At 41.7% G+C, this 212,231-nt stretch overlaps 3 protein-coding genes across 6 annotated transcripts; 2 read left to right on the top strand and 1 right to left on the bottom strand.

Moving 5' to 3' along the window:
- Positions 1 to 20,869: 20,869 nt before the first annotated feature.
- LOC140477183 (collagen triple helix repeat-containing protein 1-like) lies at positions 20,870 to 56,905 on the top strand. 4 transcript variants are annotated; one of them, XM_072570622.1, is made up of 4 exons: positions 20,870 to 21,018; positions 32,097 to 32,321; positions 51,997 to 52,213; positions 56,674 to 56,905. In XM_072570622.1, the coding sequence occupies exons 1-4, from the start codon at positions 20,878 to 20,880 to the stop codon at positions 56,817 to 56,819; spliced, it is 729 nt and encodes a 242-aa protein (XP_072426723.1). In that variant the 5' UTR covers positions 20,870 to 20,877; the 3' UTR covers positions 56,820 to 56,905. The 4 variants fall into 4 exon arrangements, with proteins under 4 accessions (XP_072426723.1, XP_072426724.1, XP_072426726.1 ...); XM_072570623.1 differs by lacking the exon at positions 20,870 to 21,018 and adding an exon at positions 21,433 to 21,743; XM_072570625.1 differs by lacking the exon at positions 20,870 to 21,018 and adding an exon at positions 21,434 to 21,743 and having other exon boundaries at positions 32,100 to 32,321.
- A 5,766-nt stretch (positions 56,906 to 62,671) lies between these two features.
- Positions 62,672 to 114,838, bottom strand: slc25a32b (solute carrier family 25 member 32b). Its single transcript, XM_072570621.1, has 7 exons — positions 114,576 to 114,838; positions 106,157 to 106,307; positions 104,137 to 104,222; positions 95,460 to 95,620; positions 72,883 to 72,996; positions 66,427 to 66,572; positions 62,672 to 63,488 (listed from the first exon to the last, which is right to left on the bottom strand). Exons 1-7 carry the CDS (start codon positions 114,742 to 114,744, stop codon positions 63,359 to 63,361), a joined length of 957 nt encoding a protein of 318 aa, XP_072426722.1. The 5' UTR covers positions 114,745 to 114,838; the 3' UTR covers positions 62,672 to 63,358.
- Positions 114,839 to 114,856: 18 nt separating this feature from the next.
- Positions 114,857 to 197,197, top strand: dcaf13 (ddb1 and cul4 associated factor 13). The gene is made up of 11 exons (XM_072570620.1): positions 114,857 to 115,054; positions 118,047 to 118,246; positions 127,291 to 127,398; positions 127,986 to 128,075; positions 133,544 to 133,699; positions 137,985 to 138,062; positions 138,158 to 138,240; positions 143,077 to 143,241; positions 165,447 to 165,582; positions 188,164 to 188,327; positions 196,643 to 197,197. Exons 1-11 carry the CDS (start codon positions 114,985 to 114,987, stop codon positions 196,728 to 196,730), a joined length of 1,338 nt encoding a protein of 445 aa, XP_072426721.1. The 5' UTR covers positions 114,857 to 114,984; the 3' UTR covers positions 196,731 to 197,197.
- The last annotated feature ends 15,034 nt before the right edge of the window (positions 197,198 to 212,231 follow it).

The raw sequence follows: 212,231 nt of genomic DNA, 5'->3' as shown, positions 1-212,231 counted from the left end.
ATTTAAAAGTAGAATAAATATTAGAAGTGAAAGATTATTTTGGATCATCTGTGAAACAAAAGAAGGAAATGATTGGAAAGATGAAATGACTTATGCATCTGTTCATTGAAAGAGCCTAAAATGAATGTTACTGTGAAGTCTGTCCAAGGATGCCTACCTTGAAGAAGTTCTCCTACTCTTTCTCAAGGATGTCAGTGAGTCACTCTCTCACTGCACCCCCCAGATTGGCTGAAGAGTTTCAAGGAAGAGGAGACAAATAAACGGCATCAATGCGGATCTTGCCAGTTTGCTCATTTCCCCTCCCCCACCTTATCCTAGATCCAACCTTCCAACCCGGCAACACCCTCATGTCCTGTCCTACCTGTCCATCTTCCTTCCCACCTATCCACTCCATGTTCTTCTCTGACCTAGGATAAATAGACAAGGTCTTTTCCCTGGGGTGGGGGAGTCCAGAACTAGAGGGCATAGCTTTATGGTGAGAGGGGAAAGATATAAAAGAGACCTATGGGGCAACTTTTTCATGCAGAGGGTGATGTGTGTATGGAATGAGCTGCCACAGGAAGTGGTGGAGGCTGGTACAATTGCAACATTTAAAAGGCATCTGAATGGGTATATGAATAGGAAGGATTTGGAGTGATATGGGCCAGGTGCTGGTAGTTAAACGAGATTGGGATGGGATATCTGGTCAGCATAGATGAGTTGGACCGAAGGGTCTGGTTCCGTGCTGTACATCCTTATGACTCTATCACCATTACCCCACCTTCATCTACCTATCACACTCTCAGCTACCTTCCCTCTCAGCCGCAGACCCCTCTCATTTATCTCTCCACCCCCTTGTCTCACAAGCCTCATTCCTGATGAAGGGCTTTTGCCTGAAACGCTGACTCTCCTGCTCCTTGATGCCACCTGCTCGGCTGTGTTTTTCCAGCACCACACTTTTAAACCCTAAAATGAATGAGCAAAACAGAATATGTGACTGGAGATTGTGCCTCAGTCTAGAAATGTGGAAGAAAAGAAGCGGGCAAAACAAGATTAAACAGAAAGCCTCGGTGATGGAAAAATCAGCTTCACCCTGAGAAGCTGACTCTTCTGGCAGCACAGTGGTTTCACAAAAATGTTCACCACCTAAGTACCACTTTTGCTGTCTCATCCCCACACCACATTAACTGTGCTTACAATGGATCAGACTTTAAAGGGTTGGAGTGCTGAACATAAATGCTCAGTTTAAATGAGATTATATTGTCTGTATTTTTGGATGTAAGATACCTCCATCAAACAAAGGCCTTAGCTATGCATTAACGTAAAAGATCCAGTGATCAGGTGTCCTGATGTTCAGGTCAATATTTATATGTAACCAAAATCACCATTACCTGCTGAATTGGTGAGTTGTTTTTTGTGAACTGTCCATAAAACAGTACCAATGGTCTAGAGTATGTTACAGGTTAATGATGGTGCCATAAACAATTAAGTCATTTCAGCCTTGAGTGATATTACTGCATAAAACTATCATGGGTTTGTCATGTTGCCTCAACTTCTTGAGTAAGCCTTTCCAAACTCCAAACGGCCCATCCAAAATGCCGCTGCTGCACTTGGAATCCCCAGCACGCCATCCTACACACTTATAAAACTCTTGTTTTCAACTCAACCTTCAACCCTTTGAGTCATTCTATTCTCAATCACTTTCCCTTTTCTCAACAGCATTAATGGAGTAATGTCAGCTGTTTGTACACTGAAAAACACTTTAAAATTATGATTTAAATGTTCCTGGGAGGAATCTGACCTCAAGCTCTCAAAAGGTTCTGTAAACTTCATTCAGAGGCATGATGTTAATGATGTCATTGTCCATTTAAGGATCTGTTTCTGCATCTGGCAATAATACATTCAAATACATAAAGCAGAATGAAGGGGCATTCATTCTTTCACACCAATGGTTAAGGCAGGAGTGAGGGATTATCTCCTTTGGGCTATCATTTGTGTCTACGATGCTAAACACCCACCCACGCCCCCACACCCCGCCTTGTCTGACAAAAGCCCTGACCTACTTATCAATCCAGCATCCATAAATCTCACCCCCAGACAGCATATGGTTCTCACTGTGGCTACACAGTTCTGGTACTCCAGAGACCACTCAGCTGCTAGCTGATCAGAAGCCCTAGTGTCAGCTGCTAAAACTGTTCCCAGCACATTATTGCTGGGCATCTTTTTTATAAGTCAGTCAACTCAATATTGGAGGGATGAATGAACAATGTTCTCCTCATCACACCTTCCCTCATAAATTTCAGCCCACAAACAAAAAGAGGTGCAGAGAAAGAATTTGCAAACATTGGGAAATAGTGACAGAGAAAAAAGGATTGAAAAGTGGGGTAGCTTGTGTCTTCAAAAGAAAACATTACCTTTGCTTCTTCTGCCAAGTTATGCACTACCCTAGTTTGGAAATATATCACTTCCTACACTGTTGTTCAGTGCTTATAGGTACACCAGACAAACTGCAGTGGTTTAGAAAAGCAGTTCAGCATTATCTTGGACATTAGGGATGTGTAACAAATGTTTGTCTTACAGGCAATGTTCATATTTGATTCATTGATTAAAAAAACATTGCTTTGAACATACAAAACTTCAGTGCATATACAGTTGTAATTTTGAGTCTAAATTGCCACAGGAAGAATAAGAATCTGAAATTTTAGTGAAATTGCAGAGATGATTTAGAGAATCGGGCATATAGGTTTAATGGTCTTTATGATGAGGATAGTTTCCACAAGCTTACTATTTGACAGAAATGCAAGCTTGGAGGGTACAAGATTAAATTATTATTCATGGATTCAGTAGACTACTTGAGGAAGGTAGGGATGGTAGGAGTAGGTACCATAAAACCTTTAATGAGTGTTGCAGGAAAGTGATTGACTAACTAGTAGAAGACAATGAGTTGGGATAAGAGGATATCTTCAGGATGGCATCCTGTGTGCCACAGGAACCAGTGGTGGAGCCATAATTATTTACAAGAGATATAAATTACTTGGATAAGGAGACTGAATGTGTTATAAACTAGTTTGTAGATGACACAAAAATATGTGGGAAGGCAATGGTGAGAAAGATACAGAGTGATACAGATACAGTGGACAAAACAACTTGACAGATGGAATATAATGGAGGAAAATGTGAAGTTATACAATATGACAGGAAGAACTGAGGAACAATTATTAAGTGGAGAATAGTTGCTGAAAGGTATAGAACAAAAAAAAACTAGCACACAGGTTCAGCAGGTTATAGGGAAGTCAAATAAGTTACCCTTATTTCAAAGGGAACGGAAGAATAAAAATAAGGAAGATTTGCTAAAGCTGAAGAGCCAGAAGTGTGGCACTGAAGAGGGAGGAGGCTGAGAGAGAAATAGGCAGGTGGGGATGGTAGCTGGGAGGTGATAGGAAGGTGCAGGTGGGGGATAATTGTATAGGTCATTGGGGAGGTTGGATCTGAGATGAGGTGGGGGAGGGGAGATTTGGAAACTAGTGAAGTCACTGTTGATGCTGTGTGGTTAAAGAGTCCCAAGGCGGAAGATGAAGCATTTTTCCTCCAGTTGGCAGGTGGCTTTGGATTGGTGGTGGAGGAGGCCCAGGACTTGCGTTTCCTTGGGGGAGTGGGAGGGGGAGCTGAAGTGGTCGGCCACAAGACAGTGGGGTTATTTGGTGCCTATGTCCCAGAGATGTTCCTTGAAATGCTTCCTGAGTTGGCATCCTGTCTCGCCAATGTAGAGGAGACCACATCAAGAGCAATGGACATAGTAGATGAGATGGGTGAATGTGCAGGAAGATCTCTGCTGGATGTGAAAAGATCCTTTGGGAGCTTGGACAGAGGTGAGGGGGAAGATGTGGGTGCAGGCTTTATACCTCGTGTGGCAGCAAGGGAAGGTGCCAGGAGTGGAAGCTGGGTGGGTGGCGCAGACCTAACGAGGGAGTTGCAGAGGGAATGGTCTCTGCAGACTGCTAAAAGGGGTCGGGAGGGAAATATATCTCTAATGATGGGGTCTGACTATAGATAGCAGAAATGGCAGAGTATAATGCTCTGTATCTGGAGATTAGAGAAGTGGAAGGTGAGGACCAGTGGGGTTCTATCCTTGTTGAGGTTGGAGGGGTGGGGTTCAAATGCGGGGAGTGGATGAGATGCTCTGGAGGGCAATGTTGATCACATGGGAGGCGAAATTGCAATTCTTGAAATAGGAGGCCATCAGGGATGCACTGGAGTGGAATTGCTCCTCCTGGGAGCAGAAGCAGCTGAGGCAGAGGAATTAAGAGTAAGGGATCACATTTGTACAGGAGGGGTCTGGGAGGATGTGTAGTTAAGGTAGCTATGGGAGTTGGTGGGTTTGAAATAGATGTCCGTGTTGAGTCAGTTGCCAGATATGAGCAATAGTCATATCTTGAATACTGTGAACAGTTTTAGACCCACTATCTAATGGAAAATATACAAGCATTGGAGAAAGTCCAGAGGAAATTTAATAGTTTGATCCTTGGTATGGATCCTGGCTTACAAGGAGAGGTTGAGGAGGTTTGGGCCTGTACTCATGGATATTTTGAAGAATGAAAGATGAATTTCTTAAAACATATAAGCTTCTTGGGGGCCTTGGTAGGGAAGAGGCAGGAAGGTTGTTTACCTTTGTAGGAAAGTATAGGACCAGAGGACATAATCTCAGATGAAGGAGTTGCCCATTTAAAACAGAGATGAGGAGGATTTATTTATGTCAGAGAGTGATAAGGAATCACCCATATAAAGGCAGATGAGGAGGAGTCCTCTCTCAGAGGGTAGTGAATTTGAAGAATTATTTTTTGTAAAGACTGGGTGATTTAGTATATACAAGGCTGAGATAGACAGATTTTTAAACATTAAAGGCATCAAGAATTATGGGGAAAAGGTAGGAAAATGGCATTCAGGATTATCAGATCAGCCATGATCTCACCGAGTGGCACAGTAGATTTAATGGGCTCAAAGGCCTATGTCATGCTGTCTACTTTTTATTCATTCATAAATGTGAGCACTGTTGGCTGGGCCAGCATTTATTGCTCGTCTCCAATTGCCCAGTAGACAGTTAAGAGTCAGCCACATTGCTGTGGGCTTGGAGTTACATGTTTCTTTCCCTAATGTTTTGCAACGCTGCTCCTTTAACAAGATTTTTCTGTCCTTGGTTTTCTTTTGAGAGGAGTCATAAAAGTAGAGATGCCGAAATGTCTGAACCAGCTACTTTATAATGGCTAACAGATGCTGCCTAAGAAATCAGAAAAGGCCTTCTGGTTTTTTATAAAAAAAACACTTGTACAATGAAAGGGGAGTGGCCAGTTCTCCCAGTTGAGATTTTTTTTCTAGTTTTGGCTAGTTTAGCTGGGGACCCAAAGAAACAGCCCCATGCTGATCCTCTCTCGCTCTCTGACATCTATCTGCTGTAAGAACCTGTCTTTGTATTTGACTTTTTAACCAAGGAGTGCCTTTATGGGATGTTGTAGGAAATTGGAACAGCTCCTTTGTTAAGTTGCAATTTCATGTCAGTTGGGTTTTAAAACAGTTAAGTTATTATAAATTCAATTTTGTTTTGTTTGTGTGTAAATAAATACTGTTGTTTAAAACCAAGTGGTTTGACCGGTTGTGTCTCTCCTGGAATATTCACCTTACTTCTGTTTAAACAACTAGAAAAGTTAGGTTCTGGGCTACCTTAGAGTCAGAGAGTCATAGAGACGTACAACATGGAAACAGACCCTTCTGTCCAACTCATCCATGCTGACTAAATATCCTAATCTAGTCCATTTGCCAGCATTTAGCCTATATCCCTCTAAACCCTTCATATTCATGTTCCCATCCAGATGCCTTTTAAATGTTGTAATGGTACCGGCCTCCATCGTTTCCTCTGGCAGCTCATTCCACCATCCTTTGCGTGAAAAAGTTGGCAATTAGATCCCTTTTTAAATCTTACCCTTCTCACCCCAAACCTATGCCCTCTGGTTCTGTACTCCCCCCAACCCAGGGAAAAGACCATGTCAATTTACCCTGTCTATGCCCCGCATGATTTTATAAACCTCTATAAGGTCACCCCTCAGCCTCCAATGCTCCAGGAAAACAGCCCCAGCCTATTCAGCCTCTCCCTATAGCTCAAACCTTCCAACCCTAGCAAAATCCTTGTAAATCTTTCTGAACCCTTTCAAGTTTAACAACATCCTTCCTACAGGAGGGAGACCAGAATTGGACACATTATTCCAAATGTGGATTAGTGGTGCTGGAAGAGCACAGCAGTTCAGGCAGCATCCAAGGAGCTTTCCTGTACAGCCGCAACTCCTATATTCAATGCTCAGACCAATAAAGGAAAGCCAACTAAACGCCTGCTTCACTATCCTATCTACCTGAGACACCACTTTCAAGGAACTATGAACCTGCACTTCAAGGTCTCTTTGTTCAGCAACACTCCCCAGGATCTTACCATTAAGTGTATAGGTCCTGCCCTGATTTGCCTTTCCAAAATGCGGCTCCTCATATTTAACAAATTAAACTCCATCTGCCACTCCTCAGCCCATTGATCAATCTGATCAAGATCCAATTACACTCAGAGGTAACATTCTTATCTTCTTAAAATGTTTTGAGGGAGTCTGGCCTGGTCCATAACATTAGTAAATTAGTGAATCAAATGGATTTTTCTGACAACATGGTCAAAAATAGAGTCCTAAATCCAGATTTATTTTGTCAATTATTTGTCAGTGAGTCATGACTTTGAAAAAAAGGCTAATTTTTCCCATTTTCCAGCTAGGTATCATTTTCAGGGAATTTCATGAAGAATTTCCTTGGCAACTTACACAATCTTCTATTGCTCACCTCATTAATTATGTACAGTGGCTCCATAGCACCCTCCTCAATCAATCGTGCTGGTGCCATAGTTCAGTACTGCTACTACTAAGATCATGGCTGAGAAAGGAAAACTAGCACCATAATTTGGACAGAGGGACATGAAGGTCCTGGTGAATGGGGCGATGGACAGAAGGGCTGTCCTTTTTCCTGTGCACGAGCAAAGGAGGCTATGCCATCAGACATAGCCAGCCCACCAACAGATCGTGCTTCCGCTCTTTTGAGATTCAATTTGGATGAACTTAAGGTTGAGGAGGCAAGGATCAGACAAGGCTCTAAAGAGTTACAAGGGAGCCAGGAAGGAACCGAAGAATCAACTTGGAAGAGCTGGAAGGGGGCATGAAAAAGCTTTAGCAGGTGGGATTAAGGAAAACCCTAAGGCATTCCACACTTATGTGAGGAGCAAGAGGATGGCCAGAGTGAGGGTAAGGCCAATCAGGGAAAGTGAAGGGAACTTGTGCCTGGAGTTGAAGGAGGTAGGTGAGTCCTTAATGAATACTTCGCTTCAGTAGTCACTTCTGAGAGGAGATCAGAGCTGAAAAATGTGTTGCTGGAAAAGTGCAGCAGGTCAGGCAGCATCCCAGGAACAGGAGAATCGACGTTTCGGACATAAGTCCGAAATGTCAATTCTCCTGCTCCTGGGATGCTGCCTGACCTGCTGGGCTTTTCCAGCAACACATTTTTCACTTCTGAGAGGGACCATGATGTTTGTGAGGACAGCATGAAACAGACTGATATGTTAAGAAGGAGGATGTGCTGAAAACTTTGAAAAACATAAGGGTAGATAAGTCCCCTGGGCCAGATGGGATATACCCTACATTGCTACAGGAAGCGAGGGAAGAGATTGCTGCATCTTGGTGATGATCTTTGTATCCTCACTGTCCACTGGAGTAGTGCCCGATGATTATTCCCATGTTCAAGAAAGGGAATAGCGATAATCTTGGGAACTACAGACCAGTCAGTCTTACATCTGTGGTGAGCAAACTATTTGAGAGGATTCTGCGAGACAGAAATTATGATTAAGCCATAGCTTAATTAGAGATAGTCTGCATGGCTTTATGAGGAGCAGGTCATGTCTCACAAACCTTATTAAGTTATTTGAGGATGTGACAAAACACATTGATGAAGACTAGGCAATGGAAGTGGTATACATGGATTTCAACATGGCATTTGATAAAGTTCCTCATGGTAAGCTCATTCAGAAAGTAATGAGGCATGACAAGCAGGGAAATCTGGCTGTCTGAATATAGAATTGACTGGCCCATAGAAGACAGAAGGTGGTGGTTGATGGAAAATATTCAGCCTGGAGCTCGGTGACTAGTGGTATTCTGCAGGGATCATTCTGGGACCTCTGCTCTTTGTGATATTTATAAATGACTTGGATAAGGAAGTGGAAGGGTGGGTTAATCAGTTAGCCAAATACACGAAGGTTGGTAGAGTGGTGAATAGTATGGGGGGGGGGGGGGGGGGGGGGGTGGCGTTGTTGTAGGTTGCAATGGACATTGACAGGATGCAGAACTGGGCTGATCAGTGGCAGATGAAGTACAACCTGGAAAAGTGTGAAGTGGTTCATTTTGGAAAGTCGCATTTGAAGGCAAAATACAGGGTTAAAGGCAGGATTCTTGACAGTGTGGAGGAACAGAGGGATCTTGAGGTCCATGTCCTCAAAAGTTGCCACCCAAGTTGATAGAGTTGTTAAGGAGGCATATAGTGTGTTGGCTTTCATTAGCAGGGGATTGAGTTTAAGAGCCGCAAGGTTATGCTGCAGCTCTATAGAGCCCTGGTTAGACCATACTTGGAATATCGTGTTTGGTTCTGGTCGCCTCATTATAGGAAGAATGTAGAAGCTTGAGAGAGGTTGCAGAGGAGATTTACCAGGCTGCTGCCTGGACTGGAGGGCATGTCTTATGAAGAAAGGTTGGGGTAGCTGGGGCTTTTTCTCATTGGAGCGAAGAAGGATGAGAGGTGACTTGATAGAGGTATACAAGATGATGAGAGGCATAGGTCGAGTGAATAGTCAGAGACTTTTTCCCAGGGTGGAAATGGCTATCATGAGGGGGCATAATTTTAAGGTGATTGGAGGAAGGTTTACAGGAGATGTCAGAGGCAGGTTCACAGAGAGTGGTGGGTGTATGAAATGCATTGCCAGCAGTGGTAGTAAAGTCAGATACATTAGGAACATTTAAGCAACTCTGGGATAGGCACATGGAAGTTAGTAAAATGAAGGATACGTAGGTTAGTTTGATCTTAGAGCAGGATAAAAGGTTGGTACAACATTGAGGACCGAAGGGCCTATATTGTGCTGGACTGTTCTATGTTCTAACAATTTGGTGACAACATCATTGCCATGTGTCCACAGTTGACAGAGGAAGGAACACCCCAGGTCACTGGCACTTGGAGGATTGCCATATATCAGGCTCCTGATCAGGTCAAGGCAGAGAATGGCCCATGCTCTCAGCCACTATTATCATTGTGCAAATGCACGTACAGACACAGGTGCAGCTGGCACAGCTGTCAGATACACTTGGTAAATGTTACTCATACTGTACAGCATCTGACATTCATATGCCTTAACACCTCCATGGACAGATTGGCAACTTGCAAGGAAAACCAGATCCAACAGAATAATCAGTGTCTACCAGAGATCCCACAGACCTGCACTCCATCACGTTAGCCATTAATGCTCAGTATCAGTGACAAAGCAAATGAGTGATGAGGGACCCTAGGAGTCCCTTCTTTTAAGGTAATGAAAGGGAGAAATCAAAGGGAGTAGGAACCACACACAGACCCAAACAAATTTTCTGTCAGGAACTCCAAAGATGCCTGCCCCCTTCATCTTCACTCCGCCGGCACTCCCAACACCACAGAAATCGCAGCCATGGAGGGTAAGCCTTTCTATTGGCAGGACACTCTCAGCAGATGTGGGTTATCTGGCCACAAACACCCCAGAGCTTTCAGCCTAAACCTGCCAGGCCAACCCAGTCCACTGCTGGAAATGTGTTGCTGGAAAAGCGCAGCAGGTCAGGCAGCATCCAAGGAGCAGGAGAATCGACGTTTCAGGCATGAGCCCTTCTTCAGGAATGAGGAAAGTGTGTCCAGCAGGCTAAGATAAAAGGTAGGGAGAAGGGACTTGGGGGAGGGGCGTTGGGAATGCGATAGGTGGAAGGAGGTTAAGGTGAGGGTGATAGGCCGGAGTGGGGTGGGGCGGAGAGGTCAGGAAGAAGATAGCAGGTTAGGAAGGCGGTGCAAATACACATCATTGCAAATACACTTTCACATCTGTAAAAATGCATGAACCTTCAATCATCATACATCTGATCGACTGTGATTTTAGCTGTAGGACCAGGTTATGTGACAACTGTGTCAGAGTTAAGCAGCCTCTTCATTCATCCCATTGAGTATAGAAGTTAAATAAAAAGTAAAGAACTACGAATTTAGGAGATCTGAAACAGAAATTACTGGTGAAACTCACCAGGTCTGGCAGCCACTCCCACAACCACTTCCACCCCTCACAATTCCTCATGCATCACACCTGACATCACTTCTGCCCTTCACATCATCGCTGATGCCACATGCTCAGTGACTTCCGCCACCCCTACTGCCGTGGTCACCACCACTTCCACCCCCACCAGCGCCACTCACCTGCATTCTGCTAGCATGCCCCCCACAGACCCCACTGTCACTATCCCCACCCCCCAGAACCCCAAGGGGAACACTACCCCTGCTCATGACTCCACCCCCATTCCCCCCACCATCACACCCACTCCAGTGACAGGTTCCGCCCCCACTCCCAGCTCTACACCCACACCAGATCCCAGCTCCCAGCCCTGCCGAGTTTTCACCATCCCCCCAGACCTCCCCCTCACTGAGGATGAACGATCAGTCCTCAGCAAAGGACTCACCTTCATCCCCCTCCGTCCATGCATCAATGAATTTAATACACGCCATGACGTCGAACAATTCTTCCGTTGCCTCCGCCTCCGAGCTTACTTTCACAATCAGGACTCCTGCCCACCTTCCGAGGACCCCTTTGCCCACCTCCAACACACTGCATCCACCTGGACACCCCGCGCTGGCCTATTACCTGCCCTTGACCTCTTCATTTCCAACTGCCGCCGAGACATTAACCGCCTCAACCTGTCTACCTCCCTCCTCTACTCCAACCTCTCACCCTCATAACGCGCAGCCCTCCAATCCCTCTGCTCCAATCCCAACCTCACCATCAAGCCAGCAGATAAAGGGGGCACAGTGGTAGTCTGTCGCACTGACCTCTACACCACTGAAGCCAAACATCAACTCGAGGACACCTCTTCCTACTTCCCCCTCGACCATGACCCCACCCCCCATCACCAAACCATCATCTCCCAGACCATACAGAACCTCATCACCTCAGGAGATCTCCCATCCACAGCTTCCAACCTCATAGTCCGGGAACCCCGCACTGCCCGGTTCTACCTCCTTCCCAAGATCCACAAGCCTGACCACCCTGGCCGACCCATTGTCTCAGCATGCTCCTGCCTCACTGAACTCATCTCTACCTACCTCGACACTGTCCTATCCCCCTAGTCCAGGAACTCCCCACATACATTCAAGACACCACCCACGCCCCCCACCTCCTCCAAGACTTCCATTTCCCTGGCCCCCAACACCTCATCTTCACCATGGATATCCAATCCCTCTACACCTCCATCCGCCATGACCTGGGCACCAAGCCCTCCGTTTTTTCCTCTCCAGACGTCCCCAACAGTACCCTTCCACCGACACTCTCATTCGTTTGGCCGAACTGGTCCTCACCCTTAACAATTTCTCCTTTGAATCCTCCCACTTCCTCCAGACCAAAGGGGTAGCCATGGGCACACGTATGCCTGTTTCTTTGTTGGCTACATAGAGCAGTTGATCTTCCGTAATTACACCGGCACCACTCCCACCTCTTCCTCCGCTACATTGATGACTGCATTGGCGCTACCTCGTGTTCCTGCGAGGAGGTTGAGCAATTCATCAACTTCACCAACACATTCCACCCTGACCTTAAATTTACCTGGACCATCCCTGACACCTCCCTCCCCTTCCTGGACCTCTCCATCTCCATTAATGATGACCGACTTGACACTGACATTTTTACAAACCCACCAACTCTCACAGCTACCTGGATTACACCTCTTCCCACCCTACCTCCTGCAAAAATGCCATCCTGTATTCTCAATTCCTCCGCCTCCGCCGGATCTGCTCCCAGGAGGACCAGTTCCACCACAGAACACACCAGATGGCCTCCTTCTTTACAGACGGCAATTTCCCTTCCCACGTGGTTAAAGATGCCCTCCAACGCATCTCGTCTACATCCTGCACCTCCGCCCTCAGACCCCATCCCTCCAACCGTAACAAGGACAGAACGCCCCAGGTGCTCACCTTCCAATCTACCAACCTTCGCATAAACCAAATCATCCACCGACATTTCCGCCACCTCCAAACAGACCCCACCACCAGGGATATATTTCCCTCCCCACCCCTTTCCGCCTTCCGCAAAGACCGTTCCCTCCGCAACTACCTGGTCAGGTCCACGCCCCCAAACAACCCACCCTCCAATCCTGGCACTTTCCCCTGCCACTGCAGGAACTGTAAAACCTGCGCCCACACCTCCTCCCTCGCCTCTATCCAAGGCCCTAAAGGAGCCTTCCACATCCATCAAAGTTTTACTTGCACATACACTAATATCATTTATTGTATCCGTTACTCCCGATGCAGTCTCCTCTACATGGGGGAGACTGGGCGCCTTCTAGCAGAGTGCTTTAGGGAACATCTCCGGGACACCCGCACCAATCAACCACACCGCCCCATGGCCCAACATTTCAACTCCCCCTCCCACTCTGCCGAGGACATGGAGGTCCTGGGCCGCCTTCACCACCACTCCCTCACCACCAGACGCCTGGAGGAAGAATGCCTCATCTTCCGCCTCGGAACACTTCAACCCCAGGGCATCAATGTGGACTTCAACAGTTTCCTCATTTCCCCTTCCTCCACCTCACCCTAGTTCTAAACTTCCAGCTCAGTAACTGTCCCCATGACTTGTCCTACCTGCCTCTCCACCCTCTCCTCCCTGACCTATCACCTTCATCTCCTCCCCCACTCACCTATTGTACTCTATGCTACTCTCTCCCCACCCCTACCCTCCTCTAGCTTATCTCTCCATGCTTCAGGCTCACTGCCTTTATTCCTGATGAAGGGCTTTTGCCCGAAACGTCAATTTCGAAGCTACTTGGATGCTACCTGAACTGCTGTGCTCTTCCAGCACCACTAATCCAGAAACCAGTTAACATTTAGAGTTTGGTGACTCTTCATCAGAAGCTAGCAGGTAGGAAAAAGTGGTACTTATGTTGAAGGTGAGATTGGAGATGGGGGGTGGGGGGCTGGGTGGGGGAATGATGAGTGGATGGCTACAGTTGGAGCCCAGAAAGAGAGAGAGAGAGAGAAGGCAATAGGCAAACAAGGGGTTATCGCTAGTAGGCAGGACTGAAGGGAAGCTGAATAAGTGGTATTGAGAGCTGAGAATAGGAGAAAATGGGAAGGCTGTGCTAAAAGCAACCCTTGCAACCTGGTAATAAGCCTGAGAGTGGATGAGAATAGGTTGGCTGATTCAAAAACAGCCATGTGTGGGGGTCGGTAAAAACATGCAAGGACAGAATCAGACTTTAAAGTTATTGAACTCAATGGAATTTTTAATTTGGTGAGGCATTGTTCATCTCTGAGAAGCATTCTGGAAAGTAGTAAATATTAGTCATCCGTTAACCTTCATGATTGCAGCCAAAATGTAACCTTTTGATGAGGAAATCAAACATAATGAGAGAGCCTTGTAATAGAACTTTGTCTCTACTCATTCCTCTCTTCTGTCCACCATAAGATATAGGAGCACAATTAGGCTATTCAGCCCGTCGAGTCTGCTCCACCATTTGATCCATGGCTGATATGTTTTTCGAACCCATTCTCCTGCCTTCTCCATGTAACCCTTGATCTCCTTATTAATCAAGAACCTATCTATCCCTGTCTTGAACACACTCAATGACTTGGCCTCCACAGCCTTTTGCAGCAATGAGTTCCATAGATTCAATGCTCTTTGTCTGAAGAATTCCTCCTTATCTCTGTTCTACAGAGCCGTCCCTTCACTCTGAAACTTTGCCCTCAAGTTGCAGTCTCTGCTACTCATGGCAATATCTTATCAATATCCTCTCAGCCTTATGCAGTCTCAGTGAGATCCCCCGAACTCTTCTAACTTCCATCAAGTACAGACCCAGAGCCCTCAACAGCTCATCATATGACAAGCTCTTTATCTTGGAGGTAAAGCTTGTAAATCTCCTCTGGACCTCATCCTTCCTTAAGGGGCTCAAAATTGCTCACAATATATTTGTGTGACTACTTGATCATTCATGAATGCACTCTTCTCTGGACAAAAGGTTCATGCAACCTAGTGTCTTCCAAGGGATTGCACATTTATTCAGGGATGGATTATGTCCATAATATTTGATCCTTGGAATTACATCGAGACTTGTGAGTAATCAACAATATCGACATCATGGCAGCTCCCAGGATATTTGGCACAGATCTCCAAAATGTGGAAATGGTGATCACAGATAATCACAGCACATTGAAGTGCCTTCCTGTAAATAAATTCAGCATTGTTAAAATATGGTTTTCTCAAAAAAATGTATTTACAGTCTGCACCTTGAGGAAGCTACTGATGTTGCAAAATCTCACTGTCCAGATTGTAGCACCAACCTGGTCATGAGAGAAAGAGGTGAAGAGGTATGATCCGGCACAAATTACATATGTAGCATCCTTGATACATTTGTGAATTAAGGATTAGTGATTCCACACATGTCCCGAAGGGATTTTTGGAATGATATAGTCTCATAATAATCAAACACTGCTGTTTCCTTTACAGCCACCAGGATGGGATGACTACCTATTCCTTCAGAGTTCAACAGAGGAAACAATTCCATTATAGTGTCCCAGGACTTCCACAATCTATGTCATCCCTGTGCTTCAGTCATCTAGAAGAAATTACAGCAAGATTGGCAAATTCTGGCACTCTTCATCCTCTTTTCTGGGCACCTCAGGAGTGCAATTAAGTAGAAGTGGAGATGATCCTACTGAAATCAGTCATTTCTTGGAGTTTATGTATCGCTACTTACCATTTGTCATACTCCTGGATGTTACCTGCATTCCACTGTATTAGTGCAAGTGCTGTGAGTAGAACTGCTCATTTGAATCATTACCAATTGACTTCAGTTTTCCTGGAGCTCCTTTGTGACATTGTTTTGGAGGGCAGTGTAGACATTGATGGTGGTTACTTTATCTTCTCTCTCCCAGGAGACCATATGGTTACTATGATGGGAAACAATATATGTAATTTTGGGGTGACCATATCTGGTTGCAGGAAATTTATCGGTCTCATCGTCCATGCAGTTATTTTCATCTCTGCATAATGTCACTCAGGTGCTGAGCTGTTAAGTTTAGCCAGTCACATGAACAAGTAATTTCAGTGTGCTTTTAACTAACATCTTGTAATACATGACCCAACTAAACCTAATTATAACTAAAATACTTCGATGAGGTAGGAATGTTTATGGCCAATAAATATAGATTTTGATGATACAAAATGTTAATCGCCACTGAAAGGAGTACAGTGTTTCATTTTAAAATACAAATACTTCATTTCAGAAATGTGTGTAATGTAAGATGCAATGCATTGTCTACTTGCAATAGGTGAACTTGTGATGCAGTGGGTAATCTCCCTGTCTCTGAACCCGATGCTCCAGGTTTGCATCTCAATTCAGGACCTAATGGCCATGGAAGATGTGTTGATAATACAAGCAACACATTGATTATCAGTCTGTAAGTTCTTCCAACACACACTGAATGGCAGGCAGTAAGAGGGTCAGCAGTGTGATAATAAGAAATTGGAGCCACTACCATCATTCTCCTTAACTCCATGCCACAAACACGCATGCAAAGCTATATATTACTTTATTCAGTTGTCGGAGCTGGGTGTTGCTGGCTGAACACCATTTATTGCCTATCCTAGTTGCCCTTGAGAAGGTGGTGGTGAGTTGCCTATTTGGAACTGCTGCAGTCCATGTGCTGTAGGGAGGGAATTCCTGGATTTTGCCTCTGTGACACTGAAGAAATGGTATTATATATACAGCTCAAGATAGTGAGTGCCTTGTAGGGGAAATTGAAGGTGGTGGTGCTCCCATATATCTACTGCCCTTGTCCTTCTGAATGGTTGAAGTCAATTGCTGGTTTAAAATTTGCTATTGACGGAGGTTTGCTGTGTTACTGCAGTGGATCTTTAGATGATTTTGCTTCCACTGTATATCAGTGGATGAAGGAGTGAATGGTGAAAATGGTGGATGATGTATCAGTTAAGAGGGCTGTTTTGTCTTGGATGGTGTCAAACTCTTGAGTTACTTGAAGCTGCACTCATCTAGTCAAGTGGAGAGCATTCCATTGTACTTCTGACTTGCGCCTTGCAGTTGACTAGAAGGCTTTGGGCAACCAGTGTAGAGATGAAGAGACATTTTATATGCAACATGTTACTATCATCTGAATGTATCAGTTGAAAGGATGATGAACACAGTAGTAAATTTCAAAAAGCCATTGGAGACACAGTTAAAAAGGCAAGTGTAATCATCTTTGCAAAAAAAAGGGAAATAGGATTGATTGGCTCTGTTCTGTAAGATTCTATGATTCAATTAAATAGGGGCTTTGAGTGTTCAAATAAAATTTGAAAAGATTGTGAATTCCCACCTAGTAAAATATGGGTTTATAAAAGAAAGACAGCACAAATTTGTTAAAATTAAATCATGTTTGACTAATTTGAGTAAGTTTTTCTTTAAGTAATGCAGATAGTATGATTGATGTTGCAAAAGGGTTTTGAATGAAGTACCGAGATAATATTAAAACTAAAGTCAATGATATCACAGAAGCATAGGCAGTCTAGATGTGAAACTAGCTGTAGGCCATAAAGTGATAAACAGCATTATTTCTAATGGGAGTGAGGTGACCGCCATAAAGACTTGAGTTTATAAAATACAATTTCAACCTTTCTAAATAACACTAAACTCAAACATAGTAAACAGGGAAGAGGACATGGATAGACTAAAAACAAAGGTTCATCTTGATAGGAAGAATAAGGAGGGTCAACATTAACTTAATGGCACAATATAAAAGGAATGCAGGAGTAGAACACTCTGTGGGGGTTAGCTGCATGCAACAACCAAAATGTGACAATCCAAGTTGACAAATGTCATTATGAAAAGAGGGATATAGTTCATAATCAAGGGAATTGTGTTAAACTGTTATGATCAGTAGTTAAGCCTCAGCTGAAGGATTGTCATGATGGACCTTTCAGAAACTAAAACTTAAGAAAAATGTCAAGGCTTTAGAGAAGATGCAAGAGAATTTAGCACGCTGACACAGTGGTTAGCACTGCTGCCTCACAGCACCACAGACCTGGGTTCAATTCCCACCTCAGGCAACTGTCTGTGTGGAGTTTGTACACTCTTGTCTGAGTGGGTTTCCTCTGGGTGCTCCGGTTTCCTCCCACAGTCCAAAAATGTGCAGGTTAGGTGAATTGGCTATGCTAAAATTGCCCATAATGTTAGGTGTAGGGGAATGGGTCTGGGTGGGTTGCTCTCTGGAGGGACAGTGTGGATTTGTTTGGCCAAAGGGCCTGTTTCCACACTGTAAGTAATCTAATTTAATCTTTATTGGGGTTTTTCAAGGAAGTCTCAACCAGAGTGGGTAGAGGGAAATGAGTAGATATGTTGCATTTGAATTTCCAGAAGGCATTTGACAAGGTACTTCACAGCAGATAAAATCATAAAATAGAAGACTATGGTTTTGGAATTAGTATACTAGCTGGACAGAGAATTGGCTAATGAACAGGAAACAGAAAGTGGTCATCATGGATTCTTTTACAGGTTGGAAACTAGTAACCAGTGGGATTTCACAGGGATCAGTGCTGCGAGTGCAAATGTTTACAATATATATTAAAGACATGGAGGATGGAATCAGATGTACTTTAGCCAAAATTGCAGATGATTCAAAAATAGGAGGAAAGACAAGTTGCAAGAGGGATACAAACAGTATACAGAGATATATTGATAGGTTATATAAATGGACAAAAAGATGGCAAATGGATTGTAATGTGGGAAAATGTGAAATTGTTCATTTTGAAAGGGAGAACAAAAGAACAGATTATTATTTAAATAGACAAAAACTGCAGAAAGCTGTAACACGAAGGAACTTGGGGGTACTTGTGCATGAAACAGAAAACCAGCACACATTACAGCAGGTAATGAGGAAGGCTAATAGAATATTGGCCCTTATTTCAAGGGGGTTGAAGAATAAGAGCAGGGAACTCTTACTGCAACTGTACAAGGTGTTGGTAGACCACATCTGGTGAGCAGTTTTGGTCCCCTTATTTAACGAAATGTATTATTTTAATGGAGGTAGTTCAGAGAAGATACACTAGGCTGATCTCTGGTATGGAGGGATTGTCTTATGAGCAAAGGTTAAACAGGTTGGGATTCTACTCACTAGAGTACAGAAGAATCATTGAAACGTATAAGATTCTTCAAGGGTTGACAGACTAAATGCTGAGAGGATGCTTCCCCTCATGGGAAAGTCTAGGATCAGAGTGCAATGACTCAGAGTGACCTCAAGTTCACCTGGACCTCTCCATCTCCATTTCCGGTGACCAACTCAACACGGACATCTATTTCAAACCCACTGACTCCCACAGCTACCTGGACTACACCTCCTCCCATTCTGCCTCCTGTAAAAATGCTATCGCTTATTCCCAGTTCCTCCTCCTCTGCCACCTCAGCTCCCAGGAGGACTAATTCCACCATAGAACACCCAGATGTCCTCCTTCTTCAAAGATCATAATATCCGCCCCTCCCCCCCACCCCCCCACACACACACACACACAATGCGGTCGACGATGCCCTCAGTGCATCTCCTCCACTTTCTGCACCTTCGCACTTGAACCCCATTCCTCCAATTGCAACAAGGACAGAACTCCCCTAGTCCTCACCTTCCACCCGACCAATCACTGGATATTTGGCATCATCCTTCGCCATTTCCGCCACCCAAAAACAGACTGCACCACTAGGAATATATTTCCCTTCCCACCCATGGGTTCCAGAGAGACCATTCCTTCCGCGACTCCCTTATTAGGTCTTCCATCCCCACCAACCCACATCCTCCACTCAAGGCACCTTCTCTGCCACCACAAGAAGTGCAAAACCTGCATCCCCACCTCCCCTACTCACCTCCCTCCAGTGCCGCAAAGGGTCCTTCCAAAACCGACAAAGATTTACCTGTACTAACACACAGACCATCTACTGTGTCCATTGCTCTTGATATGGTCTCCTCTACATTGGGGAGACAGGATGCCAACTTGCAGAACATCTCAGAGACCATCTTTGGGACACACGCATTAAACAACCCTACCACCCTGTGGCTGAACATTTTAACTCCCCTCCCACTCCGCCAAGGATGTGCAAGTCCTGGGCTCCTCCACCGTCAAATGCTCAGCACCCAACACCTGGAGGAAGAATGCCTCATCTTCCACCTTGGGACCCTCCAACACATGGGTTCAAAGTGGATTTCACAAGTTTCCTCATTTCCCCTCCCATCACCTTATTGCAGATCCAACCTTCCAACTCAGCACCACCCTCTTGAACTATCCTACCTGTCCGTCTTCCTTCCCACCTATCCACTCAACCCTCCTCTCTGATGTATCACCTTCTCCCCCACCTTCATCTATCACCTTCCTAGCTAACTTCCCCTCAGCCCCACACCCTCCTATTTATCTCTCAGCCCCCTTAGGCCACCCCCTCATTCCTGGTGAAGAGCTTATGCTGGAAAAGTTGACTCTCTTGCTCCTCGGATGCTGCCTGACCGGCTGTGATTTTCCAGCACCACACTGTTTGACTCAGAGTGAGGGGCGCCAATTTAAGATTGAGCAAATGATTTTTTTTCTGTCAGAGGGTTGTGAGTCTTTTCAACTCCATCAATAATCTATGATCCTATGAGCTGTGCTGGCAAAGTCTTTGTGAATATTTCCGACTGAGACAGATGGATTCTTGATCAGTGGGAAGTCTAAGGTTATGGGGAAAATGCAGAGAAGTAGATATGAGGAATGTTGGATCAGCCATAATCCCATTGAATAGCTGGACATGCTCAAGGAACTGAATAGCCTATTCCAGTTCCTATTTCTTATAGTTTTATGGTCTAGCAGAGTGAATGTACTTCAGTTATGTGGACAGATTTGGTGTTGTTTTCTTGAGAATAGCAAAGGCTAGAGGGCGACATAATCAGGGTGCTTATAAAGTAACGAAGGACAAACAGTTTCCAGTGGGAGAGAGCCAGTGACCACAGTTTGAAAGTACTTGGCAAACCAATAATGGCAAAATGATGAGATTATGTTTTTAAGAAGAACATTCGTGGCGTTTAAAAAGGATATTAAGAAACTCAAGTGGTGTGGAAGGTAATGGGAGGTGATTTGCAAAGACAGAGCAGTCAGAGTGACTTTTTACAGATGTATTTGCTTATAATGTGGCTGGCCGAGCGAGCATGTATTGTCCATCCCTAGTTGCCCTGAAGATGGTATTGAATTGCTACAAACATGTGGAGAGGAGGTCAGCGTGTACACTCTCGGTGCTGTTGGGAAGGGAATTCTAGGATTTTAACTGAGCAACACTGAATAATCCCATTGTTTTATATACTGTTTTCATTTTAGATTCAAAAATTCTGTCTGGCTGATACATCTTCCTTGTGAGCCACTGCATCTAAATTGCATTTACTCCACAATCCATTGTTTGATTTGCTTGGAGCAATTTTGGTGTAGTGTCCCTATTTCTGAAGTTCACGTCCCACCTGCTCAAGAAGCGTGTAACACTGTCTGCACAAGCTGATTAGGAAATATCATGAGGACGTGTAATGGTTCTGTGGCCAAACCTTAGTTCCGCCTCAGGAAATGGGGAAGAGAGGACTGGGGCTCGCTGCGCTTCAAGCCAGATTGAGCGGATATTCAGCGCCCACTGTAGACTCAAATTCAGGGCAGCCGCCGCCAAGGGTCGGGTAAAGAGCCACACTTGTGCAAAGCAACTACAGTCTTTGTATAATAAAGCATGTTTTGTAATGGTGGCTGGAGAGGAATTGGGGGGCGTAGTTTGTGGTTAAAATGCTATTTAGCACAAGTGGAAACTGCACTAAGATGCATTGAAATTCGAAGAGCAGCTTTGGGTAACAATATTTTTTAACTTTTTTAATGCTTGTCCCTATCATTCACGCGTTGCAATCTGTTTAAAACCGCCACGTTTCAGACTGCTGCTTTTGAAACCTGCGCTCTGTAACTGTAACGGAATAAGGCACAGATCCCTCTTTGTCCCGGAACGAGTTTTTAACGTGCCTGCCAACCACAAACTTGTTTTTCCAGCTACGTCTTTATTTTCATTTCGTCAACTAAATGTTTCAGACAAAGATTGAATTTGTAGTTTGGAGCATTCCGAAGTCCCCTAATTGAAGTGGGGCTGGGCGCGCACACACACAAACACAGGGCAAGCGAGTCAGTGTTTAGTCTGGGGCATTCCTGAAATCCCTGCAGATTGTTGATGATTCCTGGTTTGGAGCAGACGGGTGGTGAGAGGCTGTGAGTTCTGGGCTCGGTTTTCAAGTTCCCACTGTCAGATATGGGCTCGCTATTTCGGCTGCTGTTCCTCGCCTGGCTCATCCTGCCTTTACTGGGCGCAGAATCAGGCAGGAAACGCGGTGCTCGTCAACGCGAAGAGGAGTTCGTGGACCGGGTAACAGTCATCTTTAAGTCCATTTTCTTCTTCTTCGAAAACAAAAGACCTGTACTTTTAGGGAACTGGGAAGGCTAAGTCTGGAGAGGGGAAAATAGCCACTTGTTGCGATAAGGCTGCGTGCATAACTCCTACGCCCCTGTCGAACACTGTAAGTGCGCAAAACACATCTAAATGTGTGCCATCCCATTGCCTGGAAAGAGAAGGGAATGAACGGTAAAGGAGAATGCAACTTTGGCAATCAGTGGGATGTTTTGTAAAATATAGGGGACTTTATTTCGCTTGGAGCTGGCACTAAAGATTATGAAACAAGTAGGCGAAGCTACATTATATTTAATTTAGACTGTTATTTTTGCAAATATATTTTCTTCTTCGAATCTTATTAAATATGAAACTGCCCGTTAATTTTACATGGTGGAATGTAATGTTTTACTATTATTATTCGGTCCTGTGGTGTGGCCAGCTGAGCCAGCATTTTTGCCCATCCCTGGATGGTTTGAGAAAGTGGCGGTGAGCTGTTTTCTTGAGCCGTTGCAATGCAAGTGCTGTAGGTAGATCGATGATGCCCTTAGGAAAGGAGAACCATGATTTTGAGCAGGGACACGAAAGGAATGGTAATATATTTCCAAGTCAGGATAGTGAGCAGCTAGGAGGGGAACTTGGTGGAACTCCCATATATCTGCTGCCTTTATCATTCTAAATAGTAGTAGAAATTGGTTTCCAATTTAGGAACCTTTTATGAATTTTTGCAGTGCACCTCGTAGATACTAACTGTAGCTACTGAACATTGGTGATGAATGATTGTTATGCCAATCAGATGGGTTGCTTTGCCCTGATGGTTCAACTTCATGAGTGTAATTGGAGGAAGTATTGCATCACATTCCAGTCTTGTGCCAGGGAAATGTGGACAGGTTTTGGGGGTCAGGAGGTGAGCTATTCAGATTTCTGAGCCTTTGACCTGCTCTTCTAGCTATAGTATGGCTAGTCTAGTTCAGTTTCTAGTCAATGGTAACCCACAAGATGTTAATATTGGGAAATCCAGCAATGGTAATGCCATTAAATGTCAAAGTGTGATGATTAGATTCTGTTTTAGTGGAAATGGTCATTGTCTTGCATTTGTATGGTGTGAATATTACTTGTTATTTGTCAAACCAAGTCTGGGTGTTGTCCAGATCTTGCTGAATTTGGGCATGGCCTGCTTCAGTAACTGAAGTCACTAATAGTGATGAATATTCAGTTAATGTGTTGTCAACTTTCCAAGATTGGCCTGAGTCATGAGGAATTGAAGATCCCAGAGACAAAACACAGACACATTGAAACAGATTGTGGTTTTTTTTTGTTTTTGTAATTTTCTTTGAACATTTCTTTGTCAGTGAGACATTGTAAAGTTAAGAATTTTGAAAATGGGAGAGGTCTTGTTATTTTTGCTTTCCAATTGAGAAGCCATTGCTTCACCAAGATTATGAGGATGGGAGTGGGTAAAAGGCATTATTGAAGTGTGTGATCAGCCATGATCATGCTGAATGTCAGGGCAGGCCTATTGGGCTGAATGGTCTGCTTCTTTTCTAAACTGCAAAGATGGGTGTGTTGGCTGACCAATTACTGGAGGAGTAAGGGGTGCATGTCATGTGATGATGCCTCCAGGCATACGTCTTATAAGAGTTGGCAACCCTAGTTATATTAGAAGTACTCCTTTGGAATGACTAGGAGATTATCACTAACATTGGGAAATATATTTAATTTGTATTCAAAAACAGAAGTTGCTGGAAAAGCTCACCAGGTCTGGCAGCATCTATGAAAAGAAATCAGAGTTAACGTTTTGGGTCCGGTGACCCTTCCTCAGAACTGATGGTAACTAGCTCAAAAGGGTCACCTTTAATCAAAATGTTAACTTTGATTTCTCTGCACAGATGCTGACAGGTCTGCTGAGTTTTTCCAGCAACTTCCATTTTTCTTTCTGATTTACAGCATCCACACGGTTCTTTCGGTTTTTAATTTGGATTGTTTATATAGAGTTAGAATTAGTGCTGTGGTAATAAAATGTAATAATCTATATGCTTCTCTATGAAAGCATTTTGTTTCTGGCTTGAATGTTGTAGGAGCAGAAAACAGCATTAACCTAACTTCAGCATTACATAAGCTGTAACAAAATATTTGTATATCTTGGCAAAGTTATAAACTTAAATTTCTGATGAGCCTTTACATTTTTGCGATACTATATTAGATTGGAATCAACTGATCAAAACTGTGCCATTGAAAATTCAAGGAAATAGTCCCAAATGGTTTCCTTTGAAGCATGGGGAAATTATTTCTCAGTTATTGCTCGAGCAGATAGAGCTTAATCATTTCTATCAGACATAATTGAGTTTAAGAGTCATGAGATCTTGTTGCAGCTCTATAAAACTTTGATTAGACCACACTTGGAATACTGCGTCCAGTTCTGGTTGCCCTGTTATAGGAAAGATGTGGATGCTTTGGAGAGGGTTCAGAGGAGGTTTACCAGGATGCTGCCTGGACTGGAGGGCTTATCATATGAAGAGAGGTTGACCGAGCTCGTACTTTTTCATTGGAGAAAAGGAGGAGGAGAGGGGACCAAATTGAGGTATACAAGATAATGAGAGGTATAGATAGAGTCGATAGCCAGAGACTATTTCCCAGGGCAGAAATGGCTAACACGAGGGGTCATTGTTTTAAGCTGGTTGGAGGAAAGTATAGAGGGGATGTCAGAGGCGGGTTCTTTACACAGAGAGTTGTGAGAGCATGGAATGCATTGCCAGCAGCAGTTGTGGAAGCAAGGTCATTGGGGACATTTAAGAGTCTGCTGGACATACATGTGGTCACAGAAATTTGAGGGTGCATACATGAGGATCAATGGTCGGCACAACATCATGGGCTGAAGGCCCTGGTCTGCGCTGTACTGTTCAATGTTCTGTGTATAAAGTGCAAAGTACTGGGGGAGGAGTCGACTGTGTTTCAAAGTAAGGGCAGTGAGACACAGTCAACAGACATTGCAAAGCCCTGAGGTATGTACAAGTAGTGGAGGATTCTCAGAATTTCTGATATAATGATGTCAACAGCAAGTGCAGATGACCATCTCTGAGGATCAGATGAGTGAATAGGAAATAATTTCTTTACTTAACGAAAGTGGTTTTCAGTGGAAGAACCTAGAGATAAAGGAGTATGAGATGTATAGTCAGTAGCTGGTGAAATGTTTTTGTTCATATTAGGAACATGTCTTACATTTATTTCAGATAAGTTAATTTAATTATGTTATGTTCACCTCTATCGACAAAACCCTAGCCAGAGAAACAATAGCCAACCTGCTGGACATACAGAACAGACAACAAGACGGGGAACCTATTAACAAAGACGGCATACTCAAACTACTGGACCTGTGCTTCACAACACATTTCACATTCAACAACCAAATATATGAACAAATCAAGGCACACCCATGGGCTCACCCATCTCTGGACTCATAGCAGAAGCGGTAATGCAAAGATTAGAACAAACAGTCTTACCGCAAATTCAACCCAAACTCTGGGTCAGATATGTGGATGACACCTTTGTAATCATTAAAAACACAGAAATAGAGAACACACACCGGGTCATCAACACCACGCTCACAGGAATCCGATTCATTAGAGAGGAAGAAAAGGACAACCAACTCCCATTCCTAGATGTGATGGTACAGAGAACAGACTGTTCCAAAGGGCCACAACACACTGCAGTACACCAGAACTGCAAAAAAGTGGAAGAAGAACACCTATACAATATATTCGCCAAAAAGGGATACCCCTGTAATTTCATCAACAGATGCCTAAGGGAAAGACAACAGAATGAGGACATGCCACAACCCAAAGGACTAGCCACACTACCATACATCACGAGCATTTCTGAACTGACAGCCAGACTACTGCGACCACTAGGACTCATAACAGCACACAAACCAACAGCCACTCTCAGACAACAACTCACCAGGATGAAGGACCCGATACCCAGCATTGGTTTTGCTAATGTAGTGTACAAAATCCCATGCAAGGACTGCACAAAACACTATATAGGACAAACAGGAAGACAGCTAACGATCCGCATCCATGAACACCAACTAGCCACATAACGACATGACCAGCTATCCTTAGTAGTCACACACTCAGATGACAAGCAACATGAGTTCGACTGGGACAACACTACTATTATAGGACAAGCCAAACAGAGAACAGCCAGGGAATTCTTAGAGGCATGGCACTTATCCACAGATTCAATCAATAAGCACATTGACCTGGATCCAATATACCGACCACTGCAACAGACAGCTGGAACTGGCAACCGGAAGTGGCAGATTCAAATTACTATAAATGTCGGAGGAAAGATCACAGAAGCGCTTCACAGGAGGCTCCCAAGCACTGAGGATGTCACCTAGACAGGGGACGAAACGTCTGCAACACAAATTCCCAGCTCGGCTAACAGAACCACAACATCAACAAGCATTTAATCACTCAGGTTTACCAGGATGCTGCCTGGAATAGAGGGCTTATCTTATGAAGAGAGGTTGACTGATCTCGGACGTTTTTCATTTGAGAAAAGGAGGACGACTGAGGACCTAATTGAGGTATACAAGCTAATGAGAGGCATAAATGGAGTCGATAGCCAGAGACTATTTCCAGGGCAGAAATGGCTAACACGAGGGGTCATAGTTTTAAGCTGGTTGGAGGAAAGTATAGAAGGGATATCAGAGGCGGGTTCTTTACACAGAGAATTGTGAGAGCATGGAGTGCGTTGCCAGCAGCAGTTGTGGAAGCAGGGTCATTGGGGACATTTAAGAGACTGCTGGACATGCATATGGTCACAGAAATTCCATTTGCATTCTCATTGTGCTCAAGGGTTTACTGAACAAATACGAAAAAAAATCACATCTCTACTCAGCTGCTGCTCGCCACAGACAGATATAGAATGTAGAACATAGAACAGTACAGCACAGAACAGGCCCTTCAGCCCACGATATTGTGCCGACCATTGATCCTCATGTATGCACCCTCAAATTTCTGTGACCATATGCATGTCCAGCAGTTTCTTAAATGTCCCCAATGATCTTGCTTCCACAACTGCTGCTGGCAACGCATTCCATGCTCTCACAATTCTCTGTGTAAAGAACCGCCTCTGATATCGCTTCTATACTTTCCTCCAACCAGCTTAAAACTATGACCCCTCATGTTAGCCATTTCTGCCCTGGGAAATAGTCTCTGGCTATCGACTCTATTTATGCCTCTCATTAGCTTGTATACCTCAAATAGGTGCCCAGTCCTCCTCCTTTTCTCAAATGAAAAAAGTCCTAGATCAGTCAACCTCTCTTCATAAGATAAGCCCTCCATTCCAGACAGCATCCTGGTAAACCTCCTCTGAACCCTCTCCAAAGCATCCACATCTTTCCTATAATAGGGCAACCAGAACTGGATGCAGTATTCCAAGTGTGGTCTAACCAAAGTTTTATAGAGCTGCAACAAGATCTCATGACTCTTAAACTCAATCCCCCTGTCAATGAAAGCCAAAGCACCATATGCTTTCTTAACAACCCTGTCCTGGCAATTTTAAGGGATCTATGTACCTGCACACCAAGATCCCTCAGTTCCTCCACACAGTTCCTATCCTTAATCCTGTACTCAGCTTTCAAATTCGATCTTCCAAAATGCATCACCTCACATTTATCCAGGTTGAACTCCATCTGCCATCTCTCAGCCCATCTCTGCATCCTGTCAATGTCCCGCTGCGGCCTACAACAGCCCTCTATACTGTCAACGACACCTCCAACCTTTGTGTCGTCTGCAAACTTGCTGACCCATCCTTCAATCCCCTCATCCAAGTCATTAATAAAAATTACAAACAGGAGAGGCCCAAGGACAGAGCCCTGAGTAGAGGCCTAAGAACATATACTCCAAGATAAATTACTGTTGATTCTTGGTAGACACACGTCCCTCCTCCTTGACTCTCTTTGAATCCTTCATGCCTTCTCATCTCTGTCCTGTGGTTAATACTCGAAGATTTCTTCTCTAATCTTTGCCTTAACTTGTATATTTAACTTGAATACCTCTGTGGGCATTCAAATACTCATTTTAGACTAGAGTCCATTCCTAACTACGTCTCTAGGTCACTCAGTCACTCTTTCTCTCCCTATCTGTCATTCAGTTAAGTTGCATTCTGCAAAACCCCGTCAAACCTTTCACTAGCTCCCTATAGGCCACCACCAGTTCCCCATCTTCTCTCTCTCAAACCTTCCCTTCCTGAAGTCCATATGGAAGTTTTCTTCTTATTAATTTGTGGGATGTGAGCATCACAGGCTGGGCCAGTATCTATTGGCCCATTCCTAGTTATCCTTCAGAAAGTGGTGGTGAGCTGCCTTCTTGAATCAGTGCAGTCCACATGTTGTAGATTGCCCCCATAATGCCAGTAGGGAGGGAATTCCAGGATTTTGATCCAATGGTGGTACAAAGAAAATATGTTGAAGTTATATTGGCATGGGTTTGGAGGGGAACTTGCGGGTGGTGGTGTTTCCATGTATCTGCAGTGCATCTTCTCGATAGAAGTGATTGTGAATCCAGAATGTGCTGTATAAGGATCTTTAGTGAATTTCTGCAGTACATCTTGTAGATATTGCCATTGCTGCAACAGAACATCAGTGGTGGAGGGAGTGGTTGCTTGTTGATGCGGTGCGAATTTAGCAACTGCTTTGTCCTGGATAGTGTGAAGAGTCTTTATTCCTTTGGAACTGCACTAATCCAGGCAAGTGTAAAGTATTCCATCACAATCCTGACTTTTGCCTTGTAGATGGTGGATTACATGCCACTGTATTTCTAATTCTGAGCTGCTCTTGTAGCCACTGTGTTTATGTGGCAAGTCTGGTTGAGTTTCTGGTCAGTGGTAACTCCAAGGATATTGATAGCAGGGGATTCAGTGATAGCAACTCCATGGAATGTCCAGAGACAGTGATTAGGTTGTCTCTTATCGGAGATGGTCATTGTCCGGCATTTGTGTGAAGCGAACGTTACTTGCCACTTGTCAGTCCAAGCCTGTATAATGTCCAGATCTTGTTGCATTTGAACATCGACTGCTTCAGTATCTGAGGTGTTGCCTTGGTGCTGAACATTGTGCAATCATCAGCGAACATCCCTTTCAACTGACCTTGTGGTGGAGGCAAAGCCATTGATGAAGCAGCTGAAGATGGGCCTAGGACACTACCCTGAGGAATGCCTGCAGATATGTCCTGAAGCTGAGATGACTGACCTCCAATAACCACAACCATCTTCCAATGTGCCAGGAATGACTCCAATCAGCACAGAGTTTACCACTCATACCCATTGATTGCAGATTTGGTAGGGCTCCTTGTTGCCACACTCAGTCAAATGCAACCTTGTCATGGGCTGTCACTTTCACCTCATCTCTGGAATCCAGCTGTTTTATCCATGTTTGAGCAAAGGCTGTAATGATGTCAAGAGCTGAGTTCTGGTGGAACCCAAACTGGGCATCACTGAGCAGGTGCTGCTTGATAGCCGTATTGACATCTTCTGTCACTTTACTGATGAGCAAAAATAGAGTGACAGGGTAGTAATTGGTTGTGTTGGATTTGTCCTGCCTTATGTGTACAGGACACGTCTGGGCAATATTTTACATTGTTGGGTAAATGCCAGTGTTGTATCTGTAATGGAACAGTTTGTGTAAGGAAGCAACAAGTTCTAGAACACAAATCTTCAGTACTCTTACTGGAATGTTGTCAGAGCCAATAGCCTTTGGAGTATCCCGCACCTCCAATCTTTTCTTGCTAACATGGAGTGAATTGAATTGACTGAATGGGTAGGTCATGGTGGCTCACTGGTTAGCACTACTGCCTCTCAACACCAGGTACCTGGGTTTAATTCCAGCCTCAGGTTACTGTCTGTGTGGTGTTTGCACATTTTCCCTGTGTCTGCGTAGTTTTCCTCTGGATGCACTGGTTTCGTCCCACAGTCCAAAGATGTACAGATTAGGTAGATTAGCCACGATAAATTGCCCATAATGTCTAGCAATGTGTAGGTTAGGTGAGTAGGGGGGGTGAGTCTGCGTTGGATGCTCTTTGGAAGTTGGTGTGGACTTGTTGGGTCAAATGGCCTGTTTTCACATTGGAGGGATTCTATGAAAAGACCATTTCTTCAGATCTTCAGAAGCCTCACTGGACTCAAAACATTAACTATGTTTTCTCTCCACAGATGCTGCCAGACCTTCTGAGTTTTTCCAGCAATTTCTGTCTTTGCTTGTGGCTGAAGACAGGTATCTGCTAGCTTCAGCCTTATATTTTGCACTTGTGTGGTGGACATTTTTATCATTAAGGATGCAGATATAAGGAGGCTCCACAATGAGTTGTTTAATTGTCCATTACCATTTAAGACTGAATGTAGCAGGACTGCGGAGCTTAGATCTGATCCATTGGATGTAGGATCAATTGCTGTTTATGTTGTTTAGCAAGCAAGTAGTCTTGTATGATATCTTTACCAGGTTGATAGTGCTACTCCTGACATGCCCTCCTGCACTCTCCATTGAATTAGGGTTGATCCCCTGTTAATAGTTGAGTTGGGGATATGCTAGTTCATGAGGCTGCAGAATGTGTTAGAGTACAATTCTGCTGCTGTTGACAGCCCACAATTCATCATGGGTGCCCAGTTTTGAGTTGCTAGATCTGCTCAAAGCCTGTCCCATTTAGCACGGTGTTAGTACCACAAAACACGATGGAGGGTACTCTCAATGAGTCGCCACAAGGACTATTCACTTGTCACTCTTATCAATATAGTCATGGATAAGTGAACCTGCAGTTGGCAGATTGGCAAGAATGAAATCAGATATGCTTTTCCCTCTTTTTTTTGTTCCCTCACCACTTGCACATGGTAAGCTAACCTCACCAATCCTTCTTGTCTCATGGCTGTACCCACCATTGCCAGTTTGAGCCCTGGCACTATGTCCTTCATCACCCAGTATCACCCACACCCCTTCCCACCTTCAACAGGTCCATTGACTATCAAACAAAACCTTCATCTTACCCAACTTTAATGTAGACAATTGCATTGATGTCATTGTTCTGGTTAAAACTTGGCTCACAGGATTTGTTGCCTAACCACCTCCCCCTCTCAAATCATTGAGGTCACCTGGCCATAACTGCAAATCTCTCTTTTGTTTCCCTATCTGCTTCTATGACAACTTTTGCTCTCAGCACTTCACCTTGTTTCATTTTCCTTACCTCTCCTTTACAAATCTTATAATCCATTGCTCCCATGAAGTTCCTCATTGAATTTTCTCAATTCTTCTTCCTTACAACTCAGGGGAGACAATAGTATAATCATAACTGGACTGTGAATTTAGAGATACAGATAACATTCGAGGACCTGAGTCCAAATCCTGCCATGAAAGATGGTGAAATTTGAATTCAATAAAAATATCTGGAATTAAGAATCTAATGATGACCACGGGCGGCACAGTGGCTCAGTGGTTAGAACTGCTACCTCACAGCACCAGGGTCCCAGGTTTGATTCCAGCCTCAGGCCACTGTCTGTGTGGAGTTTGCACATTCTCCCCATGTCTGCGTGGGCTTTCTTCGGGTGCTCCAGTTTCCTCCCACAATCCAAAGATGTGCAGGGTAGGTGAATTGGCCATGCTAAATTGCCCATAGTGCTAGGTGCATTAGCCAGAGGAAATGGGTTGGGGTGGGTTACTCTTCGAAGGGTCAGTGTGGACTGGTTGGGCCGAATAGCTTGTTTCTGCACTGTAGGGAATCTAATCTAACCTAATGAATCGATTGTCAGAAAATCCCATCTGATTCACTAATGTTCCTTAAAGAATGAAACTGCCATCCTTATTTGGTCTGGCTTATGTGTGACTCCAGACCCACAGCAACGTGGTTGATTCTTAACTGCCTTCTGGGCAATTAGGAATGGGCAATAAATGCTGCCTAGCCAGTGATGCCCTCACCCCATGAATGAATAAAAAAACTCTCGGATTAAAAATCACTGTGTTGTGTAGTCATTATGTTTATCACCTGCAAGCTTTCCCTTCAGCCTCTTGTCACATGACCACCCCGTCAAGTTGCCATCTTGTGAATTTTCCACTGCAAATCTCAAGCATAGACAAAATTATCTCCATCCACTTTCTTGCATTTCCCACTGCCCACATCTCACTTGTTTGTGTCTCTGTCCCTCTTTTAAACCAACTCTGTTACTTGTGATGAATCCCAATAGGAGTAATATGATTTTTTTTGCTGCACTTATTGTAATAGGTTTTCCATGTGGCCAGAGAAGCCTGACTAAAACTGATTATTTTTGTTCTCTCTCCTCAAAGCAGCACAATGATGTATGTGTGCGGGGTTCACCAGGTATTCCTGGCCGGGAAGGTAATCCTGGAACAAATGGGATACCAGGAACCCCAGGGATCCCAGGTCGAGATGGAGCTAAGGGAGAGAAAGGCGAGTGTATGCAAGAACGCCTCGAGGAGCCCTGGAGAATCAACTACAAGCAATGTGCCTGGAAAGCACTCAACTATGGCATAGATCTCGGCAAAATCGCAGTAAGTGTGGTTATACAGACTAGATGAAACGCTGAGTCACTAGCTCACAATATTCCACATTAATTTGTTAGTCTAGCAATTTGTGGCAAAGAAGAGACAAACCATAAATCTTGAGTCTTCACAAGTTCCCAAACCCAAAAAGAATCACGTTCTACATCCCCAGAAGGGAAATAATATGTCTCATTCCAGCAGTTCCTCATGTTTTTCTTGTTATCTGTCTGGCAAGATAGGCTGCATTGTCAGGCAGCATGCTGCTACAGACACAGCAACATCCAGCAATTTACAGTTCACTGTTATATTTAGAAGGTTACTGTGGCTCTGCGTGCAAACAAAGGCAACTTCACCTTATTCTCTCCTCACGGAAACAAGTCAGCAGAGTGAGCCTGAAGGTTTAGAATAGATTGTGGGCTTCTCCAATTCTGCATACTATCAGGGACTGTACTTAGGCTTGTACTGCACCTCATTCCAACTCTGCTATTTTCTTGATCTGAAGAGAGTTTAGTGTGTCTTATTGTGAGCACAGGAAAATGCATCCTGCAGGCCAATGCATGGTAGTCTGACAGTATTAACAAACAAACAAGGCACAAGAGTAGGCCACTGGACCCTTGAGCCTCCTTCCCCACTAAATGAAATCATGCAATGTGTAATGTGATTGCAACCTCCAATCTGTAGTCCACCTTACTACGACTAACCTTTTAACCTTTTGCTTGCCAAAAATCTAACCACTTCTGCCTTTAAAAAATGTTCAAAGTCTGTGTCTCCATAACTTTTCCAGGAAGTAAATTCCAAAGAATTGGGGACTTGAGAGAAAGCAGTTTTAATTACTTTTACAGATTGATCCTTAGTTCTACATTCTCAATTAAGTATACACGCGCACATTCTGATATACAGTGTCTCTCTCTCCTTCACACACATTTACTCTGATGTACACTGTTGTTCTCATGCACGCTGATGTACATTGTCTCTCTCACACACAGACACGCAACCTGATGTACACTGTCCTACATACATTCTGATGTACACTTTTTTCTCTCTCTCTCACACACACACTCTGATGTACACTGTGGCTCTTACACACTCACTCTGATGTAAACTGTCTCTCTCTCTCTCTCAAACACTCTATCTGATGTATACTGTGTCTCTCATAGACACACATACACTCTGTATCTCTCACACATATACTCTGATGTACACTGTCACCCAGACACACTGATGTACACTGTCTCTCTCTCTCTCTCTCTCGCTCGCTCACACACTCTGATACACAATGTCTCTCTCTGTTACACACACACAGATGTACACTGTGGCTTTCACACACTCACTCTGATGTAAACTCTCTCTCTCTCTCTCATACACTCTTATGTACACTGTTTCTGAGACACTAACACACACTTTGATGTACACTCCCTCTCATAGACACGCACTCTCTGTACACTTCCTCACACACACACAGACTCTGATGTACATGGTCACAGACAGACACACGCTTATGTAAACTGTCTCACACACACTCTGATATGTTCTCCCACTCTTTTTCACTTTTTCACACACACTGTGGGATCATGTTCAAATAACAACTGGAATCAGTGAGTGGTAAAAGTAGGCTCTTCTACTCAGCAATCACAGCACAAGTTTGAGGTGGCAGTAGAATCCAGAAATACAGTTCTTACAAGAACACCTTTATACACACTTCGTGCATATATTAAAATTCCATTACTATGGTGTTACATTGTTCTGTCTATAGTACACAAAGGTTTGAAGGGCTTTTGTCATGGGAGACAGGAGAAGTTGTTCGAAGGTATCCTGAGGGACAGGATGTACATGTATTGGAAAGGCAAGGACTGATTAGGGATAGTCACCATGAATTTGTGTATGGGAAATCATGTCTCACAAACTTGATTGAGTTTTTTGAAGAAGTAACAAAGAGGATTGATGAGGGCAGAGCGGTAGACATAATCTAAATGGCCTTCAGTAGGGCGTTCAACAAGGTTCCCCATAGAAGACTGGTTAGCATGGTTAGATCTCATGGAATACAGGGAAAACTAGCCATTTGGATACAAAACCAGCTTGAAGGTAGAAGACAGAGGGTGGTGGTGGAAGGTTGCTTTTCAGACTGGAGGCCTGTGAACAGTGGAGTGCCTCAAGGATCGATGCTGGGTCCCCTACTTTTCATCATTCATATAAATCACTTGGATGTGAACATTGGAGGTACAGTGAGTAAGTTTGCAGGTGACACCAAAATTGGTGGTATGCTGGACAATGAAGAAGGTTACCTCAAAGTACAACAGGATCATGATCAGATGGGCCAATGGGCTGAGGAGTGGCATATGGAGGTTAATTTAGATAAATGGGCGGTGCTGCATTTTGGGAAAGCAAATCTTAGCAGGACTTCTACACTTAATGGTAAGGTCCTAGGGAGTGTTGCTGAACAAAGAGACCTTGGAGTGCAGGTGCATAGCTCCTTGAAAGTGGAATCGTAGATAGATAGGATAGTGAAGAAGGCATTTAGTATGCTTTCCTTTATTGATCAGAGTGATGAGTACAGGAGTTGGGAGGTCATGTTGTGGCTGAACAGGACATTGGTTAGGCCACTTTTGGAATATTGTGTACAGTTTTAGTCTCCTTTCTATCGGAAAGAGGTCGTGAAACTTGTAAACGTTCAGAAAAGATTTACAAGGACTGTTGCCAGGGTTGGAGTATTTGAGCTCTAGGGAGAGGTAGAATAGGCTGGGTCTGTTTTCCCTGGAGTGCCAGAGGCTGAGGGCTGACTTATTGAGATTTGTAAAATCATGAGGGGCATGGATAGGATAAATAGACCAAGTATTTTCCCTGGAGTGGGGGAATCCAGAGCTAGAGTGCATAGGTTTAAGGGGAGAGGGGAAAGATATAAAAGGGACCTAAGGGACAACCTTTTCACACAGAGAGTGGTGCATGTATGGAATGAGCTGCCAGAGCAAGTTGTGGAGGCTGGTACAATTGCAGCATTTAAAAGGCATCTGAATGGGTGTATGAATAGGAAGGGTTTAGAGGGATATGGGCCAATTGCTGGAAAATTCAACTCGATTAGGTTAGGATATCTAGTCGACATGGACAAGTTGGACTGAACGGTCTGTTTCCATGCTGTACATCTCTGACTCTATGACTGTATGTGCTAAATGCTGGCTGCTACTTCTGATGGGTTTAAGAGTGTCTGTCCCATGTGCTGGTGTAATTAGGAGTTGTTAGCCCTTTAGTCTTTTAATTTAGTAAATGTTAGTAAAAATACTAAGCCTCAGTGATCTAAATGTGTTATCTAAAGAATAAAGGATATTAAACTGATCACCACAGCTGGGTTGTGAGAATTGTTTACTATTTGCCGGTGAAAGTTTAATTCTTTCCTGCAATTTCATGGGAGCACTGTTTTGTCAGTTTCTGAAAGGGATAATATGCCAGTTACTAATTGGGGAAACTTTTGATGTTCTGTAATTTATTCAGGTCCACACGATGGTTGGTAAGGGCTGATTAATATGAGAAGGTTTCATGGAGACTTAATGGGGATGGTGTTGTTTACGGTCTTAACACCTATTCAGAGGTAGCTCAGCCTAAACACTGCTTGTAGCAAAGGGTGATAAAGCAGTAAAGGTGGAAGGGGTTGTTTTAATTTACTCTATCCTATGATAGTAAAATATGCTGCAAAACTGCAGTTTTGAGTGAATGAATGAAACTATGTTATCATAAATAACAGGTTAGTAAAGGGTTATGAATGTGTGAACCTGGTATTAATGAATATAGTGAGCTGGTGAGTGAATTAATAAAGATAATACAATATCTCTCACTCAATCACACACACACACACACACACACACACACACACACACACACACACACACACACACACACACACAAGATGTACACTGTCCCTCACACTGATGTACACTGCATCTCTCACAAACACTCTAATGTACATTATCTCTCACACACGCACTCTGATGTGTACTGTCTCTCTCACATGCACCCTGCTGTATGCTGTCTTTCTCTCGCACACTTTGCACCCTGTCTCTCTCTCATGCTAATGTACAGTGTCTCTCACACAGTCTTTCTCAGACACAAACACTCTTTGATGTGCATTATCTTTCACACACACGCGCGCGTACACTGTGTCTCACACATGCAAACACACCCTGATGTACAGTGTCTCACACATGCAGTGCACCTAATAATGTAAATTCACACACATGCACAAAGTAAAACACAAATGTACAGTATCACTCACAGTGTCTCAAACAAAGACATGAAGGAACACATGTCCCTCACACATAGACACATGGATGAAAACAGGTCACTCTGCAATGTACAGTGTTGTATCCATACACTGATCCATGTGGGCAAGTAGATTTTACTCCATGACGTGACCCCCCCCACCCCCAACACACAGTCTCTCTCGCTCTTTTCTCTTTCTCACTCTTTCTCACGCACATACACACACACACACACACACACATCACCTACATGTAATAAATACAGACAAACCCTCAGAGAGAGACGCATACACATACATACACACTCTGACACACTCAAATTTCTCAATCACTTGGCAGCCTGTAACTCACTCTCTGGCATCTGTCATCTCAAACTCAAATACAAATACAAACATCACAGCTACTTATTGGATACCAGTCCTGAGAATCGGTTAATCAATTTATAAACCCCCTGAACCCCTTGGTTCGATTCCAGTCTTCAAGGTATACAGGATAGTGAAAAAGGCATTTGGTACGCTTGCCTTTATGGGAGTTGGGACATTATGTTACGGCTGTACAAAACATTGGTTAGGACACATTTAGAGTACGCCATTTATTTTTGGTCTCCTGGCATAGGAAAGATGTTGTTAAACTTGAAATGACTCAGAAAAGATGTACAAGGATATTGCCAGGATTGGAGGGTTTGAGCTATAGGAAGAGGCTGAATAATCTGGGACTATTTTCCCTGGAGCAACAGAGGTTTCTAAAATCTTGCGGATAGGGTGAAAATTAAGGTATTTTCCCCAGAATAGGGGCATTTAAAACTAGAGGGCATAGGTTTAAGGTGACAGGGGAAAGACTTAAAAGGGACCTAAAGGGCAACGTTTTCACGCAGAGGCTGTACGGAATGAACTGGCAGAGGAAGTGATGGAGTCAGATACAATGACAATATTGAAAAGGCATTTGAATCAGTATATGAGTGGGAAGGTTTTAGGGATGGGCCAAATTCTGACAAATGGGACTAGATTAATTTAGGATATCTGGATGGCATAGACAAGTTGGAGTGAAGGGTCTATTTCCATGCTGTACATCTTTGTAACCCTTAGTAACATCCCCTCCATGTTTACCCTTTTGAGACCCCTCAGGATCTTAAATGTTTTGAAAGTCGTAATTCATTCATTTTATGGCATTCCTCTCTGATACTTCAAATGATCCACTGCTGTCCTTTAGGGAAGGAAGCTATTGGCTTTACCTGGTCTGGCTTGCATGTGACTCCCGACCTACAGCAATGTGGTTGATTCTGACCCTTACCTGTCCTTCAGGCAATTAGGGATGGGCAATTAATAATGCAGGCCTAGCTAGTGACACGCACAACCTGTGAATGAATTAAAAATAAAATTGTTTAGAGATTACTAGGCAACAAGACCTGTTCCCACACGGTACCTGACTGTAATCCAGAAACCCAACTAACTTGTATAGCGGACATTCATTGAGAGCCATGTTGCCACAGGTAATACACCACCCATGTCTACAGACAGTGTTTTAGCTGCTTGCATTGGCCTGGAGGAGACCTGTAATATGTGGCCAAGCAAATAAATGGGAACAATCTTTGTATGTAGTGAACCTGAGGAGTAGCAACACGAAGACAGTGTAAAGAAACAAGTGACCAATTTTCTCTCTTTGGTTTTACCTTTGTTCAGTTTTTTTTCATTTCATTTCAATATATTATCTATTCCAATTTCACTCTGAATTTATTTAACTTCAGTATTCTTTATTTCATGCTTCTACATCTTCGGTTGTAGGTTGTAGGTTATTATTCTTAACACAAAATTTGTTTTTTATTCTTATTTGCCTTTTTCATAATTTCACCTTTTATTTCTGTTTAATTCACTTTTCTGTGACTAGTGTTTGAATATTGCTTAAAGAAGACAAATGTCATTTGGAGATTCACAATAATACCAATGAACAATGTCTTATTACTGTATGGGGGAAGAGTGCTGATTGGAAGAAGGGTTGCCATGGAGAATGCACCAGTTAATTAATGCCACGCATTGTTGAAATTTAAAACAGAAAATTAAACCAAATGTTAACTGCCAATCATCAACTAACTGGCGAATTCTCTACGGTTACAGCTCGACCAATCATACTCTACATGTCAATTGAACAGCATTCTCTGCTCATGCAGTACAAACACATTGCTCCCCTTAAAGTTCTGCATCAATTAGCTTCTCCTTCCCTTCCTTTTAAATTTTAAAAGGCTGCACTTGAGATATTTCTGATTTTTGTAACTTACTAATTATGCTGTACTTCTTCCTATCATTAATTTTTAAACAAACACCAGCACCAAGCTTTGAAACTGGAAGGATGTTGAGAAAGCACATCAGACTATGTACTTCATAAACAGAGGCACTGCATAAGAATGTAATAAATGTGCTATCACACTTTTATAGTCCACTGGTTCAGCCGAGTCCATTTCCACACTCCACATTTAAAGAATAGTGCTATCTTAAGGCCTTGCAGGAGATGCAAAGAGACTTAGTAGAATTATGCTAGCAACAAAGGGCTTCTGTCATATGGTCAGAAAAGTTTAAGGGGAGATTTAATAGAAGTGTTCAAAATTATGATGGGCTTTGGTGAAGTAGATATGAATGAACTGTTTTCACAAGTGCAAAAGTCACTAATGAGGACACAGATGAAAAATAATTGACAGAAGAGCCAGACAGGAGATGATAGGAATTTTCTTCATTCAGTGAGATGTTATAATCTGGAATGCAATGCCACATTCCAAATTCTTGCAAATTCCAAAGCAACTATCAACAAGGAAGATATATACTTGAAAAGGATATTTTAGCAGAGTTATGAGAAGAAAACCAGGAAATAGACAAACAGGAAACAAGCTGTGCTGGACCATGCTATGAATCTAAGAAGAAGGCTGTTAAATTTACAGCTATTTTGACAGCCTTCAATAAAGTGTTTAGACTTATCAAAGTGAGATCGAAGAATATTGTGCCATTTTACGCCTTTGGGCTGTGAAAATTAGCTTAGTTATATGAATGAGGGGAAGGATTTCCTTCAAGTTTTATTCCTCAATTCCTTTGATGTGTCAAGAAGAATATTGTTTAATATACATCTGGTCAAAACTGTAGCTATGCTTTCACAGAAACTTGGTCAAAATAATACTGGTGAGTACTTATCCTGTTACAAATTGGTGGAGAGATGCTTTTTGTTGCTAACATTATGCCACCTTAAAAAACTAAATGTAGCATAGGTTGAATGAAAAAAACATCTGACAGAATGGTAACTGCTGAGGTGCAGTAGATTCAATGCTCTCTGATCCTCAAACCAAAGATATGGCACAGATTTGCAACCTGACACAATCCTGTCCACTTCTGGGTTTAATCAGGAATTTTGTAAGTGAGTGAGAAATCCTTGTGAAGCTTGGCAAGTAAGTCTAGTATTTGAAATTGGTACCTAATTGTGAGTTCAACCCAAGATTCTGGCTTTGACAGCCATTTCATGTTTCCCAACCTGTGTAACTCACTCGAGGCAAGAGCACAGTGGAGAAACAGTGTTCAATGAGTGTGGCAAGTGGGGAAACCTTTAAGCAGTGAAATGCTTTTACTGCTTCCTTGCCAATATGAAAAGCTGTGCTCACAGCACTTGTGCTGCAGCCCTGATTTCAATCATTCAAGATGATTTCCAATTTCTTGAAAACACCTCATGAGGCACAGTAGGAGTATCTAGAGGCCTGGGTTCAAGACTGGCCTGCTCGAGAGGTATTTAATTACATCACTGAACAAGCTGATTGGAAAAATAGTTTCACGAACTGTGGATTTGGATCTTGACTGCTGTCAGCATTCACTGAAACACGAGAGTAGCTCATGAAGCTGTAACCTGGATCTCTGAAGAAGAGCAAGAGGAGCAGCTACACAGACAGAACAAGCACCAGGGTCAACAGTAGGAAGCTCTGCTGCAATGCCAGTTGCCAAATCCTCAGTTACTGACGCTGTGCAGGACAAGAAGACCCAGGTCAAAGGGTTCAATAGCCCTCACACAGTCAATAGCCCAGAAACTTCTCTTTCTCAACTTGTGTGAATACCAGTGCCTCATGAGGTTCAATTTCTAACAGCAGGTTATTGTTGGCATCTGTAGCCTGAAGAAAATGGGCCGTTTGGACATGCGTTGTCAGTGGGTACTAAAAATGCTGTCACTGGAGGGTTATCTTACCTTCTTTTCCCACCCCAACAACCCTCAACCAACAAATCTCTGTCTCTTTCTGCAGTTCTGTATTCTCTTCACCCACGCAGAGAGAAAGCAGGGACTAATGAGCATTAGAAATGACTTGTAGGGAGAAGATGGAGTATGTTGAGTAATGGTTGTGAGCTATCAATAAGAGTGAGGACACTGTTCAGATGGGAACAGTGAATGCCTGGAGAGAGAGAGAGGAATGAGTGCAGCTGCAAGGTGTGTTTTTCTGGGAAGTCAGTGAGGTTTGGCACCTGCCAATCGTATTTCCTACCTCATTGGTCATTGAACCTCCTGTGGTGCCCCTGTCTCTGGGTTTGAGGGACGATATTCCTGCTGCTGACTTCCTTGTCCGCCTCCATCCACGTCTGCTTGATTTTAAGAGGGCAACTGTTTCCACCTATTTGCGAGAAACAGCACTTCACTAAATTTCCTAGAACTTTAGGGAAGAATGAGAGAGCCAATGACAGTGTTCCCAAAAGTCCCTTCTCTCTCTTGTTGCCAATGTCTCAGGAAGCAAAGTAGAATTCACCCACTTAGGGACTGCCAGGGTTCCTTTAACTGAAGAAACGCCCTTTGACAAATTTACTCTAGGGTTGGCTCTGGAAACCTGAAAGAGTGATGCTAATACTGTAGCTAGTTAAAGAGCCCGGGCAAAACCTACTTTCCTAAGAACAACCTTTCTAATTTGCTTTCCATCCCTCTGTCCCCAACTAACTAACCAATTACAATAAGATCTGTTTTTTTTAAATTACTTACAGTGTGGAAACAGGCCCTTCACCCCAACAAGTCCACACCGACCCGCCAAAGCGCAACCCACCCAGACACATTTACTCCTGCCCCTAACACTATGGGCAATTTAGCATGGCCAATTCACCTAACCTGCACATTTTTGGATTGTGGGAGGAAACCAGAGCACCCGGAGGAAACCCATGGGGAGAATGTGCAACCTCCACACAGTCAGTCGCCTGAGGTGGGAATTGAACCCGGGTGTCTGGAGCTGTGAGGCAGTAGTGCTAACCACTGTGCCGCCCACAAATGCACTCAAGCTCATCATTAGACTCTTAATTCCAGGTTTTTTTATTATTGAATTCAAGTTCCACCATCTGCCATGGTGGGATTTGAACCCAGGTTTCTTGGTCATTATCTGGGTTAACAGTCCAGTGATAATACCATTAGGCTATCACCTCCCTATGTTAAAATTTAGTCCATATATTACATAGTAATGAATGGTGGTAAGAAATTTGTTGGCCATAATTTTTGAATTTGGAATTTGTTATGTACAATCGCCTATGTCTGCTCAGATTGAGTGGCTAATACAGAATTCATAAACCCACCTCTCCTGAATGATTATTATGTTAACTGGTGTGCTCCCCAGCTCTCTCTCCTTCACAGTGCTGACATGTTCTGCACACAGTAGGTGGCCTCAGCAGCATTGTTTGATCATCACACAGTATTGACAGTCCGTTCTTTCTTAAGGGCATACTGTCTCTTAAAGGGAAGCTGAATTTTAAAAAAAAGTACTGACAGATATTTTTAGGAACTGTATACCAGTACAGTCTGAGGCTTCTGTAGTGATGGATGCAACACTGAAGGTATTAGTAGTATAGGTGGACATGAAGAGACACGCCCTGGTTCTGAGGGAGTCAGGATACTCTCAGGAACCACCTTCAGAAGTTAATAGGATCACATGACGAAGAATGTCAATTCCTAAGTCGGGTAGCATTTTCACAAGAGCCAATGATGCAAAAGATACATTTTGTTGAAGCTTTTCATCTTGCAAGAAATATCAAAGTAAACTGAAAAATAGTACAGTATGAATGTTGTCATGATCACTGAGACTAAAAGCTTTGAAAAATAATTTTTTTCAGCAGTATTCACTACCAAACAAATATTTCACTAAGGATCTAAAAATCTCATACTTATGGTCAACTCCTGTGAATTTATCTTTGTGTGATATTTTTCTGCTCACCACAACAGCATCTGTCACCCATCCCTCAATTCAACTGGCACTCAGGACTCTCCTCTAATGTAGCTAGAGGAGTAGCTAGCCACTAAACACCATGACCAGCTGTCCTAGTAGCTATACACACAGAGAACAAATTTGACTGGGACAACACAACGATCATTGGACAAGCTAAACATAAGACAGCCGAAGAATTTCTAAAGGCATGGCACTCAGCCACGGACTCCACCAACAAGTACATTGACCTAAAGCCAACATACCGACCACTACAAAGAACAACTGGAACCAGCAACCGGAAGCAGCAGAAACCAGAAGACACACTACAGCAGCGCTTTGCAGGAGGCTCCAAAGCACTGAAGATGTCACCTAGACTGGTGAGGAAATGTCTGCAAATCAACTTCCCAGCTCGGCAAACATACCCCCAACCATGATATCTTTACTACATCTAAACCCCCACGCGCGCACGCCAAACACACATGCAAACATGCACACACAAGCAGCCAGAGACATACATACACACTTAGTCATGCACATGCCTGCACACAGACTCATACAAATGCAAATACACACTGACAAACACATAGTCATATACATACACACACATGCAGTGATATATATATAGTCAAACACATGCACACATACATAATTGTTGATCATGTCAGCTGTGCACACTACTCTCCAAGCTTCCAAAAGCTACAGCTATAGAAGGCATACACTCCAGCCAAGTGCAGTGCTACACAACCATTAACATCTGTCTTCCCTCTTGCAAGAGAAGTCAAGGCTAACTGCAGCAAGAGACCAGGATGTTTGCATTTCCTAAGCTGTTGGTTCTGCACGTCATGGGACTTGCTGCACATAGGACCAGCATCGAGGAGTACGTTAAAGATTGGGGCATTGCCTTATGGCCCTCCTCAATTCCCAGAGTACCCTCAACTTGGGCATGAAGAGCAAGCCACACTGTCAAGACAAAGAAGTATGGAATGATCTGCTCCAACTTGGCAGAAGTAATTGCTGTCTTGGCAATGTCTGCCCTGCTATCATGCTGCAGAGTCACCATACTTGTTACAGCGATTGCTTGACCACATCACTTAATCTGCTGACTTCTTTGTGAGTATGGAGCAGTGTTCTCAGCCTAACGCAAAGCTCAGCGAACACGTCCACAGACACTCCAGAGTATTTTCAGACATGTTCTAACAGAAATTCCAAACCTTTAATTGAACAGTCATCAAAGTACACAGCCCTTTAGCTAATGCTGTTGTGCGGTCACTTCTTTTTAACTGGAATGGACTGCTTCGACATTGCAAGGACTTTATTGCTCAAATTTAGGATCCTGACATTACCTTTGCCGTTTGTCTTTTTGATGTCAGGGTAGCGTCTTTTTGACGTCTGGGTAGCATCAATTTGATGTGCTGAGATATATACAGGGGATGTATGTGCCCTTTTTCATGGAGAATGTTGGACAGTCTGAGTTAGACAATACAAGCAGCAAATCAGATAGTGTTTCACATCCAGAATTTACAGAACAGAAATAGGAAAGCAAGTGCACATAAGAACATAAGGAATATGAATAGAAGTAAGTTGGCATCCCTTTGAGTCTTGTCATAGTCTTCTACCGGACACCAATTTTCTGATCCATATCTATACATCCCTGTATTCCCGCCTTGTGAATTTGATGCCTCAAAGATAAAATAAGAGGGAATGTTCTACATTGAGGGAATAGACAATTTTATTAGCCTGAGGAAGGGTTAGCAAAAGTGGAGTAGAAACAGCTACCGGAAGGTACATGGGTGTCAGAGCAATGAGACATGTTCAGCAAAGAAACTTGAAAGGTGGATTTTTTTGTCATCTTTTCTTTAAGTAATACAGATAGCTTGAATATATTGTGACACCTGTGACATTTTCCAGTGGAAAGTCTGTAAACTCTGGCTAAAAGTAATGCATTTTGTCTTTAATGAAAATTATAGCATAAACAATGCTCCGCTTTTCTCTACATGTTAGGAACTCTTTAAAATTTCTTCTTTTTTTAAATCATCTACATGAGGATAAAAGGAAACACTACAAGAATACCCCAAAGGTTTCATTTAGAAGTTTTGATATTGACCTTGAGTCCTAAGAAAAATGCAACCAGAATCCCTACACTTAGTGCAACCAAAAATGCTCTAGCTTCCTTCAAAAGGTTGGCAGCGAGAAAATACAAGGTGAGGGAATCCAGAACCAGCAACTCACCTGAAACAATCTTTTATAGTATCCTACCTAATTTACTGCAGAAACAACCACTTGTAGATTATATTTAACAGTCACTTACAAATCCAATAGAGCCTCATCAAAACCCTCAAATGATGAAAATGATCGTCTTAATTCAAAGACAGGACGACTTGGGACAAGAGGAGGTTTGATTGAGGCTTTCAAAGTCCTGAGTGAGCTTGATAGAGTAGATAAGGGGAACGCTATTCCAGTTGAAGTGATGTGCAAGCAAAGCAAGGATAATGTGAGAAAAACCTTTTACGCTCAGTAAGTAGTTAGGGTATAGAATGCCCTACCTAGAAACGTAGTGGAGGTTGGTTCAGTCGAGGCATTCAAAAGGGCATTAGATGATTACTTGGATAGAAGTAGTATGTGGAAAAATCAGTAAAAGACATGAGATTGACACTAGAGAATAGAACTGGTGCAGGCACAATAATCTGAGTGGCAATCTTCTACACTGCAACAATTCTATGATTTGGGGATAAAGATTATGATATTTTCAGATGATACAAGTTTAACCATGTGTTTGATTTTGAGAAAGAACATCTGAAGACATCAGCAGACTGGTCAGAGATAGAAAAGTGCCAATGCAATTCACTCATTAGAAACTCTGAGGAAATAGATTTGAGGAGGACAAACAAGACAAGGGAATAGTACAATACTGAGAAGTGCAGAAGAACAGCAGGGCTTTTTGAGTATATGTCCCTGATGGAAGCACGATAGATAGACAATGTAGTTAAAAAGGTATAAGACATATTTTTCTTTACTAACCAACGCAAGAATCTAAGAGAGCTTATTAAGAGCCATCGTTACAGAGTGGATCATGCACAAGTTGTAGAAACTGTCTATTGTTGTCAATGGGAGGAAATTGGCAAGATTCTACAGTAGTCCAGCAATCCATAGTTTTTTCAATTTATTTGTTTGTGGGATATAGGTGTCGCTGGCCATAATCGTTTCATGGTCACCATTTGTCTTTTAGATTCAGATTTGTTTTTGACTTAAAATTGTAGCATCTACCTGACAGAATTTGAACCCGTGTCCTCAGAACATTACCTAAGTCTTATGGGCCGACAGGCAAAGGATAAAACCACTCTACCATCACTTCCCCAGCTCAGATTATTGCAAAGGCAACAAAGGTGAAAATTAATCAATGATCCACTAATCAGCTCTTAGTGCAGAAATTGCATTCAAAAAATGGCCTGGATTCAAGTTAATAACATAAAGCCAAAGACACTCAGGGGAATGTAGCACTGACAGCCCAGTTTCTGAGACTGGCTGTACTTTAACAAAGGGTACGCAGGGTTGTAAGAGCTCAATTGTGACAGGGGATTCTTTAGTTAGAGGCACAGAGAGATGTTTCTTGGCCAGCAATGAGATATCAGAATATTGTGCCTACCATGTGCCAGGGCCAAAGATGTCTCAGAAATGGTGCTGAATATTCTCAAAAGGAGGGAAGGACCAGCAGGAGATACTAAATGAATATTTTACATCAATGTTTATGTGGAGAAGGTCATGGAAACTAGAGAACTTGGGGAAATAAATAGCGCCATCTGGAAAAGTGTCCATATTACACAGAAGGAGGTAATGGACATCTTAAAATGCATAAAAGTGGATAAATTCCTGCGACTGGATGAAATATACAGCTGAACTTTGTGGAAAGCTAGGAAAGTTATTGCTGGGCTGCTTGCTGAGATATTTGTGTCATTGATAGTCATAGGTGAGGTGCTAGAAGACTGGAATGTAGTGTCATTATTTAAGAATGGTGGTAAGGAAAGGCCTTACATCAGTGGTGGGCAAGTTGTTGGAGAGGATCCTGAGGGACAGGCTTTACATGTATTTGGAAAGGCAAGGGCTGATTAGGGATAGTCAACATGGCTTTGTGTGTGGGAAATCGTGTTTCACTAAGTTAATTGAATTTTTTGAACAAGTGACGAGAATTAATGAAAGTAGAGCAATGGATGTTATTGAGACGGACTTCAGTAAGGCGTTTGACAAGGTTCTGCATGGTAGACAGATTGATTAACAAGGTTAGATCACATGAAATACAGGGAGAACTAGCCAACTGGATACAAAATTGATTCGAAGGTAAGCGATAGAAGGTGTAGCAGAGGGTTGCTTTTCGGACTGGAGGCCTGTGACCAGCAGTGTTGCAAAAGGATCGGTGCTGGGTTCTCTGACTTTTGTCATTTATTACAAATGATTTAGATGTGAATATAGGAGGTATGGTTATAAATTTGCAGATAACGCCAAAATTAGTGGCTCAGTAGTTAGCACTGCTGCCTCACAGTGTCAGGGACCTGGTTCGATTTCAGCTTTGAGTGACTGTGTGGAGTTTGCACATTCTCCCCACGTCAGTGTGGGTTCCTCTGCGTGCTCCAGTTTCCTCCCACAGTCCAAAGATGTGCAGGTTAGGTGAGTTGGCTGTGCTAAATTCCCATTGTGTTCAGTGAAGTATAGATTAGGTGCATTAATCAGGGGGTAAATGTACAGTAATGGGGCATGGGTTTGAGTGGGATGCTCTTCAGAGGGTCAGTGTGGACTTGTTGGGCTGAAGGGCCTGTTTCCACACTGTAGAGATTCTAATGGTGTAGTGGACAATGAAGAAGGTTACCTCAAGAGCACAAAGGGACATTGATCAGATGGGCCGAGGAGTGGCACATGGAGCTTAGTTTAGATAAATGTGAGGGGCTACATTTTGGAAAGGCAAATCAAGGCAGGATTTATATGCTTAGTGGTAAGGTAGGGGAGTGTTGCCGAACAAAGAGACCTTGAAGTGCAGGTTCATAATCCCTTGAAAGTGGAGTCGTAAGTAGACAGGGTAGTGAATAAAGCGTATGGTATGCTTGCCTTTATTGGTCAAAATGTTAAGTACAGGAATTGAGAGGTCATGTTGCGGCTATAGAGGACATTTGTTTGGCCACTTTTGGAATACTGCGTTCAATTCTGGTCATCTTGCTATAGGAAAGATGTTGTTAAACCTGGAAGAATTTAGAAAAGACTTACAATGATTTTGCTAGGGTTGGAGGGTTTGAGTTATAGGGAGAAGCTGAATAGGCTAGGGCTATTTCCTCTGAAGCATTACAGACGGTTGGGTGACCTTATAGAGGTTTATAAAATCATGAGGGGCATAGCTAAGGTAAATAGACAAGTTCTTTTCCCTGGGGTGGGGGAGTCCAGAACTAGATGGCACAGGTTTAAGGTGAGAGGGGAAAGATTTAAAATCGACATAAGGGTCAACTTTTTCACACAGAGGGTGATAAATGTATGGAATGAGCTGCTAGAGAGAGTGGTGGAGGCTGGTACTATCACTACATTTAAAAGGCATCTGGATGGTTAAATGAATACCAAAGGTTTAGAGGGATATGTGCCAAGTGCTGGCAAATCGGACTAGATTAATTTAGGATATCTGACCAGCGTGTATGAGTTAGACAGAAGGGGCTGTTTCCTTGCTGTACATCTCTATGGCTATGACTCCAACAGTGAATACTGAAAATCTGAAACCAGAACAGAAATTGCGAGAGGAAACTCAACAATTCAGGCAGCATCTGAAGAGAGGAAGGAGAGACAACATTTCAGGTCCAGTGAATCTCAGAATCAAACAATGATAAGGCCCTTTTGCCCATCAAGCCTGCACCAACACAGGAGAAACACCTGATTTTCAACAATACAATTTACCAGCACTTGGCCCCAGCCTTGAATGTTATGATATACCAAGTGCTCATCTAGGCGGTTTTTAATGGCTGAGAGGCAATTTGCCTTTACCAACCTCCCAGGCTGCCCTCTGAGTAAAAAGGCAGCCCTCCTAAACCTCCTGCCCTTCACCTTAAACCTGTGATCTCTTGTGACTGACCTTTCAACTAAGCAGAGCAACTGTTCCTTATCCACTCTGTCCATGCCCATCAATCTTGTACATCTCAATCCAATCACTCCTCAGTCTTCTACGCTCCAACAAAAATACCCCAAGCCTACCCAACCTTTTCTTATAACTTAAATGTTCCATCACATGCAGCATCCTGGCAAATCTCTGAACCCCCTCTAATGCAATCACATCCTTCCAGTATTGTGGCGACTAGAACTGCACACAGTATTCTAGCTGTAGTCTCACCAAGATTCTATTCAACTCCAACATGATTTCCCTGCGTTTTTAATCTATGTCTCAATTAATAAAGGCAAGTGATCCATTTGCCTTTTTCACCACCCTACTAACATGTCCTTCCGCCTTCAGCAACCTACGGACAAACACTCCAAGGCTCTTTTGTTCCACAGAACTTCTTAGTGTCATGCCTTTTATTGAATATTTCCTTGTCAAATTACTCCTTCCAATGTGTATCACCTTACACTTCTCAGGATTAAATTCCTTCTGCCACGTATCTGCCCATTTATATCTTCTTGTAGCCCAAGCACTCAAACTCTTTGTTAACCACCCTACCAATATTTGTGTTGTCTGCTAATTTACTAATCCAATCCCTTACACAGTCATCTATGTAATTTATATAATTATGACTAATTGTGACTCAGCATTGATCCCTGTGGTACCGCTGGACCTTGGTTTCCAGTCACTATAGAAGCCTTCTGTCATCCCCTTTGTCTCCTACATCTGAGTCAATCTTGAACCCACTTCATCAAATTAGCCTGTATCCTACATGCATCTGACTTTTTGATAAGCTCATGGGACCTTGTCAAAGGCTTTGCAGAAATCCATGTAAAATATATCAACTCCACTACCCTCATCTACGCACCTGGTCACTTCTCAAAAACTTCCGTCAAATTTGTTGGGCATGACTTCCCTCTGATGAAGCCATGTTGACTATCCCTGATCAAGTCTTGCTTCCTCAAGTGGAGATAAATGCTCTACTTCTGAATTTTCTCCAGTAGTTTCCCAACTGCTGATGTGAGTCTCACTGGTCTGTAGCTCCCTGGCTTCTTTCTGTAAATCTTCTTAAATACGAAACAACCTCGGTTACCTGAACATCAATTATCCAAATTTCGGATTATCCAAACAAGATCTCAAGGTCCTGTAAAAAGGTTATCCATTATCTGAACAAGCAGTTATCCAAACAAAATACTCCCTGCCCGTCTTGTTTGGATAATCGATGTTCCGTATTGGAACCATATTAGATATTTTCCAGTCCTCTGGCACCTCCCATATGGCCAGAGAGGATTTAAAAATGACATGAACCTTCTTCAGAACTGGAAGTAGCTAGGAAAAGGTGTAACATAAGCTGAAAGGAGTTGGAGGAGGAGGGTGGGGTTAAAGAAGTACAGATAAGGTGGAGATAGAGCCCAGAGAGAGAGAACAGCACTTAGCCAAATAAAGGGATGAATAATGGTACACTCAGGAAGGAGAAAAGGTGATAATGGGAACTACAAGTGGATGAGAGTGATATGGCTGTGCCAAAAGCAGTCCATCTGATGATGAAATCTGATACCTGGGGGAGAGTAAAGATATGGAAGAAGTGTGAAGGCCCTAAAAATACTGAACTCAGTATTGCAGGGTCCCCAAGCAGAAAATGAGATCCTGATCTTCCAGTTTTCACAGAGCCTTGCTGGAGCACTGCAACAGGCCTGAGAGAAATGTTGGCCAAGGAGCACGGTGGTGTGTTGAAGTGGCAGGCAACTTCAGAAGCAATGCCATGTCACTCTCTTGCTCGTGCTGCAAAGATGTTCTCTGGAATGTATATTTTCTTTTCATACACACAACCAAAGACAAAATATACTTCTTATATACATGTCTTCACGAAATGTAACATCTGAACTGATTTGATGTGAATTGTTCAGTTGGAACAATCTTCCAGATGTCTATTGCCTAAAAATGGTTCCCAAGATATATTGGGGGAAAAAAAACAGTTCTTTCTTTAAATTGAACATTTTGTGAGTTGATCTAATCCACTGAAAAGGGAATACATTGGATTGGGTGAAATGCCAGAATCCCAACCATCCCAATGCAAGTTTCAACTGACTACAGTAAGATTAGCTATATTGTAAAACCTCCATTACACTCAATCTTGTCATTTTTACAACAGCTGTATCAAATTAAATTGACCTCAAATTTATGTCTTCAACTCCTAAGAGATTTTAGACCTAAAATACAACATATCAAATCAACATATAACTTATAACCAAACATACATTTTGTAACTGTGCAATCTGAATCTGGAACAGTTTTGAAATCTGTAGTCAACAGATGAAGTACATTAACTTCATTTCTTGCTCTTAAATTAATCTTGTAGCAAAACAAATTACAGTAATTAATGTTTGGATGGTAAGTACTAAATAAGAGTTCGTAATAGTGAAATGCAGAATATCCAATGCATTTTATACCCTTTGGATAATGAATGTTTTCTTTGATTTTTGGACTCTCTGCTCCAAAGAACGTTGGAAGTTGGGCCATTGAATATTTCTTGTACTGATATGGATATATTTTGGACTAGCAAGGGAGTTTATGGCCATCAAGGATAGATGGGAATGTGGAGTTGAGGTCATGTCAGATCAACAATGATCGTATTGAATAATAGAGCAGACTATGAGGCCCAAATCTCAGATTCCTCTTCGTAATTCTACATTCATAATCCCTTTTTTGTGAACATTTTATTCTCTTTAACTTTTGTCAGACATTAACATATTGTTGGACACATTTCCAGAACTACTGCTTTACCTGATTAACTATTTTGTTTTCATTTTTATATCTGATTTCCAGTATCTGTCGTACTTTGCTTTTACTTTGGTTTCTTTGCATTCATTTTAGTGATACAGCTCCTTTCTGTATTAATATATGGAAAACCGTGTGTCTTTTTCAGCTTTTATTGATGGTTAAACTTCACATATGAGTAGGTAAACTTCTAATAGAAAGGAATGTGATTTACAAAATCATATGACAAGAGAGCGGCAGTAAACAAAATGCTCATTTTGAAAGGTGGTGCAATGGCCTCCTACTGTGCTTTAACATTCAGTGATATAGGATGTTTTGAGTGTTGACTTTATGCCTGTTTGTGTTTTATCTCAGGAATGTACATTCACCAAGCTGCGCACAGACAGTGCCCTCAGAGTATTATTCACTGGTTCCTTGCGTCTGAAATGCAAAAGTGCCTGCTGTCAGCGCTGGTACTTTACATTTAATGGGGCTGAGTGCAATGGTCCATTGCCGATTGAAGCCATTGTCTATCTAGATCAAGGAAGCCCAGAATTTAACTCAACCATAAATATACATCGCACATCTTCAGGTTTGTTTTGAAACCAACAGTACTTATGATTTCCTTGTTGCTAATTATTTTCTCTGTAAAGTTATACTGTGTAAAAAGTTATGATGGGTTGGGTTATGATCCTAGCTGATGTTACTACTGGACAAGTCAGATAACAGATTGAAGACTGAAACTTGGCTTGACAAGAAGTTTTGTTCTTTAACAAGATATTCTTTCAAAGAAACATGAGTAAACAATGCTGCATATTTGGTTTTAGCAAAAGAAATTATCACATATAAGAAATGAAGATAAAACAGAACAAATCAAGCTATTTACACATAACAATTTGAAATACAGTCTGTTCTGCTATAACACATGCTTTTTCAAAGCAAATTGACTTTAACGTGATTGAAGAATTTAGGTGGTTATTGGTAGAATACAAACTTTCCTAATTTGTATTGGCTATAATGTGATTCTGGCCCAATTAGTGTAAATAGCTCATCTATTGCATGATTTTCTTATAGTGCAAGATCAAATGAGAACAGAACAGTCGCATTATATCAGCACTGACAGCATTTTGGCACACATGGCAGGACAAAACTTGTCTATCCCAACGCCATCACTTTACCAGACAGTTCCCTTCTCTACCACATCTGTAGGCGTGACAAAACTGTTCTTTCAATTATTTATCTTGAGAACTTGGCCTTTCCCTTGACTATTTACACACTAAGCATTTCAAATAAGTTCTTCAGGTTCGAACCAAACAGTTCTGGTCTAGAAGTTTAAAATGAAAACCTATTGCCTAATTGTTATAAACCAACTCCCTTCTCCAGGAGAAATTGTTCTTACATCTAGCCCCAACCAAAGTCCTTTCCAAACTAAAACCAAAATCTTTGCAATTTATGGGTTTCTCCTAAGGTAAAAGAATCAATTTTTAAACAACAGCAAGCTAATCTCTTTCACTATTTGTTCTCTCCAATTGTGAGGCTCTCTCAATGTAAACACACTATCATTATCTCTCCAGAGTAACTCTAGCCACCTGCTCTCTGATGTGCTGGGTTAAAGTAATAGCTCCAGAAAAATTGAAAAGTTAATTATCAAACTCTTCATTCACAGATTGTATAAATCAAGCACCTTATATCATACATTTACCAACATTTCAAATTAAAGGTCTAATTTTTTCAGCAGGGTCATAAGCAATACTTGTACAGATAGTTGTACAGAGTTGTCCAGATAGTGAGGAAACAAAAATTATAAGCCTAGAATTGAATCTTTGAGTACCATTCAGCAACAAACAAGCATTAGAGGGTTTATGATGGTACATGCAACCACATTTACACAAGGTGTATCATTCACTCCTTGTTGACTTGGACCCCCTCTGAAATAATTCCTGCCAATGATAATTGAGGCCTAAAAGTGGGAGAATCTAAAGGGATTCTACAAATACCTTAAGGACAAAAGAGTATCTAGACAGAGAATAGAGCCCCTTAAAGATCAGGATGTCCACCTATGTGTGGAACAAGAGGATGTGGGGAGATACTAGATGAGTATTTTGCATCAATGTTTATGTGGAGAAGGACAAGGAAGCTGGAGAACTTGGGGAGATAAATAGCACCATCTTGAAAAATGTTAATGTTACAGAGGAGGAGATGTTAGATGTCTTAAAATGCGTAAGGGTATATAAAGCACTGGGACCTAATCAGGTGTACCCTAGAACTCTGTAGGAAGCAAGACAAGTGATTGCTCGGCCCCTTGCTGAGATATTTTTGTCAACGATAGCCACAGGTAAAGTGCTGGAAGGCTGGAGATTGGCTAATGTGGTACCACTATTTAAGAAAGGGAGTAAGGAAAAGCCAGAAAACTACAGACTGGTGAGCCTGATGTCAGTGATGGGCATGTTGTTGGAGGGAATCCTGAGCGACGGGATTTACATGTATTTGGAAAGGCAAGGTCTTGATTTGGGATAGTCAACATGGCTTTGTGCGTGTGATATCATGTCTCATGAACTTGATTGTTTTGAAGAAGTAACAAAGAGGATTGATGAAGTCAGAGTGGTGGACATGATCTAAATGGATTTCAGTAAGGCTTTCGACATGTTCCTCATGGTAGACTGGTTAGCAAGGTTAGGTCACACAGAATACAGCAAAAACTAGCCATTTGGAGACAGAACTGGCTCAGAGGTGGGAGACAGAGGGTGATGGTGGAAGGTTGCTTTTCGGACTGGAGGCCTGTGATCAGCAGTGTGCCGCAAGGATCGGTGCTAGGTTCACTGCTTTTTGTCATTTATATAAATGATTTGGATATGAATATAGGATATATGGTTAGTAAATTTGCTGATGACACCACAGTTGGTGGTGTGGTGCTTAGTGAAGAAGGTTACCTCAGAGTACAATGACTTTGATCAGATGGAACAGTGGGACGAGGAGTGGCAGATGGAGTTTAATTTAGATAACTGTGAGGTGCAGAATTTTGGAAAAACAAATCAGGGCAGGACTCATATACTTAATGGTAAGGTCCTGGAGAGTGTTGCTGAACAAGGAGACTTTGGAGTGCAGGTTCATTGTTCCTTGAAAGTGGAGTCACAGGTAGACAAGACATTGAAGAAGGTGTTTGGTATGCTTTCCTTTGTTGATCAGCGCACTGAGTATAGGAGTTGAGAGATCATGTAGTGGCTGTATAGGACATTGGTAGGCCACTTTGGAACACTGCATTCAATTATGGTCTTCCTGCTATAGGAAGGATGTTGTGAAACTTGAAAGGGTTCAGAAAAGATTTACAAGGATGTTGCCAGGGTTGGAGGATTTGAGCTATAGGGAGAGGCTGAACAGGCTGGGGCTGTTTTCCCTGGAGCGTCGGAGGCTGAGGGTTGACCTTATAGAGGTTTACAAAATTATGACGGGCATGGATAAATAGACAAAGTCTTTTCCCTGGGGTCGGGGAGTCCAGAACTAGAGGGCATAGGTTTAGGATGAGAGGGGAAAGATATAAAAGAGACCTAAGGGGCAACTTTTTCATGCAGAAGGTGGTACGTGTCTGGAATGAGCTGCCAGAGGATGTGGTCGAGGCTGGTACAACTGCAGCATTTAAGAGGCATTTGGATGGGTATATGAATAGGAAGGGTTTGGAGGGATATGGGCCGGGTGCTGACAGGTGGGACTAGATAGGGTTGGGATATCTGGTCAGCGTGGACGGGTTGGACTGAAGTGTCTGTTTCCATGCTGTACATTTCTATGACTCTATGACTACAGTCCTTTATTACAAGGGGTTTTGAACATAATGATAAGGATGTAATGCTTCAGTTATGCAGGGCATTGGTGAGATTGTGTTGGAGGTGGTTTATAAGGGTCTTACTAGATTAATAATTGGAGTGAATGTGCTGTCTTTCAAAGACAGTATGGACTGCTTTTCATGAGTTTAAATTTGATTCAAGTTTGTAAGATCCTGAATGGTCTTGACAAAGTGAATGCAGAAAAGATTGGATGTTGTCACTGAATCAAGAACTTTTGAGCACTATTTTAAAATTAGGGATCATCCTTTTAGGGCAGAGAGAGGAATATTGTTATCTGTCAGAGAACTGCACAACTTTGGAACAGTCTGCCTCAGAGCCAACTGTGCTCCTAAGTAATATGTTTGTAGGCCCATCCTTTAAACTAGTTGACACTAGAGAAGTGCCTGATGCAATCAGTTCACTCAGGCATTGAACAGCTAAACCCAGATCTCCCATTAAAATCCTAAAGCCATTTTAAATTCATCCAAATGTGCAGTCAAAGCTCTTCCAGTTTCCACATTAAAAGTGCAGGTTTTGGCAGACGCCCGCAATCTCATTCCTCCATCTCTCAACCTCATGGTTGTTCCCATGTTTGCATCTTGCCTAATTAGTTTTTTTTCCACAATCATCAGCGCATGTGCAGTACAAGAGGGTCAATTTTGCATGGTTCTCTAGCTCATGAATTTCTAGGTTTTCCCAATGCCTTGTCCCTTCAATTCCAAAGCAACAACATATTCAATTCAAAACATTAACTCTTTTTCTCTTCACAGATGCTGCCAGACCTGCTGAGTGTTTCCATCATTTTTTTTGTTTTTACCCTAATTTGTAAGTCCAGGTTTCTCACAACCCACTCTCCAAACTCCATTTTCTCACAGTCAACTGTCCAGGCCCAGCTTTCTCACTGCTGAATTTCTAAGCCTGGGTTTCCAGCTCCTGGTCAATCTTCAGTGATAGAAAAAGTTCAAGAATGTGGAAGTCAGAATTAGGATTTGCAAAAAGATACATTTTTCCTGCCAATAAATTTCATATGAACAATTGCGTTCTTACTGCCAGATGAAAAATAGCAACTTGGATGAGGCTTCAGTGGTCTTCACATAATTTTGGAGCTAATGGAAAATCTTAATGTGCTTTATTATGTAAAGTATTGCTTCAAAAGAAAATATTTATACTGCAGCTTTGCTTAAAATGGTCTATCCTTTGCAATGTTCTAACAGATTTCTATTCCTTTTTTCAGTGGAAGGGCTGTGTGAAGGAATCAGTGCTGGACTGGTGGATGTTTCAGTCTGGGTTGGGTTGTGCTCCGATGGCTATCCACAAGGTGATGCTTCTACTGGTTGGAACTCAGTATCACGGTTGATAATCGAGGAGTTGCCAAAATAGTTTTGTCTCTACAAAATGAAAACAAACAAGAGCCATTCTTGTTCTATCAGTACAATTTGAATAAAATCTGTTAACTTTCATCAAAATCTGTGAAATTTAAGTAATTTTTTTGGAAATCTTAAAACACCCAATAAAATTAAAAATAAATAGGAAATTCCTTTCACCAAATGGTAAAGACATGTAACAGTTGTACCTTGTGCCTGAACTTTCAGTGTGGAAATACAAGTAATATTTAGACTACACAGGATAATTTTCATGTGAGATGACTATTGTCCATTATACATCCAATTTTTATTAACATATATAGTAAATGACTTAATGGATATCATCCAAAGTCATTTTATTAATCTTCCAGTTTAATTTGAACAAAATATACCTTCTGAACTAATTTTAAGTATTGTATTGCTTAATATTATATAATTGTAAAGACTTGTTATAGCATAAATGCTGACCCCTCCACACTTCACTTCAGGTCTGATGAAGAGTCATTTAGACTCAAATAGTTAGTTTGCTCTCTCTCCATGGATGCTGCCTGACCCGCTGTGATCTCTAGTATTTGTTGTTTTCATTGTTGAACTGTTTTTCCGCTGCCTTCAATTCCATGTTCACTTCTTCGGGCAGGAATACCCCCTCATTCCTCTGATCCCAATACCTGTCTCCAGTATTCACCCCCCACTTGTACCTCTTCCACAGCCCTTTTACCTGCCTTTGATCTCTTCATTGAAAACTGCCAATGTGACAGCGGCTGTCTCAGTTTCTCTGCTCTGCTAACCCACTCTAAACCGTCCCCTTCCACATTTTGCTCTCGTAAGTCCAACCTTAACTTTGTCATCAAAACAGCTGACAAAGGTGGTGCTGTTGTAGTCTGGCACACTGATCTTTACTTTGCGGAGGCTCAATACCAGCTCTTGGACCATGATCCCACATCCGAACATCAAGCCAGTGATGCCAGGACTGTCACCGACCTCATTACCTCTGGAGATCTTACCCCCACTGCCTCCAACCTAATAGTCTTCCAACTCTGAACAGCTCACTTCTACCTCCTTCCCAAAATCCACAAACCAGACTGCCCCTGTAGGCCCACTCCTGCCCTACTGAACTCATTTCCTCCGACCTTGACTGCATCCTCTCTCCACTTGTCCAGACTCTGCCCACCTATACCTGCAATTCCTCTGATGCCCTCCATAGTGATAATTTCCAGTTCCCTGGCCCTAACTGCCTCTGTTCACCATGCATGTCCAATTCTTCTGTACCAGGATGTGAAGGTGCCATGTGGGGTGGACAAAGTTAAAAATCATACAACACCAGAGTATAGTCTAACAGGTTTATTTGGAAGTACAAGCTTTTGGAATACTGCTTCTTCGTCAGGTAGCTTGTTGGACTATAACCTCGTGTTGTGTGATTTTTAACATCGTCCACCAGCTCTCGGCTTCTTCCTCGACCAGAGACCTGAACATTCCCCATTGACCTCCATTCTCCTCCGCCTGGCTGAACTTGTTCTCTCACTGAACAATTTCTCCTCTAATTCTTCTCACTTCTGCCTAATCAAAGGAGTGGCTATGGTTACCTGCATGGGTCCCAGTTGTGCCTGTCTCTTTATGGGGGACATGGAACAATCCTGGCCCCCTCCCACAACTATTTGTTCAGTATATTAAATGACTGCTTTGGTGCTGCTTCATGTTCCTGCCAGGATCTTAAACTTCATTTGTGGGCAGCACGGTGGCACAGTGGTTAGCACTGCTGCCTCACAGCGCCAGAGACCCGGGTTCAATTCCCGCCTCAGGCGACTGACTGTGTGGAGTTTGCACATTCTCCCTGTGTCTGCGTGGGTTTCCTCCGGCTGTTCCGGTTTCCTCCCACAGTCCAAAGATGTGCAGGTCAGGTGAATTGGCCATGCTAAATTGCCTGTAGTGTTAGGGAAGGGGTATGTGTGGGTTGCGCTTCGGCGGGGCGGTGTGGACTTGTTGGGCCGAAGGGCCTGTTTCCACACTGTAAGTAATCTAATCTAATCATTCATTTTGCCTCCAGTTTCCACCCCTCTATAACTTTGACATTATCCATTTCTGACATTTCCCTTCCTTCTCCTCTCTGTCTCCATTTCAGGGAATAAACTGTCCATGCCATCCACGATAAAGCCACTGATTCCCATAGCAACCTTCACTACAGTTCACCACATCCCATATCCGGCAGAGACTCCAACTCATTTTCCCAGTTCCTTCGCCTAATCGCATCTGTTTGGATGATGCCATTTTCCAAAACAATGCTGCTGCTTCTACATGTTACTTCTTCCATGACCATGGTTTCCCACTCACTGTGGTTGACAGGGCCCTAAACTACATCTGGCTTATCACCTGTGCTTCTACCCTGCCCCTTCCCATCATTTAGGAGAAAGTGAGGACTGCAGATGCTGGAGATCAGAGCTGAAAATGTGTTGCTGGAAAAGCGCAGCAGGTCAGCCAGCATCCAAGGAACAGGAGAATCAATGTTTCAGGCATGAAGAAGGGCTCATGCCCAAAAGGTCGATTCTCCTGCTCCTTGGATGCTGCCTGACCTGCTGAGCTTTTCCAGCAACACATTTTCAGCCCTTCCCATCATTCGCAACAATGTGATTGGGTTCTCCTTGTCCTCACTTTTCATCCCATCAGCCTCCACATTCATAGAACATAGAACAATACAGCTCAGAACAGGCCCATCAGCCCACGATATTGTGCCGACCATTGATCCTCATGTAAGGTAAACCTAATATATGAACCCTCAAATTTCTGTGACCAAATGCATGTCCAGCAGTCTCTTAAATATCCCCAATGACCTCGCTTCCACAGCTGCTGCTGGCAACGTATTCCATGCTCCCACAACTCTCTGCGTAAAGAATCCGCCTCTGACATCCCCTCTATACTTTCCACCAAACAGCATAAAACTATGACCCCTTGTGTTAACAGTTTCTGCCCTGGGAAAAAGTCTCTGGCTATCAACTCTATCTATACCTCTCATTATCTTGTACACCTCAATTAGGTCCCCTCTCTTCCTTCCTTTTTCCAATGGAAAAAAGTCCGAGCTCAGTCAATCTCTCTTCGTAAGATAAGCCCTCGATTCCAGGCAGCATCGTGGTAAACCTCCTCTGAACCCTCTCCAAAGCATCCACATCTTTCCTATAATAGGGCGACCAGAACTGCTCACAGTATTCCAAGTGCAGTCTAACCAAAGTTTTATAGAGCTGCAACAAGACCTCACGGCTCTTAAACTCAATCCCCCAGTTAATGAAAGCCAAAACACCATATGCTTTCTTAACAACCCTGTCCACCTGGGTGGCAATTTTAAGGGATCTATGTACCTGCACACCAAGACCCCTCTGTTCCTCCACACTGCCAAGAATCCTGTCTTTAATCCTGTACTCAACTTTCAAGTTCGACCTTCCAAAATGCATCACCTCGCATTTATCCAGGTTGAACTCCATCTGCCACTTCTCAGTGCATCCCTGCAGCCTGTCAATGTCACGCTGCAGCCTACAACAGCCCTCTATACTGTCAACAACACCTCCAACCTTTGTGTCGTCTGCAAACTTGCTAACCCATCCTTCAATCTCCTCATCCAAGTCATTAATAAAAATTACAAAGGGTAGAGGCCCAAGAACAGAGCCCTGTGGAACACCACTCACCACTGACTTCCAGGCAGAATACTTTCCTTCCACTACCACTCACTGTCTTCTGTCGACCAGCCAATTCTGTATCCAGACAGCTAAATTTCCCTGTATCCCATTCCTCTTGACCTTCTGAACAAGCCTACCATGGGGAACCTTATCAAATGCCTTGCTGAAGTCCATATACACCACATCCACCACTCGACCCTCATCAACTTGTCTAGTAACATCCTCAAAGAACTCAATAAGATTTGTGAGGCATGACCTGCCCCTCACAAAGCCGTGCTGACTGCATTTAATCAAGCCATGTCCTTCCAGATGGTCATAAATCCTATCCCTCAGAATCCTTTCTAACATCTTGTAGAGGACAGACGTGAGACTGACTGGTGTGTAATTGCCGGGGATTTCCCTATTTCCTTTCTTGAAGAGAGGAATTACATTTGCCTCCCTCCAGTCCTCAGGTGCGACTCTGGTGGAGAGTGAGGATGCAAAGATCTTCGCAAGCGGCGAAGCAATCACATTTCTCGCTTCCCAAAGCAGCCGAGGTCAAATCTGGTCTGGCCCTGGCGACTTGTCAATCTTAATGTTTGTCAAAATTTTCAGCACATCAGCTTCCTTAATCTCTATCCGTTCCAGCATGCTTACCTACTCCTTAATGGTTTCATTCACTACAAGGTCCTTTAGTAAACACAGAAGCAAAAAACTCATTTAAGGCTTCCCCTACCTCCTCAGACTCTATATTCCAAGGCTCATTCTCTGCCATTTCAGACAACTCCAGCAGAATATGACCACCAAACACATCTTCATTTTGCAGGGATTGTTCCCTCTGGGACACCATCGTCCATTCCACAACTACCAATACCATCCTTCTCCACAGTACCTTCCCATGTAGTGGCAGAAGATGCCACATCTGCCTCTTTACCTCCCTACTGCTCACATCTCATGTAAGTAGGGCCTAAAAACAGTCTTTGCAGGCGAATCAGCATTTCACCTGTACCTCCTCCAATCTTGTATATTGTGTTTGCTGCATCCAATGTGGCCTACTTTACATTGGAGAAACCAAACACAGACTAGGTGACCTCTGGTCTGTGCGCAAGCAGGAACCAACCTTTCCGTAGCTGGTTATTTTAACACAGTGTCCTGCTCACATGCCCATGTCTGTCATCAGCATGCTGCGGTGTTCCAGTGAATCACAGCACAAACTGGAGGATCAACATCTCATCTTCAGACTAAGCACTTTACAGCCTTCTGGACTTAATTTAAAGGTGTTAAACTCAACATTATGAACTATTTCTTCCCTTTCTTTTAGCTTATCATGTTATCCCCTCCCATCGCAGTTACTGTCCTTCCAAATCTGGCAGGAGACACACCATTGATCTGCCATTCTTACATGCCGATCACTCAATCTGAACTATCATCTTTTCACGAACAGCTCCCTACACCCGCTACTCCCCTCCTTCCACCCCCACCCCCACCAAATTATAGCATAAGTGCTGTCCTCTCCAGACTTCAACTCAGCTCTGAAGAAGGGTCATCTTGACTCGAAATGTTAGCTTGCCCTCTCTCTATGGATGCTGTCTGACCTGTTGTGATCTCCAGCATTTGTTATTTTCAGTCCAAAGACAGGCCAGTTAGATGAATTGGCAATAGCAATTGCAGGGTTACAGTGTAGCAGGGTGGGTTTTGGTAGGATGCTCTTTGGAAAGTTGTTATGGACTTGATGGGCCAAATGGCCTGCTTCCACAGTGTAGGGATTCTACGATACTATGGCATAGTTTGCATATTATGGGAATATTTGTAGATGACTCATTAAAATACTGAATTTTCATTGTATTAAAAAAATCTTGGAAAATTTGAATAACATGAGTTTACTGTAAAATGAGAAAGACTTATCAAATTCAGGCTAGATACACAAGCCTTGGTGAACTAACTAGAGATCAGATGACAATACAAGTAGCGGTTTAAATGTTAAGATTTATTCTACATGAACCTGTTCATACATCTTAAACATTTGTATTTGATTCAAAAGGATTATCCATTAGTACATTTAACTGTTACTCATTTCAGACCAGGAATTAAACAAGTATTTTAGGCAGGAATAAGCTTCAATGTATGAATTCTTAAAATTATAATTTGGGAGCTGAAAACCACCAACACCAGATACTCAGACTCTAAGCTTCATTCCTTTGTAATGTAGATGTAATTACACAGGCCCAAAAATTAACTTCTTTATTTAGCTCTGCCACTTGGTGGAAAGTTCACCACATTATACAGATTTAGCAGGATTACATTACATTCATATATAGACTTGTAAATTTTCCAGAATACAGTACATAAACTTTCCCCATTTAATCATAATTAACTTCTAATAATTTATTAAGCAAACATACAAATCTCCATTAAAAGTGCATTATTATAACAAATGTACTTTATTACAAAAGACCATTGCAAGAACACAAAACAACTATCAATTCAACTTGACATCAATTGCTCTGTAATTTGCTGATTTTAGTTTCTAGAAATTGAATTCTTTATAAAAAGCAAAATGTCAAGTATTAAGCATTTTACAGAGGTAACATTTGACACTCAGAAGTTTACCTTTGAATTTGAGGATGGACAATAAATGCCAATGATATCTACTCATGTCATAAATTAAAGAGATTGAATTTTTAAAAATATCTGCTGGCTATACAAACTTATACAATATGAAATGAAATAAATAATATTTTTAAGACCAGTATTTAGAAATACTACTACAGCTAGGGGGAGGGGGTGGGAAAGACAGTTTAAAGACAGCTGAAAGTGTTAACTAGATAGTATTTGATCATCTTCTCATGCCTGCAGTTTTGGTTGGTAAAATGATAAGTCTCGGTGATTCAAATGCTGAGAAACAGTCCAAAGTTCAGCACTGACGGAAACTAAGTAAAAATTGAGATACATTCTCATATACCAGAAATGTGATGCAACATGCAGGTGTCACTTTAAGCACATTTGGAATAACTCCTTTATAAAATCCATGAACTCCTTCATTCCTGAAAAAGAAAGTGGCAATTTTCAATTTCATAATTACACATTGAAGTGTAACCTTCCATTTTCTTCTCAGAAATTATTTTAGTCACAACACAAAAAAAACTTAATTTTCCATCCATAGTGTTCTATATATTACATTTTTAATGTTGGAGGCTAACATCAGGTACTCTAAATTTCCTGCCCTTACTGATCATTGAGTCAAGATGGCTTGTAGTTCTTCACAACTAATTAGAATCTGTTCTACTTTTTACTGTTATGGAGGCAAAAACAGTTCTGAATTTTATCAGCATATCACACAGACAGCAAATAATATCAACGATTAATCTGATATTAAGTGAAGGAAAAATATTAGGATATCAGGATTATGTCTGTAACACCCAATTCAGTGACTGAAGTGGCCGAACATCCCATCTGAAAGATGGCAACTCTGATGACAGCATTAAAAACCAAAAGAACTGCAGATACTATAAGATGTCAGTTCTTAGGAAGGGTGACTCAACCGGAAATATTAAGGTTTGTGTAAAGATTTGTAGCTCAGGTGCCGGTTGTCGTGGTTGTGAGGATATTCGTCGAGCTGGTATTTTGATTTACAGATTTTCGTCCCTTGTCTAGGTGACAACTTCAGTGTTTTACAGCCTTTTGTGAAGTGCTGCTGTACTGTCTCTTCTGGCATTTATTGGGTTCCATTCTTGCCGTTTCAGGTTTGTTGTAGTGGCCAGTATATTGGGTCTAGGTCAATCTGCTTGTTGATGGAGCCAGTGGCTGAATGCCATGCTTCTAGAAATTCTCTGGCTATCCAATGTTTAACTTGTATCATTGTGTTGTCCCAGTCACATTTGTGAAACATTAACACTGATTATTCTCCACAGATGCTGCTAAGACCTGCTGTGATTTTCCAGCAATTTCTGTTTTTATTTGGTTATGGCATTCCCTTGGAGGACTTAAAATTTAACACTGGAATTACTGCCAGGTTCTTTTGCCATAATTTTGGAAGATTGGCTGAAGCAGCTTTTCCTGGTGTATTTTGTCACTTTTAGGCAAAGAGATTGAGAAACCCTTGCAGACATTGTACTTGCATATATACTCAAGTCTTGGAATAGTGCTTGCACCTGCAAACCTTTACGCAGTTGACCCATGCCAAGTTGAAGAATGGAAGTAAGGAAGCCATATGCTCAGTGAAAAATGTTAATCCAGGTCAATATGCTTGCTATATGTCCAGCAGTTATACGAGCTGCAAAAGATCCTTTTAATTGGACGAACATATACATTAAAAGTGTGCACTGGCCATATTAAATTGCCCATAGCGTTAGGTGCATTAGTCAGAGGGAAATGGCTTTGGGTGGGTTACTCTTTGGAGGGTCGGTGTGGAGTTGTTGGGCCAAAGGGCCTGATTCCACACTGTAGGGAATCTAATCTAATTTGTATATAGCAACATTAATATAAATGAAAATTTAAAGGCACTCTTTTCCCCCAGCAATCCAATCTATTAAACAATTGCTATCTCAATCCCACACTCACCATAACTTACCCCTTCACTGGAGCAGTCAAAGTGGCTGGCTGTGCTGCTGGAGTTTAACTACTACCTTGAAAAAAAGGGCTTGGTTTCGTTTCTCCCAATTATCCTGCACTATGAAGGAACAGTTGAATTTCAGGTAGTTCTGCATTTTAAAAGGAACTGGGATAAGAATTACAAGTCAGAAATATGGAGCTCAGTCCTAACAGAAAATCAGGCAATCTATGATTGCCACTCCTCAGAATATTTGGACTACTATCTTTGGCATCCAGTGCAAAATATTCATCAAATCCAGAGTTTCTTTCGCTCAGGAATTCTGATCTCTGGATAGCTGGAAACCGGATGTACCCTGAAAGCAGGATATCAGGATACTTTGGCAGTTCAGGTGCAATTACTGTGCAGTAGTTGGCCAGCAAATTTAAACTGGGGGGTGATGATACATCTGCCAACTCTACCCTCCCTCATCCACCCATCTGCCAGCATACCCCCTTATCCACCAGCCCACTACCTTCTGTTTCTACTCACTTTCAGCAGCAGTCAACATAGTTTTAAGATCATTAAAAAATGGGACATGGTTTGTGTCACTCCATTTTAGTGCTGCCTGGGTAGTTTGCTGGACTTCATCTATTGTGATGCATCCTGCATCTGAAGTCCAACTAAAAAAAAGTCTGGGAAGGCAAGTAGGTGACATTTTAATCTGACGTAGTCAGAAACTGGGATTCTGACTCAGATCAGACCAATTCATTTCAGGAGCTTATTGATTTGTTAGCTTTATCTGCCAACATTCAATTCCAATTTATTTGGGACAGATCCAATCTCACCCCACTGAAATCATCTCATCTCCAATTAATATCTTTAAGCTAGATTGTCTGTCATTCTTCTTTGTCACTAACTTAAATCTTTGATACTATGATCACTGCTCCCGAAATACTTCTCTTGACTCTCCTAATCCCTGCCTCAATCCCCAGAACAGGTACAAGAACATCTCTTTTCTCATTGGACTGTAAAAATACTGATCAAACAAATTATTCTGTCACACTGTGGAATCTCTTCCTCTCTCTGCCCTTTACTGTATTATCTTTTATATCTACGTTAGCATAACTGAATTATTGGATAATTTTTGCACCTCTCAATTTCTTTGCAGATTCACTTCTTTATATTGTTCCCATCAATTGGAATGCTGAGGGAGGGGATTGTAAGCCCCAAACAATTATAAAAGATGGGTAAAGGAAAAGAAAATTTGGATGATCAATTTGTTTAGCATTATTCCAATAAATTAATTTTCCAGTGATAATGCTGCATATCTTTGGCTTAACAATTTTATCTTCCAGACAATGTATTTCTCATTGGCAAAACAAACAGTATAGCACAATCTTGAGTACAACGTAATATATAAATGCAGTTTTATTCAATCTTTATGACTTTACCTCCATGTTCTTCCTATAGCATTCATTACTCCAGAATACTGGGTATGCTGATCCTGTAGCCTAGCACGCACTACTTGGTATGGATATGTTGCTGTTACAGCAAAAACTTTGGATAATGCTGCCATTGTTACATATTCTAAGGGATTCTAGGAAGACATAGCAGAAAAAAGATAGAAGTTTTACAATTACAATAAAACTGACACAGGTCTACTGATTAAACTATATTACATTATATCATTTCAATTAATTGAATGCTTTAGAATACTCAGATGATTTAACTAGAGTTCGAGGTAGTTCAGATTTTTATGTTCTTCTTTTAATTTATTGCATATTAAGAATGGACATTGGCAATTCCGGTGTAGATGAAGGAAGTCTGATGGATCTTGATCACTACAATTGAATTGCTATTCAAATTCTAATTAGACAAAGCTTATTTACAATGCAAGAATATCACAAAGTCTGTTGGCAGCCAGTTAACTCTATAGTTATCTGTTTTTAACTAAAATCCAACTATCAAATGAAAGAATAAAACAAAGAATGAGGTTGTTGGCAATCACAAACAAATACAGAAATTGCTAGCAAAACTCAGCAGCTTGACAGCATCAGTGGGGGAAAGCAGAGTTAATGTTTCAAGTCAAGTGACTCTTCTTTAGACTGGATTCTAAAGAACGGTCAGTGCACTTGTTTTTAAAACTCTGTCTTCTCGCCAAAAGGGACAAAAATGCTGAAAACTCTATTATAGACATCTTGTGTTAATAAATCCCATCGTTCATAATAGCAGAAAGTGAGGACTGCAGATGCTGGAGAGTTGGAATCAAAAAGTATGGTGCTGGAAATGCACAGCAGGTCAGCAGCATCTGAGGAGTAGGAAAGGTGAAATTTCAGGCATAAGTCCTTCATCAGGAATGTGGGGGGGGGGTGTGGCAGGGAGAAGGTAGGTGGGAGGGATGGAGGGATTATGGTGGATGGATGTAGGTAGGAGGTAATTATGTTAGGTCAGTGGGGAGGGTGGAGTGGATAGGTGAGAAGATGGACAGGTAGAATGGGTCAAGAGGGCAGTGCCGGTTGGAGGGTAGATCTAGGATGAGGTAGGGTGAGAGAAACTGGTGAAGTCACACACTGTCAATGCGGTGTGGTTGTAGGATCCCAAGGCAGAAGATGAGGTATTCTTTCTCCAGTTGGCAGGTGGCTTTGACTTGGCGGTGGAGGTGGCCCAGGATTTGCATGTACTTGGGGAAGTGGGAGGGGGAGTGGAAGTGGTTGGTCACAGGTTGGTGAGGTTATTTGGTGTGTGAGGACCGGAGATGTTGCCTGAACACTGCGCAAGTTGGTGTTCTGTCACCCCGAAGTAGAGAAGACCACATCAAGAGCAACAAATGATGAGGTGGGTCGATGTGCAGGAAAATCTCATCAGATTTGAAATTATCCATTACAGCCTTGGATGAAGGTTGAAAGGGAGGTGTGGGGCGCAGGTTTTGTCACGTGTGGTGGCAGCGGAAGATGGTGGTTGTAGAGGGTGGGTGGTCAGGTGCATGGACTTATTGAAGGAGTCGTGGAGGAAATGGTCTCTGTGGAACACAGGTAGATGTGAGAAGGAAAATATATTTTTGGTGGTGGGGTATGACTATAGGTGACAAAAATGGTGGAGGATAAGGATAATGCTCTGTATCCGAAGATTCAAGGGGTGGAAGGTGAGGGGCGGTGGGGTATCCTTGTTGCGGTTGGAGGGGTGGGGTTCGAGGGCAGAGGTGTGAGAAGTGGAGATGCGATGCAGGGCATTGTTGATTATGTGGAAGGGAATATTGCTGTCATTGAAATAGGAGGACATCTGGGATGCCCTGGAATGGAATTACTCCTCCTGGGTAGAGAGAAAGCAGAGAGGGGAGAAATTGGGAGTGGCGGATTGCGGTTTTAGAGGATGTGGGGGTGGGAAGAGATGGCTTTAAAATATGTGGCTGGAGACAGATGGAGAGGTCCAGGAAGGGGAGGGAGGTTTTGGAGATAGTTAATGTGAACTTGAAGTCAGGTTGGAAGGTGCTGGTGAAGTTGATGAACTGCTCAACCTCCTTGTGGGAATGTGAGGTGGCGCCAGGACAGTTATCAATGTAGTGGAGGAAAAGGTGAGGTATGGTGCCAGTGTAACTCTGGAAGAGGAACTCTTCCATGTATCCTACAAAGAGGCAAGCATAGCTGGGGCCCATGTGGCTACCCATGGTTACCCCTTTGGTAAGAAGAAAGTGGGAGGATTCAAAGGAGAAGTTGTTGAGGGTGAGGAACAGTTTTGCCAATCGAATGAGAGTGTTGGTGGAGGGGGATTTGTTAGGTCAGTTGGAGAGGAAGAAACAGAGGGCTACATCATGAAAAATGGAGGTGTCTAGGGACTGAATATCCATGGTGAAGATGAGGTGTTGGGGGCCAGGAAATCAAAAGTCATGGAGGTGGTGGAGACTGGGCAGCGTCTCGGATGTATGTGGGAAGTTCATGGTCCAAGGGGGACAGGAAGGAGTTGAACTATGAGGAGGTGAATTCGGTAGGGCAGGAGTAGGAGGAGTCAATTGGTGAAGTGGGACAGTCAGGTCTGTGGATTTTGGATAAGAGGTAGAACTGGGTGGTGCGGGGTTGGGGAATGGTGAGGTTGGAGACTGTGGATGGGAGATCCACTGAGGTGATGAGGTTGTGGATGGTTTGGGAGAGGATGGTTTGGTGATATGGGGAGGGGAAAGTAGGCGGTGTCGTCAGCGAGTTGGTGTCTGGCTTCAGTGAGGTAGAAGTCGGTGCATGTTACTATTGCACCCCTTGTCAGTTGGTTTAAAATAGTATCAAGACATTAACATAAGAATCAATTTCTCAACAGTGCATTAAAATGAAATATATTTACCTTACCTGTATCAATTTAAAAGGCTAATTACAGTACCTTAGATACAGGATTCTGGACGCAAATACTAGCAAATAGATGAGATTGTTGCAGACATGCCAATTTTCACAAATTTTCTGAATGTGATGCAATTTCTAACTTTACTTAATATTGTAAGTGAACTCAAAGTTTTCCCAGGTATTTCTTATATCAATGCTCCTGTGCATTGACTTTTAAAGAAGCACCGTTACAATAGAAAAGTCAGTGGTAGATTTCATTATGAGAATGAATAGGTGTAATGTCAATAATATTGCACATGATGCTGAAAACACCAATATCATGCAAGAAAACTATTTTGCAAAAAGGATAACCGGATATAGAGGCCCAAATTTGAAAGTTGCTGACAACTGACCTCAAACTCAGAAAACCTTGGATTTTGGTTAACTGAGATCAGGAGAATAAAAAATAACAGAAAAGGTAAATCTAATGTGTTTTAAAGGAAATCAAGGCTTATGTAATTTAATGAATAAACCAGCTGAAAAATGCAATAATAACACAACACATTACAAAAATAATCTAAATGAGATTGGTGACAGAGCAGAAACCATTAGTTCTGGAACAGAGCCCAAAGTTTTTCGATGCCCCCTTCCTTACAGGCGTAACTTGACAATTTGTTTGGGCCACGTCTGATATTCAGGGATGTTTTTTCATTCTCACCAACCCATTTATTATTATATGATGCAGCCATGGGGAGTAATATTACTGTCTACATTTATATTGACATGTGGGTTAACTGGACTCGTAAAGAAGAAGAAGAATTCATAAACATCCTGAACTGCCCATCAAATTTAAATCCACAACACTCCAGGTAAGCATTAAAATTCCTAGAAGCCACAGTATTTAAACTGACACAACAGGCATAAAACAGAGACAGGGATCACACCATATGAAAAAAAGCCCTTCTGCTCATCATATCCGCACAAAACCAACACCTAACTATTCTAATCCATATTTCCAACACTTACCCTCAGTCTCATATATCTTGGCATCACAGGTGCACGTTATATATTTCTTCAATGTTACGAGGGTTCCTGCCTCTACTACCCTTACAGGCAGTGAGTTCCATATTCCGACGACACAGTCAACTGTCACCTTCCGCTTCCTGCCCACAACTAATTGTGGATCTAACTTACCAAAGTTCTTTGGATCGCATGGGGTCTGACCTTGCTATTAGTCTACCATGCTCGGCCTTGATGACGTCTAAGTAAATTTCATCATACATTTCACGTCTTCAAAACACTAAAATTGGTCAGATATGAACTCCCTGAACAAAACCATGCTGACCATTCTTGAGATTGATCCTTCCCTCCTCATATACAGATTAATTCTGCTCTCCTTTTGTAATGCCTCGACTGACTCCCCCATCCACACACCTTACTTTCTCTCTCTCCCATCCCCTTTTGGAGCCTCCCTCTCTTTCCTCCTATGCAGCCTTTTACTTTTTCCACCTCTCAAATAAATGCAATCACCCTCCCTTGCCACCTCTGCATGGAGCCACCCTCCACAATTCCCACTGCTGCAACCCTCCCTCTTCCCTACCATGCAACCGTGTTCTATCTTGCAGAGAAAAGTAACTGCACTAGCTAAGGCTGTTGAAATGATTGTTGACCAGGCAACAGCAAAGGCTTTGGCCGAGTGTCAGGGCTTGGATCTCTCCCCTAAGAGGAGAGGAAATTTATGTTCCACAGAGCCATTGTTACTCTCCCAAGATAGCACTGCAGCAATTTAATGGATTTATTGGAGAACAGGTTGGTGACTCATGTGCGGTGTGGGAAGGTTCATGGAACAATGTTATCCATTCCCCGGCACCTATTGCGGTGACAGCAGCAGTCTAAGCTTCCAACAGAATATTCATAGTTTTGATACAAGTTGCTTTTTTTTCTAGATTTGGAGATGCCGGTGTTGGACTGGGGTGTACAAAGTTAAAAATCACACAACACCAGGTTATAGTCCAACAGGTTTAATTGGAAGCATTCGCTTTTGGAGCGCCGCTCTTTCATCGGGTCGTTGTGAAGCACCACCTGATGAAGGAGCGGCACTCCGAATGCTAGTGCTTCCAATTAAACCTGTTGGACTATAACATGGTGTTGTGTGATTTTTAACTTTTTTTTCATGAAGCTGAGATTTTGGCAATCAGCTGTCACATTGTGGGTGTTCCAGGGTATTCTGATAAAGGTGATCATCTGTTCCGTATTAGAAAGGACAAGTTTGAAGCTTATCCAAAGTTGAAGCTGGACTCATCTTTGGACTATGAACTGGACATTTCCTGTCCTCGTGTGTAAAAGAGGTACAATGATTATTTGAGAAGGATTGGTCCAATTTCCCTCCCATAAAATAAAACAAATTAATCAGGTAATGGAAAGAGAAGATAGAAGAGAGAAGTAAAAGAAAACTCAAGTCAATGAACAGGTGGATTTTCCTGACGTACTCCAAGGAATTTTTAGTTCCTCTATGGTGCAATAACTATTAAAATAAAAAAGAATTTGAAATTTCCCAAGCAGGCCTGCATTTGTGCTTCATTTTTGTTCCTTCAGTTGACATAGGGCCTTTCTAGACAGTGCCACTTGACCATGATAAGAAACAGGAAATTCAAAACTTGTGGGACTGTATTGAGCATTACTCACCTTTATGAGCAATCACTGCAAAATTGCTGGAATTATTAACTCATCATAGGATCATACAGATGTACAACATGAAAACAGACCCTTTGGTCCAACTCATCCATGTCAATCAGATATCCGAACCTAAGCTAGGTCCCATTTGCCAGGACTTAGCCCATATCCCTCTGAACTCTTTCTATTCATATACCCATCCAGATGCCTTTTAAATGCTGTAATTTAAAAGCCTCCACCATTTCCTCTGGCAGCTCATCCCATATACTCAAAAAAATTGGCCCTTGGGTCTCTTAAAGTTTTCCCCTCTCACCCTAAACATATGCCTTCTAGTTCCCCCTCACCCACCCCAGGGAAAACACCTTATCTATTTACCCTATCCATGCCACTCATGGTTTTATAAACCTCTAACGTCATGCCTCTGACGCTTCAGGGAAAACAGTCCCAGCCTATTCAGCCTCTCTTTATAGCTCAAACCCTCCAATCTTGACAACATCCTTGTAAATCTTTTCTGAATCCTTTCAGGTTTCATAACATCCTTCCAATAGCAGGGGGCGGGGGGGGGGAAAAGAGACCAGACATGCACACAATATTCCAAAAGTGGCCTAACCAATGCCCTGTGCAGCCACAGCTTGACCTCCCAGAAAGAGGATGAAAAATAAAGACTATATTATTTTGTGAAAGCATTGTACTGAAATCAGAGGGAATATTATGCTATATCTTGATAAGAACCGTGCACAAAGATTAGAAGAAATCAGCATCAATGCATACTAATGCTTTAAAGAAATTACTAAATCTACATAAATTAAGCCTTAATTAAGCATTCTCAGATCTGAAGAGAGATTTCTGGTTGCAACAAAACAGACCAGAATGTTTTAATAATGTAGTTTACTATACAATTACAAATTAAACTTACACTTAACAACTCACCAATTTTGCATCTACTGCCACATTTTTATGAAAGCTGTATTCTTTCTTTAGTTCTTCATAAGCCATAAACTGAAGAGCACCATGTGATGTACCAAAAAGGCCAGGCACAAATCCCTGAAAAAGAAAGAGACACACAATTCAATCACAGTATCTCCGTTTATGTATAATTAGCTTCAAATAACCAAGACTTGATAAACAGCTAAAAACATTTAAATAAAAACCAGGACTCCCATATGTGGCCCACACAGACGTGGACAAATATGGCGGCACAGCAGCAGAGATGAACCCAGGGCTCAGTTGCTACTGCCTGCTTTGTTTTTCGTCTTTTTACTTTTTTTTAATCTTTTCTCTTCATTTTCATTTTTTTAAAAGCTTGGAAAGTGGCAGGTGAAGGTAGTCTCCGGCAGTACAGCAACAAGGCCATGACAAGCCCAACACAGCTCCACCTCAGCCCAGGATCTCCCGATGAGCAAGTGCAGGTTGTCTTCCTGCTGAGCCCTTGTGCTCCAGGCCAGTCAATATTCTTTTGCTCTCTGTCCTTTTCGTCTTTTTCTCCTTTTCTTCATCTTCCCATTGTTGCAGGGAAGTTGGAGTGGTGATGGCACAGCTTCCTGGATTCACATGCTGATGCGTGGACTCCTGGAATGGTGGTGAGACGTCAGATGCAGTAATGGCAGAGCAGGGATTTCTTGCTGCAATAGGCCTGGAGAATAGCAGCATGACAGGTTGTTGACTATAGTGGTGTCAGTGGCTCAAGTGTGGTCTCCTGGATGCAGTACACCCAGAGTAGGGACCTTGCCAAAGTCCTGGAGCCTTGTTTTAGGACCCTGGCCAATGAAGATGAAGTCTGTTTAAGTATTTTCTTTTATTCTTCCTGTACCTCAAAATAGTGCTGGATTGTGGCGAAAGAACACTTTTCGCTGTATCTCCCTACATGGGAGACAACAAATAAATCATTGAATTGTTCATTTGTTCAAAAGTGCTGATACTGGAAAACTGAAAGAATATACCAAGTGTTAAAGAAACTCAGCAGATCTGGCACTGTCGGTAGAGTGAAAAGCAGAGTATCTCTACAGATGCTACTACACCTGCTAAATTTTTCCAGCACTTTGTTTTAAGAACATTTAGCAAATTAACCACAGACAACAAACCTTCACCAATGTATCCTGTTATGCTTCTAAATAAAAGAAATTGGGTTGAGTTGTATACAAACAAAATACAATATCAGACTTACATTAGGCAAACATTACCAATAATGAGGTCTGAAAGAAAACAGTTTATATGTTGTAGGATTGTACTTCATTCTCTTAAGAGGCTTTGATAGTGAACAATAAAAATAGGTCGATCGGTGATGCTATTAGGCATTTAAAAACAACTTGAGACTTATTACCAGCACTACAACCCCCTTCCAAGCACTTAACAAAGGTCTCAAGATGCTTCACAAGAATGCAATCAAACCAAAACTCTCATTCAGCCAAAGAAAGAGACACTTGCCCAGCTGATAGGACGGTCTTAAGGATCAATGAGAGATGCAAGTGTTTGCGGAGGAATTTCATAACTTTGAGCCAGGCAGTAGAAGGCACGACCATCAATTTAGAGACAGAAGATGTAAGGAACACACAAGAGATTTGAATTAGAGAAATGCAGACTCCTTAGAAGGTTGCGGGGCTACAGGAAGTTAATGATAGTGAAGGATCGGCCATGGAAGGACCTGAACATAACAATCTGAATTTTAAAAACTAAGTTACTATTGGACTGGAAGCTCATCTTGGCCAGTGAATATAGGGATGATGAGTGAATGGGCTTTTGTAAGAGCTGAATACTGGCAGAGTGATTCAGCAGAGTTTAAATTAATGTCAATAGGGAGTCAGTCATGAAAACACTAATAACGGGAGACTCTAGATGTAATAAAAGCATGTTTGAGAGTTTCTGCTGATGAATTGAGATAGATCAGGTATGGGTAACATCAGGGTGAAAGTAGATAATCTTTTTTACTTGTGAGAGGATATGTATAGAGTTTGAAGTTAAGCTTTGCATCAAAGAGAACACAGAACTGTAAGCACTAATCTAAAGCAGTGGACAGATAATGTTTGTAATCAGTAGCTAGGGGATATTTACAATGATGACCAAAGACAATGGCTTCCCAATGTTTAAAAGGAGGAAATTCCAGTTCATCCAAGCTGGATGTTGGACAAGCAGTCTGAGATAGTAGAGGGGTCTTGGGTGGAAGTGGTGAGATGAAAATTGTGTATCACCAGCATACATTATATAAGAGACAAAATATTTTTTCCATTTTTGACTATAAACTAAAGTGGTAGTAGGATTGCTATTTAGATGAAATACAAGTAAAGTTTTGCAAATTGGAAAAATCAGGTAGTGCACATTTTTAGCTGTAGAAGACGTTACTTTCTGAAGCAGTGAGTACACCACCTTTAAGACCAAGTAGCATCTGGACTCTGAGTTAAAGAAAGGCTGCCTCAGAACTGCCCTTGGATTGATTGAGCTGCATTTTGTTCATATCTCTACGTAAAGAGTAGTCAAAGCACTCCAGAGCTCGCAAACAGAAACATGATTCACTTTTCTCAGTATCAGTAAAAAGGGACAAAAACCAAGAAATTTTAAAAGATGGACTGCTAATATAAAGAAGGATATAGTTACAATTGTAGCAGCCTGCGACTGCTCAAGGGAAATAAAAATTATTAATAAATGGAGGCCAGAAATACAGGCGCAGCAACTGAAAGAAACAGGGCATCAAAATTGGCCAAAAAGAGACGTATGCTGGGAACACCTGAGCTAAGACAAACACAAGAGACAATTCTGCCAGGGGCAACTCCTTGCAAGATCCAAGCCAAGAAAATTGAAACCAGGAAGGCACATATACACATCAAGAAGTGTGAAAGGGCAATTCAACCCTTCCTGACACACAAACACCACTAGATGTATGGAGCAGATATTGCCTTAGTAAAGCAAAAGACTGGGATTATATTCTGGGATAAAACCAGACTTCCAGGCCCCAAGAGCAGACACATCAAAGATTAAGCAAACCATTGAAAGCCATTAGTAGCATTTCAAGGTGATAAATCCATTTAATGCAATATGTATAACACCATAAGACATAAGTCATAGGAGCAGAAATTATGCCATTCAGCCCGTTGAATCTGCTCTGCCATTCAATCATGGCTGAAATGTTTTTCAACCCCATTCTCCTGTTTTCTCACCATAACCCTTGATCCCCTTGACAATCGAGAATCTATCTTCATCTTAAATATACTCAATGTCCTGGTCTCCACAGCCTTCTGTGGCAGTGAATTCCATAGATTCACCACTCTCTAGCTGAATAAGTTTCTCCTTATCTTCTTTCGAAAAGGTCTTCCCTTTACTCTAAGGTTGTGCCCTGGAGTCCTAGTCTCTCTTACCAATGGAAACATCTTCCCAACATCCACTCTGTCCAGGCCATTCAGTGTTCTGTATGTCTCAATTAGCTCCCCCTCATCCTAAACTCCATTGAGTATACTCCCAGAGTTCTCAAATGTTCCTCTTATATTAAGCTTTTCATTCCTGGGTCCATTCTCATGAACCTCTTCTGAACATGCTCCTAGGCCACTACATCCTTCCTGAGATACAGGGCCCAAAACTGTGTTCAATACTCCAAATGTGCTCTGACCAGAGCCTCAGAAGTACATCCCTGCTTTTATATTCAATCTTCGCAAAATAAATGCCATCATTGCATTTGCCTTCCTAACTACCGACTCAATCAGCAAATTTACCTTGAGAGAATCCTGGACTAGAATTTCCAAGTCTCTTTGCACTTCAGACTTCTGAACTTTCTCCCCATTTAGAAAATAGCCCATGCTTCTGTACCTGCCTAAATCCCTCTGCAGCCTCCCCGCCTCCTCAATACTATCTGCCCCTCCACCTACCTTTGTATCATCTGCAAACTTAGCCAGAATGCCCTTAGCCAGTTTAATGTACAAAGTAAAAAGTTGTGGTCCCAACACGAGCCTTGTGGAACACCATTTGTCATTGGTTGCCACCCTGAGAAAGCCCCACTCTCTGCTTTCTGCTAGGCAGCCAATCTTCTATGCATGCTAGCACTTTGCATGGAACACCATGAGTCCTTATCTTATTCAGCAGCTTCCTGTGCGGCACCTTGTCAAAGGCCTTCTTGAAGTCCAGGTCGATAACATCCATTGGTTCTCCTTAATCTAACCTGCTTGTTAATTCCTCAAAAGAATTCTAGTAGATTTGTCAGACATGAACTCCCCTTGATGAAGCCATGCTCAATTTGCCCTATTTTACCAAGTATTCAGAAAACTTATCCTTCAAAATGGATTCCAAAATCTTACCCACAACTGAGGTTAGGCTAATCACTCAATAATTTTATATCTTTTGCCTTCTCCCTTTTTAAATAGGGGTGTCACATTAGCAATTTTCTAATCCTCCAGGATCCTCCCTGACTAGTGATTCCTGAGAGATCACTACTAACGCCTCAGTTATCTCTTCAGCTATCTCGTTTAGAACTCTGGTCCAGGCAGTTTATCCACTTTCAGGCCATTCAGTTCTTCTAGCAACTTTTCCTTGGTGATGGCCACCATACTCAGCTCTAATTCTCTTAAATTTTTGGCATATTACTCATGTTTTCCACTGTGAAGACTGATGCAAAGTAATTCTTCAGTTCTGCTGCCATTTCCTTGTTCCCTACTACTATCTCTCCAGTATCATTTTCCAGGGGTCCAATGTCCACTCTTGCCCATTATAAATCTAAAGAAACTCTCACAGTCTTCCTTTGTGTTACTGGCAAGCTTCCCCTCATATTTAATCTTCTCCTTCCTTTTTTTTGTTGCCTTGTGTTGGTATGAGAACCCAGCCTGGCAGCATTCAGAGTACCCCCACTCTCCAGGCTTAGCTCAAGGGAAGATGGGATACAGCTGTGGGAGGGAGGGAGCAGCTCGCCCTCCGACCATAGAGAGTGAGAGAAAGTCCTCTGTGAAGAGAGGAACAGACTGAACCATTTATCAGACCAGGAAAGTTATGAGCATCTGGGTAGTATTTCAAGTTTCTAGAAATACCGGATAGTTAGCAACAGAGCTGTTAAAAGTGTAAAATTTAACTCTTAACCTTTGTTGTCTTCAAATGAAGTTGCAACCTGGTTCACTGACTGTAGACTTGTACTGTGTAGTCCTTTCTTGATACATGCTAAGGTACTTGGGTAAATTAATATTATGTGCACTGGCTGAGGAATCTGCAGGGTCTTAGAGACTCACTGTTCCAGACAACACAGTGCACCAACTATCAAAAAGAACAACCACACTGGCATACAATCAACAGCACATCATTGTTAGAAAGAAGCTGAGAGACAACTTAACACACTCTTGGGACTTTTGATCTTCAAAAATTTCCCTTTCCCCATCTAAACTTTTCCACCATAATATTTACATCAAACTGCCTGCCTTTTGTCTATTGTATTCATAAATGAAGGTAGGCGTACTTGAAGTTTTAAATGAATATGGTTTAAGACACTTGATAGATCAGTTTCCTTTTTATGTCATTTGTTAAGGTTAAATATGTTAACATCAAATAGAATTCTTTAGTCAATGACAAAACCTGGCATGAATTGTTTTTGCCATAACGTCAATTATCTTGGTGGCTTAACTGAAATTTTCCTCAAGCCATCAAATGATGTGTAATGTGGTGCTTAATTATTCACTTATTCCTATTGGTTCAGTTGTGACAACGTACAGAATATGACTGTACTCATCCCCTAGGTACAGCATTTAGAGAAGAAACAGAAGGGAGATCCTTAGGGAAAGCTGCATGTAGCTGTGAAGAAATGAGAAGAGAAGCTATGCAGCAGGATCTCTGACTATTACTAGACAAATCTAAGTGGAAGCTGGCACAGCTAGACCCACACAATTAGAGAACAAATGAGATATTGAAAAGGTTGATGATGTCAACCACATCAAGAGCTTTGAGCATATTGAGAGGATGAGAAAGATGAACCAGGTGAGTTGCGAAGGGCTACTGCACTTGAAATATTAACTCTTTTCTCACCACAGAAGCTGCCAGACTAGCTTAGTTTCTCCAACAATTCCTGTTTCTGTTTGTTTCAGATCTCCAGCTTTCACAGTTCTGTTTTGTTAATCTGAGGAAAAAAGGATGAGGAAGCTGTTTCTAACTTTGAAAAGAGTTACTTTGGTACTGATATATGGGGTTCAAATATAAAGTTGCAGAAAAGTTGCACGTTCAAGGACTTTGAAAAAGTAAAGAAGATTTCTGCCACCTACAGAGTTGCTAAGAGTCTGTTTTTGAGAAAGGCAATGACAACATCTGAAAAGTAACAGGCTAGTACTTAAGGATATGGAACTATTAAAAATATCAACTACCAAGATGGCCAGAAAGAGATGCTCAGTAATTCATTGCAAAATAAAGGTCAAGAGCAGTAGAAGATTTCATGGATTAGATGACCTTGGAAAGGACATGATTAGATTAGATTCCCTACAGTATGGAAACAGGCCCTTTGGGTCCAACCAGTCCACATCGACTCTCCAAAGAGTAACCCACTCTGACCCATTTCCCTCTGACGAATGCACCTAACAATATGGGCAATTTAGCATGGCCAATTCACCTGACCTGCACATCTTTGGACTGTGGGAGGAAACTGGAGCACCCAGAGGAAACCCACGCAGACACTGGGAGAATGTGCAAACTCTACACAGACAGTCGCCCGAGGCTGGAATTGAACCTGGGACCCTGGTGCTGTGAGGCACCAGTGCTAACCACTAAACCACCGTGTCGCCATGAAAAGAGAATCTAGATAAAAACGCGGAGTTTGGGTTAGGGAAGAGGGGAGATTTGGGAAAGTTTGGATCAGTGATTAAACAGAGGTATATATTAGAGGGAACCGAAAAGCCATTCTCAACTTCCGTGACAAAGAACATTGAACTTTGATCGTTGAGTTGGAGCCCAAAATGATAGTACAGAAAAAATTACCAGTTAGGGGAAAGACAGGTAAGGTTACATTTAAGTTCCAAGATGACCAGTTTTGGCAAATGAAAACATAGCCCTTGATATGATTAATCGCTAAACTAGTTGTGCACTATAAATGTATTTGGCTTGAGGAAATGTAGTTAAGACCATAAGACATAGGAGTGGAAGTAAGACCATTCGGCCCATCGAGTCCACTCTGCTATTCAATTATGGCTGATGGGCATTTCAACTCCACTTACCCGCATTCTCCCCGTAGCCCTTAATTCCTCGAGACAACAAGAATCTATCAATCTCTGCCTTGAAGACATTTAGCGTCCCGGCCTCCACTGCACTCTGCGGCAATGAATTCCACAGGCCCACCACTCTCTGGCTGAAGAAATGTCTCGGCATTTCTCTTCTGAATTGACCCCCTCTAATTTTAAGGCTGTGTCCCCGGGTCCTAGTCTCCTCACCTAACGGAAACAATTTCCTAGCGTCCATCCTTTCCAAGCCATGTATTATCTTGTACGTCTCTATTAAGTCTCCCCTTAATCTTCTAAACTCCAATGAATACAATCCCAGGATCCTCAGCCGTTCCTCATATGTTAAGAGTCATATCAAGGGAAAGAATAGAGTAAAAGGTTTTTAAAGAAGTAAACTAAAGGTTAAAGGTTTGGGACAAAGCAAAGATGGAGGGAAGCATCTGTTTGAAAGGAATCACACTGCAGTTGAAGCACTGTATGAATGACATTTTGGATTCTGAAAATGTTGCTGAAAGTGACTTGGAGGAAATAATCTGAATTGCCCTTATTTATATACCACTGAACATAAACAGTGCCTTAAGCAAATTAAATAGGCATCTAATGATGGGTGCTCACGATTACTCTGTTACAAGCTGTCCAAGAAATCTCTTCTGGGTGCTGGTAAATATTCTTGTGTAATAGAACATTATTCCTGAAAATGAGATTTGCATTTGGCATGCACTAAATTTATGACATGTTGAATTCAATCTAAATCCTGACCGGTTAGTGAAAACATACACAAATCAATTAGTTTACTTCCAAAATGGATAGAACAGCACAGAAGGAACAAGTAAATTAAAACAAAGAACTGCAGATGCTGAAGATCTGAAACGAAAACCAGAAATTGCTGTAGAAACTCAGCAGGTCCAACAGCAGTTGTGGAGAGAAAACAGAGATAACATTTTAGTCTTGCAACTTTCTTCAGAATTTACAGTAGCTAGTAAAAGGTGTTATTTAAGGTGAATGGGGGGGGGGGCAGGTAATGACAGCCCATGTAATAACAGGGGCCAGTATGTAGGTCGTGGGTAAAGAACATGAAAAGTGGCATCCAGTCCTTAAAAATTATTGAAGTCAATACAGACTCCTGATGGTTGCCAGGTTCCCAAGCAGATGACCAACTGTTTTGCTGTTTTTCAGATGCTTTACCTCAGTTTCAAAATGTCCCGTTTGGAGGCACCAGTCACTTCCTTTTCGCCAATGACATGCAGTCCTTCTACATAGCCATACCCTTCAGGATGGTCTCAGGGCTCTCCTCTTCTGCCTGGAAAGAAGCCACCCTCCTCAGCTTGGTCGAGTTCATTCTCACTTTGAGCAACTTCTGCTTTAACTCCTCTCACTTTCTTCAGATCAAAGGTATCATAGGCCCCAGTCATGCCACCATTAACCCTTTGTGGGGGTTATGGAACATTGTTTGTTCTAATGCATTCGCCGCTCACAATGTGATCTCCTTTTTAATGGGGAGACGAAACACAAACTGCATGACTACTTTGCTGAACATCTATGTCCTTTCCATAAAAACAGCCCCAAACTTCCACTTCAACCATGCTCCCTGGCCAACATTTCTACCTCAGACGGCTGCAGTACTCCAGAGAGGCTTAACACAAGCTAGAAGAACAGCACCTCATCATCCACTTTGGAACCCTGCAGCCATCAGGACTCAATAAAGAGCTCAATAATTTTAGGGCCTGCACACCTCCTTTCATGTCCTTTTGCCCTGTCAAGAACATGGGCTGCTTTCAGGATAGCTGAATCGTTTTCATAACTCATAGTGGCTACAATCAGTTTTCTCCTTTCCTGGCCTAATATCAACCATCCATCAGTCTAACAGTCTATCTTTCACTCTGGGATCAATCTCCACCTATTCACTCACTCTTGTGAGCTTAAATACCACCCTTTTGGAGTTATCATCAGTTCTGAAGAGACATCACTGCATTTGAAATGTTAACTTTGCTTTCTCTTCACAGATGCTGCCAGCCCTGCTCAGAAATAAGTAATTTTGTTAAATCTTTTAAAACGTGTGTTTTAAGTGTTTGATTTCACAGAACGGAATACAACCTGTCCTCTCTCTACGTTTGATTGTGTCTAAACTAAACTATCAGAAAAACTAAGAATATCAGTGATAATTCTTTGATGCTTTTTTTTCCAAACTATTGGTTGCTCAGTGGTAGAATGCAATAGCTACAATGAGACTTTGGAAAGTTAGTTGGCCTTAGCTCAGAAGGCAGTGATGTGTTAAAATTGACTACTGTCACAGTACATGAGGAGTCCTCTGGTAGCACTGACAGACATCTTTGTATCCTCTCTGGCCACAGGTGAGGTCCCACAGAACTGGAGAATAGCCAATAATTTTGAATTGTTTAAGAAGGGAAGCAGGGATAGTCCTGGAAATTACAAGCCTGAATCTCACGTCAGTGGTAGGGAAATTTGAGGAAGTGACAAGGTTGATTGTTGGCGCAAGGGCCATAGATGTCATATACATGGACTTACGTGAGACATTTGATAAGGTTCCCCATGATAGGCTGATGGAGAAAGTGAAGGTTGCAGGGTGTACTAGCTAGATGGATAGAGAAATGGCTGGGCAGCAGGACACAGTAGTAGTGGAAGTGAGATTCTCAAAATGGAGCACTGTGACCAGTGGTATTCTATAGGGATCCATGTTAGGACCATTGTTGTTTGTGATATACAATACAAAGGGAGGAAGGTACAGGTTGTCTGATTAGCAAGTTTGCAGATGGCACGAAGATTGGTGGAGTAGCAGATAGTGAAGGGGACTGTCATAGAATACAGCAGAACATTGATAGATTGGAGAGTTGGGCAAAGAAATGGCAGATGGCGTTCAATCCGGGCAAATGCAAGGTGATGCATTTTGGAAGATCCAATTCAAGCTCGAACTATATGGTAAATGGAAAAGTTCTGAGGAAACTTGATGTACAAAGATATCTGGGTGTTCAGGTCCATTGTTCCCTGAAGATGGCAACACAGGTTGATAAAGTAGTCAAGGTGGCACGTGGCATGCTTTCCTTCATTGGATGGTGTATTGAGCACAAGAGTTGGCAGGTCATGTTACAGTTGTACAGACTTTGGTTCAACCACATATGGAATATCGTGCACAGTCCTGGTCACTTTGCCAAAAGGATGTGGATGCTTTGGAGAGGGTGCAGAGGAGGTTCACCAGAATGCTTCCTAATATAGAGGATGCTAGCTATGAAGAGAGGTTGAGTAGATTAGGATTATGCAGAGAATCTACATGTTCAGATCCACAGATCACTGAAGGTGGCAGCATGGACAGATAAGCTATGCTGTAGCTGTAGCTTTACGGAACTTTAACTAGGCCACATTTGTAATTTTGTGTACAGTTCTGGTCACCTCACTACCAAAAGGATGTGGATGCTTTGAAGAGCGTATAGAAAAGGTTTACTAGGATGTTGCCTGCTGTGGGGGATTTTAGCAATGAAGAAAGGTTGGATAGACTGGGTTTGTCTTCACTGGAACGCAGGATGGTTGAAGGGCAACCTAATTAAAGTTTATAAGATTGTGAATGGCATGGATCATGTGAAAAGTGTGAAGTTTTTTCCCCATGGTGGAAGGATCAATTACTAGGGGACGTAGTTTCAAGGTGCAGGGTGTGTTTAAAAGAGATGTACGAGGCAAGTTTTTAAACACAAAGAGTGCAGAGTGCCTGGAACGTGTTGCCAGAGGTGGTGGAAGCAGACACATTAGCAGCATCCCCACCTGCTCAAATGCATGAATAGGAAGGGAATAGAGGGATATAGATACTGTAAGTGAAAATGGTATTAGCATGGAAGGACAAAATGTGGCTGCGCTGCCTTGAAGGACCAAAGGGCCTGTACCTGTGCTGCATTGTTCTTTGTTCTACTTCACTTTGAGTATGTGGGATATCAGTAGGATTAGTGTTACTTCTGCAATTCCATTTTACAAAGGAGGTGAACTCACACCAGTGGGTAATTGTTTTAGTCAAGAGCTGAGTCAACAAGAATGGAAACGATGTAGAGGAAATGTAGAATTGTTTTTGTATTAGCTAAAATTGTATGTCAGAATGAAATGTGCCAATGAACAGTAGTAGGTACGGTGGGCAAATAGATAAGATGTTGTGAGAGGATGAAGTTAAGCTAGATACGCCTGTACAAACAGTAGGTATAAACATCTGCTTCCCACTTTTATGAAAACACAGGAACAAACCCCAATTAAAAGGGTCATAGGGATCAGAACGGCCTCGGGAAAGGCACAGATGAAGGGGGTAGATAATGATGAAGAAGGGATATGCCTAACAATGACCTATAACAGGGTAAGGTCAAACAGCCTTGTGAGACCAGAAATAAGCATTTTATCACAGACAAGGCCGGATAAGGCAAGAGGCAAACAGGGGTAGTGGAGGCCGGTCTTAGGGAAGTGGATGATGTAAGTAGGGGAGGGAGCAATGTAAAACAATGGACATTAAATCATATAAATATTATGTATGAATTGAACCTAGTGTGTGTATGTCTTTTGCCTCTTAGACACGGGACAGCACACCCACTTGCAAGTGTAAAATAAATGACACTATTGATTCAGATCTTGTCTCGGACTGAAATTATTGAAGTGTGTGAGCTTTGTTTCTCACAATTGGGGGCTGTCCGGGATTTTCTTCCATCACCGGGGGGAGTGGCTGGCCTTGGACACTGGGAAGACGCGTCCCGTTCCCCATTGAGGAGCGGTCTCGTGTCCTGGTTTGGTCTGCTCCCTTGGGTGACTGGTACGAATCCCACAAGAGAGACATCTGAATCAGACAGGGATAGGAGGTCGATAGAAACTACGGCGATAAGGGGCCAGGCAACTCTGTGCACAGACCAAGGTAAGAAACCTGACTTTTAAGTATTGCCTTGGTGGCCGGGACAAGGGGTATTTACTCGCTGAGGGACTAGCGAAGGCCCCGGGAAATGGGGGGTAGGCAGAGTAGCTGTCACGAAGTACAGGAAGAAGAAAAAGTCCCTGGTAACATTCCTCCTGAAAGTCCGTTGGGGAGGATGTTGCGGGAATGGACAAGCAATACTTGTACAAGGGAAAAGGATAAAAAGAAAATGATTAAATATTGTTGTTTAGTATGGACGAAAGAACCAATCCTTCGTCCGGCTGTCTTCTGGCCAAAGTATGGTTCGGACGAGGATTGGGTCTGTCAGTATTTAGGTTTGTATGTGAATAAGAAACAACCTTTTAGTCAAGAGGAGGCGCACTATGCAACCTGTTGGAAGGGCAGTTTGGGAATGATGGTAGTAAAGACAAAGGATTCCCCCTCTGCCCCACCTAGTCCCTGGGATCCTCTTGGCTGTTTGCCTCCCCCATACCATAAAATCAGGTTAGGTGAAAATGGGGGAGGAGGAGAGACAGACAGACAGGGACAGGAAACAGATGATTCACGAGAGGAGGATGAAGGGGCAGTGGACGTGGATGTTGTTGTTCCTGACCCTCAATCCTCAGTAAAAGAAAGCACAGCTGCAGTAGATGTAGAGGAGGGCTCCGGAGGATCTAAATCAAAGCCAAAGGGGGGGAAAACAAAAAAAAAAGGGAAGAACGTAACGACTTATCCCCTTCGGGAGGTACCAATAGGGGATAAAGAGATTGGGTTTGTAAGTGCCCCCCTCAGCAGTGGGGAGGTCAGAACATTTAAAAAAGAAATGAAGGTCCTGGTTGAGGATCTGGTGGGGCTGTCTGAACAAATTGATCAATTTTTGGGGCCCAGTCTGTATACCTGGGCTGAGTTAATGTCTATTTTGAATATATTATTTACTGGGGAAGAAAGGGGACTTATACGGGGAGCAGCCATTAAAATATGGGACAGGGAACATCCGATTGGAGATGGGGATGCTGGACAGGGAGAGGTGAAGTTTCCCCTCAGAGACCCCCAGTGGGAAAATCAAAATCCGGAGCATAGAGAAGAAATGAGGGAATTGAAAGACCTGATTCTAAAAGGAATAAAAGAGGCAGTTCCGAAGTCACAGAATTTGACTAAAGCCTTTGAAGTTAGACAGGAGAAAGATGAGACTCCCTCAGCTTTCTTGCAAAGATTAAGAGACTCAATGCGGAAATATTCTGGAATGAACCCTGAGGACCCAGTGGCACAGGGTCTTTTGAAAGTACATTTTGTGACAAAAGCATGGCCAGATATACAGAGAAAGATACAGAAGATAGAAGGGTGGAGTGAAAAGCCATTAGATGAATTGTTAAGAGAGGCACAGAAAGTGTTTGTAAAGAGAGAGGATGAGAGACAGAAACAGAAGGTGAAAATGATGGTAGCTACGGTTGATGAGGTAGTTAAGAAAAGAATGGAACCAATATTGAGCAACCGGAGCGGTGGGTGGCAGCATGTAGGACAGAGAGGGAGAGAGAAAGGGAGAGAGAGAGGGAGAGGACAAGGGGGAGTATTTGATAGAGGGTTCGAGCGACAGGGGCAGAGCTGGAAGACTCCACAGGCGGGATGTTATTATTGCGGAAAGATAGGGCATTTTAAGCGGGAATGTCCGGCTCTGAAAAGGGAAGAGAGGGCAATTCCGCTTATGAATTTTGATGAAGAATAGGGGTGTCAGGGGTTCCTGCCCTCGGGGGCCCACCAGGAACCCTTGATAAACCTGAAGGTGGGACCCTATAAGGAAGAGGTAGTCTTCCTAGTAGATACGGGGGCAGCACGGTCATCACTGAATTTTAAACCAAAGAAAGTAGAAATGTCGACACGGTCAATTACTGTTTCAGGGGTTAAAGGGGAGGGATTTACTGTTCCAGTATTTGAACCTATGATGATAGAAGGTCCTAAGGATAGGGTCAAAGGGGAATTGTTGTATATCCCTGATATAGGAAGTAACTTACTAGGGAGAGATTTAATTATCCTCTTAGGACTGGAGATTGGAATTCAGGAAAAAGAATTAGTTGTCCAAATGGCAATGTTGACAGAGGATCTGGAGAGAGAGATAGACCCTATTGTATGGGCTAGAGAAGGGAATCGTGGAAAATTACAGATCCCCCCCCTTGAAATAAATTTAAAAAGGAAAGGGGACGTTGTCTGTGAGCGACAATATCCCATTTCCATAGAAGGTAAACGAGGACTGCAGCCAGTAATTGAAGGATTGATTAGAGATGGATTGTTGGAGCCATGTATGTCTCCTTATAATACCTCAATACTACCAGTGCGGAAATCCGATGGAACTTACCGATTGGTGCAGGATTTGAGAACATTAAATCAAATAGTCCTGATCAGGCACCCAGTGGTGCCAAACCCCTATACCTTATTAAGTAAGATCCCTCATGACCACAAATGGTTTAGTGTGATAGATTTAAAGGATGCCTTTTGGGCCTGTCCCTTGGCAGAGGAAAGTAGGAATTTGTTTGCCTTTGAGTGGGAAGACCCTAAGACAGGACGAAAACAGCAATACCGATGGACTGTGCTTCCCCAGGGGTTTACGGAATCCCCGAATTTATTTGGACAGATGTTAGAACAAGTATTGGAGAAATTTAGCAGCCCCAAGGGGACTACCCTGTTGCAGTATGTAGACGACCTCTTAGTAACAGGAAAAAGAAGAGAAAGAGTAGTAGAAGCCACTAACAAATTATTGAATTTCCTGGGTCAGCAGGGACTGCGGGTATCTAAAAACAAACTACAATATGTGGAGCAAGAAGTGAAATACTTGGGACATTTAGTTAGTGAGGGAAAGCGAAAGATAAGCCCGGAACGGATAGAGGGAATAGTGGGAATGCCACTGCCCAGCACTAAAAGGGAGTTACGCAAATTTTTAGGTCTAACGGGTTATTGCAGATTGTGGATTGATTCCTATGCACTGAAGACTAAGAAATTATATCTCAAACTATTAGAGGGGGAACCCAAATGTCTAAGTTGGGATGATGAGGAAAAAGAACTAGTTGAGAAACTCAAAAGAGATTTGATCCATGCCCCCGTGTTAGCCTTACCTTCTCTAGATAAACCTTTCCACCTCTTTGTTACCGTGGATAAGGGAGCGGCTTTGGGAGTATTGACCCAGAGGTGGGGAGGAATGAGACAACCAGTAGCATATCTTTCGAAGCTACTGGATCCAGTATCCCGGGGGTGGCCTGAGTGTGTGCAGGCTGTGGCTGCCACTGCACTGTTGGTGGAGGAAAGCAGAAAGCTTACATTTGGGAGAGCCCTAATAGTAAGCACTCCACACCAAGTGAGAAAAATCCTAAACCAAAAAGCTGGGCGATGGTTGACAGACTCGCGGATTCTGAAATATGAGGCAATATTAATAGAAAAGGATGATCTAGTGTTGGTCACTGACAATTGTTTAAATCCAGCTGCCTTTCTTTGGAAAGGGGAAGGAGACTCTCCTCAGAATCCAGGGCACGATTGCCTTGACATTATAGAATACCAAACTAAGGTCCGCATGGACCTCAGAGATGTTCCATTTCATGCAGGGGTTAGACTTTTTATAGACGGATCATCCCGGGTGATTGAAGGGAAAAGATATAATGGGTATGCAGTCGTAGACGGGACAAACAGTAGTGTGGTGGAGGCAGGACGGTTGCCAAATGGGTGGTCAGCTCAGACTTGTGAACTCTATGCATTGGAAAGAGCCCTTAGAGCATTAGAGAATAAAGAGGGAACAGTATACACTGACTCTAAATATGCATTTGGTGTTGTGCACACTTTCGGCAAGATATGGCAGGAACGAGGGCTGATCAACAGCCGAGGGAAAGAATTAGTACATGAAGAATTGATTAAACGGGTCTTGGAGTCCCTATTACTTCCCCGAGAAATAGCAGTAGTGCATGTAAATGGTCATCAGAAAGGAAATGAACTAGAAGTTAGGGGGAATAGATTAGCCGATGAGGTGGCTAAGGAAGCAGTCCTGAACCCACAAGAAGTGGTGATTCATTCCCTAATACCTACTGTTCCAGGTCCTCGGGAAGCTCCTATATTTACTGAAAGCGAAGAAAATGATTTGAGAGATTTAGGAGCTGTAAAAACAGCAGACGGGCATTGGAGGTTACCTGATGGAAGGGAAATGTTAAACAAAATGATGATGCGAGAGATTATGGCCGTCCTACACCAAGGCAGCCATTGGGGAGTACAAGCAATGTGTGATTTAGTTCTTAGGGAATATGGATGTAAAGGAATATATACAATTGCTAAACAAATATGTGAGGGATGTATCATATGCAAAAAGGTAAATAAGAAAGTCTTGAGAAAACAGACCCCGGGAGGAAGAGACCCAGGACTGAGACCTTTCCAGAGTATACAAGTAGATTATACTGAACTCCCCAGGGTAGGCAGACTAAAATATATGTTGTTTATAGTAGATCATTTATCTGGTTGGGTTGAGGCATACCCCCTAGCTACCGCCACTGCAAGTGGAGTGTCTAAAACAATATTGGAGCACATAATTCCCCGATATGGGCTCGTGAACCATATTGATTCCGATCAAGGAACACAGTTTACTTCTAAAGTGTTACAGGGGGTAATGAAAGGGTTGGGAATTTCCTGGGAGTTCCATACTCCGTGGCACCCGCCATCATCGGGAAGGGTTGAGAGAATGAACCAAACACTCAAACGACAGCTCTCTAAATTGATAATAGAAACCAGACTCCCTTGGACCAAATGTTTACCTATAGCTCTCTTGCGAGTACGAACAGCCCCAAGGAAAGACTTGGGACTATCCCCCTATGAAATCTTATTTGGATTACCTTACTTGGGAACGAATGGAGAATTGCCAATTCCCGAAACTAAAGATTTGTTTTTAAAGAAGTACATACTGGGTTTGTCCTCCTCTTTGTCTTTCCTAAGGAAACAGGGTTTATTGGCACAGACTCCACCCCTTGAATTCACTGTTCATCCCATCCAGCCGGGCGATTGGATCTTAGTAAAATCATGGACAGAGACTAAATTACAGCCGGACTGGGAAGGGCCGTACCAGGCTCTTTTGACTACCGAAACGGCAATAAGGACAGCGGAGAAAGGCTGGACTCACTACACTCGGATCAAAGGGCCAGTGGACCCTCCCGTGGAGAAAGAAGTCTGGACAGCCGAATCAACGCAAGATCCGCTGAAACTCAGACTAAAGAGACTTTGAGTAACTAATTATACAGTGGCGACGCGAGCGCGGGATTATTTCTGTAAGATTGTATATTAAGTCTTTTTGTGCTTCAGCATGATGTTTAGAATACTGGGAATGCTTAGAGTTATGATGCTAGCTCTCTTAGTATTGGCATTTCATCAAATATCATTTTCATATGTATTATTAACGGTTCCTGAATCTGATAACCCACAAGTAATAGACGCTGATGTATGTAGCTTAGTAAATTGTGGGGACGTAGATAATCAGAGACAGTATCGCAGCTCTGAGATACATCTTAAGTCCTATGGGGATGGCCTTGGGGACGGTACTTGGTATAACAGTCTTGTCACAGTACACCGGGCCCCCTTCCGACCAGCTCGCGATTGCCCTGATAAAAAGTGTAACCCAATATACCTAACAATAAGGAAAACCACATGGCACGAAACAATCCTGGGTGGGGTCACCTATGAGATACAATTAAATGAAACATTTGGGATAGAAATGAAAGCAAATGGGAAGGATTTCTTGGGCTGTTGTTTCCGAATTAGTGTAGGACAGGGAAAACGGGTAGAACTACTGGGTAATAAGATACAATCTTTCACCCCTCCCGATGATCCTAAAGTAGTAAAATTTATAGAGGTAAAGGACTTGAAACAGACCATTGAAATAGAAACTGGGTACGGGGATGCAAATGCCTGGGTTGAATGGGTAAAGTATACTGTAAAAAGTCTGAACAAAAGCAATTGCTATGCATGTGCCTCCGGTCGACCAGTGGCCCAGGTGGTTCCCTTTCCGCTCGGGTGGAAGCGAGACAGGAAGGGCATGAAATGTATGACAGCCCTGTATCAGGATGAGACTGCATGGAATGATAGGAATTGTACCTCCCTATCTCTGATGTTCCCTCCCTTGGAGAAGAAAGATGTAAAAGTTCCCCCCCTGTTTTCTGCCGCAGTTGGAAATCACACCTCGTGTGTGCGTAGACGAGGTACAAGTCGGTCGAAAGATTTGGGGGAGCTGAAACTATGTACAGAGATTAAGAATGTCACCGAAACGGAGAAGGGAGGGAACTACTCAGCATTAAAGGTTCCCCGAGCGGATCTGTGGTGGTACTGTGGAGGCAAAATATTGAGACCCACCCTACCTCCGGATTGGAGAGGGATATGTGCAATTGTACAATTGGCAATTCCATTTACCCTGGCATTTGAGAAGGAAAACAAAGGAGGGAAAAAGGGAAGGGGTAAGAGATTACTGTTAGACACTTCTTTCGATGACAGGATTTATCTTGATTCGGTAGGAGTCCCTAGGGGAGTACCGGATGAATTTAAGGCTCGTAACCAGATTGCAGCAGGCTTTGAGTCAGCTCTCTTTTGGTGGGTAACAATTAATAAAAATGTAGATTGGATAAATTACATTTTCTATAATCAACAGCGATTTATAAATTATACAAGAGATGCGATTAAAGGAATATCAGAACAGCTTGATGCGACAAGTAGGATGGCATGGGAAAATAGAATAGCCCTTGATATGATTTTAGCAGAAAAAGGGGGTGTGTGTGTGATGTTAGGAGGAAGCTGTTGTACCTTTATTCCTAATAACACTGCACCTGATGGTTCAATTACTCGGGCCTTAAGGGGATTGACTACCTTAGCAGAGGAACTGGCTGAGAATTCAGGAGTAGATACATCTCTCACAGGATGGCTGGAATCATGGTTTGGGAAATGGAAGGGGGTGGTGGTTTCTATCCTTACTTCCCTGATAGTAGTAGTCGGGGTATTAGTAGCCATTGGCTGCTGTATCATACCCTGTATACGAGGACTCACCCAAAGGTTGATTGAAACAGCCTTAATGAAACAGATGCCCCTAAAAGGGAATCAGGTTGAAGGACTTTATCGACTAAATAATGAGCAGATGAGTGAGACCAAGATGGATGAAATCTCCGGGATGATGCTTGCAAATTTCGGGAGCGATGCTTAAAAATAAAATATTTGCAGAAGATAACAAATGGTAATTAAAAGAAAGAGGGGGAATTGTGGGATATCAGTAGGATTAGTGTTACTTCTGCAATTCCATTTTACAAAGGAGGTGAACTCACACCAGTGGGTAATTGTTTTAGTCAAGAGCTGAGTCAACAAGAATGGAAACGATGTAGAGGAAATGTAGAATTGTTTTTGTATTAGCTAAAATTGTATGTCAGAATGAAATGTGCCAATGAACAATAGTAGGTACGGTGGGCAAATAGATAAGATGTTGTGAGAGGATGAAGTTAAGCTAGATACGCCTGTACAAACAGTAGGTATAAACATCTGCTTCCCACTTTTATGAAAACACAGGAACAAACCCCAATTAAAAGAGTCATAGGGATCAGAACGGCCTCGGGAAAGGCACAGATGAAGGGGGTAGATAATGATGAAGAAGGGATATGCCTAACAATGACCTATAACAGGGTAAGGTCAAACAGCCTTGTGAGACCAGAAATAAGCATTTTATCACAGACAAGGCCGGATAAGGCAAGAGGCAAACAGGGGTAGTGGAGGCCGGTCTTAGGGAAGTGGATGATGTAAGTAGGGGAGGGAGCAATGTAAAACAATGGACATTAAATCATATAAATATTATGTATGAATTGAACCTAGTGTGTGTATGTCTTTTGCCTCTTAGACACGGGACAGCACACCCACTTGCAAGTGTAAAATAAATGACACTATTGATTCAGATCTTGTCTCGGACTGAAATTATTGAAGTGTGTGAGCTTTGTTTCTCACAAGTATTATTTATGAAATAATTTCTATAGGCATTACAATAATTTAACCGAAGTCTTATGTTCAGTTTATTATTGTGAAAGCAAGTTAACATTACCAAAAATACACACCTTGTTAATCTTGATTTGCCACCTAGGAACTCCAGCTGTGAGCAAACAGCTGTGAACATTAAGCCAGGATAAGGTCCCCAAGTTAATTGACTTCAGACACTACCTTGTTCATTTTTACATAATCATGGCTGATGGGTGAGATACAGCAATGCAACTAGCATCCTCATGGAGAAATACAAGGTAAAGTATTATAAGAGTTCAAAAAGCACTACATTAGTAAATTTGTTGTGTTAGAATCCTCACTAATTTTGCATTATTGTTTTATTTTGTTTTATCAATTTCAATAATGCCTATGGAACTGTGAACTGATAAATGAGAGCTGAAAATGACCTTTAGATTGTGGGCAGCTGCTTGCATTAAAAATAAATACAGGCCAGTAACGAGGTCAGTAATTAGGAATTAGTTACAGCAAGTCAAGGAGAAACTTTATGCTCAAACAGATGGCAGAAGTTAAATGAAAACTGGAACTTTGTGGGGAGATGATCAGTTTGATGGGAAGATACTAGAGTTTTGAACTGGATATTGGACTTTTTTTTAAAAAGTGGTGTTGATGTGACAGCATGAAGATTAAAAAAACTCCCTGCCTAACATCCTATTAACAGTTAATTTCAGAGAACAGATTCCAAGTTGCAAGTAGTATTGACTTCATCTAAGTGAGATGAAAAGGTGTCCCTGATCGGCATCTTCAGAAAATCAATTAAAAACCAATCTTTGCTGTGGAACAATGCATCATGAAAACCACTTATGTAACCTGACTAGTTTTACTATTATCTTTCATTTATCCTTTAACTATGTTTGTCTGTCTTTTGTGTGAATGGGGATGAAGACAAACTGGCTTTAAACACAGACTTCAGTTAGATTACTTTGTTGTTTAATTTTGCTCTGTAAAAGTTACTGGTTGTTGTTCGGTTCTGTTCGCCGAGCTAGGAATTTGTGTTGCAGACGTTCCGTCCTCTGTCTAGGTGACATCCTCAGTGCTTGGGAGCCTCCTGTGATCTTTCCTCTGTCTCTGCCGCTTCCGGTTGTCAGTTCCAGCTGTCCGCTGCAGTGGCCGGTATATTGGGTCCAGGTCGATGTGTTTGTTGATTGAATCTGTAGATGAGTGCCATGCCTCTAGGAATTCCCTGGCTGTTTTGTGTTTGGCTTGTCCGAGAATAGTAGTGTTGTCCCAGTCGAACTCATGTTACTTGTCATCTACATGTGTGGCTACTAAGGATAGCTGGTCATGTTGTTTCGTGGCTATCAGTTATGCCGGAGGAAAGATCACAGAAGCGTTTCACAGGAGGTTCCCAAGCACTGAGCATGTCACCTAGACAGGGGACGAAACGTCTGCAACAAATTCCTAGCTCGGTGAACAGAACCACAACAACGAGCACCCGAGCTACAAATCTTCTCACAAACTTACTGTATTGTTTAATAAACTGCTAAGTCTTTTGTTTAAACAACAAGCTGGCATTCGGAACTGATTATTTACAGAATTTGGGATTGGTTGTTCAAAGTAAGTCTGGTTTAGAACTATTTGGGTCAATTCTGAGGGTTTTTTAAGATTTAAATTTTATAGCATTGCAAATACAGAGGGAGATAGGCTGATTTGGTTTAACTGTCTGTCTTTGTGTCATACAACTCAAACTTATGCTTATAGCTATTAAAAAGAAAAAGGCCAAGTTTTTGTGATCAGCAGTAATAGAACATGCTGGCCGTTCTTAACACTTACACGTCTTTACAGACTTTAAAGGGATTTTGCAATCAAAATTGCAGTTATTACACAACAAAAATTGCAGTGCCCTAACAGTGGAACTGGGATCTCAATGTAAAATGTTAGGATTCCTTAACTAGCCAAATTCAAGAATTCTTGTGGAGATTCTAGGTGTCAAGCGAGGAAATTAAGATTCAAATTCTTTACAGAAAGTGAAATAAAGAAAAGGAAAATGAAATAAGGTTAAAGAGCCAGAAAAAAAAACTTAGAGCTCTAAAATGTCCCAACAATAATTGAAATCTGAAGGAATGAGAATCAACATTTTATACAAGTTAATTTTCCATGTCAGAGAAGGTGTTTGGTAACTATAAAGACTTATGCAGGCTTCAAATATTTATAAACACTTGAAGAGGTAAGCTCTTACTTTTATTGTGTTTCATATGTAAAGTTTCCATGTTTTGACTGCTGAGTCTCTCGACAAGACATAAGCATAGCACAACTTGAGGATCAGGGAAACTTATACACCAACTTCCTTTTTTCTGGTTTTACTGTGCACGTACTTACTTCTTGATAACCATGAGTACTAATCACGTCATCATTACTTTCACTGCAAAATCCTGGCTGGTCAACTTTACAATTTCGGGATCCAATTATTAGTTCTATTACCTCACCTTGTAGAGTCCACGAACACCTTCATTCTGATATATTTTCAAAAGGGCATGCAACATGCCTCTGTACTGTTTCTTTGATGGATCAATCCCTGCATCATACTGCAGGACTAACCGAGTCTTCGTTACCCAAATTGGATTTGTAATACACAGCGTCACTGCACCTGAAAAATACATGTACCTGGGCTGAAGGAGACAAATAAGTACTAATCTAAAAGAATTCCTTAAGGAGATTAAAACTTTAGAAGGTGACTTCCTCAACATTTGCACTTTAAATAACCTGAATAGAATTCTATACTTTCCGAAAACGTTTCACGTCTAGCACAATGAACTCACATAAAGCGTTGCAGTTGTCTACCAGAAATACTTTGAACCAGCAAAACACTTAAAAGGTCTTTCCACTTTTGTGGTCATTTTTGCAGTTTTCAAATCTCTTTTCACGAAAACATATGAGATGCATTCCGTGAAGTGTACGACAATAGGATTGGAAGCACCATTGATAAACAAATCAAACATCTCTAATACTGGACCAATTTCCTCCTTGCTCCAATAATTAGATTAGATTAGATTACTTACAATGTAGAAACAGGCCCTTCGGCCCAACAAGTCCACACTGACCCACCAAAGCGCAACCCACCCAAACATATTCCCCTACATTTACCCCTTCACCTAACACGACGGGCAATTTAGCATGGCCAATTCACCTAACCTGCACATCTTTGGACTGTGGGAGGAAACCAGAGAACCCAGAGGAAACCCACAGACACAGGGAGAATGTGCAAACTCCACACAGACAGTTGCCCAAGGCTGGAATTGAACCTGGGACCCTGGTGCTGTGAGGCAGCAGTGCTAACCACTGAGCCACCATGCCACCCCAATAATAATGGAACAATTTCCTCCTTGCTCTAATTAGAGGCTCTATATTTTCCTCTATGTAAAATATTGTTAAGATTGCAAAGCTTATCAATATTTCTCTTAGCGATAGTTATTTGACACATAACCGCTGGTACTGTAACAAATTCCTACAATGATCGCTCATTTCGTAGAAAACCTCAAGCTGTGTTAGAATGATATTAAGCATGTTTGAATCAGAAAAATTAATTTTTCACTCAATTAATTCTAAACTGTGTTTTTGTGAGGGTGAGACAGGTGAAGTAAAAAGAGAACTAAACTGAAAGGGTATTTCACCAATGAAAATACAACTAATTGCCATATATAGGGAAGTGCTTCCAACAGGGCACTTTTTAATATACAGCATATCAAAGTAGTGTCCATTTACAAAACAGAGATAGTGACAGAACAATTTAATGCAAGAGTTTACATCTCGCAGTCAAATCAAACATGAATGTAAAAATATTGATTGAGCACAATATGTTTCAATATTACATTATTCTATGAATATCATTACTTTTTCTTCGTAGCATTATCATTTTAATCAGAATAGAATAAGCTACTTTCTGACAGATCAATTTCAAATTATTTATCAATCACAAAGAACACGACAGAATCGTCAACTCAAATGTTGCACTTGCAGTGATGGCAAATCTGACTGCATTTCCACCATTACCCTGTAGAACTGACAACAACTTTTGGCATCCATATAAGCTATGAAGTGCAGATATCACCTACAAGGTGCACAGTTGCAGTGCATGGAAAAGGCAAACTTGAACTAATGAGACCTTTATAAAATTTACTTGCTAAAAGGAAATTTATAAGTTCCATTAACTAATGAAGACACAGAAATATCAGCTTTTGTAACATCAGATAGGCTTTATTAATGAAAAGTGATACTATTTGGAATGAGAAATGCACCAGCAACATTCCATAATTAACGAACAATTTAATTAAGAGACTGTGTAACTGCACAGTTTAACTACATAGAGTAGTACAGCACAGTACAGACCCTTTGGCCCTCGACATTGTGCCAACCTTTTATCCTATCTAAATTCAAACTAACCTACATACCCTTCATTTTACTATTATCCATGTGCCTATCACTTGAGTCACTTAAATGTCCCTAATGTGTCTGACTCTACTACCACTGCTGACAGTGCATTCCACGCACACACCACTGACTGTGTAAAGAACCTACCTCTGACATCGCCCCTAAATCCAATCACCTTAAAATTATTTCCCCCTCATGATAGTCATTTCTACGATGGGAAAAAGTCTCTGGCTATCAACTTGATCTATTCCTCTCATCATGTTGCACACTTCTCTCAAGAGGCCTCTCATCCTTCTTCATTCCAAAAAGAAAAGCCCTAGCTTCCTCAACCTTACTTCATAATACAAGCCCTCCAGTCCAGGCAGCATCCTGGTAAATCTCCTCTGCACCCTTTCTAAAGCTTCCACATCCTTCCTATAATGCAGTGACCAGAACTGAACACAATATTCCAAATGTGGTCTAACCATGGCTTTATAACCTCGTGACTCTTAGACTCAATCCCCCTGCTAATGAAAGCCAACACACCATAAGCCTTCTTAACAATTCTATCAACTTGAGTAGCAACTTTGAGGGATCTATGGTCAAGGATCCCAAGATCCTCTTGTTCCTCCAAATTGCCAAGAATCCTTCCTTTAACCCTGTAATCTACATTCAAATTTGACCTTTTAAAATAAATCACTTCACATTTTTCCAGGTTGAACTCCATCTACTTCTCAGCCCAGCTCTGTATCCTGTCAATGTCCCATTGCAATCCACAACAGCTTTCCATACGATCCACAACTCCACCAACCTTTGTGTCATCAGCAAACTTACTAACCTAATTGAAGGGAAGTCTACATTTGATATATGGGAGGATTACAAAGATAGGTTAAAGATAGTGCAGGATAGGGACGTCCCGTTGAAAGCAAAGGATAGGGAAGGCAAGACTTGTGAACCGGAGAAATCATGACTAGCCAAAGGAAAAGGGAAGCGTACATAAGGTCCAGGCAGCTAAGAACAGAACGGACCCCGGGGGAATATCAGGAGAGTAGGACCAGTCTTAAACAAGGAATCAAGTGGGCTAAATAGTTTTATTTCAAATAGAATTAAGGAGAATCCCAAAGTCTTTTATTCTTATATAAGAAGCAAACGGGTAACTAGAGAAAGTATTGGTCCACTAAAGGATAAGGATGGAAGGCTGTGTGTCGAACCTGAGAAAATGGGTGAGATTCTGAATGATTACTTTGCATCAGTTCACTGAGGAGAGAGACATGATGAATGTTGAGATTAGAAATAGAAGTTTGATTACTCTGGATCACGTTGACATAAGTAGGGAAGATGTGTTGCGTAGGCTAGAGGTTATTAAGGTGGACAATTCCTCAGGATCGGATAGGATCTATCTCAGGTTGCTGAGGGAGATGAAAGGGGAAATAGCTGGGGCCCTGACACATATCTTTGTAGCATCCTTAAACACAGGTGAGGTGCTAATGTTGTCCCCCTGTATAAGAAGAGTAGTATGGATATTCCAAGTATCTACAGACCAGTGAGCCTGATGTCAGTGGCGGGAAAGTTGCTGGAGAAGGTACCGAGGGATTAAAATCTATTTATATTTGGAAAAGAATGGGATTATCAGTGATAGGCAACATTGTTTTGTGCGGGGGAAATCATGCCTTACCAACTTAATACAGTTCTTTGAGTAAGTGACCAAGTAAATAGATGAATGAAGGGCTGTAGATGTCATATACATGGAGTTTAGTAAGGCATTTGATAAGGTTCCCAATGGTAAACTAATGGAGAAAGTGAAGTCACATGGTGTGCAGGGTGTTCTAGCTAGGTGGATAAAGGTCGCAGTTGGAGTTCAATCCAGGCAAATGTGAGGAGATGCATTTTGGGAAGTCTAATTCTAGAGCGAATTATACAATAAACAGAAGAGCCTGGGAAAAAGTTGATGAGCAGAGAGATCTGGGAGTTCAGGTACATTGTACCCTGAAGGTTGCCGCACAGGTGGATAGAGTGGTCAAGAAGGCATATGGGATGCTTGCCTTCATCGGACGGGGTACTGAGTATAAGAGTTAGCAGGTCATGTTAAAATTGTGCAAAACATTGGCTCGGCTGCATTTAGAATACTGTGTGCAGTTCTGGTCGCCACATTACCAAAAGGATGTGGATGCTTTGGAGAGGGTGCAGAGAAAGTTTATGAGGATATCGCTTGGTATGGAAGGTGTTAGCTATGAATAGAAGTTGAGTAGGTTCTGTTTCATTAACGAGAGGTCATGCTTTCAAGGTGGGAGATTAGATTACATTAGTGTGGAAACAGGCCCTTCGGCCCAAAAAGTCCACACCAACCCGCCGAAGCGCAACCCACCCATACCCCTACATTCACCCCTTACCTAACACTACGGGCAATTTAGCATAGCCAATTCACCTGACCTGCACATCTTTGGACTGTGGGAGGAAACCGGAACACCCGGAGGAGACCCACGCAGACACAGGGAGAACGTGCAAACTCCACACAGTCAGTCGCCTGGGGCGGGAATTGAACCCAGGTCTCCGGCGCTGTGAGGCAGCAGTGCTAACCCCCGTGGAGGTAAGTACATGTGGCAAGTACTTTACACAGAGGGTGGTAGGGTCCTGGAACACATTGCCAGCAGAGGTGGTAGAGGCGGGCACAGTAAATTTATTCAAGATGCTTCTGGACAGATTCACGAGTAGGTGGGGAGCCAAGGGATACAGATGCTTAGGAATTGGGCGACAGGTTTAGACAGTAGATTTGGATCGGCTCAAGCTTGGAGGACTGAAGGGCCTATTCCTGAGCTGTAAATTTTCTTTGTTCTAACCCACACTTCCACTTCTTCATCCAAATCATTTATCAAAAATCACAAAGGGTAGAAGTCCCAGAACAAATCCCTACAGAACACCACTGGTCACTGTGCTCCACGTTGAATACTTTCCATCTACTACTGTCCTCTGTCTTGTATGGGCCAGCCAATTCTGTGTCCAGACAGCCAAATTCCCCTACATCCCATGCCTCCTTACTTCCTGAATGAGTTTACCATAGGGAACCTTATCAAATGCTTTTCTAAAATCCATATACAGTACATCCACTGCTCTACCTTCAATGTGTCTTGTCACATCCTCAAAGAATTCAATAAGGCTTCAGGCATGGCTTGCCCCTCACGAAGTCATGCTATCTCTAATCAAGCTATGTTTTTCCAAATAATCATAAATCCTGTCTCTCAGAATCCTCTCCAGTAATTTGCCACCACCCATGTAGGGCTGACTAGTCTGTAATTGCCAGGGTTATCCCTGATCCCTTTCTTGAACAACGTAATAACATTTGCCACCCTCCAATCAAGTTACATCAACAACTTGGATGTGTTCTGCTAAACGTGGGAAGAACGTTCATGCCACTTACCTGCACTGTTTGGTCAGCTACAAAGAACCAATCTGGTTATAAATCTTTCAGAAAAGTAGCATATAGAAACGTGAAATTAAGGGGTCTTTGGATTTTCACATGACTGGTACAAAAATGCAATGCTTTGCAATATATTGGTATGAGTGCACCTCATCCAAACTTCTGTATTGTAATGGCTCTTTTGACAAATATGTTTAAAAAAGGCAAATTTTGAATGGACCCAAGGATGTCAGAGTCAGTCAACTTAAAAGTTGTGTTGAGAATGGTGCCTATTTTAGCTGCACCGAATTATGACAAGCCAGTCAAATCAGTAACATCAGTGCCATTCCATTATAAGATGGTGAATGTGGATCAAACGGACTACCTGCTTTTTTTTGAAGAAATTGATTGCATGCCAACAAAAATGTTCAATGTTGGAGAAAGAGATATTTTGAAATATAGATCATTGGATCACTGACTATGCCAAAGAAACATATGCAAATGGACCACAACCACTTGAATTTTTTTTGGAGAAATTCCAAGACAAAACCTATGATTGTTTCCACTGAGTTTAATCTTCCCTCCGGCTGTACAATTTTAAAATGTTTCATGTGCCTGGAAATGACAATGTTGTATCTGATACTTTATCATGAGCACACATGAAGGAATCAGAATGCTGTGATCCAAATGGACTTATGTAAAATATGGTTGCTATGAAATCCATTTTATATTTAATGTCAATATACTATTATTGCTAATATAATATAAAAGCTATGTTAAGTTTTTTTGATGGGAAAAGAGGAGACAGTTAATGGAAAATTGTTTATTCGGAGCTGGTCTGTGACAATTGGTGCAAACATTGCAGGTCATACAGTCAGACAGCACAGAAACAGAGCCTTTGGTCCAACCTGTCCTTGCCTAACATAATTCCAAACTAAGTTAGTCCCACCTGACTGTTCCTGCCCCATATCCCTCTAAAATAGACAAGCAGGAGGCTGGAAGAAGCCAGGCAGCATCAAGAGGTGGAAAAGTCAACGTTTCACGTATAACCCTTCTTCAGGGCACCTTTCCTATTCATGTATCTATCCAGATGTCTTTTAAATGTTGTAATTGTACCCACACGCAGATCAATATCATCCTTGGTGATCAGAACTGTACACAATACTCCAGAAGGGGCCCCACCAATGTCCTGTACAAAGTCAATATGATTTCCTGACTCCTATACTCAAAGGACTGAGCAATCAAAGCAATCAAAGCAGTTCTGGTGATCAGAACTGTACACAATACTCCAGAAGGGGCCCCACCAATGTCCTGTACAAAGTCAATATGATTTCCTGACTCCTATACTCAAAGGACTGAGCAATCAAAGCAAGCGTGTCAAACATCATTTTAACCACCCTACCTCCGTGATGCAAACTTCAAAGAATGACGTACCTGAACCCCTAGGTCTCTCTGTTCTACAACAATGCCCGAGGCCCTACCATTAATTGTATAAGTCCTACCCTTGTTTGTTGCACCAAAATGCAACACCTCACATTTATCCAGACTGAACTCCATCTGACATTTTCAGCCCATTCACCCATTTGATCACGTTCCTTTTGTAATCTTAGAAAATCTTCTTCACTGTCTGTTCTTGGTGTCATCTGCAAACTTATTAACCATGACATCTATATTCTTGTTTAAATCGTTTATATAAATAACAAACAAAAGAGGATCCAGAACAAATCCCTGTGAATCACCACTGGTGACAGGCGTCCAGTCTGAGAAGCAAATTTCTGCCACCACTCTCTATCTCCTGCTATTAAACCAATTATGTCTTCAATTGCTAAGTTGACCTTGAATCCCATGTGTCCTAACTTTACTAATTAGTCTACCATATGAAACCTTGTTGAAGGCTTTACTAAACTCCAAGTAAGCAACTTTCATTGTTCTGCTCTCATCAATCCTTTTTGGTAACTTCCTCAAAAAACTCGACCAAGCTGGAGACACGTTATTTTTCTGGCGCAAAACTATGCTTACCAGTCCAAATCAAGTTTTGCCTCTCTAAATGTCCAAAAATCCTATCTTTTAAAATCACCTCCAACAATTTACTCACAACTGATAAGACTCTCAGGTCTACAGATCCCCGGTTTCTCCTTACAATCTTTCTTAAGCAATGGTACAACATTATCCACCCTCCAGTCATGAGACACTTCACCAGTAGTTATAGATGATGTAAATATTTCTACTAAGGGCCTAGCAATTTCCTCCCTTAGTTCCCACAATGTTCTGAGACACATTAGATCAGGTCCCGGACACTTACCCACTCTTATATTCTCTATAACCGCCCGAACTTCCTCTTCTGTAAGGTTCTCTCCTGAACTGTTTTTACAACATGAAAATCTATTTCCCTGCATTCTCTAGCCACCATTTCTTTATCCACAGTAAAAACTAACACAAAATATTTCTTTAGAGTCTCTCCCATCTCCTGGGGCTCAACACAATGACTTCCTTGATCTTTAAGAAGCCCTACTCTCTCTCTAGTTACCCTCTTGCGCTGAATGTATTTGTAGAATCCATTAGCATTGGAAGATAGGTTCTCTCTCATCCCCTCTTTGCCTTCCTGATTTCTTTAAGAATGCCCCTACAATCTTTATATTAATTAAAAGATTCAATTGAACCAAGTTGTCTACATTTAAAATAAGATTCTCTTTTATTCTTGACTAGAATCAATATCTTTGTTCATCCATTGTTTATTAATCTTACCAGTCTTGCCCTTCACTCTAAAAGGAACAAAATGCCTCTGAACTCTCATCATCACACTCTTGAAAGCCTCCCACCTGTCAGGCATTCTTTTATCTGCAAACTCCAATCAACTTTTGAAAGTTCTTAACTTATACCATTAAATTTGCCTTATTCCAATTTGATTGGGTTGGACCGAAGGGTCTGTTTCTGTGCTGTACATCTCTACGATTCTAATTAAAATCTTTAACTTTTACGGAAAGCTTATCCTTTTCCATAACCATTTTGAAACTAATCGAATCACAATCGATAGGCCCAAAGTGTTCGCCCACTTTTACTTCAGTCATCAGCCTTGCCTTATTGCCCAAAAGGTCAAGCTTTTCTCCTTCTCTAGTAGGAGCATCCATAAATTGATAATTAATTTTTTTGAACACATTTGACAAATTCTTCACCATCCAAGCCTTTAAGACTATAGTAGCCCCAGAACAATTGAGAAATGATTTTAGCTTATGAAACCCAGAAACTCAAATTTGATATTAAAAGGCTCTGCATGTTTATGAACAAATGTAATATTGAAACATCAATTGGTAACCTTACTTCTGTCCCCTAGCCAAACCAGTTTAATTCTTCCAGCTACTTACCGGCTTCAGCCGCTGAGATAAGGTGTTGAGTAGCACTAAGTTGTTCTGGATGACCATTCTGTTTGTAGGCCTTGATAGCATTATAACTGAAAGCAACATATCTATGTTTAGTAATTTGGTAGTGACTGCCAACAGAGGAACATTACTATTATTACAGATTTTGAAAATACTTCAATTTCACCTACTTCAATATAACCTACTCAGTTTTAAGAAATCAAAAATTACTTGAGTAACAATCACTGCAAGAACCGAATTACTCATTTTGCCTTAACTAACTTGATTAAAGCAGAGGAAAATAAATATTTTAGAAGTTCTTCTGCTGTAGCAATTATCAATTACACACATGCACAGAACTTAAAGCATTTTCAATAATTTGCAAGTGATTCTGAGACCTTCTTGTATTTGTTTGGTACTTTCATCTAATCATTCAACTGCAATGAATCTGGTTATGGCACCCAAGTCTGAGAGTATAATATAATACTATTTGTGGATACACTTAAGTGTGGGTTGGACAATACACTGATACATTGAAATAGCTGAAATTGTCTGGCTTAGAACATCAGATTCAATTCTGTGAACTGGACAATGCACACTTGGGAAGATTACATCCAGGTAAGAATCCTGACAGATGGTTGGCCCTGCTGCAGAAAGGAGGTTTTTTTTGGATTGATTTTAAGATTTGTAATATTTTCCTGCATGGTTGAATTCTACTAAAATGTGATTACAATAGATTTTATTTTTAAGTTTATACAATAGGATTAATGAAGAATGAAACAGCTTTATGATGAGATAAAAAATTATTTTGGTGAAAAAGTGATCAACTCTTAACTGATGAAAAATAAGAAACTGATTGATAGTTTGCTGGTCATAACATAAACAGCAGTTTTACATCCATGGTAGCCACAAGATATTATTGCAGACATTCAGGCTTTAAATGAATAAGCCACACCAATCAGGTTTATTTGTCATTTGTTCTGTTCATCTTTTAGAAGGAAAAAGATTCTCACCTTTCATAGCCAACAGACATCTCAATTTGTTTTAGTCAATGAAGTACTTTTGAAACACAGCACACAGGATACAGGAATCATCAATTCCATCCTCACCTTACTGCTCTTCTTCAACATAGTACCACAGAATCTTTTACAAGCACCTGAAAGTTCAGACCATGCCTCAGCTAAACCCTTCACCTGAAAGACGGCAACTTTGACAGTGCAGAAGTCTTGAGGGAATGCACTAGAGTGTCAAACTTAGGTTTTTTTTCCTGAGCCCAAGTCCTGCAGTGACTGACACTTCAACCCAGAACCTTCTAATTTGCAGATACAAACAAATACGCTGGATATCTGCATACATTTCAAATTTTTTGCTCAGATTTGCATCGTGCTGCTTATCAATCACAGCTGCACCTCAGTGGCAAGCTGCTGACTGTTAGCCAGGAATTTCTTTATAGGGAAGGGGAATTGTCAGAAGGACTGTCTTAGGACACCCTCACACATCCCAAGTATCAAATTAACAGGAGGGTTGTGGGAGCATATGAATAAATCATCCAATATTTTGACCATAGAAGCATCCGATTTTCTTTTTTTATTATTCTTTCAAGTGAGATGGGTATTGCTGGCTAGGTTTATTCTCATGGAGAAGGTTTGAGCTGTCTTCTTGAACCACTGCAGTCCTCTGGATGTCGTGCACCTACGATGCTGTTTAGGTACGGAGTTCCAAAATTTTAACAAAACAATGGAGGAATAATATAATTCCAAGTCAGGATGGTATGCAGCTCAGTGGTGGAGTTGTCCATATATACCTGCTGCCCTAGTCGTTCTACGTGTTGGATGATGGTACTAACTGGCCCTGGAACTGCTGGATTCACTGATGGTCATCTTGCAAAATTCTACACCACAAGAACTTCATGAAGGTTGCGATGGTCAGTCAGTGGAGACTCAGTGGACTGAATGGTCTCTTTCTGCACTCAACAGTTCTGTGAATTCTAGTTGAGCCTAGTGGTAGTAACATTTCTAGTACTTACAAGAAGAAGTATAATCCCCAAGATAAACCTGCACCCCAGATATTTGGGGTTACTCCTTGGTAAAGGCCTCTAATTCCTTCCTGTTTCCAGATACTTCTGACACAATGTACAACTCCATTGTATTTTGGCCTCATCTGCAACCCATCACTCACTGCAAAAAGAAAACAGAACACATTCCACGTTCAAATAACTTAGGTTTCCAGTTCATATATTATTTGTTAGTCTTTTATCAAACTACTGAACATTTCTAATATAATAAGTGACAACTTACAGTCCTCAGGCAGAACTCATAAATGTCCATCATTCAGTTAAACACTTCTACCTCAGTGACATGAGTTAACCACTGTTGACATGTTGGTCACACTGCTCTTTTTCTCTGTGGATAGTTACCTTGCACATTCCAATAACCTCTTGATCAATACCATCTGGAGATGCTTGGTCAATCATTGGGGCAAGGTCTAAAGAGATGCCAAGCAAAGTGCAGTCCATAAATCCACAAAAGCTGGAAAGAAAGAAGAAACTGCTTCTCACCCACTATCAAGGTGAAAGAAGACTGCAATAGAGCAATGGGTTCTGGTGATCATGGATTGACATAGTAACAAAATCTGACACCAATCAACCATTTTTTAAAAATCACAAAAATGGTATTCCACAGAGTGGTTCCCCAACCAGGAGAGACTGTGACCGTCTGACATCACCAAACCTGGATGACGAACCTATCTAAATCAGGTGGACAATGATTCTGCCCTAAGGTCCCAAAATTAAATAATGTCAGGCACATGCTTCTCAAAGTCCACCTTCAAAGTCTGCGATGATCAAGATTGCAGGCAGAGATAGGGCTGCAAAAGCGAAGTCCCTAATCCACAATCTGCACAAACAGGTCAGATGCATGAATGCTACTGGGACACCAGTTTTGGGAAAGAGGAGCCCTGTGGGAGCAATAACCTGTAACTGAGCTATTTTTGTTTGGGATATCCACTGCTCATCACAAATAGCAAGGGAGGAAGGTTGCTTGAAAATAGGCAACCCCACTTTCTCCTGAGGGAACTCTGCCCAATAGGATCATCACATGTTCAGTCAAACAAAGAAAACTCTAAATTTTCCAACTTGTGATATCAGAATGGTCAAGGATTATCTTGAGTGTGACCATCCCTAAAGGTGATCTGCAATCCTTTCACACAAATTATCAAGACTTCAAATTAACATCCCTGCCGACAGTGAGACCCACATTCTTGGGGATGAGTAGCTGAAAGAACAAGAAAGGGGATAACACCACCTGGAAAGATTAACAGCAACCCTCAAATGGTTGCCCTTTGATCAATCTTCCCCCCCTTATCCCTATTGTACAAATGAAAACGTCACGATATAATGAACATTAGCTCAAGCATTTAACTATCATCTGCACTTATGCCTAGATCTTTGACCAAAGATGTTATTGTTATTATAATTAATAACTTTTTCTACCAGAAAGACAAAAACAAAGTCACATGGAGTGATCAAAACTCTATGGTGTCATGTTGGGGTAGAAAGCTGAAAAAGAATGCTTGTCCCCTTCCCGAATTTCGGGAACGAGGAAGCCGTAATTATCTTAAAATAAAATGAAGAAAACAATGCTGGAGAAACTATCAAGGTGTTTTCATCTTATCTATAGCAAGGAAAACCCTGACAAGTAATTTCCTGAAATACGTATTTTTGGTGGCTGAAGAAATCCTTCCAGAACAAAGAGATGTTTATTGGAGGTGATGGGGTTCATGGCCACTGGCTGGAGAATTGGCAAGAACCAATCTGCCTCTTCAGAGAAGGCCTGCTGTGCTGCATACCAATCAGACAGTTCAACAACAGGTCTTCAACAGCACGATCCCGGTGGCAGGTAGTCCAGGCTGCTAAAGGATACCGCTCTCCAAAGAGGAGGCAGGGACTGCTGCAGAAATAATACTCACCAGAGATTTGGGACTGGAAGAAGTGATGGCGGAAACAGTTTTGTAGGGGAGGGCACTGAATTCATTCTCAACTCCGACCACCCACCCAAAAGGCCACGAAAATTCAATTAGGACAAAGGTGCTCCTGTATGTGGAAGTGATAGAATCTGTGAAGAGTTGATTTGCCAATCACAAACTGTTTCTTCCATAGGCTCAACTGCATCATATCAAGTAACCTATCAGCATCAAGTACAAAAGAGAAACTGCTTACTATAGGTGGTGGTGTGGGAAAGTGAGTGTTATCTCTTCAGTCATCCCCATCAGGGTGCACCTCAAGTACGCCTGTGATATAAGCACAAGCAACAGATCCAGAGTTTCCACTATGGTGGTTTGTGATGGAGGGTGTGGGGAAGAATCTGAGTGAAGTTACATATTAGCAATCAGGCAATCCTCCCACTTGTGGGTTGGTACAGTCAGCTAAGCTGCCATTCACCGGGGCCAGGAGAAGTTTCCCTGTGCAATGTGATGGTTGTATCTTCCATCTGAGTGGATATTGCTGCTCTGACACTTACTGTCAAAACATTAATGATCCCCTTGCTTTCCCTTCTCGCCCTGCTTACTTTAATTTATATATTTATGTTAAAGAAAATTTCAACTTCACTTGAATTTTTTTCTCCTTAATTGAGTTTCAAAGTTATTTTGTTTCTGCAAAATAAAACCATTAATAAATCATCTGGACAGTTTATTTGTGGGTGCGATACGGAAACATGTTACGCTTCTTTGAGCGTGAATCTTCCAGTCTACCAAACTATTTGATTGACATGCATATACTTAGTTCTTTCCATCAGATTTGAGGCCCATATTTATAGACAAAAGTACTAAGAGTGTTGTTTTTAATTTCCTGGTCTTTTTATAACATCGAACAATGCAACTATTTTTCATTCATTTATGGATTGCAGGTGGGTAGGCCAGAATATATTGCCCATATACTGCCAATTGACATAGCTGCCATTTGGTCATCTCTCTACACCAGATTTAATGGACTTTACAATTCACCATTTGCTGTGGTGTAATTCAAACTAATGTTTTTCTATTCATTCATAAGATGTGGGAGTCAATGGCTAGGCCACCATCAGGGCAAGCAGGGACAAGGTAGGACTAATAAGTTAAACTGCATTTATTTCAATGCAAGGTGCCTAACAGGGAAGGTAGATGAACTCATGGTTAGGAACATGGGACTGGGATATCATAGCAATTACAGAAACATGGCTCAGGGATGGGCAGGACTGGCAGCTTCATGTTCCAGGATACAAATGCTACAGGAAGGATAGAAAGGGAGGCAAGAAAGGATAGCATTACAGCTGTGCTGAGGGAGGATATTCTCAGAAATACATCCAGGGCAGGTGACTGAGGTGTCAGTGGAACACTTTGGGGCCAGCGACCATAGTTTTATTAGATTTAAAATAGGGATGGAAAAGGATAGACCAGATCTAAAAGATGCAGTTCTAAATTGGAGAAAAGCCAATTTTGATGGTATTCGGCAAGAATCTTCAAGAATCTTCACCTCCAGCCCCCATCACAAAGGCCTCAAAGCCCTCCGCTTCTTCCTTTCCCACCGACCCAACCAGTACCCTTCCACTGACATCCTTCTTCGACTGACTGAACTGGTCCTCACTCTTAACAACTTCTCTTTCCAATCCTCCCACTTCCCCCAAACCAAAGGAATAGCCATGGGCACCCGCATGGGCCCCAGCTATGCCTTCCTCTTCGTCAGATATGTGGAACAGTCCATCTTCTGCAGCTACACTGGCACCACACCCCACCTTTTCCTCCGCTACATCGATGACTGTATCGGCGCTACCTCGTGCTCCCATGAGGAGGTTGAACAGTTCATCCACTTTACTGACACCTTCCACCCTGACCTCAAATTTACCTGGACTGTCTCCCTCCCCTTCCGAGACCTCTCCATTTCTATCTCGGGCGACCGACTCAACACGGACATTTACTATAAACGAACCAACTCCCACAGCTACCTAGATTACACCTCCTCCCACCCTGCCCCCGGTAAAAATGCCATCCCATATTCTCAATTCCTTTGCCTCTGCTGCATCTGCTCCCAGGAGGACCATAGAACATAGAACATAGAACAATACAGCACAGAACAGGCCCTTCGGCCCACGATGTTGTGCCGAACTTCTAACCTAGATTAAACACCCATCCATGTACCTATCCAAATGCCGCTTAAAGGTCGCCAATGATTCTGACTCTACCACTCCCACGGGCAGCGCATTCCATGCCCCCACCACTCTCTGGGTAAAGAACCCACCCCTGACATCTCCCCTATACCTTCCACCCTTCACCTTAAATTTATGTCCCCAATTCCAATACTGAACAAGCCAGATGGCCTCCTTCTTCAAAGACCGCAATTTCCCCTCAGACATGGTTGACGATACTCTCCACCGCATTTCCTCCACTTCCCGTTCCTCTGCCCTTGAACCCCGCCCCTCCAATCGCCATCAGAACAGAACCTCACTGGTCCTCACCTACCACCCCACCAACCTCCAGATACATCGTATCATCCTTCGTCATTTCCGCCACCTCCAGACAGACCCCACCACCAAGGATATCTTTCCCTCCCCTCCCCATCAGTGTTCCGGAAAGACCACTCCCTCCACGACTCCCTCGTCAGGTCCACACCCCCCACCAACCCAACCTCCACTCCCGGCACCTTCCTCTGCAACCGCAAGAAATGCAAAACCTGCACCAACACCTCCCCCCTCGCTTCCCTCCAAGGCCCCAAGGGATCCTTCCATATCCGTCACAAATTCACCTGCACTTCCACTCACATCATTTACTGCATCCACTGCGGCGTCCTCTACATTGGGGAGACAGGCCGCCTACTTGCAGAACGTTTCAGAGAATACCTCTGGGGCACCCGCACCAACCAACCCAACCGCCCCGCTGCGGAACACTTCAACTCCCCCTCCCACTCCGCCAAGGACATGCAGGTCCTTGGCCTCCTCCATCACCAGAACATGGCAACACGACGCCTGGAGGAAGAGCGCCTCATCTTCCGCCTAGGAACCCTCCAACCATGAATGCAGATTTCTCCAGCTTCCTCATTTCCCCTCCCCCCCCCCCCACCTTATCTCAGTCCCAACCCTCGGACTCAGTACCACCTTCTTGACCTGCAATCTTCTTCCTGACCTCTCCACCCCCACCCCCACTCCGGCTTATCACCCTCACCTGAACCTCCTTCCACCTATCGCATTCCCAACACCCCTCCCCCAAGTCCATCCTCCATACCTTTTATCTTAGCCTGCTTGGCACACCTTCCTCATTCCTGAAGAAGGGCTCATGCCCGAAACGTCGATTCTCCTGCTCCTTGGATGCTGCCTGACCTGCTGCGCTTTTCCAGCAACACATTTTTCAGCAAGAATCTTCAAAAGCTGAATGGGGACAGATGTTCGCAGGTAAAGGGACAGCTGGAAAATGGGAAGCCTTCAGAAATGAGATAACGAGAATCCAGAGAAAGAATATTCCTGTCAGGGTGAAAGGAAAGGATGGTAGGTATTGGGAATGCTGGATGACTAAAGAAATTGAGGGTTTGGTTAAGAAAAAGAAGGAAGCATATGTAAGGTATAAACAGGATAGATTGAGTGAATCCTTAGAAGAGTATAAACGCAATAGGAGTATACTTAAGAGGGAAATCAGGAGGGCAAAGAGAGGACATGAGATAGCTTTGGCAAATAGAATTAAGGAGAATTCGAAGGGCTTTTCCAAATACAATAAAGACAAAAGGGTAACGGGGGAGAGAATAGGGGCCCTCAAAAATCAGCAAGGCGGCCTTTGTGTGGAGGCGCAGAAAATGGGGGAGATACTAAATGAGCGTTTTGCATTAGTATTTACAATGGAAAAGGATATGGAAGATATAGACTGTAGGGAAATAGATGGTGACATATTGCAAAATGTCCAGATTACAGAGGACGAAGTGCTGGATGTCTTGAAACAGGTAAAGGTGGATAAATCCTCAGGTAAAGATGTAAACCTCTGTGGTAAGGTAGAGAAGTGATTGCTGAGCCTCTTGCTGAGATATTTGTATCATTGATAGTCACAGGTGAGGTGCCGGAAGACTGGAGGTTGGCAAACGTGGTGCCACTGTTTAAGAAGGGTGGTAAAGACAAGCCAGGGAACTATAGACCAGTGAGCCTGACCTCGGTGGTGGGCAAGTTGTTGAAGGGAATCCTGAGGGACAGGACGTACATGTATTTGGAAAGGCAAGGACTGATTAGGGATAGTCAACATGGCTTTGTGTGTGGGAAATCATGTCTCACAAACTTGATTCAGTTCTTTAAAGAAGTAACAAGGAGGATTGATGAGGGCAGAGTGGTAGATGTGATCTATATGGACTTCAGTAAGGCATTCAACAAGGTTCCCCATGGGAGACTGGGTTAGATCTCATGGAATACAGGGAGAACTAGTCATTTGGATACAGAACTGGCTCAAAGGTAGAAGACACAGGGTGGTTGGTGGAGGGTTGTTTTTCAGACTGGAGGCCTGTGACCAGTGGAGTACCACAAGGATCGGTGCTGGGTCCTCTACGTTTTGTCATTTACATAAATGATTTGGATGCAAGCATAAGAGGTACAGTTAGTAAGTTTGCAGATGATACCAAAATTGGAGGTGTAGTGGACAGCGAAGAGGGTTACCTCAGATTACAACAGGATCTTGATCAGATGGGCCAATGGGCTGAGAAGTGGCAGATGGAGTTTAATTCAGATAAATGCGAGGTGCTGCATGTTGGGAAAGCAAATCTTAGCAGGACTTATACACTTAATGGTAAGGTCCTCGGGAGTGTTGCTGAACAAAGAGACCTTGGAGTGCAGGTTCATAGCTCCTTGAAAGTGGAGTCACAGATAGATAGGATAGTGAAGGTGGTGTTTGGTATGCTTTCCTTTATTGGTCAGAGTATTGAGTACAGGAGTTGGGAGGTCATGTTGCGGCCATACAGGACATTGGTTAGGCCACTGTTGGAATATTGCGTGCAATTTTGGTCTCCTTCCTATCGGAAGGGTGTTGTGAAACTTGAAAGGGTTCAGAAAAGATTTACAAGGATGTCGCCAAAGTTGGAGGATTTGAGCTGTTGGGAGACTCTGAACAGGCTGGGGCTGTTTTCCCTGTAGCGTCGGAGGCTGAGGGGTGACTTTATAGAGGCCTTACAAAATTATGAGGGGCATGGATAGGGTTAATAGACAAAGTCTTTTCCTTGGGGTGGGGGAGTTCAGAACTAGAGGGCATAGGTTTAGGGTGAGAGGGGAAAGAAAAAAAGAGATCTAAGGGGCAACGTTTTCACACACAGGGTAGTACGGGTATGGAATGAGCTGCCAGGGGAAGTGGTGGAGGCTGATACAATTGCAACATTTAAGAGGCATTTGGATGGGTTAATGAATAGGAAGGATTTGGAAGGATATGGGCCAAGGTGTGGCAGGTAGGACTAGATTGGGTTGGGCTATCTGGTCGGCATGGACAGGTTTGACTGAAGGGTCTGTTTCCATGCTGTACATCTCTATGACTCTATTGCCCATCCCTAATTGTCCTGAGGGCAGCAGAGAGTTAACCACATCACTGTGGATCTGGACTTATTTGTACCTGGGTCTCTGGATTAACAGTCTAGCAATAATAGCATTGCCTCCCATAGAACACAGGCCTGGACTTCTGGTGTGCTCCTATGGTGACATTACTATAATACCATCACATTCCTTGTAATGCCAAAACAGAGAGTGAAGATGAAATTATCCTTCCTCTTGGCTGTTTTATGCATTGTGTAACTGAAAACGCGAAAAAAAAATTGGGAAAGGAATACTTCAGATTTATTACAATAAATCAGCAAAAACAACTGATTTATAGATTCTAAATTAAAAGTTGCATCTTATCCACATTGGTATTTGTGCTACCTTATCTAAAGGAAATCCTAAACAAAAACCGAGCGACGCTCCGAAAGCTAGTGTGCTTCCAATTGAACCTGTTGGACTATAACCTAGCGTTGTGTGATTTTTTTAACTTTGTTCACCCCAGTCCAACACCGGCATCTCCAAATCATGGCAACTTCAGTCCCAACACTTGAGCAGCGGTAGAGGCGGAACGGAAGTCAAACCCACACTCTGGATGCGAGGGTTCGAGAGGAGAAACGTCCTACCCCATCTGCTGGAAGGTGGGCGGTTCGGTAAGTGTCCTGTTTGTTCGCAAGGCCACCTAAGGGATTCGTCCGGCAGTGACATTCCCCCCTCTCCCCCGCCTTCCCCAGTTCATTTTCAGGCCCACACCAGCCAGGCCACCCTGTTCTGTCTCGTCCACTATCCTGCCACATGTCGTCCTCCGAGGCTGGGTAACACCTCGGACACCCCTGAGTGTAGGTGACAGACTGTCTGCTGGTCACTATCCTTTTCTGCTTTAACGGAGAGTGTGGGTGAGACACGGTGAAGTTCAGGACTCCCTTTTACCTGCGAACCTGATCTTGACCAGATCGAGCGGGTGCAACGCCAGCGTGGAGACCACCCCGCCGCTGATACCAGCTGCCAGGTTCTCATACTTCACCAGCTCCAAGAACTTGAGCAGGGCAGATGTCCAGCTCAGCTCAGCATCGGGGGCCTGCCCGGCTCCTGAGGACATTCCTCTTCTCGGTGAAAGCCCCTTGGAGTCAAATAACAAGCGACACCAATAGAAGAGGGGGGCAACCGCCAGGCACGCGCGTCAGAGGGCAAAGGTCAAGGCGCCGCTCTCGCTCCGCCCCTTGCGTCAACGTTGTCACGGCGGGGCCTGGGAGTTAGACGGAGGTCACGGCTAAATTTGAAAGTGAATCGATGAGGTTTACATAGTCGTTGGGCTAGACTGGAATTGGCTCCCCGCACAATGAAGGTGAAAATCCTGTCCCGCAATCCGGACGATTATGTTCGAGAAACGAAGCATGATATTCAGAGAGGTAAGAGGTCGGTCGGTCTGTCTCCTCATTCACTGTCACCACAACAACTGTGGGCTTGGTCAGTCAGCGACCATGTGTGTCTCTGGGGCTACGTGTGGGGCTGAGCAGACTGGCTAACTGTAATAAAGAAGGGAATGCAGATCGAATTTTAGGTCTCTGGAGAGTAGGTTAGGTTACATTACAGTGTGGAAACAGGCCCTTCGGCCCAACAAGTCCACACCGACCCGCCGAAGCGCAACCCACCCATACCCCTACATTTACCCCTTCCCTAACACTACGGGCAATTTAGCATGGCCAATTCACCCGACCTGCAGATCTTTGGACTGTGGGAGGAAACCGGAGCACCCGGAGAAAACCCACGCAGACACGGGGAGAACTCCACACAGTCGCCTGAGGCGGGAGTTGAACCCGTGTCTCCGGCGCTGTGAGGCAGCTGTGCCACCGTGCCCACAAAGTAGAGTATACAGGATCATAAAGTCATAGAGATGTACAGCAATGAACTCGTCCATGCCGACCAAATATCCTAAATTAAGGTAGTCCAATTTGCCAGCATTTGGCACATGTTTATCTAAAACTTTACCATTTATGTACCCATCCAGATGCCTTTTAATTGTTGTAATTGTACCACCCTTCTCCACTTCCTCTGGCAGCTCATTCCATACTTGCATCACCCTCTGTTTGAAAAAAAATTCCCTTAGATCCCTATTAAACCATTCCCCTTTTGTCTTAAATTTATGCCCTCTAGTTTTGGATTACCCAATCCTGGGGAAAAGATCTTGACTATTCACCCCATCTATATCCTTCATGATTTTATAAGCTTCTGTCAGGTCACCCTCAGCCTCTGATGCCAAGTTAGCCTATTCAGCCTCTTCTAGCTCAAACTCTCCAATCCAAGCAGCATCCTGATATGAATTCCTTCAAGTTTCACAACATCATTCCTATGGCAGGGCGTCCAGAATTTTACGCAGTATTCCAAAAGTGGCTGAACCAATGTCCTGCACAGCTGCAACATGACGTTTCAACTCCTATGCTCAATGCACTGACCAATGAAGACAAGCATGCCAAAGTTAAAAATCACTCAACACCAGGTTATAGTCCAACAAGTTTAAATGGAAGCACTAGATTTTTTGGAGCACTTTCAAGAAACTATGCACCTGTACCCCTAGGTCTCACAAAGGCCCTACCATCAAATGTATAAGTCCCACCTCGCATTTATCTAAATTAAACTCCATATGCCACTCTTCAGTCCAATCTTCTTCACTGTCCACTACACCACCAATTTTAGTGTAATCTGCAAACTTGCTAACCATAACTCCTATATTCACAGCTGTAAAATTTATATAAATGATGTAAAGCAATGGACACAACACCATTTCTTGTGGCACACCACTTGGTTAAAGGCCTCCAGTCTGAAACATAACACTTCGTCGCCGCCACCTCCTACTTTCAAGCCAATTTTGTATCCAATTGGCTAGTTCCTCGTGGATTCAATGTGATCTAACCTTGCTAACCATTCTACCATGCTGAACCTTTTGCAGATTTGTGCATGGTGCTGAAGATATGCATACGCATCAACAAACCTCCCCATTTCTGATCTTGTGATGGGATGTGTTATTTACTATATAATATTTCATCTGATTAATCTGAATATCTGAAAATGGTTAAGCATAGAATATTACCTTGAGGAGCTTTAGCACCTTAGTTGTGCAGTGATAGCATCCCCACCTCTGGACCATTAGACTTGAGTTGAAGTCCCTCCTGCTCCAGAAGTTTGTGATTAAAATCCCTGAATGGGGTTGATTTAGAAAATGTCTTATCCAGTAGGTTGTTGGCTTCTGGACAGAGAAGTCCAGAAAGGAAAGATGGAAACAAGTGTTACAGACAGACAGCATGACACAAAGGAAGAATGAACTCCTTCTGAGCTGTCATCATTCTCCGGAACTTGGCAGGTCTCAGCATAAATATAAATCTCCACTATAACATACCTTGAGAAACTTGAGAGTTCTTGAGGTCAAGTGGTAGTATCCCTATCTCTGAGCCAGAGTTCTAGTCATACCTGCTCCAATGGCTTATCATAAAATTTCTGTACTGAAAAATATCAATGCAAATTCAAATCAGCTCTCGCCTTACTCCTGATACGGTTGATTTGGGAGTATTCAATCATATCTTGAGGAAATTTAGGGTAGTTGTGCAGTGGTAGTGTTTCTAGTGTTGTGGGCCAGGAGGCCTGGGTTCAAGTTCCAACTGCAAAAGTGTGCAATGACACATCTGAACAGTTATTAACTTTGTTTTCTTTCTTTTTCTGCTTTCCACCAGATTCTATACCTAAGTGTCTTTGTACCTAGCATGGTGCTGTAACTGGCAACTTTAAACTTTTCACTGTACATATGATAATAAATCTAACTCAATTCAGAGGTTGAGTAAAATAAACCTTGCCTATACTGAGACACCCTTGGACACAGTGATATGACCCTCCGTCTGAGCTAGGAGGCTGAATCCAAGTCCCACTTGTCCCAGAGGTACTTCATTACATTTCTGAAAAAGTTGTTTTTTTAAAAGTCCTTTAGGAATTCTTGCAGTAATATCCTGGAAATGAGATGACTGACCTCCAACACCTGCTGCTATTGCCCTTCTTCCGTGGTGGCTCAGAAAATTGTACATTCCTTCATGACAAATGGTAACTGGAAATCAGGAAGTGACAGACTTAGTAAATACAACTTTTGTCTTTCACAAGTGGAACAAAATTCCAGTAATGCATGGAAACTTAAAATAAAAATACAACTTTTGTACTAGTGTTCACATGGAGACCCATGATTGCGTGTGTGATTTGGGAAGGAGGTGCATCATATTAAAGGAAGGTTATTGGTGTGTGGTCTAATTACATGCTACCACTGATAGAATATGTTTACTTTAGTAACATACACTCTAATAACTTAGTCAAAATAATTGACTTTGTTCTCATTTGTTAAATCTCCAATTTTTATATGCTCAGTTCCAAGGAATTATGATCCTGTACTGCATCCTTTCGAGGTACCAAGGGAGTACACGAGAGCACTGAATGCAACCAAGCTGGAACGGGTTTTTGCTAAACCTTTTGTAGCATCATTGGATGGTCATGGGGATGGAGTGCATTGTATGGCCAAACACTTTAAGAGTTTGTCCGGAATAATCTCTGGAGCTTGCAATGGCGAGGTGAGTGATTTATTGTCATAAAATACAGTTTGGTTTATGGTGGCAAAGTAGAGAGAACTTAAGTTGGTTGTGGGCAGTGACAAATAGATTTGTCATAGTCTATGGTGTGATTTTTATTAATTCATTCATGAATGTGTGAAAGCCTGGATAGGCTAGCATTGATTACCCAGCCCTAATTTTTCAGAGGGTAGTTAAGAGTCAACCACATTGCTGTAGTCTGGAATGGCATGAACGTGTAGCAACTAAAAACGTATAACAAAGTACAAATATAAAGCAAGCTTAAAGCAGTACAGAGGAACCTTCTGGATGTAGGTTTGCTCGCTGAGCTGTAATGTTCGTTTTCACATGTTTCGTCACCATTGTAGATAACATCTTCAATGAGCCTCTGAATGAAGCACTGGTGACATAGCCCGCTTTCTATTTAATGTTTGAGTTTCCTAGGATTTGTGATGTCATTTCCTGTTCTTTTTCTCTGGGGTGGTAAATGGGATCCAAGGCAATGTGTTTGTTGATAGAGTTCCGGTTGGAATGCCATGCTTCTAGGGATTCTTGTGAGTATCTCTGTTTGACTTGTCCTAGGATGGATATGTTGTCCCACTCGAAGTGGTGTCCTTCCTTATCCATATGTAAGGATACTAGTGAGAAAGGGTTATGTCGTTTTGTGGCTAGTTGATGTTCATGTATCCTGGTGGCTAGTTTTCTGCCTGTTGGTTCAATGTAGTGTTTGCAAGGTATTTTGTAAATGACATTAGTTTTACTTGTTGTCTGTACAGGGTCTTTCATTTTCATTAGCTGCTGTTTTAGTGTATTGTTGGGTTTGTGGGCTAGCATGATGCCAAGGGGTCTGAATATAGAGGAACCTTTGATTATCCGGCATTCAATTATCTGAATATTGGATTATTCGGCAAGATCGCAAGATGCTTGGCTACACTATGTAATCTGGCATTCAGTTATCCAGAAATCGATTAACGGAATGAAATACTTTCTGTCCGTGTCCTTCGGATAATCGAGGTTTCTCTGTACATTATTGTCCATTTTAGCACCTAATTTCCAAATCGTAATTATGTATCAAACCTAAATGTGTACCTACTGTGCAAATGGTTAAATTTTGAGAGTTCAAGCTGTTTAGAAAGGGAGGCTATCTGAGACAAAGTCGAAAGCTTTCTACCCTTTTTTTTGTGGAGATTGGATCATGGAAGGGGATACCAAAATAGGTCTCCATTTCCCATGTTTTAACTTCAAAATCACTAAACACACTTTTAAAATTTTCTTAATTTTGTTTTCTGGACTTAAGGGGTTCAATTCCCGCCTCAGGCGACTGACTGTGTGGAGTTTGCACATTCTCCCCGTGTCTGTGTGGGTTTCCTCTGGGTGCTCCGGTTTCCTCCCACAGTCCAAAAATGTGCAGGTTAGGTGAATTGGCCACGCTAAATTGTTAGGTGCAGGGGTAAATGTAGGGGAATGGGTCTGGGTGGGTGCGCTTCGGCGGGTCAGTGTGGACTTGTTGGGCCGAAGGGTCTGTTTCCACACTGTAAGTAATCTAATCTAAAAAAAAAATTCCTTTGTCTTCATTTTTATTTGCTAAAAAGTTTTTTTTAAATTTCATTTCTTTTTTTGATTCACTATATCATTCAAAATGCATTCTAATAATATAACCCTTACCATTATTTGATTGTACTCCTCTGAATTTGGCTCGTTTCTCCTCCACAGACCAGCCTTCTTCCTGCTTCATGTTTGTCTGTACCTATCACTATTATTTCACAATTTTACTAGCTTGCTACAATTCCTTGTGTGCTATGTGAGGCATCAATTCAAACAACAATGTTGAGTACAACATAAAGAGCCACATTATGGCACATTGGAAGAGATGAAGTGTAAAATAAATACTTTCTTGTTAGATGTATATTATAAGCCCCTTGTAATTATGTTCAGTGACTGATTGTTTGATTAAAATGTGTGGTCTATCAAGCCAAATTTCACTCTGCAATCTCAATTCCAGATTTATCATCAGCTGATTCCAACACAAAATCCACTGCCCTGTGAAGTTTTGATGTGAAGGTCCCAGTATTTAAAGTCTGAAATCAAATGACACCAGGTTACAGTTCAACAGATTTATTTAAAATCACCAAGCTTTTGGAGTGCTGCTTGTTCATCAGGTGAAACAGAGGAAAGTGCACAAGCACAGAATACATAGAGAGATAATGGCAAGATGATTCCAGGCAATTAAGAGTGTCAACATAAAAGTACAAATAGTGGGAGTGGTGTGTCAACAAGCTGAATAACAAGTCTTTGCAGGTGATCAAAAGTGTCAAATGGTGTTAGTAAAGTGTCAACAGCTGAAAAACAAGTGAACGGATGACCTACCAATTGATTAATTGGGGCAGAGAGATAATTACAAAATATCATTGATTCCTTGTTATTATCTTGTTACTTTAATCAGTTTATATAGTTTTCCATTGCTTGCTATTTTGGTTAGACCCTCACCATGCAACTCTGATACCTATTTATGTTATTCCAAATTAAAAATCACACAACACCAGGTTATAGTCCAACAGGTTTAATTGGAAGCACACTAGCTTTCGGAGCGACGCTCCTTCATCAGGTGACAATTAAATGCTTCCAATTAAACCTGTTGGACTATAACCTGGTGTTGTGATTTTTAACTTTGTACACCCCAGTCCAACACCAGCATCTCCGAAATATGTTATTCCAGCCATTTGGTTTGTCTCTAGCACCGTCTTATTTTTGATTAATTGCATTTGTCTCTCTGCCTTAATTGATCGGTTCATAGGTCATCCCTTTATTTGTTATTTAGCCTGGCAACACTTCACTCATACTATTTGTACTTAGACTGTAAGACATAGGAGCAGAAATTAGGCCATTCGACCCATCGAGTCTGCTCTGCCATTAAATCGTGGTTAATAGGTTTCTCAACCCCATTCCCCTGTTTTCTCCCCATAATCCTTGATCCCACATGACAATCAAGAACCTACCTATCTCTGTCTTAAATATACTCATTGTCTGGCCTCCACAGCCTTCTATAGCAGCAAATTTCACAGATTCATCACTGTCTGACTGAATTAGTTGTTTCTTATTTCCATTCTAAGGCTGTGCCCTCGCGTCCTAGTCTCTCCAACCAATGGAAACATCTTCCAAACATCCTCTGTCCAGGGCATTTAGTATTCTGAAAGTTTCAATTAGGTCTGCAACCCCTCATCCTTCTACACTCCATCGAATGTAAACCTAGAGTTCTCAAATGTTCTTCATATGTTAAGTTTTTCATTCCGGGTGGATTCACTAACTTCCTCAGAACACACTCCTGGGCCAGTACATGCTTCCTGAGATATGGGGCCTAAAACTGCACGCAATGCTCCAAATGTGGTCTGCCAGAGCTTTATAGAGCCTCAGAAATGCATCCCTGTTTTTATATTCAATTCCTCTCAAAATAAGATTAGATTAGATTCTCTACAGTGTGGAAACAGGCCCTTCAAGTCCACACCACCCCTCCAAAGACAAACCCACTCCCCTACCCTATATTTACCCCTGACTAACACTGTGAGCAATTTAGCATGGCCATTTCACCTGACCTGCACATCTTTTGGATTGTGGGAGGAAACCGGAGCACCTGGAGGAAACCCGTGCAGACACAGGGAGAATGTGCAAACTCCACACAGACAGGCAGGAATCAAACCCAGGACCTTGGTGCTGTGAGGCAGCACTGCTCACCACTGAGCCACCGTGCCGCCCCTAAATAAATGCCAGTGTTGCATTTGCCTTCCTAAATACTGTCTCAACCTGCAAGTTTACTTTTGAGAGAAGCCGAGACTACAACTCTCAGACTTCTGAATTTTCTCCCCATTTAGAAAATAGCCCATGCTTCTATTCTTCTTACCAAAGTGCACAACCTCCCATTTTCCCATGTTGTGCTCCATCTGCCACTACTTTACTCACTCTCCTAACCAAATCCTTCTGCAGCCTCCCTGCCTCCTCAATACTACCTGTCCCTCCATCTGCCTTTGTATCATCTGCAAATTTAGCCAGAATGCCCTCAGTTCCTTCATCTAGATCATTAATGTATAAAATGGAAAGTTATGGTCCCAACACTGACCCTTGCAGAACACCACTGGCTGCTATCCTGAGAAGGACGCTTTCATCCCCACTCTCTGCTTTCTGCCAGACAGCCAGGTTTTATCCATGAGCATCTTGCCTCTAACACCATGGGTTCTTATCTTACTCAGTAACCTCCTGTGCGGCACTTTGTCAAAGGCCTTCTTGAACTCCAGATAGATAACATCCATTGGATTTCCTTGATCTAACCTGCTCATTACGTCCTCAAATAATTCTCACAGATTTGTCAGGCATGGCCTCACCTTGATGAAACCATGCCGACTTTGCTGTATTTCACCATACACGTCCAAGTATTCAGAAATCTAATCGTTCACAAAAGGATCCATGGTCTTAGCCATGACCAAGGTCAGGCCGGTCTGTAATTTTCCATCTTTTGCTTTACTCCCTTTTTAAACAAGGGTGTCATGTTAGCAATTTTCCAGTTATCTGGGACCCTCCCTAATTCTTGCAATTCATGAAAGATCACCACTAATGCCTACAGTATTTCTTTAGCTATCTCCCTTAGAACTCTGAACTCTGGAGACAATCTGGCCTTAGTGATTTATCCACCTTCAGGCCATTCAGTTTTTCTAGTACCTTCTGCTTTGTAATGGCCGCCATTGTCAGCTTCGCCCCCTGAATCTCTCGAATTTTTGGGATATTACTTGTCTTTTACCATGAAGGCTGATGTGAGGTAATTGTTCAGTTCCTCATCCATTTCCTTATTCCATACTACTCTCTCCAGCTTCATTTTCCAGTGGTCCAATGGCCACTTTTGCCTGTCTTTTGCCCTTTATATATCTAAAGAAACTCTTACAGTCTTCCTTTATATTACTGGCTAACTTAACCTCATACTTAATCTTCTCCCACCTTATTTTTTTTTTCTGTTGGTCTTTGCAAGCTCCAAATCCTCTGGTTTCTCACTACCTTTCGCCACATTATATGCTTTCTTTTTTTGCTTTTATGCTGTCTCAGCTTTCCTTAGTCAGCCACGATTGCCTAATCCTCCCTATACCATGCTTCTTTTTCCGAGGGATGTTTTTTTTGCATGTGTCTCCTGAATTATTCTTAGAAACCCCTATTCCACTGTCGTTCCTGCTAGGGTTCTCTACCAGTCTATTCACATCAGGGCCTCCCTTGTGCTTCTGCAGTTGCCTTTATTCAGCTGTAATACCATTATCTCTGATTCTGTGTTCTCTCCCTCAAATTGCAGAGGAAATTCAGTCATGTTATGATCACTGCTTCCTAAGGTTCCTTCACCTTTAAGCTGCCTTATCAAGTCTGCCTCATTGCACAGCACTAAATCCAGTATTGTCTGGTCCCTACAGGGCTCCATCACAAGCTGCTCCAAAAAAAACCATCTCGTGAATTTTCCATAAATCCCATTTCTTGCGATCTACTACCAATATGAATTTCCCAGTCTTTCGACTTATCTATTGACATTCTTTAATTACCTGGAATTATTTCTCTGCCTATATATTCAGTGCCTGTTGCTGTAGTTGTGGGTATGTTCACTGAGCTGCGAAGTTGATTTGCAGACGTTGCGTCCCCTGTCTAGGTGACACCTTCAGCGCTTTGGAGCATTCTGTGAAGCACTATTGTGCTGTGTCTTCTGGAATTTTTCATTCTGTTCTTGCCGGTTCTGGTTGTTTGTTGCAGTGGTCACTATATTGGTTCTAGGTTAATGTGTTTATTGATGGAGCCCATGGATGAATGCCATGCCTCTACAAATTCTCTGGTTGTCCTCTGTTTAGCTTGTCCAATTATCATAGTGTTGTCCCAGTCAAATTTATTCTCCTTGTTATCTGTGTGTATGGCTACTCAGGACAGCTGGCTGTGGCGTTTAGTGGCTAGTTGGTATTCATGGATGCGGATGGCTAGTTGTCTGCCTGCTTGTCCTATATAATGTTACGTACAGTCTTTGCATGAAATCTTATAAACGCCTTTCATCTTGCACATGATGGGTATTGGGTCTTTTGTTCTGGTGAGTTGTCGGAGTATGGCTGTCGGTTTAAGGGCTGTCATGGATCCAAGTGGTGAGAGAAGTCTGGCTGTTTGTTCTGAGATGTTTTTATGTAAAGTAACAAGTTAGATTGTGGCAGTCCTCCTCATGTTTGTCTGCAAGGCATCAGCGGATGAAGTTGCGGGGATTTCCGTTCTTGGCAAAGTCTTTGTAGAAGTGTTCTTCTCTTCACCTTTTGAACAGGGTCCTAATGCAGCTTCTCCTTTGTGTGTTCGGATGGTTGCTGTTGTAGTTCAGAATGTGGTCTGTCTGTGTGGCAATCTGTATGCTTTAATTGGGCATTCACCGTTCTGTGTTCTTTCTACCATCACATCCAGGAATGGGAGTTGATAGTTTGTTTCGCTTATATATTTGATTCCTGTGAGCATGGATTTGATAATCCAGTGTGTGTTCTTGATCTCTGTTCTCTTATTTATTACAAGAGTATCATCCACGTATCTGACCCAGACTTTGGGTTGGATTTGTGGGAGGGCTGTTTGTTCCAGTCTTTGCATCGCAGCTTCTGTTATCAGCCTGGAGATGGCTTAGCCCAAAGGTGTCCCATTGATTTATTCATGTTTCTGGCTGTTGAATATGAAATGTGTCATCAAGCACGGGTCTATTAGTTTGAGTATGCAGTCCTTGTTGATAGGTTCCCTATCATGTTGTCTGTTCTGTTTGTCCAGGAAGTTGGCTTTTGTCTCTCTGGCTAAAGTTTTGCCAAATTTGTGCCTGTGTGCTTCCTTCTGCTTCACGTGATAAAGGAGCAGTGGTTTGAAAGCCTGTGATCTCTCACAAGCCTGTTGGATTATACAGGCTTGGATTATGTGACTTCTGACTCTAAGAAGTATTCTAAAGTACCAATTTGTGCATGATGAATGTCATAAAAGCAACATTACTTGAAACGCAGAAAAATAAAATACTGCAGATGATAGAAATCTGAACATCACACAAAAAATACTGGAAATATTTGTCAAGTCTGGAAAATCTGTAGAGAGAGAAAATGGAAAGGCTTTTGAGACAGAAACAGAGTTAACATTTCAGGTCTGTCAGATTCAGGTCTCTTGAAAATTCATAACCAATGAGAGAAATCCTATTCTCTGACTATTACGAAACTCTCTCTATGTTGCCACATTCCTTGTCCTGATGGTTCTTCACCCCATCTTGTGCTGTTGTTTTGCACTGCTTCTTTTTGTCTCATAATGTTCATTTTGGCAGAAGAATAGTAAAGCAAAATATTATGTAAATGGGAAAATAAAACAATGTGACACTGTACATAGATAAAGATAGCCCTTGCACATGATACAAAAAATATTGCAGGTGTTGTGAGGAATTCAGAAGACCCATGGAAAGCTAGTCTTTATTTCAAGGAGAAAGGGGTACAAAGTAGGGATGTCTTGCTTACATTCATGTAACACCTTTGGAGGATATCAGTAGTGTTACAAGCAGTTCAGAGATATACACTTAATTAATTCCTGAGGTGAAGACATTATCTTCTGAAGAAAGCTTGAGTAGATTTGACCTATGTTCATTGGACTTTAGAAGATTGAGTGGTGATATTATTAAAACATTCAAGATTCGATGGGGCTTGGTAGCATCTCTGCCAAGAGGTGTTGCGGGTGAGGGGTGCTGGAGGGTGGTGTAGGGTTAGTGGGGTTGGGGTGGGCGGGGAGCTTGGTTGCGGTGCGGGCAAGAGGTGGTGTTGGACGGGGTTTGTGGGGCTGGCTTGGGGGTGGGCAGCGGTGGGGAGAGCGGTGTTGTGGGAGGGAGAGCGGCAGTGTGCTGCTGCCTAGTCTGAACTGGGAGCACACTTAATAGAACACTCCGAACCCCAGAGGAAAGGCATTGAATCGATTAACTGAATAATCAATTATTCAAACGCAATAGTGCTCGCCCATCTCATTCAGATAATCGCGGTTCCCCTGTAAGTGGTTTTGAGGAGATTGGGCGAAAAATATTTTTCTCCAGAGGATGGTAGAAATATGCAATGTGCTGCTGAGAGGGTAGTGGAGGCCAGTACTCTAGCAATACTGTATTTTAAGAAGTATCTGGAGGGACACTTAACATGCCAGGGCATACACTATTGACCAAGTGCAAATAATTAATATTAATGTAGTCTGGTGGTCGGCATCACACATGCGTCTTCATTCTCTGCTATCTGACTCTGACAATGAATGCTTGACCATTGATTATGTTCATGGATGCGTTGGTTGAATGTTTTGACATCGAAAATTGTGGGTTTTTGTATGAGGGTTGGGGGAGAAGATGTAGGAAAGAATGTGCCACATCAGTTTAGCGATTAATATTTTCAGGCTGTGGAGGCGATTTAAAGGGCTGAATAGCCTACTCCTGCTCCTATTTCTTCTGATGATATTCATGTTACTAAGCGTATCAGGAAACACTTGTGGAGAGAGGCCACTAGTTAATCTTTCACGCTATGATCGTTCGTCAGAAGTGTGCAGCTGGTCTGTGAGCAAGCATGGTTTTGTTGTGGATGTATAGTTAGTTTTGTTTCCTCAATCAGAATGTAGATTGAAGAGATGCCAAAGCTATAAGCAACTCCATGAACTGAGCTGAGTGCATTTTGCAGCTACAGCATTCTTTTCTGGGGCTAAGAGAAATCCATTTAAATCATTATTCATATGTTAACATTGGTGCAGATGTTATTCCAATTACCTCCATCACTCTTTAAAAATAAATTTTGCGATTTATAGCTCTCATTTATATGACATTAACTGGAGATTTTGCAATTTGTTACATTATCTGGTTGTTATACATTCTGTATGAACTAAATTGCAATTTTAAGAATTTCCAACTCGTCAAACTTTTCAAATAGATAATTGCACTGTCATTTTTTTTTATTTCTGTCTGTTCCTCTGAGAGTTTTTCCCTCTCTGTTTTTGATATAATTTGGCTCATATTTGTTCTCGCATAGATTAAAATTTGGAACTTGATGAATCGTCAATGCATCCGCACTGTACAAGCGCATTCTGGTTTTGTCAGAGGGCTCTGTTCCAGATTCTGTGGTGCATCCTTCTTCTCAGTAAGTATTATGGTATATCTTAAGTGTTTTGAGAGAGAAATCAGATGATACTTAAGATTGTATTCACTTTGCAAAATAAATTCACCTTTTTTAAATGTGTGATTCATTAGGCATTAAGTAAGTATCTGCTATTTTGAACCTTTGATTTAAGTTTTTAATTGTACAGGATAAAAATAACTTTGTTAAAACCTATTTGAGATTTGGTCAAAATCCATGGTTGTATGCCTCAAACCATAATCAGCTCTCTTCTTGTCCCTCAATCAATGACTTATACTAGGTTAAGGTATAACATGACACCCTATGTCATGGATTTAATCAATCTTCAACTTGGAGTAACTGCAAGCACTGAAATATCTTTCAGGGAATTTTGAATTAACTTAACCTTGAATTTTATCAAAATATAAAGTACACTGTGAATCTCCTGTTTCGACTGATATAGTTTTCATCTATATTACCTGTACTGCAGTTACCAAAAAAAGTTTTTAGCTCTCTAAACATGTACCTCACTCGTACAGGACAGATGATAATTTTATATTTTTCTAAAAATTGCCTAATTCCAATAACTTAACCTAATTACTTTTTTAAAGGTTGGTGATGATAAGACCATAAAGCAATGGAAAATGGAGGGTCCTTCATTTGAGGAGCAAGAAGAACCAATACACACAATACTAGGCAAGGTATGCCACATTTTATTAAAGTTATATAGGAAATATTCATGGCTGGCATCAATAACTTAAAGAAATTGATCATTCTTAGTCATACAGTCATAGAGATGTACAGCATGGAAACACACCCTTCCGTCCAACTCATCCATGCCGACCAGATATCCCAACCCAATCAAGTTCCAACTGCCAGCACCCAGCCCATATCCCTCGAAAACCTTCCTATTCATATAGCCAGGAGAAAGTGAGGACTGCAGATGCTGGAGATCAGAGCTTAAAAATGTGTTGCTGGAAAAGCGCAGCAGGTCAGGCAGCATCAAAGGAGCAGGAGAATTGACGTTTCGAAACTAGCCAGTTCTGTATCCAAATGGCTAGTTCTCCTTGTATTCCATGAGATCTAACTTTGCTAATCAGTCTCCCATGGCGAACCTTGTCGAACGCCTTACTGAAGCCCATATCGATCACATCTACTGCTCAGCCCTCATCAATCATCTTTGTTACTTCTTCAAAAAACTTAATCAAGTTTGTGAGACATGATTTCCCACGCACAATGGCATGTTGACTATCCCTAATCAGTCCTTGCCTTTCCAAATACATGTACATCCTGTCCCTCAGATTCCTTCCAACAATTTGCCCACCACCGAAGTCAGGCTCACTGGTCAATAGTTCCCTGGCTTGTCCTTATCACCCTTCTTAAACAGTGGCACGACATTAGCCAACCTCCACGGCATCTCACCTGTGACTATCGATGATGTAAATATCTCAGCAAGAAACCCAGCAATCACATCTCTAGCTTCCCACAGAGTTCTCAGGTACACCTGATCAGGTCCTGGGGATTTATCCACCTTTACCCGTTTCAAGATATCCAGCACTTCCTCCTCTGTAATCTGGACATTTTGCAAGATGTCACCATCTATTTCCCTACAGTCTATATCTTCCATATCCTTTTCCACAATAAATACTGATGCAAAATACTCATTTAGTATCTCCCCCATTTTCTGTGGCTCCACACAAAGGCCACCTTGCTGATCTTCGAGGGGCCCTATTCTCTCCCTAGTTACCCTTTTGTCCTTAATATATTTGTACAACCCTTTTGGATTCTCCTCAATTCTATTTGCCAAAGCTATCTCATGTCCCCATTTTGCCCTCCTGATTTCCCTCTCAAGTATACTTCTACTTTTATACTCTTCTAAGGATTCACTCGATTATCCTGTCTATACCTGATATATGCTTCCTTCTTTTTCTTAACCAAACCTTCAATTTCTTTAGTCATCCAGCATTCCCTATACCTACCAGCCTTTCCTTTCACCCTAACAGGAATATACTTTTTCTGGATTCTCATTATCTCATTTCTGAAGGCTTCCCATTTTCTAGCCATCCTTTTATCTGCAGAACATCTGCCCCCAGTCAGCTTTCAAAAGTTCTTGCCTAATACTGTCACAATTGGCCTTTCTCCAATTTAGAACTTCAACTTTTAGATCTGGTCTATCCTTTTCCACCATTATTTTAAATCTAATAGAATTATGGTCGCTGGCCCCAAATCGTTCCATTGACACCTCAGTCACCTGCCCTGCCTTATTTCCCAAGAGTAGGTCAAGTTTTGGTCCTTCTCTAGTAGGTACATCCACGTACTGAATCAGAAAATTGTCTTGTACGCACTTAACAAATTCCTCTCCATCTAAACCCTTAACACTATGGCAGTCCCAGTCTATGTTTGGAAAGTTAAAATCCCCTACCGTAACCACCTTATTATTCTTACAGATAGCTGAGATCTCCTTCTAAGTTTGTTTTTCAATTTCCCTCTGACTATTAGGGGGTCTATAATGCAATCCCAATAAGGTGACCATCCCTTTCTTATTTCTCAGTTCCACCCAAATAACTTGCCTGGATGTATTTCCAGGAATATCCTCCCTTGGCACAGCTGTAATGCTATCCCTTATCAAAAATGCCATTCTTCCTCCTCTCTTGCCTCCCTTTCTATCCTTCCTGTAGCTTTTGTATCCTGGAACGCGGCCAGTCCTGCCCATCCCTGAGCCATGTTTTTGTAATTGCTATGATATCCCAGTACCATGTTCCTAACCATGCCCTGAGTTCATCTGCCTTCCTTGTTAGGCGCCTTGTATTGAAATAAATGCAGTTTAATTTTTTAGTCCTACCTTGTCCCTGCCTGTCCTGATTGTTTGACTCACTTCTGTTCTCAATTGTACCAGTCTCAGATTGATCTCTTTCCTCATTATCTTTTTGGGTTCCACCCCCAACCTTACTAGTTTAAATCCTCCTGAGCAGCTCTAGCAAATTTCCCTGCCAGTACGTTAGTACCCTTCCAATTTAGCTGCAATCTGCCCTTCTTGTACAGGTCACCTCTACCCCAAAAGAGATTCCAATGATCCAAAAGTGTGAATCCTTCTCCCATACACCAGCTCCTCAGCCATACATTCATCTGCTCTATCCTCCTTATTCTGTGGCATCGTTTTGGAATTTTGGGGAAAAAAAGGTCAAAACAACAGCAGTTTTAAAAGGGAGAAGAACAGACAAAGGAAGCACATTGTGAGGGCAGTGCAGGAGAGAGAGAGAGAGAGAGAGAAAACCTGCACAGTTATTGTCTTTGTTGTTTTGAATTTATGTATTGCTGGACATTGGAGTGCATCTGGGGAAATTAACAAACAGTGAAATTTACAACTAATCTTGGAGGAACCTGTTTGGCCGAAGTTCACAGCACAGAATCAGATAAGTTAATCATTGTTGTGGTTCTGTTCGCCTAGCTGGGAATTTGTGTTGCAAACGTTTCGTCCCCTGTCTAGGTGACATCCTCAATGCTTGGGAGCCTCCTGTGAAGCGCTTCTGTGCTGTTTCCTCTGGCATTTATAGTGGCCTGTCTCTGCCACTTCCGGTTGTCAGTTCGAGCTGGGTCATGTTGGGTATCGGGTCCTTCGTTCTGGTGAGTTGTCTGAGAGTGGCTGTTGGTTTGTGTGCTGTTATGAGTCCTAGTGGTTGCAGTAGTCTGGCTGTCAGTTCAGAAATGCTCCTGATGTATGGTAGTGTGGCTAGTCCTTTGGGTTGCAGCATGTCCTCGTTCCGTTGTCACTGACAGCCAGACTACTGCAACCACTAGGACTCAACAGCACACAAACCAACAGCCACGCTCAGACAACTCACCAGAACGAAGGACCCGATACCCAACATGAGCAGAACTAATGTAGTATACAAAATCCCATGCAAGCTCTGCACAAAACACTACATCGGACAAACAGGAAGACAGTTAATGATCCGTATACACGAACACCAACTAGCCACGAAATGACACGACCAGCTATCCTTAGTAGCCACACACACGCAGACGACAAGCAACATGAATTCGACTGGGACAACACCACCATTATAGGGCAAGCCAAACAGAGAACAGCCAGGGAATTCCTAGAGGCATGGCACTCATCCACAGACTATCAACAAACACATCGACCTGGACCCAATATACCGGCCACTACAGCGGACAGCTCAAACTGACAACCGGAAGCGGCAGAGACGGGCCACTATAAATGCCGGAGGAAACAGCACAGAAGCGCTTCGCAGGAGGCTTCCAAGCACTGAGGATGTCACCTAGATAGGGGACGAAACATTTGCAAGACAAATTCCCAGCTCGGCGAACAGAACCACAACAACGAGCACCCGAGCTACAAATCTTCTACCAAACTTTGAAGTTAATCATTGTTTAAAGTGTGTCCAATAGAAAGGCTGCAGTATTGAGTAGAGTGGGTTCTTTCTCGATTATATGTTTTTGGAGATATGTCTCTTGATTAGACTTAAAATATAAGCCATAACTGTTAATTTAACCTGGGGCAGTGTTTTGTAGGGGAATAAATCAGTGTTATTTTCTGGGTCGGTAGATTGTGATGGAACAAAAATGGCCTTTAGTACAGTGATGCGTACTATTTGTCAGATGTGGGAGTTTAAAGAGAGTTTAGGGATCTGTGTTTAAAAAGGGAGTAAAGGAAAAGATGGAAAATTACAGACCGGCCTGACCTTGGTCATGGCTAAGATCCTGGATTCCTTTGTGAAGGATGAGATTTCTGAATACTTCAAGGTGTTTGGTAAAACAGGGCAAAGTCAACATGGTTTCATCAAGGTGAGGTCATCACTGACAAATCTGTGAGAATTATAATGAGCAGGTTAGACCAAGGAGATCCAATGGATGTTATCTATCTGGAGTTCAAGAAGGCCTTTGACAAAGTGCCGCACAGGAGGTTACTGAGTAAGATAAGAACCCATGGTGTTAGAGGCAAGATGCTCATGGATAAAACCTGGCTGTCTGGCAGAAAGCAGAGAGTGGGGATGAAAGCGTCCTTCTCAGGATAGCAGCCAGTGGTGTTCTGCAAGGGTCAGTGTTGGGACCATAACTTTCCATTTTATACATTAATGATCTAGATGAAGGAACTGAGGGCATTCTGGCTAAATTTGCAGATGATACAAAGGCAGATGGAGGGACAGGTAGTATTGAGGAGGCAGGAAGGCTGCAGAAGGATTTGGTTAGGAGAGTGAGTAAAGTAGTGGCAGATGGAGCACAACATGGGAAAATGGGAGGTTGTGCACTTTGGTAAGAAGAATAGAAGCATGGGCTATTTTCTAAATGGGGAGAAAATTCAGAAGTCTGAAGTGCAAAGAGACTTGAGAGTTCTTGTCTCGGCTTCTCTCAAAGTAAATTTGCAGGTTGTTAAGAAGGCAAATGCAATATTGGCATTTAGTTTGAGAGGAATTGAATATAAAAGCGGAGATGCACTTCTGAGGCTCTTTAAAGCTCTGGTCAGACCACATTTGGAGTACTGTGTGCAGTTTTGGGCCCCATATCTCAGGAAGGATGTACTGGCCCAGGAGCGTGCTGTGAGGAAGTTCGATAATCCACTCAGGAATGAAAAGCTTAACGTATGAGGAATATTTGAGGACTCTAGGTCTACATTCGATGGAGTTTAGAAGGATGACGGGTTGCAGATCTAATTGAAACTTTCAGAATACTGAATGCCCTGGACAGAGTGGATGTTAGAAAGATGTTTCCATTGGTCGAACAGATCTAATTAATCTACCTTCTCCCACATTTCTTGAGAGAAGAAACCTTCTCAGGATTGTCAGCAAACAATGTTCTTTCTAGGAACACACATCCCATAAAAGAATAAAGGAAGAAGTAGGTTGATGGTTTAGTAAATTAGCTTCATAATTTGTAAAACTGTTTGAGCAGCAAATAAGTGTGAAAATGCAACTACTTTGTCACCTACCTCTATTGAAAATAGTTTGAATCACTGCCTTCTCCAATAAACTGTAGATCAAACAGAACAGGAGTCCCACTAAGAAATATGTTGGAAGTTTCATACTGCCAGCAGTCAGCAAATGACTATTTTCACATCGTTAAAAGTACAATGCATTTTGCAATGCTTTTTTGTGCTGTGTGCTTGCTTAGTATTCCAAGTAAACACGATGACTATATTTGTGCTTAGACTGTTTACACAGGAATTGATCACCATTGGAAGGATGGTGTGTTTGCAACTTGTGGACAGCAGGTGGACATTTGGGATGAGCAGAGGACCAGCCCAATTCGCTCGTTTACTTGGGGTGTGGACAGTATCAGCAGTATTAAATTCAACCCAATAGAGGTAATGGTGGTACTTCTGAGAAAAACTGTTATTTACTGACAGTATGCAAGACAACATTTGACTAAGAAAATAAACATTTTGTTTAGATGTTATCATGCAAGAAATTGTGCTGTGCTTGCAAAATTTCTTAATGTATTATTGAACTAAAGTTGGTTTTGAGCCTTCCTGTTATCAGGCTATAACTACTATTATCTGCTGCTTTGAAAACTGAAATGTGTGGAACACTGTTCAGTAGGGGGCAGGAATGATTTGTTTTCAAATACTGATCATACACTGAATTGTTTGGAGAGCACACTAAACCTATACTGTCATCCCTAGGAGACTATCTTTGAGTTTGATACTTGTTAATACATTTCTCAAGCCATAATATGAAAATTAAATGCTGTCTCATGTTCTTGATTCAACTTTCTTGTGTTTGCTGTATTTTTAGTTGCTTTGAGTAGAACTAATGCTGGTTGTTATAGGGGTCAGTGCTGTGTCCATTCTGGGTTTTGACATTTGCCAGTTTAGGTCAGTTAGTATGCTGTGATTTTAGGTACCTATTTAATCCAATGGGACCATTTTGACTGAAGTAGTAATAACAAGCGATCGTTTAATAGGGACTTGTAAAAGTTCAAATAATTTTAATAGACTTATTTACTTCTATTTCTGCTGGTTAGGAAGTCATGAACTAAGATTGTGAGCTTGAAAACATTGGCTAGAATGACTTCATTTCAGGGACACCTTTTGAAAGATTGTTTACTCCGCCCTTCTCTTGTACAAGAGTGTGGGCCCAGGTTGTCTGCTCATTTTTTTTAAGAAAGGACTTTTTAAGAAATTGAAGTAAATAAGTCTATTAAAATTATTTGAACTTTTACAAGTCCCTATTAAACGATCACTTGTTATTACTACTTCAGTCAAAATGGTCCCATTGGATTAAATAGGTACCTAAAATCACAGCATACTAACTGACCTAAACTGGCAAATGTCAAAATGACTTCTGACATGGATGAGCTTATTTGAATGGTTGCAGCTTGCTTCCTTGTGGGATCATAATGCTTTTTTAAATTTGTCATAAGATGTGGGCACATGCTGGCTAGATCATTATTCATGAACAACTTCTGGAAATTGTTTTAATGATTGAGCAATCAGCTCTTAGCCAAGCACATCTTAAAACCTATTATTTATAAATTAAATGTTGCCACTTTATTTGGTTCTGGATATATTGTAAATGTGGATAACATGGGAATGCAACTTCATGGACATCAGTATAATTTTAGACTTATTCCTTTGCCTCAAAATAGCCTCGTATTGCATTTGGGGAAGATGTTGTGAAATCAGCAGCAATAAAATTGTCATTAGCCATATCACAGAAGAATTCATTGATATTTAGCATATAAATAAGGAAAAATGTTTGACTTATTAATCTTAATTGAATTTATTATTTCCTTTTGATCTTCACCTGACTACATATTAGAAAGCAAAAGCTTAATAACAGAAGTTTGTGAAAAGATGATCTCAAGTTTCTTGTAGTGACCGTTACCGCATGAAATGCCAGTCACAACAAAATTAAAGAGATGTTAATTATTCGGATATTCATATACCTAGTTGTTTTTGCCAATGTAACTTTTTTTTTGCAATTAGTGACTGCAAGATTAATTTTTAAATAGCAGAATTTAATAGCTGGTTTCTTTAATTCACTTACTCTAATTCAGTTAAAGTAAATGCATAGCTTTATGAAACTCTGAACATTTTTATTGCTTGATGCATTATTTTCATTTGAGGTTGTCAATAGTTTGAACTGATCCAATCTCAAAGTGAATTATGTTCACGAGTTCAGAAGAAGGAAGGGAATCTCATAGAAACCTATAAAATTCTAATGGGGTAGACAGGATAAATGGATGAAGGATGTTCCCAATGATTGGGGAGCTAGTGGGGGTCCCTGTTTAAGGATACAGGGTAGGCCATTTGGGATTGAGATAAGGAAAAATTTATTTCTTCCATATGTTCTTCCAGTTTCCCTATTAGAATCATAGAGTTGTACAGCACAGAAACAGACCTTCCAGTCCAACATGTCTGTGCCGACCAGATATCCTAAATTAATCTAATCCCATTTGCCTGCATTTGGCCCCTATCCCTCTAAATCCTTCCTGTTCATACACCCATTCAAATGCTTTTTTAAAACTCTGCAGTTGTATCGACATCCACTACTTCCTCTGGCAGCTCATTCCATACACGCACTATCCTCTTCATGAAAAAGTTGCCACTTAGGTCCTTTTTATATCCTTCCCCTCTCACCTCAAACCTCTGCCTTCTAGTTTTGGATTCCCCTACCCAAAGACCTTGGTTATTCACCCTATCCATGCCCCTCATGATTTTATAAACCTCCATAAAGTCACCCCTCAGTCTCTGATACTTCAGGGAAAATAGCCCTCACCTATTCAGCATCTCCCTATTGCTCAAACCCTTCAACCCCGGGAACATCCTTGCATATCACTTCTGCACCCGTTCAAGTTTCACAACACAGTTCCATCTGATGTATCTGTGTAGCAATGCAACCTGGTACTCTAATGTTTATGATAGGTCCCATTTTACTTTAGCTGAGGATTCATCTCTCCGCTCCTCACCACCACCCTAAGAGCAACTGTGGCATCATCTTGCTGTTATTTCTTATCATCTTGTAACCCAAAATCAGGCTTAGCATCTCTCAATGTAAATGTTTTGCCAATAGTATGGCTGCTTCAGTTTTTGATTGACCAGTGATGTTGGTCGTCTTTGCATGAGCCATGCAACCAAATGATATCCTCAAGTTACTTAAGATTGTCATTCTACAGTGTTCAGCACCGTTCTCAGTTCCTCAGATGATGAAGCCATCTGTGCTTGCTTGCAGCAAAGCTTTTTCGTTGCTGTAATGAAAGTGCATTGAATTTGAACCAACAATGTGAAAAGAAATTGTGTAAGATACATCCCCTTATTCTGGGAAAACTTCTCTGATTTTCACATTGAGACAAGTGATGTTCTTCAATAAACTGCAGTCAATTTTGCATCATGTACATTATTTATTTGAATGAAGCATGATATTAAAAACTGAAAGATGTGTAATAGTAATAAAAGTGTAAAATCAAAACTCAACCAGTAAATAAAATCAGAAATTTCTCTCAAGTGTAATGAAAAATCCAAAATTTTGTTCCAAATGTCTCTGAATGCCAAGGACACTGTACTTAAAATTGCCAAGACTGAGATTGAGTGAGCGTTTTGAGAGATGAGATTGAGATATGAATGATCAAAATCAACTTGAATTTGTATGTTTTTTTTTATTTCTAAAATGTCACTTCTTTCAGTGAGAGCAACTTTTTTTATCCTAGCACTTCAGCTGAATTACTTGTTCCTGTTTCTGTGTAAAGTCCAAACCCATTACAATGGCTATTGGAACAAGCTAGAGGCTGGGAATTCTACAGTGTAGAACTCTCACATCAAAGTCTGACACCATCCAGTACAGAGCAGCCTGCTTATTTAGTAAATCATCCACCACATTAAACATTCGCTACTTCTACCTGTGATGTACAATGGCAGCAGTGTTTGCTGCAAGGTGCAAGACAGCAACACAGCAAAGCTCTTTCAACAAACCTTCCACCTTTTGTCACCTTGAACAAGGGCACCAACTTATAGGAACATTACCACCTGCAAGCATCACTGCAAGTCATATCATCATGACTTGAGACAATAGTGCCATTTCTTCATGGTTCCTAGATTAAAATCCTGGAACTCCCTTCCCAACTGCACTGCGCATGTACCTGCACCAGATGTACGGCAGCAGTTCAAGATGGTGGCTCTCCACCATCTACTCGAGTATAATTAAAACGTTGGCCTTGCCTGCAATGCTTATGTCCCAGAAATGTAAAAAAAAGCAGTAGGAAATACTAACATTGAATAAAAATGAAGCATCATAATTCAGTCACTATAAACCAGTGACATTTGTTGATCATTAAATTTGGCCATTTTTCAGTTATCAACTTTTATGGGACTGTTAAGCTTTTTTGTAGCTGTAGTTCAGCATTCCCTAATGTTCTAGGGTGTGTCTTGTAAGTTGAGTTTTCTCCTCTGAGAAAAGTGTGAATTAAATTCAGTTGCTACATATACTTTAAACATATTTTGCAGTACAAATGATAAACAGTTGCCTTTTTGTTAGCTATGCCTCATGGCTCATCTTGATTTTTGAATAAACTTGATTACATATTGCTAGTTTTGGGGATGGCAATGATATCGAATGGTGTTAAATGTTGTATTAATTTGTGTTCTATCTTAGACTTGCCTTCTTGCAAGCTGTGCTTCAGATAGAAGTATTGCTCTGTATGACATGAGACAGGCAACCCCCTTGAAAAAGGTATGGTATTTCATTTTTCAACTGTTTATATTGAATAGAATTAAATTGCCACATACCTATGTTTGTTTTGTTATATCTTTTATTTTCTCTAACAGGTAGTCATGGACCTACGGACTAATGCTATATGTTGGAATCCCATGGAGGCCTTTATTTTCACTGGAGCAAATGAGGATTACAAGTAATTCCTTTTGCAAAAATATTATCAAGGTTTAAAGCCAAAAGCAAGGAAAAGAGATACATCTGTGAGAATTCCATGACTGTTTTAATATTTAGTCCTAGAAAATCATACACAAGCAATTAATACAGTTACGTTATAATGGGATGGGATACAAGGAATAGCAAGTCATAACGATGTACAGTATGGAAAGAGAACATTTGGTCCAACTCATCCATGCTGACCAGATGTTCTAAATTAGTTTAGTCCCTTTTGCCAGCACTTGGCTGATATCCCTCCAAAACCTTCCTATTCACTTATCCATCCAGATGCCTTTTAAATGTTGTAATTGTACCACACTCCATCACTTCTTCTGGCAGCTCATTCCATACATATACCACCCTTTTATGAGAAAAAGTTGTTCCTCATGTCCCTTTTAACTCTTCTCTCTTCTCCCTGCTGCCCCCCCAAATCAGGTAAAAGACTTTGTCTATTTATCCTATCCATGCCTCATGATTTTATAAACCTCTATATAAAAAGGCTGCTCCTCATTCTCCGACCCTCCAGGTAAAACAGCCCCAGCCTATTCAACCTCTCTATAGCTCAAACCCTCCAACTCTGGCAACATCCTCGTATAGTGCTGGTTGGAGGTCCTGTGCAGCAAAGAAGTCTTGTTTAAACTAGTGCATGAAAATGTTGGCATATCAGGATGCAAATGTGGTTTCCTTGTCTGTTCCGTGTGTCTGGATGAAGAACTGGTTGTCTAAGGTGAAGATGTGGTCCAGGATGAAGTGCACGAGTTGTAGGATGGTTCTCAGAGATTGGCAGTTGTTGGTATTGAGTACTGAGGCTGTCACAGCGATACTGTCATCACGAAGGAAGCTGTTGTAGAGTGCCAAAACGTTCATTGTGACATTGCATGTTCCCGGTTTGACTAGTCCATTGGTGCTGGGTTTCTGTAAGAAATCTGTCGTGACAGAAGCTGGGGGTCGTTGTACAATGGATTTCAAGATGCCCTCAACATAGCCAGAGAGCTTCTCTCGGAGTTCCGTTGCCTGACATAGTGGGATGACCAGGTATGTTGGCTTTGTATATCTTCGGAAGGCAGTAGAAATCCCCTGTGCGAGAAGTATGTGGGATGAGTGCGTAGGGAACTCTACATGTTTGGATTAAAAGTCTTGCCCAATCTGTTGAGTTCATAGATGTGTTCTTTGGTTGGATCGGTTCGTAGTTGCCTGTGGTGTTCCTGGTTGTTTAGTTGTTGGTACACTTCCTTGCACCATTCTATTCTGAATGACGATAGCTCCTCCTTTGTTTACTGGTGTGATGACAATGTCGTGATTAGTTTTGAGAGCATGGATGGCATTGTGTTGTGCTCAGGTGATGTTTTGCTCTACCTTGTGGGTGCAGCTGATGAATCTGGCATTTGCACATTTCATGACAGTTTAAGTATACATGTGAAGCCCAGGACAATGGCCCTGTGGAGGGGCCCAAATTGACTCCTTTGGTCGCATCACTACGGATCTCTCTGAAGACTGCTTTGGTTCGTCAGTTATCTTGTTGGGATTACTACTGACATCTTAGAAGAATTCCCAGACTCTCATTCATTTGATGAATTCCTCCTTGTCTGCCGCATGTCCAATGGGATCCATTTTGGGGCAGAAATTGAGACCTTGGCCGAGAACTTCAATCTCTTCCGGTTGGGAGTTGACAGTTAATTACCGTGATGATAACATTTTCAACTGTGGTGCTGGGGGAGACTGGCTACTGCTGATGATGATGCCAGGTTTCTCCAATTTCTTGTTCTTGGTGTGCATGTAGGTGGTGTAGTTCTGTCGTTTCATCTGCTTGGCAGTGTCTCATAGCTGTACTGCTGTATCTTGAGTGCAAGCTGAGAGCATGGACTCTAACTTGATTTTAAGATTATGGTGTCTGCTGTAGAGTTGGTGCACGAGATGATTGAGAGAGGAGTTTGTGAGAGGTGTGATGGCAGAGTCTCTCAGCGTAGCCTGTGTTGTAGGTTGTCTTGAGTGGGTTCGTGATCCGTAATCCTTTTGGGATCTTTCCTGCTTCTTGCATTTCTGCAGAAACTTGATGTCTGTGTGAACATGCGTGATCTTCTTGGAGGTCCTCTCCACTTTAAGCCAACAGTTAGTGATGCCAATGGTAACCATGATGAGGAGGTGCCGGTGTTGGATTGGGGTGGACAAAGTTAAAAATCACAAAACACCAGTTTATCGTCCAACAGGTTTATTTGAAAGTACTAGCTTTCAAAGCACTGCTGCTTCATCAGACCAAATCAATTTGTAGCACAATATCATGATGTCATGCAACTGATACAATATATAACTTCACACCTTTAATACATTGTCTGAGCTGAGATGTCACTTATTTTAATAAAACCTTGACTTATCTTAGGAATGTGACATGAAAGTAGTTCTGGGGTTTTCATATTAATGAATCAAAGCCTGCAATCCATTCTACAAAATGAAAGACTTGGCAACAGTCTAACTTTATTCAATATATTGTATCAGTTGCATGACACTATGATCTTGTGCTATAAATTCTGTGTCTTATGATTCTGCCCCACGAGCTACCTAACAAAAGAGCAGTGCTTCGAAAGCTAGTACTTCCAAATAAATCTGTTGGACTATAACCTGGTGTCGTGATTTTTAACTTTGTCCACCCTAGTCTAACACCAACACCTCCTCACCTTAAGTACAAAGTGCCTGGTTCGCACTGTTTCTGTTACCACTGCAAGATGCAACATATTAAGCTAATTTGTGCTTATTGTCCACCAATATTGTTCCTCATACACAGTGTACATTCTAAACCTGTTTTCCATCTCCTAGTCCTCCTTAATGTATTTCTACCCTAACATAGTAATTTTTTTCTCCCTCTAGCATTGTCCAAAACTCTCTCATTATGTACCTTGTTCTACTTTTCTAATTCAACATGTTGGTTCCCATGTCCCTGCCAATTTAGTTCAAATACCACCCATTCACATTTATGAACTCTCTTTAAGGTGCAAATTACCCCTTTTGAGTAGATACCTCCTGCCCCATAACTAATCCTAGCACACAGGAATCACAAATGCTCCTTGCACCAGGCTTCAAGCAATGCATGATTATTTCTGTCTTCAGATTTCCTTTATCACTAGAATGTGGTACAGGAGATAATTCAGAGTTTATGACCTTTTGAGGTCGTTTTTGTTTTAACCTAGATTTTTTTTGACCTCAGTACATCCCTTTCCTCTATCATTTTACTGAGGTGTACCAGAATCTCTGGCTCACTTATCCATTGCAGAATATCCTGGACCCTCTCTGTAATGTGCCTTATCATGACACCAAGGAGACGCATGCCATGCAGAGCATATGATCATTGTTATATAAATACTTGTCTGCCATCATTTTTCTTCATGTATTTTTAACACTTTTTTTTAAAAGGATATTGTTTTATAGGAGCTTCCAGATTTTTTTTTTAGATCTCATATTTAAGGTGACCCAAATTGTGAATCAACTTGAGGTTGCTCAGTCCAGTGTAAAGTTTGGAATGAATACGTGGAATTTTAAATATCAGAGTGTAACTTAAATGCAGGAAATAATTACATCAACATTGCTCATGCATAAAAATGACTCTTCTAAGCATAAAGGCTTGTTTGGCTTCTGAGATGTAGTTTAGAGTTTGGGTAATTGTGAATAGTTATGTAGATATGTTAACGTACTCTTTTAAAATGTGTTGCTAATTTCTGATAAGTCAAAGCAAAGAAATAGGAACTAAAGAAGTGGATCGGAGTGCTGAAAATGTTTTTCTAGTTGGAGGAAAGCATGCTTAGGTTTGCCAGAGTTTGATGTTAGGTCCATGCCTTTCTGTAGTATGTATAAGCAGACTTGGACTGTAGATGGAATTGTACACACTGTGTGATGCGTTAAGCAGTGAGCATGATAAAAGCAAGCTTTATGTGAGCATCGGCAAATCTAGTTCAATGCAGTTAATTTTGAAGAGATGTACTTTGGGAGAAATAACAATAGAATTGAATATCATTTAGTTGGTATTATTTTAAGAGGAGTGCATGAACCTGGTGGTGCATGTTCACAAATCTTTGAAAGTTTGAAGACAGTTTAATATGCATATTGAATAACCTATCTGAGAATAATTGAATACAAAGGTAAGGGAGTCATGCTAATCCTTTTACATCTGTTTGATTCTACCTCAGGTGGATTATTATGTAAATATGGGTCACCCCACAGTACTAAAGGTGCTGAGGCCCTAGAAAAAGAACAAACATTTAAACCAATTATTCTAGGGTTGGGGGAGTTGGTAAAGTTGTTCTCAAAGCACAAAAGGTTAAGGTAAGTGATAAGTAAAATTTGTATTAAAGCAAAGTATTGTAGGTGCTGGAAATCTGAAGCAAACACAATGCTGGAGAAACTCAGCAGTTGTAAAAGCATTTGTGGAGAGGGAAGTATTATTCAGTGTGATGTCAGAACTGATGGTTTCTTTCACTAAAGTGAAGAACTTCAAAAACTGCAGAACTTTCAAATGGGAAGGTTCACAACTAGAAGTATTAGTGATGGTGAAGCAAGATCAAAAGAGATAAATGACTTAAAGAAGAACTTGGCAGATAGTGTTTAATGTCAAGTTGCATTTTTGTTGATTAATGTCTGTAATCATCTTTAATCTGTGTGAAGAATGTGTAATATTCTTTTAAATGCTGCAGATTTTATATTTTTTTCCCCAAAACGCAAGGGCAAATAGAGTTGTATTTTCCTTTTCCTTTTATTGTGTTTTTAAAAAGTATCTAAAATTCAGTATCTGATGGCAGACTGATTCTTCATCAATTTTCTTTTCTTGATACAGTTTATACACATTTGACATGCGCTATCTTGATAGCCCTCTAACAGTGCACATGGATCACGTTTCAGCAGTACTTGACGTTGATTACTCTCCAACAGGAAAAGAATTTGTCTCGGCCAGCTTTGATAAATCCATACGTATTTTCCCTACAAACAAAGGGCGTAGCAGGTTGGTGACATTAGAAGTGTTTTTTTAAAAGTGTTACTGCATTGATTCAGAATAGTAAGTTTCTGCATGTTAATGCTGTGTTTTTCTTTGTTATTTTCTAAAATTTGTTTTTTTTTTAAATTCTGGACCATCAGTTTGGGTGTGCTTCTCAGTATCAAAGATTAAAATTCTCCATAGTAATGTGTATAATAATATCATGTGAAGCTATTTTGCTTAGTAGTTGATTCTGGTCTATACTTTGCAATTCAATGTTTCTTTATTAAACGTTTTTTTTGTAAGTATCCCTTTTTATTTCATTCCTGTTTACTTGACACATTATCCTTTAACAATGGAGTTGGAGTTGAATGAAGTTACTCTGGGATACAAGTGACCCTGCAAATTTGAGTACTTAAATTCATGGAGTCTGAGTCAGTTGAAATTTTCAAGACTGAAATAATTGATTTTTATCAGGTTATCAAGTAATCATCTAATTGACAGTGCTTCTCTGCCAGTTCAACTTTTCTAGTCTGTGAGAGTGCATCTCTGAATCTCTCTCTCTCTCTCTCTCTCTTTTTCTCTTTCCGGAGTTCTACAGGAGCACTGTGTTAGATCTATGGTTCTAAAGCAGGTGTGGATTTAGTGGATGAAGTGTCAGTTACGAATAGCACTCATGAAAGAGATGCTCTGTGAATGAGGCAAACCCAATGACCTGTTATGAGATTTCTATGAAGAATAATGACCAGTGTGGTGGATAGAAAAACGGGGCAAGTGAGGATGTAATATTTGAAATTAAATGCTGCAGCAGGAAAGAAAACTGATTTGTGAGGGCTGATGTAAATGAAGTGTGCTAATTACACAATGAGAGAGGTAAACTCCAGAATATTAACCAATTTTGACTTTTCTCAAACATTTCTTAAAAGTGCTGGAAATGTCCAGGTCATACAGCATCTTGGAAGAGAGAAGAAGAGTTAATGTTTTGAATTCAATGACTTTTCTTCAGAAGTTTGACCTTTTTACTCTCCTTTTCTGACCTGGTTATATCATTGAAATGCAACCTAACTTGATCTGGGTTCATATCGTAATTGTCCTGTCTGATTACTTTTGTTCTGGATGAGTGATGCTGGAAGAGCACAGCAGTTCAGGCAGCATCCAAGGAGCAGTAAAATCGACATTTCGGGCAAAAGCCCTTCATCAGGGATACAGGCAGAGAGCCTGAGGGGTGGAGAGATAAGTGAGAGGAGGGTGGGGGTGGGGAGAAAGTAGCATAGAGTACAATGGGTGAGTGGGGGAGGGGATGAAGGTGATAGGTCAGGGGCGAGGGTGGAGTGGATAGGTGGAAAAGAAGATCGGCAGGTAGGACAAGTCATGGAGACAGTGCTGAGCTGGAAGTTTGGAACTGGGGTGAGGTGGGGGAAGGGGAAATGAGGAAACTGTTGAAGTCCACATTGATGCCCTGGGGTTGAAGTGTTCCGAGGCAGAAGATGAGGCGTTCTTCCTCCAGGCGTCTGGTGAGGGAGCGGCAGTGAAGGAGGCCCAGGGCCTCCGTGTCCTCGGCAGAGTGGGAGCGGGAGTTGAAATGTTGGGCCACAAGGCGGTGTGGTTGATTGGTGCGGGTGTCCCAGAGATGTTCCTTAAAGCGCTCTGCTAGGAGGCGTCCAGTCTCCCCAATGTAGAGGAGACCGCATCGGGAGCAGCGGATACAATAAATGATATTGGTGGATGTGCAGGTAAAACATTGATGGATGTGGAAGGCTCCTTTAGGACCTTGGATGGAGGTGAGAGAGGGGATGTGGACGCAGGTTTAGCAATTCCTGCGGTGGCAGGAGAAGGTGCCAGGATGGGAGGGTGGGTTGTAAGGGGGCGTGGACCTGACCAGGTAGTCACGGAGGAAACGGTCTTTGCGGAAGGCGGAAAGGGGTGGGGAGGAAGTATATCCCTGGTGGTGGGGTCTGTTTGGAGGTGGCGAAAATGTCGGCGGATGATTTGGTTTATGCGAAGGTTGGTAGTGTGGAAGGTGAGCACCAGGGGCATTCTGTCCTTGTTGCGGTTGGAGGGGTGGGGTCTGAGGGGGAGGTGCGGAATGTGGATGAGATGCGTTGGAGGGCATCTTAAATCACGTGGGAATGGAAATTGCGGTTTCTAAAGAAGGGGGCCATCTGGTGTGTTCTGTGGTGGAACTGGTCCTCCTGGGAGCAGATACGGCAGAGGCAGAGGAATTGGGAATATGGAATGGCATTTTTGCAGGAGGTAGGGTGGGAAGAGGTGTAATCCAGGTAGCTGTGGGAGTTGGTGGGTTTGTAAAAAATGTCGGTGTCAAGTTGGTCGTCATTAATGGAGATGGAGAGGTCCAGGAAGGGGAGGGAGGTGGCAGAGATGGTCCAGGTAAATTTAAGGTCAGGGTGGAATGTGTTGGTGAAGTTGATGAATTGCTCAACCTCCTCGCGGGAGCACGAGGTGGCGCCAATGCAGTCATCAATGTAGTGGAGGAAGAGGTGGGGAGTGGTGCCGGTGTAATTATGGAAGATCGACTGTTCTATGTAGCCAATAAAGAGACAGGCATAGCTGGGGCCCATGCGGGTGCCCATAGCTTCCCCTTTGGTCTGCAGGAAGTGGGAGGATTCGAAGGAGAAATTAAGGGTGAGGACCAGTTCGGCCAAACGAATGAGGGTGTCGGTGGAAGGGTACTGTTGGGGACGTTGGGAGAGGAAGAAACGGAGGGCTTGGAGGCCCTGGTCGTGGCGGATGGAGGTGTAGAGGGATTGGATATCCATGGTGAAGATGAGGCATTGGGGGCCGGGGAAACGGAAGTCTTGGAGGAGATGGAGGGTGTGGGTGGTGTCTCAAATGTATGTGGGGAGCTCCTGGACTAGGGGGGATAGGACAGTGTCGAGATAATTAGAAATGAGTTTAGTGGGGCAGGAGCATGCTGAGACAATGGGTCGGCCAAGGTGGTCAGGCTTGTGGATCTTGGGAAGGAGGTAGAACTGGGCAATGCGGGGTTCCCGGACTATGAGGTTGGAAGCTGTAGGTGGGAGGTCTCCTGAGGTGATGAGGTTGTGTATGGTCTGGGAGATGATGGTTTGGAGATAGGGGGTTGGGGTCATGGTCAAGGGGGAAGTAGGAAGAGGTGTCCTTGAGTTGGCGTTTGGCTTCAGCAGTGTAGAGGTCAGTGTGCCGGACTACCACTGCGCCCCCTTTATCTGCTGGCTTGATGGTGAGGTCAGGATTGGAGCAAAGAGATTGGAGGGCTGCACATTGTGAGGGTGAGAGGTTGGAGTGGGGGAGAGGAGTAGATAGGTTGTGGCGGTTAATGTCCCGGCGGCAGTTGGAGATGAAGAGGTCGAGGGCGGGTAATAGGCTAGCGCGGGGTGTGCAGTTTGTTGGAGGTGGGTGAAGGGATCCTTGGAAGGTGGGCGGGAGTCCTGATTGTGAAAGTAAGGTCGGAGACGGAGGCGGCGGAAGAATTGTTCGACGTCACAGCATGCATTAAATTCATTGATGCATGGACAGGAGTGGGGGGATGAAGGTGAGTCCTTTGCCGAGGACTGATCATTTGTCCTCAGTGAGGGGGAAGTCTGGAGGGATGGTGAAAACTCGGCAGGGCTGGGAGCTGGGATCTGGTGTGGGTGTGGAGCTGGGAGTGGGGGCGGAGTTGGTAACTGGAGTGGGTTTCTTGTCTTCCTTGTTTATTGTCTTTCCCACAAGATGAATCATCTGTTTAGCATTCACCCAGTGGAGTCCACTTATGGTCTTGTACTTTTCAGACAGATTTCCCCTCATTCTTTTTAAATTCCAGTGGATACAGGCCCACCATGCACGTCCTTTCTTCATAGGACAACCTCCCTAATCCCAGGTGTTGGCCAAGTACACCCTCTCTGAATTGTTTCTCATATATTTAAGTACTTTTTTATATAAGGAGACCAAATCTCTACACCATAGTTGAGATCTGGTTTCAGAAAGGTCCTGTACAACTGCAATTAAACGTGCTACTTTTATAGTCCATTTCTCCTTGCAAGATGTGGCAACATTCTATTTATCTTTCCAATGAATTATAGCTGCATGCAATATTTTGTGATTCATGTACCAAATCTCTGTCTACCTCAGAATTTTGTAATCTCTTGTGCTCTCTCACAATGTCTCTACAGAAACACTAATGGGGGTGTGCTAGAAATGACTGGAGAAAATAATGAGAATAATATATGGTATTTTGTCACAACATTAGTATGGATGTTATGTAAAGACAGTTACTGGAAGGAACAATGGAGGGGAAGTATAGTGGATTGAAGCAAAGAGAAAATGGATGACAGATTAATTGCATCAGTTCCTTTATATCTTTGTGTAAAGGAGCTAGGGCAGATTGTGGTGAAGATCCAAGGCAGTCAGTCAACTGGGAAGAACTTGATAGCAGTGAACAAAATACCATTGATGACAAATTGCTATTGTCAGTCCATCCCATGGGAAGTATGTGACTAATTCAGGCTTTTGAAGGCTGTGTTAAAGGATAATGAGTTCAGTTTGAAATCCCATATGGATTCCAGAGATTACTTATCAGTTTGATTTCAAATTCAAGGTTCACATTGTCCACAAAATACTTTTATCTGTACCCTGGGTGCATTGGCCACTGATGCTGTTTCTAATCCAGTCACTTCGCTGAATCATAGTCAAAAAAGTGTGATGAAGGCAGATGAAATAGAGACATTCAGGAGACCTTTAGAATTATAGAGTCCGAGAGTTGTATAGGATGTAACGTACCCTTTGATCCAACTCATCCATGCCAACCAGATATCCTAAATTAATCTACTCTCATTTGCCAGCATTTGGCTCATATCCCTCTAAACCCATCCTATTCACATACAGATCCAGATGCCACCACTTCCTGTGGCGACTCATTCTATACATGCACCACCCTCTACGTGAAACCTTTGCTTCTTGGGTTCCTTTGAAATCTCTCCCTTCTCACCTTAAACCTATGCTATCTATATTTAGATCTGCTACCCCGGGGAAAAGACCTTATCTCTTCACCCGATCCATCCCCTCGTGACTTTGTAAATCTCTATACGGTCACTCCTCAGTCTCCAATGCTCCAGGGAAAATAGTCTCAGCCCATTCAGTCTTTCCCAAGAGCTCAAAACTTCCAACCCTGGCAATATCCACATAACTCTTTTTTTTTCTAAATACTTTAAAGTTTGACAACATCCTCCCAATAGCAGAATTGAATGCAGTAGAGTAGTTCAACCTCCCTTCCACCTTCCACCCCCCCCCCCCCCCCCCCCCCCCCCAACAAAATACCTGCAGGGGGCACATTCCAAGACCTACCACGGAAGCCGGAAACCACAGATAATAGCAAACCCATTCATTTAAATGGGCGACTTATCTCCCCAGCAACCCCATGGTCCCTGGTTCTGGAATGTTCCATGTCATCTGTTTAGGCCGTAGTAAATACAGGTAACAGAAATCACGGAAATGGACTCCGTGGATAGGGCGGTCACCCTGTGTTCCAAAAGTGGCCTAACCAACGTCCTATACAGCCACGTGATATCCCAACTCCTATACTCAATGTACTGACCAATAAAAACAAGTACACCAAACACCACCTTCACTATCCTGTTCAGCTATATCTGTACTTTCAAGGAACTGTGAACCTGCACTCCAAGGTCTCTTTGTTCAGCAACGCACCCCAAGACCTTACCATTAAGTATACAATTACTGCCCTGATTTGCCTTTTCAAAATACAACATGTCACATTTATCCAAATTAAGCTCCATTTGCCACCCATTGGCCCATCCAGTCAAGGTCCTGTTGAACTCTGGGATAACATTCTTCACTGTCCACTACACCAACAATTTTGATATCATTTGCAAACTTACTAATTATACCTCGTGTTCACATCGAAATAATTTCTATCAATGACAAACAGCAGTGGATTCTGCATTGATCCTTGTGGCACACCACTGGTCACAGGCCTCCAGTCCAAAAAACAACCCTCCACCACCACCCTCTGTCTCCAAACTTCAAGCCAGTTCTGTATCCAAATGGCTAGTTTTTCCTGTATTCAATGTGATCTAACCTTCCTATTCAGTCTACAATGCAGAACCTTGTTGAACGCCTTACTGAAGTCCATATAGATATCCCCACCACTCTGCCCTCATCAATCCTCTTTTTTTACTTCTTCAAAAAAACTCAATCAAATTAGTGAGACACTCTTCCTACACACAAAGCTGTGCTGATTATCCCTAATCAGACCTTGTCTTTCAAATACATGTCCCTCAGGACCCTCCCCAATAACTTGCCCACTACTGATGTGAGGCTCACCAACCTATAGTTTCCTGGCCTGTCCTTAACACTTTTTCTTAAGTAGAGGCACCACATTAGCAAGTATCCAGTCTTCTGGCACTTTACCTGTGGCTATCGATGATACAAATATCTCAACTAGGGGCTCAGCAATCACTTCCCTAGCTTCCGATAAAATTCCAGGATACATCTGTTCAGGTCCTGGGGATTCATCCACCTTTATGCATTTTAAGTCCATCTCTTCTATAATATGGGTATGTTTCAAAAATTTGCTATTTATTTCCCCACGTACCTGGCTTCCTTCTCCATTAAGCACTTATGCAAAATACTCGTTTAGAATCTCCCCCATCTCCTGCAGTTCCACACATAGGCAGCCTTGCTGATAGTTAAGGGGCCCTGTTCTTTTCGTAAGCACTCTCTCTTTAAAGTATTTCTGGAAACCTTTTGGATTCTCCTTAATCCTACTTGCCAAAGCTATCACATGTCCCCTTTTTGTCCTGATTTCCCTCTTAACTCTACTTCTAGGGATTCATCCTTACCTGTTGTCTATACCTGACATATGATTCCTTCTTTGTTTAACCAAAACCTCAATTTCTCTAGTCATTCTGTATTCCCTACACCTACCAGCCTTACCCCCTCACCAGAAAGGAATATATTGTCTCTGGACTTTTGTTATCTCATTTTTGAATGCTTTCCATTTTCCAGCCATTCCTTTACCTGCAATTATCAGCCCCTAATTGACTTTTGAAATTTGTTACTTAATACCATCAAAATTGGCCTTCCTCCAATTTAGAGTTTTAACTTTTCGATGCTTTTCCATCACTATTTTAAAACTATTAGAATTATGTTCACTATCCCCAAAGTGCTTCCCTGCTGACACCTCCAGTCACTACCCCTGCCTTATTTCCCAAGATTAAGTCAAGCTTTACTCCTTCAGTAGGTAGATTCACATTGGACAATGGATTCATGGTCATCATTCCACTCTAATTCCAGATATTTGTTGAATTCAAATTCCACCATTTGCCATAGCGGGATTCAAACCTTGATCGCCAGAACATTACCTGGGTCTCTTTTTATTATCACTGGACAGTTAACCCATTGGCCATCACCTCCCCTACTATTCTGACAGATAACTGAGATCTCCTTATAAATTTGCTTCTTCATTTCCCACTGATTATTGGAAGGCCTGTTGTATGATCTTAATCATCCCTTTGTTATTTCTCATTTCCAATCCAAATAACCTCACCTCCCTAAGTACAGCTGTAATGTTATCCCTATTCAAAAATACCAGTCCCCTTCCTCTCACTCCCCCATCCCGCCCCCACAATCTTATTGTAGCATCTATACCCTTGAACATTAAGCTGCCAATCCTGTCCAATCCTGAGCCATGTCTTTCGAATATCAATGATATTAAAGTCGCATGTCCCCAAATGTGCCCTGAGTTCATCTTCCTTACGTATTAGGCCTTCTGCATTAAAATAGATGCTGTTTATCAGTCCTGCCTTGTTCTCTGCTCTGCCTTTTTGACACACCCCTTTTCCCAAATATGCCAGTCTGAGACTGATCTCTTTTCTGACTATCTCCCCGAGATCCCCACCTTCTAGTTTTATATCCTGCCAAGCAGCTGTAGCAAACATCCTTGCCAATTTATTATTCGCCTTCCAATTCGGGTGCAATCCATTTTTCTTATAATGGTCAGTTTTACTCCAGAAGAGATTCCTATGATCCAAAAAATGTAAATCATTTTCCGCTGCACCAGCTCCTCAGCCACGCATTTATCTGCTCTATCCTCCTATTCCTATTTTCACTAGCATTTGGCAGGGGTAGCAATCCAGATATTACTATTACCCTCGTGGACCTACTTTTTAAATTCCTGCTTAATTTCCTATATTCTCTCTTCAGAACCGTGTCCTTTTCTCTTCCTGTGTTGTTAGTTTCGATGTATACAACAATCTCCTGCAGGTCCCCCTCCCGTTTTGTGAATATCCAGCACCCTCGCTGTGATATCCTTGATCCTGGCACCAGGGAGGCAGCGCACCATTCTCCTATCTCGTTGCTGGCCGCAGAAACTTGTGTCTCAGCCTCTGACTAGAGAGTTCCCTATCACAGTCGATTGTTTGGAACCCTGACATACCCCATGTTACAGTAGAGCTAGTCTCGTTACCAGAAACCTCGCTGATAGTGCTACATTCCCGAGAGTCCATCACTTCCTATGCTTTCAAAAATAGTTTACTTGTTTCAGATGGAGATAGCCACATTATGCCTGCATTACCCATCTACCTTTCCTACCTTTTCTGGAGGTAACCTGACTGTGTATTTGTGGTTTTTCTACCTTCCTGCAATTGCAATCCATCACATTCTCTTGTAGCTCCTGTAACTTCCTTATTGACTCTAACTGCTGCTCCGAATGAACAATGCAATCTGATAGGAGTTGCAGCCAAACACACTCCTGCAGACCTAATTATCAATAACATGAAAACTTTCCCTAATCTCTCACATCCACGGGAAGGACATATCACTCTACTAAAGGCCATCTTTGCAGCTGAACAATCTATAGACTCAGAAAAAAGCATGGTCTCACTGCTGTATAAGCACCTTTGTAGGATACTTAGTCCACATGTTTTATATTTTTAAAGTTTAACCAAGAGGCAGATCTCAATAAAACATATCATCATAAAAAATATTCACTCTACTTGCTATTTTAAATTTACAAAACGTAAGCTTATACATTTTTAGAAAATACAACTTCACTACTCTCCTGCTGTAAGCTCTATCACACAGGTTTCTCCAAGGTCAGCTGTGAATTTCACTGTTAGTTTATTTTTCTGAGAAAGTACTCCCATGTTCAGAGATATTTGAAACTAAAAGTTTCAAAACAGGAGAGACAGACAGCTGTGCAGGTTTACTGCTCCATTTATTTCACCTCCCACATGGTCAGTATTGTGCTCTCGTTGTCGTGCTCCCTTGCTCGCACACTCTCGCTCATTCTTAAAGCAGTAATTGAGAATACGAGGAAATCAGCTACAACACTGAAGATACCACAACAATCTCCATCCTGGTTTACCCAGAATCCTCTTAATCAAAAGTTTAGTATTCTAGGGAAAAGTCAGAAGAATGTCACTAGAATGCCTCATTCAGAGTGTCAGTGCAGACTTATCGTCCATCCATAATTACCCCTGAGAAGGTGGTGTAAGCTGCCGCCTTGAACCACTGCAATCCATGCTGTGTGAAGATATCCACAGTAGTGTTAAGGAAGGAGTTTGAGGATTTTGAGCCTGTCCCTGTGAAGAAACAGTGACCCAGGATCTTGAGTGGCTTAGAAGGGATCTTTCAGCTTGTGGTGATCTCATGCGTCTACTTCCCTGTTCTTCAAAGCAGTGGAGGTTGAGAGTTTGGACGATGTTGACAAAAGAGCCTTTATGAATTGCTATGTTGCTGTATTTACATGGTACACATTGCTGACCCTGTGGCTACATGGTGGAAGGTCTGAATATTAAAGGTGATGGATTGGCTACTGATCAAGTAGTTTGTCTTGTTTTGGATGGTGTTGAGAATCTTAAGTGTTGTTGCAGCTACACTTAGCCAGAAAGGATGATTCTCCCCAAGGACTGTAAATTAGTCACTCTGGCCAATACTATCACAGTTCAATATACCTGAGACAGACGTTGTGGCGAGGACACACTCCTAAGGTTTGTTTTTCTCACTTTTTATTGGTTCTCTCACGATTTGCAGCTGAACCAGTGTAACAGCTATGACCTCTCAAACTTAGCTGGTAGTGGTGTCAGTAAGCCACTCTTGATGGACGTTTTGAAGTCCTCCATCCAGAGACGTTCTGTGCCTTCTGCTTTTTCCATTTGGTGCTCACCATGGAGGTGAACTGGTTCCTCAGAAGGCAGTGTTATGAATGATAATCAGCCTATGGTTTCCTTACTCATGTTTGAATTGGTGCCATTAGATTTGATGACAGCCAGAGTCAATGTTGAAGATTCCTAAGGCAACTCTCTTTTGGAGTACGATGTGCAGTTTTGGTCGCTATGTTACAGAAAGGATATTATTAAACTGCAGAGAATTCAGAAATGATTTACCGGGATGTTGCTGGGAAGAGACTGATTGAGATCTAAAAATTGACTGGATAAGCTGAAACTTTTTTTCACTGGCACACAGGAAGTCGAGTGACCTTTGTTAAGGTTTACAAAATCATGAGGGGCATAGGTAAGGTGAGTGACTGTGGTCTTTTCTTTATGGTGGGTGAGTTAGAAACTAGGGGGCATAGTTTTAAGATGAAAGGAGAAAGGTTTAAAAAGGATGTGAGCGGCAACTTTTTTACACCGTGAGTGGTTCATGGGTGGAATGAACTGTCAGAAAAAGTGGGGGATACAAGTACAGTTACACCATTTAAAAGAATTTGATAAGTTCATGAACAGGAAAATTTGGAGGGGAATAGACTAAATACAGGTATGTGGGAGTAGTTTAGTTGGGGAATATGGCTGGCATGGACTGGTTGGATTGAAAGGTCTGTTTCCATGCTGTATGATTCTGTGATAGTGAACAATATTGCTGTGGCTCTGAAGTCAACTATAGGTCGGAATGGATAAGTTTGAACCAGATGAGTCCCAAAAAAGTGATTCAACCACCAAATGTGATACAACCGTAGCAACATTATCGTCAATACCCTGTGGGTTTACCATTGATAAGAAAGCGCCCAATCAAATTAACATCATGGCTAAAACAGGGCAGTGAGTGATGCAGCTATTGATCATCAAAGAGTGCCATGCCATTTGACCTGGACAGATGCAGCTGCAACACTGTTCCAGATGTTTGCTACCATGCACTACAAGCTGTTGTGACAGTTACCACTGGACTTCCATATGCAACCTGTTCAGAATCATACAACAGCCCTTTAGCCCATTATACTGCCAAAACTATGCTATTTTTACACTTGTAACTGGAGCTGGAAAGTGGAACAAGTTGAAGGTGATATTCAGGTAATAGAGGTTCCTCAGTATTAATTATCTGAATATCGGATTATCCAAAGGAGATTTCGAGGTTCCAGTAGAAACATTACATCAAAGACATGTTTCTAGCACTCATCACGCCTTTGTTTACGATGATTAAACAGGCACCGACTCCACATGACTGACCTCCCGCCCTCTCTCTCTCTTTCTCTCTCTCTCTCTCTCCCCACACTTGCCTTGGTGGTCTACAGAGGGGTGTACCCTAAACCTCCCTTCCCCAGATAATCTGGCCACCATGGTCCTGTACAGGGTAAAGGTGGAACCTGTCAAAACCTTGCAGTAAAAAGGTGTGTGCGCGTGCTATTTGGAGACTTGCCCCACAAAGCCGGCAGCAGCAGTCTTGTTGTTGATGTCCAGTCTGGCTGCCCCAGAGAGGGGGTGGGGGGCCTGCGCATGGCAGGGGCAGGTTTGGATGGCGTTGGGGATGTGGGCGGGGGTGTGTTGGACAGGACTGGGGTGGAGGCTCAAGCATGGTGTGCTTCTGCCTCGTCTCCTGAACGGGGAGCAGCTTAAATTCAGCCCCAAAGGAAAGGCATTTAATCAATTAACCCAACAATCGATTATCCATGCGAAATAGTGCCCCACCCCTATCTTATTCGGATAATCGAGGTTCCTCTGCACATAATACAATTATGTATTATCTAAAAGGTGACTCCTGAAACCTACCAAGGTTGCTTCAATGGGATCTCCCTCTGTGGCTTCCGTCAGTGAGAAGGACAAGAATAAATATATCACAGGAGTACCATAACATCAAAGAGATAAAAGGGGGAGGGGGGGGGGAGGAGGGGGGGAGGAAGGTAGTTTGGAAGGTGATAGATGCAGATTCAGGTGATAAGGACAGGTTGGAGGGGAGGGTGGAGCACATAGGTCGAAGGAAGATGGACAGGTTAGGACAGTTCAAGACGGCGGTGCTAAGTTGGAGGGTTGGATCTGGGATAAAGTGGGGGGAGGGGAGATAAGGAAACTGGTGGTCAATGTAAATGCCATGTGGTTGGAGGGTCCCAAGATGTAAGATGAAGCATTCTTCCTCCAGTCGTCAGGTGGCTTGGATTTGTCAGTGGAAGAGGCCCAGGATTTGCATGTCCTTGGCGGATTTGGAATGGGAGTTGAAGTGGTCAGCCACAGGGAAGTGGGTTTGTTTGGTGTGTGTATCCCAGAGATTTTCCCTGAAATGCTGCGCGAGTTAGCGTCCTGTCTCCCCAATGTAGAGGTGACCAAATCGAGAGCAACGGACACAGTAGATGAGGTGTTTGGACATGCAGGAAAATCTCTGCCGGATCTGAAAGGATCCTTTGGGGTCTTGGACAGAGTTGAGGAGTGGAGCTGGGGGCTCAGGTTTTACACCTCTTGACGTGGCAATGGAAGGTGCCGCGGTGGAGGTTGGATTGATGGTGGTGAGATCTAATGAGGGAGTCGCAGAGGGAATGATCTCTGTGGAATGCAGATAAAGGTGGAGAGGGAAATATATCACCTGGTGGGGTCTGATTGTAGGTGTTGGAAATGGCAGAGGATAGTGCACTGTATCCGGAGACTAGTGGGGTGGAAGTTTCTATCCTTCTTGCAGATGTGAGGTTCAAGGGTGGAGGTGCGAGAAGTGAAGGAGATGTGCTGGAGGGCATCGTGGGAGGGGAAATTCCACCTCAGGAAGGACATACTGGCACTGGAGCATGTCCAGCAGACATTCACACGAATGATACCTGGAATGGTAGGCCTAACATATGATGAATGGCTGAGGATCCTGGGATTGTATTCATTAGAGTTTCAAAGGTTAAGGGTAGATCTGATAGAAACTTACAAGATAATGCATGGCTTAGAAAGAGTGGACGCTGGAAATTTGTTTCCATTAGGCAGGGAGACTGGGACTTGTGGGCACTGCCTTAGAATTAGAGGGGGTCAATTTAGAACTGAAATGAGGAGACATTTCTTCAGCCAGAGAGTGGTGGGCCTGTGGAATTCATCGCCCTGGATCACAGTGGAGGCCAGGACATTGGGTGCCTTCAAGGCAGAGATTGATAATTCCTTCCAAGATCAAGAATTTAACAGCTACGGGGAGAGTGCAGGCAAGTGGCGTTGAAATGCCCATCAGCCATGATTGAATGGCGGAGTGGACTCAATGGGGCGAATGGCCTTGCTTCCACTCCAATGTCTTATGGAAATTGCGGTCCTTGAAGTCAGAGGACATCTGGGATGTCTTGGAGTGGAATTGCTCCTCCTGAGAGCAGATGTGGTGAAGGCAGCGGATTTGTGATTAAGAGGTACCGTTTTACAGCAGGGGAATGGGCAGAGGTGTAGTCTCAGTAGCTGTTGGAGTCCGTGGGTTTGCAGTAGATGTCCAATTTGAGTAGGTTGTCAGAAATGAAGATGGAGAGGTCCAGGAAGGAGAGGAAGGTGTCTGAGATGGTCTAGGTGAACTGAAGGTCAGGAGGGAACGTGTTAATGAAGTTGATGAACTGTTCAACCTCCTCATGGGAGCATGAGGTGGCACTGATACAGTCATCAGTCTAATGGAGGAAAAGGTGGAGGATGGCACCATGTAACTGCAGAAGATGGAGTGTTCCACTTATCTGACGAAGAGGTAGGCAGATCTGGGGCCCATGCAGATGCCCATGGCTACCCCTTTGGTTTGAAGGAAGTGGGAGGATTCGAAGGAGAAATTGTTGAGAGTGAGGAGCATCCTTGTAAATCTTTTCTGAACCCCTTCAAGTTTCATAACATCCTTCCAATAGGAAGACCAGAATTGCAGGCAATATGCCAAGAGTGGCCGAATTAATGTCCTGCACAGCCGCAACATGACTCCCATCTCCTGTTCGATGCTCTGACCAATAAAGAAAAGCATACCAAACACCACCTTCATTATCCTATCTACCTGTGACTCTACTTTCAAGGAACTATGAACATGCACTCCACAGTCTCTCTTTGTTCAGCAACACTCCCTCAAACTTTACCGTTAAATGTCCAAGTCCTGCTAAGATTTGCTTTCCCAAAATGCAGCATCCTGCATTTATCTAAATTAAATACCATCTGCCACTTCTCAGCCCATTGGCCCATCTGATTAAGATCCCATTGTAATCTGAGGTAACCGCTTCACTGTCCACTACACCTCCAATTTTGGTGTCATCTGCAAACTTACCAACTATACCTCTTAAGTCTGCCAATTGAATGAGTGTCAGTGGAGGGATACTTGTTGGGTTGGCAGGAGAGGAAATAATGGAAGGGCTTGAAGGCCTTCAAGGAGGTCTGCAAATGCCAACATCATAGCATCAGCAGCACCCAAACTACAGTGGTTCAAATTCATCCCTCTCAGTGAGTAGAAATGGGCATTAAATTTAAGCTGGTCAATGTTGACTACTTCTTGGAAAACAGTTTGGAACAGTTGTAAAGTATATCCTTTGGAATTGCTGATGACTGGGAAAGAATATTAGGGTATTTTTGAACATTGAGAACTATTATTTGGCAATTTAAAAAATATCAAGCTTCATTATAATGCATGTGATTGAGTAGTTTTGAAATTGGCTTGATTTTGAACAAACAGCATTTTACGTTTTCATGGAATTTTCTGATTTTTAGTAATGAACTACACTTTGGCAATTAAATAGATTTTGAAAGCTGTTCTTCCACTTTGACTCAGATGTGACAATTTGGCATGGGGAAAGGGGAATGAAAGTGAAACACATCCATGTCAGGGATAGGTGAAATATTCTCAAGGGAAACAAGGAACACTGGCCGAGTAGGGAATATTTGTCGTGTAAGTCTCTCTGAGACAGCAATATTTGTTGGTCACTGTTTCAAGTGAGTTTTGAACATTTTCAAAAAGGCAGCAATTTTTTGTGACCATGGAAGAAGTTTGCTAACCTGAGAACTGTGATGATAATTTTTCAAGAAGTAATTCCTTCTCTGTCAGCCTATTGATTGTAGAGTAATGCTGTAATTTGGTGCAAGAAATACATTCGGAGTCCTAAAATAGTAACATTGAAACAGGAAAGGATTTGGAGTTTGAATTTGGACAACTGACACTGAAATGTTTGAAATGTGATGTTTTACTGAAGTAGTCAGCAGCATGAGCTGAATTTGAGAAATATGTAGATCAGAAAATACTGGATGTGCAATGTCCAATTTTTAATAAGTTTGGGATTATCAGCATTGCAGAGTATGCATCTATTAACATGAAATTCAAGTTATTTTTTTCAATTGCGATTGGGAAAAAATTGTATGCTTGCCTAACACTGAATCTTTTCCAAGATATCTGACGATGTGTAGGTTTGGTTTCAGAAAGCAGAGTCTCAGAGGCCAGGGCATAAAACTTTGGACAAGCCTTAAGTATGCGATTATAGAATCAAAGGATACTGGGACTGGAAAACTTAAAGGGCTGATTATCCGAATTACTGGTTATCCGAACAAGATCTCAAGGTCCCATAAAAGCGGCATTAGGCAACTCGGCATTCAGTTATCAGTTAAACGGCAGGGTGTGCATCGCCGGATAACCAAGAAATTTTCAATAACCGGCACTTATAAATTACTGCTTGCTTTCGGTTATCTGAACGATCATCTCGTTCGGATAATCAAGGTTCTACTGTATTCTGAATTGAACTGTTTAATTCAAATGCCACTTACAGACAATTGGACTGTGCTGTGAAACTTTCTCTGAGTTGGCAAGCATTTGAAATGAGTGAGAGTTTCCCCAACTCTGCTCCCAAGGCGTTGTCAGAACCACAGACTCTATCAACAAACACATCGACCTGGACCCAATATACCGGCCACTACAGCGGACAGCTCGAACTGACAACCGGAAGCGGCAGAGACAGGCCACTATAAATGCCGGAGGAAACAGCACAGAAGCGCTTCACAGGAGGCTCCCAAGCACTGAGGATGTCACCTAGACACGGGACGAAACGTTTGCAACACAAATTCCCAGCTCGGCGAACAGAACCGCAACAACGAGCACCCGAGCTACAAATCTTCTCCCAAACTTTGAATGTTACACCTTGTTCAATCACCTGTTACTGGGTTTATTAGAGCAAAGTGATTTTAAGAAGGTTTAAACATCCTGTGGAGTGTTTTTTTTCCCTCTTTTAATGGGTTGTGGTTGTTGCTCATGAGTCCAGTTCTGGTTTTTCTTGAACTAAATGGTTTTCTGAACCATTTTTAAGAGAGCAGTTAAGAGTCCAACATATGATTGTGCGATTATAGGTCAGACCTATTTAAAGGAGGGGATAGCAGGATTCCATCGTTTAAACAATGTAGTGAACCAAGTTGATTTTTGTAAAAACATATGGTTATTTAATCACTATATCACAGTCTAGATTTCGTTGAACTATTAAACAAATCCTCTTGGTAACTAGTTCAGTGACTTGTCATGATGCTGCTATCGTTATCTTGAGTTAATTATCAAATAATATTTTACAGAAGTTTTTGAACTCCTCTCTTCAGCCCATATTTATACCCCAGCAACAAATACAGCAATCAGTTGTAGAACCACCACATGGCAATGACGATAGAAGACCTCCCAAAGATATCTAAATCTCTCGATGAGGCTTACTTTGAGGTCTGTGAACCCCTTGATTTACAGCTTACAGCAAACTCCAGGCCATTAATCTTACACAAAGCTGCATTTCTAAACTCTGTGCTTAATGCATGGGGTAGAGGGGTGTTGGCTTGTGACTATGTGAAAGTGGTATAGCCTACATGACTTAATGGATCACTAGCATGACTTTGCATTTAGTGGCACATTTCTAATAGGTGTGCAGTCACTGCTCATAGGCATAGAACTTTGAAGGTGGCAAAATATTTTGATAGGGTTCTTGGGAAAGCATAAGGGACCTTTTTGGTTTTGTAGAACTATTGTGTACAAAAGCAGTGAAGTTATGCTGAACATTTATAAAGCTCTGGTTAGGCCACAACTAGGGTTATTGTCTCCTGTTCTGGTTATTGCAGTTTGAACAAGGATGTGAAAGTTCTTGAGATGGAACACAGGAGATTAACCAGAATAGCTTCAAGGATGAGGGACTTTTAGCTACATAATTAGTTTGGGGAAGCTAAGGTTGTTCTCCTCCTAAGCCAGTTACATTGAGCAATGATCCCTTCACATAAGGTAGAGAGAGAAAACCTGTTCACATTGGCTGGTGTAAAGGGTCTCAGAGAAATACATTGAATGTTTTTAGGAATATAGAACTTAAGCAAAATAGGAGGCCTTTTGGCCCTTTAAACCTGTTTCCCATTCAATAAAATCAAGGCTGACTTAGTTGTGCTCTCAGGTCCAATCTTCGGCCAGTCTCCAGTAACCCTTGACTTCCATTTTCTATCAAAAATCAATCTAATGTTTGACAAGGTACAAGGAGATACGAGGAAGAACTTCTATGCAGCTTTTGAGCAACCTGAAGGAATGATGGTCTGAAACTCTGCCAACCAAAATGATAGAAGCTGAGGCGCTCCATGATTTCAGAAATAATTTAGATTAGCATTTGAGGAAAATAAACTTGCAGGGATAGAATGGGGCTGACTGGATTGCTCCACGAAAAACCTATAAAGTTGATGGATGAAATAGTCTCCTTCTTTGCCTTTATGACTCTTTAATGCCCAAGTCTGGATAAATTGCTTCCCTAAGGCTGAAATTTTCAATACTCTATAATTCCATTTACTGGAAATAATCAAAAAATGTAAAATTATCTGAAATTGTCTTTGTTTTATAAGTTAGAAAGTGTAAGGAGTTGGCCTAATGAAGGATACTACAATTTGGGAAATGAATGTTAATTGAAGCAATCGTTTGTCTGCAAACTTTGTTTTCCACGAGTATATTCAGTCATACTTTTTATTTTCAAAAGGGAAATTCAGTTTTATTTCAGTGGTTGTTGTGAATTTATTGTGCTGAAAACATAATGCATACTTTTATAAATACATGGATGTTGAAACAAAAATAATTGGTGTAGCATTGATTAATGATGCATATTGATTTGATACAATTTTAAAAACCTTTCATCACAGTTTAGGAGAATTTTTTAGTTTGCTGAGCATAGATTAATGTACTTTTACAGCATTCATAAATGAAGTCCTTATTTTAGAAATTGAGCAAAATGAATTTACAAAATTATCTCTTTTTGATGCAGCAGTTGGCATTTCTTCCAATTGTTACCTTCAATAAAGACAAAATGTTGTTAAGGGGATAATGTAAAAAGTAAAGAAACAAAAGCTATGATATTGGCAGTAAAACTCAGCAATCATAACCTTTTCTTCATTGGGACCTCAGGAGTCTGTGCACAGAATGAAATGCAAAGATAAATTGCAGTCAATAATTCTGTTTTCCTCAGAATGTACACTGATGAAGTTCCACCAGTGTGCAAGTTCTGAATAATCAAGGGATGGACACTGGCTTCCTGTTTTACATTTAATCTCACTTTCTACAAAATGTGAATCTTAAATTAAATTTAACTGTACTTTTGACAGTACACTAAGTTAGCAGTTGCTGATAAATACTGTCACTTGACCTGAAAAGTTGATTTGAAAAACATCCATGTAAAAGTAAGTTTTATTTCCAGATGTTTAGCTTTTCTTCTACCTTAACGATAATAATAATTTGTTCCACGATGTGAAAACTTTTTAATTGAGTGGGTGGATTTATTGCTTTTATCTTAGTTTGCTGTGTGTTGAATGTTTCATAGTGAATTGCTACTTACCCTGTTTGTTGACATTGCTGTGTTGCATAGATCTCTGTGCTAATTTAAAGTCCATTGAGAAAGGAGGATATTATGCCACAGTGATTGCTAGAACATTTCATGTTCAGCAGGAAGTGCCATTTCTTCATTACTGATCATAAAATTCAACCTGATGGATCTGTTTGGAGCTGTGGTGAACAAGAGAATCATTACAAGCTTCAGTTCTTCGAAGAAATGGGAACAATGGTTTGATCTGAAAACTCTGTGCTAACATTGAGTCGTAAAGTTGTAAATAGAAGGAAGAGGTGCCTTTATCTGGCATCAACTAAATTTCATCTGACTAGTGGTGGAGGCAGAAGTTAGAGAAGGCATAGTTTGAATGGGGTGGAGATTTAAATTAGCATTACCAGGTAAATGGTATCCTGGCAAGTGATTCCAACCATGTCATGAAATTTCTAATACCCTAAAGTAGCATTTGACACCATCCTAACTGCATAAAATGTATGTTGATATTGTTTTTATTTAAAACCACGAACTGGAGTGAGAGACCGAGATGGTAAAATGGTCTTCAGTTGTCTTTATTCAGGAGAACTTGGTATTACAGGTTTCTGAATTGAAGCTGCAGCATTGAGTGGAAGTGTCATAACCATATCATAGCCTGATGTGGAGGAGCTGGTGTTGGACTGGGGTGGACAGAGTTAAAATTCACACAACGCCAACAGGCTTATTTGGAAACACTAGCTTTTGGAGCACTGCTCCTTAATCGGGTAGTTGCGGAGCAGGACCATAAGACATTATATAAGAATTATATTTGCAGATAATTTTATTTTGCTCAAAAAAATGCACACTCTGCAGGCAGACAATCCATGTAATATTTTGTAAATTCCACTTTGGAAATAGAACAGCCTGACTCAAGATTGGGATACAGACTCTAACCTCACACCTTTAATGCAATGTCTGAGCTGAGATGTCACTTTTTTAAAATATAAAATCTTAAGTTATCTCGCGAATGTGACTTAAAAGAAGTTCTGGAATTTACATATTAGTGAACTGAAACCTGCAACCCATTCTAAAAGATGAAAGACTTAACAGCAATCTAGGTTTGTTCAATATATCATTTCAGTTACATGACACTGTAATCTTTTGCTATAAATTCTGTATCTTAAGGTACTGCTCCACAACTACCTGATGAAGGAGCAGCTATTCAAAAGCTAGTGCTTCCAAATAAACCTGTTAGATATAAGCTGGTGTTGGGAGATTTTTAACCATTATCATAACAGACAGCTCATTAATATGATCAACATTTACAGGGTGCAGTTATCAATTCATTTAAAAGTACTTGAAACTGATCCATTCAGACAAGTACTTGAACTGTCGGTTCAGTTAAGTGGTTTAGACCAAATGTGGACTAAATGTAAACTCTGTGGTTACCTCCTGCTGTGCACTCAAGGGTTTTTACTATGTTAGTCACACCTACCTGCTCTCTTTAGTTTCCTTTATATCACTATGGGTGCCACTGGAAACTTTGATTGTGATCTAATGAAGTTTCGATGATCAAATTAATTCTCCCCTTCTTTTTATTCTGTCCTGCCTGAGGGTTTCTGCTGAACCCGACACATGTATTTAGTTAATGATACTTTATAGTTTTGATGATTGACTTATAGTTGGATTAAGGTATTAAGAAAAGTGAACTTGTACACATCTATCCAGCAAGTACTGTTAATTGTATGTGCTTCTTTGACTAAAATAGCTTCCTTATGACTTGGCGTTATAATTTTAAAGGTATGCATTTCCGGGACTAAAATCAACAGAATTTGATGTTTGTGGTTCAGTAGGAAAGTTCTACATTATTCTGTATATAATTTTAATTACTTAGGTACCTAAGCTTCATAAACCTAACTTTATATAAATTGTAGAGTTTTGATAAGTACATTTGTTAAATTGGATTATTTCGTTTTGATGGGCTTCACACCTATAATAATAGTGGGGGAGGGTAGTTATTTAAGTTTGAAGAGAAATTCAAAGATCTAGAACCAAGCAAGGTGTCGAGTAAAGTATGTCAATGGGTCAGGAAGGACATTAAAAAGAACCAGAAAGGAATAAGGCATTAACGTTTCACAGAACATGGAACAGTACAGCACAGTACAGGCCCTTCAGACCTTGTTGTGCTGACCATTTATCCTACTCTAAGATCAAACTAACCTACATACCCTTCACTTTACTATCATCCATGTGCTTATCCAAGAGTCGTTTAAATGTCCCTAATGCATCTGACTCTACTACCACTGCTGGCAGTGCATTCCATACACCTACCACTCTCTCCTGTGTAAAGAACCGACCTCTGACATTTCTCCTGAACCTTCCTCCAAACATTTTAAAATTATGCCCTCGTGATAGCCATTTCTGCTGTGGAAGAAAATTTCTGACTACCCACTCTATCTATGCCTGTCATCATGTTGTACACCTCTGTCAAGTCGCCCCTTGCCCTTCTTTGTTCCAATGAGAAAAGCCTTAGCTCCCTCAACCTTTCTTCATAAGACATACCCTCCAGTACAGGCAGCATCCTAATAAATCTCCTCGGCATCTTCTCTAAAGCTTCCACATGCGTCCTATGATGAGGTGAACAGAACTGAACATAATATTCCAAGACTTTGGGGAAAATTAAAAAAGTCCAAGCTCAAGGCACTATATCTGAAGGCAAGAAGTATTCATGAATGTATTTTTGACAAAATAAAATGACATTGTATTTGCTCAAGATTCCTTTTAAACAATCCTGAATTGTTTAGAATCAGATGAAAATGGCACCTATTTAAATTTGCTGTTCACTGAACTTAATCAAAAGCCACTTAATGCCATAAGGAAAATGTTGTTGACTCATTTTCCTGTTGTCTAATTTCACAAATTTTGTTTTTTTTTAAAAAATATTCCTAAATACTCTTTGCAATGTATAGAGATGTTTTATTTTATATATGAACTAGATTCCACAGTTATTTAACTTATTGTTGTGCTGTAGAAAGGAATGACACAACAGCAATTTGTGCAGAAAAGTGTTCATATGTCATTTAGATGTAAAATTCCTGATATGGTCATGCTTTTTCAAGAAATGGTTAATAACTCATGGTTATAAAATAGATGCCGATTTAGCATTTTAAATTGCCTTCATTTATAATCATACCAACTGTGTATTCATTTATTTCTGTCTTATTGATCCACTTTAAGCTTGCTTTCTTTCTTAGCATCATGTTTTGATAAATATAACATTTTTATCTTCTAGGGAGGTGTACCATACAAAACGTATGCAGCACGTGATGTGTGTAAAGTGGTCTGCTGATAACAAGTATATACTTTGTGGTTCTGACGAAATGAATATCCGTTTGTGGAAGGCTAATGCTTCTGAAAAGCTTGGTGTAGTAAGTTACAATGTTTTAAAAGATTTCTTCCAGTATTCATTCTAAAATAAATTTACATTTCTAAGTCCTGATTTACAAATTTTATACAGTAATCTTGTGATGGTTGCTTGTATGGTTATATATGATAGCATTCCTTTAAACTTTGTTATATGAAGAACTTGGCTGTATAAAATTGCAACGGTTCATTTTATACAATGGATCTGAATTACAGTGGAAAGTTCGAAACCAAATAAATTCTAACCCACAAAATACAGCAGTACTTCACAGGAGGTTCCACACCACTGAGGATGTCACCTAGAAAGGAGACAAAACGTCTGCAAGCCAAATTTGCAGCTCAGTGAACATGCCCACAATAACTGCAACCGGCACCTGAGCTACAAATCTTTACACAAACCGTGAATAATAATAGTTGTTAAGTACAGAATGTTGGTGCATGTTTTCTGTTACCATGGATCTTTCCAACAGACAAATTGGGGGCTCTGCATACTTTGATACCATTCTTAACTTTTGTGATGACTCCAGGATAATTGGGATTTTATTTCCAGCACTCTATCCCACTATTAAGACATTGTATCCACATGAAGATCCCATTGTGGAACTACTTTCTGCCACAGTTTAATTTGACCTACCCTTTCTGTAAGAAGGCACTTAGCACTTACTCAAAATTGTTCAAAAAGTAAAAACAACGAGCTTGCATTTATATTACACGTCCATGAATACAGGACAGGCCAAGGCTCTTCTTTCGAAATGGGAAATTTGCACAAAATGGCAGATTTCCACCATCCCAGTGTTGGAAATGTGCAATTTAAAATCTTGTATTTCTGACTATCCCCATTTTTAGAAAATAAATCTATCCATTTCATCGGTAGTTCCAATTTATTTCAAAACTGGCTGGAAATATTTATAACTGTCTAAATGTCAAAAGCTGCTTACTATGAGTAACTGTCATTGAATCTGACCATTTCTTTTTAACCTGGTCAATCATGAAACTACTTGCTTTCAGCAACAGATAGTTTTTCTCTTCACTGCAGCTCTCCCACTTCTGTGAAGAGGTTGGCTCTGGGTTGGAAGTGAGGTTGCAAATGGAAAACTGATTCGGCTTGGGAAGGCATGAGTGAATGGAGGTCTGAGTGGGGATTGCAGGATGTGAGTGAATAATTGGGAGCAGGCTGTGTTAGTGGGAGATGAGGTGATTACAATCTGTGGGTGGGTAAGAGAAGGCTCTTGACTGACTTCTGTCATTGTGAAACATGGAGAGTTTGATTGAAATCTACATGAGTACAGAAAATAATATTTTTATAAAGTACTATTTAAAATGCTTCACCTATATGTTTATATTGATCACAGGAACATTATTAAAATGTACCAAGTGCGACATGCTGTTTTGATTTTGCTGGAGTCATCGAATCAGACAGTCATACAGTGCAGAAATAGACCCTTTGGTCCACCTAGTCCATTCCGACCAGGTTTCCTAAACTGAACTAGTCCCGTTTTCCTGCATTTAGCACTTATCCCTCTATCTCTCTAAACCTCTCCTCTCTGTGTACCTGTCCAATTGTCTTTTAAATGTCGCAATTGTACTTGCCCCTACCACTTCTTCTGGCAGCTTGTTCCATATCTGCATTACCCTTTGTGAAAACATTTCCCCACAGATCCCTTTTAACTCTTTCCTGTCTCACCTTAAACTGACTTCTATATTTGGACTTCCCTACCATGGGGAAAAGATCTTTGTATTTACTTTATCTATGTCCCTCAAGACGATCACCCCTCAGCCTTCTACACTCCAAGGAAAGCAGTTCCAGCCTAAAATATAAATTGACAAGACTTTTTCATGTGTGTAAATATAGAATTTATGGACATCATCTTTCAAGTGCAGCCTTTGCCCATCCTTAATGGCCTTTCAAAGGTGGTGATGAAATAAAATTGGATCACATGAGAAAATATTTGTGAAGAACTGCCATATTACTTCACTTCACTCAGCAAGATTATTGTTTTATTATTGGTATGAATTTTCTGTATTATGTGCTTTGACTGCATTGAATGGTAAATTGCTAAGATTGTAAGATGTAGGATCAGAATTAGACCATTTGGCCATTTGAATCTACTCTGCCATTCAATCATGGCTGATATGTTTCTCAACCCTATTCTCTTGCCTTCTCTCTTTAACCTTTGATCCCCTTACTTATAAATAACCTGTCTATCTCTGTTTTAAAAGATACTCAATGACATTGCCACAGAAGGCTATGTAGGACATGAGTTCCACAAATTCACCACCCTCTAGCTGAATAAATTTATCCCCATCTCGGTTCTAAAGGATTGCCTCCTCACTCTGAGGCTGTGTCCTCCGGTCTTAGTCTCTGCTACTAGTGGAAACATGTTCTCCATGTTCATTGTATTTAGGCCTTGCAGTATTTCATAAGTTTGAATGAGATTGGCCACTTGTCTTTCTAAACTCCATCGAGTGCAGACCCAGAGTTTTCCACTGTTCTTCATACGACAAGTCTTTCATTGCTGATATCATTCTCCTGAATCTCTTCTGGACTGCCTCCAAGAACAGCACATCTTCCCTTGGTTATTCAAAATGCAGTTTGATCAGAGGCTTATTACCTCAACAGTACATCCCTGCTCTTCTATGCTAGTCCTCTCCATGAATTCTAACATTATATTAGCCTTCCTAAGGGCGGCACCATGGTTAGCACTGTTGCTTCACAGCACTAGAGACCTGGGTTCAATTCCCGCCTCAGGCAACTGTCTATGTGGAGTTTGCACGTTCTCCCTGTGTCTGCATGGGTTTCCTCCAGGTGTGCTGGTTTCCTCCCACAGTCCAAAAATGTGCAGGTTAGGTGAATTGGCCATGCTAAATTGCCCGTAGTATTAGGTGAAGAGGTACATGTAGGGGATTGGGTCTGGGTGGGTTGCTCTTCGGAGGGTTGGTGTGGACTTGTTGGGCCGAAGGGCCTGTTTCCACACTGTAAGTAATCTAATCTTTAAAAAAAACTGCCAACTGAAACTGCACGTTACCCTTGAATCCTGAATTAGGACTCCCAAGTTCATTCGTGCTTCAGATTGCCAAAGTCTTTCTAATTTAGAAAATATTCTACACGTCTATTCTTCCTACCAAAGTGCTTAATCTCTCAATTTGCCATATTGTATTCCACTTGCTGCCACTTTGTCCACTGTCCTCGCCTATCCAAGTCCTTCTGCAGTCTGTCCCTCCACTTACCTTTTGTGTCATCTGCAGACTTAGCAACAATGCCCTTAGTTCCTTCATCCAAATCATTGGTGTATAACATGAACGGTGGTGGTCCCAAAACTGACCTCTGTGGGACTCTTGCCCCTAACATTATAATCTCTTATTTAGCAGCTTCCATGTCTAAGATTACATTTTACTGATTTTTAAACAGTATTTTGCATTTGAATACTGTTTTAACATATAAAATAGTAATGCAATATATATAAAACACTATATATATTATAGTGTAAAGTATATTATACTACTACAATACTTTATCGTATTGTTACACAATAGCTTTTAATAATTCCACAGATGCACTTATGGCCATCACCAGTTCTATGTGGAGAACAACACATCCATGTGCAAAATCACCTCGTAGCATTTCTGTGGCTGGCGTTGTAGGTGGCTGTAGGCTAGGAACATAGAAAAGATATGGACAGATTCAATGAGTGAATGATTTGGTAAATGGGGAAAAATGTGGGAAATGTGAAAACGAGGGGAAAATAAAAAGCATGTTGCAGGTCTTGGACATGGGGATCTGGATGCCTGAGTATGAGAGTGCTAAAAGTTAATATGCTGTCAGAGCACACAATTTGGAAAGCTAATGAAAAGATATTATTGTGAGAGGAATTGAGTGTACAAGTAGAGGAATATATCCTCATACGGGACATTGAGATCATTTAGAGACATACAGCATGGAAATGGACCTTTTCTGTCCAACCTGTCCATGCCAACCATGTTATCAAACTAGGTTAGTCCTACCTGCCTGTGCTGGGCCCATATCCCTTCAAACCTTCCTTGTTCATTAACTTGTCCAAATGCCTTTTAAACATTGTAACTGTACTGGTACCTGTATCCACCACATTCTCTGGTAGTTCAGTCCGCACTTACTACGTAAAAAGGTTGTCCCTCATGTTCTTTTTAAATCTTTTTCCTTTCTCCTTTAAAAATAGGCCCCCTAGTTTTGAACTACTGCCCTATTTGGATTACAGTGCCAAGTATTAGTCACCTTATTTAAGGAAGGATGCAAATATGCTGGAAATAGATCAGAAAATGTTTACCTGACTAATATCTGAAATGAATGGGTTGTCTTGCGAGAAAAGCTGGTTCAGCAAGGTTTGTATCCACTAAGTGAAGAATAAGAGTTAACTTAGTTGAAACACACAAGGTCCGATGAGGTGTTGACATGGTATATGTAGAAAGAATGTCTCCTGTTGTGGGATAATGTGGAACTAGGGGTCACTCTTTAAAATTATGGGTTGCACATTCACAAAGATGAGGCAGAATTTCTTTTCTCTGAAGATTGAGTGTCTTTGGAACTCTGCTTCCACCACCCTTTCAGAAAGATTCTTTGAATATCTTTAAGACAACAGTAGATAAAGTCATATTAGGCAAGGGGGTGAGACATCATCAGGAGTAGGCAGCCATGAACACTCCGTATGATGGAGCAGACTTGAGGGTTTCGTGGCCTATTCCTGATCCGTGTTTGACATCACCTATGTCAATACAAGTCTCTTTAAATTAATTTGGTTTTCAAGAGTATAATGAGCTAGTAATCACACTATCAACTCCAGAAAGGGGAACTGGAACAAAAACTAAATCAACCAAGGAACATATCAAGTTTAAAAATTAAGACATTGTAACTGATAGTGCACTGCAGCCCTGTGGCACCCACAAGTTGTGAAAGGTCTCTAATGTACTGGGCAGACTTAGCATGCTCACTTTCCAAGGGCACCTGACATGACGTAACTGGAAAAGTGCAGATAGTCAAGATGAACAATCCCTTCAGTGGTCCACCACCTAGACATCTTAGCAATCACTTTGGTCAGGCTCAAACAGATTTGGAGATGGTCCGCTGAGCTGCCTATTCACCTACACACTGGGTTGCAAAAGTATTGCTACATTCTTTTTGATTATCCAATAAACTAATTGCCCTTATGAGCCATCCTTTTAAGTGGCAATGTAACAAATGTGTCTAGCCAGCCAACTGCCCTGCCAAGATGTCAGAGTTGCTGTGATGATATATACATTTTCATGCATGTTTTAGTCTCTTTGTAATGGGTGGTAACTTCCACCTTCTATCCCTGACATATTAAACCAGGAACTTCTCAAGCTATTGATGCCAACCATTGCTGTGTTGATGCTCAGACTTTAAATTTATGAAGTTAACCAGGACACCTTACATCTTTACATTTTTCTATCTTCATTCTTCCTCTCTCAAACCGTTGTTCTTTCTTTCCTCTTTTTTTTGCCTCTGTTTCTGATTTGACTTTTAGTTCATCCAATTCAGTTTGCCCCTTTTAGTTGTTCCTGTATTCTCGATTGTTTAATGGTGAAGTAAGTAAAGTATTGGACTCATCGTTCATGGAGGTTTTGCCCTCGGTGCATCCATTCTCACTGAACCAAGCTATGCCATAGAGAAATTTTGAGCTGAAGAATACATGATAACCTCTAAATAACAGCATATTCTGCAAAATACACAGCTCAGCAAGGTTTAGGCCTGGAGTTTGGACAGTGTTTGGTAATGAAGGGAGTTGTGGTGAAAATTTCATTACATTACCAATTACATTGCTTTACAAATCATGGTAGGAGTTTTATGGTGAATCATATGGCCTTAAGGAGTGTAGTGGAACCAAGGGATCTTGGAGTTCAGGTTCACTGTTCTCTGAAAGTGGAGTCTCGGGTAGAAAGGGCAGTGAAGAAGGCTTTTGGCACACTTGCCATTATCAGTCAGGGCACTGAATATAGAAGTTAGGAAGTTATGTTGCGGTTATACAGGATGTTGGTCAGGCTGCACTTGGAGTATTGTGTTTAGTTTTGGTCACCTCGTTAGAGGAAGGATGTTATTAAACTGGAAAGAGTGCAGAAGAAATTTACAAGGATGTTGCATGGACTCCATGGTCTGAGTTACTGGGAGAGGTTGGACAAGCTCGGACTGTTTTCCTTAAAGCGTAGGAGACTGAGGGGGGACCTTTTGAGGTGTAAAATATCACAAGGCGTGGATAGGCTGAATGTTCTCAGTCTTTTTTCCAGGGTGGGGAATTGTGGACTGGAGGACATCAGTTTAAGGTTAGAGGGGAAAGAAGAAAAGGGAACCTGAGGGGTAACCTTTTTAAATAGAGGGTGGTACGTATATGGAATGAGCTGCCAGTGGAAGTGGTTGAGTTGGGTACATTAACAATATTTAAAATAGTAGACACAAAGAGGAAACTTGATCATCTGAACAACACTGGCGGCAGTATTTAGTTCGGATAATTGAATGTTCAGATATTCGAATGCTGGATAACAGTTTAGCCAAGGATCAGGACCTTTCGATATTGTCCAGGTAATCTGAAATTCGGATAATCGAATGCCGGACCATTGAGGTTCCCCTCTACATTGGATAGGAAAGAATTAGATAGATATGGGCCAAGTGCAGGGAAATGGGATTAGCATGGGTGGACCAGTTTGGGTCAAAGGGCTTGTCTCTGTGCTGTTGCACACTGACTCTATTGGTTCCTATAAAGGTCATACTTCAGTTCAAAGTTGATTATCTATACACATGTTTAGGTTTCAACTTCAAGCAGTTACTCCTGGATCAAACTCTTCCAAAGCTATAGCTATATATACAACAAAAAAATTATCTTTTTTCTGTCAAGCATATTTAAGATATTTTTCTACACTAAAAGAATTATATAAAAAAATTAAAGTATGCTGCTTATTTATAAAATTATCTTGCAATATGCAACTATGTTGTTCAAGGCACAAAACCGAAGTAATTATATAAACTGTGATTTGAAATGCCTGATGTTTGAACCACTTTGAAAGGTCTATTTTCAACCTTCAGATAAAATGGAAGATAGCTAAGGGGACTGCTATAGCCCAGGAATCTGAATGCGCCCAGAACTGTGACTCCTATAACAGCACCAACTGTACCTTTATGACCATGCTGCTTTGTCCACAATAGATTACGAGTGTCTGTCCCACATAGCCATGGTTTCACCCTAGCTACGTGCCCCTCCAAATTATACTTCCTCCCAACTATGTCCAATAATCTGACCTGATGGAAGACACAAATGGATAACCAGTTTTATTCCCCAAAGCAACATAGCCTATTTTTGCCATGATTTACCTTGGTTTCTGAGATTGATTCAAACTAGCCACCGATGTCATTGGTCTGCACACTGACCACAGATTCAAGCTGAAGTCTGTGACCTTGCTCTAGTACAGGGAGTTTTAGCTGGAATGTCTCGAATGCCTGAGATTGTCACTTGACCAATGCATGCATTCTTCCTGATAGACTGAAACATTCAACTTCCACAGTGACAACTGAAAAATTGAAGATCAAGCAGTTATGTATAATATGGAATAAAAACTAGAATCAATAATGATTGACATGAAACCAAATTGTCATAAAATTTAAGTGGTTCTCTATTCTCCTTTAGGGATATCATATTTCCTTTTAAACACTTGTCGAACGACAGATTTGACTGACTTAAATGACTAAAGCCTTAAAACCATAACTGTGATTGACTTAGGATTATTGCATTTAGTAACTATGAAAAATATACCTGCACATTATTCTCATCAGCAGTTTAGCAGAGTTTCCTGGCCTGATAATCTACTGATTATCTAGCAAAAAATTCCCACTTGGTTGCCCATGTTTTGAAAGCTTTCATAAATTACTTTATTGATGTTCTTTCTTTTTTGTCTAGAGAAGCATTGCAGTTGTACTTGATCAGCAGCAATTTCCTCTTCTTAAATAAATTGAATTAAAGAAAATCATTGCTTTTAATTAGAATAAAAGCCCTTACAATTTAGATTGTTTTGACATTTTTCAGTAAAAAGAATCAGACAGGATTTATTAAGATAAGAAGCTATTTAAGCAGACTTGGGGAAAATCAAGTTGACTGGATGGAGATGGATATGTTTATTTAACTGGTAATGGAATTTGGAGCTCCTTGTTGATTGAGGTGCAAAAGAGAAGGCTGCGAATTAATTAGAGTAAAATGATTTTTTTTTGCTTGGCAGATTTAAAAGGAACTCTATTACATTGTACCTAATACTGTGGTATTTTTGAGGTTAGTCAGTATTATTAAAGAATTGCACTGGGAAGAATGTTATTAAAAATGAAAGCAAATCTGTTTGGACATAATCCTCTTGAAAATTACTGTCATAAAGTACAAATTTGACAGTTTTTACTGATTTTTCCTGTATCAATGAATTACATTTTTAATTTAAAAAGCTATAATTTGATGGGGTAATTCCAGAGGAGTTACTTTATAAATAATAGCTTCTATCAAAAGTCATTTATCAAATTGGTGAACAGTTCTTCGGTACAAGTGTTTTTTGGAATTAATGACTGAAACTCTAGATTTCTCTGGGGTGATCTGTTCAAAGACTTCAAGATATTAACAGGAAAAGTCAGGATAGATAAAGATTACATACATGGTTAGAAATTCTAGAACAGTGGACATAGTCTGCAACTCAGGGACAGTGTGCTTAGGAAAGATGTTAAGAAGCACTTCTACACACAAAGTGGGAGATGTTTGGAACTCTTCCATAAACGGCAGTGGATTCTGCATCTGTCATTAATTTTAAATCTGAGCTAGAAACCTTTTTGTTAAGGAAAGGTATTAAGGGACATAGGTTAAAGCAGGTTAATTCCCAAATCAACCATGATCTCCTTTTAATGGTGAAACCGGCTTGAGGAGTTCAATGGCCTTTTCCTGTTCCTACATTCATATGTAACAGACCAAGGACAGAGGTCAGTGTGGGAACAAGGAGAATTAAAAGGACAAGTAGCAAAAAACTCGTGGGCATGCTTAGAGTTGCCAACTCTCGAAGCTTGCCCTGTAGCCTCCGGGAATTGAAGGTTAATCTCCAGGATGTTGGTGGTGGGGGAAAAAAAAAGGTTTTGGAATAGCTGTGTACCTTACTCATGGATTTGTAGTGATGTTGTTTTGTTGTTATGAAATACATTGCAGATGGGCTGAAAAAGTTATTTTTGGTGAATTAATAATAGTCATATGAAATAGGAGCAAAAGTTGGCCCTTCAAGCTTGTTCCACCATTTAATAAGTTCATGACTGATCCATTTGTATTTCAGGTTTCACATTCCCATTTTCTTCCAAAAACCTATTGATTCTCCTGCTGAACAAAATTTTTGCGAACGGTCTTTAGCAGTGGTTAGCACTGCTGCCTCACAGCGCCAGAGACCTGGGTTCAATTCCCGCCTCAGGCGACTGACTGTGTGGAGTTTGCACATTCTCCCCGTGTCTGCGTGGGTTTCCTCCGGGTGCTCCGGTTTCCTCCCACAGTCCAAAAATGTGCAGGTCAGGTGAATTGGCCACGCTAAATTGCCCATAGTGTTGGGTAAGGGGTATGGGTGGGTGGCGGGTCGGTGTGGACTTGTTGGGCCGAAGGGCCTGTTTCCACACTGTAAGTAATCTAATCTAATATTCAATTATCATATTTACTCCATATTCTGAGATGAGAGTTGCACAATCCTCTGAAAGAAGAAAATTCTCCTCATTACTGGTCTGAAAAAGCAACCCCTAATGTGAAAACACTGCTTCCAAATTCTGGTCTGGCCGACGAGGTAACATCCTTCCCTCTCACTTTTTAATTAAAGCTACTCCTCACTCTACTGACTGGCAGCACGGTGGCTCAGCAGTTAGCACTGCTGCCTCACAGCACCAGGATCCTGGGTTTGATTCCCACCTGTCTGTGTGGAGTTCGCACATTTCTCCCCGTGTCTGCGTGGGTTTCTTCCGGGTGCTCTGGTTTCCTCCCACAATCCAAAGATGTACAGGTCTGGTGAATTGGCCATGCTAAATTATCGACCGTATTAGGTGCATTATTCAGAGGTAAATATAGGGTAGGGGAATGGGTTGGGTGGGTTTCTCTTTAGAGGGGCAGTGTGGACTTGTTGGGCCGAAGGGTCTGTTTCCACACTGTAAAGAATCTAATCTAATCTACTAAACTCCAGTGAAAAATAACCCCTTTATGTTGAAAATATACTTTCAAGGCAACCGTGAAATCCAGATATCAGTGTAGTAAGCCTACTGTGAATAAATTTTCCAACACATTTGTATGCTTCCTTAAATTAGGATAGACGAACAGGAGGCTAGAAGCACACAGCAAGCCTGGCAGGATCAGGAGGTGGAGAAGTCAATGGTTAGGGTGTAACTCTTCTTCCTAATTCTTCCGAATTCCTTAAATTAGGAGACCAAAACTGCACACAGTATTCGAGATGTGATCTCACTAATGCTGTGTACAACTGAAGCACAGCATCCTTTTTATATTCAATTCCTTTTCATCATGCAGGATAGCATATTAGCAGCCTGCTTGACTACATGCTATACATCACAGAATCAACACAGAAGCCATTTAGCCCATTGTGCCTGCTCCAGCTCTTCGAATTGTTGGCACTAGGTAATATACTGCCATCTTCACATATCCTTACAAATTACTTTTATCCACATAGTTATCCAGTGTCCTTCTAAATGCCTTAATTGAGCTTGACTCCACATTTTCGGGATTAGAGTGGTGGTGGAAAAGCACAGCAGTTCAGGTAGCATCCGAGAAGCAGGAAAATCAACGTTTCAGGCAAAAGCCCCCTATTCCTGATGAAGGGCTTTTGCCCGAAACGTCGATTTTCCTGCTCCTCGGATGCTGCCTTGAACTACTGTGCTTTTCCAGCACCACTCTAATCTAGAATCTGGTTTCCAGCATCTGCAGTCCTTGTTTTTTACCTAGTTTTTTCCACCACATTTTCAGGCAGTGCATTCTGTACCCTAACAATTATATTTTCTTGCATCACCTATGCTCCTGTATCCTCTTGTTCCTTTTCATAAGAGGAGAACAGTTTACACCTTTCTATCCAGCCCACTCATGATTTTGAAAATCTCTATGAGATCTTATCTTAGCCATTTTCTCTGAGTAGAACAGTCCCAACCTCTTCAGTCTATCCTCTACTGGAATTCCTCATGCTTCGAAGCATTCTTGTCAATTGCTCCTGTAATCCCTCCAATGCATTCACATACTTCTTATAATCGGGCATTCAGAACTATACATAATATCCCTCCAGCTGAGGCTTAAGTGTCTGAGACAAATTTAACATCACCACCTTGTTGTTTTATTTCATGCCCCTGTTAATAAAGTCAAGTATACTGTATGCTTTATTTACTGCTCTCTCTACCTACCACTCTTATTGATCTATGCCCATTCACATCCAGATCCCTGTGTTCCTGCATGCCATTTAGCATTGTACCCACAATTTTATATTCACTTTCAATGTTCCTCCTGCCAAAATGTATCCCCTCATACTTCGCTTCATTAAACCTCATCTGCAACGTCTCCACACGCTCCATGAACTTTACAATATCCACCCTGTCCTCATAGTTTACAGTACTTCCAAATTCTGTGTTATCCGCAATTGTGTATGTTTCACATTTCCACCAAGCATAGTATTTTGCTTTGTGCAAAAGTCTGCACTATTAAATGAATGGGGAAAAAATTGCTTTTCACTCTTGGAAAAGGAGCAAAGTTCATAAGATATAGGAGCAGAATTAGGCCATCTGACCCATAGAGTTTGCTCCACCATTCAATCATGGCTGAAATACTCCTCACCCCCATTTTCCTACCTTCTCCCTGTAACCTTTCAGCCCATTACCAACGAAAAATCTGTCTAATTCCTTAAAGTTACTCACTTCCTAATATCCATCACACTTTGGGGTAGCAAATTCTACAGATTCACAAACCCCTTTGGAAGATGTAGTTTGTCCTCAACTCTGTTCTAAATTTGCTACCCCTTTATCATAAGATTATGACTTTACATCCTAGAATGCCCCACAAGAGGAAGCATCGGCTCGGCATCTAAATCATCTTGAATATCTCAATTTGATCTCCCCTCTTCTAAATTCCAGAGAGTATAGGCCGAAACTATTCAATCTCTCTTCATGTGACAAACCCCTCCTCCCAGGGGTCAATCTGGTGAGCCTCCTCTGAACTGCCTCCCAATGCCACTACATCTTCCCTCAAATAAGGGGACCAAAACTGCGCACAGTACTCCAGGTGTGGTCTCACCAATGTCTTGTACAGTTGCAACAATACTTCCTTACCTTTTTTAAATTCTATTCCTTGAGCTATAAAAGCCAGCATTCCATTTGCTTTATTATCTGCTATACCTGCATGCTAGTTTTCTGTGGCTCATGAATGAGGTACCCAGATCCCTCTACATCGGAGCACCCCAAAATCACTCCCCATTTAGATAATAGGTGGTCTTTCTATTTTTTTTAGCCAAAATGCATGGTCTCACACTTATCCATATTAAACTCCATCTGTATCCTATCGATACCCATTTGTAAGGTTCTTATTTCCTCATTGCAATGAGTTCTCAGTACATCAAGCAACCTTATTAATTTGGTTATACCATTATTCCAATAAGCAGTAATGCATCTATCAATATCTCTTTTTAAAAAAATGCTATATAGTGGTGATGCTTAGACCAGCAATTGGGAGGAAAGTGATATAGTGCAATAAAAGTTAGGTCAGATCAGAAACTTTGGGGGTGGAGAGGGAGAGACCAAGTGTTAGAAGGCCTGTTAGCATGAGTTTTTAGTGAGGGCTGGGGTTAGTGGTAATGGCAGCCTGTCATAAGCAGGTTTCCATCTCCTGATATGTCTCAATGCAATAAAAATGACTGCTTGAGCTAACACTTAAATTTTTCTTGTCAAATCCATAACACACTCACTCTCTTGCTTGTGATGATGGATTTACTGTTTACCCCACAGTTCCCGGTTGATGACCTTTTATCAGCATTGGAATCTGAGACATAGCTAATTGGTATTCACAAAAATATAAAATTTAACATTAACTTTAAAGGTGTACAACAACATTTCTGAACAGGTTGATTGGAAAATGTCATTTTTTTTAAAAACGTTTGAGGTTGCAAGTAGTAATGAATGGTTGACTGGTGGAAAATTATACTGTAGTGTTCTCCAGTGGTTAGCACTAGGATCTTCTTTTATATGTGTCAATGATCAGCAGTAGGATGTCAAGGGCATTGTTTCAAAATTTTTCAATAGCATGTAACCTGAAAACTTAAGAAACAGACTTAAAGGGCAGCATAGATATGTTATCGACAGACATCTGGCAGATGAAATTTAATACAGAGGTGATAATATGCATGATATTTTGGTCAGATGAATGAGAAGAGGTAATGTAAAGTGAGTACAGAAGAGCAATTTGGGGTTATATATCATCAAATTCTTAAACATGGCAGAATAATTTAAAAGGCTGTTTGAAATACCTTGCGGTATTGTTGGCTTTCTAACAGGGACACAGACTCAAGTATGAGTAGGTTATGCTAAGCCTTTATGAAACTCTAGTTCAGAGTTGGCCACAATATTGTCTTTAATTGTGACAAATCAAGAGATTGTAGAAGGAACTCAGTACAGTGACACCAGGGATGAACAAAGTCAACACTGTCGAGAGTCTGCTTCAAAGGAGAACGTCTGATCTTCTCCAGAGAATGTTTAGAGATTTTGTAGAGCTGTTTAAGACCTTGCATAGATAGAATAGAGGGAATTTTTCTCACAGCACAAGGATCAATAACCAGAGAACACGTTCAAGTTGTAAGGATGCCCTTGAAGCATTTCCTCTGTCCTACTGCTAAACTCTTCTGATGTAGCTCATAGTAGAGAACTTATTTGCAATTCTTGTGTTAGGACCATGGAGGTGTGGTCCCAATAATGCAGTTGGTTGACAGTAACCAGTACCCTGATGCTGGGAATGTTGACCCAGTCAGAACACTGATATGAAAGCACCCATCCTGCCATTAGATTTGCAGGATTTTGCAACACAATCATTGGATGACATTTCTCAAAGGACTTCAGTTGTCTGCTGTGCATTATCTGTTTTTGATGCATAGAAGAGGGCTGGTAACAACATTCCCTCGAAACTGCACAGTTTCTGTGAAACTCTACACGCACTTCAAATATTCTGGCAAGGTCAAGTAAAATTAGTTGGAGCACTGGCTGGTAACACTACTGCTTATAGCAAGTTTTGCAAAGATTGTAGCTCAGGTTGATGCTCCCCTACTGCTTATAGACCATGAGTTTGATGCTGGGTTTGAGGTCTTTCTCATCAAAATTAGATGTCTCCATTGTACCAGTTGAAAAGGGTGGTGCTGGAAAGGCACTGCAGGTCAAGCAGCATTTGAGGAGTTGGAGAGTTGACGCTTCGGACATAAGCCCTTCCTGAAACATTGACTGTCTTTCTCCTCAGATGCTGCATGACCTGCTGTGTTTTTCCAATGCCACCCCTTTCGACTCTGATTCTCCAGCATCTGCAGCCCTCACTTTCTCTTAGTGCAGCATTGGATGTATTAATCAATTTTAATCTTCAATATCTGGTCTCGCTTAGTGCATTAATCCTAATCACTCCAAGATTACCTCTGCAGTCATAAATAGCTTCTCTGTCCCACTGTTATCCTTGCTAGTACTCTGCCTTGTACTAAATGCTGTACCTCCTACTATACTGATCAACATCAACCTTCACTAGTCCCCTGGCTATCTCACTAATTAGTTTTAAAATTAGAATTCCAAAGTGCTCTGTTGTGTCATGCAAACTTCCTGCATCTCTTCCAATTCTGCATCGCACCTCTAATGTCATCTTCCTGTTTGGGGGTTCAACCAATCCCTACTTTGTTAATTAATGAAAGAATTTGCATTCATATAAGATCTTTCTCCATTGTCATCATCTTCCTAAAGTGCTTTTAGGAAGTACTTTCGAAGGGATATGTGGCAGCCAGTTTATGCAAAGCCAAGTCTCTAAACAGTAATGGGATGTATGACCAGATGATTTGTTTGTGACTTTAGTTTTGTGAGGAATATCAGCTGGGCTGTAGAGATCTCCCTGGCATTGGATCTTTTATTCCCACCTCTATCCTAAAGGGCAAATGGATCCTTGATTACCATCTCACTCTCAAGATTGCACCTACTGCTGTAAAAAGGTTACAAATGAAGAAAGAATCACTCAAAACTCTATGGTCACCAAACAATTGACGTTTCAGGGAGGAGGAGAAAGTGAGGACTGCAGATGCTGGAGTCGAATGTGGGGTGCTGGAAAAGCACAGCAGGTCAGGCAGCCTCCGAGGAGCAGGATAATCGACATTTCAGGCATAAGCCCTTCATCAGAAATTGATGTTTCAGCCTTCCACAAGATAATTGGGGGCGGCACGGTGGCACAGTGGTTAGCACTGCTGCCTCACAGGGCCAGAGACCCGGGTTCAATTCCTGCCTCAGGCGACTCTCTGTGTGGAGTTTGCACATTCTCCCCGTGTCTGCGTGGGTTTCCTCCGGGTGCTCCGGTTTCCTCCCACACTCCAAAGATGTGCAGGTTAGGTGAATTGGCCATGCTAAATTGCCCGTAGTGTTAGGTAAGGGGTAGATGTAGGGGCATGGGTGGGTTGCGCTTCGGCGAGTCGGTGTGGACTTGTTGGGCCGAAGGGCCTGTTTCCACACTGTAAGTAATCTAATCTAATCTAATAATGTAGTACATTCCATGGTATATACTACTTAGACTGTAATTAAACACGGCATAAAGGCAAAAGTTGGGCTTTTTAAACAATGGGATGATGAATACCATTCAATGCGGCATTCCATAAGTGCAGCAGGGATGGATGGGATTAAGGAATGGATTCTAGAACGTGGTGTCTTAGTTGTTAAAAGCACAAGTGGCAATGGTAAGAGAGGACAAAAGAGTCAAAGGAACAGAGTTTAGGTGGAGTTTTGGGAACAGGAGGGAATTACAAAGATATTTTTACACTCCAGTCACTTCAGCAAGTTGTTTTATTTCTCTGGTTCAATTTGTATCCAGCTTTGTTGCTACGATTTATTTTGCTGGCTTTATTCCAAGTAACTAATGATTTCTATGTGCTACCATGAGGAAAATACCTCTCATTATTCAGAACTTTGGTCAGGTGATTCAATGTGTTGTATTACAGGAATATAAAGAATACTCACGTTGATAAATATTAGTAATGAAGCAACTTAAAATCCTTATGTTGAACCTCAGGAGATGGGAGAGATACTAAATGAATATTTTGAATTAGTTTTTACTGTTTTTAAGAAAGAGGTTCGAGAACTCAAATATTGATGTCTTGGAAACAGTTCACATCACAGAAGAGGAAGTGCTGGTCATCTTAGAAAATATAAAGGTGGATAAATCTCCAGTATATCCCAAGACTTAGTGGGAAGTTAGGGAGGAAACTGTGCGGGCTCATGCAGAAATATTTCTATCATCTATAAATATGTGAGGTGTCAAAAGATTGGAGAGTGGCAAATGTGCCTTTGTTTAAGAAGGATGTAAGGAGAAGCCTGGGAACTGTCGGTTTGTGAGTATGACTTCAGTGGTGGTAAGTTGTTGGAAATGATTATGAAAGATAGGATGTAAATGCATTTGGAGAGGCAAAGAATGATTAGGGATAGTCAGCATGCCTATGTGAGGGAAATAGTGTCTCTCAAACTTAAGACCATAAGACATAGGAGAGGAAGTAAGGATATTCGGCCCATCGAGTCCACTCTGCCATTCAATCATGGCTGATGGGCATTTCAACTCCACTTACCCGCATTCTCCCCGTAGCCAGCCCTTAATTCCTCGAGACAACAAGAATCTATCGATCTCTGCCTTGAAGACATTTAGCGCCCGGCCTCCACTGCACTCTGCAGCAATGAATTCCACAGGCCCACCACTCTCTGGCTGCAGAAATATCTCCGCATTTCTGTTCTGAATTTACCCCCTCTAATTTTAAGGCTGTGTCCACGGGTCCTAGAATCCTCACCTAACGGAAACAATTTCCTAGCGTCCACCCTTTCCAAGCCATGTATTATCTTGTACGTCTCTATTAAGTCTCCCCTTAATCTTCGAAACTCCAATGAATACAATCCCAGGATCCTCAGCCGTTCCTCATATGTCAGGCCAACCATTCCAGGGATCATCCGTGTGAATCTCCGCTGGACACGTTCCAGTGCCAGTATGTCCTTCCTGAGGTGTGGGGACCAAAACTGGACACAGTACTCCAAATGGGGCCTAACCAGAGCTTTATAAAGTCTCAGTAGCACAACGGTGCTTTTATATTCCAACCCTCTTGAGATAAGTGACAACATTGCATTCGCTTTCTTAATCACGCATGTTGACCTTTAGAGAATCCTCGACTAGCACTCCCAGATCCCTTTGTACTTTGGCTTTATGAATTTTCTCACCGTTTAGAAAGTAGTCTATGCTTTTATTCTTTTTGCCAAAGTGCAAGACCTCTCATTTGTTCACGTTGAATTCCATCAGCCATTTCCTGGACCACTCTCCCAAACTGTCTAGATCCTTCTGCAGCCTCCCCACTTCCTCAGTACTACCTGCCTATCCACCTAACTTCGTATCATCTGCAAACTTCGCTAGAATGCCCCCAGTCCCTTCATCCAGATCATTAATATATAATGCGAACAGCTGTGGCCCCAACACTGAACCATGCGGGACACCGCTCGTCACCGGCTGCCATTCTGAAAAAGAACCTTTTATCCCAACTCTCTGCCTTCTGTCAGACAGCCATTCCTCAATCTATCCCAGTAGCTCACCTCGAACACCATGGGCCCTCACCTTGCTCAGCAGCCTCCCGTGTGGCACCTTATCAAAGGCCTTTTGGAAGTCTAGATGGACCACATCCTCTGGGTTTCCCTGGTCTAACCTACTTGTCACCTCTTCAAAGAATTCCAACAGGTTTGTCAGGCATGACCTCCCCTTAGTAAATCCATGTTGACTTGTTCTAATCAGACTCTGCTCTTCTAAGAATTTAGAAACCTCATCCTTAATGATGGATTCTAGAATTTTACCAACAACCGAGGTTAGGCTAATTGGCCTATAATTTTCCATCTTTTGTTGAACAAGGGGGTTACAACAGCGATCTTCCAATCATCTGGGACTTTCCCTGACTCCAGTGACTCTTGAAAGATCTCAACCAATGCCTTCGCTATTTCCTCAGCCACCTCTCTCGGAACTCTAGGATGTATCCCATCGGGGCCAGGAGATTTATCAATTTTAAGACTTTTTAGCTTTTCTAGCACTATCTCTTTTGTAATGGCAACCATACTTAACTCAGCCCCCTGACTCCCTTTAATGGTTGGGATATTACTCATGTCTTCCACTGTGACACAAAGTACTTGTTAAGTTCTGCTATTTCCTTATCTCCCATCACTAGGCTTCCAGCATCAGTTTGAAGTGGCCCAATGTCTACTTTTGCCTGTCGTTTGTTTCTTATGTATTGAAAGAAACTTTTACTATCATTTCTAATATTACTGGCTAGCCTACCTTCATATTTGATCCTCTCCTTTCTTATTACTCTCTTTGTTATCCTCTGTTTGTTTTTGTAGCCTTCCCAATCTTCTGATTTCCCACTGCTCTTGGCCACTTTATAGGATCTCTCTTTTTCTTTAATACATTTCCTGACTTCCTTTGTCAGCCATGGCTGTCTAATCCCTCCCCGGATAATCTTTCTTTTAGGGATGAACCTCTGTACAGTGTCCTTAATCATACCCACAAACTCCTGCCATTTTTGCTCTACTGTCTTCCCCGGGAGCCTCTGCTTCCAGTCTATTTTTGTCAGTTCCTCTCTCATGCCCTCATAATTACCTTTATTTAACTGTAACACCATTACATCCAATTTTGCCTTCTCTCTTTCAAACTCCAGACTGAACTCTACCATATTATGATCGCTGCTTCCTAAGGGTTCCCTTACTTTAAGATCTTTTATAAAGTCTGGTTCATTGCAAAGCAATAGGTCTAAAATAGCCTGCTCTCTTGTGGGCTCCATGACAAGCTGTTCCAAAAAGCCATCCTGTAAGCATTCCATGAATTCCCTTTCTTTGGATCCACTGGCAACATTATTTACCCAGTCCACCTGCATATTGAAGTCTCCCATGATCACTGTGACCTTGCCTTTCTGACATGCCTTCTCTATTTCCTGGTACATGTTGCGTCCCTGGTCCTGACCACTGTTAGGAGGTCTGTACACAACTCCAATTATGGTTTTTTTGCCTTTGTGGTTCCTCAATTCCACCCACACAGACTCCACATCATCTGACGCTATGTCATTCAGTGCCATAGATTTAATTTTGTTCTTAACTAACAAGGCAACCCTACCCCCTCTGCCGACCTCCCTGTCTTTTCAATGTTGAAAATCCTTGGAGGTTTAACTGCCAGTCCTGACCCCCCTGTAACCAAGTCTCTGTGATGCCTACCACATCATAATCATTCACTATGATCTGTGCCATTAGTTCATCTGCTTTGTTATGAATGCTACGAGCATTCAGGTAAAGTGCCTTAATGCTAACTTTGTTATCATTAGAGATATTGGAAGTCATGTGATGTCCTAAGTTATCCTTGCTTTTTTCTGCATTCCCAATCTGCCTCAATTTTAAATCTGCCTGGACACATGCTATTCTGCTGCTTATCTTTCCATTTAACTCCATACTCCCTGTTGCTTTCACTTTCCCTTCCCCCCCCACCCCCCCAACTCAGAAGTTTAAAGTCCTACTGACCACCCTATTTATCCTCTTCGCATCAGGAACATTGGTACCTGATCGGTTCAGGTGGAGACCGTCCCAACGGTACAGATCTCCCCTGTTCCAAAACTGATGCCAATGCCCCATGAAGTGGAATCCCTCTTTCCCACACCAATCCCTTAGCCACATGTTTACTTGCCTAATTTTCTTGTCCCTATGCCAATTGGCACATGGCTCGGGCAGTAATCTGGAGATTATGACCCTTGAGGACCTGTGCTTCAATTTCCTACCTAGTGCTTTGTAATCCCCAAACAGTTCCTCCACCCTAGTCTTGCCTATGTTGTTAGTACCAACATGGACCACAACAACTGGATCCTCCCCAACCCGCTCCAATATCCTTTCAAGCCGGTCGGAGATGTCCCACACCCTGGCACCGGGCAGGCAACATACCATGCGAGACTCCCTATCCAGCTTGCAAAGGATACTATCTGTCCCCCTAATTATAGAATCCCCTATAACCACTACTTGTCTATTAACTTCCCCCCTCTTGAATGGCCTTCTGCACCATGGTGCCTTGGTCAGTTGGCTCATCCTGTCTAGAGCCCTTTTCCTCATCCGAACGGGGAGCAAGAATCTCGTACCTGTTGGACAAGGTAAAGGGCTGAGGCTCCTCCACTCCTGAACTCAGGTTCCCCCTACCTGCCTCACTTACAGTCACACTCTGATGAGCCTGATCACTAGCTAAATGTGAATTACTTAATCTCCCAGGTGTGACTGCCTCCTGAAACAAAGCGTCCAGGTAACTCTCCCCCTCCCGGATGTGCTGCAGTGTTTGAAGCTCAGATTCCAGATCATCAACTCTGATCCGGAGTTCTTCCAGCAACCAACACTTGCTGCAGATGTGGTCACTGCCGTTCACAATGGGATCAGCCAGCTCCCAAATCATACAGCTACAGCACATCACCTGCCCAGCCATCTCTGCCTAGTTAATTAATTACTTAGTTACTTTGTACAAGTTTGAGTTAGAATACTTTCTGATACCTCTCTGCTATAGTCTTTCCCTAAAAAAGAATTAATATATATATACACACACAAAAAGGAAGTAAATTTTTTACCAGTCACTGGTAAAGAAATAGAAAATCCTTACCTTAAAAAATACCAGTGTAGTTAAGGAGGTTAGAGAAGGAGGGTGGGTGGGAGATACTACAGGTGTAGAATCTCGGGTTTAGCCGCCTTCCTTATTTATATACTCACTGCTTTCCTTCCCGGCTGCCCCTCTGGTAGCTGTCACTTCCCCTGCTGCTCCCGCTCTTTCTGTGAAGAGGGAGAGAAAAAAAACACAGCTGCCCGCTACAGGTAAGTAATTTTAAAACAAACTGTCTTGCCTTAGCTGTAGTCTTCCGGGTTCGTTTTTACTCAGCCGCTGCTCCCACTCAAAATCTTGATTGAGATTTTTGAGGAAGTAACCAAGAAGATTGATGAAGATAGTGTGGTGGACATTGTTTACTTGGATTTCAATAAAGCCTTTGACAAAGTTCCACAAGGTCGACTAATTAGCAAAGTTAGCTCACATGGGATTCAGGGTGAGTTTGCTAATTGGATATACAATAGACTTAATGACAAGAAATGGTGATGGTGGAAGATTGTTTTTCAGACTGGAGGCCTATGACCAGCGGGGTTCCACAGGGATCGGTGCTGGGTCCACCTTCGTTTGTCACTTATATACGTGATTTAGTTGAGACTGTGGAAAGCATGGTTAGTAAGTTTGCAGATGATACCAAGACTGGTGGTAAATGGACTGTAAAGAAGATTATCTAAGATTACAAAGAGATCTTGATCATTTGGGTTAGTTGGCTGCAGAGTGGCAAGTGGAGTTTAATTTGGATAAATGTGAGGTATTTTGGGAAAACAAACAAGGACAAGACTTATATAATTAAAGATACGAGCTTGGGCATTGTTGTAGAACAGAGAGACCGAGAAGTTGAGGTCAATAATTTTTTGAAGTTTCCATCACATGTAAAAAAGGTGGTTAAGGCAGCTCGCATGCTTGCCTTCATTGCTCAGACCTTTGAATATAGGTGTTGAAATGTTACGTTGTGGTTGTACAGGACTTTGGTGATGCCTCTTCTGGCCTACTCTGCCCAGTTCTGGTCACCCTGTTATGGGAAGTCTATTATTAAACTGAAGAGTGGTCAGAAGGGATTTAAGAGGATGTTGCCAGGAATGAAGGGTTTGAATTATAGGTAGAGACTGGGTAGGCTGGGACTCTTTTCACTGGTGTGTAGGAGGTTAAGAGGTGACCTTAGCGGTTTATAACATAACAAAGAGTACAGATAAGGTGAATGGCAGGTCTCTTTCCATGGGATGGAGGTTTTCAAGATTAGGGGGCATATTTTTAAGGTAAGAGGAGAAAGATTTTAATAAAGATATGAGACTATTTTGTTCTGCAGAGTAGTTCATATGGGGAGTGAACTTCCAGAGGAAAGGGTGAATATGGCTACAGTTACAATGTTTAAAAGACATTTAAATAAGTACATTTAAGAGGAAATGTTTGGAGGGATATGAACTAGGCGCAGGCAGGTAGGACAAGATTATTTCAGGATTATGGTTGACACGGTCTAGTTGATCCAAAGGATCTGTTTCTGTGCTGTATTATTCTGATGACTTTATAACTAAAATAACAATTATCAATGGTGAAGAAGAGATGCGAAGCTTGAACTTCCGAACCTGAAAAACGTACTTGCATTATGTTCTTGAATAATATGTATAACATTTTTGATGCATTATATCATTTATTTTACTGCTTTAGCTTTCACCAAGAGAAAAAGCTAGTTTGAACTACAACCAAAAACTGAAAGAAAAATTCCAGCATCACCCTCACATCAAACGCATAGCCCGTCACCGCCATTTGCCGAAAATGATTTACAATCAGTCAAAGGAACTCCGTATCATGAGGGAAGCTCGTCGCAGAAAGTATGTTTCACAACCTAGTATTCTAAAAATTACCTTTACTATACCTAAATCTTATTTTGAATCTGTTGTAGTTAAAATGTTGTTAAAATCTCAATGTACTATTACAAAACTTTTTTTCCAAAATAGCCAAAGGTGACCCTTTCATTATTAAAGTCTAAGAGGGGATTGTCATCACAGGAGGGAGTATGAGTTTGGAACCTCAAGAACATACCCACCTCATGTATTTCAAATCCCTCTGGTGGAGTTAGTGGAAGGAAAATGCTTTCATAAAATGACGGCAATAAAGTAGAAAATTGTTCAGTATACTTCACTTACAAAGTGATACAAACCACAAATGAGCAATTAATGGTGTGAGCCATAAATTATTTAGATCATTGTAACCAAAGAACAGCATTTTTTACTTTGTTTAATCTGTACTTTCTGCATTCTGTACACCGCTTTACCATTGGTCTGCTCAGTGTTAAATTGACTGACGTAATCACTTTATAATCAATCATTGAGTTAATCTACAGATCATCTGCATTTTTAATGTCAGGGCCCAGCTGGGTTGAGATGCAGATTTTCTTCTTGTGGCTGGCAATGTTCTATAGCACTAGTCAATTCTCAGATTTTAATTTTTTCCCATTGGAATAGCAGGGAAATGTATTACGTAAAGTGAGAATTATAGTAGTATTAGAAAGTTTTAAATGATTGGTAATGACAAAAGATGCAACAGAAAAATAAAATAATTGTTTCTGTACTAAGGCTGATAATACTTGTAGTTGCATGGACTTGAGCAACATATAGAAACATAGGAGATAGCAGCAGGAGGAGGCCATTCGGCCCTTCAAGTCTGCTCCGTCATACATCATGATCATGGCTGATCGTCCAACTCAATAGCCTGATCCTGCTTTCTGTCCATAACCTTTGATCCCATTCACCCCAAGTGCTATACCTAGTTGCCTCTTGCATGCATTCAATGTTTTGGCATCAACTACTTCCTGTGGCAATGAATTCCATAGGCTCATGACTCTTTGAAGAAATGTCTCCTCGTTTCTGTCCTAAATCCTCAGACCCCTGGTTCTAGACACACTACCATCAGGAACATCCTCCCTGCATCTACTGTCTAGTCCTGTTAGAATTTTAAAAATCTCAATGAAATCAATCGTCTGAACTCCACTGAAACCAATCCTAACTTAGTCAGTATCTCCTCATAAGTAAGTCCTGCCATCCCCTGAATCAGCCTGGTAAACCTTTGCTGTACTCCCTTGAGAACAAGAGCATCCTTCCCCGGAAAAGGAGACTAAAACTGCATACAATATTCTAGATGTGGCCCCACAAGACCCTGTATATCTGCAACAACACATCCCTGCTCCTGTACTCAAAACCTCTTGCAGTGAAGGCCAATATACCATTTGCCTTCTTTACCGCCTGCTACACCTGCATGTCTACCTTCAGCTAGTGCGCAAGGACACCCAGGTCCTCTCCCAATTTACAGTCATTCAGGTAATAATCTGCCGCCTTGTTTTTGCTTCCAAAGTGAATAACCTTGCATGTACACCATTTGCCATTGATTTGCCCAGTCACCCAACCTGTCCAGATCATGCTTAAAGGATCACTAAATCCTCACCACAGTTCATCATCCCACCCAATTTGGTATCATGTGCAAACTTTGAGATGTTATATTTTGTTCTTGCATACAAATCATTAGTATATATTGTGAATAGCTGGGGCCCTAGCACCGATCCTGTGGCACCTCACCACTAGTTACTGCTTGCCAATTTGAAAATGATCCATGAATTCCCGCTCTTTGTTTCCTCTCTGCCAACCAGTTTTCTATCCATATCAATACACTTGCCCCAATCCTATGTGCTTTAAGTTGCACAATAATTGCTTATGTGGCTCCCCATTGTCAACTCTACTGAATGCCTCCAGTTGGGTTTATTGTTCTAGCCACTATATCCAAATGATTCTTATCTCAAATCTTCAACCAGCAGCTGAAATAAAAAGGAATGCAAAAGTATTGTTTTTTTTCCCCCCAATTACATTAATTTAAATTAACTCGAACTTATTTGCTGAATAGATCCTTACTTGCTTTTAGCACTTGTGTGATCAGAGTGAAATAGATGATTAAGTGCTCCAACCGAAGACATTTGATGTTTACTGAAGATGGAGGTTATGCTTGATCCTTCACTCATTATCCCAAAGGTTTTTTTTGTATGAGCGACAACATGCTTCATACAACATGAGGTGGGTACAGCTGAGAACAGAAGTGAGTCAGGCAGGGACAAGGTAGGACTAATAAATTAAACTGCATTTACTTCAATGCAAAGGGCCTAATAGGGAAGGCAGATGAACTCAGGGCATGGTTAGATACTTGGGACTGGGATATCATAGCAATTACAGAAACATGGCTCAGGGATGGGCAGGACTGGCAGCTTAATGTTCCAGGATACAAATGCTACAGGAAGGATAGAAAGGGAGGCAAAAGAGGAGGGGGAGTAGCATTTTTGATAAGGGATAGCATTACAGCCGTGCTGAGGGAGGATATTCCAGGAAATACATCCAGGGAAGTTATTTGGGTGGAACTGAGAAATAAGAAAGGGATGATCATCTTATTGGGATTGTATTATAGACCCCCGAATAGTCAGAGGGAAATTGAGAAACAAACTTGTAAGGAGATCTCCGCTATCTGTAAGAATAATAAGGTTGTTATGGTAGGGGATTTTAACTTTCCAAACATCGACTGCGACTGCCATAGTGTTTAGATGGAGAGGAATTTCTTAAGTGTGTACAAGACAATTTTCTGATTCAATATGTGGATGTACGTACTAGAGAACGTGCAAAACTTGACCTACTCTTGGGAAATAAGGCAGGGCAGGTGACTGAGGTGTCAGTGGGAGAGCACTTTGGGGCCAGCGACCATAATTCTATTCGTTTTAAAATTGTGATGGGAAAAGGATAGACCAGGTCTAAAAGTAGAAGTTCTAAATTGGAGAAAGGCCAATTTTGACGGTATTAGGCAAGAACTTTCGAAAGCTGATTGGAGGCAGATGTTCACAGGTAAAGGGATGGCTGGAAAATGGGAAGCCTTCAAAAATGAGATAGCAAGAATCCAGAGAAAGTTTATTCATGTCAGGGTGAAAAGGAAGGCTGGTAGGTGTAGGGAATGCTGGATGACTAAAGAAATTGAGGGTTTGGTTAAGAAAAAGAAGGAAGCATATGTCAGGTATAGATAGGATAGATCGAGTGAATCCTTAGAGTATAAAGGAAGTAGGAGTATACTTGAGAGGGAAATTGGGAAAGCTTTGGCAAATAGAATTAAGGAGAATCCAAAGGGATTTTACAAATATATTAAGGACAAAAGGATAACTAGGGAGAGAATAGGGCCCCTCAAAGATCAGCAAGGCGGCCTTTGTGTGGAGCCACAGAAAATGGGGGAGATACTAAATGAATATTTTGCATCAGTTTTTATTGTGGAAAAGGATATGGAAGATATAGACTGTAGGGAAATAGATGGTGACATCTTGCAAAATGTCCAGATTACAGAGGAGGAAGTGCTGGATGTCTTGAAACGGTTAAATGTGGATAAATCCCCAGGACCTGATCAGGTGTCCCCGAGAACTCTGTGGGAAGCTAGAGAAGTGATTCCTGGGCCTCTTGCTGAGATATTTGTATCATCGATAGTCACAGGTGAGGTGCCGGAAGACTGAAGGTTGGCAAATGTGGTGCCACTGTTTAAGAAGGGCGGTAAAGACAAGCCAGGGAATAATAGACCGGTGAGCCTGACCTGAGTGGTGGGCAAGTTGTTGGGAGGGAATCCTGAGGGACAGGATTGATTCGGGATAGTCAACATGGCTTTGTGCGTGGGAAATCATGTCTCACAAACTTGATTGAGTTTTTTGAAGAAGTAACAAAGAAGATTGAGGGCAGAGCAGTAGCTGTGATCTATATGAACCTCAGTAAGGCATTTGACAAGCTTCTCCATGGGAGACTGATTAGCAAGGTTAGATCTCATGGAATACAGGGAGAACTAGCCATTTGGATACAGAACTGGTTCAAAGGTACAAAACAGGGTGGTGGTGGAGGGTTGTTTTTCAGACTTGAGGCCTGTGCCTAGTGGAGTGCCACAAGGATCGGTGCTGGGTCCTCTACTTTTTGTCATTTACATAATTGATTTGGCTGTGAGCATAAGAGGTACAGTTAGTATGTTTGCAGATGACACCAAAATTGGAGGTGTAGTGGACAGTGAAGAAGACTACCTCAGATTACAACAGGATCTGGACCAGATGGGCCAATGGGCTGAGAAGTGGCAGATGGAATTTAATTTAGATAAATGCGAGGTGCTGAATTTTGGGAAAGCAAATCTTAGCAGGACTTATACACTTAATGGTAAGGTCCTAGGGAGTGTTGCTAAACAAAGAGACCTTGGAGTGCAGGTTCATAGCTCCTTGAAAGTGGAGTCGCAGGTAGACAGGATAGTAAAGAAGGCATTTGGTATGCTTTCCTTTATTGGTCAGAGTATTGAGTACAGGAGTTGGGAGGTCATGTTGCGGCTGTTGGTTCGGCCACTGTTGGAATATTGCGTGCAATTCTGGTCTCCTTCCTATCGGAAAGATGTTGTGAAACTTGAAAGAGATTTACAGGGATGTTGCTAGGTTTGGAGGATTTGAGCTATAGGGAGAGGCTGAACAGGCTGGGGCTGCTTTCCCTGGAGCATCGGAGACTGAGGAGTGACCTTATAGAGGTTTACAAAATTATGATGGGCATGGAAAGGATAAATAGACAAAGTCTTTTCCTTGGGGTCGGGGAGTCCAGAACTAGAGGGCATAGGTTTAGGGTGAGAGGGGAAAGATATAAAAGAGACCTAAGGAGCAACTTTTTCACGCAGAGGGTGGTAAGTGTATGGAATGAGCTGCCAGAGGAAGTGGTAGAGGCTGGTACAATTGCAACATTTAAGAGGCATTTGGATGGGCTAATGAATAGGAAGGGTTTGGAGGGATATGGGCCGGGTGCTGGCAGGTGGGACAAGATTTGGTTGGGATATCTGGTCGGCATGGACAGGTTGGACCGAAGGGTCTGTTTCCATGCTGTACATCTCTATGATTATGCTTACAACTATGCCTTGCTCACACTTTTTGGATGGAATTTTGAACCCAAATCTATGCTAGGCTTTGCTGGAACTTAGTTTGAATCCCTCTAGTCTGGTTTATCATTCTAGCCATGATATCCAAACTATTCTTATCAAATTTACAAGTAACTTCCTTTATGGATATGACAAATATAAAATTTGTCACCTTTTGCATCCTACCTAACTTGTCTGTTACCTTTGCCTTTGGTTTAGTTGATCTCCTCCTTCCTCCCTCTGTGCCTTTCCATTGGGTGGGTCTGCACTTCCTTGATTTTATTCTTGTCTATCTCATCATAGGCAAAGAATCATATGCAATTACTCCCATGTCCATTTCCATACTGTAACCTTCATTGTCCCCCAAAAATCTAACTTTCGTTCTCCCCTGTACATGTTGCCCCTTTGTCAATATTATCGAAAGCACATTGTTAGTTTTCATACATATACTGACTACATACATCTCTACTTCATCACCTCTCTTAATTTCAATATCATTGTGAAATAATCAGATTTTATCTAACCCCCAGACTTTATTAGCAGCAATTTCCTTCAAATAATTTGGAATGACAGAAGCTTGTCTTTCGTTTTCATTCCATACTCCACTCCCTTGCTACTGACTCTACCCTATTCCTGTGTGAAACTAAATCAGGTTGTTCGCAAGCCTTTGTTTTTTTATTTGACCCTCTGATTCGTTTCTGTGTCATTGCCTAGCTTCACTCTGCTTCAGTTTGTGTTGATGAAATAGTGTTCAAGCTTTTATTACCTCCTGACCTGACTATTCTGACTAGTCTCCTAAATTCCTTTCTTAATAAACTTAATGTCATCCAAAGCTCTTGCTGTCTGTGTTGTTACTTGCCAGTTCTGTTCACTTACCAGTCCTGTGCTTGCTGACTAATTGGTTCTTGGTCAATTAATACTTTGATTTTAAAAATTTCATCCTTCTTTTCAAATACATCCCTCCCTAACTCTGTAATTTCCACAACTCTCCAAGATACCTACACTTACCAGTTCTCACCTCATCAGCATTCCTGAATTTAAGGTATTTTTAATCAGCCTATTCAAAGATGTTATGACATGCTTCTGTACGTGAGATTTGAACCTGGGTCACCTGGGTCAATGCTGGGATACTACCACTGTGCCACAAGCACCCTTGTCACTGGGCACAATCCAGAGCCCCAGCTAACATGCCATTTCTTCACCATGTCTCCCTAAATCAACCTGTTCGGACATGGTATGATAAATTTCTGAAGACAGGTGGGTTTTGAGCTAAGAGCTTTTGGCCAAGCTTTTGGCCCTTTGCTCCAATTTCTCCTTGAGTGCCTGCATTCACTAATTTTGAGTTTTTCCATTCCTATGAAGCACCTTGTGATGCTTATTATATTGAAAGATCTATACAAATGCAAGTAGCTGTTGTTGAATTCTTCATTAATATTTGCATATTGTCACTGGGACAAGAGTGGAGCACTTTTTCTCTTACTCACTTTTCTGACCTCATGTTATTTCACAAGATATTTTACTTTGTTACAGTTCTGGCCATCCTTCAAGCGAAGGATTCTGAGATAACATTCTTTTCTCCACTCAAACATCACCGAGGCCAAGAATCATGTGCCCTGATTCAGTTTGGCTAACTTAGCACACCTTTTATACATAGGGTTTACCTGGTCTGCCTGACCCTTAAAATCTTGGGATAAACCTGAAACATAAATCCCAGCATGGCCAGCTTTTTAGATAAAAGTGCTTGTAGTATGTAACAGGAACAGATAATGCACTAGGTTACAGTTTTTCACAAGACAAACTCCCTGAAATCCAAACTAGCCTGTATTTCCATGTGTTAGTATACAAGCACACACATGGGGTTTCTATTAATATATGAATTCAGGTTAATGTGCACACATCTGAATATAGGTAAAAACAAGGACTCCAGATGCTGAAAACCAGAGTCTAGATTAGAGTGGTGCGGGAAAAGCACAGCAGGTCAGGCAGCATCCGAGGAGCACATCTGAATATGTGCAGATATTTATTTTATGCAGGTTAGCATATGTGTGAACCTATACTATACTGCTGAATGTGCAGGTAAATAAGCCAGCTGCAAGAGAATAGGAGCTGTAAAGATAGTGGTGTCTATCCTTCCTTATTTAGCAACTTGTAAAATATTTGTTGATATTAATCAGGCAGTTTTAAAAGCTAAAACGCAACACTATGTAGGATTCCTCTAATTTGACCTGAGACTTGTTTCAGCAGTAAACCAAATTATAAATGCTACTAAACGAAATTGAATTGACAAACTACCCTGTGCCATTTCAGAGTTCTATTATACTCTGTGACTCTATAACTCTACTTGAATTGACATATCAGTCTTCAGTTATATCTGCTGTTAGTTTTGTTTTCCATAATTATGTTAATCCAGAAGGGCCCCTTCAATATTTGATATGACCACATTGATTTTTATATTATGGGCTTTCAATTTAACTGCGGTTTCAATTCCCACTTCAAGTGGTCAGTCTGGTACCAGTAGGCCAAAAAACTTGAGGTATGAAAAATTGAGATAAAGCAAGTTAAATTTTTAAAATATTGCGTAGCAAGACATAGACCTCTACAGAATACAAGCTAATCAGTCTCGTGGATTAATGTTGCTGTTGATTTGTACTCTGAACAAGCCTCCTACTACTTTAAACAGGCTTCCTCTCACCAGCAGTCCCTACCCCATAACTTTCTGATCCAAATATAGCTGCTAAACTCTCAGCCATTGTGTGGTAGCAAGGACCATATCTGTGATGTTGTTGAGTAAGGAATTTTCTCCTGTATTCTTATTTTACTAGTGACCGTTTTATATTTATCATCTCTGGTTTTGTATATCCTCAAGTATGGAGGGATTTGATAGGATAGATGCTTATAAGAAAAAGACATTGACTAGCCTTTGCAGAAAGAAGCTAGGATGGGGCTTGATATGGGTTTGTGATAACTCTTTGCAGGAAGTATTCATACTGCACAATCCCATTAACTACCACATTCCACAAGATTTCTGTTGGCACTTGTAGAATGTCATTTCACCAGTCAAGACATTATTGTTTGTTTTAATTGATAAACTAAATTAGACTTTTCTATGTATAATTTTTGATATCTTTAAAATAAGTTGTCACAATTTGTTGCTGTTACGGAAGTATATTCATGTTTATTATAGCTCATTACAAGCTTACTTTTCTTTCAGGGAACTGAATCGGCGCAAGCACACAAAACCAGGCTCTGAACCATTTGTGTCTGAGAAGAAGAAGCATATTGTGGCTGTGGTAAAATAGTGTTTTTCTCAGAACAAAACATATTAAGCGGTGGATAAGATTACAGAAGTGAATTTTGTTAAAACTAGATAAGAGGTAAAAGTAATGTTGCCTCAGTCCTGCAGATACTTATTTCAGAAATTGGGATGAACCTTGGAAATATATCTTCATAATTAATTTTATGTATAAGCTGTTTCAATGGACATATTTAAATTATCTGGATATAAATTTTCTTGTAATGTATCATGTGGGGCTAAAACTATGCCAACTATCTAGCAACTGAGATAACTTTTTATATTATTAAAGCCTCTGTTCGATAGCTTCTAGAAATTCTATTCCTATCTTTAATGGTAGTAATATGAAAGTATAGAGTCAAGATAATTGAATTCTAAAATTGAAGTGATTGTTATTATTTCTTTCAGTGTTATTCAAATAGTCTTGGAAAACCTTTTTAATGATCAAATAAATGAAAATGTTTAAGTATCAGATTCACATTTCGTGATTTGTCTTTTTACCAAATGATCTTTTCACTCTTTCTAGCCCCCTCTCCCATGAAAATTCAAAATTTGAGCTTATACCATTCATTTCATATACTGATAAACATGGAAAGATACATTTAGTATGTTTATTTAATATTATGCATTTATTATCTTTAACATTATGGATACTTTGAAAAGAATTATTGATAGATGCATTCTCTGAAGGCAAGTAAACTAATCACACACAAAACCTGGAACATTAAAATTTTTGATGTTTCCTTTTTATCTCCTCCACTAATGCAAAATCTAAAAATATAAAATGTATGAGTATGCCCTAATCAGTTATGGTTCAAGTCCCATCATCTCAAGAATCATAATCCTGACACTACAGGACACTATTACATCTGTGTCAGTTATGACCCAGCATAGGAAAGTGTATATTTCATTTCAAGATTATTTTGAACTAAAATGTTCTGCACATCATTTCCAAGGCGTTTAACTATTTCCAAAGAAGAAGAAGGGTGCTGATTTAGTATAGTTGAGACTCTGATCAACAGACTTTTGGTCTCATTAAAAGCAAAGGATAAGGGAAACCACCTACCTGGGAAGTGAAGTTGAGGCAGAAGATGATGATAAAAATCATTTTGAATTGTGGAGCAGACTCAAGAGGCCCTACGATCTACCTATTTTTATGTTCATAAATATCTAAGATCTGATTATTACTATAAATGGAATCAAACCTGAATGGATATTGATGAGAGGTTAAATGTAATGTGTGTATTTAAATCTGTGACTAAATCCTTATAAAGCAAAGGATGAGCTATAATATGCTAATTGAATGCAAAAGCAATTTTCATTTAAATAGCACTTGTGACATAGTGAAACATACCGAGATGCTTGACTTTCATTTTATTGTCCAAGCAGAAAATTTCATCCACAAGTTCATTTTGGGCACTGCTCATTTCCTGAAAAATTTCATACAAGTAATTAACAACAATTACCCCATTCTCAATTATATATCGACTCTTGTTAACAGTTATTATGCAGAAGGGCATAAGTAAGTTCAGAAGCCAATTTGCCCTGCATCTGAGGGTTTATAGTTTTTCCCTGAACACATCCAGCAGTATTACTGAGAGAAGGATTGATTCTCATTGTTCATGACACTAGTTGTGTCAAAATTCTTCAAGAGCTGATTTTTGTCAAATCTAGTACATCAAATACACCTCCTGTCTGGTTTAGTAATCTCTTTATCTTTTAAGACTCTGTTCTCCTAAGAGAGCAGCACCAACAATATACTCAATTGTAGGCATGTAAAAGACTTTTATGATTGTTGGGGTCTGTTCAAAGATTTGAATTACCTGTGATGATATATGATAGGTTATGCTTATTCACAGGAACAAATTTTGTTCTTGAGCTGTGTAAAGAGACTTTAAGGTCAATGACCAAAAGCTTGGTAAAAGAAGTAGGCTTTTAGAAACTTTGTTCGAGAGGATAATGAGGCAGAGGGGTTTGGCGAGGGCATTCCAGAGCTTTTAACCATGATAGCTGAAGGCATACTTTAAGTAGAGGATATAAATGATACCAGAATTCAAGGATTTTGCCAATACCTTGGAGAGTTGCAGGGTGCCATGACTGAGTGAGAAAGGTTTAATCAGTTCCACTCTTTTTAACTCCCTCCTGGTTGATCGCAACAAATATAGCTATAACACATTTATTAAAACAGCAGTAGTTAAAGAACAGACTACAAAGTTTTCTTGAGTGAAAGAAAGAAATTTTACTGCTTACTAACCCCAAGGAAAAAAATGAAATGCTTAAGTGAACACAGGCACAAGAAGTGTAGGGTTTAAAAAGGAGGAACTGTCCAGTAGAGTCAGGGACACTATACGCTATGCAGGTTGTAAGTGTTTACAGGCCTTGAAGTTTTTAAATTCATTCATGAGATGAGGATATCGCTGGCTAGGGCAGCATTTGTTGCCCATCCTTAATTGCCCAGAGTGCAGTTAAGAGTCAACCCACATTGCTATGGATCTGGAATCACAAGTAGACCAGACCAGGTAAGGATGGCAGTTTCCTTCCTGAAAAGACATTCGTGAACCTGATGTTTTTCTTCTGACATGGTGTTATGACACAGGGTAAGACCTCCTGGTTTATTTAAAACCAGCAAAACAGAAAAGATTTATCCCATGCAGTAATCTGTAAAAATGAAGTGGCTAAGAACTATTTAAAGTAAAAGTTAACAACTTTATTTCTTAAAGTATAACAGAGAATAATTAACCTACTGCTATTTACAATTTCTTTCTCTAACCTATCTTTTAGCTTCCCTTCCATAATACTAGTTCGTTAAAACTCCCAATTAAAATTTACAAAACAACACTTCTTATCTCAAAACCAGGCAGCTTGTAGGTTCTTATCTTCGAATCTTCCCGTGTCATCTTTTCTCCTTGTTGGGAATTTCTGCTTAACAGGTTACTGAATGAAAAGGGAGTTTTAAGAGAGATTTTTCAAGCAGTCTCTTGCATGATTGAACAGGTGAGAGGAGATCTACCTCGTCCTGTTTTCCCCGTTCTTATACTGTAGAGCATCGGGTTGTGTCATTGGCTTTTTAGGATTGTCAATATACTCAATTCAAACTTGTTTGGAGTTTGGTATGTTTGGGGTATAACTTAAACTGATTGGCCGAATTCGAATTTGTTTTTGTCTCCAAGCAATGAATTAATCAAGTGGTTCGACCCAGTTACGATATTACCATTTTTGAGTACACTTGGTGCTGGGTCCGATGGGTCTGCTGCTTTTAACTCTCTTAAAGGTATACCCACATCATAATATTGGTCATTATTAGACTCTTAATTCTAGATTATTATTAAATTCAAATTCCACACCTGTTGTGGCAGGATTCAAACAGTCTAGCAACAATACCACTAGGCCATTGACTCTCCAAAGTGTTAGAATTTTATCCTGAGACAACAGAAGTTTAAGTCAAATCCCCACTGGATCTTGTATGTTTTAATTAAGTCATTTCAAACTCTTTTAATCTCCAGAGGATACAGGCCTGGCATGTCAAACTATATAAAGCAATTAGCTAATTACAGACTATGAATAGCTTCCAGCATATTAACATCCTTCTGAAAGTACAGTGACCAGCACTGTATACACTACTCCAGAAGTCAGCTCAGCAATAGTTTGGATAACTCCAGTTTAACCTCCCGATTCTTGCACTCCATTCCCCTTGCAATTTAACAACATTCTTCTAGCTTTCCTGATTATTTGCTGTACCTGCATACTAATCTTTGGAGATTTGTGCACTAGGACTACATGATATTTGTAGAGCTCTGCAACTTCTCACCATTTTGATAATGTGCTTTTTTAAAATCATTTTTGCCAAATTGACAATTTTACACTTTCCTACATTGTACTCCATTTGCCAGATCTTTGCATGTATACTCAATTTATCTACCAGAGGAGTTGGTGGAGGTGGCTACAATTAAGACATTTAAATGGCACCTTGAGGGGTACATGAATAGGACAGGTTTAGGCAGGTATGGGACTAGATCAGTTGAAGATATCTGGTTGGTACGTGCTGAAGGGTCTATTTTTGTGCTGTATAATACTATGAATCTAAATCCCTTTGTAGGCTCCCTATGTCCACTTTATATCTCATTTTCCTACCTACCTTTATGTCATCAACAAATTTAGCTGCTGCACCTCAGAGCCCTTCATCCAAATAACTTTACATAAATTGTAGAGTTGAGGGCCCAGAACCAACCCTTATTGCACATCACTTGGTCACATCCTACCAGCCTGAAAAGACACATTCCTCCTGTTAGCCTTCCTGTCTTTTCATGCCAATATGTTACCCCTGTACCTTGAGCTTTTATTTTGTGTAATAGCCTTTGTTGCGGCCTCTTGAAATGCCATTTCGAAATTTAAGTACAATACATCCACTGGTTTCCCTTTATCTACAACACAAGTTACTTCTTCAAAGAACTCTAAGTTAGTTCAACATAATTTCCCTTTGACAAAACCATATTGGGTCCTCCTGATTGTTTTGAACATATCCAAATGCCTGTTATAATGTGTTTAGTAATACTTGTAACATTTTCCTTATGACAGATGTAAAGTTAATTGGTCTGCAGTTTCCTTCATTCTGCATCCCTTTTTGAATAAAGGAATTACGTTAGCTATTTCCCAATCGACAGGAACCTTCCCCAAATCTAGCAAGGTTTAATAAATTAAAACAATGTTTAATTACACCTTGGATATAAATATTTTTTATAACTATAATCACTAATGCAATTTAATTCTGTAAAATCTTTGCCTGTGGAGAGCAAACAAATATTGGAGTTTGACGACCTATTGAGGGTGCATACATGAGGATCAGTGGGCTGAAGGGCCTGTTCTGTGTTGTACTGTTCTATGTTCTATGACTCTCCCAACAGTTCCAACAAACTCGAGGCATTTCTTACTTATGCAAGATACTATTTACATATGTTTAAGGCGTCAGGTGGGTCCAATAACTGAACAGACCCCCATTGTACTTTAATTGAAAGACCTTCGATGGTGGTCTTCCTCCACTTTTCCTTGCCGGCAACTACACGAAGCTTCAAACTGACCCGGAGCACGTAGTCCTGATTTTGGAATATGCCAGCCTGGAACACTGCAGCACTAGAAAACCAAGAGGTTTCAGGCAGAGGTCTTTCATCGTGTTGGTCATTCTGTGTGTGTGTGTGTGTGTGTGTGTGTGTGTGTGTGTGTGTCACAGGGAACAGACTGCAGAGCACCGAATCCTCCATCACCTGAGCTGCTTAGGGCAAATCTTGACAAAAACCATTGCATCTCTCTTCCTTTGAAGAGGCACATACCAGAAGGAGATGTAAGACAGTTTCTATCCATCACATTTGCTTTGAGGGCGGTGTGCTGTGGTGCAGAGTCCAGGCATATATGAAAGATATCACAGGTAGTATCCCTTCTCGCCATCAGCCAAGCAATGTCTTGGTGCTTGTTAGAAAGTCTGATAATAAGGCATTCTGCCAAACAACTTTTCCAGTCTGCTCCCAAACAATCTGATGGGATCTGATAGGTGGACTCTATGTATTAACCACTTTTTGATGAACTTGTGGTCAAAGATGTTTCTCTTTGCAAATTTATTCATAAAAGACAGTCATATGGAACAGTCCAACTACTTCGAGCATGCCACAGTGCCAAGTCCAGCCCCATTCTTCACAAAATCGGGGACAGATAGATCCTCAGTATGCAATGATACTTGGTGTTTGTGTACCAAGGTTTACACACAGCTTGATGTGGTTGCACACAAAGGGTGACCATCAGGATAAGGGTGGCAATAGGTATCCAAGCAAAATGCATGGTGTTTCTATGGACATGGTCCCTCTTAGATCTCCGGATGAATTGGAAGATGGCTCAGATGACTGCAATGGCGCAGGTTTGGGAATGGATCAGACTTGCACCAAGTACAACAGAGAGAGTATCTTTCACCTGATTACCTGGTTTTTACTCACAATGGAGAGTTCTGATTGGGAAGCTTTCTGATTCCCACCCATTGATTGAAAACGCACTTGTGATGTTGCTGTCGAGCAGATGGATCCAAATGTGGAATCCACCCCCATAGCTCATTTGAAGATTATTCCCCACTTGTAGGTGTGTGATGTCCTATCAAAATCTTTTTCCTGGTCTGGGCTGATGAGGCAGGTCCACTCTTGCCCTGTACATAGGTGTTTGTATTCCTGAAGCGCGCAACACTCAGAGATCATCCTGCATGGTATAGCATGGGATTGGTCAGAGTGAATCACCAAACCCAGAGTAGACCTCACCCAGTTTGCAATTACCTTAGACGCACATCAACAATGTCATTGGCTGCTTCCCTGATAATTATAATTCACTTGAATTCCTCCCTCCCTTTCAATTCCAGATTTCCAGCTATTTCCAAAAGTGACTTGTATCCTCTTTAGTGAAGATTGATGCAAAACAATTGATTAATACCACTGTCATCTCTCTCTTCCACAACTAACTCTCCAGACTCATTTTCTATTGGACCAACACTTACTTTGTTAACTCTTTCTCATTTAAATATCTAAGAAACTTTTTCAATTTTTAAAATTTTTGGTAACTTTCTCTCAAACTCTAATTTTTCCGTCCCTCTTGTTAATTTTTTAGTAATTCTTTGATATTTATATTCTGTCCAATCTTCAGACCTGCCAACAATCTTTGCAGAATTGTATGTCTTTTCTTTGAGTTTGATCATATGTTTGATTTTTTTTTAGTTAACCACACATTTCGAGGTTCTATCATGTGGCCTTTTCTTATTTGTTGGTATATATTTGTTCTGTGCTTTCTGGAATATCCCCTTAAATGTTTGGCACGACATTTCTCTTGACCTATCTCATACTTTTTGTTGTAGATTTATTTCAAAAATTGGTATCCAGTAACTGGGGGATGGGGAGGGAGTCCTTTTGCCTACCTCAGTAAGAAAAAGTAATAATGCCTCACTTTCTTGGATTAGAAGGTAAAAGCAGTCATTATTTAAATTCACCCCATTCCACTTTTTGTCCATGATATATACCTTTTTCTTGTCTTCATCCTTTCATAGGACTTGAGTGATGCTGGTGTCATCCACCCTGAATTGTCTTTCACCTGAATGGCAGAGACAGTTAAGAACCAAATATGTTACTGTGTGCCTGGAGTCACGTATAGGCCACTGTGGGTCAGGAAGGTAGATTTCCTTCCTTAAATGGTGACAGTGAGCCAAATTCCAGATAGTAAACATTGAATTTAAATTTTACCAGCACCTGTTGTGGGCTTTGAATCTGTGTTTGCAGATCATTAACCTGTGCCTCTGGATTACTAGACTAGTTATGTTACCACTCCATCACCATTTCTTAAAGTTTGAGTCAAATGGAGAAAAGCATTGTTGCAGTTTGCTTTGGTGGTAAGTCATGCACTATGGTGATAATTAAAATCCAAGATGTAGAAAATAATTCACTGTCTGTCATTGACTAAATTGGCAATTATATTGTGTTTTGATAAAAATGCATTTAATATAATGGTTGTCATTTACCTCAATATAGTTGTAATGTTTTCAAAAATATTTGTAACTATATAATAACATGTCTACAAAGCCATAAGTTCGATTTAAATTGTACTCATCTAAATAATTTTGAAAGTACAAGCAGTAATACCTCACAGTTCATTGCCAAATTCTTTTATGGGATGTAGGCATTGCTGGCTAGGCCATTGTTTATAGTCCACCCTAAATTACCCTAAAAAAGGGTAATCTTGAACTGCACAGTCCAAGGGGTGTAGGTATACCCACATGCTGTCAGGCTGGAAATTTCAAGATGTTGACCCAGCAACACTCCAAGTCAGAATGGAAATGGCTTGGAGTGGATCTTGAAGATGGTGATGTTCCCTTCTATCTGTTGCCCTTGTCCTTCAAGATGGTTGTGTTCATGGTTTGGAAAGTGCTATCGAAGGAGCCTTAGTGAGTTTCTGCAGTGCATTTTGTAGATGATACACCTGCTGCTACTGTGTGTTGACACTGAAGGAAGGGATTATTACAGGTTGTGGATAGAAATGGCAATCAAATGGGCTACTTTGTCCTCGGTGGTATCAAGCTTGACTGTTGTTGATGCTGCTCTCATCCAGCCAAGTGGGAAGTATTCCATCACACTCTGAACACTTGCTTTGTGAATGAGGACAGCATTCATAGCCTGTGACCTGCTCTGTTGACACCATATCTATATAACTGGTGCCATTCAGTTTCTGGCCAATCATAACACCCCCAAGATGTTGAAAATGGGGGTTCAGTAATGGTAACGCCATTGAATGTCAAAGGCAGTTGTTAGATCTCTCTTGATTGAGACAGTTATTGTTTGGCATTTATGTGGTGTGAATGTCACTTGCCTCTTGTCCTCTCAAGGACTGAATGTTGAGCTGCTGGACATGAGCTGCTTTGATACCTGTAAATGGTATTGAACATTGTGTGATCATCAATGAACATTCTCAACTCTGATCTTATAATGGAGGGATGGTCATTGAAGAAGCTGAAGATAGTTGGACATAGAAAACTATCCCCGATGAATTTCTGCAGAGATGACCTGGAGCTGAGATAATTGACCGTGAGCAATCGCAAGCACAACCATCTTCTTTTCTGCCAGTTATGACTCCAACCAGCAGAGATCTTTCCTCATGATTCCATTTGACACCAATTTTGCTAAGGCTCCTTGATGCCACATTCAGTCAAATGTTATCTTTATGTCCAAGGCAGTAACTCTCAAGTTGACTCTGAATTCATCACTTTTGTTCATTTTTTGTCCAAGATCAAGTAGTTCTGGCAGAACCCAAACTGAGCATCGGTGCGCAGGTTACTGAGCAAGCAACACATGATCACACTTTTAATGACACTTGTCATCACTTTACTGAAGATTGAACATAAATTGATGGGGTAGTAGTTGCCCAGATTGGGTTTGTCCTGCTTTTGGAAATATTCTGGGCAATTTTCCACACTATCAGGTGGATGCCATTGTTATAGCTGTACACTGGAACAGTTTGGCTAGGGCACATACATAAGTTTTCAGTACTATTGCTGAAATGTTGTCAGGGCCTTTAGCCTTTGTAGTGGCCAGGACCTTCAGCCATCCCTCAATCTCATATGGAGTGAATAGATTTGGCTGAAGATTAGCATCTGTAGTACTGGGGACATCAAAAGCAAGATAAGATGGATCATCCACTCAGCACTTATGGCTGAAGATTGTTTCAAATTCTGATCTGATTCAAATTAGATCTGATCTGTTGATAATGGAATTGCTTAGGTCTGTCTATCACGAGCAGCTTATGTGGTTTGGCACACAAGTAATTATGTTTAGTAGTTTCACAAGGTTGACACTTCATTTTTAGGTCTGCCTGGTGCTGCTGCTGCATGGCCCCTGCAGTCTTCACTTATCCAGGGTTGATCTCCTGGCTTGATGGTAATAGTAGCATGGGGGAATCTGTTGGCCATGAGGTTGCAGATTGTGTTGGAGTACAATTCTGCTGCGGCTAATGGATAGGTAGTGTTGAGTTGCTAGAACTATTTGAAGTCTAGGTAAAAACAATGACTGCAGATGCTGGAAATCAGATTCTGGATTAGCGTGGTGCTGGAAAAGCACAGCAGTTCAGGCAGCATCTGAGGAGCAGGAAAATCAATGTTTCAGATCAGGAATACCATTTGAAGTCTATCCTATTTAGCACAGTGATATAGCATGGTTATAGTGCCGCACAATGCAGTTTAAGGTATTCTTAACGTAAAGGCAGGATTCTGTGTCCACAAAGACTGTGTCATGGTCACTCTTTATACTTGTGTTGGACAGATGCATCTGCTGTATTTTGGTGCAGATGAGGTGTGTTTTTCCCTCTTGTTCATTCCCTTATCACCTGCAAAGAACCAGTCTGGCAAAAATATCCTTTAGGACTCAACCAGGTTGCTTAGTAGTCCTGTTGCCAAACCAGTTTTGATGGTGGACATTGAAATCCAATATCAGAGTAGTTTGCACCCAAAATGCTTCCTCCAAGTTCAACACGGAAAAGTACTTATTATAGAGGCATAAATCATAGAGCTTTACAGCACAGAAACAGACCCTTCAGTCCAACTTGTCCATGCCAACCAGACATCCTAAATTAATCTAGTCCCATTTGCCAACATTTGACCACTAGCCCCTAAACCTTTCCTATTCATATATCCATCCAGGTACCTTTTAAATGTTGTAATTGTACCAGCCTCCACCAATTCCTCTGGCAACTCATTCCATACATTAAAGGAAAGAGTGCCAAATGCCGCCTTCACCACCCCATCTACCTGTGACTCTGCCTTCAGGGAACTATAAAGCTACCCACACCTCCTCCCCCCCCCCCCCCCCCCCCAACCCCTCCAGTGTCCCTTTGTTTGGCCACACTTCCCTGAATGCTACCAATAAGTGTATACGTCCTGCCGTAACTTGCCACCCTCTGCATGAATAAGTTGCCCCTTAGGTCCCTTCTAAACCTTTCCACTCTCATCTTAAACTCCTATGCTCTCTAATTTTGGATTCCCCTACCCTGGGAAAAAGACCTTGGCTATTCACTTCATCCATGCTCCTCATGATATATTAAACTTCTATAAGGTCACCCCTCAGTCTCTGATACTCCAGAGAAAATAGCCCCATCTTATTCAGCCTCTCCATATAGCTCAAACCCTCCAACCCCAAGCAAGACCTTGTAAATCTTTTCTGAATCCTTTCAAGTTTAACAACATATTTCCAAGAGCAGGGAGAGCAGATTTGAACATAGTATTCCAAAAGTGGCCTAACCACGTTCCGTACGAGCACAACATGACGTCCCAATTTCTATATTCAGTGCACTGACTAATAAAGGAAAGAGTACCAAATGCCTTCTTCACCACCCTGTCTACCTGTGACTCTGCCTTCAGGGAACTATAAAGCTACCCACACCTTCCACCCCCCACAACCCCTCCAGTGTCCCTTTGTTTGGCCACACTTCCCTGAATGCTACCAGTAAGTGTATAAGTCCTGCCGTAACTTGTCTTACCAAAATACAAACGACTCACATTTATATAAATGCTCAAGGTCCTGTTGTACTCTGAGATAACCTTCTTCACTGTCCACTACACCACTAATTTTGGTGTCATCTTCAAATTTACTAACCATTCCTCCTATGTTCACATCCAAGTGATTTGTGTAGATAACAAAATACAGTGGACCCAGCACCAATCCTTGGAGAACACCATGGTCACAGTCCTCCAATCCGAGAAAAAACTCTCCACTCCCACTCTGTGTCTCCTACCTTCGAGCCAATTTTGTATCCAAATTAGATTAGATTACTTACAGTGTGGAAACAGGCCCTTCGGCCCAACAAGTCCACACCGACCCTCCGAAGAGTAACTCACCCAGACCCACTTCCCTCTGACTAATGCACCCAGCATTATGGGCAATTTACCACAGCCAATTCACCTGACCTGCACATCTTTGGACTGAGAGAGGAAACCAGAGCACCCGGAGGAAACCCACACAGACACGGGGAGAATGTGCAAACTCCACACAGTCACCCGAGGCTGAGAATCGAACTTGGGACCCTGGTGCTGTGAGGCAGCAGTGCTATCCACTGAGCCACCATGCCGCCCCAAATGGATAGCTGTCCCTGGATTCCATGTGATCTAATCTTGCTAACTAGTTTACTGCGTGGAACCTTGTCAAATGCCTTGCTGAAGTCCAAGTTCACAATATTCATCAATCTTCTTTGTCACTTTTTCAAAAAACTCAATAAAATTAGTAAGATACAATTTTCCCATCACAAAGCCATGTTGACTATCCCTAATCAGTACTTGTCTTTCCAAATACATGTGAATCCTGTCCCTCAGAATCCCCTCCAACAAATTACCCACCATTGATGTCAGGCTCACTGATCTGTAGTTCCTTGGCTTTTCCTTACCACCTTTCTGAAATAATGGCACCACATTAGCCACCTTCCAGTCTTCTGGCACCTTCCCCATGGCTATTGAGAACACAAATATCTCAGCAAGAGGCTTAGCAATCATTTCCCTAGCTTCCCACAAATACATCTGATCAGGTCCTGGGAATTTATTCAAGTTTATGCATTTTAAGGTGTCAGTCCCTCCTCTGTAATATGGACACTTCTTAAGATATCACTGTTTGGGGAGGATCCAAGATGGCAACGATCTGCTAGGTATGTTGTGCTGAGCTCTGCACCATAATCCAAGTAAAATGGTGCTTTTACCCTCTGCTCACTAGCTACTTATAAGAAAAATCAGGAAATTAAAATAAAATAAAGTCCCAAGAACCTTTAACCACTAACTTTAACGTTTTGGAAAGAAGAAGAAGATGACTGCAGGAAAGGGATCACAAGGATTGCAGCAAGCAGAGCACTCCCCTACAGTATCGGACATGCTCAAGGCCACAGCACTAACTCCAGCTTTTGAACCCACTGGAACAGCAGAACTTAATCTTAGAGTTCGTAAAACTCAAAGAGAAAACCGAGTCAACACCGGAACCGATCTCTGCCGTGCTACAAAAGCATGAGCAGGAGATCCAAAAGCTTGATCAATGCATGGAGGTAGTTGAACAGAGGACCGCAGTGTCAGAGACCATGGCGGAAAACTCGGAGGGGCGGATCCAAATGCTGGAAAGCCAAGTGCATGCCTTGCTAGACCAGGTCAACAACCTTAAGAATTGAGGTTGAAAAAAGAATGTACATATAATCGGATTCCTGGAATGCGAAGTGGGTGAGAATTTGGTCAGCTTCCTGGAGCAATGGCTCCTGCAGCTTCTGGGACTACGATTTGAGTCAAGCAGTGGAGCAGGCCCACTAGATCGCGAAGCGCAGGTCCAGGTTGGATCAGTGACTTTACCTGGTCCTAGCATGACTCCAGTGCTATAAGGAGAAGCAAATGATTATGGAAGCCTCTAGAACGCTGGGAAAAGACTAACAGACCCTGGGGTACAAGAGCTAAAACATTATGGTTTTTTCAAGACTTTTCTGTGGCTGTAATGAGAAAAAGGAAATCCTTTGATGAAGTCAAGAAGAGGTTGAGAGACCTGAACATTCAATACTCCATGAGGTACCCAGCAGTGCTGCGCTTCAGCCATGGAGGGTCTGTTTATAACTTTGACTCAGCAGAGAAAGCAAGGGATTTCCTAGACTCTTTAAAATAGACTGACTTGGTCAAAAAAATAATTATGGACAATAGCCTATCCTTTGCTCTCTTGGATGCTTATTTTATATGCGTGGCATTGTTCTGATAATCTGTGGAATTGGGGGTGGTCCTTTTTTGTCTCTCTTTCTTTCCCTTTCTTGTAATTTTTATTAATTCCTGCTATTCCCTTTTGGGCATGGGGTGGTCATATTTTTTAGTAAAGACAAGTGGGGTTGACGTCTGGAGGGGATGGGTTGAATGCCCACATTTAATTTCCATGTGTGTAAAGTGTATGTTTTCTTTGTTTTTGTATTACTTGGGTTTGAGGCGTGGCTCCAGCTGGAAGGAGCCATGATGGTATGAGGGAGTAGGAAGAGTGCCCCCTATTGGAAAGGGGGGTAACTCCAGCTATTTGTTTTCTGTTTAATTTAAGAGTAGTGGTTAGTTTTTTTTTGGTAGTGTCTGTAGTGGCAATTTTTAGATTTTGTAAGTCCTGTTTTGTCTCCAGTCGATGCAATATGAGTAGGCTTCTTCCTCTCGCTACTGAAGGGGGGGGGGGTGCGCCGCGGGCTGCTTTAGACAATTACAGCTAGTTGCTCGTTTAGATGGTGCTCGTGGAACATAAAGGGGAGTCATCTGCCAGTCAAAGAAACAAGGTGCTCTTGAATCTCAGAAAGGAGAGGGTTGATATTGCTTTGCTACAAGAAACACATTTGAATGATAAAGAATATTACAGCAGGGAGGCTTTGGCAGGGTATTCTTTTTTCTTTCAATTCTAAAAGCAGAGGAGTGGCTTTATTAATACAGAGGAACTTCTCATTCCAGGTAATAAATCAAATTAAGATGTACATGGGCAGTTTGTTATCCTCAAAGCCTTAGTACATGGGGAGGAATATGGCATCTTGAATGTCTACTGCATCCCGGCACATCCCCTTAAGTTCTTAATTGATGCATTCTTTAAATTGATGGCTCTTGGGATGCTTCATATGATCATAGGGGGATACTTCAATCGTCTCATGGATCCTGGGGTGGATAGGATGCCAAGGGGTCTCTTGGGTATTTCCCTGCAATCCAAACAGTTGGTGGATTTGTGTGGGGAGTTGGGGTTGGTGGGTGTGTGGAGATGGCTCCACCCTAGTGGTAGGGATTTTACTTTTTACTGCAACCTGCATAAATGCCACACAAGGATCGATATGTTCTTTCAATTTGTATGGATTCGGTACTATCCTGCAGGATTGGGACTATAGCCATTTCAGACCATGCAGCAATGTACTTGGATGTTAATTTCAGGGATAATAGAATAGATATGTGGCATTGGCGCATGGATCCATTTCTTTTGAAAGATAGCAAATTTATTGAATACTTCACAAGGGAATTTAAAACTTTCTGGGCCATTAACTCAGGTACAGCCAATAACCCATTGATGCTCTGGGAGACCATCAAGGCTTATTTATGGGGTTTAATTATTTCATACTCAGCAACCAGGAAGAGGCAGAGAGAAGAGCAGCAGTGTATATGGGAGGCCTGACTGAAGGCAGCCGAATTAGTGTACTATGACTGTGACTGAGTTACAGCAAGTCTCGGCTGTCCGGGCTGCTCTGAATTCAATACTCACCTAGGTAGCGAAGAGAAAGGTCTCCTTCATGAAGCAATGATTACTTAAATATGGTGATAAGCCAGGTAGATACTTGGCATATCTGGCCAGGAAGAAGAATTGCTCACAATCCATTATGTCCATTAGGGAGAGTATTATCACCTGTGAATCTAAAAAGATTAATGCAATATTTAGGAAATTTTATGCAGTGCTATACCAGTCAGAGGGTTGTGAGGATGGGTTAGCAAGGATGGAATCCTTTTTTTGAGAACTTGGACCTCCCAAGTATAACTGAAGAGCAAGCTTCTCTTTTGAAAGCGCCCTTAAGAGATACAAGAGGCGGTAAGGCAGCTCCAAAGTGGCAAAACACTGGGCCTGGATGGATTTCCAAGCAAGTTCTATAAGGAGTTCATAATTGGCTGAGCCAATATAGGGTATGTGCAACCACTCATACAGCCAGGACAGTCCTCTGCCCTCTCTTAGGAAAGCCAATATCTCTCTTAATCTTAAGAGAGGGAAAGATCCTGAGGACTATGCCTCGTTTAGACCTATCTTGTTGCTGAATGTAGACTTTAAGATCCTGTCTAAAATGCTAGCGTTGAGATTGGAGAAAGTCCTGCCCTCTATCGTAAAGGAGAACCAGACAAGCCCTTTTAAGGGTTGCAGTTGTTCTAACAATATCAGGAGAGTGTTGAATATGGTACAGGTATGTCAGCAGAAGTCAATCCTGGATTGATGGTCTCCTTGGATGCAGA

This window comes from Chiloscyllium punctatum, chromosome 5 (assembly GCF_047496795.1).
Source record: "Chiloscyllium punctatum isolate Juve2018m chromosome 5, sChiPun1.3, whole genome shotgun sequence".
Taxonomy (NCBI): Eukaryota; Metazoa; Chordata; class Chondrichthyes; order Orectolobiformes; family Hemiscylliidae; genus Chiloscyllium; species Chiloscyllium punctatum.
Note: the sequence above shows the minus strand (reverse complement) of the source record. Positions and strands in the feature narration are given on the sequence as shown.

Coding starts and splice junctions, on each gene's coding strand:
- dcaf13 (XM_072570620.1), top strand. CDS start 114,985: ATGAAGGTGAAAATCCTGTCCCGCAATCCGGACGATTATGTTCGAGAA. Junction 118,247..127,290: donor CTGGAGCTTGCAATGGCGAG/GTGAGTGATTTA, acceptor GTTCTCGCATAG/ATTAAAATTTGGAACTTGAT. Junction 138,241..143,076: donor GGAGCAAATGAGGATTACAA/GTAATTCCTTTT, acceptor TTCTTGATACAG/TTTATACACATTTGACATGC.
- slc25a32b (XM_072570621.1), bottom strand. CDS start 114,744: ATGTCCTCAGGAGCCGGGCAGGCCCCCGATGCTGAGCTGAGCTGGACA. Junction 106,308..114,575: donor GGTCAAGATCAGGTTCGCAG/GTAAAAGGGAGT, acceptor TTCTTTTTGCAG/TGAGTGATGGGTTGCAGATG. Junction 66,573..72,882: donor TGGCAGTAGATGCAAAATTG/GTGAGTTGTTAA, acceptor ATGTCTTCCTAG/AATCCCTTAGAATATGTAAC.
- LOC140477183 (XM_072570622.1), top strand. CDS start 20,878: ATGGTTCTGTGGCCAAACCTTAGTTCCGCCTCAGGAAATGGGGAAGAG. Junction 32,322..51,996: donor TAGATCTCGGCAAAATCGCA/GTAAGTGTGGTT, acceptor GTTTTATCTCAG/GAATGTACATTCACCAAGCT. Junction 52,214..56,673: donor TATACATCGCACATCTTCAG/GTTTGTTTTGAA, acceptor TCCTTTTTTCAG/TGGAAGGGCTGTGTGAAGGA.